The 214,769-nt window shown below is 39.2% G+C and overlaps 10 protein-coding genes across 20 annotated transcripts; 7 read left to right on the plus strand and 3 right to left on the minus strand.

Moving 5' to 3' along the window:
- The first annotated feature begins 3,293 nt into the window (after positions 1–3,293).
- On the plus strand, positions 3,294–9,879 carry LOC131135890 (putative methyltransferase DDB_G0268948). 2 transcript variants are annotated; one of them, XM_058082302.1, is made up of 7 exons: positions 3,294–3,354; positions 6,403–6,530; positions 6,725–6,885; positions 7,048–7,264; positions 7,401–7,504; positions 8,922–9,059; positions 9,460–9,879. In XM_058082302.1, exons 2-7 carry the CDS (start codon positions 6,420–6,422, stop codon positions 9,551–9,553), a joined length of 825 nt encoding a protein of 274 aa, XP_057938285.1. In that variant the 5' UTR covers positions 3,294–3,354; positions 6,403–6,419; the 3' UTR covers positions 9,554–9,879. The 2 variants fall into 2 exon arrangements, with proteins under 2 accessions (XP_057938285.1, XP_057938286.1); XM_058082303.1 differs by lacking the exon at positions 3,294–3,354 and adding an exon at positions 3,380–3,556.
- A 4,694-nt stretch (positions 9,880–14,573) lies between these two features.
- Positions 14,574–19,010, plus strand: LOC131136171 (creatine kinase, testis isozyme-like). Its single transcript, XM_058082755.1, has 8 exons — positions 14,574–14,742; positions 16,308–16,501; positions 16,591–16,745; positions 16,814–16,946; positions 18,054–18,225; positions 18,287–18,410; positions 18,471–18,660; positions 18,727–19,010. The coding sequence occupies exons 2-8, from the start codon at positions 16,324–16,326 to the stop codon at positions 18,903–18,905; spliced, it is 1,131 nt and encodes a 376-aa protein (XP_057938738.1). The 5' UTR covers positions 14,574–14,742; positions 16,308–16,323; the 3' UTR covers positions 18,906–19,010.
- A 1,135-nt stretch (positions 19,011–20,145) lies between these two features.
- Positions 20,146–49,750, plus strand: ube2f (ubiquitin-conjugating enzyme E2F (putative)). The gene is made up of 11 exons (XM_058082642.1): positions 20,146–20,161; positions 20,257–20,462; positions 21,720–21,891; positions 21,993–22,022; positions 23,313–23,378; positions 32,466–32,533; positions 33,484–33,554; positions 34,277–34,334; positions 35,611–35,643; positions 36,556–36,618; positions 46,949–49,750. The coding sequence occupies exons 3-11, from the start codon at positions 21,777–21,779 to the stop codon at positions 46,997–46,999; spliced, it is 555 nt and encodes a 184-aa protein (XP_057938625.1). The 5' UTR covers positions 20,146–20,161; positions 20,257–20,462; positions 21,720–21,776; the 3' UTR covers positions 47,000–49,750.
- An 8,333-nt stretch (positions 49,751–58,083) lies between these two features.
- LOC131136089 (receptor activity-modifying protein 1-like) lies at positions 58,084–106,902 on the minus strand. Its single transcript, XM_058082589.1, has 3 exons — positions 106,505–106,902; positions 79,462–79,597; positions 58,084–63,467 (listed from the first exon to the last, which is right to left on the minus strand). Exons 1-3 carry the CDS (start codon positions 106,560–106,562, stop codon positions 63,212–63,214), a joined length of 450 nt encoding a protein of 149 aa, XP_057938572.1. The 5' UTR covers positions 106,563–106,902; the 3' UTR covers positions 58,084–63,211.
- An 8,725-nt stretch (positions 106,903–115,627) lies between these two features.
- On the plus strand, positions 115,628–126,666 carry map3k19 (mitogen-activated protein kinase kinase kinase 19). 4 transcript variants are annotated; one of them, XM_058082314.1, is made up of 12 exons: positions 115,628–115,914; positions 117,508–117,562; positions 118,485–118,584; positions 119,118–119,240; positions 120,390–120,544; positions 120,757–120,791; positions 120,886–122,898; positions 122,985–123,083; positions 124,743–124,981; positions 125,056–125,308; positions 125,500–125,708; positions 125,821–126,666. In XM_058082314.1, exons 3-12 carry the CDS (start codon positions 118,529–118,531, stop codon positions 125,957–125,959), a joined length of 3,321 nt encoding a protein of 1,106 aa, XP_057938297.1. In that variant the 5' UTR covers positions 115,628–115,914; positions 117,508–117,562; positions 118,485–118,528; the 3' UTR covers positions 125,960–126,666. The 4 variants fall into 4 exon arrangements, with proteins under 4 accessions (XP_057938297.1, XP_057938295.1, XP_057938294.1 ...); XM_058082312.1 differs by having other exon boundaries at positions 118,488–118,584; XM_058082311.1 differs by lacking the exons at positions 115,628–115,914; positions 117,508–117,562 and adding an exon at positions 118,215–118,361.
- Positions 124,633–137,680, minus strand: ccnt2a (cyclin T2a). 5 transcript variants are annotated; one of them, XM_058082315.1, is made up of 10 exons: positions 137,493–137,680; positions 136,918–136,999; positions 136,714–136,842; positions 136,362–136,422; positions 135,809–135,871; positions 134,834–134,879; positions 132,606–132,769; positions 132,437–132,507; positions 128,039–129,335; positions 124,635–127,593 (listed from the first exon to the last, which is right to left on the minus strand). In XM_058082315.1, the coding sequence occupies exons 1-10, from the start codon at positions 137,648–137,650 to the stop codon at positions 127,520–127,522; spliced, it is 2,145 nt and encodes a 714-aa protein (XP_057938298.1). In that variant the 5' UTR covers positions 137,651–137,680; the 3' UTR covers positions 124,635–127,519. The 5 variants fall into 5 exon arrangements, 3 of the variants coding, with proteins under 3 accessions (XP_057938299.1, XP_057938300.1, XP_057938298.1); XM_058082316.1 differs by lacking the exons at positions 136,362–136,422; positions 136,918–136,999; positions 137,493–137,680 and having other exon boundaries at positions 124,633–127,593; XR_009131667.1 differs by lacking the exons at positions 124,635–127,593; positions 128,039–129,335; positions 132,437–132,507 and having other exon boundaries at positions 132,621–132,769; positions 134,448–134,879.
- Positions 137,681–137,919: 239 nt separating this feature from the next.
- Positions 137,920–146,097, minus strand: acmsd (aminocarboxymuconate semialdehyde decarboxylase). Of its 2 annotated transcripts, XM_058082781.1 has the most exons (10): positions 145,935–146,097; positions 144,252–144,296; positions 143,586–143,682; positions 143,450–143,499; positions 142,140–142,376; positions 141,920–142,013; positions 140,760–140,855; positions 140,514–140,686; positions 139,794–139,892; positions 137,927–139,709 (listed from the first exon to the last, which is right to left on the minus strand). In XM_058082781.1, exons 1-10 carry the CDS (start codon positions 145,989–145,991, stop codon positions 139,647–139,649), a joined length of 1,011 nt encoding a protein of 336 aa, XP_057938764.1. In that variant the 5' UTR covers positions 145,992–146,097; the 3' UTR covers positions 137,927–139,646. The 2 variants fall into 2 exon arrangements, with proteins under 2 accessions (XP_057938765.1, XP_057938764.1); XM_058082782.1 differs by lacking the exon at positions 144,252–144,296 and having other exon boundaries at positions 137,920–139,709.
- Positions 146,098–154,164: 8,067 nt separating this feature from the next.
- Positions 154,165–187,286, plus strand: tmem163a (transmembrane protein 163a). The gene is made up of 8 exons (XM_058082921.1): positions 154,165–154,722; positions 157,366–157,485; positions 177,842–177,885; positions 178,664–178,755; positions 179,298–179,394; positions 180,961–181,072; positions 182,092–182,233; positions 184,024–187,286. Exons 1-8 carry the CDS (start codon positions 154,521–154,523, stop codon positions 184,082–184,084), a joined length of 870 nt encoding a protein of 289 aa, XP_057938904.1. The 5' UTR covers positions 154,165–154,520; the 3' UTR covers positions 184,085–187,286.
- A 655-nt stretch (positions 187,287–187,941) lies between these two features.
- Positions 187,942–193,120, plus strand: nepro (nucleolus and neural progenitor protein). 2 transcript variants are annotated; one of them, XM_058082539.1, is made up of 9 exons: positions 187,942–188,088; positions 188,264–188,418; positions 188,529–188,617; positions 189,368–189,496; positions 189,605–189,679; positions 191,594–191,886; positions 192,048–192,109; positions 192,192–192,406; positions 192,482–193,120. In XM_058082539.1, exons 1-9 carry the CDS (start codon positions 188,004–188,006, stop codon positions 192,807–192,809), a joined length of 1,431 nt encoding a protein of 476 aa, XP_057938522.1. In that variant the 5' UTR covers positions 187,942–188,003; the 3' UTR covers positions 192,810–193,120. The 2 variants fall into 2 exon arrangements, with proteins under 2 accessions (XP_057938522.1, XP_057938523.1); XM_058082540.1 differs by having other exon boundaries at positions 192,195–192,406.
- A 251-nt stretch (positions 193,121–193,371) lies between these two features.
- Positions 193,372–201,114, plus strand: ralba (v-ral simian leukemia viral oncogene homolog Ba (ras related)). The gene is made up of 5 exons (XM_058082541.1): positions 193,372–193,537; positions 198,174–198,359; positions 199,183–199,391; positions 199,954–200,131; positions 200,205–201,114. Exons 2-5 carry the CDS (start codon positions 198,246–198,248, stop codon positions 200,325–200,327), a joined length of 624 nt encoding a protein of 207 aa, XP_057938524.1. The 5' UTR covers positions 193,372–193,537; positions 198,174–198,245; the 3' UTR covers positions 200,328–201,114.
- The last annotated feature ends 13,655 nt before the right edge of the window (positions 201,115–214,769 follow it).

The raw sequence follows: 214,769 nt of genomic DNA on the forward strand, positions 1-214,769 counted from the left end.
TTTGCCTAACTCATGGCCAGAAACCTTTCATATATGTCGTTCTAAAACCAGAACTCCATGTATCCACAACAACCGCCATTAAGTTTCAAATGCAGTGATGACTCATATAACACATGCTGGTGAGGTTTCTTTACGTTTTTGAACATCGTGTCCTGTAAGTTTGTATCTGCGCATACCAAACAAAGACTATAGTTATTTTGGATAATGAGGCTGATATAGTTCATATTGTTGTTAATAGAAATGACTTTGTTATTATTATACGTATGTACCAATATTGTCCAGCATGTCATTACTAATACCGATATTGGTATCTTCCCTCAAACTATCCATCCATCTATTTTCTATGCTGCGGGTATGCTGGAGCCTATCCCAGCTGTCTTCAGGCAAATGGTGGGGTACACCCTGGACTGGTCGCCAGCCAATCACAGGGCACATATAGACAAACAACCATTCACACTCACATTCATACCTATGGACAATTTAGAATCACCAATTAGCCCAACATGTTTTTGTAATGTGGGAGGAAACCGGATCCCTCCATTCATTCATTCATTCATTTTCAACCGCTTATCCTCACGAGGGTCGCGGGGGTGCTGGAGCCTATCCCAGCTGTCTTCCAGCCAGGCAGGGTACACCCTGGACTGGTCGCCAGCCAATCACAAGGCACATATAGACAAACAACCATTCACACTCACATTCATACCTATGGACAATTTGGAGTCGCCAATTAACCTAGCATGTTTTTGGAATGCGTCAGGAAACCGGAGTACCCGGAGAAAACCCACGCATGCACGGGGAGAACATGCAAACTCCACACAGTGATGGCCAAGGGTGGAATTGAACCCTGGTCTCCTCACTGTGAGGTCTGCGCGCTAACCACACGACCGCCATGCAGCCCCGGATCCCTCCAACTAATGTCAAATAATAAACACATTATGCTTCTTTTACTGTGATGCCAATGGATGCATTTCACAAATAACAAATGCAGCAACATGCAATACAAGTTATAGAAAAAGTGCAATTTTTTTTCATTATTTTCATATTTCATTTCATTGTTTAAAAACAAGCAATCAAAAATCATAACAATAGTTATCTAAAATAACCTACTATCAACAGGTAAGACAGGTAAGGGTTGTTAAATTCACAATCAAGAGCCCTATAAATATTGTTGGCAATGATACAATTTGGAAAGTGGCACATTTCCATGCGGCACAAACATGAAATAACACCCTCTTTCAAACTGAGTGGGGAAGAAGGACAAAGTCAGAAGCCAAAAACTTGCCACTTCCACATAGATTGGCAGGAGAACTTTTTTTTTTTAATTCTGTCATGTAGGACACGCCATGATTGACTCCATGCAGCATTAAGGTAATGTATTTCAATGTCATGTCTCATCAATGTAACATTACTGACCTGTAGTGACAAGAATACTACATATAAGATGTCTTTCAATGTTTTTGGACTAGAAAAAAATGTTAAATGTAAAAAATGACAGCACTGTGCAGGATAAATCTAAGTTGCGGACATAATGTGTTTTTATAAGAAATCAACATACTTTATATATATTAACTAGTGGGCTAAGAAGACACGACGAGCCAAACCATGATGTAATTGCAATACTTTATTTACCATTAAAATATACCATTAAGCATTGTATATATTGTGCTCTGCAAGATGGATGGTCAACAGGTCATTATTTCTTATTTCTGTTCTCCCTTGAGAACAATTAATAGTACAGGAGTCTCAGGGGCCACTCAGGACAACAAACATGTTTTTCTGTCTATAGTAATAGGTCTTAGACGAATGAGCAACAAACTCCATCAAATAATAAACAGTAGTGGTTTGAAAGTACAGAGATGAGATAATTGGCCTTGAGTTGACTGGGGCTCCTGGGATGCATGTATTCACAGATTGCATATAGATATTGCCTTTGAAGACATATTAAGTGCATACATTTGAATTACATCTTTTGAATGAGAAATGTCCTTCAGCTTCACATCCATTCATGCATCCATTTGTGGAAACTCTAAACCGGGGGTTTGCCAAGTGTGACACTGGTTTTCTTTTGTCATAGTCACATGCAGACCAACATAATAATTCTCATTCTGTTGACAGTTCAACCTTAAAATGTAGTGTATGTTTGCAGACTTGCGGACCTCATAATGTTAATTCATTCATTCATTTTCTGCAGCACTCTCTTGTTTAAGGTGACTGGTAAGCTGGAGTCTATCCCAACTGACTTCGGGTGAGGAGTACATCCTGGACTGGTTGCAGTGGTGGCTCTGGACAAACAGGATTTGCCCTTTTGGCTAGTAAACAACCCTAACAGACAGACAGCATTAGAGATGTGCAACTCATGAGCTATTGACAAAAAATTGACAAAGCCGTCCATAGTAAGAAGGGGCTTCCTGTCATTGCGGGGAATCGCCACAAATATTTTGAAAAACAAGTAAAATGCATTGCAAAAATACACTGCTTTTCAGGAAAATATGCATGACGCATCACATACAGTGTCAGACAAAAATCTAACTTCAAACTTGTGTTTCAATCTCTGTCAACTCATTCACTTACTCACCCCTGCTACCAGTAGCTAAATGGAATAAGTAAACCAATTAACATGTCACTACTGTTACGAACACCCCTGACACACACAGAGATGGCAGTACCAGTCATAAACGAGTCGTTCAAAACTCGTATGTTTTTTTTACTGAATCGGGACTCATAGTGTGGGTTTTCTCCGGGTACTACGGCTTCCTCCCACATTCCAAAAACATGCTAGGTTAATTGGCGAATCCAAATTGAATGTGAGTGTGAATGGTTGTTTGTTTATATGTGCTCTGTGATTGGCTGGTAACCAGTCCAGGGTGTATCCCGCCTTTCGCCCGAAGACAGCTGGGATAGGCTCCAACATACCTGTGACCCTCGTGAGGATAAGCGGTATAGAAAATGGATGGATATTCCAACTCTATAGCTGAAATATTTAATTTATATATATATTTTTTCTAAAGTCCATATGTTATGAAAAACAAACAAACCAAAATAAAGTTTTTTATCCACTATCTTGTTATTACCCAATCCTTGGTTCATATGTTTGAATTTAAGCAGCTGGAAGAGTAAACAACAATAAATACGAGTTTAAATCTATCAGGGCTAAAAAGGTGGGTCGGGTTAGAATGTTGAAAAGTGTGTTTGTATTGTTTATTTCATTTTTATGGCGTAAATCCACATACAAATCCACATACAAATCCACATACAAATCCCCAGTAATCTTGATCCATTAGTCTGTGATCGATTGCATTTGTCTCCGCCCACACAACCGGGTAACTTCCTCATTGCATTGGACATTACTGGCAGGTAAGCTGGTTGAAAGTGACTTTGAGCGTGCTTCTTTTTTTTGTAAACTTTATTTTTTGTTAGCCTCTAAATTGCCAAGTTCCATGTTATTTTGGGGTTGTTTTCAGAGAGCTAGTCACTTGTTTCTCTCAGAGAACACTGGGTCTGGAGTTCACAGTGGGAAACACCACGACATCATCCGTGTGATCGTCTCCTAAATCCTGTATGTTGTCATTGTTAATGAAAGGTAGCACAACTGTAAATGAATACATATGAAGAGTGTGAGGAGGGCATTTGAGTTGTATTTTGGGAGAAATAAGTTTTTGAGGAGCCTGGTAACACTTTTATGACTCTGCCTCTGCTCATTAAAAGTAGTAACGACGCTGAAGTTAAAGACAGTTTTGGATTTGTGAAACATTTATTCTATTAGTGACTGTGTTTTCATGAACCCCAAAGATCTGTACCTCCAGTCCAGATTTGAGATGTCTAGGTCTAGTGGTTTTTAAAGTGGACCAAGTCAAATACGTAGCGTGTGCTGAAGAAGCATCTAAAATATGTGCTTTTATTTCATTTCCCCAAATGAAATAAAAGTTTCACAAATACAATAGTGTGCATCAGTGAAACACTACGTCTTACCTAAAATGTCCAAGTGGATTTCACATTAAGAAGTGTCACAAAAAACACAACATCAGCGCACACACTGGCATTGCTCAATAGTCCTTCCATCTTGAAGGGGAACTGCACTTTTTGGGAAATTTTCAGTCACAATCCTTATGGGAAACATGAACCCATGTTTCTTTCTCTTTTCTGTGTTTTATAACATGAGAAAACAAGTTACTATGAGCTAGCAATGCACGCCATTAGGACACACCTAATTCGACAATGAAGCCCTCATAAAAAACGTAATGTTGCATCATGACATGTTGTGATCACGCATACACAATATGTACACCGATGATAACATGTAATAGTTACATTATCTTGCCGTATTATGATTAAACTTAATGATAAATCATACTTTCTTTCCTACCGTGCTTCCTTGTGCAAAGGTTGCTGAAAAAAAGTCAAAATACTCATCGTCGAGTTTACCCAGCGATTTTTCGACTTTGAAGCCCAGAAACTGCTCGATAATCCATTTACAGTTAACATTGAAAGGGAACTTGCATCTACAAAAAGATGCCAGGTATCTGGCATAGACCAGCGTTGAGAGTAACTCAGATTGAGCTTGAATTTGTTATCTTTATGCACTTTTTCTACCTAAAGGCATACATAGACTGTTAATAGTTGAAGTTGGATTTTTGTTGCATTAAGTTGTTTGTGGTTGTTTTGTTGTTGGCTTGTTTGAAAAAAAAAAAAAATAACTTCAATTTTCAACTTGAAATGCTACAGAGTGGCATGTAATTTGCACCCCGCTCCCTGTATGCACACTCTACGCAAGGGGTCTCAAACTCAATTTACTTGGGGGCCACTGGAGCTAGGGTCTGGGTGAGATTTTCAAAAAAAAAAAAAAAAAAACGCATTTATTAAAAACAGAAAAATGAATAAACTTTGCTTTGGTTCCGATTTTCTACAAGAAAAGCTCTGATAAAACATTCTCATGTTCTCAAATATCTTACTTTTTATTTTTCTACACAAAATAAGATGAAAAATAAATAAACAAATCAAGAATAAAGAAAATCAATCAATCAGTAATAAATAAATAAATATAATAATAATAAAACGGCAAATAATAAAAACTTAAGAAACCACATGTAGTTGGTGGGTAGACAAATTATTTTTTTCAGATTATAATTAACAAAGCATTATTAGAGCCCTGTAGACATGACAAAACACGACTATAGTCACATTTATACTCGCAAACTAGAGAGCTAGCGACCTAAACGGTAGCCTTCAAGTTATTTCCTTTAAACTTAAATAGCCAAAAACTTACCACTTCCACATGGATAGGGAGGATAACTATTAACAGTTATTTAACCTTTACCATGAACATTAATCAAACGTAATCATTTTTTCTGGGTACATGATACCATACAGCATCCATATCAAACTTGCGCGGGCCGCACTAACATTAAACTTTCATATCAAGGCAGGGGGCCTCAAACGAGTGTCCTGCGGGCCACATTTGGCCCACGGGCCGCGTGTTTGAAACCCCTGCTCTACGCAATTCTACGCAAACAACTGCTTACTTAGACAAAATAAATACAGGACACTTATATATTGTTATTTACAGCTTGAGCTTTTGACTCCTCAACATGACCAAGAAGCGCTGGAAAGTCATTGGACTTCAGCAACAGTTTGGTAGATAGTCCAGCTTCGCCCGTGTTCACAAAACAGTCCCATACTTTTCTCTTGCTGGCTCGGAATCATCAACTCCATTTCTACCTGATATCTGAAGCTGTCAAACCTGAACAAACATGTCCTATAGGAAGCCCGTGGTTCTTCCTAACACTGTGGAATCTCAGACAAAGCTGGTAGTGGGTTAGGAGGGGTGGGTTTTTCGATGGGGGGCTGGGCCTACAGCTTGTGCTCACTGTCGGCAGACTGTGATGTCACAAAGATGGTGTTAGAAAAAACTCTCTGAAACCGAGAGTTCAGAGCCATCCCCAACTTTTTGCCGGCTCACTACCAAATGCGCAAACCTCATTATCTGAAACTGTGTCATCTTTTAACACGAGAATACAACATTCTAACTACATTTATAGGTCAGAAAAGTGGAAAAACCATAATAGGACCTATTTACATTTTTTGTTTTATTTTTTATTTTCAAAAGTGACCATTCAACATGCTCATCTTGCATTTTTTTTTTTGTACATAAAGGTTAAAAATTCTTTGAAACAAAATACTGTTCCTTTAAAGGTTCTCGTTGCCTAACATTCCACGTCCCAGTGAACATGGCGAGACCTCCTATTTCACAAGAGCCCCATTGTTTGTTTCCCTCTTTGTGTGTGTGTGTGTGTGTGTGTGGTGCAGGGGGGTATAGTGTCCACCTTACTGGTGTGTGCAGTTGGGTTTTCAGTGAAAAAGTACATTTAAAGGCACTCTCTTTTATTTTGTGACTTTTCTGTTCAGGTCTTATTGTTCTACTTATGGCTCACCGTCTGTTTGAGGGCAAAGAGCATGCTGCCTGCTATTGGAAGTACAGGATTTGTCCATCGGATGACCTGATAAAGTATGTGATTGACTTTGTGGGAAAACAGGTAAACCAGAAAATGCTCTCAAATGTGTTCTTTCTACTGTCAAATCAAGAATGTTCTTGCATATTTTAAATGGGGGTCTTTCCAATAGGTTGGACTAGAAGGGCAGAATATTAGAAATACATTTGTAATAATGCAGAAGTTTTTAAACTCTTATTAGTTTGCTTACTCTTACAACATATGTAACATTTTGGCAGAAAGGTGGCCCGTTAGAGCTTGCAGTGGACGTGGGCTGCGGGTCAGGGCAAGGTACCGTGCAGCTGGCTAAATACTTTGCTTCCGTGGTGGGAACGGACATTAGCCCCGCCCAACTACATGTGGCTTTGGAGCATGCTAAAGAGCCAAACATTACGTATAGGTAAGCATCAGCCTAACTTCACAACTTGAATTGGATAATTGATTCATTAATTAATTCCTGCAGCTTGAGTGGCCCTGAAGAAATGACGATAGAGCTATTTGTTAAATAAAGTATAGCCTGGAACATACTTCACTCATCCTTTTGTTATTGTTGCACCTTTAGGCAGTGTATGGCTGAGGAGCTGCCGTTTGCTGACGGGTCAGTGGACCTGATAACAGCCATGTCTGCTTTCCACTGGTTTGACAGGCCACGGTTTCTTCAGGAAGTCCACAGAGTCCTGAAGCCTCACGGCTGCTTGGCTCTGCTTAACTACACAATTCAAATGGAACTCAGCTACGCCGGTTGCTGCTTGCAGTCACTCAACCAAGTGTGCAAGGAGGTGCTGACGGATTTTTTTTTTTGTTTAATGTAGTTTATAGCTATAAACAGTATTAAATAATTTACAATTTACAGTTAGAACAAATTGCTCTGTGATTATACTGGTGAGTGTCTGATTTCTTTTTTGTGATCCTCAGTTGTATGCAACCTTGGATCCTTACCGTAGCCCTCACCTTGGTGCCAATTCTATTGAGTTGTACCGGGAGGCCTACACATGTCTTCCTTATACTAACAAAGAGTGGTAAGTAACATTATTGTTATTTTATAAAATAGTTGTCCCTCATCTATCACTGTTTTTCAGAATATCCAAATAAATCAGGCATTTTGTGGTTTAATACACATTATTGTCATCCCTCATTTAGTGCGGTTAATTGGTTCCAGACACAACCGCGACATAACTGTTAGCACAGTTAAACTCTTTTTACCATTATTAGAGCTCTGTAAACAGGAAATAACACCCCTATAGTCTCCTTTACACTCCTGTTATTCTTTATTTACACCAAGTTGCATGGAGTGGGGAAGAAGGAAGAAGCCAGAAACTTGCGACTCCCTCATGGAGTGGGAGAATAATTTTTTTTTGTCAGAAATGCCATAATATCATGTCTCATCATTGTCACACTACTAATGCCTAGTGGCCAGAATACTATATATAACTTGTATTTGAAGTATCCTTAGTTCATTTTTGAATAACTGCAATGGAATAAGGGAGCAATGTTCGAACTGCGATGTATTTGTTTAAAAAAATATTTATATTTAAGAAAAGTCATGTATTTTGTGGCTTAAATTCATTTACACATTTATATACACAGCCCAAAAATGGCTGAATGAACTAAAATACAAATATAATGCATTCGGCAAAGACATTGAAAGATATGTATTGATTTTCTATTCCACAGTACAATTAGTAAGTAAGCGTCAGTAATTTTGCCCTGATACGTTGATGAAACCACTGCAGGAAGTACTATCAATCCAGAAACCAGAAGTAAAAGACCAATAAGGAACTGTGACGGGTAATACGAGTGTAAAGGTGTCTGCGGGTTGCTATTTCCTGTCTAATAGGGCACTAATTATGCTTTTTCCATGCACTTTTCTTACTTGTAAACGTTGTTACGATGTTGTATTCTCTTGTTAAACGATGCCAAAGCATCAGATAATGAGGTTTGTGTAAAGTGCACTTATAAAATGTTTAATATTAAGGGAGAAAAAAAAATCTAAATATACATGGCCCTGTGTGAAATACCGAAATACCCCATAAATCTAATAACTGGTTGGGCCACCCACCACTGAAATCAAGTGTTTGCGATAACTTAAAAGGAGTCTCTTACAGCGCTGTAGAGGAATTTTTGAATATTTCACTATGAGAGCCATTATCCACAAAAACATGGTGAAAAAATGGCCCGCCACTCCTGGGTACAACCAACCGAGAGGGCAGCATGACGTACTATGACAATTACAGTGTTGCAATATGTGAAATCTACATATTATTGCTATTGGTGGCAATTAAGTTTTGTAATTGATTGAAAAATTATAATTTATTATCTTTTGTCACGCTTAACTTGTTTAATCCCCCCCCCCCCCCCCCACACACACACTTGTACTGTTGTTTTTTTTCTTTGAGCATATGTACACGATGTAGTTAATTATTGTACCCACTGCAGGAATGACTGTGTGTGGGTGAAAAGACCCATGCCCCTGAGCAGCTACATCGGCTTGGTAGAGTCTTTCTCGAACTATCAGGCTATGCTCAGAGATGATCCTCAGAAGGCCATGAGGCTCTCACAGGACGTCTGTCAAAGGTACTTAACATGCTTGCATAAGAGTTCATTATACTGTAGGGCTGCAACTAACAATGATTTTCTTTGTCATTTGATCTGAGACTTGTTCTCAATTAATCCAGCCATCGGTTAGTCCACTAAGACACCAGGGATGTCAAATTTTTTTTCCAGTGTGACCCACAAACTGAAAAATTAAGGGATGCATAATAGAATTTTTTTATGGCTGACTGAGGAAAATGTTTAAATATTCACATTTGAGAGGCTGAAATCAGAAGATTATTAAATTCCATCAACAGTTGTTGATAGACTGGGTAATTGATTAATCATTGATTTGTTGATTAATTGTTGCAGCTCTACTTCATTAGGTACATGAGGTTTCAGTGTAACGTGTTGAGACATTTCCCTGCCTTCCTCACCCCAGGTTGATGTCTGTAATGAAGGTGACGTCTGCGGAGACAGAAGTAATGGTGGGTGTGAGGTATTTTTACATATTAGCTGAAAATGATTTGTCGTGAAGGAATGTTTTCTTTCTATTTTAAATTGTTCCTTTAAATGTAACACTTACAAGTGCATGTAGAAGCATTTGAAAAAGTGGCCTTAAAAATTAAGGCCACTTTTCCAGAAAATGCATTAATCTCTTACTGTGTTTCCCCTTCTTTTTAGTAGTTGAACCCATTAACATAATATTTGATTCTGCTTCAGGAGCTCTATTGTAAAATACGGGAGTTTTTACTGTTGCCAGCCTAGAATGTTGACTGCCGCAAGAGGCAGTCATTGAATCATTTTTGTAAACGTCTCATACTGTAATTGTTACTGATATACAATGTAGAAAGAAATAAAAACAGTGAAATACAAAAAATACCCTCTGTTGTACACTTTCTACTTTGATTAAATTCACATGAGTGAGACACTAAATTCGATTGACTCTATCAGAGGTATAAACTATAAACGCACACTTTTTACCAGTTGATTAGGGCTTGGGCTTACCTCGAATTTTAGGTCTTCATAATTTTTGGACTGTTGTATGCTGATGACCACAAGATCCATATGAGCCATACTTGGATGAGTTTGGTGTGGAGGTCATTGAAGCTCATCAAATACATTTGGAATGAACTAGAACGTGTGGAGTTTGCATGTTTTCCCCATGCGTGCGTGGGTTTTCTCCGGGTACCACGGTTTCCCCCCACATTCCAAAAACATGCTAGGTTAATTGGCGACTCCAAATTGTCCATAGGTATGAATGCGAGTGTTAATGTCTATATGTGTCTATATGGCGACCACTCCAGGGTGTACCCCACCTCTTGCCCGAAGACAGGTGGGATAGGCTCCAGCATACCCACGACCCTCCTGGGATAGAACAGGTAGGCCCTGCAAGAATCGGACTACAATTCCCAAACACACTGCATCCAATATCTTATTCCCTGAGTTTAGACACAAACCTAATAACAATGTAACAATAAAACACAAAAATAATACCAATATTTGTGACAACACAACAAAAACACACTGTTTTTTTTAGTATTGAGTGTATTGTTAAATAGTAGAATAATGTTCAATTCAACTGTTTTGCCTTTTTTGTGTTTTTTTTTGTGCCTTATGATACTGTGCGGCACGGTGGTCTAGTGGTTAGCGCGCACACCTCACAGCTAGGAGACCTGGGTTCAATTCCACCCTCGGCCATCTCTATGTGTGGGTTTTCTCCGGGTACTCCGGTTTCCTCCCACATTCCAAAAATTGGTTATTGGCTACTCCAAATTGTCCATAGGTATGAATGTGAGTGTGAATGGTTGTTTGTCTATATATATATTTGTCTATATATATACCAGTCCAGGGTGTACCCCGCCTCTCGCCTGAAGACAGCTGGGATAGGCTCCAGCATACCCTGCGACCCTCGTGAAAAGCGGTAGAAATGAATGAGTGAATGAATGATAATACCGTGCGCCTTATGTATGGGTTAAGCACAGAAATAGAGCCCGTAATTGAGACTGCACCTTGTAATCCGGTGAGGCAACTGGTGCGGAAAATACAGTAGTTGTAAAAATAAACAGAAGAAAACTAAAAATGTTTATCCCATCATGCACAGAAACCCTCCCACCCCCAGTAATTACTCTCTCTTAACATTAGTTTTATACCACTGCAAACTACACCGCTCACAAAAATTAAAAGGAGCACTTTAAAGAAACACATTAGATACATCAGATCTCAATATGAAGTTGGATATCTATACAAATAATGACAGGGCAGTGTCTTAGGAACAAAAGGATGCCAAGTCTTTTCATGGAAATAAAAGTTTTCAGCCTACAGAGGGCTCAATTGTGTAAACACCATAAAATCAGAGTGAAATGAAGATGTGGCAGGCCAGTCCATTTGTTCCAAAACTTAATTTCTGCAACTCAAAATGCTTTTCCGTATCTTGTGTGGCCCCCACGAGCTTGTATGCATGCTTGACAACGTCGCGGCATGCTCCTAATGAGACGACGGATGGTGTCTTGTGGCATTTCCTCCCAGATCTGTGTGAGGGCATCCCTGAGCTCTTGTACAGTCTGAGGAGCAACCTGGCGGCGCCTAATGGACCCAAACATAATGTCCCAGAGATGTTCTATTGGGTTTAAGTCAGGGGATCGTGAAGGCCATTCAATTGTTTCAACTCCTTCATCCTCCAGGTACTGCCTGCATACTCTTGCCACGTGAGGCCGGGCATTGTCGTGCATTAGGAGGAAACCAGGACCTACTGCACCAGCTAGGGTCTGACAATGGGTTCAAGGATTTGATCTCGATACCTTATGGCAGTCAGAGCACCATTTCCTAGGCAGTAGAGGTCTGTGCGTTCCTCCATGGATATGCCTCCCCAGACCATCACTGACCCACCACCAAACCTGTCATGTTGAACGACGTTGCAGGCAGCATAACGTTCTCCTTGTCTTCTCCAGACTCTTTCACGTCTATCACAGGTGCTCAGGGTGAACCTGCTCTCATGTGTGAAAAGTACAGGGTGCCAGTGGCGGACTTGCCAATTCTGGTGTTCTTGAGCAAATGGCAGTCGAGCTCCACGGTGCTGTGCAGTGAGCACAGGTCCCACTACAGCCCTCAGGCCACCTTCATGAAGTCTGTTCCTGATTGTTTGGGTAGACACATTCACACCAGTGGTCCTCTGGAGGTCATTCTGTAAGGCACGAGCAGTGCTTAGCCTGTTCCGCCTTGCACAAAGGAGCAGGTATCGGTCCTGCTGTGGGGTTGAGGACCTTCTACGGCCCTGTCCAGCTCTCCGAGAATAACCACCAGTCTCCTGAAATCTCCTCCATGTTCTGGAGATTGTGCTGGGAGACCACCTAAACCTTCTTGCTGCAGCACGTGTGGATGTGCCATCCTGGAGAAGTTGGACAACCTGTGCAACTTCTGTAGGGTTAAGGAATGGCCTCATACTGCCAGTAGAGATGATTATGCAAGCCAAAATCAGCACGAGTGGAAAACCAGCCAAAGAAGATCAAGAGGGAGAAACTTGAAATGACCTCCACATGTAAAACCAGTCCTGTTTTGAGGGTTTTCTAATTGTTGCCACTGAAGTGGACCTGTTGTTAATTCCATGAACACCAATACAGCTGAAATTGATTAACAAGGCCCTCAGCTGCTTCACCAACCAGAAAATTATCAGACAGGTTTAATTCAATTCATGCCAGGCCCAATAAAAAAAGTGTTCCTTTAATTTTTGTGAGCAGTGTATTATCGCACTGATCAAAATGAGGCTTTGATATCTTTCTAAAGGCTGGATATTTTCATAGAGTCATTTTGGATCTTATTGACTTTTGAGGAAAATGTCCATAAAGGCATGCTTGGATGTGTTTGATGTCAGAGCCCTGACCTCAAAGCCCTGGGCTCACAGATGATGTATGTGCAGCTGTCTGAACAAAACATCCACATTTGAGCTTTGCATTATAGGTGACAAAGCAAATTAGTTGAATATGAAAAATATCCATCCATTCACTACTTTATATGCCGTTTAATCCTCACTAGGTTAGCAGGGGTATGCTAGAGCCTATATACCTGTATATAATGTATCTATAATCATGTATTTTATGTTTAGCATATGCTTATTCTATTCTATTCTAAATTCTAGAATTCCAAATTCTGCATGATGTGCAGCTTACGAGCAGCTGCTCATTTTCAACAAAGATAAAGATAAAGATCAATTCCTAGCTTTGGTGGAAGTTTATCCTTCAAGATTGGCGATTCGCTCATTTTACTGTCAAACAAAAAGGGATTTCGCCTCAGACAGATAATCTGAAAAATCTAGGCCGGCCCACGATGAGCGTCTGATGGGCGGGACAAAGCCGAGCATTTATCCATGAACCGTCCAGTTTGACACAGTGGAAAAACCCACTCTATGCTTCCCCATCGAAGTCAGCGTCTGACTGTGTAAAAGCGCTGTTGTCAATGAAATGTACACACAGCAGTACATATCTCACCATTTTTTGTGGACATTTTAGCTTCCTTTGCAGTCTTAGAACAATCGCCACTAGTCTTTCTTATGATGAAGTCATCAACACTGACCTTAACTGAGGCAAGTGAGGCCTGATTAAACATTTCATTGCCAGTCAGTACTGAGCATCAAATCGTATTATCAGTGATGTAATTGCAAACAACTTAATAAACAATCTGAATTAAAAATTAAACAGATAAGAAAAAATAACCCCCTTGTGGATCCACGCTTCAAAACTGGTGTATTTTGTAACCACGCAGATCATTAAATGGTAGTGGGAATGCTAACACAGCATCATAAGTAGCATCACACTTCAAGTGGTATGAAGCTTTCATGGCAAGGCCAGAAGGAGTGCAGGATGACCATAGTCTGTGGGCTCCACTGGATCACCCTGTGGGTGTTGAAACTCAGGTTGTCACTGCCACTGCCAGTGTCATAGTGGAAATCCAGAGGTCCACATGAGTGCAACTATATGGTTTATGCTTTAATCGATATCTGAAAGAGCTGCATCTGCCACAAAGAGGACCCATTAAAGCCACTCGCAGGATGCTGTATCCATGTGGGAAGTGGCTTGCAAGTGCTTGTGTATCGTCAATACCATGTGGACGTATATTACATCCCTGTGTCCTTTTGTTTTTTCTGCTCTGCTGTTGTAATAAAGATGCACACGTGACCAACATGCAAAATCAAAATCTAAATTAACAGTCTTCTATGGATAATACATCGATTGGTATCCTATTTAATTGTGGAAAATAACATGCTACCTATCATTGATTCATTCACACATTTAGAGACACAGGCTGCTTTGACTTCTTTCCTCCATCAGATGTCGCTAATGTTCACTGAAGCACCAAGTATTTAGTTTTTGGAGCGCTTGTTTTTTTTTTTTTTTAACTCAAAGCATTTGCACTGAAACTTTGATAATCAAAGTTTAATTTACGTCAATTGCGTCACAAGAAAGTCATTGGTAGAAAAAAATTAACGTCAACATACGTTTGAGGCGTACATGGCACAAAACAACAAATTTACACATATTGTCCTTTAATTGTAGTTCACGTAGGCTTTACATCACGTCAGGCCAACCAACGCGTGTCAGCCAAATAAGGAACATCTAACGGTGACACGTTTGGCGCAAATATTATATAAGGCGAGCATTTGGCAAAGCTCGGACTTTCTGTGCGCAAACCTCTTCGCGTTCTATTCCAGTTCTCTTAGTTGTTCAAGCAGGTAAGGAAGTCGGTTTTAATCTCGTCGCATTTAACGGTGTCACAAATCAAATAGTCAGAATATATTACTGAATGTCTATTCTGTTAAGCAGCGTGAGTTACATTTGGTTTAGTTGACGGTAAATTCTAGTTAATACGATGATAATCATGTCCAAAGTAAAATTGATAATTTACACACTTTGATTGATATTTGAAAAATCATTCAGAAAGTCGAACATAGTTGCAGTAGTGTCATTTTCAGTAGAGTGTAAATGGCAAATCATTTCCCATTACATTTTTATGTTCTATATGCAACATTGGCCTTGATGTGTTATTCAGCCTTCAAGTGGTTGGAGCCTACACCAGCATAGATGCAGTATGGTCAACAAAGCTATTTCTGAATAAGTAAAAAAAAAAAAAGTAACTAAATATTGTAATTTGCTTTAATTTGTAAATCATGATAATTGAGCCAAAAAAAATCCTCCACCCCAAAAGCTTATTTTTAACTTGACATGTACACGCAACATTATAGCAATCATAAAAATTTTAATTTGCGCTTTAGAAAAAATATTTTTGGAAAACAAAGCTTTATCCAGACTTATTTGTGAACAATTTAATGGCCCATCAACCAAATATAATTACTTTAAAAGACACAATTTAAAAAAGTTCTTCCAGACCCAACTGTGATAAAGGAAAGTCATTTTCATAGTTGGTGTATAAAACCTGTGTATGACTTTATATATACGATTTTTTAATAATAGAGCCTGGTAGACATGACATAGCACACCTATGGTCTTTTTAGTCACACCTTTACACAGTTGTTTACAAAACGTACCTTAACTTTATGATGCATAGACTGCATAGACACGATTGCAAGCTAGCAAGCTGAACAGTTGGCTGCAAATGTGTTTATCCTAAACTTCCATACAAAATAACAAATAGCTATTGGAATCTGCGACTTAAGTTTGTTTTGATCCACCACACATGTTAAAAGCTATGTTTTAGCCTTGAAGTAACATTTAGTATGTTTTGGTGTGTGTGCCAGGCAAGAAACGCCAAATTTCTATATTAATCCATGAGTTTATTTAATGAATGTAATAAGCTTTGCATTAATCGTGGTTAATATTGCTATTGATAACATTGCTATAACTGTTGACTGCATGCCCTGAGGCTTCTCCCATACTAACAATACTGACACTTTCTTCCCCGTAGAGGACTGTAAAAGCTGCTCCATAGGAAAAACTACCCTTAATCAGGTGTGTCTAAAGTCTGGCCCAAGGGTCATTTTAGGCTCCTGCAGCTCATTTTTATTGGTCATTATTTCCTGTATGGGTTGATTATGTCAGTGTTGTTGCTAGCCCGGTGCATTTTGACCACTTCGGGAAAGGTTTTCCCTCCAGTTAGGGCCTCACATTCATTGGACTCTACCTCTCTTATTAAAGTCCTGCCGTGTTTAGAAAATAGCTCAATAAACACGTTCACGTCGGTGATGTTTTCATGTGACTCCCGAATATTAAGGTTAGCTAAACACATTATGGTCATGTTTTAACAATGTCAGGGTCTGCTGTAACAAGTCATTGTGTTTAGCTCCTCCAGCAAAGGAATGGCCAATCGTAAATTGAGGGGTCTGAAACCCGAGGATGAGTACCCGGATCTTAGTCAGCATAAGAACCACATGGCCAAGTTCTTAACCCTGGACTTGTACACCACGTTGAAGGCGAGGTCTACCCGCAGTGGCTTCACCATCGATGGTGTCATTCAAACTGGGGTGGATAATCCTGGTGCAGTAACTTTCTCCTATTGAGGCATCACACAGGACTTGGACTCGTATTTAGTGTTGACTGGCGTGTTGGTTTGATTCCATGTGCAGGACACCCTTACATTATGACAGTGGGCTGCGTGGCTGGAGACGAGGAGTCCTACGAGGTCTACAAAGAGCTGTTTGACCTTGTGATCGAGGACAGACATGGAGGATACAAACCCACAGACACGCACAAGACTGACCTCAACCCAGACAACCTTGTGGTATTGTTACATTCTGTTGCATCTGATATTTATGTCGTGAAGAATCTAAATGTGTGTGTGTTCTTGAGGGGGGTGACGACTTGGACCCAAACTACGTTTTGAGTTCCCGTGTGAGAACAGGCCGCAGCCTGCGCGGATTCTGTCTGCCGCCACACTGCAGCAGAGGAGAGAGACGCGCTTTAGAGAAGATCTCTATTGAAGGTAAGAGCACACAGAGTTATTAGTTTTCAGGTTGCACTGAGTCGGGGCTAAGTCATGATCCAGTCATGACAAGCTGTCAAGTCAAGCTGCCATCGACTAAGAAACACGCACCCTGGCAAACGTGTGGAAAAACGTAACAATTCCCGTATTTTGTTCATACCGGATACTATTGTGTGTGATTTTGTTTTCCATATGGCACCAGATGACTCCAATGTGGGAAGTGGTTTATCCTCTAGGTCAGTGATTTTCAACCACTGAGCCGTGGCACACTAGTGTACCTTGAGAAACCGTCAGGTGTGCCGTGAGGAATTATCCAATATCACTTTTTATAATTAACATTTATTAATCATCATTTTCAAATATGTCAATAGCCATTATGTCAATAGTATACATGGACCCAAATATTCCAATTGCATTTGGTTTATTTGCTCAAACGGAGAGAATTGAACAGGGATGGAATATTCCTTTAACCAATCCGATTGAGGTATCTTGTACCCGCTCAAACGGAAAGTTGTCAGGGTGCCTTCTTCTTTGTGGTGTTTTTCTTCTTCTGTTGTTTATTGGCGGTTGGCAAGCAGCTTTCCTACACATTACCGCCATCTGTTAAACAGAATCTAAACCCTTCTATACTTTATTCACAAGTGCAATTTTATTAAAAAAGAAAATATATATCTATATAAAACATGTCCTGAGTTTAATTATAAAATATTAGCAAGATTGAATTTGATCTTTTCCTGTTTAAATTTATCCCGGGTGCGTTCTTTCAGCGCATGCTGATATGATATGACGTAACACTCAGAGCCAGACGTTCTTCAGTTCCCGAAAGGTCATTCGGAAAGAGAAACTCGTCATGTAAAAACGTGGCTACTGTCGTGTGTCTAAAGACTGGCAGAGCAATGTAATATTGGTCCGTGTGGCAACACCTACCTTGTTCCTCCGATAGACTTATTGATGCACGTGTGAGGTCGTGACATTTTGTAACATTTTTGGTTAGTGGTGTGCCACAAGATTTTTCCAATGTAAAAAACGTGCCATGGCTCAAAAAAGGTTGAAAAACACTGCTCTAGGTGTCACTGCCCTGCTGTAACCTTACTTGTCTCCCTGTAGCTCTGGGGTCCCTAACCGGCGACATGGCTGGAAAATACTACCCCTTGAAGGATTTGTCTGAGGCAGAGCAGCAGCAGCTGATCAATGACCACTTCCTGTTTGACAAGCCGGTGTCCCCTCTGCTGCTGGCCTCCAAGATGGCCCGTGACTGGCCCGATGGCAGAGGCATCTGGTGAGAAGTTCATTTGTTCATTCCAAGAAAATCCCATTCACTGTATGTATCCGTTTGAAAGGCACAATGAGAGCAAGACCTTCTTGGTGTGGGTGAATGAGGAGGATCATCTGCGTGTGATCTCCATGCAGCAGGGAGGCAACTTGAAGGAAGTATTTACCCGCTTCTGCGCCGGACTTGGAGAGGTTTGTAGACCACTTCAGAATATTGCAGAAACTTGACCTGAATGGTGTGATCCTGTTTAGCTGGAAGCCAGGTTCAAGGAGAAAGGCCATGTCTTCATGTGGAATGAGCACCTGGGCTACATTCTGACCTGCCCCTCCAACCTGGGCACCGGACTGCGTGCAGGCGTGCACGTCAAGCTGCCAAACATGAGCAAGCACCCTGATTTTGAGGAGGTTCTTAAGAGGCTGCGTCTCCAAAAACGTGGAACCGGTACTGGCAACTCTACCATCCTTTTCTGGCCTTCATGTTGAGTAAATGATCTGGTCTGTCCACCAGGTGGCGTGGACACTGATGCTGTGGATGGAGTGTTTGACATTTCCAATGCTGATAGACTGGGCTTCTCTGAGGTGGACCTGGTGCAGATGGTGGTTGATGGTGTCAAGGTGCTGGTGGAAATGGAAAAGAATTTGGAGAAGGAAGAACCCATTGATGATCTGATGCCCAATCAGAAGTAGAACCATAAATGTCCTTTACCACATTACAATTATGGAAAGTACCACTGTACTGTCCTTAGCTCTTCTGTAAAGTTGAAATAAAATGTGGCTGGATTGATGCTTAAACTTTTTATTGTCTTTGATTGCCTAGAAATTAATTTCATACCAAGCACCACAATGAAATTAATGGAGGTTATAGTCACCTTATCACCTCTGCTCTGGCTGTCTGTGGATTTGATTAGTTTTTGGTCCAGACTCATTTGGATTTAGAACAAGTAGATGTATTTTACACCCCTGCAGACTGCTTCCAATTTCTATAGTTTCTATATTGGGCTGCGTATTTGGTACCAAATTAAGAAGCCAGTCTTATTTTGGAAATCACTAGGAAGAATTTACATATGTAACCACTGAGTTTGAATTTATTGAGAAATATTGATTATAACCTTATTTGATAAAAAAAAGTGATTTGGTTTCATTGTAAATATTCCACAAGGTGACGCCATCACACTGCTTAGACAGTGACGTCACTAGTTTGAATTACCTTTGTGTATGTGGGTAAACCATGACTTGAACATGCATAAACATTAAATAACAAAGCAGACTACAATGATTTACCATGCAAAACTGCATTTAGTGCAAATATTTCCACACATATTGTTACGCTACACTGTGACCGCTTGCTGCTGCTGCTCTCCGAGGCAGGAGGAATTCATGTGTTTCTGTCTTGTTCGTTTTTTTTGTTTTACTGGCTCACTGACGTGAAGAGTGTGTACAACGTCGCGTGATGCTATTTGCATATCTGCTGCGCACCTCGCTATGTTACTACAATACTGTAATAGAAAAAAAGAACGCTGCGACTCGTTTCCCATCGTTCATGTTCACGAGTCGTTCAAAGCACCCTGTTCGTTCATGGACGTCACAGCACCAGAGAGCAACGCTTTTATTGAGTGAAGCGGTCTCTTCCATCTCAGTAGTGGATTCACTTTTTACACATTTACTTATTAATTTACGGTTTCAACCACTTTGCAAGCTGAATTAGAAGTCTCAGTTGGAATTTGCATTTCTTTTCTCTGGTTTTTATTTTTGCATTTCAATATAGCCTAGACTTGCATATTCAGAATTATCGAAGTGGATTTTGACATTTCAAAAAGATGGTGATGCACACAGTTGAAAAAAGCGTAACAGAAGATAATAAAACTTTACATTTTTGAAGATAGGCCGGACTTCATCGAAACCTCTGACGTTTTGTTAAAACGGACCAAAGACAATGAGAACGAGTGAGTTTTTAATTAACCACTTTTAATTTCAACGATGGCTTTGCGGATCCTTTTTTTATCAGCTGCTTTTTCTGCACGGACACACATTACGGCAGGACTCAACTGCACTTCCGTTCCCCATGATACCGGAGTGGAGTTCTGACAACTGAGGCGTCACTGAATGCATTTCTACACCAAAACCTCAAAAATCACCCTTTTCCACCATTTACGCTCTCAAGTGCCTCACTCTCCGCCTGAAGTTTCAGCGACCGGAGGGCAGCTGATTATGGTGTAACACGGAGCCCGAGCTCAGAGATTACAGGTAAAGAACAGCCTGATAACACATAAGCTAACACGCCCAGCAAGATAGTTTAAAAATAACTTTAACTTCAGATTCATCAAATTAAAGTTTGTGTACTTTTTTACTGGCACTTGCTTTTGTCTTATAAGGACCAATTGTATTTATGTACACTAAAATCTGTAGGGATTTTATTTTTAGCTAGCTGTCCGAAAGACAGCCTTGAGTTATATTAGTTCCGGTTACGGTATGGTATGCATTTATTTGTGTCAGACATGCTTAACAAGTTACATTAAAGAACGCCACGTGGTTGTAGTCGCACAATTGAACATGTCTAAAAAGGAATAGGAAGAACCGCATTTTATGTCATCCTTCCCCTTTTGTGTGTGTTAATGACAATTAGGGGTGTCACGATGCACTCAGTTCTCGAGACGATACACCATATTGGGCGTGGCTCAGTTAGTGGTCATCTCCCAAACTGAAGGTTGAGGGGTCGATCCTGCGTCCTGCCGTGATCATGTGGAAGTAACCTTGAGCAAGATACTAAACCCTCAGTTACTCCTGATGCTGGTCATCAGTAGGTAAATGTAGTTTGAGCGCCTTGGAGGTGGAAAGCGCTATACAAGTGCATTCACTGCAACCAAAGCCCTTTTTCCTTCTAATGTTGTTGGTCGTCAATAGTTTTGAAGTTTGGACATTAGCCTGTCTTGAGACTAGAACCTGTAAGATCCTTGTCCCAGGTACTCCTGAATATCAGTATACTGTCTATAGGTGCAGTGATTGACAGACGAAACAGGTGGGTTATGTTATGATGTCACTGACTCCTGATACGCTTACTCTTTGACACTGCTGCTGCCATATGATCACAGTGGGTACATAGTGCGATGGGCTATGGTTTTCAAAAGGGGGAAAGTAATGTACACTTTAGTATATGAAGGAAATCGATATGAATCGATGATGAACAGCAGAATGGATAAAGCAACTCTTCAATATTTTATGACATTACTCAATAATTAAGACATGTTTATTAGGCAGCACCCCAAATGCAATGAAATATGACCACCTTCTGAATATATATTACATATATATTTAATACACTATTTTCAAGCTGCCTAATCACCAATAATGCAGTGTCAATTATAGTGTAATACATTAAGGCTATATAGTTCCAGATTTACAACCAGCCATCAATGGGCAACTATATGTGACTGGGAATGAAAATTGGTTGAAATACCTGATTCAAAGCATTCAAACATATGATATTGTGTGTGTCATTTTCAGGTATTTGAGTAGCAGTGCAGCGCAAGGCAGACCAAAGCAGAGCGCTGCAGAGTAGCCATGCTTACATTGGCCAGTAAGCTGAAAAGAAACGATGGAGCACAGACAAGCCGTGCCTCAGGAGGCTCTGACTCAACTCATAGGGTCTCAATAAGGGACCGTCTCCTTACCAAAGGTACCTTTTGTTCAACTATAATCAAATAATAATAATATGGTAGTGAAATGCTATTTAAAGTAATTCCCACTGTATTCCCCTTCATTGTGCTCTCTTTACAGAAGTTGCCGAACTTGAAGCCAATCTTCCTAGTAAGTAAATTAAAGATATCTACTACACATTACCACTCCTCCCATCTGCGCATTCTTCCCTGCACTCAACTTCAATTTTTAGGGGCGCAAGCAGAAAATTTTGAGGTGCACAACGAAATAGACTTGTTGATATTCACATTTACTCTAGTTTTCACTCTATTACTGATAAAACAATAAATGTTACATAAGTGTCTTCTCTAAGTGTTATGAGGCATGGAAAAAAAGACTGGACAAACAAACGCATAACAATGCAGGCACATTTTGAAATGTTTATTGTGCCACAAATTGACGCTGAATAAACCACTGATAATATTTGATGATAATAGTAGGTAAATCTTCATCTGATTCTGCCATAAATAGACATATTTTCCCATCAAAGGAAGAAGAGAAAATAGACGTGCAGTGTAGGAGAAACTCATGCACATAAGTCTCAAACGCATGCTGTGTTCAAGGGCCTCTGAACAGAAAGAAAATGCATTATTTGTGAATGCATTGGGGGCTTTCTAACACATCAGTGCATCCAGTCAACAAATAAATGAGGCTCATACAACTCCGAAAATGCACTAATTGGTCTTAGCACCATGTAAGAAGACCAGCTGTCATTTAGCACACAATCTAAATTATCTTGAAAAATTTTCAAGATTAAATACTTTTAATTCACAACATCATCATCAAACTTATTTGTTCACCTAACGCACACAGAACAATGAACAATTTTGTGCTGTCACCTTGCTTCTGCACTGTACTATTGGCTGTGGATGTTTACATGAGGCATTCAAGCGTAAATCTCAGTGTTTGGCACCAATATAGTCAAGCTATTTTAATAGGGGTACACGTACCTTATAGGGAGTAGGTTGGACACTTACTGAACATCAAAGGGTGAAAGTGCACTTTTTAGGCACACTTCACAAAAATATAAATGGAACATTTTCCTTTTTCATGAGCTAAACTCAAAAGATGTAAAACCTTTCTTATATACACAAAAGGCCTATTGCACACGTGTGCAATAAAGATGCTGTCTCATCAGCATCTTGATATGCCACATCTGTGAGGTGGCAAGCTTAGCTTATTAGATCTGTGAACAGCATTGGAGAGAGAAGCGATACCTTTTGTGTACATAGAAAATGTCTTTTATCTTTGAGTTCGGCTCATGAAAAATGAGAGCAAAAACAAAAGGGTTGCATTAACATTTTTGTCGTGTAGTTTTGTGCAGTACATTTCATTGTACTGCAGGGGGTGGTGTGTATCAGCTTTTCTTATCTGTTTAGCATCTTTCTCTTCTAATTTTAGGTACATGCAAAGCCAATTTCCCAGATGAGGACAAGCTGCACCATTTTCAGTTGGCAGTGTCTCCTGGTAAGATAGTTCACCTTTATCTGTCCTGTACTTGTTACTAAAAAGCAACAATGCAGTGCTCAATCACTTTGTTTGTTAAATAACAAACTATTGTAAAACAGTCAAACAATAACGTCTATATACCGCTTACATTTTTCACCCCTTGACAGATTTTGCACTGATGTTGCACTGACCAGTCAGTGATCAGCATTGCTTATTATTGACCTTTTAGGAGTTCATTTGGGTATCTGTCGTCCCAGAGCATACAGTATGTGAATGTGGGGGTTGGCGGAGTAGGCCACTGTGTATAATGGTGAGTCTCTGTATTGTCAGCAATTGTTTTTTTTGTTCCCTTAATGTATCAATGTTTGCAGACAGTATGTTCTGCGTCGTCTGGAATTTTCCAAGCTTTACTGGGTTCGGCTTTGAACAAACCACTTTGTGTGGAATCATACCTGTGTAGTCTCTCTTTAGCACCCAGTTCTTGCTGCCGGTGTACTTGTCTCCTCACGTCTTTTGTATTTTTGCAACCTTAACCTCAACCTTTTGCATTCTTAATCTTTTTAACTACAAGCCAAAACATTAAAGTGCTCTGCCAATCACACAAGTTGCCACTGTATTCAGGGACACTTGTAAATCACAACCACCACACCGACACATACATATGCAGCCCAAAACTATCACTTGTTGGTTATACAACAATAATACAATATTACAAAATTTTCTACTTATAACAGACATCAATGTTAAATCTTTGGACAAATACTGCTTTATGATGATTACTTAACTTTCCCCATCAATTTGGTATGAAATTAATATGCAGACTTAAACCATAGCTATCCTGAGTGGACAAAAAAGTTGAAGCTTAAATTAAGTCCATTAAGCGATTTCAATGGGAGGGATGCCAACAACAGAGCGGAATAAAGGATAATGGTAAGATAACTATTTATCAGTGCTCATATCAAACAATCCTAATGTTATCATACAAAATACACCTTACTATAAAATGAACAAACAAATGAATTGCCTTCAATATTCATGTTAAGTAACATATAATTAATTAACATTAGCTTTATGTTTAAGTGTGCAGGAGTCGGGGGTGAATGACTTCAGGTTAAATTACCTGACTGTAAAAAGTTCAGCAACCACTGCCTTATTTGACACCTGATTTATGCTCAGCCTGCCCATAATGCATAATTGTAAAATGTACAGTAAATACCGTATTTTCTGGACTATAAGTCACTACGGAGTACAAGTCGCACAAGGCCAAAAATGCATAATTAGGTAGAAAAAAACATACATAAGTTGCACAAGGCCGAAAATGCATAATTGGGTAGAAAAAACATACATAAGTCGCTGCGGAGTATAAGTCGCATTTTTTGCGGGTAATTTATTTTCCAAACTACTTGACCAAAACAGACATTACGTCCTCTTGGAAGGCAAGTTCTAACAATAAAAGAATAGAGAACAGGCTGAATAGATAGGTGTAAGATGTGCTAACACCGTGGTTATTCGGCTACACAAAAAATAAACATGCACAGAAAAGGTGTCCAGGGTTTATGGAAAATAAACACTTTTTTCATTTATAAGTCGCTCTGGAGTATAAGTCGCAGGAATAGCCAACCTATGAAAAACGTGCGACTTATAGTCCAGAAAATACGGTATCCTGTAAATTACTTGTTCATTCATTGAAAATTGAACAATGAAATAAACTGTACACATTTGTGTGTATTGTATTTTCACGGTGTATGTGTTGTGTGGCATATCTATGAGTCATCAGTCTCCTTGTCACCCAAATAGCTGGTGTACCTCCAGCTTAGTATCACAAAGGCCTTTGTAAGCAAAATCTGTGCTGAGAAGAAAAGCTCAGCAATTACAACAAAGGCCTGCTGTCATTTTTTGTTAAGTGAACCTCATAAGGAGTCTGAGTTCCCAGAGGAATACTTGCTTATTTATTCAACACCACAGTGTTTCACATGCACATACACACACACACACGTATACACACATGTATATGGGTCATTCTCCTGCAAGGGGTACAAAAAGCATGATATTTATTTCTTTCGTCTTTTTAGCAAGTGAAAACTAAAGTTATTTTGTAACCAGTTTGCATATTAAAATAAAGTGGCCATGGCCTTCCTGCTTCCTGCCCAACGGTCTGTTTAATTTACTCCATATACTCTGCCATGATTGGTCGCAGTGCTCCTGAGGACTTCCGGACAAGAAGGTCCATGTGTAATGAGTACAGGCAATCTGCAGCCCACATAAATAATATTTTTTTGTGGTTGGCTTCAAATCACTGTAGTCTGTGTGTCATGCGCCTCAAAGTGACAGCACCCTCTCTGGTCCCTTTCAGGAGAATCACCAATATACACTCAACCAACATATAACTAACACACTTTTATTTCCCACTTTTCTCTCCCACTTCATGCTTCATGCTTATTAGACAGCATGGTTATTGTCTACCTTGGGCTGGTCACAATAAAAAGCCACTAAAATCTGTAGCGTTACTGTATGGGGGACATTCGCCTCACCAATGCAACACATGTCCTACGCAAATAGTTGATCAGTTTAATTGTGGCTTGTGGAATGTTGGTCTACTCCTCTTCAATGGCTGTTAAAAGTTGCTGGAACATGCTGTCGACCACAATAAAAGTAGGAAAGAGGCACTGTACACAATGAAGGACCTCTCAATAAACATCTATTGTGAATATCTGAAATAATTCTTCATTAATGTCAAATGCAAAGCTGTTTGGCAGCAGCGAATATGACTATACCCGAGTCAGCACGTTGGCTCAAGTCGTGTTAAGGAAATTATGCATTTTCAATACATTTTGTGCGATGATGTCTTTGAGTGGATCAAATTTGTGAGTTGTTTTGATTGTACATATAGCATAACTAACTGTAGATTATATATATTTCTAAAATTCGTCACCCTGCTGAAAAACATTTCTGTATGACCACTAGGGTGCAGTAACAGCTTTCATGATCCACCCATTGCACATTTAATTTCCCCTCATGAAATAATGCCTTGCTGTTGTAGCAGCATGTTGTGTGATGGTCATTGAATGAAACTGTGTGCCAGTATCTTTTACTGCTCACAATTCTTGACTCTTTTAGTCAAAGTCAGATCTATTCAGAAAACGCGTGTGTGGAAGCGCAGTGTCTCACAAAATTCCTCACGGATTTCTCCAGCGTGCTGCAGACATAAATTATTTATTTATGCCCACTAACTGCATCTGTTAGTCCTGTGATGCTCTGAGCAGTTAATCTCTCTTCCACCTCTCATCCCTCGCTCTTTTGACAATTGGCCATCCATCCATTTTCTATGCCGCTTAATCCTCACTATGGTTGTGGGGGTATGCTGGAGCCTATCCTTGCTGGCTTTTGGGTAAGAGGTACACCCTGGACTGGTCGCCAGTCAATCGCAGGGCACTTTTGATACTTGTTTTCTTTTGTTTCTTTTCTTAACCCTTTTGAAAACATTAACATATATTTGTAATTAATTAGAAGTAGCTGGTTGTTTCATCTTTACCTTGTTGCTTTATATATTGCACTTATTTTTTTAGATTCTTGCTCTGGGATCTTGTCAGTGTGCAGGTAGTAAAAATGTATGGAAGAATTTTAAATTATTTAAACAGATTTGCCAACTCGGTAAATCCTATTTGAGATAGTCCTGCTTTTACTTCTACATAAAAATAGATATGAGACAATAGTGGTTAGCATTGGGTCTACGAGAAAAGAGACAAGATTTTAACATGACCATACTTTTAAGAAAAGTACAATGAAATAATCTTAAAAATATGACTAGATATACAGTGCATCCGGAAAGTATTCACAGCGCTTCACTTTTTCCACATTTTGTCATGTTACAGCCTCATTCCAAATTGTATTAATTTAATCTCTTACCTCAAAATTCTACACAAAATACTCCATTATGACAATGTGAAAAAGTTTTTTTTTGACTTTTTTTGAATTTATTAAAAATAGAAAACTAAGAAATCACATTTAGTATTCACAGCCTTTGCCATGAAGCTCAAAATTGAGCTCAGGTGCATCTTTTTCCCACTGATCATCCTTGAGATCGTTCTACAGCTTAATTGGAGTCCACCTACAGTAAATTCAGTTGATTGGACATGATTTGGAAAGGCACACACCTGTCTATATAAGGTCCCACAGTTGACTGTGCATGTCAGAGCACAAACACCAAGCATGAAGTCAAAAGAACTGTCTGTAGACCTGCGAGACAGGATTGTCTTGAGGCACAAATCTGGGGAAGGATACAGAAAAATTTCTGCTGCTTTGAAGGTCCCAATGAGCACAGTGGCCTCCATTATTCGTAAATGGAAGACGTTTGGAACCACCAGGACTCTTCCTAGAGCTGGCCGGCCTTCTAAACTGAGCGATCGGGGAAGAAGGGCCTTAGTCAGGGAGGTGACCAAGGCCCCGATGGTCACTCTGTCAGAGCTCCAGCGTTCCTCTGTGGAGAGAGGAGAGCCTTCCAGAAGGACAACCATCTCTGCAGCAATCCACCAATCAGGCCTGTATGGTAGAGTGGCCAGACGAAAGCCACTCCTTAGTAAAAGGAACATGGCAGCCCGTCTGGAATTTGCCAAAAAGCACCTGAATGACTCTCAGACCATGAGAAACAAAATTCTCTGGTCTGATGAGACAAAGATTGAACTCTTTGGTGTGAATGCCAGGCGCCATGTTTGGAGGAAACCAGGCACTGCTCATCACCAGGCCAATACCATCCCTACAGTGAAGCATGGTGGTGGCAGCATCATGCTGTGGGGATGTCAGCAGCAGGAACTGGCAGACTAGTCAGGATAGAAAGAAAAATGAATGCAGCAATATATAGAGATATCCTGGATGAAAACCTGCTCCAGAGCGCTCTTGTCCTGCTGAAAAATGAACCTTCGCCCCAGCCTGAGGTCAACGACCCGAAGCACACAGCCAAGATCTGAAAAGATTGGCTTCAGAACCACTCTGTGAATGTCCTGGAGTGGCCCAGCCAGAGTCCAGACTTGAATCCGATCGAACATCTCTGGAGAGATCTGAAAATGGCTGTGCACAGACGTCTCCCATCCAACCTGATGGAGCTTGAGACTTATTGCAAAGAAGAATGGGCAAAACTGCCTAAAGATAGGTGTGCTAAACTTGTGGGATCATATTCAAAAAGACTTGAGGCTGTAATTGCTGCCAAAGGTGGATCAACAAAGTATTAAGCAAAGGCTGTGAATACTTATGTAAATGTGATTTTTTTGTTTTCTATTTTTAATAAATTCAAAACATGTCAAAAAAACCTTTTTTCACATTGTCATAATGGAGTATTTTGTGTAGAATTTTGAGGTAAGAGATTAATTTAATACAGTTTGGAATGAGGCTGTAACATGACAAAATGTAGAAAAAGTGAAGAGCTGTGAATACTTTCCGGATGCACTGTACAGTGTTTGACCCCTTCCTCATTTCTTATGTTTTTGCATGTTAGTCACACTTAACCCTTTAGGCGCCAGATTTTTTAAAAATCAGTTTTGACATTACTATTTCGAAGGTTGTAGCTTGAAAATGGCGAAAGATAAAGGCATTCTTTAAATTCTAAAAATCATCAGTATGACCAAATGTTTGTGATGGGAATAAATGTACTCATCTTATGTGCATGTTTTGACATCACCAGGCTCATTATTTGTCAGACGCGTCTCCACAAAATGTCTTATCCACTTCTCATACTCTACCTCATCTCCAAAGCAAACCCAGCCATCATCATTGTTATTTACAGTGGGATCTTTAACTCTACTGCTGCCTCGACTGCTATTATATACCACTATTATTACATAGATATTAAGGATCTAGCTATTATGCCTCTGAATATTCTCATTCATACAGGTCATTATATTCTCAGGTCATATCTTTCTATTCGCAGTGCATTTTTTGCAAAAGAGTCTACTGCAGATCGTACAGTGTATGCCACTATTTGACAACCCACCACGTCCCCTCTTGCCATCGCAAACATAGTTTAGCAAAGCATCGTCTGAAGTATGCTGCGCGTAGACTGTCATGGCTGACTCATTGCTGCACACACAAGGAGCTTAAAAATCTAGCAACTTTTAACTTTGCGTTTTAGCGCCTGCAAATGTCACTCAGATTGAAGTTACAGATGCCTGCCATCTCTAATCTCAGTATTAATTACATGAGCCACCATATTTGCAGTTTGGCTTATTCAATTAAACACTTTCGTTTGTCCCTTTTTTGCGACTTTCACGACTCTGATTGGTGCTGAACCAAATACGCAGACTTAATCTCCTTTGGGATGTGGGAGATGAGAAAAACACACACATGCACATGGCAGCACAGTGAAATTATTATTATCTATTGTGTGATTTTATATTTTATGGTACCAGACCTAGAGCCCATGAGAAATCTTATCACTGTGAGATCTTGTGACAGCCCTGAATATACATTTTATAGACTACTTACATCCAATTTTGCAATTTTTAGCTATTATTGTGTGTACTACTAAAGTAAAGAGTTAATGTTACATACGACTACAGTACGTATTGAAAATAAAAATCCAGTTCTCCAAAAATAAAATACTTCTTTCCACTAATTATGGAAACATTATGTTAAATAGTAATAACAAGTATTTGTTCTCATACGACTAACTACAGTGGGAGAGTGTTCGTAGATTTATGTATATCCATCCATTTTCTAGACCACTTATCCTGACTAGGGTTAGATTTATGTATTTTTTTCAAATGTGTTCTGTAATTGCGGAGAACGTGGTGCTGTCAATTAAAATAATAATAATAATAATAATAGCACTTTTTCAGAGTGAATGAGCAAAAGGCTGTTATGCAATTCCTTTTTAATGTATAGTATAATCGAAGGAGGCTGCAAAGTGGACGAGTGGTTAGGAGACACAAGTTCAATTCCACCCTCTGCCATCTCTGTGTGGAGTTTGCATGTTCTCCTCGTACATGCATGGGTTCTCTCCGGGGACTCCAGCTTCCTCCCACATTCCAAAAACATGCTAGGTTAATTGGCGACTCCAAATTGTCCATAGGTATGAATGTGTGAGTGTGAATGGTTGTTTGTCTATATGTGCCCTTTGATTGGCTGGCGACCAGTCCAGGTTGTACCCCTCCTCTCACCCGAAGACAGCTTATAAATACAAAGGGATAGGCTCCAGCACCCTTGTGACCCTTGTGAGGATAAGCGGTAGAAAATTAATGAATGAATAATAAAAGGAAACATGGGTATACCTTAGAGTACTGAAGCGGACACACACAAAGCTATTGTCTAAATAGCTGGCAACAAAAATATGTAGCAAGATAAACGTGTAGTACCTCCAGTCAAGTATGCCAGTGGTTGTAGCATCCTGATATGGGGCTGCATAAGTGCTGCAGGCACTGGGGAGTGAAATTGAGGGAAATCTGAAATCCATGTACTGATATTCTTAAGCATAGCATGATCCATCCTTTTCGAAACTGGGCCACATGATCCATCATCACGACCACAAACATTCCAAGATGACAATTGCCTTGCTAGGGGAGGTAAAGGTGATGGAGCATGTCTTCAGACCTGAACCTAATTGAGCACCTCTGGGGCATCCTCAAGCAAAATGCGTTGGACCTGAAATTGATGCCATCCTGTAGGAATGGAGGAAGATTACAAAGCAAACTGTGCAGCTCCGGTGAATTCCATGCCTCTGAGGATTAAAGTCAGATAACAAGACAAAACACTGCAACTTTGGATGCAAGTTGGACATTACTGGGATGTGAGCATGTACTCTTGTGTTGCTAGCTATAAGACAATAGTGGCTTTGTGTTGATAGTAAATCTATACTGCTACACAAGATATACAAGTTTCATTTATAACATTGTCCCATGAGAAGATGTTTCCAAGTGTTTCCAAAAGAAACTGTTCATTTATTAAACTATTATTAAATAAATAAACTGTTAATATAAACGTTAAAAAGTTTAAAGTTTAAAATTAAATGTTTGTTGAAATGTGTTGTACTCGCTTATTCATTTTTTACAGTATTGTAATACTACAGTATATTGTCAGTGTCCCTGTAAAAGTGTCTACATTTCAAAGTTGTGTCATTTAATATTTGGGATTGAAAAGGGAAAAAGTCAAAAGCAACTGAGACTGTCCCACAGCCACTACAGTAGTTTGATTTCTCTGCTACTGGAGTGCATAGGGTTAGTTTAAATCTGTGCTAATGCAGACTATAGTGCTAATTTATTGGGGTGGTGTTAAGTATTCCATAGTCAGGGAGAAGAAACTGTTTTTGTGTCTAGTTGTCTTGGTGAACAGTATTGCCTCCCTGAGGGGTGGAATTGGAACAGTTTGTGGGCAGGGCGTGAGCAGTCCTCAGTGATGTTGCCTGCCCTCTTCTTGGCTTTGGACCTGTACAATTCCTCTATGGATTGCAGGCTGGTCTTGATGGTTTCCTGTCCAGTTTGCTCTTGTCCAGTTTGGTAGTTGAGACAAACCGAACTGTGATGACGGTGCAGAGAACAGACGGTATTATTGCATTGTTGAAAGTTGTTAGCAGTTCCTTAGGCAGGTTGAACTTCTTGGGCAGTCTCAAGATGTTTCAAAAGTGTCCAGTAAAACCAGAAAAAATTGCTAGATTTGAAAGAGATTTATCTGATTACTTGCTATGTTTAATTTGAGTGGGGAAAGAGTATTGTGGTTACCCAGCACCCCTTGCGGTGTGTAGGCGGGAGTGTGTCTTTGCTTTTATTTTTTATCTGTGTGTTGCTGTAGAGAAGGTTGCATTGTGTGTTCCTTATGCTTTAACTTTGTGTTGTTATTGTTGTTTGCACGATAAGCGAGGTGGATGTTTGGCTTCATGAGCTCCTGTTCCTATGTCCAATCTAAATTAATTTTAGGGCTTGTCAGGGATTAATTTGGGGGTCATTATTGGTAGTATTGTAGCTAACTGTCCCAAATTGGTCATGGTCAAATGCATGATACACATCATATTCAGTAAAATGGTGAGCTATGTAATGCAATATTGCACAGAAACACATTATGTCTGTGTTGTCTATTTACTTTTTGCTTTCTATTTACTGATTCTTTCTGTGTTCCATTGTCCAGATGAGGGTTACTACCAAAGTGGCAAGTTTCAATTTGAAATAGATGTCCCAGAAGCCTATAACATGGTGGTGAGTGTTTATTTATCAACTCCTGACGAAAGACTGCTGCAAAAGGAGTAAACATATGTATTTTTGCACTGGTGAATGATCACTAGATTGTAAGTACCTAAATCAAAATGCAAAATGACGACGTTTAAAACCATAGCTTCTGCTGTTATGAGCTGTAAAAGCAAAGTAAGATTTTGTTCAAGGGTGTGAATACAAGATGATGATGTTGATGTGTTTTTTTTTCCCACATGACCTTCATGTGCTACTCTTCTTACCTCTTCCTTCCGTCCCTTTGCCTGACATTCATATGCCTTTGATGGCCTCGATGAGATGCAGGCACAATGCTAAATAGATCTTCAAATATTCTCTTTATTTTTCCATGTCAAAGGCAAGAGCCCTCCTAAATATTAAAGGCATGCAATTCAAGATGCGTAATGTAACTTGGGTAAAAAGCCTTGGGAGGGGTTGCCAGTTACAGTTTTTAACCAGTCGACACAGAAGCATGCATTTAAGTGTGACTCGTACTGTACTAAATTTAAATTAGCGCATTACATTAATTTTGCTTTTATTATTAGTTTTCTTATGTTGCCACAGCAACCATGAAAATATTTGGTAGTTTAAAAAAAATCACTCATAATAATTACATTATTATTATAATTTTAATTCACTAATAATTATATATTATAATTTAATTATAAAACTTGAAAGTTTTGAAAGTGAAACAATTATAAAATAATATATTTAATTCACTGTAAATATATTAAATCATTATCATTTGTGTTTCCTAATTTGCAAAGAAAAATACTGCATGTATTTTCTGTCTCATATTAAGGGAATTTTGTCCATTTTGAACACCTATTAAGTTTATAAATATATAAATCAATACATGGTAAAACATAAGGTGGAAACAACAGATAATTTAATTTTGAAATATGTTTTGTTTTGTTTGTCTCCCCTCTGTTCATCTCCAGCCTCCAAAAGTGAGATGTCTGACTAGAATATGGCATCCAAATATCACTGAGAATGGAGAGATCTGCCTGAGGTAGGACAATCAGCACCATGCATACGGTGGGGTAAATCATTATTTGAATCTCTGCTGATTTTACAGGTTTATTACGAAACATTAACAGTCCATAACTTTTACGGAACATTTATTTTAACATAGAACGATATATCAACAAATATCCTGAAGAAAACCGTAATTAGTGTATTTAAAATAAACTTGTATGTGAGTGAAAAAATACATTATTTACTTCAGAACTACTACTAATTGTTTAAATACTGTGTGGCTCGCTAGTCATTAAAAGAAACTGTAGCTTTTTCTTTGGCAGGAACCAATCACCAGCTATCAGAGCACTCACAACAGCAGATTGGAAATTGCAGGAGGTCATCATGTATAACAGTATAACAATTTAACAGTCTATAACTTGGAGACAAAATCCAAGAAACATTTGACGTCTGTGCTTTTCAATGAGGGTTTCCAATGAATACAAATTCAGTTTGCTTGAGGATCAAATACTATTTTTACGCTGACCCTCTCATAAAAATTGGGCCAGTTCATGTTTTTGTAAGGTGGTAAACGTACAAAATCTATAGCGTGTTGAATAATTTATTTCCTCACTGTTGGATTTTACTTGATTTTGAGTATTTTATATTGTCAAATAATAACCATAAATGTATGGATTATATAGTAAACAGTACCATAATCTGTGTAAAATATTATGCAAATGTCATACATGATGGCGACTGTTGCTTTTTCTGCAGCCTTTTACGTGAACATTCTATCGATGGAACAGGGTGGGCTCCCACCAGAACATTAAAGGTAAATGAATTATGTATATTTCAGAAATTGTTAGTGATGCATCACTGATGAATCCAAGGCTGCATTTCAATTTGCCCACTCAAAAACAGAGTGAAGTGGAGCAAAACAATACATTTTAACAGATTTCCTGAAAAGCATTTTAATTTGTATATTTTCCTGCCTACATGATGAAATCATAAAGTAGTGAACTTCTTTTGTCTTAGAACAATATTGTTCTAAGAACATATGTTCAGGTCACGAGGGTTCAACCTTAATGAAGTCAATGTTACTTTGAATACTATGTGGTGGAAAGTTGAAAACCCAGGAGAGTAATTAGAGGTCTTACTGCTGAGGTTTACTGAAGACAACTCTGTAAGCAGTCTCTTTGCTACTGTGCATTACTTCAGTGTCATAACACAATGGATGTTGAGGAAATATTAAACTAAATACAGTAGTACCTCACTGTACGCCCTGGTTAGCGCGTTTTTTCATTAACGAGTATTTAGCCTTGGTTCGTGTACATTATTTTATTGTACAATATGGCATGCATCTTGTTTTTATTGAAACACTGCGTGAGTCCAAATGGGTTTTTAATACATAAATAAATAGTACATAATACATACATTGTGTTAGAAGTGGCCTGAAACTGTATTTTCTCAGAACAGCTTCCACAGTGGGAAAATCTGGATGCAGATTCTACGTTTCCGTGTAGATGAGAGAACTGCTGCTATACGTAAACAATGCCGTCACCGACCCGTCGCTTCCTGTCACGTAACCACAATTGGGCTTTGACGACAAGCCAATTGGCATGACTCACCCCATTCGACATTATCCTGATATTTTGTTGTCTAATAATCCAAAATGACTATCAGAAGTAAATCCACTTGGTCTAGACAAACCTTGGAAAACAAAAGACGAAGGACTTATATGCATTCGTTCCTTCTTTTTCTATAGTTTGGTGTGTCACGTGGTTCCGTATGTGTCTGTTTACAGCGCCACACGCAGATGTGCCTTTTGTTTCACCCTGTGAGCCCTTCACATTTGGTTGCAACTATATTTATTAAGCTGGTACAGCGTGGACACAATTTTTTTTCAAAAAATGTTTCCTCGTGGACATCACCGTAGTTTCTACTTTTGTCTACTTTCCTCTGTATTATTTTTCATTTCATTATTTAATCATTTGTCTCTTACATGATATATTTATATATACCTACAGTATATATAAATCTACAGTATAGTGTATATGAAATACTTTGGACAGTTTGATTTACTTTGTTTTTGTTTTTTTTTTTTTTAGGATGTGGTCTGGGGATTGAACTCATTGTTCACTGTGAGTTGTTCTTTCGGTTTAATGGCTTTTCTATTGTCACTAAAATCAGCACTTAACCTGTAGTCATTCACAATTTCCATGGCTCTTGAAAGGTCTGCTCACAAAATGACCAATATGTGTGTATATTTGTATGTATAGTGTATAGTGTGAAAATTCATGAGAAATATGACATCTATCTATTGGTCATGATAAATTGCATAACACCGTAACCCATGTGGCTGTGTTAAGGTTGAATACTGAAACAGTAGTCATTCAAATTACAAAATTATGTATACAAAATTGCAGTAGTTAATGGGTCACATTAGTTTCTCATTTTTTAGTTCCTCAGTAACTACTCTACTCATTTGTTCCTGAGTAACTTTGAATTTTGTGTGCCTTTATTGTAGCGTTGTTCTAGGGTTGTTAGTTATTAAGATTAGCATATTGCTTCAAACGTTTCTCCATCAGCATGTTGAGCTGCACAATTTAAGTGCAGAAATATTTAATCTATTCAGGTCACACCAGTGATGTTAGTCAAGCTATAATTGAGTTAAAAGACAGTCGCTGCTTATCTCTCATTACAGCTGTGATGGGGCTATCAATTCTGACATGGAGGAAATCATCTTTCTCATTATGGGGGGTGCCTTAAGATGTTTGTGACATACAGTATAAACAAAATGCTTGTGGAAATGTTTCACTAACCTCATGTCACCTTGTGTTACAACCTCCTTTGTGACTTTTTACGTTTTAATTGTAATTCGTTACGCTTGCCTCAAATACAGATTAAAATGACCACATGGATGGACAGTCTTAAAATAGAGTATTTTTGTGGTCACCTCATTAGCCTTGTGGTGTAAACATAACATTGTCGTGCTGTTGGTTATTATGTTTTATCCTTCCTTTTCCTCATCTCCTCCGCTTTACCACCTACAGGACTTGTTAAATTTTGATGACCCGTTGAACATCGATGCGGCAGAACATCATCTGAGAGACAAGGTGGGTCTGTGTTTCCCAATCAGTAAAGGACATTTTGTGAACAGGATGATTGATACTCTCTTTATATTTCATAGTTTCAAAATAGCTGTCACCAATCAGTTTTCACACAACCGAAAACTAACAAACATGTGCCCTCTGCCAGGGCAATGGTAGTTAATCATAATTTATTTATGGTTATGATTCATTAACAGGAACATTTTTGCTTCACTTTCACTAAAATGTGTCCAAGAAAACGTAAGTAAATGGCATTATTGGTGTGATACAAATGTGAGACAAATGCTTTCCTAAAATGTCCCAACACGAGTAACCGTGCAACATTTCAGCCTGAGCATTGTGTTTTGAACACTCACTGTAGGTAACAAAGGTGCAACACTTAAAAGTGAACATGTTACAAACCAAAAAGGTAAGCAGCAGCTCTTAAAAAAAAAAAAGAGTACTATACTCATATCTATTGGTCTCGCTGTTCACGACTTGGCTTTTGTGGGGTTTTCCGTCCTTGTAAAATCCAAAGATCTTCCAAACTTTAGATTTTTGTTTTCATGATGTCTTGAAAGTCCTTTGTTGTGACCTATAGTGCATGTTAAGCTACGGAGCATGCTTGAGAACTGTCCGCGGGCAGCCTGGGGCTCTCATGTTTTTCTTTAGAGACACACTGTCAACTATAAGATTACTAGTCTCATAACACCCGGTGCATTTCTCCACAGTCAATTAGTCTAAGGATTTATGGATGATTCTTATCCATTCAGGAGGAAACTTGTCAAACAACATATCGGTATATTTTTCACAACTCGAGTAACCACTCTGCGTTAACATGCTAACATTCATACAAAACAATGCTAGCATGCTGGATAATAATAATTATATATATATATGTATATATATATATATGTGTGTATATATATATATATGTGTGTGTATATATATATATATATATATATATATATATATATATGTGTGTGTACATGTCCTGTCGTGTTGGAGAGGTGTGAGTACAGGGTTCTCAGCATGCCTTGCTCTAGGTGTTAAGTCAGACCAAGCAAAGAATTGCCCTGGCGTGAGTTCACACTTAGTGAAATTCAATATGCCTGTATTGTTTAAGAACCGACATAGCTATGATGATATGGACTCTACATCAACTAAATTCTGTGTGCTTGACTATTTATTTTTTAGTTAAATCAGTTTACCATGCTCATCCCGAAACTAAATATATATATATATTTTTTAGAAGAAGTACTGCTTGCCAGTATCTTTAGTCCTCATCTTTTCTTAACAGAGGGTGAAAACAAATGTGTCAAATGCAAATTTCATCTGCAGCTGTGTGACTGCTCTGCACAATAGGTGTTACAGGCTTTTGCAAGTAGTGTTGTGATTGTCACTTAAGAGTGGTGTTACATTGAGATGTACGCTGGGAGCAGACACCAATGGTGTTTTAAAAAGTTTCTTGTTCTTGCACAACCATCTAACTTGGTGCCTCTGGGGTTTACAGCTTGACAATTCATCAAAATCCCTTGTGTATGGTGCTAGAATCCTGACATGAAATATTGGCATCGTAGGAAAAGCTGTATTGACTGTGAAACAAGTGTTGGCATTGACAAAATTACATAATTACATAAAATTACATTAAAAATTACATAAATGAACATTTTAAAAAAGTATTTTCATTTGGATATTTCTCATGTTCATGTGGCCCATTTTATCCAATCACTTTCTTTTTTACGGCTATTGATTTTCAGTTTTGACTTTTAGTTTTCACATTTATTTTCATTTTTTGCACTTTCCACTTAATGGAAGGGTTTTGACCTGTAGGAGAAGTAAGAGGGCAGGGGCTAGGAAAATGTGAACATGCTTCAAGATGATATCCGGCCTCCGCTGTTTGCCGTCATTGTCCTGTCTGAAATATTGACTTCACAATATCAGCAAGGTTTGCCAACTACCAAGCTTATTAAAGAGGGGACCTATTATGCTATTATTACACTGGCGCACTGTGATGTGGACGTTCTGGGTATAGGCTCTAGGCATACCCCTCCCCCCGCTCTGCTGCACGGTTTCACTGCTCTGATTTCACAGCACAGAGCTAACGCAAATGTACGGCTTTCATGTAAGGAAGGTTTTACATTACATGGTGAAGATGTGCAGTTTCTAAGTGAAAATACGAGAAGCACGTTTATTTTTGAACGAAGGTCTTATCCGCGTCTGCGTAAACAAAACAAGACTATCTTGGAAAAAAAATCTACATATGCAGTTGGAATTGCATGTGTGACAACATCTTCCTTAATCACAAGCACAGGCATTACAGTTTGTTGAAGATTTAGTAGCAATGTGTGCAGAGGCTGACATCCCATTAGAAAAATTAGCCACTTTCTTACCAATAAATATATTTGCCTTACAACCTTACAATTTGAGACAAGTGTATTTCATTATATTGCTGAAGGTGTGTGACTCAGACTCTGCTGAATTTGAAATTATATTTTATTTTATATCGTCATGTCGTGATAGATCCCCAGAATAATCTGATATATTCTAAGGTCCGTATCGCCTAACCCTAATAACATACAGGTAAATATTTGTGAAGGCAACAATAACAACAGTGTTGTTCATCAGGAATACATTTCAGTGTCAGTGTATCTTTTACTACAATGCCAAAGCATTGTTTTGGCTCCATTCAGGTGCGTTTGGCAATGGAGTAAGTAAATGCCACAGAAAGGAAATACAATGGGAAGTATAATAGTTGTCACATTTGGTCTGGCAGGAATTTGACACATTTCAAACTTGTTGTATGAACAATAGGCTTCTAAAATGACAAAAATAAAATAAATAAAATGATACAATACCATGGCTCTTTCGTGGCAATAACTGCTTTGCCAGAAATTTAAAGTAAAGCCCTTAACGTTGTCCCTCATGAGACTAAAAAGTAGATTCATATCTACAGTTTCCAGTCTATCTATTTATTTTTCTGGATGGTCTTGTTTTTGCTCTGTTGTACTGTTTTGATTGTCTTTATTTGTAACAACTCAAGTATGCTGCCTTCCCACTGAGTTACATCCAGAGTTGGTGGGCTATGAGTAGGTGTGTTAGCACATGTACTGTATCTTTTGAGTTTGTCGATTTTAGTAATTTTATAGCTGTGGAGCTCCGGCTCCTGCCTCAAATCAAAGACACATGCCTCATGAGCAGTTGACAGTCAGGAACATGAAGTATAATTAGTCAAGATGGAATGCTGGGATGGACAGGCGGGTGCTGTAGCCTCTCCGGATGAACTAGGCTAGCCTTCTCTGGGCTTCTGGGTGGATGGTGTTTTTGTACACATGTGCGGCTTGCTGCTGTCTGGCAAGGCTGGGGCCACCACAACAGGGATGGCACTCTGCAGTGCCGAGGCTTAGTGGATGCTTCTTCTGGGAGCATCCTGTTTGGAGCCTCATAATGCCATGGTCCAGACAATTGGACATTAGGTGTCACATTGAACGCATGTTGTTGGCACATGTTAGTCAATGCATCAGATACATTTAGAATTTTAGGAATAGGATTTTGTGCTTCCCATGAAAACAGTCCGTTTTGATATATTCCACCCACGGCACGCCCACTCTGTTGTGGTTGATCACATTGCTGAGTACATAGAAATAGTTCCGGGTTGTGCCGCTAACTGAATAGGAGTTGATTAATGGGATAAGAGTTGATAATAAACTGCGATATCGCCCACTCTGCTGTGGTTGGTCACACTCACAAGTGCATAGAAAGACTTCCGGTTTGTTCCAGCCACTTTTTCATTCTGCACTGTTGTCTCCATCAAAATGCATGCACGTTCAACTGTTCCTCAATGGTCTCTCACTTAACATGGTAACACATGCACATGCAAATAATGCGTTCCCTTTATTGACTATCTTTCTGTCCATGAACAAAGATTGATCCCTTTAGGTTCCTATTTCCAAGCAAGTAAAGAACATCCTAGTCTTACCTACTAAAATGCTCATTTTCATGCCAGTCACTCATTTGATTTCAAGTGTATTTAAATGTGTCTATGAGCAATTGAGATTCATGTTGTGATTTTTGCAAGAACAGTGAAGTCTGTCCTCTGCTCCTCATTTGAGTGTAGAGCAGAGTTTGGATTAGGCTAATGGTGCAATACAAATGTTTCAATATAGAAATTATGTCCTGAAGTTTGAATTATTAATTTGCACAGTTAACATTTACCCTGTCAATGTAATGCATTTTTATTGTAGCCGTTACATCAAGTGAAATTACATATGATGGCCAAATGGTATCCATTCATTCTAGATCTTTGGTCTGGTATGGTGTATTTGTTTGGGACATGCATAAGTTACATTAAGGAACATCATGTGGTTACATTTGCACAATTCAACATGTCTGAAAAGGAGTAGGCTTATTTGATCTTACCTGTTCTCCAGATCTACTGAATAAGTCATTCACTCTATATCTTTTACATGTTGGTACAATATTTTGTTAGCGTACATTTTGTCATTTAATATTCAAAACAAAGAAAGAAAGTTACACTAAAAACACTATCTTATGTTCAAAATGTAAATTTGAATTATTTCTAAAATTTGCATTTGTTTAATGCAAGTAAGATAATTTGGGAATAATAAATAAACTAAATAAGCTGGCATAATTAAGGACATTAAAAAAAGAAAGGTAGTGCAAATACATTGAGAATAAATATATTAATTCATTCATTCATTCATTTTCTGCCGCTGGGGTGCTGCAGCCTATCCCAGCTGTCTTCGGGCAAGAGACAGGGTACAGAGTGCAGCCCGAGAATAAATATATAAAATATCAATATATAGAATTACTTGGGTAAATATTTTGACTGTATTGCACAGTTCATGTGTAATTTCTGAATGCAGTTTAAGTAATAACTTATTGGTCGCATTGCATGAAACATACAGTGCATCCGGAAAGTATTCACAGCGCTTTTGTCATGTTACAGCCTCATTCCAAATTGTATTAATTTAATCTCTTACCTCAAAATTCTACACAAAATACTCCATTATGACAATGTGAAAAAGTTTTTTTTTTTTGACTTTTTTTGAATTTATTAAAAATAGAAAACTAAGAAATCACATTTACATAAGTATTCACAGCCTTTGCCATGAAGCTAAAAATTGAGCTCAGGTGCATCTTTTTCCACTGATCATCCTTGAGATCTTTCTACAGCTTAATTGGAGTCCACCTGCAGGCACACACCTGTCTATATAAGGTCCCACAGTTGACTGTGCATGTCAGAGCACAAACACCAAGCATGAAGTCAAAAGAACTGTCTGTAGACCTGCGAGACAGGATTGTCTTGAGGCACAAATCTGGGGAAGGATACAGAAAAATTTCTGCTGCTTTGAAGGTCCCAATGAGCACAGTGGCCTCCATTATTCGTAAATGGAAGACGTTTGGAACCACCAGGACTCTTCCTAGAGCTGGCCGGCCTTCTAAACTGAGCGATCGGGGAAGAAGGGCCTTAGTCAGGGAGGTGACCAAGGCCCCGATGGTCACTCTGTCAGAGCTCCAGCGTTCCTCTGTGGAGAGAGGAGAGCCTTCCAGAAGGACAACCATCTCTGCAGCAATCCACCAATCAGGCCTGTATGGTAGAGTGGCCAGACGAAAGCCACTCCTTAGTAAAAGGAACATGGCAGCCTGTCTGGAATTTGCCAAAAAGCACCTGAATGACTCTCAGACCATGAGAAACAAAATTCTCTGGTCTGATGAGACAAAGATTGAACTCTTTGGTGTGAATGCCAGGCGCCATGTTTGGAGGAAACCAGGCACTGCTCATCACCAGGCCAATACCATCCCTACAGTGAAGCATGGTGGTGGCAGCATCATGCTGTGGGGATGTTTTTCAGCAGCAGGAACTGGCAGACTAGTCAGGATAGAAGGAAAAATGAATGCAGCAATATATAGAGATATCCTGGATGAAAACCTGCTCCAGAGCGCTCTTGACCTCAGGCTGGGGCGAAGGTTCATTTTTCAGCAGGACAACGACCCGAAGCACACAGCCAAGATCTGAAAAGATTGGCTTCAGAACCACTCTGTGAATGTCCTGGAGTGGCCCAGCCAGAGTCCAGACTTGAATCCAATCGAACATCTCTGGAGAGATCTGAAAATGGCTGTGCACAGACGTCGCCCATCCAACCTGATGGAGCTTGAGACTTATTGCAAAGAAGAATGGGCAAAACTGCCTAAAGATAGGTGTGCTAAACTTGTGGGATCATATTCAAAAAGACTTGAGGCTGTAATTGCTGCCAAAGGTGGATCAACAAAATATTAAGCAAGGCTGTGAATACTTATGTAAATGTGATTTTTTTGTTTTCTATTTTTAATAAATTCAAAACATGTCCAAAAAACCTTTTTTCACATCGTCATAATGGAGTATTTTGTGTAGAATTTTGAGGTAAGAGATTAATTTACAGTTTGGAATGAGGCTGTAACATGACAAAATGTAGAAAAAGTGAAGCGCTGTGAATACTTTCCGGATGCACTGTATTAATATTTTCCCTATAATCAATATATTGGGAAAAATGAATGATACCTTGACAAATCCACCATAGTAGAAGGAGGCACAACATGTAGAATCAGTCCTTTTGCACATTAAATATCCAGAAAATTTAATTACATTCAAAAGTAAACTTTGTAAACAATGCATTGCAACATTTCATCCATGTGCATCGTAATAAATGATAATAAATATAATAAATAAATTATACAGGTGCTCACCCTTTTACTAGTCACCACATGTGCTCAACAAAACTATGTTGCTTGCACTGGTGCTGAAAATAATCCCTCTGTCTGTGAACTGAAACGTAGAGAGAGAGACAATAAAACATGGCATGTCAGTACACAGCCTATCAAACAAGGTCATTTTACACCCTGATATTACAGGGCGCTGACATTTTCACCAGACAGAATTCCCAGTGTCAAAATGTGTTGTTTCTTCTCCACACCCTTGCACCTCCCCTCTTTTGTGCTTCTTTTCTATATTTTCATTCACTCCTGACCTCTTGCTTTCAGTCTGTTTATCTGATATATCCCTGGACTGTGCTTTGCTTAGTTTTTACCTTGTACCAGATGTTACACTTTGTCCCCAAAGGTTTTCATTTGTTTTCCCTTCCCCCGATGCACGTTTGATGCTTTTAATACCTACAGAGATCATTAGGCAAGAGTAGAGCTAATTTCCCTCCATGGGTGGAATATTACCAAAAGTTGAGGTCTAAAAGTTTTTAATAGACTCCAGAGTTTACATAGCTTCTTCAAAATAATGAACACCCAACTAGAGCGTGAAATATGCATTTTTGGACCGCCAAATGGTGTGTTTTTTTTTTAGTATTAAAAAAAAAATCCAGGCTACATAGTTGTTCTGGGCATTCTTTATTGACTCTGGTGAGCTGATATTAACTTTAAATTAAACGTGATGAATCATAGCCAAAAAATGTACAGTAATACTGTTCCGCCTATTCAACGTAATTCATCTACATTTCATCATCCTCTTTCCCAGTTGACTTCATCAGCCAAGAGATCAAAAAGGAAAGGGAATGAAACAATTATAAGACCAGTCTTGTTTCTGCAGTTTATTTGTTCCTTTCCCCAACCTAATTTTCCTCCAAAAATATGTGACTTAAAAAAAATAAAAATGTCATATTTACCCTACCAAATTGATATTATTTTTCTCCATAATAACATATTATTCTCACAAAAGTACACATTTTTCTTGTTAGATTACAACCTTTTTCTCGTTGGATTTGGATTTTGCTGTTGTTTTCTTGCTAAATTATATTTTTGACTTTAACCACCCCTGCCGTAAGGGAACATATCCTTCATTAGCTGTCGGACTTATCCATCATCTTGGTGAGGACACGCAATCTCTTGTCCCTGCTGCTCATTTTCAGTGGCAGCTTTTCTGAATTCTGCTCATGCACACATACAAACACCCACATACACAAAAACTAATACATAAACAAAATGCCAAAACTCGGAATGCCATAAATCAGAGATCATTGTGAACGTACATGAATGATCTTGACCTTAGGAGGTAAATATGGAAAGCCATTTTTACCATTATGAAAGTGTCTAATCAATTTCTAATTATTTTTTGTACTATGTGTATATTATACCCTCAGTGAGGTTAGTCCAAGCATTAAGTGTTCTTTATAGTATTGTAATATATACCAGTTGTACAATTTAACATTAAATACAAGACAAAACAGAATGCTGTCCAAGTCTGAGGCCCAGCTGAACGTCTCCACTTTAAAAGCTACTCGCACACAAACAGAATAAATGACCTACAGCCTCCTGGTTCTTGTGGAAAAATATGATCATGTCGGCATAAACATGAAGCAAGAAACATGACGACAACTGTAAACACAACTGAAGTAGTGCAGAGATGCTGACATGCTAACTTTGCTAGCCTGGCTAACATCACTCTATCTGGTTGCCATTGGTGTGTAGGGTTGCAATCAAGGGGTGGGAGAAACTCTGTCTGAATGTTCTGAAGTCCTCTTTCTTTGCCAATGTTGGATTGAGTTTCCCAGAGAAGGTGTGCAATGGTGACGGTCTTATCCTAGAAAATCATATGCATAGTTGTGGTTACACTCAGGTTATACAGTACTCCTTTGTTTATTATATTTCATTGGTTCAAGACCGACTGCATGGCGGCCGAAAGGTTAGTGCGCAGGCCACACAGCGAGGAGACCCGAGTTCAGTTCCACCCTCGGGCATCTCTGTGTGGAGTTTGCATGTTCTCCCTGTACATGCGTTGGTTTTCTCCGGGTACTCCGGTTTCCTCCCACATTCCAAAAACATGCTAGGTTAATTGGCTCTCCAAATTGTCCAGGTATGAATGAGTGTGAATGGTTGTTTGTCTATACGTGCCCTGTGATTGGCTGGTGACCAGTCCAGGGTGTACCCCTCGCCCAAAGACAGCTGGGATAGGCTCCAGCTCTCCCATGACCCTCGTGAGGATAAGCAGTAGAAATGGTTCAAGACCGTGATAAGTGCATTTCTGGATTCATTATTTATTAGTAACATTTTTGTAGTGCGAGCATAGAAAACCTTTTTACAGCCTTGTAAATACATTTTTTAAAAACATTATTAGAACCCTCTAGACATGAAATAACACCCCTTAGTCACTTTTACACTATTACGTAATATAGTTGTCGTCATGTGAGAAAAATGACAGAAAGACAGACATAAATAAGACATAATATAGACTCACATGTTAGCTTTGGAGGAGTTGGTTGTTGTTTTTATACTTCTTGTTTTAGACCAGGGGTGGGCAAACTACGGCCCGGGGGCCACATCCGGCCCGCCAAGTGTTTGAATACAGCCTGCCCGTTCTTTCCAAAGTATTTCATTTAACTCAACATGCAACCTGGCATCATAGCTTGAGCCAACCTTTTGATGGTTTTTATCAATTTTGTTATTTGATGTGGTCTGTTGTTTACAAAGTGCTCCTGAAAAAAGGGACACAAGCACATAATAATAATAACAATAATAATAATATAAATAATAATATATAAAATATATATAATATATAAAATATTTAAAATAATATATATATATATATATATATATATAAAATATAAAATATTTCAATACAAATATACAATTATAAATAATAATAGCAGATTGCATGACACTTTTACAGATAATAACAATAATACCAGGTGGACTGTTATGTGTAAAATATATAGTCTGGCCCCCTGTCAATTTTGTTAAATCAATGCGGCCCGTGAGTCAAAAAGGTTGCCCACCCCTGTTTTAGACTGTACTTCCTGTTGTTCCACATATAGTATCACATCTTTGAATGCGTCTTCTGAATGCTTTGTATTAGCATTTTTGTTCATTAGCTATTTTTATGCTTGAACATGCTTAATTTAGGCAAAAAATGTGTACAATTTGCTCAACTATGCAGATGTTTGACAATTTATTAATATGAAAAAACGTGATTTAGTGAAGCAACGAAATTCAGACCACAAACTGGGGAGAGATTACTGTGCAGTGGTACTTTAGTTTTCATTATTTATTAAATTGTTCCAAAAGGTCAGACGAAAACCGAAACAATTTTCTCCATGGAAAGTGTAAGTCCAATTACTCTAGACACCCAAAAAACTATGGTCAACTATGTATGCCGATGTCGACTTATGTGGGCCCTTTTTAGTAATAACAACATAGTGGACCTGGACTTCATGATATTGTCGACACGGATGGATAGTTGACATAAACACTGTACAATGTGTAATCAAATGAAGTACCTTGTCTTCATATTTCTCATCCATGTTCCCACCATTAACACTGACACTTTATCCTTACTATGTCTGTCTCCCTTCAGGAGGACTTCCGTAATAAAGTTCAAGATTACATCAAGCACTACGCCAGATGATAAACGCATCGTGCTGCACCAAGCTACCAAACTGCTCCACATTTGCCTCAGCTTATCTCGGCCAGGTTCACAACGAATCAGTAGCTGGCCGTTGTAATGTTCCACTCTGCTCACCTGATTGCAATAAACCTCAACATTATTAAACAGGATAACAGTCAACTTTTGAGGAGGGACACGTCGACACAAAGCACGATGCTTTAATTATTCTGGAGTGTTTTGGAGAGCACAGTGTCTGATCATTGTGATGATGCAGTCACTGAATGAAGCTGCTGGCTTGATGCTAAGACAGTCAATGTCCTGCTACGTGATGTATCACAATGAACGTCTGTATTAGTTTTAACAATGAAGTAACTATATGAAGGTTTATATGTGTCAACAGTTGTGATGTTCCAGTGCCTGCAATGGTTGTGTTGGGAAAGACAAAATGAACACATTTACACACATTTCTTTCCATGTTACGCTACGCTGTTACGCTCATCCTCGTGTACACAGGCTGCAAATCATATAGCTCCCAGCTCACAAGACAGCATTTGAATGATTAGCACCATATCGTCTGTTTGTTGTCATTCTTTTGCATGTTCACACACACAACTTTGTTCACTTTTGTATGTTTACCTCTTATAGGCAGAGGGAGTGACTACTGTACTACAACTGGACATACTGACACGTTTTGTCTTTTGCTGCTTGTCGTTCTGTCTCTGTTTTCATGTCTTATGTCATTGTGTCACACAAACTCACATGTACCTTCACAATGGAGCTGAACAGAAAAATCGACATTGTCTTCCTAATTTGCCCAAAGACTATTTTAGAGTTAAAAATACCAGCCATTTGCCCTTACTTAAAACTTTATTTTACCCCTAAATGCGATATTGCATTGTTGTATTTAATTTAAGAATATAAGGAATGGTTGTGGTTTCCAGCAATTTGGATTTACAGTTAAAAATCTGCAGTGGTCTGAAACTCCTATATCTTAATGAGTCCAAGCGGTGGATGGATAGCATCAAAACGCCAACAGATCAAAGTGCAATGATATTGAAATGTTTTACTGTGTGAGCCAGTACAGTAAAACCGTTCCACCACTTGTAGTAGGTATAGACCAGGGGTCACCAACATGGTGCCCTGCAAGCCTGCTCTTCATTCAGGTCTTTAGCTAATGTGAGAACACTAGAGGGAAATGCATTCTGAAATACAAAATGTGAGTTTTGGATACCAGCATTTGGTTTGTTTGGGTTGAAGTAAGGTAGCTATTGGCCATTTTCTTTTTGTAAAAGTAGCTGTTGCAAGAAAAAACGTTGGAGACCACTTGTATAGACAGGGAACACACCATAATGTAAAAACAATGAGATGACAGAAGAAAATGAAAATGTTCCAAATTAATGGGATGTGTACATATAATTTAAAAATATCACCAAAATGTAATAAATATACACTATGCTTGTTGCATAATCGTGTATTGCTAAAAATTAGTACTTTGTTGATGTACCTATTTGACAAAAATGAAGCATGTGACAATTTTTCCCATAGGAAATAATGCAAATCTTATTTATTTGTTGCGTAAGCCCAAAAATATGAACAAAGGATGCATTTTATAGAAAAGAATTATAGGTTTACATGCAGAAAACTGTGAAATAATTATACATGATGACTGGATGGAAATCATTGTTGATGGGGTTTTTTTTTCCAGAATGATTCAGCACAGGTCAAACAAGCTACAGTGGAAACTCGGTTAACATCTGCCCCAGATAGCACGTTTTTTGGTTAAAAATCACCCCAAAGTTTTGCGCAGGTTTGCGCACATTTTCAGTTGGTGGCGTGTTTTGTCATGTTATTAACACACTGCGTGAGTGACATACAATGTATGATTTTTGGGGGATGGAAATCGCATTTTGACTGTATTGTCATTAATATTTCAAGTTATTTTCTATGATTTTTTTTTATTTTAATAGATGTATTTATGTTCATGACTATATGTAGTATCTGCAATGCTGGGAAATCAGGTAGAATTTGTGGTCTTGGGTGCAGTCCACTTTGCTCGAGGACAACTTGTTCGTTCATGCTGGTTGAGTAACACATCCAGTGAGTCTTTGCCATTCTGGAAATTGGCTCCTGAAAATCAGCTGTGTGTGTGTGTGTGTGAGAGTGTGTGAGAGATGAGGATGCGGACTGTCACCTGCTGAGCCAGTGACCGTTTGTACAACTGCATCTCGCCTCCAATTTGTCTTCTACCTTTGAGCACCCAACTGCTTTTCTCCTTCCATTCTTTGTGTTTACATGTTGGCATGAGGAAATGTGATGATGAAAGGTAACGTTCAATGCGAGTGTGTGTTCAAATAATGTGACTTGTAGGCATGCTCTGACTCACTCCGCTCCGTTCTTTGTCTTTGTGTCGAAAATTCCGTCCCACAACTTAAAAAGTGTCAATTATTATTACGGCGGAACATGTAATGACACGCACCTCTGCCAAGATAAAGGATCGAAAAGTATGACAAGTAAATGAAGCCAATTTGAGCAGGATGTTGCAATGTTCGCCCAGTATTCATTTTAGCCTTACTAACACTGATGTTGCATTGCATGTCCTTTATTTTGGCGGTGTGGGGTGATTATTTTTCCAAGGCTCCTGTTTGGGAAATCTGCATGGGCTCAGTCATATTTGGGCCAGGTGAGATTTAAGATTGAAAGCCAGTTCTTAAAATTCTCAACTGTGTCTCTCAGATTGTATATGCATTTTTTAAAGAAGTATTAAAGAGGATATAAAACATACTGCATTGATATGATGTATTTTTATTGAACAACACAGAAACTGCTACCGTCGTCAGTCCACAGGCAATTTGAACATTGCACTTATGAGATTGTAGATAAATACACAGATGAACAGCTTTAAATTAGTAGTCCCTCAAACAGGCATTTTTGTACAATTGTGAAATACACACTTTTCAGTTTTGGGTAACCTTACATTTTTTTTTGTTTGTTTTTTTCAGGCAGAGCTACCATTAGCCAAATGTCTCATAAAAACTGATTGATACATACAGTACTTCATACTACTGTTTTAGTCTTTCTTCACATGCTGAATACACATCAAAATGCATTATCTTTCACAAGGGTTTCGACCGCTCCCCTCCCTTCTCATGCAATGGACTGTTCCATGTTACCGCACATGTCAGGTAGATGCGAGAGAAGCGAGCCGAGGTGTTGGCACAGAGTTACCTGTGTTAGCAACTTGGCAATTTTGTCGCTAGATCTGGCAACATTCCAACTCCCCTTGAGGACATATTTTCTCTACTTGTGACAAATCAAGCAACTTTTTGGGGAGTTTTAATATGGTGAAAGCACATATTGCATTGCGTGCTCTCACTGAGCAACAACTGGTTGTGATGTGGAGCTCTACACATCGAAAGTGCAAATGGATAATTATTACAGATATTCACCAGATGATTGTGCTACTCATGAACCGCATCTGTCATTGTTGACCGAGGAGAATAGAGTGGCTTTCATCACAAAGATGTGAGTATTAAAGATGTAAAGTGTGTAAAATGTTGCTTAAGTTCCTCTCAATTACAGTAAAAGCTTTATGATAATCGACTTGTTGATAATGATAATACCCCAGGAGCATTTTAAGGACTTTATCTACTTCAGGAAATAGAATTTTCTCATATTCGCACAAGTAAGAAGATGATAAACATTAATATTTCAAATCGTTTGGGGCGGGGGTGTAAACACGGCTATGTAACTAGCAACTTGAAATTGGGGTGTTCTAAAACTTTTGACCAGTAGTGTATGTATACCTTCTTTATATTTTATTCATGAGTTTCAGGAGGAGGCTGCTTGGAATTGAGTTTGTGGCCTGATGGTGTGGTAGTGCTACAGACCAGAGAGTGATGAGGACAGCAGAAAGATCATGGTCTGCCACCCCACTCTTCCTCAACAGGGCAAACAAAGACCATTATATCAGACAGCTAGCACTGGGGACACCACCAGCTCTTTCAATTGCTGTGAGCAGCTGAGGCTCGGACACAAAGAATTAGGGACTGTAATTCCCCACAACCATACATGTCCTCAACAGCCATGGACACACTCGAAACTTCAGGTAGTGTACAATTGTTCAGTCCTTTAGTGGCTCTCTCGTCTTATTTTTGCATGTTACCAAACTCTGAAAATCTCGGGAGGAAGAAACAAAGCCACACAAATGATCAAAGGTAAGTTGTGGTCTCACTTTGCAATAAGGTACACAAAAATACAGTAGTTACTGAGGAACTAATGAGTATAGTGGCTATGTAGGTTTGTTCCTCATTAAGTACTATAATTTTGTGTTCCTTATTGTAAAATGTTACCTACTTGTCAGTTTGCTCCATGTTTACTCCGTGACTGGCAGTTGTGCATGATACAAATCATGTACTATGATGTAAAAAAAAAGAAAAATGATTACAAACAGTAAAATAAGATATGCCTTTTTTCGTCCCTTAGTAGGGAAATTTGCAAAATGCTTGACAAGGCAAAACGTGTACCAAATAAGAGCAGGGTCGGACACAATCACGCCTTTTTATGGAGTTGTTTTGCCAGTTTGTGTGTGTTCCTGACAGGTTCCCAGACTCTACCATTGGTTGAAAAGGACGGCAAATCCCAAAGCCACACAAACCAAAGGTAAGTTAACCTTATCTAATGTGTTATACATATAAAACCACTGTAAAACACTAAAAAAATGCATAATGAGAAGTTTCATGTATGCATGGTGTCAAAAAGCCACAGGAAAAAAACCCATTAAACAGTTAACATTTGGCAAAGGCAAAGGGAGAAAAGCATTTTTACTTGAACTGCATCTCAAGTTGAAACATCTCAAGAAACATTAAAAACAGAAGCATAACAAGAGTATGCTATGGTGTAAAAAAAGCCAAATAAAAAGTTAATGTTAAAAATAGTAAAACACTGTCCATAGTCATCAGTAAAAAGAAAAGACTTGGTTTTCTTTGCAGCTGCCAAACTCTCACCTGTGACAGTCATCCAGGCTGTCATGACATCGGTAGAAACAATCATCATGAACATTTACCCTGTGGCCATGACAGCTGACAGCCGTGGTCAAGTAATGAGATGGGAAAATTATATCATTCATATTTTTGCAGTTCCCTCTATGGCCTGGTTAAAAACTATTGTCCATTGAGGGGGGAAAAAATCATTTTACAATCTTGAAGCTGCGTACATCAATTTTGTGCATATGTAGGTTTGCTTCTTTTTTTTTTTTTAGATTTTTTTTGGAGAAACTTCCAAAGGGTGTGTGTTAACAGCAAAGCAGCCAGACCCATGAAAGAAGACATTAAAAGGATAGTTTGGATTTTTTGACATGGAGTTGAGTGACATGTCCATCAGCAGTGTTGTCCATCAACGGTGAGCCCAGTTCTGGATTGTGTATGTCTATTGTGTATGTTTCATCACATACACAACTACAGACAGTTGATAACACGCAGATGAAGATACGAGGGTCACAGCCGTTTTCATCAATAGCTGTGAGCGTCTTCATCTGCTGTGGAACACATACATAAACAAGATGGCTACTACGCTCACAGTGGTGCATCTTCCTCACATGTACAACAATGGACGGCCCATAGCACACATTAAAACGAGGACTTGCTGTGATAAGTGGAACCACAAGGAGAATTTCTGGCCACCTCAAGGTGCAACCAAATTGGGTTCTGCAGCAGGACAATGATCCAGAACACACCAGTAAGTCCACCTCTGATTGGCTGAAGAAACCAAAATGAAGACTTTGGAGTGGCTTGAATCCTATTGAGATCATGCTGGAAGCAATGTGGCTGAATTACAACAATTCTGCAAAGATGAGTGGCCCAAATTCCTCCCCAGCTGTTTGTTTTCAGCCAAATCAAATACATAATTAAATGAATGGCAATAAAATGAATGAAATATTTCCTTTCATCATTTGGCCTTTTCTAACCATTTAACAATACAGTATGTTCAGTAGCAGTAATAAGACAATTCAGCAATTCAACCAAAGAATGTCAGCCTGGTGGCCATTTCAGTGGTCATTGTCTGCATGGTAGGGGAAATCAGACATTATTAGTAATGTCAGTCAGCCCTGAAGCCAGACAGTCAGCTATGAATCACATGTCAAAGCCTCATCTTTAGTCTTTATGAACAATACCGTTTGTGCGCGTGCTGTGTTTCTGTCTGTCTGTTTGTGCGTTTGTTGTGGTGACCTGGTGGGCGTTTGGTGCTCGCTGCTCAGTCTTCGTCCGCCTCTCTGTCTTGCTGTCTTCCCTCACGCTGCTGCGTGCAAACTTCATTTCAACACCCTGATGCATTCTTGTTGTTTCCAGCTTGGAAACAATTTCTGCAAGAGTGGTTCACTACAGAAGCTACAACCATGCCTTTTATTCGAGGCAGATGATTTATGGGGTCCTGGTTGACAATTACAGTGGTATGTTTCATCTTCTGTTGGTCGATGAGTTGAAAATGTATACAATTTTTATTGGATATGGCAGCAGATTAAATAGCAACTATGTGCTGATGCCAAATAGCATACACACAACTTCCTTTACATTACACACAATTTCACAAGAATTCAATCAAAAAATCATTTATTTTACTTTACTTTCTTACTACTACTTATTGGTACAGTAATTCCTCGATTAGCTCAGTTAATCGGTTCCAGTTGGACTCACCCGTGATGTGTAGGTTTCCAAAAAGTAAGATTCCTTAGTCATACACCATGTCATTACTAGCATAGAAAACCTGTTTATGACCTTCCAAGTAAAGTTAGAGCCCTGTCGACATTAAATAACACCCCAATAGTCACTCGAATTACCTTTATTTGCTTCCAGTTTGTGTACAGTACATCCCGAGGTGGCTATTGTAATGTAACATTACTGCCACCTAGTGACCAGTGTAGAATATTGCATATCACAACGCCTTTGCATGTGTCTTCTGAATGTTTATGCTTGAAAATGCTTAATTTAGGCAAAGAGTATTTGCTTTAATATTGTAAATATATTAATACAGCAAATAACAGACTGAGAGTATTCTATCCAAATATCAATAGTATCGGTACCAAAGGCATATGTGTTTGGTTTCTTATATTAAGACATTCATTCATTCATTCATTTTCTACCGCTTATCCTCACGAGGGTGACGGGGGTGCTGGAGCCTATCCCAGCTGTCTCCGGGCGAGAGGCGGGGTACACCCTGGACTGGTCGTCAGCCAATCACAGGGCACATATAGACAAACAACCATTCACACTCACATTCATACCTATGGACAATTTAGATCAATTCGCCAACTAACCTAACATGTTTTTCCCCGGAGAAAACCCATGCATGCACGGGGGAGAACATGCAAATTCCACATAGAGATGGACGAGGGATTGAACTCGGGTCTCCTAGCTGTGAGGTCTGCGCGCTAACCACTCGTCCGCCGTGCAGCCTATAATTGGACAAGTTTTTTAGTTTTTTAGATCATGTTAAGAATCATATCTTTAATGAAGGTAAAAACCCAACCTAAAATGTTTATCACTTTTATCCATAATTTTTGTTTATTTATATGCATTTCATATTTTTTTGGATGTAAAACTATAATTGTAAAACTATAAAATGGTGTTTTTAGCTTTCTGTAATGGATTAATTGGATTAATGTTATTTTTTATGGGAAACATTTTTTTGGTTAACATCCGTTTCGGTTAGAGTCAGACCTTAATGACGCTAACCAAGGTTCCACTTTATTACAAATATCCCTTTACATTACATGCATTTATTTGAGTGAAATAAAATCAATATTCAAATCAAAATAAAATGTAAATAATTATTCAAACAAAAGTAACAACACAACAACAAAACAGACATTTGTGAAAATAAACATAGAAAATAACTATTACACTTATTACACTATCAATTTGATAATTATATTAACCTTGGTATCGATACTATTAATACTGAGATCGATCCATCCACCTCTAGTGCAATCTGCTTAATAATGATGTTGGAAGATTATTGCCAAAGCAATAAATGTACAGCATATATCTGATATCATCTAGATATGTAATCCAAGATTATCCAAGATTCTTAAACTACCTGCTGGAGTAGTACTGTACAGTAGATGATGGATGATACACATGCACAAAAATTGCAAATTTGGCAACATTTTCAGGATGTATTAATTGTGTGTGTGCATGTAACGAGCTGGGTGTTAACCAGTAGCTCACGCATGCCCTTAAATGTACAGTATAAACATTTATAAGTTGAACAGTAAGTGCCTTTCCATGTGCTTTGTTCTGCTTGAAAAGCTGCCCACACTCATGCTCTGGCCGTGGGCGGCTTTTACTTGTGCTGCCAGATTAGCTTTGCAGCCTTCAAACACAAAAAAACATTTAGTCAGGTCAACTTAAACAAGCAGAAACCAAACCGCCATCATTTCATTAACACCAGTGATATTGTTTTGTTAAATTACAAACTTTTCATTTGGAGTGTTTGTTGGCAGAATCAGCATCAGTTCCACTGTGTGCAATCTCGATGTGAATTTCAACACATTTTTCAGGGCAATGTCTTTTTTTGCATGATGATGGAAGATGAATGCATCAGAAAGTCATTTCATTTTTGCACAAGCAGGTAAAAGGAACATGTCCCAAATGCTGCATATGTGAAGTACACCATTACATAAGTCTTGGATGGTACAGATGCTATTCTACGCTAGTTATACTAGAAGTACAATGAGCCAGAAAGCAGTCGGAATGAAAATTCTCTATTTATTCCTGGATATTTGAAGTGCATTCTAAAAATTTTACCTGCATTCCAAATATCAGGGCCAAATGTTTTGCGCATAGTGAGGTGAATTTGAAGTGGAAAAATATCCAACAACATTCAAAAGGTATTCTTACTGTATTCTAAATATTCTTACGGTATTCCAACGGCATTCCAGCATCATTCAAGCATGAATGAAAACACTAACACCTGCTAACCTTGAAAAAGTGACAATATTCCCCTTTGACTTTCATCCATGCTTTCATCAATGCTGACGAATTGAATATTTCGAGTGAAACACATTGAGATAAAAAAATCCAACACGATTTGTTTGAAATGATTTTTAATGCTAACATTGTTTGTCATTTTCAAACATTTCATTCACCAGTCACGGTGAGTCTCAGCAGGCTTATAAAAATCCATAACTCTGTTAATATTACATCCAAGTTATTCTCCTCACGGGGAAGAAAAGCTTAAGCTGTGGGATTTTCATACCAAGCGTTTCAAATCAGTACATCTGAAAGATTTCTTCTGCTACCCCAACATTTCTCACAGTTATCAGCATGAACATAACCATGCAGCACATCCTTGCACTTGGAGCTTAGGTGTCACCCTGTTTAGATTCATTTTCAACTCGGTCACATTTTCAGATTAACAAAAAAATGATAAAATATTACATTATTGTTATGCAACAGAGCTATACTTTATGAAAAAAAAACGCATTTATTAAAAACAGAAAAATATACAAACTTCTTCAGTGCTTATGTTCCAATTTTCTACAAGAAAAGCTCTGATAAAACATTCCACTGTTCTCAAATATCTAACTTTTTTTTACACAAAATAAGATGAAAAATAAATAACCAAATCAAGAATAAAGAAAATCAATCAATCAGTAATAAATAAATATAATAATAATAATAATAAAACGGCAAATAATAAAAACTTAAGAAACCACATATAGTTGGTGGGTAGACTAATTATTTTTTTCAGATTAAAATTAACAAAGCATACAGAGCCCTGTAGACATGACAAAACACGACTTTTTTTATTTACAACATATTGCGCAACTGCAGGGTCTTGAGACACATGCTAACTCGCAAACTAGAGAGCTAGCGACCTAAACGGTAGCCTTCAAGTTATTTCCTTTAAACTTAAATAGCCAAAAACTTACCACTTCCACACGGATAGGGAGGATAACTATTAACAGTTATTTAACCTTTAACATGATCATCAAACATAATAATTTTTTCTGGGTACATGATACCATACAGCATCCATATCAAACTTGCACAGGCCGCACTAACATTAAACTTTTATATCAAGGCGGGAGCCTCAAACTATTGTCCTGCGGGCCACATTTGGCCCGCGGGCCGCGTGTTTGAGACCCCTGCTGTACATGCTGGTAGGTATGCACATTTATATTCTCAGACTTGATTGTCCCATGATGTGGCATCTTTCCTTTGGCTCTGTGTTTACTTTTAAATTAATAATGACATTTTTCTGATTACTCTGAAGACCCATCTGTTTCTGGCTGCTAGCAGAATTGTTGACACCTTAGTTCCTCAGTTGAGGGTACTAACAATGCAATCCAACATTGAAGACAGCCAGCATGGCAATGCTACAACCTCCATAAGTGTCACCCTTGAAAGCCTTTAATTATTGCATTTAGTGCTTTGCTGATCCTCTCTTCTCTGTTATGTCATTCGAAGCTGAGACATCTGTGTCATTAATGCGGCCCCTTTGTTCCTCTTTCAGCTACGTTTCAACTCCATGTGCCCCAGCATCAGTTCTTCAGAGCTTTGACTCATTTTCTTTGACATCAAAGTCACGCGGAAGGATATTACAATACATAGAACCTGCTGGGTCAACAATGCCCCCTTCCCTAATAGATCCAAACAGTCCAGTTGTATAATTATTTCTTCTTTGCAGATGGTTGGTACTCTGTCTCATTGAATTAATGACTCAAACATAAAAGCATGACAGATTGGAAGGAGTCATCATGCTAGTTATTTCACTTTTCAATCTGTTTTTTATATCATATATCAAAATATAGGCTGTACGGTGGTTGAACGGTTATCGCGCAGGCCACACAGCTTGGAGACCCGAGTTAAATTCCACCCTTGGCCATCTCTGTGTGGAGTTTGCATGTTCTCCCTGTGCATGCGTGGGTTTTCTCCGGGGACTCCAGTTTCCTCCCAAATTCCAAAAACATGCTAGGTTAATTGGTGACTCCAAATTGTCCATAGGTATGAATGTGAGTGTGAATGGTTGTTTGTCTATATGTGCCCTGTGATTGGCTGGCGACTAGTCCAGGGTGTACCCCGCCTCTCACCCGATAACTGTCCGGAACTCTTGAAATGATAACGTATGAGTCCATTTTATGTCTACTATATTGAGAATATGAATGTAAAAGTAACTATAGGGGTGTTATTTCATGTCTAGAGGGCTCTAATAATGTTAAAACAGGTTTTAGATACAAAAATATTCTATTTATGAATAAGGAATCCTACTTTGCGGAAATTCATTAATCATGGTCGGCACATTATCTTTAAAGTTGGTGGTCCTAATGAAATAAAAGTCGAAACACATAGAAAAATAAATATACTTGAACTAGTCTTTGTTTAACTGGCTACAACAGTATCTATATTTTACAGTTCACTCCCCAGCAAGATTAAGTCAACTTGCACAATTTAATGATGTCCAATACAAGAGCTGATCACTTGAGCAAAAATTCAGTTTGACTGTCCTGTGCTCCCTCTATGTGACTATGACAGTAGACTAGGCCACAGCAAGACCAGCATGTCCATCGTGTGAGATCGGTCCCATGAAGCCATGTTATATAACTGACAAGAAACACTGACACAAGCTCACACATGGACCAAACATTCAAGTTCTTGAAGCCCAGTGGAAAAAGGATGATTTCAATGCAGTCCCTAATGGCACCACTGGGGATTAGTGTGCTGGTTGCAGTATCTTTGGGGAATGGTGGAAGTGCAAATACTGAGGGTTGGACGAGCGCCAGGTGAAAGCCACTGTTGTGTGAATATTGCACTTCTGATAGTTTTGCATCCGGTGTTCGATGATCATTTTTCAGGCGACATCTTGTTTCAATCTCATCGAGCAGAGGTTCCAATGGGAAATGTCAGAAGTGACAGAAATACACTGCCTGGGAATGTTGGGTTGCTGAAAACAACACGTATGGCAATGGAGACATCTGTGAAAGACATGATGTTGTCCAGTATGAAGCAGTAAGCTAACACTAGCAGTGTTCATATTTAAACCTTTGACTAATATAAAGCATAAAATATACGGCATAATATTACAGCAGTAGTTAGTTTGCTTCCTTCCCTGCAAGCAATTGCAGGGGCGGTTCTGGAGCTGATTATATTCTGATTTCATCATGATAATAGTCACTTTTATAGAAAATGTTGATCTAAAATCAGAGGAGAGGAGTCAAGCGAACACAATGGTTTGCAAGGGGAGGAGTGAGCCAGCGTAGGGTACAGTGGCGCATGTGAGTAGTGGCAGGGGTCTAATGTATATTCACATTAAGTCTCAAATTACAGTTCTTTTGGTTGTGGTGTTTTCGGTGTTCTGTGAAAATACTGGATTTCAAATTCAGATTATTGTAAAATACATGGTAGAATTGCCAGGGCACTGATCTTCTCCTCCTTTAGGAGTTAAACTGCTTTGGAGCATTTGAACCTGACTGAAGTTGCCATGGTGATCCACAATGTAGGGTTACAAGTAAACCAGCGTTGTAACACTGGAAGACCTCAGTGAAGTCCAAAGATAGCTGACTGGCTTCCCTTCATAACACCACTAAGTATGATTTCAGGGTAGAAACCACAAGTATTAAAAACACAGGAAATGTCAGGTGACGGTGTGTGTGCACTAAAAGACTAAACATCCATCCAGAAGAAGAAGAAGCTAGCGTTGTACAAGCCTGTGATATACCGTATGTATGTTTGGCTGCTCTTCTCTTCCAAACAAACCATTGAAAGAGGCTGCATGCACACGTGGGTGCCCTGGTTCTCATCAAGTGCCATCTGAAGCATTTCACAGCAAACACTTTCACAAGGTCAATACTCACACCGTGACGCAACTGCAGAGGCGTTGCAAAAACATCAATTTGGAACTCCAACAATTAATTTTTTCAGCCTTTTGTTGAATTAATTCACGTAGGACCAAAGTCAACCAACACTACGTCACTGCAGTTTTTTTCGTTTGTCACAGATTATGTAACTACATTGTTTTACTATGGTGGGCCTATACAGTACTTACATGTTAGACTTAGACAGACTTTATTGATCCATAAGGGAAATTGATTGGTTTACAGTAGATCAATTGCAGAAGAAAAATAAGCAATAATGCAATAAGACAAAAATATAATAAAATAAGATAAATAAAAGAATATAAGAAACAATATTTGCATATTCATAAATAGTCTGTAACAATATGGTAAATACAACCTAAATGTACACTTTATACAAGAGATGATGATAGTACAGTGCAATAATGTGGTGGATTATCTTGTACACTCAGGTGAGGTACTGTAGACCTGGACGGCATGTGGAATGAATGAAGTCCTGCAGTGTTTACTGTGTGAACGGAACTGCAGGAATCTCTGAGAGAATGAGCGTCACTGCCCCTCTGTTGTCCAATGGAGTGGTTGGGTGGGGTTGTCCATGATGGAGAGCAGTTTGTCCGGAGTCAAACTTCTATCCATGCATCCCTTTTCTATGCAGTTTATCCTTGTGTGGGTATGCTGGAGCCTATCCCAGCTGTCTTCAGGCGAGAGGCGGGGTAAACCCTGGAATGGTCGCCAGCCAATCACAGGCCACATATAGACAAAAAACCATTCACACTCACATTCATACCTATGGACAATTTGGAGTCACCAATTAACCTAACATGTTTTTGGAATGTTGGAGGAAGCCGGAGTACCTGGAGAAAACCCACACACGCATGGGGAGAACATGCAAAAAAATTAAAAAACATATATATATGAAATCACTTATTTTCTGCTGTATTACTGCAATTTTTTGGACTTTGTGGATTATTTCAAGTTTTTTTTCAATCCATTCTGATTATTTCAGTCAAGAAAGGTTTTGTGTTGGAATCTGTATCTACATCTTGCCCTTGTTTGTTCTGTGTCCAATATTACCAAGGAGTGGCTTGGTGCCTCATTCTCTTGAACAAATAAACACTTCTAGAAGTCCCCAAATCCCCAAATATATCCCTCCTTTTTCGCCATCTAATTTCACTATGTAGTTGTAATTACATTAACTATAATCATGTTTCCACAAGATATCGGCATCATGTTGCCATTGATTAGGTTAGCATTTCCAGTGTGGGTGTGTATCTGATGACAGATTAACATACTGTGATTTAGCACCAGAAGCTCTGCAAATAATGCAACATCATAACAGCAGGACAGTATTTAATTCACCAATGAAAGCTCCAAACTAGCCAGAAGGTCTTGGTTGTGTAGGACCAAAGGCTTCATCTATAAAACTGTGTGTGGACTGAATCCCAAAACACTGTGAATGGTTGTTGGTCTACATGTGCCCTGTGGGCTGGTGAGCAGTCCAGGGTGTGCACCGCCTCTTGCCCAAAGACAGCTGGAATAGGCTCCAGCATACCCACTATGCTCCACCATAGCAAATTAATGGATGGATGACTGAAATAATCAGTAAAATGAAAATAATTCAGTTTATTGCAATCTCAGAGAACATCATGTAAAATACACCTGTGTGACATCCTTTCCACCCTGATCCTATCCATCCTGGTCACTCTCTGCTACCTTTATATTACATTACCTTAATACTCCGCATGGAGTGAAGAATAGTGAATAATGAAAAATATTTTTTCTTCCCTTCCGTGTGAAACATACATTTTTTACTTATGTTGTACTTCTTCTCCACTCCATTTGAAACTCTTTCTTAAGTTTGGAACAACTAAATCAATAACTAGTTAGTTTGGTATTTTGCTACTGTATATGCAATGAATGGCGGCTGTCTGTCATGTCCCTGAAGTGATCCTGTACCCTGCGTATTAGTGTGGGTGTTGACACAAATAGTGTAAATCTGACTATAGGGGTGCTATTTCATGTCTACATGACTCTAATAATGGTCACAGGTAACAGGTTTTCTATGCTCTGACTCTTATGTTGCGGAAATTCACTTATCTGGAACCAATTAACCGCAATAAGCGAGGGATGACTGTACTTCCGAGGAAACCGAATCCCCAGTTCTGATGACATCTGACAATAAGAGACTTTATTAAAGGTTTTCTTCCTGATCATGTAGTACAGTTCAATAATTGACTTAAAAAATACTTCCTGACTCCCATTTTCCAAGAGATTTTTGGCACAAAATACAAAGTCAGATCCTTTTAGAGTGGAGTGGGTGTGTTTGTGTGTGTTGTGCTGACAGCAAGGTTACAGCTCAATGAACCTTTAGAGGAAAAAGAGCATTCAAAAATATCAACGAGGAAACAGTTCACATCGCACACGCCACCACACTGGTAGATCATAATCAATACAAAGCTGAGGTCCATGATACAAAAGATTTGCTTTTGGCATTGGCAACAGTTAACAGTGATCCAACACTTCCATTCCTTTTGTTGTGCTTTCTTCATTGTCATTTTTATTATTCTTATAATGATTGAGGATATCATCTTAATTCACTTGCATATCATAAAATATATGTGTAATTTGGACTTTGCCTTTCTCCATTGCTTTTGAAAGCCATACTTACAAATGTTATTGTGACAGCTGGTGCTTCTTCCTTTACTTTCCAATATCCATTCATCCATCTTCTTGCCACCTCATCTGGCTCCTCTCGATGTGGAGGAGCAGCGGCTCGACTCTGAATCTCCCCCCAATGCTTCTCATCTCATCTTAAGGGAAACTCATTTTGTCCACTTGTACCCGTGATTATGTCCTTTCAGTCACTACCCAATGTATGGAGATGGAGCGGTAAATTAAGTGCTTTGCCTTTTGACTCAACTCTCGCTTCACCATGACAGAGCGATGTAGAGTCCGCATCACCGTAGATTAGACAGATAATAATCTAGGAAAATAATCCACAGGCACATTGAGGGCTCCGGTACAGAACAACACAATTTAAATAGAAACACTGCTTAATTTCACTACGTACGTACATGTCATGTAGATGTACATTATAACGAACCGACAGACAGATTTCACTGAAAAAAATGTGTCCTGTTATTTTCCAGCTCGGTCGATGGTTTCAGGTCATATAAATAGCGGTCTTATATTTATTGTTGTCACTACAAGCACATCCGTCATTCACAGCAATGGTTTGAAGTCCAGGAAAAGAGGTCAGTCCATATTCACCTCAAAGAAATGATATCATTTGAAGTGGCATTTGGATGAGACTTCAAAGTGATGTTCCAGCACCAAAGGGGATAGGGAAACCGGTCCATAGAATCCCAACTTCATTTCCTCGACTACACAATGCCTTCACTGCGTTTGCTCCTCCACACCACTAGGGCAGTCATGAGTAGGGTGACCAGGATGGGCATCACGATGAAAGGACCTAGGATGCGGTTGGGCGGGTCCCTCAGCAGTCGCCCTGACAGCGAGCAATTGTGGAAGTAATGCTTGTGCACTCGGATGAAGAACTCATCCACCAGCCGGTTAGGCCAAAAGCACTCCATCTTTAATGCCACCAGGTATGTGCAGTTAGTCAGCTCCCCGTAGAGTCTGTATTGGTGACAGAGAAAAAAAACATGCATGTTAGGTTCATTGGTGACTCCAAATTGTCCATAAGTATGAATGTGAGTGCACTTCCTGTGCTGACAGACCGCTCGCGCGCGCGCTCGTTGAGTTAAGCTAGCTCGGTTCATTCCGATCTTCAACAGATCTTTTCTTCTAGACTTTTTTCTCAACCAATATTTTTTTTCTTTTATAAACTAAAACGACTGACTGGACCAAGCTTGCCCGTCGACTTGGACTTCCAGCGGTGTCACCGGAGTTGTTCTTCAAGTTTCCTACTAACTCGCCGATCAACAAGAAACGTGAGTATGGCTTCTTGCAACTCCTGCTCCCTCCTCCTTGAGAGGCTTTCCCTGCTGGAGGAACGTGTCCGCCAACTAGAGCAGAGTAATTTCGTAACGATAGATGTGGCGGGCACACCGGATAGCGTAGGTTGTAGCCAACCTACTAGTCCGGTTAGCATTAGCCCTAAGCGGCCGGCTAACCGCGGTGAGCCAATTCAGACGCGTAACAGTTACACTCCCTTAGAAAGCCCCACTATGTCACAGTCTACTGGCTCCCGCACATTAGTTATAGGTGACTCCATCACCCGTAACATTAAGCTTAAGAACCCAGCCACCGTAATGTGTATTCCTGGGGCCAGAGCACCCGATATTGAAGGTAGCCTTAGGGAGCTGACTCGCAACAGGTCCAAACACCAACATAAAGCAAACAACACTAGTTTCTCTGATATAGTGATACACGTCGGCTCCAATGACACTAGGATGAGGCAATCAGAGATTACAAAAAGGAACATAGCAAGGACTTGTAATCTCGCCAGAAAGATGTGTCGGCATCGAGTTGTTGTCTCTGGTCCCTTGCCTGCGAGAGGCAATGATGAGAGGTTTAGTAGATTATTCTCGCTAAACCGGTGGCTGGCTGGCTTCTGTAACGAACAGGGATTTCAGTTTGTAGATAACTGGCCTTCCTTCTGGAGGAACCCCCGACTGTTTGGTAGAGATGGCCTTCACCCTAATGGGGTAGGTGCTCTTACCCTTTCCAGAAATATAGATTACTGTTTAAGTCCCACATGACATCCTGCACTAGAACAAGTCGGGGGACAGGTGATTAGCGAGCCTGTTAGAACGGGTGTGGAGTCTGTAAGGTTATGGCTAACTGGCGCTATGCTGGACTTGAACAATACACATAGCCCTTTCTGTAGAATAAAGCAACATATTATGCATACAGATTCACAACCCATAAATGCTCCACAGTCTGTCTTGCCTTCTACTGAGGTAGGGCCTCGTGATAAACTTGAACCTCCCTCTTGTACTGGTGATGATTCAACAAACAACTATCAGACCCCTATGGTATTGATTTCTTATCGTGTGTACAACAAGTCAAAATATGGCATGGGTTCTAGACGGAGCAATCTTGTTAATATTACTACTATTAATTCTTTGGGAGTGAACAGCCTCAGTCAGCTTCAATGATCTGATAAGAGATTATAATCTCAACATAATCGGTCTTTGCGAGACCTGGTTAAAACCAAACGATTTTATATCCCTTAATGAGGCATCTCCACCTAATTTTTTGAGTTCTCAGGTTTCACGTCCTAATAGGAAAGGTGGGGGTGTTGCCCTCATCCATGAATCTGCTCTTAACCTCAGTACTTGGTCAAAATCTGAAATTAAAACATTTGAGGTTCTCGTTTTGCGATCGACCGCATCATTGCCATTTTATCTAGCACTTCTCTATCGTCCTCCTGGTCCGTATTCGGGCTTCTTGGATGAATTTTCTGAATTTATTGCAGACCTTGTAACCCACGCAGACAATATTGTACTCATGGGTGATTTCAATATCCATGTCAATTCTCCTGAAGAGTCCCTTAGTGTGGCTTTTCAGACAATAATCGATACCTTTGGTTTTGTTCAATTAATTAATGAGCCAACCCACATCAGTGGTAATACCCTGGATCTGGTTTTAATTCGAGGTATTAGGACCTCCAACGTAACAGTCCTCCCTTACATAACCACTGTGTCTGACCATTATTTTATAACATTTGAAATCTTGACCCAATCCCACCGCTTGGACCGGAACCAGTGCTCTAGCAGTCGTAATATTAGTTCTTCGACTGCTACTGCACTTGCTGAGGCACTGCCCTCAGTGGTTTCCTCTTTCCCTTCCTATAAGGGCCCTATAGACAACCTTACAAATGATTTCAACAAGGTGTTATGTAAAGCTCTTGATACTGTTGCACCTTTGAGATTTAAGTGTCATGCCAAAAGACTTACTCCTTGGTTTACAGATGAAACTCGAAGGCTGAAACAATTTTGTCGGAGATTGGAGCGCAGATGGCGTGCAACTAAACTTGAGGTCTTCCGACAGGCATGGGGAGATAGTCTGACTAAATATAAACAGGCTCTTGTTGCGGCAAAAAACAACTATTTTTCTAGACTAATTGACCTCCATAAAAATAACCCTAAATACTTATTCGACACAGTTGCATTGCTAACCCAGAAGAGGACCTCTCCTAGTAGTTCCCCTTTCTCAGCCGATGAGTTCTTGCGATTCTTCGCAAATAAAGTTGAGCTCATCAGGAAGGAAATAAAGGACACCCTACCGCCAGACAGGTTTAACATGTCGACCGCCATGACCGCTGCTGGGACTACTTCCATCCTCTGTCCCACTAGTTTCTCCTACTTTGAGGAAGTATCTCTGGACGAGCTTACAAAACTTGTCAGTGCAGCAAAACAGACAACATGTCTGCTTGACCCGCTTCCTGGGAAACTTGTTAAAGAATTGTTCCCAATTCTAGCCCCCTCAATCTTAAATATAATTAATCTATCACTCTCATCTGGCACTGTGCCTGCAGCTTTCAAGACTGCAGTGATTCGACCCCTGCTGAAAAAACCAACTCTCAACCCCGGGAGTATTTCCCACTATAGGCCGGTGTCTAACCTCCCATTTCTGTCCAAGATCCTTGAAAGAATTGTAGCACAACAGCTCAATGACCACATGGCTTTGGGTGATCTTTTTGAACCTTTTCAGTCTGGTTTCAGGATGAACCATTCCACTGAATCAGTCCTTGCAAAAGTGACAAATGATCTTCTTCTATCTATGGACTGTGACACATCTACAATATTGTTATTACTTGATCTCAGTGCTGCTTTCGACACTGTTGATCACTCTATCCTACTGGAACGCCTTCAAACATATATTGGTGTTACTGGTCCGGTACTCTCTTGGTTTAGATCTTATCTTGAGGATCGGACGCATCGTGTCGTTTGTGATGATGTGACTTCAGAGTTCTGTGGTGTCACTTGTGGAGTTCCACAAGGTTCAGTGCTCGGCCCTCTTTTGTTTAACATTTACATGTTGCCGCTTGGCGACATCATTCGCAAACATAAGATTAGCTTTCACTCTTATGCTGATGACACTCAGCTATATGTCCCACTAAAGTTAACTGACCCGCATGACTGCTCTAATTTGGAGGCTTGTCTCATTGATATTAAACATTGGATGTCCTGTAACTTTTTACTCTTGAACCCTGATAAAACTGAGATGTTGATCATCGGCCCTGCTAAACAGAGCCGCCTGTTTAAGGACACCACTCTGAGTTTTGATAATAGCATAATTTCCCAAAGTGACTCTATGAAAAATCTGGGTGTGATATTGGACCCGACTCTATCCTTTCATAAACACATTAAGAATGTTACTAAAACAGCATTTTTTCATCTTCGCAATATTGCGAAGATACGATCTATTCTATCCACTTCTGATGCAGAGACCCTAGTCCATGCATTTGTCACGTCTCGCCTTGACTATTGTAATGTACTGCTTTCTGGTCTTCCAATGGCGAGTCTCAAAAGCTTGCAGTTAGTACAAAATGCTACAGCACGACTTCTTACAAGGACATGTAAGTGTGACCATATTTCTCCAATACTAGCCAACCTGCACTGGCTCCCAGTTCATTTAAGATGCGACTTTAAGGTACTGCTTCTGGTTTACAAAATATTACATGGGTTGGCACCTTTTTATCTGGTTGACCTAATTGTACCCTATGCTCCGTCTAGAAACCTACGCTCACAACACGCCGGTCTTTTGACTATCCCGAGAGGCAGAAAGAAGTATGCGGGCTCTAGAGCCTTTTCCATCCGGGCCACAACGTTGTGGAATGCTCTACCTGTTAATATTAGAGCTGCTACCTCAGTAGAAATGTTCAAGTCCCAACTTAAGACTAATTTCTATACTTTAGCGTTTAGTTAAAAATATTCCCTGCCTGTTTTGACTGCTGCTCCTTCTCTCTCCCATACCGCCGCCATCAGGGGATGTCGTTTGTCGTCTATTGTCTATCATCTACTGTTGCCTGCTTGTTAAGCCCTTTGAGGCTCTTTTGTGATTAAGGGCTATATAAATAAACTTGACTTGACTTGAATGGTTGTAATCCAGGGTGTACCCCGCCTTTCGCTCTAAGACAGCTGAGCTGGGATAGACTCCAGCATGCCCTCTTGTATAGAAAATGAATAGTTGGACATTGTATGTTACACCACCTTTGACTCATGCTTTGCTGATTCTTTGTATCCGTTCAAGCCACAATGATAGGGTGAGGCCATGAGGGGAATGTATTTGAGGCAGAAGGAACATTCATAATGCATGTGTTGTCAGTGGATGTATTTAGAGGAGACGGGGATGGCAGCTGCCCGAAAATAAATATACCGTCATCCGCAGTGTGAGAAATCCACGAGGTTGTAGTATATAATAGATAAGCCATTTCAGTTACTTTGCCCATCCTTACTCTAATGTGCTCTCTCACTCTATCTTGTGTTCTTGCTCTCATAACGATGACTGCTGCAATTATAAACCTTCAAAACTGTGACATCAGGATTGTATGTCATCCGTGTAGAGAGAAAGGGTTGATAACCTTTACTGTCAGCTCCAAATATAGACGGCCACATTCAGACTAAGACAATCAATTAGTCATGAATGCAGAGGGTTGGATGTTTGTGCTGTTGACAGCGACGATGGAATGGTGAAATGTCTAACCTCTCCAAGACCAGAGACCACATGCTCATTCAGTTGCAGTATAAACACACTGGAGGTGGTTTGAAGTGCAGGCAATAATAGTAAAACTCAGCTGGGTAAGTTGTACCATTATTTAGACCAGAGGTTCTAAACCGGTGGGTCGTGGTTTTGTTGAGGACAGGGGTGCACTGGGGCTTACATTTGGCCTAATGAGCCTCCTCTACATAACTGTCCAAGGATAGGATTGAACTAGCACCTTCTGCCTTGAAAGGGAGCAGCTTATAGAATTACACCCATAATACACCAATACCCCCAATAGCCAGTCCGCCATTTTGGTAGTTATACTATAGAAAACCTGTTTATGACCTTATAAATAATTTAGTAACATTATTGGAGCCCTCTTAACATGAAACAACTACCAATCACCACACATCATTGCAGTTTGAGCTCGTGTTCCATCTTTCCCTCAGTCGTAAACAAAACTCCAAGGTACTTAAACTAATAATCAGAAATTTTTATTTTGGAATAATATGCCTTTATTGCCAAAATATTTAGACTTTATTCCCATATTATTATGACTTATCCACCAACCTAATTTGCCAAATATGATGGCTTGATTTTGTTTTGTTAATTTGTCATAATATTATGATGTTTTAAAAAATGACGCCTATATTCATTTATATTTCAACTGGATGGTACTAGAAGGATTTTTCCTCATATTACGAATGTAGTCTTTTTTTCTTAATAGTTTGACTTTGTTTTTCCCTGAGGGAATCCCAAAGGGATTAATGAAGTATTCTGTCTGTCTGTCTTTTGTTCTGATTAAATTAAAACTGTTTTTCCATTTCTGCCGTTGCTTTTTACCCCATCTATTCCAAATTTGACCAGCATAATATTTGGACTAATAAATATTCTTGTAACATCAGAACATTCTCCGTAATCTAATATTCCAAAAATGTATTTATTGTTTCATTTGTATTTAAAATAATTTTTAACAAATATTTTAGCTTCATGCTACTGAAATGTTATTTTTCCTCATAATATTACCTTATTATTGTAAAATTAGGACTTTTCCCCATAAGATTACAACTTCTTGATTTTAATGATTTGACTTTATTCTTGTAAAATTACTGCACTGCAATTACTTGTTAAATGATATTTTTAGAATGTGCCGCGTGGCCAATAAAAGACACCCACAGAGTTGCAAATGGCCCCCGGGCTGCACTTTGGACACCCCGCCAGTCAGTGGAATTTTCATTCTATGACAATATGCATTTTTTTCCCCCACCATGTTCCTTAGCGTTCCTTAGTGTGTAGTATGTCACGCCCTCCCGATTGATTGTTACTTGATATATTTGACAGTAGTTTAAGAAGTCAATAACAAGCAGCGTTCAACCCCTCAAGAGTACACACTTTCAAGGCCGCACACAGAGAAACGTTCCACCTCATCATGGGCTGCCATTATTTTGTTCTCCTGTCATGCAAGTCATAGACAGAAGCTTGTGAGGTGAAGAAACTATTTATTCCATTCAACTCATAAAGGTAGCAAAATGGGCGACTGAGGCACTTTAATACAAAAGTTTCCTGCCTTAATAGATACTTTAGATGCTGAAAACTCACTGAAATCGCACATTATGATGATGTTGATTGAGGTCCAAATTGTATGCTTTGCAGGGAGTTTGACTCTATTATCCATTATTCATCCTGCTTATTTTAGATGACATTCCCACAGGGATCCTTGGAATTTTGCTACTGCTACTCAACAGGCCGCAACCATCATATTCAGGTCCTCAATTACCACTCTGGTAAAAATACAACAAAGGGGGCTGTGCATCTTACAGTGTACGGATGATTTCTGTGTATACCATCATAATAATAATACATTTTATTTGTATAGCGCTTTTCAGAGTACTCAAAGATGCATTAAAAAAAATACAATATCCATACATTCATTCAGAGCTAAAACAAGGCTAAAAGCGGGTGGGGGCGCAGCAGTCAGATATAAAAAGTTAGACATTAAAAACGGATTTAAACAGGTGGGTTTTGAGTTGTTTTTTGAAGGAGGGAAGGTCGGGGCAAAGCACATGATGGACATGTGAATAATTTTATGTTTTTGAGTATGTTAAAGTACTCAAAAACGTGATTTAGATCCCTAAGAAATAATATTATTAATAATAATAATACAGTGTAACCTTGGTTAGCATCATTCATCTGTTACAGAACGTCCAACTCTAACTGAAACTTACCCATTTTCTCATAAGAAATTGCATAAAATCAACCCAGGTTGCTAAAATTGTTCATACATTACACATTTTTATTGTTTTACATGCAAAAAATCATTTTAAAATGCATATCATTACATATAAATCAGATACATGAGCATTTACCTTCAGTAAAGACGTGATTCTTGCAAAAGACATGGCGTGGGCATGTGTTATTTTTTTAATTCCACATTGCTTCTCACCTAAAATATCAACTTTTGGATCATGGCTGCAAAATAAAGTCAAAAAAAGTTACAAGTGTCAGCATTTTCATAATGAAAGTGGCAAACTATTGAATGAAGCCAATTACTCATGGCAAAACACAAAGGTGGTTTCTGACACATTGTGTATTTAATGAAGGTAAACGTAACCTTAAATGTTCATTCATTCTTTCATTTGTCAATTATATGCTTTTAAAATTGTCTTATGCATGTAAAACTATCATTTTAAAACTACAGAAATGTTTTATGTCCTTTTTGAAATTTGTGATGTAACTGTGTTAATTAGCAAAGAATCATAGATCATCATAGATCATAGATGGGCTTCTGGTGAATACGCTAACTGACGTTCCACTCTTGTAGTAGTAAAGTAAAGAATAAATTAATAAAAAAGTACAGTAAACCTCGGATATATCGGATTCAATTGTTCCCACTGGTTTTGTCCGATATAAGCGAAATCCGTTATATGCGTATACCGGAAAATGTCCGTTTTACGCATATATCGGATTTATATCCGGTATATGCGTAAATCGGATTTTAACCGTTATAAAAAGGCACTTCCTTGACTATGTTTCCAATGTACCTGGACGCGCAGGCAACGCTGCAAACGCTGCAAATGACGTCGTATAGCGGCCTGTCATGATTCAGCGAATCGGAGCGCCACGATGCGGCCATCCGATATATGCGAGGGAAATTTAATGGAAATGCATTGGAACAGGACTGGAGATTTTGTCCGAAATAGGCGAAATCCGTTATAAAAAATCCGATATATGCAATGAATTTTTATTGGAAATGCATTACAGAAAAATTGGTTCTTTTTTATCTGTCCGTTGTGAGCGAATTTCCGATATATCCGAGTCCGATATATCCGAGGTTTACTGTAGTAAAGAATACGGTGGTACCCTGGTTTTCCTAAGAAACGAATTCCAAAAGTTCAGATGAAAACCGGACTGTACAAAAACCCAAGGCAATTTTTCCTGTTGGAAAAAATGTAAATCTGATTAATCTGTTGCAGACATCCAAAAATGAACAAAAAATAGATTTTTAAAATTATTTTATGATAATTAGAATAGTCCATGTGGACATCAATGTGAAATAATCATGTAGGAATGTTTATGTTTATTTAGCAGTTAATTAAAAAAAAATGCATGGACAATAAGATGGAGGCTGCTTTGTATTGTAGTCCATTTCTGCATATCTCGAGGGAAAGTCAGAATTATGAGATACTTTGACTATTTATCTTGCAATTATGACTTTTCCTAACTCATAATCTTGACTTTGTATCTCATAATTATGACATTTTATTTCATAATTTAAACTTTTTATCTCATAATTCTGACTTTTATCTCATGATTATGACTTACCATCGGGGTATATATTTTTTTCTCAGTGGTGGAAATTGGCTTCCATATATTTTTATGAGTATTATTAATGAAATTGTGAAGACTATAATCAATTTTGCTACTGTATATGCGGCCCTCAGTAGAAAAGGTTTGGACACCCTTGTTTGGTATTTCCTGTTTTGAATGTAATAAATATATTTTTGGAACATTAACATGTGCCACATGGGAATGTTCTGTATCAACACATGAAATCTCTAGTGGCAATTGTTTGCCAACTTTGATTGTGTTATGTGTACAATTAAGTAGATACTGTAGTACTAGTTCCGTAGTACTGTAATAGTCGATACTGGAAATGCAATAGTAAGGTAATGTGACAAGTATAAAAATTACAAGGCCATGTATGGATTTCATATTTCAGTGATGGAGTCAAGGGGATAAAACATGCCCCCCCTCCCCCCACTCCCCTACTTTGTGAAGTGGCAAATGAAAGCCAAAATGAAGGATGGGTTTTATGTTCGTGCAAAAAATAGTCGGGGAGCTTGAGCTTTGTTTCTCTATTAATTGCTCTGTTTTCCTCTTAGATAAAGGTTGCAGGAGGCAGATATTTCAAATGGCTATTGTCGACGTGCTAATTGGCATCAATACAACGGCTCATTTATTTTCTGGACGACCTGACCCGCATAATCAAATTGTACTCAGAGACAAATAGAGGGAATAAACTCTTCTCCATTTGTTGCTGTGAGACACAACAATAGTACATTCCACCACTTAGACAAAGACTGGTAGGCTGCACCGCCCAGGATGTCTGGATTGTTCCTGCCTCCTGCACCCCTTCCTTACCCTGATGGAAGTGTTTTCCTCTGATTGCTATGACAATAAGACATTGTCAGCGATTTTACATATGGTGACTTCTAGACATGAAATAACACCCCTATAGTCACCTTATACTCATTTTACCCAATTTGGTAGACATAATAACGTAAAATAAGACTTAAGACCACTACATATGATGTCTTTAAATGCAGCTTCTGATTGCCTTAGATTTGTATGTTCATTCATTTACTCATTTCTATTATTGCAAATACTTTGTTCATGTCACAAATACGTACAGTATGCTTAAATATGCACATTTTTATACCAATAAATGGCTGTAGTCAACCACAAAACAGCAATATTTTATTAATTGACCAGTTCAGGGTGTACCCCGCCTCTCGTCTGAAGACAGCTGGGATAGGCTCCAGCATACCTGTGATCCGAGGGAGGATAAGTGGCATAAAAAAACGATGGTGGATGGATTTATACATTAATTATTCTAAAAAACTGGATATAGTGACGCCATGAAATTGGAACTGCAAAATGCAATATTTAATGAAGCTAATTTTATTTCAAACTGACCCATTAAAAGCCATTTTTATACAATTTGAATTGAACTTGAATTTAGTTAGATGTTTGGTTTGGACTAATACCAATACATAGGAAACTAACTGCCCAATAAATTGTTTATAGTGCAAAATAAAAAAAATAAAAAAAGCAGCAGCTGTACCATTACACCACTTTCTGCCTTGTATTTGATTTACGCAAATGCTCCAGTTTTTACTGAAAAAAAAAATGTTTAAAAGGATAGGACACAAAAAGAAAATCCAAATAACACCAATCACTGGAAAAATATTAATATTTATATTATGTTATTAGTGGATGGTGACCACTTGCAAGTCATTTTTAAAATCTTTTTTATCTTACTGTCAAGCGTCTTTGAGTACCTTGAAAAGCCCTATACAAATACAATGCATTGTTATTATCAATCCATCCATTTTCCACTAGGATCGCAGGTACTATTATCATTATTATTATTACTTTAAAAGAATGCCCTATTATCATCACATCCATGCTGTAGAATGTTCTATTGTATAAAAGCAGAATGACATTTAGACAACAAGTGACTACACACACAGATATATTTTTATATTTTTAGCAGCCTCATTTCCAATCTTTCTCAACTATTTTCATGGACCAGTGAATCATTAAATTGAATAATTCCAATGTTGCTGTATAAAATGAAGGCTTCAGGTTTGAAGTCTCACATAATTAAAGTTACCAAACATGTGTGCCCCCCCAAGGAGGTTCAATAAACTTGCATTCATTTTGAGCTGATAATACCCAGGGAGGAAGATTGGTGAATGGTTGTTTGTCTATATGTGGCCTGTGATTGGCTGGTGACCAGTCCAGGTTGTACCCCGCCTCTCGCCCGAAGACAGCTGGGATAGGCTCCAGCACCCTCGTGAGGATAAGCGGTATAGAAAATGGATGGATGGCACTCCACACACCATAATAAAGAAAATAACATCACACTTCTCTAATTGACAATAATCCTCAACACATCAAGTATTTTAATGGGCCAAATAATCACATCCTTCTGCAGCTGCAGCAGCATGACCATCCTGACTATACTGACTGATATCAAGTTGTTAGTACTGCAAATACACCCAGTAATCCATTTCAAATCGATGAAGAATGAGATACTCAATTGGAGTGTATCCAAGAATGGAAACGTCACTTCGTTTTCCACACTGCTGAGTGCACAATGTGTTTTTGGCCCCTTTGTACGTAATCTAATGTGATCGTGGGCACAAAGACTTAAATTATTACAGATAGCTGACAGGCATGTACGGCTCACTGACCAAAACAGCTCTTGTAAAGGCAGGAAACTGAGCTATTTTTACAGTTAGAGCCAGGAGACGGACAAACGGGCGACCGGGCCAAAGGGAAAGAATGAAGCTGTAATTATGATTAATCATCATGAGGATATATATATATATATATATATATATATATATATATATATATATAAATATATATATATATATATATATATATATATGTATATATATATATATATATATATATATATAAGACTTTGAAACGTCATCCTCTGTGATTGTATATAATTATATCATCCCGTCTCAGTGTGAAAGATTTATTTGATGGTTATTCAAACATGGTCATTTTAAATTAAATGTAAGCATCATGGCTACTCTGCCACTGAAACAGAGAAAATTCAAGTTCAACTAAGAGGATTGAAGTAGAGTTCTTACATAGACTCATAATAAATGCACTAGAAACACATTCATAGCCCTAGTACCCATTTCCAACAAACATTTATTTTATTTGCATAGAATTTATTTTATCTTTTAAGTATACTTGATTATCTTTATTGAACCTAATACAGTTTGAAGGTTATGGGGGGGAGGTGAAAGGCAGCTGACCTTTCCGTTTTAATTATCTCAAAGTCAAGACTTATGATCAACCTCCTTCTCTGTAGAAAATAGCTATTAATAAAGTTGTTATCTTCTAAGCTTTTGAGGCTTTCATTTTTATTGGTATGCAGGTCGTGGCAGCACGGGGAGTGTGTGTGGGGGGGCATGGCTGCCTCAGGAATCAGGAGATCCCGACTGGAATCTTTGCTGGACCATCTCTGTTTCCAGTTTGTATTTTCTGATTATTTTGATTATAATATAATTATTCTGATTATAAATTGTTTCCAATGCAGCCCTAATATTTCGTAAGTACCAGACAATACTATTGAGCTAGCTGACCACCATACATTTTGGACAAATGGAACAGCATCTGAAACAGGCATGACGAGGGACAGAGGTGCATTTAGAGGTGAAAACAACATGAAAATGAAGATGAGGACTTTGACGGATTTGTGGGAGAAGATTAATTTAAAAAATACGGTGAGTATTTCATGAACAAAAGTATGTGGCTCCACCATAAGACAGAAGACCATAGGAAGGTCAAGCTGGACAGTCGGACAAATACTATTTTATTTTGAGGTCCATTGAAGTAATATTCTTGGTATGATCTACCTGTAGTGTGGGAGGTGGCAGGCTGCACAATAATTATGCTGGAGTGCTAATTTTGTACTTGCTGTGTACTAAGTGCATGGATGACAGGATGTTGAGGGGGTGTATTGCATTCTGTCTGCTAAATGTAACAGCTGGAACAATGCAGCAGGTCACTGAAAGCACAAATGGAAATTATACAGCTTCTTTACATAATCCACCAATAGTAAATCAATGTACACACTAGGGATAAAGTTGGCCCGCTGAACGTAAGGAGCTATATGTCTTAACAGGCTATGCAGTTGAACAACACCAGTGTGGTAAATACATCATGATTAGTCTTTTCTGCTCCTATCCTTTTTAACAATACATGTATTAAAACATCATGCCTAAATATTAATATCCCTATTTCCACATCATCAAATGATATTTTTATATGATTTGTCTGTAAGATTGATATTCAACTGATACTCCTAAAGAATGATCCTCCTGATAGGATTTTCCTCTTGTGTTTTGATTTAAGCAAATCAGAGTGTTGTTTCGGATTTACATTCATAGTTTTGTGCTTTGTGGCTCATTCTGAAAATGAGTCACCGATTCAGAAGTGCGTAAGCAATTTCCCAAGCATCCCGATGGGTGTCCTCCCACCATCTGAAGCCTTAACGGTTCAAATTTTCTCCTGCTTGCTGAAGGGCTGTCAGATGAGACAGCCCTTGTATTGACTGGTGGATAACAATAAGGTGACCTGGCCATCCCATCTCCTGGAACGTCTCTTATTGCATGCTGGGAACAAACATAAAGTGAAAAATAATATGAGTAATAAGTAGCTGGGGACGTGTGAGAAATTGTCCATAGGTATGAATGTGAGTGTGAATGGTTGTTTGTCTATATGTGCCCTGTGATTGGCTGGCCACCAGTTTAGGGCGTACCCTCTTGCCCAATGTCAGCTGGAATAGGCTCCATCATACGACAAGCAGCATTGAAAATGAATATATTTTCACAATTACAGCATAGGAAACCTGTTTATAATACGGTTTATATGGTTTTAAACATTATTAAAGCCCTGTAGACATGAAGTAACACCCCTCTCGTGACAGTTACACTCCTATTATGTATTATTTACACCGGATTGCCCAACTATTATTTTTACAGGGACTCTAGATCACGGCTAGCAAGCTCACAAATGAACCAGTCAGTCTGCAATTTATGTCTTCAAAAGTTAAGAAAGCGTACCACTTCCACATTAAATGGGAGTGCAAGGTAGGGTAGTGTAATAGGAATGGATGTCTCATCCATTAACATTACTGCTGCCTAGCGGCCAGAATACTACATATCACATGCATTTCAAAATATTTTGACTAATAACAGACCATAGTCTTCCACAAAAAAATGTGATATTGCAAGGGACGACTGCATGTATCGGTTTTCGTACAGCCAAACAGAGTAGTCGGCATCCACACATTGGTGACTCTTCTAGAATTAGGACGCTATAGACAAATCCTGGCCAGGGAATCCTTTAATCGTCTTTATTGCGTGTAATTTGCACAGGAGACAGGGGTTCATGACCCTCGCAATAATCAGATCCCGCAGATACTCCCCCCGAATATAATCATAAGTCATCATATCTGGAAATGATGATGATGATGATGATGGCTGTGATTGCCTGAGAGACGAGGAAGAGTAGATGAACTTGTTGGGAATAGTGGAGACAGATAGGCTCCAGCATAAGCAGCATAACTGATAAGTGACACAGAAAATGGACGGATGCATGGATGGTGTATTTTGGCGTGATTGACATCTTCAGCTCATTTGGAGGTCTTAATACATATATAAATATATCATCATTTATCTTTCTATTCATTAAATATAGTATAAGTGGACATATATCAGGCATAATGGATGGTATGATTAATCATGATTAATTTGCTATAAAAAAACCAAACCTGTGATTAATCATGATTAATTCATTGCTGCTTAGGCTTATTGTGATTAATTAGTGAAAACTGTGATTAATCTGATTAAACTTTTTAATCATTTGACAGCCCGAATATTATATTCACTATTTGAGAAGCACTAGGTTATGTAAAGTGAACTTAAGTGAACTTAATAGTTTAGCTCAACCCAAACCACTGGAAAGAGATATGCAAATGTACTGCTTCTCTTCTACTGTTATGATGTCTTTAAATGTCCTTTTACTTATTCACACTGGATTTCTATCCATTGTAATGCTTCTCCACGAGGTACATTGTGATAACACAGTAATAGAAATAACGAATGAGAAACCAAACAATGTGTCTACACTGGTTAGGGGGTAACAAGTAGTATACTGTGTGCCAGAAGGGTTCAAAATGTATAAGATAGCATTGGGATTTGCTCCAGCTTTTTTTTTTTTTTTTACAAATTACATTGGATTTTTTGCCTCATTCACTGTTTTTTTGTTTGTTTGTTTTTTTTCATTTGACGAGGGGTGACAATTGCTCAAAGCCCTGATATTATGTTACAGCACACACAATGGCTGTCCAACTACACCAACATTGATGATGAACATGATGCTCAAGTTTCAAACTGACTGTGATCACCAAAACCACAGTAAACAGTAATGTGACTGTCTGGGTCATGCACCAGAAAACATGACATCATCAGAAGAGGAAATAAGTATTTTTAATAAATAATAAAAATATAATAATTATTTATTAATATTAATAAAATTATAAATAATATTTCTCAATAAATGTAAAGAAATGGTTTTGCAATATTATTACTTTATCCCCATAATATTTTGACTTTATTCCCATAATATTATGACTTTATCCCTATAATATTTTGACTTTATTCCCATAATATTGTGACTTTATTCCCATAATATTATGACTTTATCCCTATCATATTTAGACTTTATAATAATATTATGACTTTATTCCCATACTATTCAAATTTTTTCCCACTCACTACTCCTACTCACTACAATGTCCAACTATTTAAATTTTCTTCCAATACATTTTCTTTTTGTAATTATGACTTCATTCCCATAATATTGTGACATTATGACTTTTTCCACAGCATAATTTTCCATAAATGACAACTTTATTTTTTGTTTTGTGTGCTACTCTGTGGAAATGTGGCTCTCGTCATTATGGTGACCAAATTCCAGTATGTCCTCCTTCCAGCCAACCTTGTGGCTAACTTGCTCTGATCCACTAAACTGAAAGGTCAATCAAAGGTCATTCAAAGCCCCATGCAAATACTGAATGTTAAGGTGACAGTGTGATGTACAGTATTTGTTTATATGTAAATGTTGGGTTTGCCACACTCACTCGACGGTGTCCTCCCAGCTGCACCAGCTTTTCTGATCCAATTCTTGCATGTCCAGCCTGAATTTGGCCAGACAGAACTCCTCGATGGCATATTCATAATGGGGTCCACAACCAAGTGCTGACAGACACTGAGTCACTGTTGAAAGAAAGACAAGGCAAAGTGCATGAAGATGGAAAACAACTAAATCCCAAAGACTGTCATCATCAAATAGAACATAGAATAGGAATGTGTTGTCAGTGTGGCAGAAACAATGAAAAGCACTTTTTAGTCTGATTGGATATTTGTTTAGTTTCCAGTCCACTTTCTGTTCTCTTCTGGGGCTGAGTTGTTACCTTTGATGGAAAGAAAAAAAAGGCTCACTCAGATATGAAATGTCGGTACACAACACTTCAGCCAAGTCCAGTCAAGGATTCAAGGTGTTTATTTGTCATTCCAATAAAAACATTTACATTCTTGGAATGAAATAGGTCACTGAAGGTCTGGCAGCAGCCAGCAATAAATAATACCGATAAATATATGAAATTGAGCAAAATTGCATAGGTGGATTGGCAGATTGGCTGTGTATACTGTATGTGTGTCTGTTTGTTGTTAGGATGCCCCCGAAACCTTCTCCATGATGGAAGCGGGTCTGTGTCTTCTGGAAGTGAAGACGTCCGTGGTAAAATGATGCTGTGCAGAACCTGACAGTTGTTTAGGAGGTCCAGTGCCCAGTTGCAAAAGGAGGGGCTCGGTCCTTGTGGGTGTTTCTTTCGGCTTGCAATGCTGCTACAATAACAATATCACACGAGCTCAGGGGTCTCAAACATGCGGCCCGCAGACCAAATGTGGCCCGCAGGACACTAGTTTGAGGCCCCCGCCTTGATATGAAAGTTTAATGTTAGTTTGATATGGATGCTAAAGTGTTTCTTTACCGGTGTGAGTCAGATGATGGTGTTGAAAGCTGACATGAAGTCGATGAAGAACAGGTGTACATCCATAGGTGTCCTTCCTCTACAGGTGTGTGAGGGTGGTGTGTGTTATGTAATTGATGGCAATCTTCTCAAAGCACCTTGAGACTATCGGTGTGAGACTATCAGTGAAATGATGCTCCATTCTACAATCATATACCTCCTTAGCTTTCCTGATGCCTCCTGCCTCCTGGATGTTCTGAGAGCAGCTCATGTGAGTTTCAGATTAGATTTTACATCTCCGTCCCTATCCCATCCCGATGAACCTGAGGACAGATGATGCATATTCCTCCAGCTCCACCGCTCCTTATCTCATAGCAGTCTACCAGCATGAGGACAGCATCCCAGTGATGGTCCTCAGCAGGTCTTGTGTGTGAGGATGACAGGCCGAGATGCACATGATAGAGATGTGAGAGGCATGTTGATCCTTCGAATGCAAATGTTCTCTTTGATTTTTTTTAGAAAGTGCAGGAGCATAAAAAGATGACCTTTGACCTGGCATTTCCATGCTTAATCTCTACTTACTGTTGATGTGACTCGTGGAAATCAGTGATCCATGTAGTGATCCATGTGTGAATGCTCACTGAGACGCTCATCAGTGTCTGTAAATCTTCTGGACTAATAAATGTAAAATGTTTGTTTTGGTATCTTATCATGACAAGCATTATTATAGCCACACGGGAATGACAAAAAACATAAAAAATAAGAGAGAATAATAATAATACGAGAATAATAGTACAGACATTTTCTTAAGTTAAAATCACTGAAATTGCAGCATTTTCCGATCAGGGATGCTGACCTTATTTATTTATTGATTTATTTGTTTGCTTATTTATGTATTTTTTATTTTTTTATTTATTTATTTGGGCAAATACACCACAGTGCATCTCCCACACCAATCAAACATCATACAACTTTCCATTATTTACATCTGTATTCAGCTATCTGATCACAAGCCCAAAAGGAGTAGGCTGAAGCAAAAGCTTATAAATGCCTACCCCTTTTTGCAAGATATAATCATGTTCATGCCACTGTCTTGTTTTCCCCTGTTATTATTATCATTGTAGTATTATTATTGTTATTATCATTATCATTATTATCATTATTGTTATAATCTTCATCATTATTACCATCATTATAATCATCATTAATATTACCATTTTCATCATTATAGTTAACAATTTTTGGATTTTTTTTTTAATTATTTAATTTTACAGACTTCATTGCTTCTTATAGAGTGCAGTATCATTCCATCTGTTATTTTCTGAAATCCACAGTATTTGTGCTTTTATTGTCAATTTATTAGTCCATTTTTTGTGACATTTACATATAATTTTCTGGATTGCATGTGTCTAATCTTGTGCATTAAAAAACAAGAACTTGAGACTGTGTCGGAACAAGTGACCAACCCAAACATCAGTATCTTCTTGTTAAACCCTACCTGAGGTTTTTAGACGTGTTTGTGCATTAAAAAGCAAGGTTTTACCAATGACCAGCTCCAGCCCCAGTCTTCACTTGCTGTGCCTAATCTGGATTGTTTGTTTGCATTGTATTGCCTTATCTCTGAGTTTGAATGTCTTCACTATTATAATCAACATTCTGGCTCCAAGCCTGCTCCAGAGCCTCCACAAGTCCCCATCCCCAAACAGTCTAATGTCACATGCTTAAATGACTACAGACCCGTGGTACCCACCCCCATACCAGCCAAATACCTGGAGAGAAAGGCCATACCAATTTGTATACATAGGGAACAGACTAACAGAGGATGCCATTGCTATTTTACTCCACACACTCCTGGAACATCTAGACCTCATCTAGACCTCTGGCTGTCAGCTCTTTCATTGTAGTTCAGCTTTCAACGCAGCACAGCCGACCAAACAAGTTACACAACCTAGGTCTGAATACCACTCGCTACAATTGGATTTTGGACTTCTTAATTAACCACACACAGTTATGTGAGAGTGAGCTAAGCATACTTCTTCCACCCGTGCTATCCACACAGGGTCCCCACAGGGCCCAGCGGTCTACATGACTGCCCAGCTTATTCCAATGACACCACAATGCTAGGGCTTATTAACAGCAGAAACGAGACAGCTAGCATCACAGCTGACCACAACCTGGTTTTGAAAGCAACCCCAGGCTCACACTGAATCCGTTACGACCTCTGGAAGCATTCCGTAAGATGGAAATCCCTGTGGTAGGCTCACACTAGCTCTATGCGGTGCAGCTCCATCTCCGGACGCAAAAAATCTATTTATACCTCTCTGGTCAAGCTGACAGAAAACGAGCATCTTATGAGCTATAGGTATTGACTCTTCCATCTTTCGGCTAGCGATGCTGCTACAATAACAATATCACTCTAGCTTGTAGTTATGAAAATTGAACACTGTTGGCATTTTTTTTGTTTTTTGCTACGACTTTGGCGTCAAAATCGGCTGCACAGTGGACGAGTGGTTAGCACGCAGGTTTTCTCTGGGTACAAGGGCTAGGTTAATTGGCGACTCCAAATTGTCCATAGGTATAAATGTGAGTGTGAATGGTTGTTTGTCTATATGTGCCCTGTGATTGGCTGGCGACCAGTCCAGGGTGTACCCCGCCTATCGCCTGAAAACAGCTGGGATAGGCTCCAGCATGCCCGCAACCCTAGTGAGGATAAGCGGTAGAAAATGAACAAATGAATGAAATTGTTGGCAAAAATCAAATCATACAAAAAGTGGGGTCTATGAAAACCTTGGTTTGCCTCTTTAACAATGTTCTATCCGTATATGTAGGATGCATAGTTTAAATGTATTGAAATTATCAGGCATCTTTGGTTTTCAGTCATAAAAATATGATCACCCTAACCTATTGTGTGTGCAAAAACTGCAGTGAAACAACACTATTGACGCTTTTGTTGACAACGCATCTAAGTCAACCAACTTATCAAGTCCTTGTCCACTGTATTCTTATTATTACTTAAATAACAATAATAATACACCACTATGTACATCAGATGATCAACATCAAAATGAATGGATGTTAGCTAACTCAAACTAACTTGTTTTCTCCCACTAGAATGCAGAGAAAAGGGAAATAAATGTGTTCATGTTTTACATAAGGATGTTGAATGATTTAAAAAAAAAAAACCATTGCAGTTCCACTTTAACATCAATACAACCAAAGAAAAAAGGCATTTTTGCAAAACATCCAACCTCACACATTCTAATTCCTGGGTGCGACTGTGATAGATGACCTGTCCTGGGGCATTAACGCTGCTTTAGCTGTAGGAAAGGCCCAACTTCTGGTGAACTTTTACAACTGTGCCAGATAATGTGGTTTTCCAGGAGACACTCCAGTGAATGGAGCAGGGAAAATCATCGGAACAAGACTTCCGTAGATGAGTACCACCCACACCACACGCTGCTTGAGACGAGTACATAACATCCTGCAGGACAGGTACCATCCTGACCATGACCTGTTAAGGTACACATATATATAACTGCAGTATGTGTGATCTGGACATTGGCATTGCTGCACCAACTTCATAATACTCAAATATCTTTATATTCTGCTGTTGAACCTTACATTATCTGTCTTTAAATTGCACCACATTTGCATTTTTGCTACTTTGCAGCATAATAATTACATCTAAACTCGCCTCCAGCCTCCACTTTTTATCTTGCAGTGAGGACTACTTGTTTCACACAACGTTCTTCTATCACATGTTCTGACACACTGACAGGTAAGTGACCGAGTCCAAATGAGGCTTAAGTGTCACGAGTAGAAATTTCATGAAGAAAAAATGAAGAAACATTTCTGTTTTTAATACCGCTCTGTAAAACAGGGGCTGCACGGCGGCCTAGTGGTTAGCGCGCAGACCTCACAGCTAGGAGACCTGGGTTCGGTCCCACCCTCGGCCATCTCTGTGTGGAGTTTGCATGTTCTCCCCGTGCATGTGTGGGTTTTCTCCGGGTACTCCGGTTTCCTCCCACATTCCAAAAACATGCTAGCTTAATTGGCGACGCCAAATTGTCCATAGGTATGAATGTGAGTGTGAATGGTTGTTTGCCTATATGTGCCCTATGATTGCCCTGCCTCTCGCACGAAGACAGCTAGGATAGGCTCCAGCACCCCCGCGACCCTTGTGAGGATAAGCGGTAGAAAATGAATGAATGAATGAATGTAAAACAGGACGAGATCTGCACTTCGCAAATGCATGATTGCCTATGCTCTCAGTGTGCCACGGAAGCCGACTGTGCACTGACAGCTTCTGACCTGTCAGCAAAACCCTCTGTTGCTCAGTGAAAACACAAAATGCAGAACGATACGTCCTCAAACACCACAAACTCTCCAATGACACCATAAGCAACGTTGCTTAATTTGTCGCTAGTCACTGTTGAGAAAAGATGTCGCTAAGGGGGGTTTGGAATCTCCCCAATTTGGCAACACCGAGCATGAGGCATATTCTTCTTCTTTTGGCGATGCCTCAAAAAATAGGACAGCCATCCCTATGGAAATGATCGTCAATGATACAGGACTTAATAGTTTTGCCAAGAATAATATTACAATACAAACATCTTAACTGGAGACGATTCAATGAAAGTAGCCTAATCCATCCTAGTCTCGCTGTGTTCCGTCCGTGTTAGCTGCTCCGTCAGCAAATTTCCATTAGAGATGAGTATCAGCAGTGTGGTGGTCATGGGTCGTTTGACATTGTTAACACAGTGTGCAGCCTTTGACTCCTCCGAGTTGGAAAGTGTCAAATAGGCTACACACGGCAGACATATTTTTCCACTCATAGGCCAAGACTAATTAGGATGTCAGATCCGATGCACACAAAGAAACTGCTGCTATTTTCTCCCAAAGTCCCCACACCTTCTAGCTCACTTTCACCATGTTCATATCTGATGATTCATCATATGGAAATCTCCATTTTTGGCTTTTCATCTCTAAATTGTGTTTGACCGCCTCCACCCTTATTATCCAATATAGCAGCAGACCACCCACTACCGTGGCTTTTAAACCCCTTTTAGTCACCGCTCATAGACTGTTTCCACCTTAGTTCACTTCAGACTTTTTACCCTTTCATAGATTTATACATATTTTTAAACCCACACAATCCAACACTTCCTGTAAAAAAACACTGAGTGTTTCAAATGGAAATAGAAAAACAGTCAGGATTGGAAACACAACTTAGTAGCAGACTTCCTGGGGTATCCTGCTTATGTCTTGGTTGTTGCTGTATATTTACCACCATATCTGCTTCTTGCATAAAGTTTTATGCTCATTAAAAGGAAAATTCAAAGCTCTTTTAACGCTAACTGCATAATCTACATCAAGTTCAATGGAGTATTGGAAGAAGCCCAAGTAGTTGTTGTCAAAGACATCACAGAGCTGGAATAAACTTTTTATGATCAGTTAACTACAGCCCTACTGAGGAATATCGGAGCGATATTAGAATTGACATTAAATACAGCAGACATGTGTATGCCAATTTAAACAGTATACTGTATTTTCTGCATTCTAATTACAAATAAATGAACAATGGTGATGAGCAATAACGAGTGGCCCGCCTCGTTTGCTTTATTCCCATGCATGGTACGAGACGTCAAATGAGCTGAATGAGCATGGCATCTTTTCTCTTCTCCATCAGACAAGCGGTGCATATATTGGATGGATTAGAGGACAGGAAGTGAGGAGGAGAGCGGCACATTGACCACCGTTGTCGCTCTTTTTCAGTTTGAACTCTGGCCCTGTCACTCACTAGCTAACACACACACACACACACACATACCTCAGCTGACATCTAATCAGGCAGTCGGAGACCCATGGGGTGAATTTAATAATAACATCTCTAACATTGCAAACTAGAGAGGTAGATCGAGGACAGATTTTCTTCAAAGACATTAAGAAATACGCAATTTATCTCTTCTTCTCTTAGGCCTTGTCAGAAATCCATTGCACCCCCTACTCCCCTACAATACACACACACATACACACAAAATCCAGCTCCTCACCAGTGACTCCATAACTTTAAATTGCCATGAAGCTTCACAAGCTGCTCTCGCCCTCCTGGGTACGCTGACTGTGAATATTAAACCCCTCAAGCGTGCTTCACTGCAGCGTGGCAATGTTTTGTTGAAAAAGTAGCAGCAACAATAAGCCACCAGCTACGAATACAACCTGAAGCGATCTGGTTGAGGTCCACATCGGAGGAGACGTACAATAAGCCATCATAATGTAACATCAATGACAATACACACAGAACCCCCAAGCCATTCCACCGACAATTAAGATTCAGGTGGAGGTCTCCATGCAGTGATTGATTCATGTATTGATGAGGATGCATGTCTTTGGTCGATATTGTGTATCACACGCAGATAGTAAATGCCACACGGGTGGCTTTGGCTCATTGCATTGATCAGTGTGGTCACTCTATCCCGGGCATAGAACCAATCTGCAGCTTCCATATTATACAGTGGAACCTAGCTTAGCATACCCGCTTATTGGTTTACGTGGAAAATGTACGCAAAAATGTTGCTCGTAACATGTATTTATTACTAAGCATGCAGGAAGTCGTTATCCTCCAGCTCTGTCGCCTGGCTATGACATCATCAGCAGTTGGCTCTGTAGTTCTTTGCATTCTAACACAGTTACACAACAAGTTTTTTTGCGCTTCTTATTGATCACGATTGAAAAATAACCCACAGCGGAGTCAAAGAAAGTTACAAGTGTCAGCATTTTCATAAAGAATGTGAGAAACACTATTGAATTCAAGAAATACTGTATAACAGAAAATATAAAATGAGTAAATAACTAAAATAAGGCAATGTAGTTTGTGAAAAATACATCCAGTATGTGTACATTGTATTCAAAACAGCACACAGAGAGTGGCGGCATTTTCCATCATTATTTTTCATATCAAAAGGCCACTGCATTTGATGTGATGAAAAAATATAAATGTAGCTGTAAGAGAATAAGCTCTAATAACAAACCCAGCATGAGTGCTTGTGTGTTGTGAGCAGGGATTTTGAAGAGTAACGAGCACGCCGATATCTAATGAGTCCAAAGTGCCATTCGTGGTTATACTAACAGGCTGTTTAATGGGCAGCAGTTAAGCAGCTAATAAGCTCCAGCATCTTGCCTGCAAACTGCTGTTAGCAGATTGTTTGTTTGGAAGACGTGTGTGTTGCTGTCAGTAAGTTAGATAAGAAGGAAGAATATAGCAGAGTAGACAATGTGGGGCTTTGTTTCTATTCTGTGTCCTGAGTGTATTTGCCAACAGCAGAGGCGCACGTTATCATTTTATTCAAGATTTGCTTTGTTGTGCTGAGAATAAATAGATTGCTGGAACCACAGACTGTTATGGTCCTTGAATTGTTTTTATTCTACTATCATGACTTCCTAAACTTAAATAGAAGCCACACATGGCCCTTAACTATTTACAAGCTTGTTTTTATAGGAAGTCTGCTATTGCAAATTGTGTGGTCTTCTGATAAGTAGTACATAAGTACTGGAAATGCAACGATATGTTGTAAGTGCTGCTGTGCAGCAAGGGTTTCCGACATAAAATACATATAAAATAATATGGTAATATTACAATGTAGTATAAATCAAGTATTAGGCACTTAAATTGCAATTGTGTCTATTTTTGACACACGGCTTGCTCCTACCCTTCCAAATTCTCCTGCTCGCCTAACATTGGTGTTTTCCACTGATTTCGGATCAACTTTTGCAATAAAATCGACAATGTGAATCATTAGATTAGATTCAACTCCAGAACCTTCTCTCTTCCATTGCCATGGTTTATTCCCCACAAAAGCTAACAAGCTAAATGGACAATCCATCCATTTAACACATTTTACAGTACAAATAGTGTGTAGAAATATAAGGAAATACTAGTAAAAGTGAACTTGATACAAGGGAGGGGTATTGTAGACCAGTGAGGTAGTATAGAGTTAGATGGCATGTGGAATGAATGAAGTCCTGTAGCCTGCACTATGGGAATGGAACTGGAGGAGTTTGAGCTCTGCTGTCCGTCTATTGTCCAATGGAGTGGGTGGGTGGGGTTGTCCGTGTTTGAGATCAGTTTGTCGAATATCCTGGTGCTGATGACTCGTTCCGTTTTCTGGATCCGTTTGTCCATTCGGTTTATGTCCTTTTTTGCTGCTGCTGCTGCTCCGCCATCAAACCACATCACAGTACAGGGCATTGGCTACCACAGACTGGTAGAAGGTCTCCAGGAGCTTGCTGCACACATTGAAAGGAAATGGAGTCTGCTCATGCATGTGTTCATGTGCTGTTTACTTTCAAAAAATTAAATGTTTGTCTTGTCAGACCACGGAGTATTGAGAGACTCTTGGGGATCATGAAGATTTTTTCTGGCAAAATTAAGACTAGCCTTAATGTTATTTTTGTTCAGTAGTGTTTAATTATGGTGCCATGTTGTTTGGTCTAAAGACAGTGCCACTGAAGAAAAGACAGGAAGCTGGAGGTAGCAGAGATGAGGATGTTGAGGTGGGAGTGAGCAGGATGGATAGGATCAGGAACAAGTACATCAGAGGGACAATACATGTTAGAGGCCTTGGAGATAAAGTCAGGGAGGCCAGACTGAGATGGTTCGGACATGTCCAGAGGAGAGATAGTGAATATATTGATAGCAGGATGCTGCGCTTAGAGCTGCCAGGTAGGAGGCGTAGAGGAAGACCAAAGAGGAGGTTTATGGATGTAGTGAAGGAGGACATGAGGGTAGTTGGTGTAAGAGACAGATGCAGAAGACAGGGTTGGATAGAGGAGATTGATTTGCTATGGCGACCCCTGAAGGGAAAAGCCCAAATAGAAAGACGACGAAGAAGAGTGTTTTTTCTTATGGTGGAGTCATGAACACTGACTTTAACTGAGGCAAGTGAGGCCTGCAGTTATTTGGATGTTGTTATGGGGTCTAGATCAAGGACGAGATGATTCCCTTGGAAATTCCGGTCAACAGCGATGACCTCGCTGTTCTGGCGGTGATCATCGACAAGCACCTCAACAACAACCATGACCATGAGCAGAGCCAGGTACATATGTGGACGCGCCGCACTGAACTGCAAACGCTGCCTTCCCAGCTGGTCATCTTCCTTCATGGAGACCTTGTTGGCACCAGCCCATGCAGTTGAGAGACAATCATCTCACATCGACCAAGAGGAATCATCACAGCCAATTTCTACTTTGCCCTGACCCGAATCAATGCCATGTAGCATCCTGGGGCCAGCCGTTTACAGCTGCCAGGTATGCTCTCCTGGTGTGACAAAGATGTTGAAATCGTTGAAATGCTTTTATCAACACTGGATAGGACAACTGCTTTATTGATGAAGCCTTTGTTAAAATCTCGTCTATACCCTTTTCATCATTACCTAACTGTAAGGTAGTGTGCTGTCACCTGGCTTGCATCACTCAATACATGCACTTTTTTTTGCTCTGTTTATCTGGTAACCACCAAGACAGCGTAAAGTTTCTCGTTATCCCCTCTAGCTCCACTGCCATTGTATTAGGGCTTACTTGGCTTGTCAAACATAACCCCCGCATTGACTGGGCTAAAGCGTCCATTATAAATTGCAGCCTATTCTGCCATACACGTTGTCTCAGGGGCGTGTGTCTTCGCCCCGTGGTCGCTCACGTAATTATCCCTGAAAGGATTGATCTCATTCTGGTCCCACTCTGTTTACCATGATCTCCGGGAGGTATTCAGGCTACGATCGGGCTGCATCACTCCTTCCATACCGCCCCTACAATTGTAGTATTGATCTCCTCCCAGGCGCAACTTTACCTTCCTCACGCCTGTACAATGTGTCTAAACCAGAGAGGGAGGTACTTGAGGAGTACATTTCCTCCTCGCTCACATCAGATTCTTCACTCCTGCAATGATTGTCATGCATCCGGCCCATTCTAATCTAATTAGATTGTACTGAAATGACTGACACCCCTGCCGTAAAGCCACTGATGAGCTCCAGCCGATTTCCTGCTAAGGGCAGGAAAACAGTGTGGCCTGGTGTAGAGAACTGCAAACACTACAAATGTTGTGATGATGCATGCATGAATAATTCTCTGTTATCTAGGTTAAAATGATGTGACACAAACAAATAGCCTGTGACATCAAACTGAAACTGTCTGCCTAAAATAATCCCCAGAATGTATTTTTGTGGGATTATATAATCCAAGTATTATAGCAATGGCTATAAATAACCCACCGGGGATGGCTGGAGTGTTGCTTGCAAGAGGAACAATAAAATAAGTTTTCTGCTGCTGGAATAGACCCCAAATAGTAAACCACAATGATAAAATATCACATCAATGCCCCCCTGTCAACATGATCTGTGAACGGAGGTGAAAGTTTTATCAGACGGATTATGTTCCAGAGAATGTTACGGGTGATTTAAAACCACTTTAATTGAAGGGTGCAAATAAAAAGGGATGAGAGGCTGCAGGATTGTCATTTGACAAAGTGGAACGACCCTCAGGACAAAAGTGTGTACTTCAAGGGCCATAAACAAGAACTGAGGCCAGTCCCACAGATGGTATAATGCTCTTGTTTATGATAAAATGCCTTCATGTATAGCATCCACGCTGTATGCCAAACTTTCTCCAGAAAGGGCCACATACTGAAATGGCCACTTTCATATTTTGTAAAACATATACTAAGAATTCATTCTAAACATTTTTTTTTACAGACCACAGCTGCACATGACCATTCTGAAGAAGAAAATGTCAGGTATGAAAAACACATGATTATTTTTCCTCATAATATTACAAGTTTCCATCCATCCATTTTCTATACCGCTTATCCTCACAAAGGTCGCAAGTATGCTGGAGCCTATCCCAGCTGTTTTCAGGCGAGAGGCGGGGTACACCCTGGACTGGTCGCCAGCCAATCACAGGGCACATATAGACAAACAACCATTCGCACTCACATTCATACCTATGGACAATTTGGAGTCACCAATTAACCTAGCATGTTTTTGGAATGTGGGAGGAAAGCATGGGGAGAACATGCAAACTCCACACAGAGATGGCTGAGGGTGGAATCGAACTCGGGTCTCCTAGCTGTGTGGCCTATTTTACTCAACCTAATGTGAGTGTGGTGTGAATGGTTGTTTGTCTATATGTGCCCTGTGATTGGCTGGCGACCACCTCTTGCCTGAAGACAGCTCGGAAAGGCTCCATCACGCCCATGACCCTCGTGAGGATAAGCGGTAGAAAATGAATGAATGAATTTTACGCAACCGAATTTTGCACAAATTACAACTTTATCTTGATTTGTTTGTTTTTAATAATATTACAGCTTTGTAGAAAGAACAGATTTTTAAAAAAATATTTCAGCTCAAAAGCCTACATGTTGGCCACACATAACATGTATGTAAAATTACGACTTTTTCTTGTTCATTAGTAACCAAAATGAATGAAGACACACACTAACCCATCTTCAGTAATGAGATTCCAACACTACATGAGCACCAGCTTTGGGTTTGAATATCATCACTGTCTATTTCTCTCTTTTTAGTTCTGTTGCACATTATCTATGCTTATTTGTCATCATACATCGAGGTTATATTTCCTTTGTTCGGTTTCAAATATGCCCTTCCGATGACGCACCGCCCAAATGAATACACACTTCAGCCTACTCACACTAGTGCGCATTATTACACTGTGACATTTCGTCAACTAGCATGTGTGTGTCAAGTTGATCACGTCTATCAGCACTTGCTTATTAAAGTCAGCAGGGCTTTCAGCAGAGGTCTGCCACTTGCAGGTAATACCATACAATTAGCGGGGGATGAAAAGGCGCAGCGCTACATCACCGCTGGAGGTTCAAGAACAGGACTATTTTTGACGAGGATAGGTACAAAAAGCTATTTCCTTGCTTCGATATCAAGCAATTATGCACAACCATCTTCCATTACAAAACATGGTTTTAATATATTATTTTGTGTTTCATCAGAAACCAAATTTGACAGAAGTAATGATCAACAATTGGCTTCATTTCACACCAAAGTGTTCATTCAACAGTTCATTATGATAGCAAATGAGAATTGGGTGCTGTTGCAGCCTGGCTGTCAGACTATTTAGAAGACGGACAGTTAATAAACTTTTTTGTGCAAAGCTGTGTTAGTGAGGTTGTAGGTTTTCAGACCTCAAAACCTGCAAGCTTTCTCAGAATACATTTTTAAAAATGATGCCTGTAGAAGAAATAGCGATGTATACACCAACAATGATAGCTTAACACAGATGTGTCCAAACTCTGGCCATTTATGGCCGGCAGCTAATTTTTTACTGGCCGGTAGCATCTCCTAAACGTAAACACGGTATCAGCATATGCTATATGCATTGTCACCTATAACACAACGTTAAGTATATTTAACTATACAGTGGAGCCTTCACAAAAAATCCTCATTCGCAACCTCTTAGCTTGCAAATACATGGAAACCAGAACTACAAGTTAGCTCTGTCGCTAACTGTCTATGATGTCATCAGCGGTTGATTCTGTAGTTCTTTGCTAACACACACAGTTACAACAAAGTATTGACACAAAATATGTGTTTACATGCATACAACACTTTTTAATGCCTATAAATAACAAATGAGAAAAATCAACTTGGTTAGAATATGTTTTGGTTAGCGCCGTACCAATGATGCTAACCAAGGTTGCTGGACCTACAATGCATTGGATGTATAAATGTAAAAAAAAAAAATGAAATAAATTATTCTGTATGTGACTGGTTTCTGACGTTCCATGTTTCAACGGTTTGTAGTTATGGAGGCACTGCCATAAATTAGTTAAAATCGTTCATCTATAAACAGGAAACTCACTAGGCAATTAATCGTGTCTCCCAAACGACAGTGAGCAAAAAACAAACAAACAGGAAAGCCATCACAATGGAAGTAAAATGAGCATTATAAAAAGCTCTGTTACTCCACTGTCGACTGAATGCTAATGAATGTAAGAGATGTTATAGAATCTGTGTGCTGTTACCAAGAGATATGGCAAGAGAGGTGGAAGTTATCCTTCCAGAATAGTTTTATTTCGGCAGCTTCAGATTCCTGACTCTTTTTGTCAAAACATCATACACAGTTTTCAATCAATTTTTGCATAGCGACATAAAATTAGCACCCACAAACCATGGACGCATATGGTTATGAAGATCTGAAGTCATAGAAGAGGAGCCTACCGGCTTTACAAATGTACATTTTGTCTTTTCATGCACAGTAGCTGTCTGTTGCAGCTGCACCACTATGAAGACAAATAATAAAAAGTTTCGGTGAGTCGAGAGATATACAGTAACTTCAGCAAATTCTTGAAGGTCAAAGCTGTTATCCGGAGACGAACCCTCTTTTAAAAGGATCATTTCTTTTTGACAAAGACAAGGATGCACTCAGGCACAAAGGAGCACGTCTATAAATGTCTAACAAGGACAGGGAACATGTGAGGATGGAAGTGTGAGTGTCAATCGATGGCCTCAGGAGGAATCTGGTCTATAGATGCAACACTAAAACAGGATGTATACAACAAGAGAGATAAAATTTGAAATGTCACAATCCTGGACATCTTAACCAGATCTTAAGTAAGTGAATGACTGCATAAGGAAATAAAGAAAGCGATGGGATGATTTGGACATGAAATAAATCAGCTATCCATATGTTATTTTTGTTGACTATTGGCCATGATAAAATGTCTAAAAGTTCTACTACATATGACAGTATTGCCTTATTTTTGCAAAACAGTGTTTTATTTGTGGCATGGCTCCAATGGCATCACATTAAAAGAAGCATAATGTGTTAATGAATTCACTACCCAAGTTTGAGGCAAGGGCTACTGTCTGAATCTGTACTGGTTGGTATCAGATTCTACCATTCTATCATTAATCTCTCTAAAGCCTCATAGATACGCATGTGTTTGCCTGCTGGGCCGTGTTTTGGACACAATTTGAAACCGCCACACTTAATTCAAGGACAGATTTGATTTTCTGGAAGGGAGTGAGTTAGCAGTGTCCAAAATGTCAAAGCACTGCCCACAGCTACCAAAACCAAAACCCTCATTAACTCAAATTCTGCGGTGAAGGATTCACAACGTAAGTGGCCAAGATTGTGCATTAACAAGCTAATGTTATGGGTATGTTTTCATTAACAGCGTTTGCACATCGGGTCTTTAGTTTCACACTTTCTATACAGAGAAAATCGCATCTCTACTAATAAAGTGACTCCACTGTGAAGACTGTGAAGTATGGACAACGTATATATTTACATTAGCACATTAATTGGAGTTGCAAAACTGCACTTTATTTTCATCATCCACAATCCTTATGTGAGACATGAACACATGTTTGTTTATCTTCCCTGTGTGTTCTAAAAATATAAAAACAGATAAAAAGATGCAGCTAAGCATACACATAAAGGGATGCACCTATTCCGCCTAAAAAGCCTTCTGAAAAAACTTCCAAATACTACGAACAACTATAGTTCGTAAATTGCATATTAACCAGGATTCTCATTGGCATTGTTATGCCGAAGAACTACATTATTTGTGTAGTGACACCTCGCCACACATGGACTAGCTACAAGTCGGCTAGCGACTAGCTCCACTACATGACCTAAAGCAGGGGTCGGCAACCTTTACTATCAAAACAGCCATTTTAAACCCACACTCACTAAAGAAAAATAGACTGGAGCCACAACACATAATTTAAAAACAATATCATAAACTTTTCAAAGGTTTGACTCTTTAATTGTACCAGTTTTAAAAGCAGAATGCAATAAATTGCTGTTGGGGGGGGGGGGGGGGGGGGGGGGGTTTACTTTACCATGTTCCTCAAGCTCATCCAATCACAAGTCAGAACTCAGCCAGGATTGATTCAGGGTCTCACAGAAAGTCAGATTTTGAAAAAAAAAAAAAAACTCATAAAAAAGATGCGTATTTTCCCCTTTCAGGTGTTAAAAAAATACTTGAGCATTACGAAGGGAGCCACAAAAAAGAGGCTGAAGAGCCACATGTAGCTCTGGAGCCGTGGGTTGCTGACCCCTGACCTACCTAGTAACGCTACATATCAGAGATGGCGCCACTGCTGCTGTGTGTTTCAGTTAGGAAAAATGAACGCTAAGTGTGTCACATTCATTTCTATGTTGCTATTTGAAATCAATGCGGCCAGGAAGGAAGTTCCGGTAATGCTTAAAAATGACCAAATAGGGCAAAATACTGTAAGTACTGCATGTTGTCATGAATGTGCTTGTTACTACACAGTCACAGCATGTATAGAAAATGGAGCTGTCAAAAACAGCACGTTAATGGCGGTCACTACTTTATTTAATTAATTGCATTAAAATTTTTAGCACGGCTGCACGCCAACTGAGTCGTTAGCACGCAGGCCTCATATCTAGGAGACTTGAGTTCGATTCCACCCTTGGGCATGCATGGGTTTTCTCCAGGTACTCCGGTTTCCTCCCACATTACAAAAACATGCAATGTGAGTGTGAATGGTTGTTTGTTGATATGTGCCCTATGATTGGCTGGCGACCAGTCCAGGGTGTACCCCGCCTCTCGCCCGAAGAGAGCTGGGATAGGCTCCAGCACCCCCAGCAACCCTCGTGAGGATAAGCGGTAGAAAATGAATGAATGAATGAATTTTTAGCGCCATTAACGCATGTGCATCATGTCAAGCCACATCTGTGTTGCGATGCTCCGATCAATCAGCTGCCAATTAGTATGGGACAATTTCTTTCACAAACATGTGACCAATAAATGCCTTCTAAAGATGATCTCAATTTCATATCATGCATGCGTGCTGTGTCAAATATCTACACGTTTATTGAGCTGACAAAGGACGTACTTGGTACAGTATTGCAGAGAGAATCAACAATAGTCTGTAAAACCTCATTGGTTTCACAGCTTGACACAGCCAGTTTGATCATCCTCTTGTCAAACCAATTGGTGTTGCCTGGTTGACACAGTGGCAATTGTTTTTTAAAACAAATACGCAATGCAGTTAGTTTGGAGCTCACTTTTGTCCCACAAAAGTGGATGTCATGTCCATATGGTACAATTTTGCATTATATTAATTGTGTCTTGATCTCAAAATACTATTTGTATGTTGGTTGTTTTTGTTTGTTGAAGAGATTGAATTCCATCTCTCATTGTCGTGATCAAAGTGCTGGCACTCATGACACTCTCTGTCCCCACGGCGGGATTTGCACTCATTTTGCACTCAATAAAAAGTGCATGGACACTGAGTCAGCCACTTGTAGGGTGCTTTGTTTGGATACTTGATTTTGTAGAACAATACAATACAGGACAAACAAACTGTACATGAAAACTGAAGCATTTTTTTTTGCAAAAAATTGTTGGCGGGCGGAACGGCGGTTGAGTGGTTAGCGCGCAGACCTCACAGCTAGGAGATCAGGGTTCAATTCCACCCTCGGCCATCTCTGTGTGGAGTTTGCATGTTCTCCCCGTGCATGCGTGGGTTTTCTCCGGGTACTCCGGTTTCCTCCCACATTCCAAAAACATGCTAGGTTAATTGGTGACTCCAAATTGTCCATAGGTATGAATGTGAGTGTGAATGGTTGTTTGTCTATATGTGCCCTGTGATTGGCTGGCGACCAGTCCAGGGTGTACCCCGCCTCTCGCCCGAAGACAGCTGGGATAGGCTCCAGCACCCCCACGACCCTTGTGAGGAAAAAGCGGTAGAAAATGAACAAATGAATGAAATTGTTGGCAAAACCAAATCATACAAAAAGTGGGGTCTATGAAAACCTTGGTTTGACTCTTTAACAATGTTCTATCCGTATATGTAGGATGCATAGTTTATATGTATTGAAATTATCAGGCATCTTTGGTTTTCAGTCATAAAAATATGGTCACCCTAACCTATTGTGTGTGCAAAAACTACAGTGAAACAACACTATTGACGCTTATGTTGACAACGCATCTAAGTCAATCAACTTATCAAGTCCTTGTCCACTGTATTCTTATTATTACTTAAATAATAATAATAGGGGGGCGTCAAATTCAATTTTAGATATTTTATTTATATGACAGAATTTTGGAGAGTTGACAAAACAGAGTTGACTTTCAAAAACAAGCGAGGGTTTTAAAAAGGACCGTCTATTCCAAAAACAACTTGGGTAGTGAATAATGTTTGTCTATGGTTGTAAATTTGAAACAATAATGGTGGAACACAAGGATCTTGTTGCATGACCTTCGTAATAATTTCCCGTCCATCCATTGGGATTCTACCACATATCCTGTTCAAGGTCACAGGAAGTTGTAACATACCCCATCTGACATACACTGGCACACATGCATGCTATTCTCATGTCGCGCTGCAACAATTAATCACTGATTAACTATCTGACAACTATTTTGGTATTTAATTAATTGTTTTTTGAGTAAAAAAAATTTAAGTATCCTTAATACTTTTTTATTTCTCTTAGTCAGCCATGAAAGCAGACCCATTATCTTTGTGTTTTAGGCAAAAAAGATATTGACAGACCGATTATGCGATTAATCGAAACATCAAAGCATCAGATTAATCAATTAACAAAGTAATCATTAGTTTCATCCCTACTTGCATGACATGCAAAGGACAGTTCTCAGTCATTCATGCCGCTCATATGGACAGGGATTGTTTTGTGTTTTCTGTAAACCTTCTAACAAAGAAAAGAAGATGCTTCTTGTATCTCCTCTATTAGGAGGGACAGAGACGGTTCATTTCAGTATGGTATCACCGACGTCTGATTAGACCCAGTAATAACACTGGCATACTTTGCAACAATCCATGGTGAGGAAACAGTGGGAGGGTAATAAATGAACACAGAGGGGGCCAAATTAATCCTGTCTCTTTCTTCATCCATAAATCAACATGATATCACAGATGCTGATTATAAGACGGCGCTAGGGTCCAGCCGCAAGAATAATCTGTCTTGTTTTAACCACGATTAACACAATCCAATGAACTCATTTTAGAATACTTCCGTTAATTTTCGTAATAAATAATCTTCTGTCTTTGTCTCTCCAGGCATCACTCTGTCGTGCAATAACGGGAGTTGTGTTGTTCCTCTTTGCCCCCCCCCCCCCACTCCCTCCTGCCCTGTGTCGAACCAAGTGTCAAATTTTCCTCACATACTCAGATTACAACCTTAATCTGTTTACACAGTGCTTGCCATTACATGCTTGGGAAAGTGTTGAGGGTTTTTGCAATAGTATACTGTATACTGTAGTACTTCTACTGCTGCTGGTTCCACACAGGATTATTTTCTTATGGCTTTTAACAACCTAATACCCGCATTGTATAATTAGTCCAATCCAGTGTGTGTGTGCTGTGTTTACTTGTCCGCATCCATGCATAACATATTTTCTTTCTGCAGTGTGGTACAAGTGAAAGGGCTTTTTGGGAATGCGGCTGTAACTAACTGATCTCACAAAATCACAGATGTGTTCTATGATGTATTTCGTATCTATACGTGTTTCCTCAATGCATCTTTGCTTCATTTCATACAGGATCATATTTAATGTTTACATTTTTTGTGCTGATAATGATATTGATGCACTACATTTGTGCTGAATGGGCCCAGAGTGGTTTGTTTTCATACTTTGCACTCTCTTCTTATGTGGATGTTTGTGCAATATCGAAAAGTGCTGCTTTCTCATATTATCATTATTTAATTAGATTCTTGTTTGTGAATCCTGACTCTTACTTGCTGATAATAGACGGTCATGTTATTTTAGTTGACTATTGGTCATGATTTCTTTAATGATTATTTTGTTGAGACACAATGTTTAAATTAAATATGGCACTTTTTCTGCAACTTACAATGCAATTTACAATATTTATCCAAGTGTCATCACAGTAAAAGAAGCATAAAGCATTCATTACATGAGATGTGACCTGACCTTAGTTTAAGGGATGAACTGCTGCATTTTCGTTATTGGCTGATATCGGTATTGGTAATGAAGTGCTGGACAATATCAGTATATCGGATATCAGGAAGAAAACCAATATGGAGCATCTCTTCTTAATACGGCAACGCTGACTGGAGTCAAGTCCTCCACCATCTGATGTGACCAGATGGCAAGTGGTTTGGGATCATCTAAAGTGGAAAAGTCCTCTCACAAACAGATGGTAAAACGCGATGCCAAAGGTTTGGTAGAAAAAAAAAGCAACAATACCAAGTTTCCAGTAGTATTAACTCAAAGTAATTCAAAGTAACATAAACTAGAGTGACCAAAATCCAAGTTTATAGGATTTACAGAAATTGTGCAATAATTATTTCAACAAAATTTGGGCACCCCAACAGAAAAGAAGATCCTCCTTTTGCAGAAATACATGCTTCCTAGTATATCTTTCAAAAAGTTCTGGATTCTGGCTGAAGGTATTTATGACCATTCTTTTCTGCAGTTGAGTCTGGTCTGATGGTTTCCAAGCATGCACAGCCCACTTTAAATCACACCACAGGTTTTCAATAATATTTAGGTCTGGGGACTGAGATGTACATAATATCCAGCCCTGGCGCAACGTCATCTTTGTCACATGGTACAGAGAGCCAATGATAAATTGTAAATGGGCAACCATATAGAGACAGAAATTACACTCCGTCATATAATAACATTGATAATCTAACGCTATTTAGTTAGTTTAATAAAAGAACGCTTGTTCCTCGTGAAAAGTATCCTTAAATTCACTTGGCTGACTTTGATGCAATCAGCGTGGGTTTCAGTGACAGTGTGAATGAGAGTGTGAATGATTGTCTCTCTGGGCCCTGGGATTGGCTGGCGACCCATCCAGGGTTTGAAGTCTATTTATCATGGTATAATAAATAATGTTAAATGAACGTATGTTGCGTGTATGTAAACTAGACGTGGGGAAAGCGGTTGTCATGTATGACATGTGGTCAAACGGCTATTGTTCTGTGACAGCAGTAGTGACAGTTTATTGGCAGTTATTAGCCTTCCATCAGAACAGGCGAGAGGCAGCAACAGAAGTGGCAAACAAATGCAAATGGAATCAGTTGTAATGAACTGCAGCTGCCGTGGCTTCCATACAGAAAATGTGTAGTTTCAAGCCAATTGAGCTTCTATTCTAATGCTGTGCATCATTGCTGTATGTTGCTGTGTGTTTCGCTTCATCAAAAATGATGTGTAGGTGAATACTAATGTGAGAATAAAAATATGAGTATTTCACTCATGTGACACAGTTGCGTCAATACGGAAACAAAAACATCCCATCTCTTGAGTGCTTTAATGCTTGACTAAAAATGCAGAAATATGGTGGAAAAAATTAATATATTCATTTAGCAAGTATGTTATACGTTGGGATGTGAGTAATATATTCCTTCGTTAACTGTACAAGCCATGAAAACAGTCGTATAAGTGGTATAACATAACTCTACACTATTGTATTTGTTCTGGGGTGCTTCTGTGCAGTGTTTTAAGGGGATTAGTGAGTGGGAGTGGGAGGCTTTTTCTCTGTGGAAATACAGCAATGACAAGCAGCTTCCAGACAGCAGACCCCACCCCTTCAAGATGCAGTGGTGCATCCCATATGACATTTTTATGCATTTTATTGTCTGGTTGGCAAGAATAAAGATGTCACACTTACAATGAAGACATTCTACAGGCTGTAGAAAATCTTGGTGTATAATAAATATTTCTGCAGAAACTTTCAAGGACCATGAGCCAAGTGAATGAAGAACTCGATTCACGAGAGTTGGGTGTCACAGCATGCATGCGCAAAAAATAAACTTCATATAGAGATTTCCAAAGACATCCCACAGACATAAGCAAACATCTCATTCACTTGTCGGCACCCTGACATCGGCACTGGCAAGTGAGACTATTGAGTTTTTGGTTTGTGAGGGCATAGGTTCTTTGCTGGCTGGGCAGCTCAGACAGGAACAGGAAGTAGAGAGGAGGGTTGATTTGAAACAAGGATTCCAAAGGGTTAATACATTGATACAAATGCAGCTTGATTAACAGTTGTACATTTAATGCCATGATACAGAGTTTCCTTTTTAATTGCAGCATCAAGCCCATGGCCTAAGTTCTATGTGAAGTATTTCCATAATGCCTCATATTAACTCTCTAACTAAAGATCTCAGTGTATAGACTGGTCATACATCTCATCTCGTTTCATATTATCTACATACTGTATTGTATATAACTCTGGAAAAAACTGTTGATTTTGTTAATACTTGGGTTGTTTATATTGTTTATTTTTCTATATTGTGTATTTTGTACTGCTTAACTGATTCTGTACTCTTGCTGCTGTGCAATGCAAATTTCCCCACTGAGGGACGAATAAAGGCATATCTTATCTTATCTTATCTTATCTTATGGCACTGTCTCCTGCCCAGTTTTCCTTCACAAAGCCAAAACAAGCAAGTGTGACACAAAAAAAATGTTAAAAAGCTTTAGTTAGGTGCAGCATTTGGGGGACCGGCACTTGGCAGTTTTCACGGCTCTTAATATGATCTTAACATGATCATCGGTCAGAACACATGCCTCTGTGTGCTACATCAGATGAAACGTGGTTGGATTTGTGGGACTGGATGGCTGGCCCTTGTCAGCGATGGAGGACATCGAGTTCTGCTGGAGCGCCATCAAGATGTTCTAGCATCCAAATTCTCCCGAAAGAAGGCGCCTGATCCTCTAACTTTCACCAGTGATTTCAAATATGTTTTTGTCTAAATTTTATCGATCCCCTGGTATCACCAACGTGAGACCCCTACAAACACATGTGGGGCCTAAGCCTGCTGTTTATTTAGGTTTTCAGAGAACACTAAAAAGAAATGCATTGTCAAATACCAAGTGTGAGTTGTAGATACCAGCGTTTTGTTAATGCTCTGGTTAAAAAAACACATTGGTTTTGTTTGGCTATGAAATGTTACAAAAATTAGTAGCTCTCACAAGTTCCCAGTTCCACATGTCCAAAAGGGCCCTAACCCTAACCCTAACCCTAACCCTAACCCTAACCCTAACCCTAACCCTAACCCTAACCCTAACCCTAACCCTAACCCTAACCCTAACCCTAAACCGAATATAGAGAATTTACGATTGTACGCCCCAACAATTTGATTTGCTTGTTACTTGATATGAATGTGCTTGCACATCTCTAACACAATCTAGCGCATATTTGTTGGACTGTATATGCTCACTCTTTCATGGTGTGTGTGTGTGTGTGTGTGTGTGTGACAAGCTCTCGTTTCTCACTGAAAGGGCAGCACATGTGTATTTGTCACATAATTGGAATGTCCCCTGCCAAAGTGCGGCTTTACTCAATGGATGTTACACTACGGACACCAACACAGGAACCAGACACACATTTCTCTCCTTCACATACACACACACATCCATACAAAGAGAGTCCCAAACATGCACACATGCTTCACTAAACTACAGAGCCACATCCCCGCCGCTCATTAGCTGCTCAGGCGTGATAATGAAAAACAGGGCGACTGAAGACAGAAGTATAAGTACACACATGGTTGGCATTCACACAGAAACAATCACAAACAGAATAATGAAAAGACAAGGGCAAACACGGTTGAACATAAAAAGGGCTCAGAGGCTATTCACCTTTATATTGCTAATCAGGAACACAGGATAGTTCTTACACGCTTACATTTTGAGTAGACTGCTCTCCTATTATTTGAGAGGAAAGTGATATATGGTGTTGAACCGTCACACACCAGCCTCAGGTAATCACTGATATGAGTGTTAAACTGTCCTGATTCGCCAGTGGCTAACAAGACTGAATATAACTGCGATCGATCTGGGTTTAAACACAAAGGTGGATTATTCATCTTCCTGCTGGTGGACTGCAAATACACCAAATAGCAGAAGACATTGAAAAACTACAAACGTCTTTTTTTTTTTCGATATGCTTTGTAATGATTAAATCCTTCACTGTAAATATAATAGAACCGTTCAACCATCCATTTTCAATAACCATCACACGGCATCTGTGAGAAGAGTCTTAACCACAAAAGATGTTTTCAAAGGCCTCGTCTACTTCAATGACACACAATTTGTGCCATTTGGAATTTGTATGACGGCATCAAACATGATTAAAAGGTGGAAGAAAGTTTTATTTTCTGATGAGAAACAATGTGACCTTGACCACCCTGATGGCTTCCAACGTTATGTCACGCCGAGGAGAGGGTAAGACCCAAGAGAAGCACGCAGGCAGGAGTAGTTTGCAAAACCAGTAGGCTGCTCCAGGAGCAGTAAGATGGTGTCACGCAATGGCGTGACACGTTACTGGCATGACAAGGAGAGCCCACTTGTGATGTTTTTTCTTTCTCTTTCTGTTATTTTCTTCAATGGAAGAATTGAGCTTCAGGTTGTGCATGGTCGTCAAACGGCTGCGAGATAAGTGTAAATGTTGCAGGGGGCACGGTTACAAAAATGGAGTTCCACACCGTGGATGTCCTCCATGAAGCCATCTTCACCATTTGGAGTCCTTTTTTTATATTTGATTTCTATCTGGGTGGGGGGGTATTTTTATTAGCTATGGTCTAAGCCTGTTTCAGTTTCATGTTATTGCTCAAAACCTCCTTAAGCTCCAACAGTGCTAATTGAATATTCTTGAAATTCTTCAATTTGTCTTAAAATGAGGGTGCACCGCGTTTTTAATCACAACTTCAATTCACTCTCATTTTATAGTTGGTTACCAGTGGATGACAACGATATGGTAAAAAAATTTTGATATTGCTTTTTTTCGAATGCACTGATGAACATGTACACATTGGAAATGTGTGCTAATGTTATCACTAGATAGATGATGATTCCTAAAGCGAAATAAGTTGGCAGGATGAAAGAGATAAGAGATGACAGGAGGGATTATTTAATATTTCACACCTTGTTCACACCTACAATATCTAATCATCCAGTGTCCTGTGGGCAGTTCTCTTATACACACAAATGAGCGCACACGTACGCACACACTATGAAAACTTTCAGCAAATCTCCTCTCTTTTCATGCTGCTGCTCCACCTTCACTTATGAATGGGCATTATTCATTGGATGACTCCGGTTCTCTGCTGTTCCATGAGACCGCAGGAGAGTAAGCTGTCCATTGTTAAAATTTTACTTTAAACATTGCAGGAGTATTGTCTTCATATAATAACAGGTTATTTTGTACTGTAATATATTGATTATTGTTATTTTTTTATTCATCTACTATTTTTAAATGTATAGAAACAAAAGCTGCAACAATTAATCGATTAATCAAAGATTAATGATTATGAGTATGGCTATGTTCTAATCTCGTGGCATCTCCTTTAACTAAGAACTACTACGAAATGTTAAATATTGTTCTATGTGCGAGTTTGTGAGGAAAATGAGAACGAGCTATAAGTGAATTCACGTCAACCTTGCCAACCCAATGGAAATCGCAGGCGATCTTTGCTCAATATGATATACTGACTCACTGTGTCATCTTACAGAGAACGCTAAAATCATCACACAGCAACTTAACACTCAACATGTAGCTATGAAATATACTTCATCTTAAACAACAATTTTAACTTCTTCCCATAATGCATTGTGTCCCAACAATGCATTTCATTCAAAGCGTTGCAAAGCTCATTAATTCCGGCTCCTCTGGCTCCCTCTAGTGGACAGACGGGTACCAACTGGAGTGGTTGCAATTTAAAAGGAAGAAAAAAGATGCGAATAAATGTTCTGCTTGTCATTTTCGACAGTAATTGATCTGGAACAATACAGTGTCAAAATTTGCCACCTCAGGAAGTAAGTATGCATACATTCATTCATTCATTCATTTTCTACCGCTTTTTCCTCACGAGGGTCGCGGGGGGTGCTGGAGCCTATCCCAGCTGTCTTGGGGCGACACCCTGGACTGGTCAGTACGCATATATAGTATATTTATTGAAATGTAATGACGAACATATTTGTTTTTAGACGCATCCTTTGTTTGGGAGATACAGTAGCTACTCTGCACAGTTGAAAAAAATTTTACTACACAACTGGACAAAAAACATTACAAAGAAGGAATAATTACAAATCTTGTCTTACCATTTCTGTTCTATATTCATCACTGTTTTATAATGATGAATCTTCAGTCGTCAGCTTATATACATTGAAATGGGCGATTTTAATGGGTTAGTCACCCCATAGTCCCATTTACGCTGATTTTACCCAATATAGTGCAGATAATAACAGAACGTGCTAGGGGAGCTGAGTGGGGGTAGACAAAATGTGACGTTGGGGGTTCTGAGTTTAAATTGACCATGGCGTTGGTTACAGCCGTTGTTCAGTTGTCCATTTTTATCCTTGAAAATGCTTAATTTAAGCAAAAAATACATAACATTTGATTGAATATGTGTATGCTTTGACTACTAATAAGCCGTATTCAACCTCAAAACAGCAGGATTCATGAATTCATATCTTTTAGAGTGAGTCCTAGAATGAAGTCATGAAATTCAAAGTGCACAGTGGCGAGGGATTACTGCACTTTCCGCCTCTTCCTGGACAAAACACTGAGGTGTACTTGCTGTGGGGGCAAGGGAAAGGCTCCAAATGTGTATTCCTTTGATGAAGGAATTAAGACTTTGGTGCTTGGCAGAGTCAAAGTCTTTAGGAGGCACACACAAGATCTTATTAAATGTCTTTAGAAGAATGTTGCTTGCAGATTTCTTTGAAATGTCATTCTGAATTGCATCTGCCAATGTCACAACCAGTAAGAAGCAATGCAGCTGCATATGTACATTTATTTTCTTTACACTCCAATTTGATCTGAATATAAATCCCTTTTCCTATGATATTTTTTAAAAATCTGATAGGCAGATGCACAAAAATAGTCACTTAATATATGTATGGGATTTAATTTATTTTGAAAAAGCCATTCTGCAGGTAAATATGTATAAAAACAGGCATTTGTATGAATGGTACAAACAAAACGTGCTCAAACTAAATACAAAGGTGCAATGTAAGGTGAAGTGTATGATGCATAGATATGCATCTAATCAAAATATACCTACTGGAAGTTCTGCATGTCTTTTTTTGTTTGCGTGCAATTAGTGTAGTCACGATACACGGGAGTGCAGTGACAGAGCTGTGTTGGAGACTCACCCACGATGAGCCACAGGAGCGCCTGTCTCTGCTGGGCTACCCTGATCTGCACCACCATCCTCCTGCAAGGTCTCCTGACTCAACTTAGTGGAGGGCAGGCCAACTCACTGGAGCTCAAAGAGTGCTGGTGGACACCAATAAAGACACGGCCAGGTCCACGGAGTTGTGTCCCTACAGTGTGAGCGTCTTTCAGCCTGCAGAGCAAACTCTCCGTCGTGCCTCAAAGCCAATGTGAGTGAAGCTGATCGCGGTCATGCAGTCAATAATGGCAGATGAAGTTGCTGCGGTCTTGTGTACCTTCCGCCCCATGGAAGCTTCATGAGGTGTTGGAAAGTGTGCACCGCGCCGTGGGACGCACTTCAGACCGTCGGTGCTGCTACAGAGTGTACAGAATGTGCGCGCGCCTGTGTGTGTCCTTTCCGTGAGGACACGGCGCTGGGTGGGCGGGGGCGGTGGGGGCACGGGGGAGACCCAAACATAGCAATTACTGCACAGGGAGCGGGGTGAGGGGGGGCAGATGAGGGAGTTAGTGGATTCCACCCACTCCCCCACAGACTGTCAACTTTACAAGTACTTGTTTTGGCTGTAGAGTTGATATGCGGATATTAAACTTGACAAAAAGACAATCTGAATAAAGTTGAATTTTGTATGGGGTTGTGCACTGAACACTTGCAGGTTAAAAACAGGTGCATGTTGTATTGAAATTCTATTGTCAGTCACTGCCCTCTACTGGCCATATGGAGAAGTGCAGTAATAGGTGTGGGCGATACTCCAAATCAGGGGTGTCCAAAGTTTTCACAACGAGGGCCGTTTAATGCTTAAGGTAATATAGGTTACGGAAGCTAATTGGATATTTTACATTTTGTAAACCAACCTACGAGTTACATATATATTTCAAGAAAAAAAGAGGCGAGGTACACGCTGGACTGGTCGCCAGCCAATCACAGGGCACATATAGACAAACAACCATTCACACTCACATTCATACCTATGGACAATTTAGAGTCGCCAATTAACCTAGCATGTTTTTGGAATGTGGGAGGAAACCGGAGTACTCGGAGAAAACCCACACATGCAAATTCCACACAGAGATGCCCGAGGGTGGAATCAAACTCGGGTCTCCTAGCTGTGTTGCATGCACGCTAACCACCCCTCCACTGCGCAGCTGTCCCTCATCCAATAAAAGATAAAATTCGAAATAAAAGCCTTGCGAAATACTTTTAGAATCATTTGACGTGGTTATAGATAAATTTGTGATGTGATTTCGAATATTTTACTTTTTTATAAACAAACTCTCTTCAATGCAATAGAAATTTATTAACGGTCCCTAGTATAAGCAACCAGCAGTTACTGTTGAGCTCCCTACACCATGACACAGCAGTCCAGGCGCAGTTAGGGGTAACTACTGCTGTATCTACTGTCCAAATTGAAACTTGCTTCACCACGGACATGTCTGCATGGCCCAGAGTTACGAACTTCATACGGTAACCGGATCGGCCTCATCTTGTGGCGGAAGCCGATATTAAAAGATCTTCAAAATGCATTAGAGATCCAACACATATAGCTGTATATGTTAAAAGCTGACATTTTAAAAAGATACATTTATCTTGATAAATTTATTATCAACTCCTATAAAGTTAGCGGCACAAACCGGAACACTTTCTATGCACTCATCAGTGTGCCCAACCACAGCACAGTGGGCATGCCTGGAGGCAGGTCGTGGGTGGAATACATTAAAACAGACAGTTTTCACAGGAAGCACGAAATCCAAAGAAATACAGCTGAATAGGTTAAGATTCTGGAAGAACTAGAACGCTTTCTGTGCTGGTTATTGTGTGTAGCTGCTCTATTGGAGTTCACAACTCAATACAAAGGGCTGAAAAATTTGCCCCCCGCCACACACACACATCCTTTCATTTTACATGATGCATTCCAAAAAGTGTGGATACCCATGCTTAATAAGGATCCATACCTTGGGGGCCCTAAAAAAGTTAAAAGTTAAAAAAGCGTCATTTTTTCTTACTACAAATAGCAGCTCATTAAATACTGCAATAATGTTGTGGTGATGGTGATAGAATAAAAGGTTGATACTGTATACCCTTTGTCTTGTTGTGTAAGGCTCCAAACAGTCTCCCACTACTTAAAACCTGTCTGTCTGTCTGTCTGTCTGTCGGTGTGTTACCAAGGCAACTAGATGAAAACATACAGCAGAAGGTGTGCAAACAAACGTGTAATAGTGGAAACTTGTACCAGAGCTGAAAAAAGGAGGACGTAAAGTTTGTTTCAATGGTCACATGATGTCCACAGCGGGCTTACAAGGGAAACAACATCTCGGTAAGTATGTCAACAAAAGTTTCTCAAAAGTTCACTTCAAAAGTTTAAAGCAGGGGAGTCCAAACTTTTTCCATCAAGGGCCACAAACTGGAAAGAATGAAAGGACCGCTCTAGAAAACTAACTAATTTTGGTAGATATGCTAAACAAAAAAAAAAAAAAAGTATAATTATTATGCAGTTTGGTCTTTGCTCTTCATTTTTGAGGTTGTAACCCCCTTAATTTAGTTTTTTTTATTATAATATTGCAACATAAAAAATTATTTAATATTTCAACTTTGTGCTATTAAAATGACAATATTTTTCCTCATAATATAGGAAGTTTTTTATATTATAACTGCAACTTTATTCTTGTGAATGTTAATATTTTGCCTTTCTGATATTATAGCTTTTTAAATTAGTGCTGTTATTTTTCTTTGTACATTAATTTATCGTAATTATGACTTTATTCCCACAATGTATTGACTTTATTCTCATAATATTCTAACTTTTTGCCATATTTGACATTTATAAAATGTTATTGTTTTGTTAATTTTTCATAATTTATGACTTTAAAAGTATTTATTTCATAGTCCACTTTTATGCTTTTTTATACTAAAATTCTATTATTTTTCTTCATAAAAAGCGGTAGAAAATGAATGAATGAATGAATATGAGGATAACCTTTTCTCGTAATATTTGGACTTAATTCTTGTAAATTACTGCACATTTATTTTTTCATCACATTTTTACCTTTCTTATTCAATTATAATTTTCAATTGTGCTATTACGCCCGTAAATGGGTCCCCGGCTTGTTTTTTTTAACATTACATAACAAATTAAACATCACATGCAAACTCATTTGAAAAGTTAGCTTGTTCCAGATGTACTTTTATTCCCATATTTACTGACTTGATTTGTAGCAATCTGTTAAACTTGTAAAGACGTGTTTGGGCAACTACTCTTATATTTGCCTTCATAATCAAGCGTGCGTTATATGATGTATAGGGTGTCCCAAAAGTCTGGACATATAAATATAATATGAATACATTACACAAAAATAGTTGAATTACTTTAAGAAATACTTACAAACGCCAGTGAATCAATATATAATAAAACAATTAACTAAATTATATAAGAAAAATATAATGAAATTTTAATACAACAAGGATAATAATACAAAATATATATCAAAATGTGTCTCTAAGGTCTGGACATACGTATTGTATACAGTAATATACAAATATAACATGCATATATTATACAAAAAAGTAATAAACAAGTTAAAAGAGAAAATATTTAAAAGAATTACAACTATAATGAAAAAATAATATGTAATAAAATAATCAATAAAATAAAAAAGTATGTATTTTTGTTAAATTAATAATTTTTAACATTTTTTAAAACCATGTTAAGTACATGCATTTTTGCCAAAGCGTCCATATTTCGTGACAACCTGTACATTGGTGACTCATTAGCTGTAATAATGCAACACACAGTCATTCCAAACACGCCTCCTGTGCTGTCTCCGTGGATACAACCTGATCATTAGAGATTTAAATCACTGTGCAAACACAAACACGTACATGCAGTTGTAGTCAGACACAAAGCTTGGGGTTTCTTTTTTTGTTTGACGGTATATGGTCATTAACTTTATTCCTTCACATGAAACACGGGCAAGAGGAGAAGTGAGCAGAAAACGTGGCTGCTGATCGTGGATGCCATGCTGCATGGAGAGCAAGAGGAGGAATATTTGGGGGGTATCATTGTGAGCATTGAGCCAAAGGTGGAGAATGAGGATGACAGGCAATTCTACAAGGCTGATGATCAAGAGGAGCGAGACTGCAATCCTCTCATCAATGCCTGTTGTGATGGAATGACTGAGGTATGGTTTGTACACTCCATTAAATAGTGTACATTATGTATTGTACAACTAATCCGTTTTATATTAGTGTGTGTGGACATGGCATAATTTTCCGAGCATAACAATGTCAGATGTAGTTCATCAGGAAGGCATGTGACTGCTCATCACTTGACGCCTGGGGACACACACTGGGAGTCTTTCAAAACAAACACGTCACATGAAATATGTCAGACCACAGGGATAATATTCCCCCCTGGTTGATAAATGAAGTGCAATGATATACTGTATAACAATCATCCTCAAAGTAAATTGAGGATGGATATACGTAAGTGCATGAAAGCACAACTAAGAGTGCAGTTGCTGTACCTTGTGAGCAAGATTAGGGATGAAACTAAGAAAACATCAAAATGTGCTACGTCCTCAAGTTTCCATTTGATTTCACTTGCATACAGGTGGCGGAGCGCCTTCTGCAGACTAGGGTTGATATGACTCTCTGTAACTGCGCCAAGCAGACAGCACTACACGTCAGCTCTCCTGAGCTACAGGAGAGAATGCTGAGCTGGATGTCAAGGCCACATTTGAACCCTCAGACCAGGCTGCTGCAGGCCGCCTGGCAGGGAGACCTGCACACAGTACAGCACCTCCTGGTAAGACACTCACAGAAGAAAAGCTAAATCATTCACAAACCGTGCCATGTTCTCATTAGGGCTCATTTCTAAAGTCCATTACACCAGTGGTTCCCAAAGTGGGGTACGTGAGTAAAAATAAAAAATATTTAGCGCCTAACACTTCAAATTACGAGTGCGCATGAATGCCTCAAAGTGAGACTAGACATCAGCAGGAAGAAGTGACTATTTTAAATTAACCTGAATCTACTGCTTCCATCTTTTTCACTATTTCAGCAACTCAAAACTCCTTAAACGCTTTAGACCAGGGGTCTCAAACACGTGGCCCGCGGGCCAAATGTGGCCCACAGGACACTAGTTTGAGGCCCCCGCCTTGATATGAAAGTTTAATGTTAGTGCGGCCCGTGCAAGTTTGATATGGATGCTGTATGGTATCATGTACCCAGAAAAAAATATTACGTTTGATTAATGTTCATGTTGAAGGTTAAATAACTGTTAATAGTTATCCTCCCTATCCGTGTGGAAGTGGTAAGTTTTTGGCTTTTAAAGTTTAAAGGAAATAACTTGGAGGCTACTGTTTAGGTCGCTAGCTCTCTAGTTTGCGAGTTAGCATGTGTCTCAAGACCCTGCAGTTGCGCAATATGTGGTAAATAAAAAAAGTATAAATGACTATAGTGGTGTTTTGTCATGTCTACAGGGCTCTAATAATGCTTTGTTAATTTTAATCTGAAAAAAATAATTTGTCTACCCACCAACTATATGTGGTTTCTTAATTTTTAATTATTTGCCGTTTTATATATTATATTTATTTATTACTGATTGATTGATTTTCTTTATTCTTGATCTTATTTTGTGTAGAAAAATAAAAAGTAAGATATTTGAGAACAGTGGAATGTTTTATCAGAGCTTTTATTGTAGAAAATTGGAACCAAAGCAAAGTTTATTCATTTTTCTGTTTTTAATAAATGCGTTTTTTTTGTTTTTTTTGGAAAACCTGATGCGGCCCAGCCTCGCCCAGACCCGAGCTCCAGTGGCCCCCAAGTAAATTGAGTTTGAGACCCCTGCTTTAGACATACATTGTTTCTTACGTATTTCTTACGTTTTGCATGTTTGTCAAGTCTGCAAAAAAGAAAGGCCCAACATTTTTCAACGGCAATGTCAAAAACTCATTGCCAGCTATTGCAAATGTGTGATTACTGGTTCCTGCTAAGGGCGGCACTACCAGCCAATAGGTTTAGGGGGGCAATTACTTCTTCACGTAAGGTCATGTAGGTCTTCACTTAAAAACTGCATTTTGTGTTTACTTGGATTATCTTGTCCAATTTTTAAGTCTGTTTGATGACCCGAAATGTGACAAACTGTAAGAAATAGTACTTTTCCAGCAATGTATAGCAGATGAATAGATCACCTAAGGACTAAATCGAATCTAGTGCCATCACTGTATGGCTACTAAGTTCTATCAGCTGTTGTGTCCTGATTATATTTGAAATGTTTGTTTTTATGTGTCAGGCTCAGACAGACAAAGTGGATATTAACATCCCTAACAGCGATGGTCTGACTGCAGTCATGCTGGCCATCAGAGACATTGACCTGTTTGAAGGCATGGCTCGGTTGCCATGGCAACACAGGCCCGTGGAAGTGGTCAAAGAACTGCTAAGACTCTCGGTGTAAGACAACACACACTCATCATGAATGTATGCACTTTACGTTTTGAGTTGTTTTTTGCATTTTTGAATGGAAATGACCTTTTCATGCTTTTTCTATTTTTCTGACCAATAAATGTTGTAGGAATATTGTATTATTGTGTTATACAATGCCAAAGTTTCATATAACGAGGTTTGTACATTTGGAAGTGAGCCCTGAAAGAAGTTTGGGATGTCTCTGAACGCTTAGTGTCAGAGAGTTTTTTCAAACACTGGCTCTTGTGACCTCACAGTGAGTCTGACTTCCTTATACGGGCATTCCCAGGTACAAACTGTACAAGCTGTTATCAGCACAGCCTGAGTGGGACCAATCACAGAAAAGTGTGTTTGGCCACAAGCAGGATATGGGTGGAATAAATTAAAACACACCGTTTTGGAAATCCAAGCTGGTATCGGTGCAGATTCTGGAAGATCAAGAAAGATTTCTGTGCGGGTTATTGTGTGTAGCTGCTCCATAGGAGTCCACAACTCAATAAAAAGGGCTGAAATTTTTTTTGTCCAGGTAGTGCACATGTTCCTAGTTTGAGATGGGACATGTCTAAACTAATTGGTTTTAAAAAATGTGTGTTCAGAGACTTGTGGGTACAAGATGACAGCGGCTGCTCTGCTCTCACGTATGCTGCTAACATCAACAGCCCTCTGAAGGAAGAAATTGTTCACAGGATACTGGAGGCCATAAGTCTCTCAGGTACACTCAAACACACCACATGAAGACACAAAACAACAACAAGATTTGCCTGTGGCAAAGCTTTCTGTTCCAAAGCGAGTTCTCACAATGTAATGTTAGACACAGTGAGGTCATGAAAACACACACACACCCAAGCACCCCACATACACACACACACATTTCATGAAATAGTATTAGCATTTGTAGTGACAATTTAGTTACAGTTGAAAAAAAACGATTCAAAGTAAAAAAAAAAAAAAAAAAGGAGACGCTGATGTGCATTCAACAAAGGCTTTTGTAAAATGCTCATCACAGTCACTTTAGAATAGTTTTGCAACACTTGCTGATGTTTGTTTCTAGCATGGTATGGGGTACTAATTCATTCAAGTTACTTATTAACCCTTTTCAGGCCTTTAAGTAACTCATGCATTTGTCCCTAGCAACAAAAAATGTCTGGTTCCCCCCAAAAAGCTGTAAAATCCACCCATATACATATGAGATATAGATGAGATGAGATGAGATATATAAAATGTCTCATCATGGTGGCGCTTTAAAAAGCTTTATATTGGTGGGGCATTTGAGGGGGGAGCACTTGGCAGGGTGTGGTGAGTATGCAGCAGTGATACCTAGTAATACCTAACAGTGTCAATATTTCTTTGTAAAGGTTTTGGGTCTCATTTGATGGTTCCGATCTAACTCATTATTTTTCGAAGCGTGTACATCAAGGGTCTCAAACTCAATTTACCTGGGGGCCACTGGAGCTAGGGTCTGGGCAAGGCTGGGCCGCATCAAAAAGTCTTAGGAATGCGTTTTTTCCCCCCCAAAAAACGCATTTATTAAAAACAGAAAAATATACAAACTTTTTCAGTGCTTTGGTTCTGATTTTCTACAATAAAAACTCTGATAAAACATTCCACTCTTCTCAAATATCTTAATTTTTATTTTTCTGCACAAAATAAGATGAAAAATAAATAAACAAATCAAGATTAAAGAAAATCAATCAGTAATAAATAAATATAATAATAATAATAAAACGGCAAATAATAAAAACTTAAGAAACCACATATAGTTGGTGGGTAGACAAATTATTTTTTTCAGATTAAAATTAACAAAGCATTATTAGAGCCCTGTAGACATGACAAAACACGACTATAGTCACATTTATACTCTTTCTATTTACAACATATTGCGCAACTGCAGGGTCTTGAGACACATGCTAACTCGCAAACTAGAGAGCTAGCGACCTAAACAGTAGCCTTCAAGTTATTTCCTTTAAACTTAAAAAGCCAAAAACGTACCACTTCCACACGGATAGGGAGGATAACTATTAACAGTTATTTAACCTTTAACATGAACATTAATCAAACGTAAAAAATTTTTCTGGGTACATGATACCATACAGCATCCATATCAAACTTGCGCGGGCCGTACTAACATTAAACTTTCATATCAAGGCGGGGGCCTCAAACTAGTGTTAAAACCTAGGGCCGCGTGTTTGAGACCCCTGGTGTACATGCACATTCACACACCTCTGAATATTCTTCTATTCATGATTATGTGAAAGTCCATTTCCTTCCCCTCTCACACACGAACACAACATTCCAAGTTCATTCATAATCCTGCTTTCAGAGCAAAAACCTCTGCAGTTACACTCAAAGCCTCCTCTCATGTGGGAGTTGTGAATAAGAAAAGCTTGTTTGTGTGTGTGCGCGTGAGCTACTAATGCCACTAAGCGCCTTCAATTTGAGAGTGTGTGTCTGTGTCAAGTATATAAAACAGAAACAGGAGTTGAATGAAATTATGATGACTTCCAACGTTAATAATGATGGAATGAGTGGAATGAGATGAGGAAATGAGTAATGAAGTTCAAGGAGATACCTATTCTCTTTTTTGTTGTTTTACAACTTTTCCCACACCTTGTCTAAACAACTGTGTGTTGAAGGGGGTGGGGGCGTTTTCTCCCCAAATGGGGATTTCAAGTTTTTAAAAGGCTTGACCTGTTCAGACCATTGACGCTCCAAGTAAGTCATAGACGCTTTTATTTCTATTATTTCTATACTGCAGATGCCAGCCCAGGGTCATCCCTGCTTCCAGACAAACACACGTCTTGCCAGGATGCAGATCTTAGATATTTGGATGTAGAGTTGGACATTGAAAGCCTCACAGATCAGGTTCCCACACGTTGCCTCACTCAGACAACAGCCCATCACAACTACTTTATACCAGATAGCGACTTTGAGGTAAGTGACTTACCTTTCATTTAATAAACTAGGACATAATATAGACTAGAATGTAATTTTTATTGGAAATAAGCATACACAATAAGCATACACAGACTGGTGTAGTGTTTTACTGCTGTTAACCGACAGATAAACAGAAAACATTTAGTTTAGTGAAAGGTTTAGTGATGGCCGCAATGACAAGTATGTGGAGATGATGATTAGTGACTGCTCACATTGTGTGTAGAGTTATTTTCATGTTGTTTATTGTTGGGGTTGCCACTGAAGGAGTACATAGTAAGGGCCGAGGGAGCAGCATCTCCGATTGCAACATAGAATTGCAACATTGAAGATAGAATCCTGACATTTTCTATGATTATAAGAGGACTTTTAATTCAAAATGTGATTTTTCAAGCAGGCAAGGCAAGGCTAGTGTATTTATAGAACACAATAGGTACACAAAGTGCTTCATGGATGTCATAAAACATAAAATAATTCTGAAATCATTACAATAAAATACTTAAATCATTCCATTAAAAAATAAATAAATAACAATTGAAGATTTACAGCCCACCCTCGGCCATCTCTGTGTGGAGTTTGCATGTTCTCCCCGTGCATGCATGGGTTTTCTCCAGGTACTCCGATTTCCTCCCACATTCCAAAAACATGCTAGGTTAATTGGCGACTCCAAATTGTCCATAGGTATGAATGTGAGTGTGAATGGTTGTTTGTCTATATGTGCCCTGTGATTGGCGGGCGACCAGTCCAGGGTGTACCCCGCCTCTCTTCCAAAGACAGCTGGGATAGGCTCCAGCACCCCCCGCAACCCTCATGAGGATAAGCGGTAGAAAATGAATGAAGAATACAGATAAAATGTTTTCAGTTGTCATATTCACAGTTTATTTTCGGCCTGGATTTGAACATTGCCAGAGTCGAGGATGGTCGCACATCTTCTGGAGGACTGTCCCAGATTTTTGGCAGTAAATGCGGCCCCACCATATTTAGTCCCGACTCTGGGCACACTCGCAAGGAGACCAGTCCCTGAGCTTCCCAGAACCCAAGATGTTCATGTGACTTTAACTTTAGCGCAATACCATGAAAAATACACAAGAAGAGCTGTTCTCTGAAGCCAATGCAGATACCTGAGTACTGGACTAATATGGTTATATTTCCATATTTCCTGGTTCAAGTAAGTACAGCAGCATTCTGGATGTACTGCAGCTGTTTTACGGCTTGTTTAGAAAGCCTGGTGAGAAGGCTGTTGCAGTTGTCTAGGCTGCTGAAGACAAAAACATGGATTAGTCTCTCTAAATCTGTCTTAAGATAGTATTGTGGCTTTAATGTGGCTGTTAAAGCTCAGATGTGAGTCCATTATTACCCCCTAGATTTGTAAACTGATTATGTTTTATAGAAAGAGTCTCAAGGTGACTAATAACACTTTCTCTTTGTTTCTGTGGGCCACAGACAATGATGTCAATTTCGGCTGACTTTAGCTGGAGAAAGTTGTTTTGCATCCACACACTGATTTGTTTGATGCAGAATCAGAATCTTCAGAATCATGTTCACCAGTCGTCAGTGCATTTATTGGCTTAAACCATATTATTTGTTTTGCAGGAAACATTGGAATCGTCTTAATGTCAACTTGACCATCATAAATTCTCCAGACATGGTACGGGGTATTTTGATGACCATTTCATTGACAGCGTGATAGTGATATATATAGTGAGTTATTGATTGAGGACACTATTAGTGGGAGGGTAAATATGTACCATCGTGTTCCAATGGAAACAATTACCAGACTTTCTTTGAATTATTTGTCAGGGATGGACAGCGAGCAAGCGTACCTCTCTCTACATTTCTGACAAACACTGTCGTCATGTGCTCAAATACCAGAATAACCTCCAGCAAATGCAGGGCTATGCTTTATTTTCCTCTGATTGTCTTTTTTTGTGATGTATTCATGGTTATCTTACCGTGGCCATCACACACTCATGAGGCCACCTGCTGGTAAAGGCAAGGGCTGTAGACATGGATGTGATGCATATTTGACATATGATTTTCCATAATCGTATCTAGTATTGAAACAGTATATGACCACTCTACAAAAAAATCACAATCCATCTTTTAGCAGTGACATTGAACTATACAAATAGCATCTCTTGTATTGGGTGAATAAGGTAAAATCACCGTGAAATGGGAGGGGAGGGAGGAGTGGCAGGGAAGGATTAAGACAGGACACGGTGGGATGGACTAAGGTGCATGGGTGGGGTCTCACTGACAGTACAACCTTCTTTCTGAGTGCCTTCCTTTCCATCATTTACCTCAGACATAGTAGCAGCCCTATTCACACACAAGGAGAAAACAAAATGTAAGCTAAAAAGGGGGGGGGGGGGTAGAAAACAAGTTTAGTAATGAATGGAGATGTAAAAATGGCAACTACAGTCAAAGGGAGCAGAGCGCATAAAAAGGTAACAACCATGACAAATTATTTGTTCATAATAATAAGACTCTATTGTTGTAGTGTGTGATATTAGTGTGTGTTAATCCACTCTATGTTTTCATATAAGTACATAATTTGTGTCTGTTTGTAGCAGATAAGGAAGATGAGGGGAGTCCTTACTGTGACCAAAATGCCATGGAAACACTGACAGACATGGTCCAATCCTACCAAGACGCTATGTCAGGAAGAAGGTTGGATGAGTATACTTATGTTTATACACTCTTCGCACCCTTTAACAGGTGTTTATAAGTAATTAAAAACACTTGTGTACATACAAGCAAATGTGCGTACAGTTGACACACAGTAACACAGTATGCATGCTTTCCCCGAACATTTTCCCGAAATGTCAACAAGTGCATCTTACTTTGACATCAGCATGTGAATGGTTTGCTCTCCGGTTACAACACCAGACCTGTATGCGGCCACCTGTCGCTGTGGCTGGAGGACAACCTGTTCTCCTCAAACTGGTTAGAAACAGACAGTCAGGGAGTGAGGAGGGGTTTGGTGAATCGGCCCATTGTCTTTTTACATGGGAGCCTCCCTTTTGAATCCAGTCCAAATTATCCAAGGACAAAATGATATTTGGGCAGGTTTCTAATGTTGAGAAGTAGAGAACGCTACTTGGAAGGGATGGTTCTTTGGTTTTATATATATATTTTTTTATATTCTATATATCTAATGTTGACAAACAGTTGTTTTCACTTTTGTTTCCCATCTTTTTCAGACGAACTTTGCCTTTGCCCAGCCTGGGCAACAACTGCAGACAGCAGAGTCATTTAGATTGCGTTCCTTCATCAAGACAGCTGACTCGGAGAAGCAACCGCCATCCTGTACCCCCAAAACACAGGTACATACCAGATGGATGGAATGCAGATTTTGTCAAACTTCAAAATATTATTGACATCTTGTAAACTTTTGTTTTTTAATTAAAATGTAATCACTTGAGTGTTGAGGGGAGTATTTTCCTAAACAACTGAAAGCCTAAAATGTATGCAAAATCGCAGAAAGACTTCTCCTGCTTGCCATTGAGCAAGACATACAAGTAAACCAGAGAGGTCCTTTTAAAACAACATGCTCCTGTGAAGTAGATCCTGCTCCATTCATGTCAGTAGAGAGCCTCTCCTGCTTTGTAAATACAGTAGCCGTATTTTAAAGACTATATTGGTTACTTTATTGATTATAGTTTTGCTACAATTTGAAAGCGGTTGTGCAATATGCCAGTCACAATTAGTCAAGTACCTGATTCACTTCAGTGACTAAGTCATAAAAACTCAAAGCAGTAAAAGGAAACGAGTTTGACTTACTAATGTGGATGTGACAAATGAAGTCACATGACACCCACACATAATTCGTTTATTTTATCATATCCAGAACCCAAATTCCGTTCAGCTTGAGGTCACAAACAGATGGCCCGAATCATTCAGGATTTTTTGGTAGACAGCAGAATTCATGGTTCCATTTATCACATTAAGTCTTTCAGGTCCAGAAGCAGCAAAACAGCTCCAGACCATCACACTACTACCACCATATTTCACTGTTGGGATAATGTTCTGTTTCTGAAATGCAGTGTTACTTTTACACCAGATATAATGGGACACACACCCTCCAAAAAGTTCAACTTTGTCTCGTCAGACCACAGAGTATTTTCCCAAAGGTCTTGGCAAAATTGAGACAGTTTTTTTTTGTCTTGGAAATCTGCCTTGCAGGCCTTCTACACAACAGACACAAATATTCCACACTGCTAGACCTGTTCATTCAATGTGTTTGCAGTATCACTATACCCTTCAAAGCGATGAAACCTTCTTTGGTACACCTTTCAGGAGAATCACCCATGTGCACTCATCCGGAATTTTACAACCTCTCAGGGCAATCAATCAGTCACAACTGGGCTGTTCAGGTTGTCTTAGAAGACGTTATGCTCATCTGAACAGGCTTCAGACCAGAGCTGTCCTATCTAGTCTGACTGCAACTTGTGCAACAAATGTGTCCTTCACAGGCAAAGAACAAGAAGTTTGGTGGAAGCGGCTCCATCATCCTTAGGCATGCGGTCTCCTGCAGAACCTACTAAGCTCAGCCAATCAGCTCCAAGTATCCTGGAACCACTCCTAAGTTCAAACTACGTACTTCAGGCCAGGGCACACATCCAGACACGTACGCAACTTGCATGTTTATATTTTTTTGTTAATGTGAAGAAAGATGTTTTAGCAAAAACTTTTCAGAGTGAACTGATAATATTTTTATACCTGCATTTTAATACTGCCCTGCCATACAGATATTACACAAGAGACAATTCCTGTGATAATAAATCATTGGAAGTACTATACGGTGAATTGTAATATGAAAATGTCAATCTATGTTGGTAGGATTGAGCTCTCACGAACTGATCAGTGAACAAAAGGTAAGGTTCAAACAACAAATGACCATTAAATGTATTCCTATTTGTAACCACAGACCTGGATTATAAATTGACGTATTCTACGGTTTTACAACAGGGTCCCATATTGGCTCTGCAACCCGCTGCCCTTCTCCGGACACCCAAGCAGCTGGAACCACTGGACCTCAGGCTAAAAGACAATGCTGCTGCACCGCCATTAAAGCACAGTCTTCCCTTAAAGCCAATCACCAAGAGCCTTCGTTCCATGACACACTTGAAAAGATTTTCATGGGGCACCCCTCGTACCGACCCACTCCCCGCCAGGTGTGACAGTGAGGACAGCGGGTCCAGTACCAGCAGCCAGAGTTCTACTGATCTGGAAGACGAGGATTACGAAAGCAATATACATGAAGACGTTGGCAGGATGTTCACAAGGGCCAAGGTTTCAAAGCATCTGAAAGACAGTGAGTTTGGTGATGGGAAGGATAAGAAAATCCATTCCACATCACAACTCCACAAGTCAACCGGCATACAAGAGTCTGTCAACTGTCAGACTTTTATAAATTGCAACAATGCCAACCAGAATTACTGCATAAGAAACAGACACACAGTGAAACATGAAACACCATTCCTATCAACATCTATTAATAATGGCTGCAACCAGACTGTAAAACGGGCAGATCCAATCATTCAGGATTCCTTGGTGGATAAACCCGCAACCGCAAAGGATTCCAAAGTAGGAGAATCGACCTACTGTGGAACTGAGGGTGCCAAGTTAAATACTAGCTCAGCTTTTGAAGAAACCTCATTAAATTCTAACAATCAAAGGGTGGATCTTAAGAATGCAAAACTGAAGAAAGCTTTAAAGCTTACCCAAAGCAGGGCAAAAGAATTAAATCCAAATTGTGAATTGAGGACAAACTTGTCTATCACCAGACTCAAGCAGAAAGACAAAAGCATACTAAACCTGACTCAGGCCCCGAAAGATTTAGTGCACCTCTCTCTTTCCAACCAATCCCTGGAGAACACGACTGGAAGCCATGATCAAATTGTTGGTAAAGAAGTTCCTGTCTCTTTGGTGAAATCGAATCTTAAATCTGTAAAGGTTTCGTGTTGGACCTCTGACACCCAATCGCCGCAAAAGAACGGAGCGGTTACTGCATACTGTACAAAAGCAAATCCTGACAAGGTAGGCAACCCCTGCACAAGACAGCCCCCAAAAGGCAGGGAGATAAAGAGCACCCACCAGTTAAAGAGTCCAGATGTAGGTGGGACACAAAGGTCTAAATCTGTAATGGACTTCATCACATATAACGACATGTTTAAGACAATTCAGAGTGAAGGCAAAGGGCCTGCCATCTATGAGATGTTTGCTGGTCCGATTTATGATAAACTTCGAAATCCAGTCAGCTTTGAGGAGAAACAACTACAAGCCGCTCATTCCAGGAAGTCACCAGAGATCCATAAGGTCAAACCTAGACCCTTGAAACAAGTGCAGACTAAGCTAAGGAGAAGCCCCACAGAGACAATAGTGGTTTCAACTAAAGGAAAAGCAAAACCTTTATCCTCTAGTGTGAAACCTCACCTTCTACATGCACCAAAGGACACACACAGAATGGAGTGCATAAGTAAACCCGAGGATAAGGTAGTTCTCACTGAAGATGTAGGGAAGAATGAAGTTCCTATATTATCAACCCTTGACGAGGTTCCTACTGGATTTAAGTCTGAAACATTAAACACAGATGGAAAATGTATGCCAATGACAGACAACAGTTATAGTCACTTTTATACAAATATGGAGGAGACAGCTTTAAGTTCAACAAACATCAGAACATGCACAAGAAATACAAATCAAACAGACCCTGAGCCAGCATTATCAATAAGCCCCCAAATGCCAAGAGTCGACACTTGGACATCTTGTCACAGTAGTGGGCACACTGTGATGTCACCAGTGTATCAGAAGTTTCTGGATGAGGTTGGGGACGGACCACTTACAGATGACTTGCTGCAATGTCTTGCTGAGGAGTTGATCTCACTGGATGAGAGGGATGTCTCCATTGTACCATGTCCCAAAAACTGTGAAATGGAGCTCCTCGAAGGAGACAGTCCTTCATCAAGAAAGAATGAGAATGTAGGGGTAAACTTGAAGAAACATATCCGCCATAATTGCCAATGCATTACAATTCATAAAACTTTGTTAAAAACATTTTTTGACAGGTTACTTCATTGGACTTGGCAGCCTTACATGGATTTAGGTCAGATGACACAATTTCTTGGACAAAGGGTGAAGTACTTGGCCGTGGAGCCTATGGGACAGTAAGTACACCAATATACAGGAATTGAAATATATGAAATATAAGTATGAAAGTGTTTGCCCCCTTCCAGATTTATTATTCTTTTGCAGTTTGTCACACTGGAATATTTCAGATAATCAATATGTATATGTATATATACATATATATATACACACACACACACACACATATACATACATATATATATATATATGTATGTATATATATATGTGTGTGTGTGTGTATATATATATATATATATATATACATATATATATATATACATATACATATATATACATACAACCAGTTTAGGGGAAAATCACTTTTACACACATACGTATATATATACTATATATATATACTATATATATATATATATATATATAGTAGGAGAGACTGACTGAGAAGGAGAGACTGACGCAGGAGTTGAGCGCTCCATGAGTTGGAAAAACAACCTTAGTGCATCTTCCGGTTTTGTAGGCAATATTGTTTTCACAGCATTATTCAGGAACAAAATGGAAGTATATGTGGTTATTCAGTTTTATATTTTTTATTGTTATAATATATATATATATATATATAGTATATATATACGTATGTGTGTAAAAGTGATTTTCCCCTAAACTGGTTGGGCCACCCTTAGCAGCAACAACTGCAGTCAAGTCTGCGATAACTTGCAGTGAGTCCATTACAGCGCTGTGGAGAAACTTTGGCCTACTCATCTTTGCAGAATTGTTGTAATTCAGCCACAATGCCACAGCATCTCAACAGGATTCCGGTCAGGACTTTGACAAGGCCACTCCACATTTTGCTTTTATTCAGCCATTCATTGGATCATTGTCTTGTTGCAAAACTCAAGTTCCTTTTAGCCTGATGTTTTCGCCATTTGGCTGTCACTGTAGTTCGTTGGAGTCCCAAAGCTTTATAAATGACTTCATTCATGCTCTGAGGTGATTTTTAAATGAAACATTGGTCTCACTTTACAACTAGGTACACAGAAATGCAGTAGTTACTGAGGAAGTGATGACTAAGGCACATACATTTACTGTTGTTACTGAGGAACTGATGTGGAACCAGTAGTGGTTAGGGTTTGGTAGGTTCCTTACTCACTACTCATTAACTCCTGTAATTTTGTGTTTAGTTGTGTCATTGACTGATATTTACATTTTTTGAGACTGAAACAGGCTGCATGGCGGTCGAGCGGTTAGCGCGCAGACCTCACAGCTAGGAGACCCGGGTTCAATTCCACCCTCGGCCAACTCTGTGTGGAGTTCGGGTACTCCGGTTTCCTCCCACATTCCAAAAACATGTTAGGTTAATTGGCAACTCCAAATTGTCCATAGGTATGAATGTGAGTGTGAATGGTTGTCTATATGCAACCTGTGATTGGCTGGCGACCAGTCCAGGGTGTACCCGGTAGGCTCCAGCACCACCACGACCCTCCTGAGGATAAGCAGTAGAAAATGGATGAATGAATGAGTCTGAAGTGTGACAAATGTTGAAAAAAATATCAGTAAGTGAGTAAAACAAGGCTCTGAATAAATGTAATTTTTTTAATCCTCAAATGTATTGGACATCATGGCTCCTAGTGTAGTTCCTAGCTCCTAGTTTGAGGAGGAAGGCCCATTTATTGAGCATAATTCTGCATCCTTATTGCTTATACTGCATTTCCCACCAGGTATACTGCGGCCTGACAAGTCAGGGCCAGTTGATAGCGGTGAAACAGGTGACTTTGGACACCTGTGACCCAGAGGCTGCCGAGAGAGAGTATAGTCGTTTGCAGGGGGAAGTGGAACTTCTTAAAACTCTTAGGCACACTAATATTGTAGGTTTCCTTGGGACCTCCCTCCATCAGCACATGGTTTCCATCTTCATGGAGTACATTCCAGGAGGATCCATCGCCAGCATTCTTCATAGGTTAGAATAAAATGAATTGTCCCTTAACGATTTCCAAAAGAAACGTTTTTTTCTGATGTCTTTTATGTGCTCAGATTTGGTCCACTGCCAGAGCGTGTTTTGGCGCTATACACCCATCAGATCCTGGAAGGGGTGGCATACCTTCACTTTAACAGGGTCATTCACCGTGACTTGAAAGGAAACAATGTCATGCTGATGCCCACTGGTGTCATCAAGCTCATAGATTTTGGCTGTGCACGTCGCCTCAGCTTCATAACCCACACCACTAACAGCAGTGGGGACCTGCTCAAGTCTGTCCATGGCACACCTTACTGGATGGCACCAGAGGTAGGTTTGATGGGATATTATATATATGTTATTTGGCGCCACCTTTTGGTTTACGTGTACATTTCTTGACCCCAAATGTAAAAGGGCTTCATAAAGTTGGTATGGTGGACATTTTTTCAATTGAAAAATGCAGTTCAATATTGAGATCAATTTATCATAATCAACATAATCATCTCAAATCCACTCCACAGGTTATCACTGAGACAGGATATGGCAGGAAGTCAGATGTTTGGAGCGTGGGTTGTACCGTCTTTGAGATGGCCACAGGAAAGCCCCCTCTTGCACACATGGACAAAATTGCTGCCTTGTTCTACATTGGGGCCAAACAAGGATTGATGCCTTCTTTACCTGAGGGATTTTCGGAGAGCGCCAAAGACTTTGTGAACATCTGCTTGACAAGGTGAAGGTTATTTTACTGTGTGCCACCTCAATAGTTACTTGGGAGTTTTTAATTAAATTCCTTTTCATTACACATCTTTAAATGTCCTAACATAATTTCACTTCCTCTCAAGTGACCAGCGATTACGCCCCTCTGCGGACCAACTGCTGCAACATTCATTTATCCCAAGACACAGGAATGGTGTTACCTCTTGGAGTACACAGAAAAACAACTTCTGTGATCATCCAGATGGACTTTGTGGTTTTGTCTGATTCTGTTTTTGGAGAAATGCATTATTGTAGCGTCCATGTACCTGTGGTTTTATCTGATTCTTTGTTTTGTAGTAATGCATTCACATACCTTCTTTGTATCATATGCAAACATAAAGATATAGAAATGTTTAACATTGCAGTTTGAGCCAAATTAAATAACATAAATCAATTATTCAGTTATGTGACAAAAAATAATTACACAACCTTCGTATCGGTGGTAAATTAAATTCCAATTTAAGAGCTTTTCCTCTCAACATTTTCAACATTCTCACCATTGCTGGAGTCTAAAATTAACTACCACATTAACCCCTTCTTCATATTTAGTAAAGTAATGAGAAAACCTGTTAATCAGCAAGAGTAGCCTTGTCCATGGAGAGATTTAGGATTAAAGTTTAATCTAGAGCTGTTGTGAAGACAATGGTTGTAAATGAATCAAGGGGAAGACAACCTTTCAATTTCTGTCCAAAATATGTGTACATCTCAAAATGGAAAAAAAAAAACACAGCCGGGGATTTTACATAACTGACTTTCTTCTGATTAGTACTATTGATTATGTAAACAAGGCTGACAAGTAAAAGGCTTGAGTGCCTTAATAATAAACACTTCAAAGGATTTTTACACTAACATGGCACACTACAATTGTCATTTTGTGTTATTTACTTTCAACCATACCTATATGCATTTTTGGTGCAACTCAAACCACGTGGGTAATGGGACGACAAGCAGCACCCTCTGTAGGAGGGCTGTTTCAGTACATGCCTCTGGAACATTGCATTCCACCAACAGCGCCCATTCTGTTTAACAAAAAGAGCCTTTTAAACATTTTACAACTATTGTCATAATTCCAAGCAGACCCAAACCTGAGTATTTATGATATCGTTGGCTTACCATACGAAAACGTATGTACATTTGTCTCCACTGTCTGTGAATAGTGTGTTCTAACTTCTCATCCCTTTGATGAAGACTTACAAACTCAGTACTGAAGTGTAAAAATAAACCAAGAAAAGCCACCAAGGAGATGAAACTTAAAAGGCATCCATCAAAATTACCATTATGGAATGCCAACAAACTCAAGTTTAAATCCTTTCTAGCCGGTCATTACCATACTTCATACAAAGTGTAAAAAAAAAAAAAAAACACAAAATGAAGAGCGCATATTGCATTACTGAAGAGATAATGTGATATACTGTATTGGTTTTCCAAAATGATGTGAAATCAGGGAGAAACTTCAAATCCATGTAAATACACACTTTTCGACTCCTTTTACATAAAACTTTGTGACTTCTTTGAACTGTTTGAGGAAGGAGAGCTCAGAAGCAATTGGACACCAAGAAAAAGATGGGACTGAGAACACATCCCAGAGGTCTGTATGGAAGCATTAAGTTCTGCATTCTTTCATCAAAGGCCCAATACTCAATTTTTTGCAGATGTAACATCTACGTTTAGGATTTCTCACCGCCTACTTCTCCTAGGGCACTTAATGAACTGGGCATAGTAGTTTCAACTGTGGGAAATATTCTGCCATTTCCATTTGAAGACCACTGCCGTAGAATGGTCCACTCAGTGTCTCTGGTCTCCCACTTCATGGGGCGATTCATTAGGAGGAAGGTACTGTTGCGAGGTCCGCAGCCCACCTGAGTGTAACAGGAGGGGGTTGGAGAAATGAGAATGCAGAGGGGGGGTAGCAACAGCAATAGCTACACTGCAGTATTTCCCCTAGATTTTACACCAGCAGAAACATATATGCAGCTGACTTTAAGGTGATTGCTTGTCATCACATTTGTTAACAGCCACCTTTCTTAACTAGAAATAAAATAATTCTAAAGTCAAACACAAGGTACATTCAGTCCTTAGAGAGTAGAAGTTTGCGCACATTAATAACCAATCAATAAATTAATGAATGTATTCGCTCCTCCATGTGTGATACATAGAGAATTGTGATCTGGCACTATCTGGATCTAGTATGGAGACCAAGTGTGATGTATGTTGAGCTGAGCATCTCACCTAATCAAATGGTAGGGGAAACACTGCACTGCAGCATAGGAGAGGAGTAAGGAGGAGAAAATGGGGGTAAAGTACCTGCTGCACTAGTGCCACCCTTGGAGATTTTGTTCAGTTTGGAGTTAGAAGCGGGCCAGGAGGAATGGTGTTGATTGTGATTAGCTTCAAGGTATGCCCTCTTTCTTGATGAGGAAGAAGTCAAAGATGTGGATCCACTATGAGGAAGTGCTATTCCTTCAATTGTAATCAGTCCTGGAGCACTTCGGAGTAGGCCTCCTCCACTATTGGGGCCCTCTGAGACTCCTTGCCCATTCCCACTGTGAGAGTGCAGGTTAGGGTGACTGTACTTGTGATGGCGATGAAGGTTGGGATCAACACTTCTATGCTGCTTCTCCTTGCTCACCAGCGGGCTGGAATGTTTACTCTTGTTGGCAGCCTTTCCTTCATCAGATGAACTGTTACGCTCTGAGGAAACCTTAATCTTCATCTTAAATTCCTCTTTGTTTCTGTCCAGCTTGGAGCCTCCTCCAGAGCCAGGAATTGCCAGGTGAAGATTAAGCGAGCTTTTATCCCATTTGTCACTGTGATGACATCTGTCCATTGTGACAGGAACTTTATTCTTCACTGGTGAGGCAGTGCTGCTGCTACCTAAACACTGGGCACTCTGGGAAATCTGATCTGTGTGTGAATTTTTGTAATGGACATGGCTCAAGGACGATGCATAGTTTGAAGACGACGACAATAGTATATTCCCCCTTGTGTTGTTCTCAATGAGTGCGGCATGCTGTTCTTGTCTGACTTTCTGCCCAGAAACAGCAACCTCCACAGTATGTTTTTCTCTGTATTTGTCCAACGACAGTTTGGGGGTTAAAGAGAGTTGCGATGGTGGAGGTTGAGCTGACGCAGGATAAGAGGATGAAGTCGGTGACTGATGCTTGCTATGTCCACTCACAGTGCCTCCTTTTAGTTCCTGTTTGACAATGTTAAGATCTACACTTTTATCATTCTTATATGTTGAGGAATTATGATGTACAGAAGCCTGCGAGGACAGTCCATGCTCTTGAGAGATGTTGAGGGGTTCCTGGTTTGTACAGTCAGATGCGCAACCTGCTGAACTCTGGTTGCCCTGGGGCCATTCGCTGTGGCTCGGTGGGTTGAAAGACCCAGTCAGCGAGTCCAGTGACAATGGTGCCCCCCCCGACTGAGCAGACATAGACATCGTGAAGGTAGCACCTGCTTTGGAAAAACTTGAGGAGGGTATTCCAGTAAGTGAGCCGTCACGCAGGGAATGGTCCTGGAGCATTGAAGGGCCAGCTAAGGAGCTATCCGTCAGTTGTATGCTGTCAGATTTGGGCTTTTTAGCAGCTTGGATTGCCTGCAATGCAAAGACAAATAATTACTGGAAGCAAGCAATTTTTTGCATATTTGTATCACTACTTTGTTTAAATATTGCAATACTGTATCACAGGTTGGAAACATTGGAAACATATCAATTTTCAACCGTGGCTGAAAACATTGAAATCTTGTCAATAAACACAGCTATAACTAGTATTGTACTAAACATGCACACACATTAATTAATTATGATGGTAATTACGATGGTAATCTAGCTGCAGTGGACAAGTGGTAAGCATGTTGGCCACAGTCAGGAGATTGGGAAGACCTGGGTTTGATTCTCTGCTTGGGCATCTCTGTGTGGAGTTTGCATGTTCTCCCTGTGGGTTTTCACCAGGTACTCCGGATTTCTCCCACATTGAAAACATGAACGTTAGTGAATGTGCGTGTGAATGGTTGTGCCCTGTGATTGGTGTACCCCACCTCTCGCCCAAAGTTAGCTGGGATAGGCTCCAGCATACCCTGTGTAAGGATAAGCAGCATAGAAGACGGATGAATGGATGATGTAGCTGCTGCTCTATACTATACTGGAATGCCTAACAAGCCATACTACTATAGATTTTTTCTGGGAGGCTGAGAAATGTGAGCCCCTTACGGAAGGAACACCCTCCTGTATTCATTTTCAAGTACATTACATTAGTCCAGTCTCATTACATTACATTAGTCTCAATCATATGCCCCTACCCTGGGTGTCAATATTGTGGGAATCTTGAATCTCACAAGAGATGGTCAGAGGTTCTATCTAGTGAGCAATGACCAACACTGAACTCCCAAGCTTGCAACTTATCAAGGTGATAACACAAACATGACAGCCTATCAAAAAGTACACACACAGGGCAAGTAGCACTATTATGGGGAATAAACAACTATGTTAACTCTAAACAAGTAACTTTAGACATGTTTTAAGTGCTGCAAGGCATGCTTGGAAGCCAGAAAATTTCCCAGGAATGAGTGATGATGGCTCCAAGCATTTCTTGTGGCATTTTTTGTAAACCGTGTTACAAAGACCAACTTCCTTAACCTTAAGTGCATCTAACATTACATGGGAAGCATCAATGAATTATATTTGTATCACTTTAAGCTGTCAGGAGTGGGTGTTTGATGACAAGTTAGTCACTTAGTTCAAATGTGATTGTGGGGTGAATACTTGATGCGGCCCTATCTCCAACAGGCAAAAGGTAGGTTGAGTTTGAGATGCCTAGTATAGGTAGAGCAGACACTGTGTGATCTATGGGAAACATACCGATCTAACGTTCTCTGCTCATAAGTATATCTGATCAGACACACTAGTTTACTCAGTACTAAAATATATATATATATACACTACCGTTCAAAAGTTTGGGGTCACCCAGACAATTTTGTGTTTTCCATGAAAAGTCACACTTTTATTTACCACATGAGTTTTAAAATGAATAGAAAATATAGTCAAGACATTGATAAGGTTAGAAATAATGATTTGTATTTGAAATAATATTTTTTTCCTTCAAACTTTGCTTTCGTCAAAGAATCCTCCATTTGCAGCAATGACAGCATTGCAGACCTTTGGCATTCTAGCTGTTAATTTGTTGAGGTAATCTGGAGAAATTTCACCCCACACTTCTAGAAGCACCTCCCACAAGTTGGATTGGCTGGATGGGCACTTCTTGCGTACCATACGGTCAAGCTGCTCCCACAACAGCTCAATGGGGTTTAGATCTGGTGACTGCGCTGGCCACTCCATTACAGATAGAATACCAGCTGCCTGCTTCTTCTCTAAATAGTTCTTGCACAATTTGGAGGTGTGCTTTGGGTCATTGTCCTGTTGTAGGATGAAATTGGCTCCAATCAAGCGCTGTCCACAGGGTATGGCATGGCGTTGCAAAATGGAGTGATAGCCTTCCTTATTCAAAATCCCTTTTACCTTGAACAAATCTCCCACCTTACCAGCACCAAAGCAACCCCAGACCATCACGTTACCCCCACCTTGCTTGACAGATGGTGTCAGGCACTCTTCCAGCATCTTTTCAGTTGTTCTGCGTCTCACAAATGTTCTTCTGTGTGATCCAAACACCTCAAACTTTGATTCGTCCGTCCATAACACTTTTTTCCAATCTTCCTCTGTCCAATGTCTGTGTTCTTTTGCCCATATTAATCTTTTTCTTTTATTGGCCAGTCTCAGATATGGTTTTTTCTTTGCCACTCTGCCCTGAAGGCCAGCATCCCGGAGTCGCCTCTTCACTGTAGATGTTGACACTGGCGTTTTGCGGGTACTATTTAATGAAGCTGCCAGTTGAGGACCTGTGAGGCGTCTATTTCTCAAACTAGAGACTCTAATGTACTTATCTTCTTGCTTAGATGTGCAGCGGGGCCTCCCACTTCTCTTTCTACTCTGGTTAGAGCCTGTTTGTGCTGTTCTCTGAAGGGAGTAGTACACACCGTTGTAGGAAATCTTCAGTTTCTTGGCAATTTCTTGCATGGAATAGCCTTCATTTCTAAGAACAAGAATAGACTGTCGAGTTTCACATGAAAGTTCTCTTTTTCTGGTCATTTTGAGCGTTTAATCGACCCCACAAACGTGATGCTCCAGATACTCAACCTGCTCAAAGGAAGGTCAGTTTCATAGAGTCTCTAACCAGCTAAACTGTTTTCAGCTGTGCCAACATGATTGCACAAGGGTTTTCTAATCATCCATTAGCCTTTTGACGCAATGAGCAAACACATTGTACCATTAGAACACTGGAGTGATAGTTGCTGGAAATAGGCCTCTATACACCTATGTAGATATTACACTAAAAACCAGACATTTGCAGCTAGAATAGTCATTTACCACATTAACAATGTATAGAGTGTATTTCTGATTAGTTATCTTCGTTGAAAAAACAGTGCTTTTCTTAAAAAAATAAGGAAATTTCTAAGTGACCCCAAACTTTTGAACGGTAGTGTATATATATTTGCTGCTTCCTACAGCTGTTTCTTGCATTTCTCAGTACCATAACATACTGAAAGATGAACAACAATAGTGAATACGATTTGATGTCTGTCACACAAGTCATGTGTCACATGTCTGTTCAATTAATTTAGAATGTAAATGAGTCGTCTTACTCGCCAGTTGCGAATTCTCTTTAACCGGCTGGGCGTCTTTTCCAGAATCTGCAGAAAGTCATGGGTCAACTCTATGGGGAAAAAAAAATGCATCAGTGCAGTAGAGCTCCAATCATGCCTTTGAAATTCCTTTTTCATATGATATAAATCATAAATTGTCTTGTCTTACCATCAAGCAGCTCATGAGTAACAGAGCTGTCCACGTACTCCCACCAGTGTTTCCCATCAGTAGACACTGGTATCTCCCAGTTGGACCACTTGCACGCCAGATGGATACACACACAGGCTATGACTGTGGGCTTGTACTGGAGGCAGAATGTTGTGAGGTGGAGACTGTCGTGTGTGAAGGTATGCCATAATTCATGTGTGTGACAAATTTTGTTTATATGTTTGTATTGTGTGTCAATGAGGTGATTGATGCATTCCAGGCATGGTCAGGATTGGTCCCACATGTAAACAAAAAGATGAGGACAGAAGGCGCAAATTGTGTTAATTCATGGAAACAAAAAAGGCGTTGGTTTTAAGCTGTGATTTAATTCTGGAAAACTAACTGCAAAACAAAATTTAATTTCAAATCTCATCCTGTAAAGAAATTACCTGAATAAGGAACTGGATTAGCAACTGAACAAACCCAACCCACCATTAACCTTATTGCTCCACTGCTGCAATATTTATATACAATAAATAAAAGCTATACCCCCATTTGTGGAAATGATTTTCTGACACAATGGTAAAAATCATCATATTTTGGTAAAATTGCTATATCCCATGCAAAGTACATTAATATGACATCTCAAGCATAACATTAACAAATGGCTAATGCCATAGCAATGTCTAATGTGCTTAATTGTATATAGATTCGCGTACAGCAACATGCATCTTGGAAGAAAATACATAGCATTTAGCTGCGCATTAAAAAGCGCAACAAAGATTGACCTGTAAAATCAGGACAGCCTTAAAGAATGTTCGCTCAGTGCAAAATGTGAACAAAAAATAGTCAGCACTGAATCATTGCAACTGATGTGAAGTTGATTAATTTGAAGATATTACAATAATTTTCTTCCACCAAAGGCAACTGTAAACAAACCCTTTAAGGATCCACTTTCAGAAATATCAAGTGTCATGTTTTCATAAAAATTAACCTGATTTGCCAAGATATTTTCATTCATTTTATACCAAGAGATGCTCAAAACCTGCTTACAGAATATAGTATAACCATTCTTAGCATGCAGGTCCTTAATGGGTATTGCCATTAAAAAGAAAAATGCCCTTTTTTGGAATTTTGCCCATCATCCACAACAGTTAAGATGTGAACAAGTATCTCTCTTTTCTGCATGTTCAATAGATATAAACAGATAAAAAGAGACAGTTTGTTACTGCATGTATGGGATGGTGTTATTCTGTCTAGAAAGTTGTGTGCAAGTCTCCAAAAAGCGTTCTAATTAATGCTACACAGCTCGACTACAATACTGGCACATTGACATTTAGCCATACCACAGACTAGCTACTGCCCGGGGAGCAACAAGCTTCATCACAGATTACATACTCAACATGCCACCAGTACTGCTCTTTTTGAGTTTAACGCTAGGTGTTCATTTCTACTATTTCTATGTGAAATTAATGCGTAAATACAACATGTACCTGTTAATACATGGTGACAACAGGTGTACAAAACACTGGAGCATTTGGGAGGTGTTTTATTGGTCTAATAGTTTAATGTCTTTGTAGGCGGCATAAGTGGATCCCATCTGTTTTTCGATCTTTCGAATGCACATGTCTTTCTCTTTTGAAAGACGTGTTTGTGTCTCACATTATTATTATGGATGATGACCAAAATTCCCCCAAAAGTGCAGTTTTCCTTTAGGAAAGGTTTACACATTGTAATGCAACAGCTTTTATCAAAGTTTTTGCATAACAGTCAGAAAACAATGTGCATCTACAGACAATCATACAATATATGCATAGAAAAAAATATGAAAGATAATTAAGAAAAATATTTTGCTGTACTTACCGGAAGGACCTCTATGAGAAATGTTTACATCTGTGAAATCTTTAGCGGCTATTCAGGCTACCAAAGTGTCTTTTAGAATTCTGCACTTTTTCGCAACCGAAAAAATATGTGGGTTTCAAGCGCACCACTACACTTCGCATCTTGCATTCAACCCATCGGTGCCAACACATGGTCCCTTGTACAATACACCGCACTGCAACTGGGGCCGGTAACACTACAAGCCACTTTGTCCCGCTCCCTTTAATCAAAGGAGGTGAACTGAGTAGGCAAGCGTCCCAACAACCACCAGTGCAAGAGGGGCCTGTTGGACACTGAAAGGGTACCCTGCATTACAGGAAGCAATGGTGTGCAGTCAAAGTGCAACATAGGAGGGGCAGGATAACAACCTGTTGGTAGCCATGAAATAGGATGTCTGTGCCAGATCCTTGCTTGCTGTGAGAGACAAGACAAAAGATAGGAAAGGACAAATAATTAGAATTATAAAAAGCCTGATTTATAATTAGTACATGTGCTAATGTACTAATTATGGAAACCAACAGGAGACAAATACAAAATCTTCGAGTTGCCCACAACAACAGAAGTTCTATTTGCGAGCTTGTTTGTATTCCGATTCAGTGTTTTCCTACGTTAAGAACATAGAATACCTGTTTACAACCTTCTAAATACGCCGTTTAACATTATCAGAAACCTGTAGTTACTAGTTAGCCAGGGCACCAGCAAAGCAAAGAGCACCAACATTTGTGGCACCACCTAAAAGTAAATGGTAGTGGCAAGTCATTATGTTGACAATCTTACTAATTAAACGTCTTTATTTTAAAATGGTAGTTTTCTGCTTCTCTCTAATTTGGATAGGAAAGACTTTACCTTAATATACATTATATATCTTGTTAAAATTAATGCTCTTTTTGTATATCGGTTAGCGGCTTTCTTTAAGTCCCATATCGGTCAAGCTTTAATCTAGAAGGACCTGATTATTTTGCAAGTTGATACTGCCACATCTATTTATTCTCTGGCAGACTAGGCGCATAATTGGTTTATGTGCGAGGGTGAGCAAGTAGCTGCAAATCTATTTGTGGCAGTCTGCAAAAGTAAAAATAAACTAGAATTGCAGGGAAACGTTACCAATTTGATATCATATTTTCAGGTTTTCAATTTCACCAAACGTTTACAAATCACCGATAGTTTTGGTCAAGTTACCAACAACCGCAAAGTAAACTCAAGCTAATTAAAAGCAAAAGATAATAAATACTGTACGGTCATACAAACATCAAGTCATCAGGGTTTCACCGCACTCCCCACCTATTTATTAGGTGCAGGGTAGAGTACGTACACGGAACAAAGACAAAGAAAGAAGCCTCTACCTCGCACTAGCTGGGAACATTTCACCACATCAGTGTGTGGGTGATCAATAGTAATTTCAAAGCCTGGAACAAAATACATATGACAGGTGAGTTCAACAGAGACAGTTGGGAAGTGACATGTCATTCCCCCACCCCCCACTGTTTTATACTGACTGTTATTAGGAATGTGACAACGTCGGACAGAGCGTTAACTTAGATGGAAGAATTTTCAAGTATTATGAATAAAAATAGTAAAATCACATAAGCTCTGTGCGGTAACAATCCAATGTCACGATACAGTGACAAGTAATAGACTGAATATTGTGACTGGATTTCACAAATTATGCATTTTTTATAGAGTCTAAACAGGCCATTCTTAATGGCAATATGAAAAAAGAATGACATGTCACCTTTTCAACAATTAATACAAAGAGTAAAGTAGATCATAAAACAAAACACAGGCAGAAACTCAGTCATCAATATGAAAAAACCCTCAAGTATGATAAGCCAGTAATGGTTATGATATACATAGTGCTCTCTCATAGCATCATCCACTCTGGACACCACTACTTACCAAGGGTCTGCAGCACTATGGATTCAAGTATCACCAGCTCTTGAGCTTGCTGGAGGTATGCCTGAAGTTTGATAGACAGTCATTACATAACAATTGTAATGAGTCTATTAGCTTACCTAACAACTGAGTTTAAATGACCAAAACTGAAACCAGAGCGGCCATTAATTCTTTCAGTGGAAGAATTTGAAGCTGTTTGGACCACACCAACAGCAGGCCAGAGTAGGAACAATTATCCCATGATAGAGGGGTTGGCACAGGGCATACATTGGGAAACCATGGCCAACGAATGAATTGGAAAGACAAGATGCGTTAAAAAAAAACACGATTCTTCACATAGAGACCCCAAACTTACATTACTCTTAGTGTCAAGAGGAGATTCTTGAGAGTTGAGGCAGGCGTGTGCAACTTTAATCACATATTCGAGTTTTCGTGGCTGCTCTTCCACCTTGGCAGCCAAAAACAGCGTGGTAGGAGATATTGTCTGAAACAAACACACTGAAAATGTACACCTTGTCTAAAATACGAGTATATACTAAAAAAGATAAGGAGTACTTACATTCCTGTGGAATTTGGTGAAAGAGTGATGCATATAAAATCTATGCATGTAAACAATTGCTGTGTTTATAGTTAATTGAGAGCTGGAATGTCGGTCAAGGAAATATTAGCATTGTTAAATCAACAAATATCTCCTCGTTTACGTCCCAAGAAGAAAACAAAGTGGGAACCGCACAATGTTGGGCAAATACCGCTTCTGCTGACTAACAATCGGGACGAGCAAATATCAAACTAGGCAGACTTTCTCCATATGAATCATGTCACTAAGGATTAAAAGGCTGTAGTTTGGGAGAACGGGTGGCTGACATACCAACAAACGACGATTCACGGGCCCGGTGGACAAGAAGCTATGGCCTAGCTAGTCAGCATGTTACATTCATTGACGCGTGGCTAAGCAAAACCGTTTTCGATGGTTTAGCTGCGAATTAAAGAACATCATTAAAGTGTGACACTTTACGAAACGCAATGACGTTTAAATCACATGTATTCGTAGTTCAGCACAAGCGAGGCTAGAGTTAGCATAATGTCCGACTCTCGTCACTTAGCTTCATGTCTCGTTTTGTTGAATAAGGATACACGTTTAGCCTCTGACCCATGTCTTGGATCAGATTTGCCGCTTGTTGCCGATAAGAAAGCTCCCGGTCTGGCTCTACTCCATATCGGCGAGACGGTGTATTTTCCAGTTGCTCCCGGGTGAAAAACCATCTCGAAGTACATCCCCGGCTAGTCGCCATTGCTCTGCGATGGTCATGGGGAAAGCGGATATGACGTCACCAAAAGGTCGGAAATGGCAACTTCCTTGCCTATTGTTTTTAAAACAATTAAGTATATTATAGTATATTATATTATACGTGGTATTATAATTTTATTATGTTCATTATTTTGGGAATTTGTCTTTGTTGTTGTCGTGTTTTAGTTGTCTAGTTGCCCCCCAAAAAACATGTTTTCCACCATTTAATTTGAATGAAATTTCATCTCCCTATACTTAAAGTCAATGTATATCCCATATACGTTTTATCTTTTTTTTATAGCTGAAGTCCATGAGTTTGAAAGGCTTAAAGTTGTAGAGGAAGGAGTGGTAATGTGAGACATGCAAGAATGATTTATCAATACAATTTGCATATTTATTATTGGTCGCGGGTGTTTCCTAGAAACAGAAATCATCACAATGTGTTTAGGACAAAGGGTAGTGGAAAGTGAGACGGACCAGAAAAATCAAGGATTTAAAGTGGGACAGGTTGGGGTCACCTGATACATATACACTTACTGTTTCCCCTTTAAAAACATCATACCATAACCACATATGTTGTAGCTGTAAGACTCCTGACATATTACTTGAAATATGCACATTGTAGAACTAATGTCAGACTAGTCACAGAATCATGGGGATATTGGTCAATTAGCACATTTTTCTCAACACTTGAAATCACTCCAAACAAAATCAGAATCACAATCAATTGCCATGATGGCTTTTATACAATAGCTATAACATAACAAATGTCTATCCATCCATCTTCTATCGCCTATCTGAGGTTGGGTAGGGAAGTCCAGACTTCCCTCTCCATGGTCGAATGCCTTCTACAAGTCCACAAAGCACATGTAGAGTGGTTGGGCAAATTCCCACGCACCCTCAAGGATCCTGCCGAGAGTGTAGAGTTGGGAACCGTGATCCCAGTTGGAACACCCTCTGGTCCCCCTTCTTCATAAAAAAATAACAAAATTTACTTTAATATGTTTCAGACTGAACTTAACATGAGTGAGACATGTCTCACTTCATCCCACACCCTCTCTAGCATTTCAGGCTAATCTTCAACTCACATCAAGCACAGAGCGTTATATTATGGTGTAGTTCATGAACATGGATAGTATAATTGTCCTACTTGAACCAGTTTGCTTTGACATAATTCTTGATTAAGTATAAAAATCATGCTTACTAAATCATCCTGAGGTTATTTTCTTCATAGCCGAGGAAGAAATGGAAGGGGCTAGAAAACATCATGGTCACATGACCACCAATGTGTCCAGTTGCCTAGATATAAGGGGTGTCTCACATTACCAGATGTTACATTACCACACCTTCCCTATACTTAGTTTGACTAATTTGACATGATGTGGTCCAGCACTCAATATAAATCCAATACGAAATTGAAGATGAAGAACTAGTGATAAATATGTATACGAGTGGTTAATATGTATACGCAGGCCTTACAGCTAGGAAACGCAAGTTCAATTCCACCCTTTGCCATCTCTGTGTGGAGTTTGCATGTTCTCCCCGTGCATGCGTGGGTTTTCTCCGGATACTCCGTTTTCCTCCCACATTCCAAAAACATGCTAGGTTAATTGGTGACTCCAAATTGTCCATATGTATGAATGTGAGTGTGAATGGTTGTTTGTTTATATGTGGCCTGTGATTGGCTGGCGACCAGTCCAGGGTGTACCCCGCCTCTCGCCTGAAGACAGCTGGGATAGGCTCCAGCACCCCCGCGACCCTCGTGAGAATAAGCGGTAGAAAATGAATGAATAATTAGTAATTGGTATGAATAGTTCTTTATACATTCTTTTATTATTTAGGATTGACTGAATGATTAAGTTCCAAATTTCCAAAATTAATTATGCACCTTTAGACCAAGTGACAATTAACAAGTTATGACATTTTTAAATATTTGACTGCCGATACAGAATCATTCAAATATTGACACTATTGAGCGCAGGCTGGAGTCAATCAACCTGTCACTGAAATTGTTCCTTTTTAAGGCCCAGAAATTCCAATGCATTTTCTGCCAGCAGCTTATCCTGTAACACAAAAAACAGTACTTAAAATGTTGTTTGTGAAAAAAATAATATAGCACAACAACATGCTATGGGAAGGGTATATACCTTTAGTGTTCTATCAAATTCTTCCATTGACTCAATCAGGGATCCAGGTTGGAGCTCACCCAGTGGGAATGGGTAATCAGTTCCAAGCATCACTTTATCCTTAAAAGGTAATAAATCATACAACTTAACAATATTCAAACTTTACTACAAAATGTCAAAGATTTGTTCATCCAAGACCCTGTCTACATACAAGACTTGTTGCGTCCCTATACCCCCTCTCGGAGGCTGAGATCGTTAGATCAAAATTTACTCATGGTCCCTCGTAGTCGTTTTAGGACCCGAGGAGACCTATCTTTTCAGGTTGTTGCGCCGAGGCTCTGGAATGATCTTCCACCCTCCCTACGTTCGCTTGACTCTGTCGATGCATTTAAGAGTAGCCTTAAAACTCACTTGTTTTTGCAGGCATACCCAGCTCAGTAGATTTAGGGTACTATGACCATCATATATTTATGTCTATTTTATTGTATACTGTTTTTATGTATTATTTTATGTCTATCTTTATTGTACATTGTTTTATTGTATTTTTTATGTGTATTTTAACTCTGTGTTTTGCCTTTTGTGAAGCACTTTGTGACTTCTGTCTGAGAAAGGTGCTATATAAATAAAACTTACTTACTTACTTACTTACTTACTTACTTACTTCTTTCTGTGACAAGCATCTGACATAAACACTCCAGAGCAGTAGTCTTCTCAAACCACCTACAAGATATGGCAGCTCACCTTTCCAATGACATCAATAAGCAGCTTTAGGGAGATGGGATCATGAACGAGGGAATCCGTGTAAAAAGAACCAAGGTATTTCCGGGGATTGGTTGTGTTATCCACAGCGCACAGGTCAGGGCGAACTTTGTGGCCATGTTCAATTCTTCCAATAGTGAATGGGAAAGAACCACCTGCAGAAAGATTGGGAAGGAATTTCAACATAGCGTATTGTGAAATATACTGTAAAATTGGTTTATTGTCTACCTCCATGAGCAAAGCAAACTTTTAGTTTTGGGAATCTGTGAAAGACTCCTCCGAAAAGCATAGAGCAAATAGCCATTGTTGTCTCTGTTGGCATACCTTTGGAGGGACATGAGAAAGTCATGTAAATTATATAGTGGTCATTGGGCCTGAGAGTTTTTGTACACATATGGTAGAAATGCACTGGAATATGGACACAATTAACATCATGTTATTGAATTTTACAACCAAATATTGTTTGTAATGAAATGGTGTTGCCCCACTATTTGAGAAGCCTTGCTCTAAATGCATATTAGCCTCGTGGAAAAAGCAACACATCCAATCCTTAACTGCCTCAAATCAACAACTCTTTTTCCATTTCTGGGAGCTCCAGCTGCATCATAGACAAAGCGAACAAGTTACTCACTTAGCCCTGGAGTTTCATTGACTTACCAAATGACAAACACTGAAGTTTCACTGACTCACGGGTTGATGAAAACTCGAGTTTCACTGATTCACAGGTTGACAAAGTCTCCAGCTTCACTGACTCACAAGTGCTAAACGAAGACTTAAATATCTGTATCATTGACTTACGGTTGACAAAGACTCACACTTTACTGACTCACTACAAAGACTCAATTTTTACTGATTCACATGTGCTCACCAAAAACCTGACTTTCACTGACTTACAGGTTGGCCAAGACTTGAATTTCACGGACTCTTGGCTGCTAGACAAAGACCTGAGTTTCACACTCATGTGTTGGCAAAGACTTCCAAAAAAGAGTTTCTCTGATTCACAGTGCTCCATGAAAACTAGACTTTAACTGATTCACGGGTGACGAGGCTCAAATTTTACCAACTCATGGGTTGACCAAAACTCTAGTTTCACTGATTCAGAGGTAGTCCATGAAGATTTACAATGTTTTATTGATTCATGGGTGCAATTTGTTGTGAGTGTATGAATTTTTACACATGCACTGACTTCGGGTCAATGTATGTGAATGGTCAATTTCTCTGTTACACTATGTAATCAACGAGCAGTTTGGGCTCACATAATCTCATTCTCTCACATCTCTCATACGTTTAAAAAAGTAATGCAACACAACCATACATACACAGACATCTTCATTCAGTATACTTGGGGTAATATTCAATATATCCTGTGCCTACTCCATTTCCCTCACCCACCAGCCAGGGCAGCCAATACTTAGCCATCCTCCCATCTGTCTGCATGTCCCAAGGGTGTACAAAAATGGAGCAATTCAGCTCTTCAGCTGCCTGCACAAGAAACATACTGCAGGTAAGTATTTAACATTACATTACAGCCAAAAATCATTTACAAATCACAGCATTTCACCAAGAGCATCCAAACATGTACTGTAGTACGGTGATCCAAATTCTTACAGCGTAGAATGGATCAAGGTCAGGTGCATTGAGGTCCCAGTCGTTTATGTGTGAACCAATCTGCACCCCGGGGAAACCCAATTCCTTGACACAACGCCTCATCTCCATAATAGCCAAGTCAGGGGCTTGCATGGGCAACGTTCCCAGGCCCACAAACCTTTTGGGATGGTTGCGCACTGTTTGGGCCAAATCATCATTTAAAAGGACACAAAGATCCAATGTGTCATGAGGTTTGGCCTGGAAATAAAATAAATGAACACATTAACAGCAGCAATGTATTTTTTCCACGATTCAGTAAAAAAAAAAAACAAAACTAAATATTAACTATAACAGACACATCAATAAAGATGGGCAGACGTCATCCATCTTCTATGTCGCTTATCCTCACTTGACTTACTGAGGTATACTGGAGCCTATCCCAGCTGTCCCATCAGTCACAAGATGATCAGACTCATTCATACCGTAACTGACCACATTGGTTAATGATATTGTTACTACAGCAAACAAAAATAAATGAAAAAAACAGCATATCAAGAATGAAATAGCAACTCAGTTATACACAATAACTTTTAAGTATTGAAAATAAAATGCTTATTGCAAATTTTTTATATTACACTGTTGGCACTATGCAGTATTAGTAGTAGTGACATTTAAATACAAAAGAGACACAATTTTTGCTGTTTGTTTATGTTTTCCTTTTATTTGTCTATGGCATTTATTAAATAGATTCAGCTCCAGAATCCTCCCCTTCTCTCTTCAATTGCCATTGTTAACTGGATTTTAAACCTAAATATACTCACACACTTATTAAGCGCATTTTCAAAATGATATTTTTACCGTACATAAAATGCATAGGTACGCACCACTAATATATGATAATGTAAAATGGTGTGCAGTCGTGTTGTAGCAAGTAACAGCACACAGCTGTGATGCATTCAAGAACCGCCAAACAAAGTATGAAATCTCAACGCTGGATGAAAAACATGACCAGTGTATCATAAAGACACAAATGTAAAGTTCGAGGGCATGCTTAAAAGTTTGGTGTGCATTTAACCTGTATTACTGACTCATGGTGATTGGGTTGTATTTTTATGGAAAAAAAACTGCCTATTTTTTGAGGGAAAAAAAACAACTTTTTTTTGATGATAAATTTGCTAATTTGTGGTGCCATGAATGCTGAATTGCCCATGTGAGGGTATACACTTATGTCAAAGACTTTAACTCGCGTTTTTTTGAGCATTGCCACGAAAGTACCACACAAAACAAGGTCCCAAATCTTTCCTTTCCTAAGCAGGATTGGTGCCCCTTACCCAGTAGCTGAACATCACAGGAACAGTCGAAAGGGCTTGAACTGTGACACCTGAATATCATAATCACAAGCACAAGTCAATTCATTCATGATGCAATTCTTTTGTTACCCTGTGATATTGACGTCTGAGCATTTACCATATTGGTCCATGTCTCGTATTCGTGTGTCTGCATCCCAGCAGTTCTCCTGTATCACACGGAACAGCTTACCATCTTTCATCATGTCTGCTTCACCCTAAAATGAAACATTTGCAAAACGGATTTGAATATTTTTCAACACAAGTGATGGTTATTTTGCAGCACATCAAAGAAATTGCAAATAAATTGTTGAATTAATTCTAATATTCTTTTGTTTTGATTGCCTAAAACCATTGAATGATCTTCAAAAACATCCAAGTATAAATATCAATATCAGAACTGAACAAACCTTGTATTCCCACCTCTACCAATAAGGAATTGGACTGATCATTTATGGAGTTCTCATCAATAGCCTGTAGTGACCTGGCACCTCTAACAACCACTTTCAGTCTGAAGTTGCCTTATGGCTTGCACATTTGACTGCATAATAACGTCTAACCACAGGATGGCAGCAAACGGCAAATGACTGTTCATTCAAACTTTGTAGAGATAAAATTGTCAGGGCATATGCTAAAAAGTAAACATAATGGATTACGATAGACTATGAACCATAACTAGGTCTCCTATCATGGCTGAATAGGTACTGTAGTTGTAAACTGAGCACTTGTAAGAAAAGCATGATGTCATTCATTATTTGAACACACAGAGAAAATAAAAGCGACTGACCTTGCAGTGATGGTGAAGTTGGACAAATCCATCATATCCATACCTCTGCATCACATGTAAAGCGTGTCATATAAAATGTGTCAGAAAATACATTACAATTGTCAATTGGATGTAATTGTGTTGCAACCTATGTATTTTGCAGTTGTGACACACACAATTTCCCCTTTGTGGTAATTATAATGTCCACTGGGCATTGCATTTGGTACCTGGGCCTTCAGTGGGGACTTAAAGGAAAACTATCCATCCATCTATCAATTTTCTATGCTGCTTATTCTCATTAAAGTTGGAGGCGAGTGCAAGAGCCTATTCCAGCTGACTTTGGGCAAGAGGCGGGGTACACACTGGACTGGTCACCAGGCAATCACAGAGACAAAAAAACACTCACACTCACAGTCATACATATGGACAATTTGAAGTCACCAATTAACCTAACATGCATGTTTTTGGAATGTGGGAGGAAACTGGAGTACACAAAGAAAACCCACATACGCACGGGGAGAACATGCAAACTCTAAACACAGAGATGGCCGAGGGTGGAATTGAACTCGGGTCTCCTAGCTGTGTGGCCTGTGCGCTAACCACTTGTACGCAGTGGAACCCGTCATTTTAAATAATAAAGGAAAAATAGTTTTACGATAACATTGGCATATTAAAGAAAAAATGCATTATTTTATTTATAGGTGTAATTTATGAAAAATGAAATAAAAAATAAAGTTTTAATCTACGTAAAATGTTATAATGCTATGAGAATAAAATCCAAATATTATGGGAATCAAGTCATAATTATGAGAAGAAAATGTACAAGTTGAATTAGTTGGACAATGATGGGAATAAAGTCAAAATATTACAGGTCTTCCTAAATTTCATTATTTACTTATTATTTTTTACACGTTCAAGTGCAGTGGTACTGGTACTGAGAGCCTGCTCGCTGGCCCTGTGAGTTGAATCTGAAATCTATAGTGGTTTTCAAAATGGGGGGATGATGATAATTTCATCTCCCAAAGGGGGCACTGCAAAAAAAGTCTGGGAACCACTGGGTTAAAGACAGCACTACTGATTCGGAAGGCCCTGTGCAGATTACATTGACATGACAGCACATCGAGGCTAATATCTGGTAGGACGAAAAAAATGTACTATACACGTACTACTGGAAGAAGTGCAGCCAAGAGACACACTACGAAATGAAGATAATAAATTGTTGAGTATTGTTGAGTACAACTTGGAACAAATAATGGAATTAGCTCCTGATTGTGTAAAGGCCAGCAGAGAAGGCTTTGCTGGCTCTCATCGCAACATAAAAAGAGGAAAAAGGAAGAAAGACCTTAGAGTTTATATAGAAATTAAGACCTTGCCTTCTTTTCCGTAATAAACTAACCAATCATTAACAAAAGCCAAGCAAAGCCTGTCCTCCATATTGATTAAAGTTTAACCACTTCCAGACAACACTGATGTATGGAGTAAGCTGTCTTGTTAAGATTCCACTGTGGATGGTTTGCACGTGTTTTTATGTCTTTTAGAACACACAGAAGCCTCCCACGGACCTCAGACGAAAGATTATTTCACAATAGAATCGTATCGGTCTGCCCTATGGACTATTTAGACTGACTCTCCACTCCAGGCTTATTCTTACATAAAGTATGTGCACCGATACGTGTCTTGAGAATGTGTCGTCTCTTGGCTTACCTGCTTCAAATTGGGCCATTCCTTTGGTAAAATATGATTGTGTATGTCAACCTTCATCCTTTTGATTGCCCCGACGACGTGGAAGTCTGCCAGCAGTGTTTTTCATTCAGTAACGGCGAGGAAATCCGGCAAAGTCACTAAACTTGGAAGCGATGACCGTCAGGTGAATAACTACTGCTGCCACACACCCTGTCATTTATTAACAAAGCTCAGAGCTAATCTGAAAGAACTTAGTTTGTGATTCATTGTTATTCCATAATAATGAATCTTTTATTTTAATAACTCTTAGACAATGTAGCATACTCCTGTGTTAGCATTATTATTTGTTTATTTGTTTATTTTTAAAACACTGATGTAGCAAGGGACAACTGTATCCTATTTTTTCACCCAGGATTTCATCGTGGATGTGTCTTGTTGACACAGTTCCTCAACGCTTGTATGTTCCACTGATGCAGAAATATAAGTATGTGAGATGCATATTATGACCTTATTTCCACAGCCTTACTAAAAATACCAGGTCTGTTGTTGTTGTGGAAAAAATTTCTATCATCCTAAGTAGGATAGAGAATGCCTGAAATAAATACATAGCTCTGGCAGTTTTTATTACCTTTGCAAAACAAAGGGGTCAGACAACACACGCATGGCGGTCTGTAGGTGTCTGGCCAAGAGTGGCCTCTTGGCGGGAACTTTTATACTCCATAGCATGCAAATGATTTACATTACAATAGAAAAGAGACATTCATATCACTCCCCCGATGCCACCCTCATGTATGGGGGTTAGTCTACACACCCAACCTTCTGGCAAGGTTTGTCACACCCATGCGAGACAACCTCCTAGGGTCAGCCATTTGGTGGGACATCCTGATGTCCCCTTATCCCATGAAGGTAAAGCTTTGATCAAAGAATGACCTCCTCCGACACTGCCCCTAACCCCAGGTTACAGATAGCCTCCTGCTGTGCCACCATCTTTGAAGGGACAGCAGGATGTGCTCGGATGCAAATGTTGAAGCGCTACAAAAGGCCGTAAAGTAATTCAAACAATGTGTAAACTATGTTATACATGTGAAATATAAATTTTCCCATCACACTCCTCCCTTTTGATTATTAACTAATCACGAATTACAGTACATTTACAGATAAACAAACATCAGATCAGGGTTGTCAGTAAATTAATTATCATGAAAGTTAGGAATGTGGAAAACCGTGTTATAATGTGTTCAATTGTTGCGATAGATGGTGGAGGTGTTCATCGACAGTCAGTTCATTTTGATATTTGGTGTCTGCCATGTGATTGGTTGGCAGTCAGTGCATCCTCTTGCCCAAAGTCAACCGGGATAGGCTCCAGCCTACCCGCGATCCCGATGAGAATCCAAATTATGTCGAAGTCCTTGTGCCTCTGTTGATGGCTTGCTGTTGTTCTATCGTGTTGTATTCAATCAGTCAGTCAGTCAGCCAATCCTCTTGATTGAAGCCCTTGTTCTTCGGTTGCCGGTGCAAACTCGTGAGCTCCATCCAAACACGCAGTTGAGAAGGTTGAGTGGACATTTCTTCCATTCTGTTTAGGTGTCTTTCTGCCTTGACCGATCTGTGTGCAGGTCTCTCATATGACCACGCTGACAGTGGAGTCTTCCCTCTGCTGGAACTCCAACACGTCCTCTCCATGGCCCCCAGGGCCAACAGATATCAGGTCACTCGACACCCACCAAGAACATAGAAAGAAATGAATGAGCAACACAACATTTTACATCTACGTCATACATGTCAGATGTGTTCTCTACATATGACTAATCTCGAGAGCAGTAGGCAACCATCATGTAGTGTCTGACTGAATACCAACACTTTGTTCATTTTTTGGCCATTGACGTTGATTGTAAATGAGCCTTAAAATTTTCTAATCGTCAGCAGAAAGCCCACGTAAGCATGAGGAGAACATGAAACTCCACACAGAAAGGTTCTCTAACCTTCTTGCTGTGAGACAGCAGTGCTAACCACTCTGCCATCATGCCACCAATATCTATTTTAACTTTAATTTTAACATCCAGCTCTGCATTTAAGTTTTTGCCAAACAACACAAGGTTTCACTGAATTTAAACCAACACACCATCTGGTCTGAATTTGCATTAAGATGGACATTGTCACACTGCAGTAGTGTTCCTTGCTCACAGCTGGAAATTTGGGTTTCAATGGACCATTTGCTCTCATTAGCATGACCATTGGCACTATGGAAGGCAAAGTACCAAATACAGTACTATAGTAAAGAAAAAAAACAAAAAACAAGATACAGTAACTTACCAAAATCTTCAGCATGTTGTACAATCCATGGAGTGTCAATGACACTGTTGATCACTGATAATTATCAACCTCTAATGTTAGAACTCATACCTACCTTTGTTTCACTCACTTTGGTTTTGGAGAAACCAATTCTAGCAAAAAAATATATATATATATAATGTCCAATTGTTAACCATGATTACTCAACAAAATGATATTCTCCCCCCTTTTGACACATGTATTTCCCATGTGTCAACTTCCACAAGCATTGGCAGTTCCCTGTAAAATCAAATGACGGTTATATTTTTTTATACATCTGCAAACAGTAATCTGTGAAGCTGGACAACATCAAACAAAGTTACAACAATTCAAACTCTGGATCCTGAAGAAGTGTCCTGTGGAACAAACTGAAGTTAAAATGATGACACTCCCTGCCAGGTGTGTGAATGACCTCAAGTGTTACAGTGTTAATGTTAGTACATGTTAGTACTGTTAAACAGTTTTAAACAAAAAAGATGTCATGTTTCGGCCACATATGACATTTGTCTTCTCCTCCTCCAGGAGAATGTGCTTTCCTAATGTGGAACAATGAAGGTTAGGCTGGAATAGTTCATAGTAGTTGATGTCTCTCCACAACACAAGAACAACCCTGAAAGAACAATTAACACATTTAAATTTCAGTCAATTAAAATTTTTTGTCACAGTCCACTGTCCCCCATGAAGAACCCTGCTGTCGGTGTGTCGCACTCATAGTCCTCATGTCAGGATGTCATTTGCAACACTTAAAAGGTCCAAGTTCCTTTGAAAGTCGGATTGTCCTAATTTACAAGGCCTTTTTCGGAATAGCTAATTTTTAGATGAAGGTTCTGCATACCGTAAATGAACTATCTACATTTTAGCAGATTTAATTTATGCCTATTGATGCTAAAAGAGCAGAACAGCCTAATATGTTCTTTGCATGCGTCTATTAGTAAACTAATCATTGGGTTTGTTCTGTATTGCAATACATTTGTTTCCTTTTTCCAAAGTGATGGTCAAGGATGGCTTCAGCCTCACATTCACACTCACACAGACAAACAAGACAACACAACAATGAAAAACCAGCTGGACAGTCCTTTCTGAGTGTATTTTTGCCAAAAATACTTTTAAAAAAATCCAATTGCGGACTGTAATAAATTAACAAATTGTTTGTGCATTCCCAATCGAATGTAAAATAGCATGCTTGTACAAAAAAGGCCCACATTATTCCATTTGTCACTGTGTCTCTTTTAGATAGAGACCCATGAGGAATGGAATCATTGACGTCAAAAAAAAAAAAAATTACCTGAGTAACCCAAATGTGCATCAAGGCAGCACTTATGCCCAGAACAAAATATTTGTGAGATAAACATTCCCTAAGCAGCTATCCCTATGTTAATATCTTTTATCAAATTTCTCATCACCATAGAAAGGTATGATATGCATTGAAGACCTTGCAGAGCATCAATTTGCATAAATTGTGTGTGTGTGTGTGTGTGTGTGTGTGTGTGTGCGCGAAAGTAGGAGTTCTTAACCTCCTCCACCAGTTGAGCACTCATGTCACCAGTTTGCATCTTCCTTTGATATGCATACAGCTGATTGGCATCTTGCTTCACCAAAGTGTGAACATCAGGGTCAGTGTCAGTTTTTAAAGCTTCACCTCCATCTGAATTAGAAAATAGGCCATTTGGTCCTTTACACCATATGCCAACATACTTAATTTTTGAAGTTGAATTTTCTCTTAAACAGAAAATCCAATGGTGACTTGTCTTTGGTCCACTTCACCTAATTGGCCAACGAAGTTAACATAATTGCCATTCAACTTTGGAGAGGTTAGGAATTTGTCACTCTTAGTAAGTGTGTTTCATCAGAAAGGAAAAGAAATAACCATATTTTGTATACTATGTCTTCTTATAGCATATTCTAAAAGAGAGAAGTAGATCATATTCTACATAGTTATCAGCAAGAGGGGCTGATTTAAGCCAAGACTCTAAACAAAAGGAAGAAAAGGACAGAGCATATAGATGTGTATGTGTGTGTGTGTTACTGTCAACTTCAGTATCATCCTTGGCATCAGATGAGTCAGAGTAGGCATGATCCCATCACGCCCCACCTCCTTGCTTCCTTCCACCATGTTTGTTAAGAAAGTCCTCCATCAAGTCTTTGGTCCAAAGTCTCCTTTTGCTGCACATGCCAGGGTCATATTGCTGTCCCAGTCTCTTCTCTGGATGTCCTCCTTGCAGGTGGCCATTTGTTGCCACCCATTGATTCTGGTACATGTCTTGTCCTTGCATCAAAGGTGTGATCCATCCGGTCAAAAGTGAGATCCATCCAGTTCTAATTCGGCCACATTCCGCTTTAGTTGCTGGTGATGTGATTGTCGTCACCGTGATCACCATGTCAGCAAACATCTGCAGAACTCTTCAGTGGTCAGGGAAAGTGGGACAACTTCACTAAACACAAGCAGGGCTGTTATGGCCTCCCCACACGCCTTCCTTACACCATTGTCCCACTCATGGTCTCCACCATCAGTCACAGGATACTTGCTAAGCATCCGTTTGGATACGAGCGACAATGCATGTCTGGAAGGGATCGTTTGCAGTTAGAACACAGCTCATGTGTTGGATCTTCTTCAGGTCTTGGTGAAGATGAAACTGGACATAATGGCATGGCTGATGATATTGGACTCATCGTGCATGTTGTTGTATCAGGATGTTGTTGTCAGGTTGTTGGCAGAGCAAGGGTGGAGGTGTGCGATCAAGATCATGGTCCACTCTGAGACACTGAGGCACTGTAGGAGAAAAAGAAGGAAGACCTATTCTGAGAAGTCTTGTCTGTTCTTTTCATGTCAGTGTGTGTTGCAGATCTTCATCATCTATGTAACGATCATCATTACAAGTCTTAGTTGCAAGCAGTGCTCTCTGCTCTCAATGGTTTTTAGCCTTTTTCATTTTTTTTTTCAAACATTCCATGTCCTAAACAAAATTCTTGAATGCTCTTTGATTTTCTCTCAAATAATTATTTTTCTTTTAAACAATGCAATGTGATGTTTTCCCTTATCACCATTTTTCCCAACAAAAATCTCACTTATCTATTTTGTTTAACTCACTTTCTCTTGTTCTCAAAAGTTCCCCATATTAGTGTTTTTTTTTTTATGCATGCTTTCCTCATTTTTTTTTCTTTACCTATAGTTGCTTGTTTACCAGATTTCCCATATTTACAGATGTCACTCGGTTGTGCACAATTCCCTTAAGACAAGGTCGTCACCCCGAATCCGTGTTGTTCCTTCGGCACAATCCACGACAAAGCCGAGCTGTATCCAATGAATAATGCGTAATCCACTCTTTATCACTTCAAGATTTTGTTCGCATTAATGTATATCCAATATACAATTGTGCATGATTCACTCCTATTCTCTAATCTATTACTATCTATTAATCTATTACTGAGGTCTCATTAGCACAAAACAGCTACAAGCGCAACTCACTCTTTGTTGTTACAGAGGTCTTGTTCGCCCAATGGTGCGCGACTCACTCACAATTTTTTTGGTTTATTTTTTATATTATTGAGGTCTTGTCCGCCCATACCATGCGTAACTCACTCAATGTTGTTACTGAGATCTTATTAGCATGAAAGTATACCCAGTATACTCTGATACGCGATTCACTCATGTTCCAGAGATCTTATCCGTACCGACAAGTGACCAAATGTGCATATGGGAAACACTACAACACTTACATATAAACATGCAACTAATGCTCAAATATAGTAATTATTTCAGGATTCTCACCATCAAAAAAACGTAGTTCCACTCTTGATAAGAGATTCCAGTGGTGATGGTCTGGAGTCCTGGACGGTCAGCCCTGAAAATCTCTGAATGTCAATGACAGAGAGGCTGGAGGAAAAAATTAATTCCAGGATGATCAGTCGCTGTCCGCCACAGGTCCAGATCCAATCAGCCAAGGAATCCCACTTCTGACACCAAATTGTTGTGGAAAAAATTTCTATCATCCTAAGTAGGATAGAGAATGCCTGAAATAAATACATAGCTCTGGCAGTTTTTATTACCTTTGCAAAACAAAGGGGTCAGACAACACACGCATGGCGGTCTGTAGGTGTCTGGCCAAGAGTGGCCTCTTGGCGGGAACTTTTATACTCCATAGCATGCAAATGATTTACATTACAATAGAAAAGAGACATTCATATCACTCCCCCGATGCCACCCTCATGTATGGGGGTTAGTCTACACACCCAACCTTCTGGCAAGGTTTGTCACACCCATGCGAGACAACCTCCTAGGGTCAGCCATTTGGTGGGACATCCTGATGTCCCCTTATCCCATGAAGGTAAAGCTTTGATCAAAGAATGACCTCCTCCGACACTGCCCCTAACCCCAGGTTACAGATAGCCTCCTGCTGTGCCACCATCTTTGAAGGGACAGCAGGATGTGCTCGGATGCAAATGTTGAAGCGCTACAAAAGGCCGTAAAGTAATTCAAACAATGTGTAAACTATGTTATACATGTGAAATATAAATTTTCCCATCACAGTTGTTCTGCAGCTTGCAGACATATTGTGGAAGCTTCTGTTTTGAGGAGACTGAAACTGCACCGACTTGGTTGCAGTTTTTACAACAGGATATGTGGCAACAAACACCTTTTACTGTTGTAACCTACAATTGCACATCTTGCAGCAGGAACAGAAGTACTACTGATGTGAAAGACATCTCTTAATTCATAGTTCTCTTACTTTGGCTAGCATGGTTGCCCCTGTCTTTATGTGCCTCGACTACATGATATTGGTCTTGTTGGTGAAATCATATTGTCAATGAGTTAGTGACGTCTCAAAAATACAATGTGTGTTTGACATATAAAAATAATGTAAAATATGAATGTTAAAAAATAAACACACCCCTGTTTGGTCCCTTGGGTCAGCTAATCATCTCCTGAGGCACTGAAATGGAATTGTGCCCTCCACCCACCAGCTACAGTGAGTGGTTGAGCATTTAAGCGAAAATTATGACTTGTCTGGTTAGAAAATTATTATTTTTTCATAATATTGTTAATAATATTTCTTTATTCCCATAATTCTCCAACTATTTCAACTTTTACATTTTCTTCTCATAATTATGACTTGATTGCCAGAATATTTGGATTTTATTCTCATAGCATTATAACATTTTACGTAGATTAAAACTTTATTTTTTATTTCGTTTTTCATAAAGTACACCTATAAATAAAATAATGCATTTTTCTTTAATATGCCCATGCTATAGTAAAACTATTTTTCCTTTATTAATAAAATTACGTTTTTTTGGGCTACAAGTGGTTAGTGCACAGGCCACACAGCTAGGAGACCCGAGTTCGATTCCACCCTCGGCCATCTCTGTGTGGAGTTTGCATGTTCTCCCTGTGCATGCATGGGTTTTCTCCAGGTACTCCGGTTTCCTCCCACATTCCAAAAACATGCTAGGTTAATTGGTGACTCCAAATTGTCCATAGGTATGAATGTGAGTGTGAATGGTTGTCTATATGTGCCCTATATGTACGCCTCTCACCTAATCTTAACAGCCATGTACAAACTAGTGCCGCAACGCATGCTGGGAAACTGGAAGCACTCCCATATATAAACACAACAATATCATTAACACAATATAAATAAGCAAAAACTGCAAAATATCAAACTGTACTAATTGAATGAATTTGACTGCCAAGAAAGAGGATTATATACCCAAAGCCACAACACCAGGAGGTGTTAGACTTTTACAGCGAACGTCAGGTTTTAGCAACTGATAATGTTAAAAACACATGTTTAAACAGGATTGATATAATAATGTCACTTGTCATTCTGGAGCATAGTATTTTATTACTAGTATGATGAAATTGACTGCAGCATCTACCTTGATTGGGGGTGCATTTCCCTAAAGTGCACAGGTTTTTCAATAGGAGTGAAGGATGAAAATGGGAGGAGGAAACAATGTGCTGGACCCGCCCGCCACATTCCCAGCACATCTCAGCCATGCATGCATGACTGCATCCAAGTCCAAACTGTCTCCAGCTTCCATAGGCAGGCTGCTGTTTACTAAAGGGCACAAGTCGCTCTTCTTTCTCTAATCGGAAGATAGATCTTATTTTATCATCATCTCTCACTTCTCCACCCCCTCCTGCGCAATCGGGCCGCCACGGGTGGCGTTATAAAGGTGGCGCTTGGACGTCTGCTGTCCTCAGCGAATCTTTCTTCATCATCCGCCTCCTTGTCTGCTGCTGAGTTTGAAATTTCAAAATAACTAACAACGGCAATGACAGACCCGGCGACACCAAATTCCTACCCAGTCCCGGACTTGACCATTGTGGATCCTTCTTCAGGCGCTGTGCGGAACGGCCAGTGCGCCCCGGATGGCTTCAGTAACAACCACCATCAGCATGCAAAGAGCCCCATCCAGCCTGAGGCTCTCACCTCAGGCCAGGAGATGAAAATCACCGACAGTGTGGAGGGAGAAGGTAACTGTTATTTGTGTATTTGTTTAAGTCTTGTGTGTGTGAACTGTTTTTTGTGTGTGTTTGTTTAAGCCTGTGCGCGGGTGTGGATATGGTGCACAGGAGAAACGAAATCGGAGTTTTTTTTTCCTCGCATTTGAATAATTTATAGGTAATACACTAGAAGGATCCTGGTGAAAGCACAACTTTTAAAGCTGAATCGTCATTTAGGCAACATTTCCTAAATTAACTTCCCTCATAAAGTAGGGTCCTATGATTTACACAGAATTGCGAAATTGGCAAATAAAAATTGAATTTATCGAAAAATTGAATTTCATGAATCATGCGGCGCATGAGATGACGTGAATAAAAGGATGTAGGGAGGAGAAGAAATATTCGTTTTGGGAAATATTTCCCTGGCGGACTGCTCAATGGTTGCGGAAACTCATCACAAACACTAACGCGCCCCCTTCCGAACTATACATGTCAAAACTGTGGCAAAAACTCATCTTTCACGGAGCATTAATGGAAGCTAGTAGGATTAGCTTAGTTTAGCAGAGCATGCTGGTGTTATAAATGTTTACAGTGTTTACACTGTGTTGTGTTTTACAGCTTTAGTATAAGTGTAATGTAAGAGTTTTACAATGGCTGCTAATTTTTGGATTGCTTAAGGCCCTAAGACAGTGTGCTTTGAAGCCACCTTGGTACCAGTCACATGCATGGCGGATAAACCCATGAGTGTGAATTTGCATCTGCTTAAGCCCTTTAGTTTAACTGTGTGTTGGGGTGGGGCTGAAAGGGAATTATGTATGATGATAATTTTTTTCCACCTACTATTATAATCCCATTCATTATATGCACTAGTGGAACTAAACATTCCATGCTGGATTAATTGCCCTGTGTTATTCAATTGATCATAAGCCTGTAACTCAGTTTATATAGACAAAAGTCTATCTGCAAAAGTTTAACACCATAGAATGGAATGTTGCTCCAGGTGGCTTCATGGATGGCATCTAGTGTCTGGAAGTAATGCATATTTTTGTAAACTTCCCTTACCATCCATTCCCAAATGTTTTCAATTGGATTTAGATCAGATGAACTCACAGGTTGGTCCAAAAGAGTGATGAACTGCAGTGTTGTCCCGTTGAAAAATCCAGTCATTACAACACAGACGAGGGCCTTTAGCCACGAGGGATGCTCCCTGCAACGTCTCCACATACCCCTCTGCCATTTGACGCCCCTGCACAACCCGAAGTTTCAGTTTCCAGATAACCCCAGGTCAAAGGCATGCTTGAAGCCGGCTGCTCAGCATGCCTTGAGGCACTTATTTTGCGCTAAAAATACCTGTTAATACAATTGTTATTATTTCCCTTAGTCGTTAATTAAAGCAGAGTCATTATTTGTGTTTTAGCCAATACAAGATATTATAGCTTTGACTTTGGAAAACAGTGATGCACAGTGATTTTTGCCTCTTTTCCGATATGTTGCGGACCCAACCACTAACTGTAGGTGTTTGCTTCATATTAATTTGTTCCAGCTATATCTCGTTTATATCATTGTTTTGGGTTACTCAGTGTTTAATCAACCTTTGCAACAACATCATTTTCACCATAGCAAGATGTGTGACACAGACACCACTGCATACGCTTGCATGTGCGCGCACACACACACACACACACAAACATGTGGAAACACATGCCATGAGTCTGATCTCAGATCTATGGGTCATGTGATTTTAAAGCATGCTTTCACTCCTCCCCCTCTGCCACACATACAAGGTTACAACAACACACTTCCCCTTCTGCCACACTAAAATATTTGCTCTTTTGGCATATAGCATATTTTTGTTGATTAAATAATCTCTACTATGTTGATACAGACAGGATACCTAAGCCTCTGATGGCATACCCTGCAAATATATAACTGTTTTCTAAACACTGGTTGTTCCGCAAGAAATGTCTAATGACATAACACGTTACAGATGCGATACAAATAGAAATGTTAAAATGCTAAAGGTACTTACCATTGAGAGATGTTTTGACGTAACCTCTTTTCTTGAGAAACTTTGGACTATCCAGTCTTTACTTCCAGATCAGATACGGGATCTAACACATATGTTAAAAGCGGACAATTGCCGTCAGCTCCTGTACCGTTTATCAATTCCTATAAAGTTGGGTTTGCAGGTACAACAAAGGAAGTTCTCCTAAGCACTTGGGAGTGTAACCAAGCAGAGTGGACATGCATGGAGGCAGGCGGTGGGGGGAATAATTCATAAATAACAGTTTTCGTGGGAAGCTTGAAATCGAAAGAAATACATCTGGAATAGGTGCAGATTATGGTGGTTTGAATAGGCTTTCTGTGCTGGTCATTGTGTGTAGCTGCTTTATAGGAGTCCACAACTCAATTCAAAGGGCTGAAAAATTTGCATAATAGGACCCTTTTAAATATTTTTATTTTGCTGGTAGGGACTCAGGAACTCAGACCACTTCTGCTTGATGTTTGACTTGTTAGGAATGTAAACAAATTGAGCTTTGCCTTACGAAGAAACACTTCTTGGGAGACATTGCTAACACCGTAAATAGACAAGCAGATCTAGTGGGAGAGCAGAGAGTATCTGGCCTAAGAATTTTGAATTTAGCTTCAGACTGTCCTTGTGTTTTATTGCAGGCCTCCTAGAGAGCAGCTTGCGCCTGAAGCCACATGAGGCTCAGAACTACAGGAAGAAGGCACTCTGGGTCTCATGGAGCTCCATCGTGGTCACCCTCATACTGGCTGTGACGGCATTCAGTAAGCATTTGATACAAATATGATTCTACTATACAGGAACAGGCATATGCATGCAGTGTACATCATGTGCATCACATTAAGTGATGTAAAGTGTGTGAGTATTACAGCCAGTAGCAATAACGCTGACTGGGGCAGTTTATTTCTTACTTCCTTCTGCAAAAAGCGATGCCTTCATGGAAACATGTTAAAATACTGTCATAGACACAGTGGATAGATGTCACATTAGCTGAGGCAAATATTGTGGGGCAGTTTAGTGATGCCCATTTTTGTTCGGTTAGGTTGGCACAAATTGTACTTTTCAGGGTGGAAGGGGCTCATCATCAGCTTCAGCATGCCGGTACATGTTATGAATTAATTTTTCCATGCCTGACTGAAGGCGTCCTTTTATATTGCCAGCTATACGCTGACTGTACACTGACTACTCTAAATTTGTAGTAATGTCCCTTGAGACATTATATTGCTAAATATTGTCCGAGGGTTGCACTCATAGTGTATGTACAGGTATTAATAAAAAGCAGCTGCAACAACACATCAGCAGAATTTAATATTGTCTGGATCAATTTACTTGTCCCCAGTAGGCTAGTTAAAAAATTGCATATACCCCCCACAACCACTAGTGTCAATCTACGGGCTGATGGCGGAACATTGGTACTTCACAAACAGAATTATTATGTAACTACTGTAACAACATCTACTACTGTATCCAGAGAATAACACCATAGGCTTGATCTGGTGAACACTGATACCTTTTGGATCCTAGCAGGGTTGTAACTGCAAATACAAATACATTTGGTTTTGAAATAACTGTACACACATAATGGACAATAAAAGGCAGTGGTTGTGAGAGTTTTATGTGTAAAAGGATTATGAATTATGGAACTTGGCTGCCCTGGAAGGTACTTTTGGTGTTTTGCTGTTGTCTAATACAGTATAAAGATGTTAAAAATATAAAGATATGGAAAATTGCACATGAAAGGACATAGAAAATTGATTGCAAGGACACATTTTGAATGCATTCTTTCAGGATGATCAATCAGTAACACATTGTATGTGCAGTATTTAAGTCTTTTCATATTCAGTTATTAAAAGGCAGTCAATCTAACTGCTAAAAGGTGCCAGTAAATACATTTCTGCCTATTAAACCCATTTCGCAGTATATGTATTTTTGATGCATACCATAACAATAAAAAGGCTTTTTGTCTACAAATGTGATTAAACTACTGTGAAAAATCGATACTGTCTTTGTCAACCTTAGAAAATGTTCAGAACATGACAAGACACACCATTAGATACACTTATATATAAGACACAGTAGTTATGACACTACTGCATGGCCGGACACCAACGCCATTTTAATGGGTTGGTTTCGATGCAGGTGTTTTACTTGATCTTACTTACTTGCTTAGATTAGATTGTGTCAGTGTACAAAATCAAGTTTTCATTTGCCCACATAACTATAGCCTACATTCTTGCTTTGCAGCCGATGTGTGTTAGAAGCAATTCCATATCACCTACGACTAACAAAATCATAATATAAATAGAACAGATCCTTGTAAAGGGGTATATTATTTGGGTATATTAAATGGAGTTATGACGCCTAAGAAGTACAGCTAAGTGTTCTTGTCAAAGTAAAAAACTCCAAATGATATAATGGATATAAAAAAACTGAACACATGGAAGCAAAACTTTTTTTAGTTGTTGCTGTTGACTCATGACACAGAGTGTGTTCCTCATGCAATTTATCTTATCAGCGTGATTTTGGCAGGATTTTGCTTTGTCATCTTAGCTAAGCATCAGTCAAGTCACAATGTGCCGTGTGATATTCAGTGGAAAACACTGTTATCAAAATATCCATAGAATCACATCTAATTAACACCATAAGCCCATTTTTTATATATCAGGATGTGAGACAACAAAGTCTGAATCTTGTCATCAGTGGTACTCATATTTACATAAGTAATATTGATCATTTTTCACTTGATTATTCTCTTCTACACAACAGTTGAGCTCAATGCACATTCATTTATTTGTTCATCTCCGAGGAGAAGAATTAAGGTCACAATCGTGACCATCGCCACAAAAACTTAGACAGGCAACAAGGACTAAAGGGAAGGACGCTTGCAGCGTGACTGTCTGCAGTCAGAGGGCATGTCACAGGTTCTTGGTTGAGAAATCAATCACTGACTGCAGCATTTCCATCTTCCTTGTTGTGGTGGATAGAAAACAACGGTGTGTTGATGTATGACAGCTGGAGGAAAGATCGGGGACACAGACGAATTATGAAGATGCCATGAAGCTCAGTGAATGTCATTTACCGACTGATGATGCAGCATCAGGAGCAACTGGGGGTTCAGTATTTTACTCAAGGATACTTTGACATGATCACAGGAGGATGGATGATCGCACCTGAGCCTTGCCACTTGTGTAAAGTGAGATGGTAACATAGGGATGAAAGCAGGTTCAATCTTGGCAGGCAGCATAAGGGTAGTTGTGATGGCTCAACTTTAAACAACACCTCCCTTGCCTGTGCCCTAGTTTCTGCTCACTCTTTAACCATCTTGTCTTTTATGTGTCATCAGCTAGTTTCTCTCCGCTGTATGCTACTTAATATTCGGTCTCATTGCAACCTTCTTCACCATCCATCCATTTTCTATGCCGCTTTTATTTTAGGAGAATGTGGATCAAGTTGTGTGTTAAATAGTATACTTGAAATTGCAATGAACTTTATAACATGAAATGCATCCTGGTCACTTGATCACTAAACTAGCGCATGAAAAACTTCACCTCATAGATTGTTTAGTGGTATAATGTAATATCAGTGCCCTATTTGAGTAGGACAACAAAACACAGCTTCCTTCTCAAATATGGCTCCCTCATTTTCCCCTGCAGAAGCGCTGTAATTATTGAGATCCAACCCAGATACATAAAGTCAAAGACGGCACAGTTATAATTAAAGCATGGCTTTTTCTCTATGATGTGCAAAACACAGTGGGGACAAACATTTGGTTGGACGTCTTACATTTATCCCAACCTTTATTGAGCCAAGGCACATAATTTACATTACAAAAATTTCACACACGTCAACAAACAAACCAAATGTTCACATAGGTTAATTATGCACCTCCTGCCATGTAGTGGAGGTACATTTAATTGTTTTGCCTGAATAGATAATGTAGATGAAGTGATGAGCTTTGAGCACCTACTTCCTAGCATGACTTGCGGCACTTGTTTTGGAAAAAGTTTTTATAGTTACGTGTTTAACGTTAGCGTAGTTGTTCATTATAGTAATCCCTCGTTTATCGCGGTGAATTATTCACAGACCCGACCGTGATACTGTTACTTATTCCTCTAATTATGAATTTAACATTATTACATATTTTATTACATTATAATAGTATTATATATGTAGTACTATCACTGAATGTGCGTATTAGTGTATCTGCCATTGCATCTCAGTAGTCATATGCTCATAAAGACTGATGTAAAGCTTTTCATCACTGATGAAAAGCTTACCCTCATGTGTTCTTGTGGTTGCCAATCGGACATTAGCTGACTCTAGCGTGTTTAATTCATCTGCTGGCCGTGACAGGGTAACAACACTGGTGTTAGCGGAACATTCATCACATGCAGACAGAGGCTGAAGACATATTTGCATGTCTTGCTCCAGTTCTGCCTCCCTACACTGAACTCCCATGGGTCCTCAGTTGCACCCACTCCCCCTCCTTCCTATTGTTTTTCTTTCCTTATTATCTTCATTTTCCCTCACTCTGCTTTCTTGCACACCAGACTACCACCTTCTTCATCACCTTCTGTCTGTCTCACAGATGAAAACCCAATCATTTATTCTTCTGATCTTCCTCTCTGTTTTTTGTTTGGTCTATTTTTATCCAGCATGTGCAAGTGACCGCGTGGAAGCAACATAGTAAGTCGGGATGCAGGTGGATGCAAAAGTGCAGACTTTGCAGCTAAAAGGTCATGTTTGATGATGCAATGTCTTTCTATAGATAATGGTATCCTGCCATAGAGCTTCTTAATGTTAAATATCATTGATTCATAGATTTTTCTTTCTATTTTGGAAGGTGACATTCACTATACGGAAGAAGCGTTAAGACAAATCAACACAACTCTTAATCAGTCGATTAATTGATCAAGGAATGGTATAGACGAGGACAGGGTGTCCAAAATATGGGCCGTAGCTGTTGGCTTAATTTGTTTACATAATTTAACAAAAAAAAAACAACAAAAATTGACATATTTTCAGCAATTATACAAGGCAAAATATTGAGAGAAATAAGTTACTACTAACAAAAGTACTCTAACAAAAAAGTCCTAATTTTACGAGTAGAACTTACTTATAACATTATAAGAAAAAATATAAGGAAAAAATAATGTCTCATTGTTGAAATATTAAAGTAAAATATGTTATTTTTTTAAAGTTACAGTATTATGAGAAACAAACAAAATTAATAACGCTGTGATTGCTGAAAAATTAGGTTTCGGAAAAGGTTGCAATAATAAAGTCAAAATATTCTGGGAATAAAGTCAGAATTAGGAGAAGATTTACAAGTATAAAACTGAAAGTCACAATAGAAATAATAAAAGTCAGTATATATAGGTCATATAATATATATAGGTCAATAGTTAATATTAATAGTTAATAAAGAACAAAATTTACCAAGATTACTTAAGAAGAAAATAATATAGAATATCTGGAAAACTGCAACAATGGGGAAAAAAGAACAACGACCGAAGTTCATGCTAATAATAGTTCTTCAGTTTGCAGTGTTGTCTTGAAATATATATCACTTCTTAGCATATCTACAAGTGTTGGTTCACAAAATATCAAAGTGGCCTTTTCAGTATGTGGCTTTCGGTGGAAAAAGTTTGGGTGGCCAGACATCATGTTTTCTCAGGAAATGGCTTCAGTTATGTCGGCACGAATCAAGCCAATCCGATAATTCCACTGAAGTATATATTTTCACATAAGCTACGGATGTTTCCCTCACTTAACCATATACCAGTATAGTCAAACCTCAGTTTCATTCACCCCATTTTTTGTATGTTTTGTTTTTTGATGAAAATGTTTGGCAATTTTTTTCGGTTATCATACAGCATTGAGAAACAAAGCACTGTGACTCACTGCTCATGCATTTTTTGTATTGAGTTTGACTGCGAAGTAACCCAGCGTGGAGCCAGTGAAACTTTGTTTAAAGAAGGTGAGAAACACTATTGAATTCAAGGAATAACTCATGGCAAAGTATGAGGAGTGTGACCCCTCCCCTGCTACATAAAGTAAGAAATTGCACTCAGTCTTTACTTGATGTGCATGAGACATACGTACTTTAATGTGTATTACATAAAATAATCAATGATGATACATTATATTCTAATGGACCCTTGCATACTTAGATTGCAGGTTGCCAGTGATTCCATGAATTATTCTATGACAGCCAAAGTAGCAGACAATGTACAATACTCACGCAGAATGAATTTGCAGACTGGCTGTGCCCTGGTATGTTAATTTTGGGTGGTTAGGAGCATTGCATACTATGTGAGCATTGTGTCACAAAGTGGAGACGATAGTGCTCCCTTTGACTTTCTCCCATTCAACCGTTGGTGCTGAAACTGTATTGGCTAGATGCCACTTACTACCAATTATTTGAAAAACAGCAAATGTTTTGTGGAAGGGGGACTAACCTAAGCAAGAAGAAGCATCACAATAATGTGTCACTGTTGACATAATACAGGCAGACAGAATAACTGACTGCAGGTTGGGGGAGGGGCAGCAATTGGTCAGTTTGGTCCCCTGCAGTTTTAACCATCCAAAAACAATGTGATGCTATATTAAATGAAGGCAGGCAAGCACTAAGACTAAGCACAAAACAGCCTTTAAGCATTTCCCTTTAAGCCACAAGTGGTTTTACAGGCTCCTACAATCAGTCTACATGTCAAAAACAGCAAGAAACGCACGGAGGGCATGCGTGTGACGTGTTGATTTTCGAGTTGTAGAGGTTACTTTCATTTGTTTGCGGATGCACTTTGTTCATCTTTGTGCATCGTTTGCGTTTGTACAGCCAATGTGTAGCATTTGTAGGTTGCACTTGAGACCACACGTACACCCCACATATGTAATCAATGCGACCAACGCATGTTCAGATATTTTGTAGGTCCTCCATGCATGTTGAGATCTTTCATTGTCACCACAACTACATTCTCCATGAGCAAAAAAAAAATGCAGAACAGGGCTCTACATTAAAAACCAAAATGACTTGCCCATAGGGAATCCTTAAGGTGAGAACTACTTGCCCGAACTTGCCCCATGTAAAATGAAAAGACTGCCATAATGATATCATGTAATTTTTTGTGGCATCACATGAGAATCTCAAATAAATAAAATAATATAATAAATAATACCTTACACATGGTAGTCGTAGTAAGCAGTGATATTTATAAGTTGTGCACCACAATGAAACATTATTGAATAGACACATTTGTGTACTAGTAAAGTGTTTTTAATCCAGAAAAAAAGCTCAATGGTCAAACAATAATTTGTGAAGCAAAGGTGAGAAAAATCCACAGAGAAATGGAAGCGCTAGATTTTGTAGCTTGTGCAAAATCAGCATTTGGTATTGGATCTAATGGGTGGTGTTTCATTGTGACCACTTCAAATTGTCCCAGCAATGTGATTCACTCACCTGTGCCATCATTTGATTTGCTGCCGCTAATAAAATACTTGTTTAGGAGGCACTGGTTCATCACTTTTTGCTGTTTTCCTTCAGAAATAGACGATGTTGGCAGCGACGCCATGATGGATGTTTTCCTAGTAAAACGATCGCTGATTGGTTGATCGCGAACAACGGGTGTGGGTAAAACGCGGACTGTGGATTACGGACCGCGGTCTAAATAAACGATTCTGATTGGTCCGTTTCAAGATTTGCAAGGATTGGTTTGCAAATTACCACCGGAATTACGCAGTCCGTGTTTTACCAACACCCAACAAGAACCGCTTTAAAAAAAACTCTTGGCAGTATGGCATGCTAAAGTACACTTGCCCGACGGGAATATCTGATTAGATTTACTTGCCCGAATTTTGTTTTAACTTGCCCCGGGCCATCGGTACATCGTTATTGTCGAGCCCTGCAGAAAATTTGGAAGCAAATTCAACACTTCTTGTCAAAGACCCAAGATTCCTTTCAAATGGGACATGCATAGAACATAAATTAATATACCTTTAGATGGGGATATCTCAGTAGGCGTATACATGACCCAATATTCAGGTACGAAAAGGAGTAACCCAGGGGTAATATTTGTTTATCAAAAGGGTTATTTATGTTTACATGGTTGTGCGCAACCGGGTTATTGCTAATATTCTGGTTATTATAGGGTTATTTGACTGCATGTAAATGTAGCCAATTATGTGCGACAAAAAGCTGAACGATCATAGCTTCATGGTCTGTGTTGTTTGTAGGGGGGTTTGAGCCGGCCGGCGTTGCTTATGCGAGCTGGAGAAAAATTCAGGCTTTAGTCCTCTCCGGCACTGGTTCTCAAACTTTTCGGCACCATGGACTCTTTAATAATGTAACTTCTTTCAGGAGTAAGGGGGCACTCAATTTTATCATTGTAACTCACCTGTATGGTTAACCTCGCCTCATTTGACCATTAAAAAAAATCAGTTACACAACAATTTTTATACAGTTATGCATTTTTTTTTATTTTATTGGCCAGATCATTATCTTTTTGATACGTTTTGTGCACTCCTACTGTACGTATGTATACATTCAAGAAGGATCTGGTTACCAATCACATATTCTACATGTGTTTATTAATGACATACAGCAAAGCCAGCTTTCCTTACTGTAACACTGATATGGATGTATAGATTGGTGTTGAAGTCACACACTCAATATAAATAGCTTCTTAGCAATTCACACTCTCTTCCTTGGTTTCTCACGCCAGATGCTTCTGTCATACTTTTCATTCTGCTCTTTGTTGCCAAGACGTAAAAGATGAATTGCAAATACATACACAAATAATATATGGACCACACATTTGAATCTACAGTTATGAAGCTTGAGTACTGTGTTGAATGTTATGTGGATGTCACATGTTGCTCATGGACTATTGCACTTACTAAATAAATTATCAATGCACACATGCACTCTACATCTCTGATGCTCAGGTTGACCCCCAACTTATGGGTCTCGAATGGGTTTTGGTCAGCAAAAAAATATTGCAGTTGCAAGTTGGGTGGGTAAAGAGAAGCGGCTTTTTTTTAGTACGTCATAGATCAGTTGTGTTTGAACTATTTCCACTGAGGGCCAAATACTGAAAAATGAAAGGACGTACGTAAGGCCCACTTTGATATTTTGTAAACCAACACATGTAGACCAATTAATAAGTTACATATATTTCAAGAAAAAAACAGCATTTGTGACACGGGTAAAAAGTGTGTTATTAGTATGAACTTTGATCTTTCCACTTTTCCCCCCTAGTTTTATAATATAATAAATAACTTTTTCACAAACCCCATTAAAAAAAATTACAACTTTATTTGTTTTTATAATTTGTTATTACATTATGACTTTTTGAAATATTTCAACTTTACACTACTGAAATAACATTATTTTTTTATTAAATTTATTACTTTATTATGTTTATCTATATTTATTTACTTTTTTATTACTTTTAAAAATGAGCTAATATTTTTGTTTATATTTCAACTTTATGCTACTAAAATAATAAAAAAAAATTCCCTCATGATATCACAATGTAATTCTCGTAAAGTGAATTAAGTTTTTTTGTTAGTTTATGTTTTTGTCATAATATTTTGACTGTATTCTTGTAAAATTACTAGAGTTTTCCAATTTTGGATTTTTAAAAATTTGTTTAAATTAATAAAATAATATTTTTACAAATAATTGAAAAACATCATGTGGCCCCACTTTGGACCCTGTGCTTCAATTAAACTTCATTATGACTAATACATAATACTAGCAAGAATATGTGCTTTGTGGCTACTTGATCATGAGTTTGAAGCAAATCAAATATGTTAAATTGTATTTTCTTGGCATGTTACCGTGGATGTCTGGTGGAAAGAAGCATAAGAACACATCTTGAGGTTTGTGGTCATCAATAGTCACCATGGTTGGTTGTGAGATCTAAAAAAAAAAGCATTGAGGGAGCAACAGTGACTAAGTGATTAGCATGTCAGCCTCACAGTCTGGAGATCTAAGCTAAAGGAGTAGTTGTGACTGAAAAAAAAAGAACATCATTGAGCACTTTGTTAGCGTCACAGTACAAGCATGTATTATACTGTTTTTGGCCCGTGTGACTCATACCCTTTACATGAATTGGCTGATGTTTGACGGGGCCAAATGGAATGCTTTGGTGGCTGGCCGCCTGGGACCACTAGTCCAGGGCCCTCTAGATTACTCAATTAATTGAAAAAAAAAGTTTCATAGCAATCGACTAAGAAAATAATCATTAGTTGTAGCCCCATCTCATAGGCTCCAGCACACCCCGCGACCCTTGTGAGGATAAGTGGTAGAAAATGAATGAATGAATGAATATGATAAACAAGTAATTCATTGTTTATCATGGTTAAATGGTTCCAAAACCAACTGTGAAAAGTGAATTTCTGCATAGTATGGCTCTTTACTTATCAATTCAATATGTTCGTAGTTACAGCATAGAAAACTTGTTAACAACCTTCTAAATACAGTTTCCAACATTGTTAGAGTGCTATAGACATGGAATAGCAACCCCGTAGTCACCTTTACACTCGTATTACCCAATACAATAGGCAAAATAAGAGTCAAAAATAATTTATGTCATAAATAAGTCTTGTGCTTGTTTGTGTTACGATAACTGTGTTCCCTTGGGGTGCAGGAACCTGGCATACTAGTTCTTGGTTTCAAGATGGTTCGGATTGAGGTTTATGGGTAGAAAAGGCATCCTCTATAGACTGTTTTTTTTGTGTAAGCAAACTGCAGCCGATCCGGATCTGTTTGGAGGCATAACTTGTGTGACTCATGACAAGCCTCTCAAAGCATTACATGCCAATAAAGGTCAAGGAGCTGCCGGGCAATATTTGAGGCAGGATTAGGCATCTTGAACGAGTTTATCTTGGCCTTTCTGACAGATTGGCCAGGATGGATTTACTTCTGAGAAGAACCATTAAACATTTGCTGCATTCATGAAGGTCAAGATCACAATGTTGTGAGTGAGAACCTTGTTTGATTGTTATTAATTAAGACTACCTCCAGATTTAACCGCTATGGGTGTTTCTTCAATATTAATTTTCACCTACTGATTTTTATGCTTGAAGGTGCAGCCAGAAATGAAACCAGAGAGAACAGCATAAAAAAACCCAAATCGGTTTCTGTCTGTAGAGAATTTAGTTTGCAAACGTTGCACACTCATAAGTTGAGTCAGTTTGCTTCTGGTAAGCATTTTTTATCAGAGGATCGTCCATGTTTAATCAATGTGTTCGCTTGGCTGTCAAAAGCTTACCATCTGCAGCATAATTATAGGATGGCCTCTCTAGGCTGCCAGCCTCACACTATCTTTTCACAGTCAACACCACTTGACTATTTTTATTACTTGCCACTGAGGAAGGGAGGTGATGCTCTGCATTGAGATGGACTTAATGCAGAGAATGTGAGATCAGGACTTTTCTTATGGACCGCAGTGTTGCTCTTCGTCTACCTGGTGTCTCAAACTCAACTGTGGAGTCTGGATGAGGTCAATCTGGCTGAGGCTGGTTCATGCCAAGTATTCGCTCCAAAATCGTATTTCCACCTAGTGACTCACTTTATAACAAACACCACCACAAACTGTCACAAGCACGAGTTACGGTAATCTATCAGCATATCAATACAAGAGATTGGTCATAGTTACAGTGACTATGTGGATACCAGATTTCTCAACTGTTTAAGATTAAGATTAAGATTAAGATATGCCTTTATTCGTCCCTCAGTGGGCAAATTTGTATTGCACAGCAGCAAGAGTACAGAGTCAGTTAAGCAGTACAAAATAAACAATATATAAAAATAAACAATATAAACAACCCAAGTATTAACAAAAATCAACAGTTTTTTCCAGAGTTATATACAATACAGTATGTATATAATATGAGACGAGATGAGATATATGACCAGTCTATACACTGAGATCTTGTTAGAGAGTTAATATGAGGCATTATGGAAATACTTCACATAGAACTTAGTATATTGCATTTAGAGCCCTTAATATTGCACATGGAGGTTGATCAGATATTGCACAGTGAATGGGGTCTGGAGTAACTATACTGACTATAAAAGCAAGTATTACACAGATGTACATAGCAGTGTTTCCCTAAGATCCGATGGCTGACAGGACCTCCCCAAGGTCATCCTCCCTGCTTTACTAATTGAAGTCCAGTCTCACATTGAACTGACCGTCATGACATGAAATTGATTTTGTCGTCAAGCAAAGGCAAGACAGAGCTGTAAGTTGTTAAAAATAAAAACATACAACAATTTTTTGTAGCATACCGGTTGCTGTTCCTCTGCTGTAGCACAAAAGAGGTGCCAGTGAAAGTTGTAGAGCAAGACGTACCTTGATTCTCTATGATCAATGGTAAAATGGGGATCGCTGGATTCATTACCAAGAGGCCTGGGCTTTCTCGTACTTCAATATCACGATGCAGATTACATGCTGGGGAGGGAGTGTTCAAGAAAAACGGACTGGAAAGCCAGGTTTCTCAACTGTCATGAATTTTTCATTGAACCTATACTTTGGGGCTAATGGAAAATGTAAATAGCATAGAGGAAGCCAGTAATAGGATGACAGAATCAAAGTCAAAAAGCAAAGAAATCCCAGAAAGGCATTTTGGATGCTTTTTCCATGCGATATATTTATTTAGCTTGTTTATTTATTATTTGTTCCATTCAACCAGCATACGGTGGTGTTAAGCCTACGGCTCAAAGACAAGAAGGATTGCAATAAATGCAGAGGAACGTGGCACGGGAGCAGATGAATTACCAAATGATGGAGGGCTAGCCACAGGAGAAGTTGGAGAAAATGTCAGCAGTCTAGGCAGAACAAACAAGTGAATAGATCAGGAAATATTTGTTGTCTAAAATAAACATTTTCAAGTACAATAATGGCTACATGAATTTATTTTCTGTTGTTTTGTTGTTTTGTCTTATGTAAGAGTCTGTGATTATATGTGTGGGAAAAAAATCACTTATTGAATAGGTAACTGCTCTGGCGTGGAGAAGGGGTAGGATTTAATAAGCTTTGCTTCTTCCTGCTCCTTTTCAGACATGTGTAGTACTGAAGTGTTGTGTGTGTATGTATTTATATGTATATATATATATATATATATATATAGTATTGTAAGTGTATATGTGAGAAACAATAATGTAACATAGTATGCATGTCTGAAATAAATTAAGAAAGAAAGAAATACAAATACCAGATAATTCCAGTGGAAATTCTGATGGGCACGCCATATGTGCTGTGAACCTCGGAACTGGTGTCTGCTGGCATGCTGCGCCATGCCAGTGAGCAATGCCATTTAGACATAAGTAACCAAGCAAAAATGCTGACATGCTAACAGCACGCTAACACCTAGCAAGATAGCACTCTATAGCAAACCTACCAAGGCTGTCCTACAATATCCCTGCATCATGCCATGTCTGTATTAGCCTTTAGACGTGAAGAATTGAGCTAAAATGCTAACATGCTAACAATTAGCATGCTAACTATTTTGGTGCCTTCTGTACTACACTTGATTTTTTGTCAGAAAATACATTTTGCCATTTACTTATTCTTGCAATACAGCATACATGTAATGGCATAATGACGTGGCAGTGCAAAATGGTAGCGTCTTGCTTGTGTGGCTACAGGAGCATTAGCTTCCACAGTTAACAATGAAGCTGCATGCCACTGCTATCTGCATTAAAACGAAGGAATTCCTTCTTTGATTCCATCTGTTCTGTCAATCATCTCACATTATTAATTATTAGTTGTCAGTACCTATATATTTTACAACTTAAAATACCTTTAATAAACTTGAACCTGGATTGTGCTTGTATACAGTTAGCTTCCTTTGAGCGAACAATTAAGCTAGCAGGAGGCTGTGGTGGGGGAGGAACCAGCCATGTGTCAAAAATAGAAATATCATGGGCATATAAATAGACTGTTTTTTGCCATCGCGGGTGGTCTTGGATGTGACCCCTGCAAATAGCTCGGATCACTGTAAAGTATATAGTTTTTTTTAATACGCAAATATGTGGATCTAAGACAGAATACAAAAAGAAGGTGACAGCACCCAATCGAAAATAGATGGAGATAGTTGCTGGTCATGACTCAGAGCTCTTTAATTTTTTAGTAAGATGAAACAGCACTGGGAGTCATGGAGTTTGCACCGAATGCTGCAGCTGCTCCTCATGATTGTGGGTTGTCTCAGGTCGAAGGCAACAAGCAGGGCATTAAAAATGTTTATCGCTGGGAGCATGTGTTAGTTGGGACAAGTTAATCACCGTCATCTGTCCGAGCAGGTGGGATGACATGGAAGCAAGTCACTGTTAAAATGCCAAAACGGCATCATAACAATGGAAAAAGGATTAGAGTCCATGGGTCGTCAGGGTAGGGGGATTCTCTGCGAAACGTCACTTCCTTCTCCTTTCAGTGATGAACGCAACCATCCAGCACAGGAAAAATTTCTTTCAATGTTATTTTTCACACAGAAAATAGCAACATTGACATGTGGTTCGGCATCATGCATAGTACCTACTGTTTCCAATATGTAACACTAAAGCAGATTTAATGTTAATTGTGTGACAATGTTTCAGTTACTGAAAGTCATCCGTTACACCTGAAGCCTTCTACTAATGACAGCTCATAGCATATAACACTGTCCTCCTCAACCCACAGAGCTAAACCAGTTGAAATGACCAGTTGCATATTTACGGCGAAACAGGAGTTGCACATGAAGGTGTGAAAAAGGCTATATCAAATTATTTGGGAAATCCGACTGTTTTAGTGCATGTAGACACACTGACTGTTTACAAGCTTGCTTCTTGAATTCAGCTCTAAACCTTGAATGCAGCTGTCTCCACTCTCCTCTGATGCCGTTATGATGCCGCAGGTTTTGCAGAGGTCAGGGTAGAGGACCCAACATGTCTATTGATACATTAATCTTTGTACATCCCTTATCTTGGTGAGGGGATATCCAACTGACGCACATGAACTGACTCATAAATCACAAAGGAATTGGGGCATTGACGGAGAATCGATTTCCTATGCAAAAGTTAGGTATGTTAACCACTGCACTGCCACTGGCCTATCCATCATTTATAAACCCGTACTATCTGCTATAGCATCATGGTAGTGACTTTTACACTGGTATTGACACATTCTTAAGATTTTTGTTAATAGTGTCATTTGGCCATCAGCTGTCAATCAGTTTTCTTTAATATAGCATACTACTATCTCAACAACTATCTTCCAGACATCCTTGTTTACTATGCAGATCATGTTTGTTGAACTGTTAAGCTTCCTTGTAAACAACAGGCCATCTGTAGCTGTCTTCTCACAGGTAGGACACCTCCCTGGAGCAAAGCCTCAAGGAAGTCACAGCCATAGAATAGTTTTTTTTCTAGGGATGTTTGATAGTATCGGCCAACAGATATCAGAGACTTGGATACTAGTGAGTGGATACACAGAGTGCTACCAGCCAGTGAGCCTTGTGAGTGAGAATACGCTAACATGAATAAAGCGATCGTTTCTAAGGCGTACGCTATAGCCCCAGTTTGGGAATATTTTGGTTTTAAACACAATGAACGAGGTGAGTGCATGAACACCCATATGTCACATTTGTTCGAAAGTGCACAGAAATAGACAAGTAAGAAGGGCAATACGACCAACTTGTATGCACACCTCCAACACATCCATCCTAGGCAATTTTTCCAACTCGGAAAAATAAAATACCGCTGGAGGTGCAGCAAAGCCTTCGTCACGACAGTCAGCTCTTACTGAAGCATTTGGTGAGCAAATGGAATGTGAATAAAAAAGCGGAAAATAGTGCGCACTTACAGTGCTATCTGTTAGGGACCTAAGGTTCAAACAGGACCTATTATGCTTTTTCCACTTTTCTGACCTATAAATGTAGTTAGAATGTTGTATTCCCGTGTTAAACGATGCCAAAGTTTCAGACAATGAGGTTTGCGCATTTGGAAGTGAGCCCTGTAAGAAGTTTAGGGTGGCTCAAAACGCTCGATTTGAAAAGGTGTGGTAAAACCGTTCCTTTGTGATGTCACAGAGGGGCAAACTTCCTTATATATAAACTGTCTGCCCCTGTCTCCCCCGAGCTCTGCTTCCCCCGCCCTCCCTCAAGCGCTGCTCCACTGTTTACTTGCTAGCAACGCCTTGAAATAGAATGCCACATTTGGAGTTCCTGATTCCCTACCAGCAAAATAAATGCATTTTAATCTGTCAACGGCATTCCACACTGGACTGGACTGTTTTGTGAACATGGGCCACTATAAAGCACAAATAATACAATAAATACAATGGAGTATATACTAGTCTCTGTAAACAAAATCGCACTTATGGGAAATAAATAATGAACATTGAGTATTATCCCTTAACAGGAATGCTTAAAGGGGACCTATTATGCTCACTTTTCATAGCAAGTGGATGGATGGAAGCTTTTGATACAATGTACTCGCACTACCATGCCATATAAATAATGAAAAAATGGTCTCACAAAATGGTGTCAGTAATTTGATGATTGACAATAATTTATAGGACAATTATCGTCCAGGCCTCCCAGCATTATTTATTAGATTGTTATTTGTCAACCTGACTAAGCTTTCTCACTTAGGCATAGTATGAGTGCATGTTATTTTATTTAACGACTGGTAAAGGTTTCCTAATCACTTTTGTTGAAACAAAATATAAAACATAACTTACATTGCATATTGTAGTAGTTTGTAATTACTTATTTAAACAATTATTTATTTAAACATCATTTATTTGTGTTTTCCTGTGGCATCAATGTAAAAGAAGCATAATGTGTTCATTCTCAATGTAATTAGAGCCGCCGTCTTATAGATGTCAGTATAGGAAATGAGGTGCTGGACAATATCATTAAAAAAAACAATATCGACTCTTAATTTTGTTCTCATCATAGTTGATGTTCAGTTCATGAACAACACAGTCCAAGCATTTTTAAATGGTTGATGGGTGATGTCTAATGTCTCCTAAATTAATTGTGCAGCATATTACAGTCCAACACCTCTACTATGTATTTTTGTTAGTATTTTGTAACCCTAATGCTGTATTTTTGAGGTGTTGGCGTCAGTTTTCAGTCTAATGCTCCCATGTAGGTATTGACCAATACCTATCAAAGATCATTAATCACTGTCTGTCATTGAAACATGAACATGCCAGAGGGGGGTTTATTTATTCATAATAAAGATTCTAGTGAATAAATTCCGAACTCCAGTATCTCTGATTCAGCAGCTTCTCAAGGTCAGTGGTGCTCATGTTCTGAGCAAGTGTATCACATTTCACAGCATCTTCTGCAGGAAGTGACAACACTGCAGATAAGGAACCGCTTTTGATGGTACCAAATGATCATATTTAATATCCTATTTAATTTTAAATATGTGTTGACAGAGTGCAAAGCGTGGGGCTACTTTCAAGTGTATGCATTTAAATTTATTCATAAAGGCGACCTATTATGCCCTTTCCACTTTTTTGACTTATAAATGGAGTTTATAAGACAGTTTATGAATCAGACTAAAATGCATTTCTTTTGCTGGTAGGGAATCAGGAACTGCAACCATTAGTGCCTGATGGTGGTGTCTTTAGGAATTAAACAAATGTGGCTTTCCCGTACGAGCCATTTCTTGCAAGTAAACAGAGAAGCAGAGCTTGAGGGACGGCGAAGAGCAAATCTGTCTTACAGCCACGCCCATATAAGGACGTCTGCCCCTCTGTTACATCACAAAGGTGCAGTTTTACCACGGCTTTTGAAACCGAGTGTTTTGAGCCACCTCAAACTTCTTCCAAATGCGCAAACCTCATTATCTGTAACTTTAGCATTGTTTAACACGAGGATACAACATTCTAACTACATTTATAGGTCAGAAAAGTGTGAAAAGCATAATAGGTCCCCTTTAATGCTTACTTAATCTTACCTAATCTTACTTAATACTTAATCTGGACAAACAGTTGATGTTAGAGTTGTAGATATTGGAGAAGTTTGTGTTGTGAGAGTATGCTAATGTGGTGAAAGTGTAGCACTATAAGAGACAAATGACATGGGCCCTTAATAGATGCGGCTGGGGGGGGGGGGGGGTGGGGGGCACAATAAGATCAGAGGCTATAGATAGGTTTAGGGATGGGATGAAGGAGCTCAGGCTGTATTGCTATGGAGAGAGACATTTTTTTTCTCTTTAAGAAGAAAGATAGAGGCAAGATTGTCATCCACAAGGGACCAAGTAAAAAAGGAAGGGGAAAACTGGAGGTTAAAGAGAAGGGGGGAGTGGTGAACTACAGACACAGCAGTGCAGAGCAGTAGGTCATGAATTATTTAACATGATATTTTGCAGCTGAGCAAACGGCTGCAGTCATGGTTGAAGTCTGCAAAGAGGCACGGAGCATGGGATGGGATTAGGAATCTGTGTTGCTCTATGTATGTTTGTTTTTTATTGTTATTTTTCCATGTTCAGGTGTTTTGTGTCCAAGGATACAATCACACTGGAGGTGAACAGTACAATGACAATTTTTTCAATGCAACTGAGGGCTCATTTGTATGTAGATATGAATTCCAATATGTATCCTATCTACTGCAGTTTGAACAGTCAGGTCACACATATCCAACTTGACTTGGATAGTACTTGGAGGTACTCACATGTAGGCAAAGATTATCGTCACGCGAAAATTATTTCAAAAAGTGTCATCATCCGTGTCCCACCACTGCTGGTGCCGATATCCACCCACACAAACAGACGTCCATAGCAAGTTCTGCACAAAAGGCCATGGCCAAAAGTCTTGCCCTTCTTAACATTTGATTAAGAAAATGCTGACTCCTGTTGCAGAAAATCGTTGACATTCCCACAAAGTTGGCAAGGAACTTGGGGCAATGTATACTCTGGCCACATAAAAGATCATCATACCCTGCGGTGTATATGTAGCCCAGGCGACACATTGGTGTCTCTGCAAGCTTCTTCTAAAACTCGATTCCCCCTTCACCTTTATGCAAAACAGTATTCCATGGGCAACTTGCTGACAGTTACTAGAATATTAATGTAGCCACCACAAGCAAACAGTGGTCTAAATTGTGTTGTCTTCAAGGTTAACCTTGAAATATCAATTAGCAGTTAGTGGATGTGGATATAATACTCTGCAAAGAGAGAAGATAATATAAGCATTGATCAGCTTGCAAAATTTATTTATATATCAACCTTTGTATATAAAAGGGGGCTGCACGGTTGTGTGGAGTTTGCATGTTCTCCCCGTGCATGTGTGGGTTTTCTCCGGGTACTCCGGTTTCCTCCCACATTCCAAAAACATGCTAGGTTAATTTGCCACTCCAAATTGTCCATAGGTATGAATGTGAGTGTGAATGGTTGTTTGTCTATATGTGCCCTGTGATTAGCTGACGACCAGTCCAGGGTGTATCCCGCCTTTTGCCTGAAGACAGCTGGGATAGGCTCCAGCACCCCCTGCGACCCTCATGAGGATAAGCGGTAGAAAATGAATGAATGAATGAATGAAAGTTTATAAAGGGTATGCCACAAATTTACAAGGATACTGTTTACGATCAAAACTATTGACAAAACTATGTCTCGTAACCAATACGGCCTAACAGTGTACCTCCCAAACCAGTCCATCTTTATGCAGTTAATCTATTGGACTGTAATATCTAATGTGACCAGTGGATAAACACATAACTTCAGTGAGGAATGGTTAGTGGGTGAATGATACGCAGTAATCTCTTGTTTATCGCTGTTAATTGGTTCCAGATACAACTGTGATAAATTAATTTCCAGGTCTGATTTCTTATATATAAATTGGATATTTTCATAGGGTGTAGAGAACTCCGCCCCCGCTGCAGCATTTAGAACAAGCATGTCTGACGTGTGTGGGACTTCCAGATTTGGGAGAGTGATATAAGTTTTGCACGTTTGCACCGCGCTTGAAACGGGCGCTGTGCACACTGATATCCAACTGACAGAAGGAGTATCTGCTTTTATATCTGCTTTTCATTCAGGTTTTCAATGAATAATGTGAGACTAGAAATAAAGGCATTGTGAAATACAAAATGTAAGTTGTGGATACAAGCATTTTGTTCATGTTCTGATAAAACAAGCATATTGGCTTTGTTTGGCTTGAAATAAGCTGTGAAAATAAATGTTATAAAAATGAGCAGCTCTTGGTCATTTTCATTTAGTAAAAGTAGCTCTCACAGGGAATAAAAACCTTGGTGACCCCTAATATAGCAAGTAGTACATTTAAACATTTACACTGCTATGGCAGCATCCTGATCGGAACATCCCTACTAGTTATCCACCAGTTTGTTGGTAGAAATACAGATACATTGATATGGTTTCACAGTAAGAACTAGCTCTAAGAAAAACACCCGTAAATCTGACGTTCCCCACAATAAGAGATAGACATAGACATAGACATAGACATAGACATAGACATAGACATAGACATAGACATAGACATAGACATAGACATAGACATAGACATAGACTTTCTTTATTGTCATTGCACAATAACACAGCAGTGAAATTGCCAACGAAATGTCGTTGCCTGGCTCCCATGTAATAATAGATAATAAATAATAATGTGGAGAATAAATAGATTACATCAAATATGAACAATGTACAGCGTAAACAGTAATTTGTACAATTCTGATATATGGCTTATATGGTTTGTGTTGGGATTTGCTGCACAGGAAGGACCTGAAGTTTAACATAGGTTTGAGGTGTGCCAGCGCATTAAATGGGATGAAAACTAGAAATTAGGCTAAGCCCATGACAGTTTATGGGTCAGTGCCTCTCGGCTCAGAATGCTCATTGTTGGAATGTAGACAGTCACGTAGAAGATTCAAGTTGCATCCAATTAGGGTTAAGCAAAGTGTCATCACTAGAGAAAGTTATACTTAAGAAATTATTTTTAGAAGGGGGTCCAATACATAGAAACAAAAAAACAGACAAATAGGTAATGGTATTACTGCGATGCCATATAGGCACATACATTTTTTACTATTTAGTTCATGGAATTGAAACTGACTCCACCAACACTGACTGACTATCTGCTTGTCTGTGTGTGTTTCTCTCCACAGCTGTATCCTTCATGAGGCACAGCGCATCAGCCTTTGGATTTGCCGTGAGTTCCACCGTCCTTGTTTGCTGCATTTGCATTGATCAATTAGTCATAACATTGGTCTCTGTGATTTATTAATGAGTCCCAGACCCAAGTTTTATTGGCCCCGTTGTCTCCAAGGTAACAGGACAGAAAGGGTAGGACTGAGATTCCAGATCTTTTGTGTCTGCTGAACAGGTGTCTCCCTATCTAGGTACTATATTCAAATTAAGAAAATGTTGATTTTCAGTCATACCAAGTGGGCAACAATATATATATATATATATATGTATATATATATATATATATATATATATATATATATATATATATATATATATATATATATATATATATGCTTCAATGTTATACTGTATATATATATATATATATATATATATATATATATATATATATATATATATATATATACAGTATAACATTGAAGCATTTTGCATTGAAGCAAGTTGATAATTACATTGCCCTCAGTTGGAGATAATTGCGGAGGCCATTTGAAAAAGATACACTCTTTCACTCTTAAGTGAAATGGAACACTGTTGTTTGGGAAGGTCATGTTGCACATTCTCATAGTCATTCAATGACACTTCTATTGTACATAGCTGTTTAAATGTAGCACTATCCCCATTTCCCCTGCACTCCATTGGCTTCCTTCAACACCAGTAATATTTAAATGAATTTTACATCAATGCAGTGTTGTAAAAGAAATGAAAGTGTGTTGTTACTCTTACATGTAATCCTTCTTTTCTCTGTTCTCTTTGTGACTCCGGCATTGTCCATCTAGTTTGATGCCACTTTGGATGTGTTGTCATCAGTCATTGTCCTGTGGCGCTACAGCAATGCGGCTGCTGTGCATTCAGCACACCGGGAGTACATGTGAGTCTAAAATGAATGGCGTTCATGCCGTTTTATGATATCAAATGTCTGTATTACGCCTCGGCATTCCATTCATTTTATAAAGTGCCTCCAATGTTGAATGATTTGATTTTTTTTACACATGATCCAAAACAAAGGGCCAGAAGAGAATAAGTTCTTATAATCGTCATTTGAGTAACCAAGCACACAAGTTAGAAGCGTTTTTTAACCATGCATGTTATAAAAGTTATGGGAGAGTGGTTTGTTGTTTTACAGTGAAAGGTATTGAGATTTGTCTGTCTAATTGTCATCATCTTATGGTCTTTGTGAAGTGTAAAGAGTCAATCCTTCAATCTCATGAGATTTGGTGACATGCAACATTGCAACATTTCAGCTGTCTTATTGCAACGAGAGGCTAGTTTATTTATTTGGTCAATATTCAGAGACTATTGTGTGTCTAGGATCATAACAGGTTTTCCCAAACAACACAATAACCAATCAACACAATAGCCAACAACAAAATCATTCTTGCTGAAGTCCAGTGTGTCATTCTTTTTCTGCAGAGCATGTGTTGTCCTCGGTGTTTTGTTTCTGCTCTGCTCTCTGTGCATTCTTGGAAAAGCCATTCATAATCTGGTCACCAGGATGCCCCCAGAAGTGGTAAGATAACACATACAAACACACACACATTCTGTAGAACATATTGATTTGGCTCAGATGATTATGCAGACTAAAGTCTCTTCATCAGTCAAACGTTTCCTTTACTTGCATACCTAGGCATCTATCAGTCACATTCTCTGCAAGTTGACAGTGTCACTTTTCTCATTTTCAGTTTCATGGCATTCTTTCCTTTGTGGCCATTTTTAAATGGGACCTATTATGCTTTTTTCCATTTTTCTGACCTTTAAATGTAGTTAGAATGTTGTATCCTCATGTTAAATGATGCCAAAGTTTCAAATAATGAGGTTTGCGTATTTGGAAGAGAGCCCTGAAAGAAGTTTGGGATGGCTATGAACTCTCGGTTTCAGAGATTTTAAAAAAAAACTCTTTTTGTTATGTCATAGTGAGCTGATCTTCCTTATATGGGCTGCCGGGTACAAGCTGTTAGTTGTACGAGCTGATTGGGACCAAGGACGCGATTTCAGTGAGTGGGCATGCTTGGAAGAGAGCCGTTGGTGGAATAAATTAAAACAGACTATTTTGGAAATCTAAGGAAATCCAGATGGAATAGGTGCAGATTCTGGAAGATCTGCTTTCCGTGCGGGTTATCATGTGTAGCTGCTTTATAGGAGTCCACAACTCAATACAAAGGGCCTGAAAAATTAGCAAATAGGTCCCCATTAAGGCTTTCTTCAGGACAATGTTATCAAAATGCTTCCATATTTACAACAATTGCAGTGAAATATTTGTGTCTGCTGTCATCAGCAGCAATCCTGCATGAGTGAATGTTCCAGATACCCATTTCAAAAGCGTACAAATCAGAAAAGACTTGGCAATTGTTTTATGGTTTAGGTATAACTTTTGGCTTTTTGTGTGCTCCTTGTAGTTTAATGCAGTCAGGGCCCAAATCATAACTGGAACCATTGAAAAACAGTTGTGAACAATCTCTTGTTTTTCAGACAGCAAAATTGCATTGAGGGGATACGGAGTGCAGAAAATTGGGAATCCTTATTCACTTCACGTGTCGGTTCAGTGGTCTCGTTGCAAGCTGTTGCCATCCAATCAGCTTGTGCCTGATTAAATACAGAAAGTTGAGATTGTGCTCCATGCTGCCACTATGTCAGAGAGAGACAGAAGGGCCACACACACACGCACACACAGTAGTTGTAAATGCACACATTAGTCCATTGCTGCTATAGTTCTTTATAGTCTTATCATATTTCTCTGTGAAATGTGAAATACCATTTTATATGCACAAGCCCATATTCAATTGTATGCCAATTGCTGTGTGCCTCCGAAACACTAGGAGGCGATTTCAGCATGTTTGACCGTGTGAGGGAAGAATGTGAAGAGAAAAAGCGGAAATGTTCATTCTAATGAATAATAACACATTTATAACTTTCATAAAAATATTAAAGTGTCCCCCCTGCACCTTTTGATGGACACCCCTGACCTGGGGTATCCACTGTCTGGAACTTATATTCTTTTTTCAATTGAAGTCAGTATCATAGGTTCGTGTGATTGACTGCAGATGAATAAATAATCTAACTTTTTTTCATTTTTTAGGACGACTTCCTCTTCAGTGTTTCCATTTTGAGTGGATTTATCTGTACTGTGCTGGCTGTTGCCAAGTTCATGCTGGGAAGAGTGCTGACTAGTCGTGCTCTCATCACTGATGGTAGGACCCACAGGGTTAAATGTTAATAATAGTTGAATAATATAGATTGAAATGAATGTAGAACATAACATAATGCAAATTATTGTAATCTGCAGCCATTTGTGTGTGTGTGTGATACAGTTGCACTCACAGCTGAATTGAAGTACACGTGCAAATAAAATCATCCCAGGCTCTTCGTCCATCTTCCTTGTCGATGTAGAGTCCAGCACTGCACCCAAATATACTGCTCTGATTGCAATGTGGTCCAAAGAACTGGGAAGAAAAGCTAAAGAAAGGAAATCGCTTTTACACTGTTCTCAGACCTATGATTAATTTCCCACAAGACTACACCCACTCCAAGCTAGACGATTACCCAGTGTGCTTGATTTCACAGACGGATAATAGTGAATTTTATATGAAAAGTTATCCTGATGAATGAATGGTCATCCTGATAATAATAGTAATGGTTCTTGTTATATTTGGTCACTCTTCTTGCCAGAATTGGAAGAGTTCATTTAAATTGGTTGGTTTCCTAGCATTTATCCGCGACTACCACCATATTATTACATATGCACTCACTTTGATACTTCCGAGGAGAAGTACAGTATACTTCTTGTCATTGTAGCCATATAGCTCACCCTCTGTGTCATCTGACCATAAAACTTTTCCATGTCCATGTGGTCAGCTGCAAGGTTGAACTTTACAATGTTGATTTCAGAGCAGGGATGTCTTTCCCATTGGGTCCAAGAAATGCTGTATTCCAGTAGTGTACAGCTCATGGCATGTTTCAACTATTTATGCTGCCAGAGAAACACTACTGGCTGCACTCAATCATAATCACTAATGAAAGATTAATAGGTCTCAGTTTTAAAATATGTTTTGGAACATTGTAGACTGGGAACGGAACTATACTATATGTATGTGACATGAGATGATTTTTCTATTTCTATGTATATTTTATAAACACAGATTATCGTTTGCTTTAATTGTAATAGTAGACATCCAACACACTATTTATTACATGCCTTGTATTGTTTCAGGTTTCAACTCCCTGGTTGGTGGCATCATGGGATTTACTATTCTGATCAGTGCTCAGGTCTTCAAGGACCATCCTGATGTCTGGTTCCTGGATGGCATCATTGGCATTCTTATTGGACTCATCATTCTGGCATACGGGGTCAAGTAAGGCATAAACTAACAATCACCTTCTGTCTACCTTTGTTTGACCTGTCCAGTATCACTTTTAGAATGTCGGTGAGGCAAAGCATCAAATAAATATTTATATGGCTATACATTTATTTTCTGTATGATGCCAAACATTTTTCATTTTTTTTTTGTAAAAAATGTTGAATTTCTTGATGAAATACAGGGAATAAATTTGAGATAAGGCTGTGGGAAATGACTCCTTCTGGCTTAGTGTGGGAGATGAGCCAAGTGAGTGCGATGGATGCCAGATGGTGCGTGTCCGTTTCTGTTTGTCAGCATATCCCCAATATAATGTTTGCAAAAACTATTATAATAGACCACGACTTTCTGCAGCCCATGTGACATCTTTAATATGAGCGTGATAATAAAATACAGAGCGATGTCATACGCTAAGGTGCTGTAGTACTCTACCTCCCCTTGAAGCGGCGTGAGATGCAAAGTTCTAATCACTGCCGTGATCTTCCTTGATAGGAAAAGCCAGCATTTTTTGAAAGCAGCTAGATTTTGTAACAAATTGATGTATTGCAGATATTTGATCTGATCTTATATGATCTGCTGCAAAACTAAAACAAATCTGATGTAATTTTACAAGAATAAAGTCAAAATATTGAGAGGAAAAAGTCGTAATCAAACAAGAAAAAATCATAATTTTAATAGTAACACAGCTTACTATTATTAGGCAATTGAACGCCATTTCTGCACAGTGACCGAGTGGTTCGCGCGCACTCCACACAGCTGGGAGACCACAAGTACGATTCCACCCTCTGCCATCTCTGTGTAGAGTTTGCATGTTCTTGCATGTGTGGGTTTTCTCCGGGTACTCCGGTTTCCTCCCACATTCCAAAAACATGCTAGGTTAATTGGCGACTCCAAATTGTCCATATGTATGAATGTGAGTGTGAATGGTTGTTTGTCTATATGTGCCCTCTGATTGGCTGGCGACCAGTCCAGGGTGTACCCCACCTCTCGCCCGAAGACAGCTGGGATAGGCTCCAGCACCCCCACGACCCTTGTGAGGATAAGCGGTAGAAAATGAATGAATGAATCATAAAGTGGAAAGAGTAAAGAAAAAGACGCAACTTTTTAAAAGTCATAATATTATACAAATTAAACAAAACAACAAATAAAGATGTAATTTTTGGAAAATTAGGTTGCGGGGCAGTTATGTTACAAGCATGAAGTCAAAATATTACTGAATATTTACAGAAGAAAACTGAAATTTGTGTGAAATAAAAAAATATAAGAGTGATCTTGTAATATGTGAAAAAATAATGTCATTTTATTAACCTAGAGATTAAATATTAATGAAAAAAATGTATTTTTTTGCGTGCGCTGGATTGCTGTTGCCTTTCAATAGAGAGGAAAAGCCTTTTTTTGACAGCAGCACCGGCTAGAGCTAAATTAAAGTGATTATTATTATAGGGATAGTTCTATTTTTTTAAAGATGAACTTGTATGACATCCCCATTAGCAGTGTAGTGCATCAACAGTGACTTAACCCCCACTGTGTCTGGTGAGCTGAGTTTTGGTCGGATTTTGGTGATGAGGAACACACTTCCGATTAGTCGGTGGGGCCATTTAAGTGAAGAATTTGCCTTCTCAAACAATGTGCGTTCAAAAGAGTAATACATTTGCATTACAAAAATGCCTCCTCAAAAAATCAGCCATCACAATCGCTCTGCATTTGTCTCTCTCCTTTGGTATCACTGTGCATCCATTTTTGTGTATGTCGTGTATTTCCTTAAGATATTGGCTCTGTCTCCACAGACTTTTGAAGGACATGGTGCCCCGTGTGAGACAAACAAGGAACTACGAGCGATTTGAGTGAGCTTCCTCTGCCAGCAGGTTCACATATATGACCTTTTGCCCCCCCGCTGTCGACTCCCTGACCTTTCCAGGCACTTAAATAGTGCTTTATTGCACACACATACGAGCGCTAAATGCATACATCATTGCCATTACACACATGTTTATACACTCGTATTGTATATGCTGCATCCTCATGCATCCTCAGATGTTCTCAAGCACATACAGACACAACATAAACTATATGTGCTGTGCAAAGAAACATGAAAAGTCGCCGATAACAACTTAATCCATTGTAGTTACTGCTAATCTTTGTTGTTATCAACCAATACATACACAAAGTGTAGCGGCACAACCTGAACATTCTTTAAATGTGATGTGTCCAACACAAGCATGCATTCAATAGTCTAATTTTTCACACATTCATGTCTTACAATCTGCTGTTTTTTTAAGGGTATGCGGACTTTAAAGTGATTTGTTGAACTCCTATTTATTTATTTATTTATTTAATGGATCCATATCCCGGCCTGTTTACAAACAGTGACTGGATTCTACTAAAAATATTTCCAATAACTCCCTCCAAAACTGTAACATCCCAATACTCATGTTTGTTTTGTAGCATGTTCTCAGGTTTTGATCATGAATGTGAAAGCACTGAACTCTTGAAGAAATATGTATTCCTGTGCCATCATTATCTTGTCCTTTCTTACATGTTTTCATTTCAACATTCATCTAGAAAACTGGAAACCATGCACCAACCATGACTCCATTCATAACATGACGACTTTGCAGATACGGTCTTACACTGTATTTTCTCACCAGCATATGTTGTGCATGTTCCCATCATTATTAGACTTTCCAATGATGTGCACTGAACAGAATGTAAATACAAACACAGAAGTATGTTAAATATATCGTACTGTTTGGGTCCTTCCATATAGCAAACATCCTAGCTGTGGTACTATAACGCCAAAACAGTCAACCTTGTGGACAAGAAAGATTATTTTCAAAGTCCTGCTTTGGTAAAAATGTTTACTCTATAGTGTTTATATTCTGTAAATATTGTCCTACAAATTGGTGACAGACTTGGATAAAGTGACACATTTTTCTCACTGAACAGTGGGATTAGACGCTGAGAATGTGAATATGAATGATGTTATACATAGTTCATTTTTGATCTATGACCAAATTATGACCAGTACTTGATGTGAAGTGGTTTTTGTATAAGGATAAAGAATACGTGTGAGCCCCCTTTTGGTTAGCAAACCACATTACAACGGTTTTCATCAGCAGAATTCAGGTTTTGCCAGGTTGAATTGAAAACCTTTGTACCAGTTTGTGTGCGGTCAGGAGAGGCGACTCAGTCAGAGCACAGCATACCATAAAATACGGCACTGCGTTGTACAGTTTTTCATATGGGGCCTACCTCTACCAAGCGGGGAATTACTTAACAATTAAGTATGGGTAAAGTACAAGAATCAGTGTTGTCTTTTGTACAAAGAATAACAATAAAAGGAAGGTGCGAGACAACGCCCGCCTCTTCAACTGACTAGCAGAATGATTTGAAACGTCCACACCTCTTTCCTGCTAAGGCCGGGGTGTCCAAACTGCAGCCCGGTGGCCGTTTGTGGTCCACAGCGGCTTTGGTATTGGTCCATGAACATTTTAAAAATATAATTTAACAGAAATATTTTTTTAAATAGCTAAAATTGAAAAATATGCAGTAATTATAATAAAAAACTAAACGTTAAGACAAGAAAGTTGTAATCTATTTTTAAAAAGTCATAATTATTAACATTTTACAGTAATATTATAAGGTAAAACAACATCACTTTTCTATAATAAAGTCAAAATGTTTTATATTATTATTTCCATCCATGCACGGTGGTCAAGTGGTTAGCATGTTGGCTACACAGTCAGGGTTCAATTCTCCACTTGGACATCTCTGTGTGGAGTTTGTATGTTCTCCCTGTGGGTTTTCTCCGGGTACTCCGGTTTCCTCCCACATTCCAAAAACATGCTAGGTTAATTGGCGACTCCAAATTGTCCATAGGTATGAATGTGAGTGTGAATGGTTGTTTGTCTATATGTGCCCTGTGATTGGCTGGCGACCAGTCCAGGGTGTACCCCGCCTCTCGCCTGAAGTCAAATGGGATTGGTTCCAGCATACCCCCGCGACACTAGTAAAAAAAATCAAAAGTTGCCCTTCTTCAGTATGTGGCCCTCAGTGTAAAAAGTTTGGACACCCTGTTCTAAAGCATTATTGACAATCTCCAGAAGGCATAATTCAGAGCAATACATGCTGCAAGACACAGAGCCGAACACGCATCTGAATTTGCCAATGTTCATTGCTATTTTGGTTTGGCTAGAAACTTTGCATTGACTTTTCTACCTCTCTTTTTGCACTGTTTTGTTCTTACTTGTACCCATTTCATGCTTCTTAATTGACATCTCTTCTCACCTACCCTTATAATAAATCATCTTCTAAGAAATGTCTTTGTCTAACCTTTCATTCATGACAAGTATAATTTCTCTGTGACCCTTCAAATTCGGTCTCATAAGCATAGCATTGTTTTCTAAACTGTAAACATATTTTCTGTGATATTGTAGTGGCCTATAGTATAAAAGCTGACCTCGTTTACTGTATTCCTCAATCTCAATCATTTTCTGACTGTAGCAAATATTTGATTGTACTTGCACTGATTAATACAGTATCACCCATGTGTGTCTCTGTATGCTTTGCATGAACTTTAAAAAGTAGTCCCTAAGTCAGAGGTGTCCAAAGTGTGCCCTGGAGGCTGCAGCTCATTTTGTATTTGCGCTCGGGATGTTCTAAAAATATATTAAATACATTATTAATGACATATATTGGTAGATATTACTCAATATTGCTTTTTCACCTGTAACACAAAGATAAGATGTTGTTTGTTCACATAATGTACATTATAGTGACCTACATTGGGTTGGTTGTAGCATCTTTAATGTACAAAATGCATCCTTTTCTGTATGCAAAGTTTGACCACTTTGTCCTAAGTAATAAAACGCACACATACATTGAACAGTGTAAATCAATGTCTCTTAGATCTTGCTATGTAACAGAGTCCATCTCTTTGTACAGTAATCAGATACATATTCTGGTGTACAGTACATCATTTATTATGTAAATGAACGATTATGTATTTCTTTGTTTAAAAATGTATTGACAAATAAAGTTTTTTCTGCTTATCCGTCAACAAATTGCAGCTCTTTTTTTAAAAAAAAAGATCATCCATACATCCATCACACAGCTAAAGCTATATTAAAGGAGTCAGGAAGTTATTATGTTAAATAATTTTCATTCAGTCGTATTTTCACATATCTTGCTAACTATAGCTACAATTTAAAGAAGAATACAAAACTAAGAAATAACCTATATTCCAGCGTGATACTTAAAAAACTGTTTATGCTAAAATCATGCACTTCTTCACTGTGACCGCATGATGTCAGCCGATACCAGCATCAATGAATTTTACCATTCTAGCGTCACCTTTTTCCAATTTCCAATCCAGGGATAAATATTGTTCTAATTGTATATGTGATGAAATGCATTCAGTCACTGCAATTGCAGATAAATTCTAATTATCTATTGATCAACAATTGATCTGATTTTGATAATAAACAGTAGAACAAAAATGCAATAATATATTATTGAAAATGCAATATTTACACAAATAAAATGATCAAACAATACACAATTATAAATAAGAGGTCGTTTAAGCAGAAAATACTATAAGCTGTGCTGTTTTCTATTTTATTACCATATCATATGTCTAATGACGAATACTGTACGCTTCCGTAGTGACGTAAGAATCTACTCGTTTGCTATTGGATGGAGGACTTCCGTGTTATCTCTACATGGTTTGCTATGGGCTGACAGACTTCCGTGTTTTTCGCTACATAATATGGCACGAGAACCATGGAACAGGATAAATGTTCCCCTCCCGAGTTCTGTCTCTTGTGTATCCATATATTTCACTCCAAAAACAGGTGAGACACAAAACTGCGTATTCCTTGGAGACTGTATTTTTAAGGCATACAAGTGTTAAGTTGTATGCATGCTATCATGCTATCCTCATGACACGTGGGAGACCGCTGGTGCGGTCCTTTGAGAACATGTTGAATGTGTTGTAGAATTACATCTGCTTGTGTTTGCGTTGTACAGATTTGGCTGTGAAGACTCTGTTGTTGGAAAATGACAAAGTCCTCAAATTACTTCGAAGTACTTTTCTTCAGACGGAAGTTCGAGTTTTATACAGTTTGCTCTACAATCTTAACAACAGTTCCAGAGGCAACAAGACCTTTCGCGTCATGAAGCAGGTAAGATGATGAGTACAAGCCACTTGACTGCTAAACAGCAATATTACACTAACGAAACTCAAAACAATTACGTACATGTGTATTTCACTTGCCTTTTACATGTTTTATAGGTTGAACAATGCATTAACAGACTGAACAATATGAAGCTGGACGTTGCTCTTCAGAGTCTGGTCGATTTATGTCCTAATAAGGTTCAAAGGTGGGCAGAGAAAAGCACCTATTCAAAAATGAATGGATATGTATTTTACAGATGCTTTAAATTCATGGCATAGATTATAATATATAAATTAAAGCTCAATTAACATATTGCGCAAAATGATGAAATATAGGTGGCTATAAATGATATACAGTTAATTGTGATGCTAGCAATTTACACAACCGATTATAATAACAGATTAAGGCCATATATGAATGTTTTCTATGCTCTAGGCGCAAAAAAAAAAAATGAAAACAAAATGCTGCGGAAATTCATCAGGGCCAAGTATCACAACTCAGGAAGAATCACTCAGCGTCACAGGCAAATAGTGTACCTGCAGCAAAATCCCAAGTAACAGGAAGCGTGCTGAATGAGCTCGGTGTATTATTTCACCTATTGTATTTGTACAGAGTTTTCATATTGTTTACAATGTACTCTGTTCTTATACAGATGTTTGTGCCACATATACATGTGCAGCTTTCCAAATTCTACTGGCATATAAAGTGATTGTGGGCATTATGGCTAGCAGATTGAAGCGATATGAACATACAAGACAATTTTGAGTATTCTGAGTTGTCATCAGTCACTCAAGTGATAAGTGCGAAATTGAATGTGGATTTTGAAACTTTAATGGTAATGTTTTAATTTCATCTGAACATGCATCATGCAACATTAAGAGCACATACTGCAAACATGAACAATATGCAACACCATGGTTGTCATTTCAAGAGTATTTGTACTTTATACTTTCAGGAAGCTGAGCATTGAATGCAATGAGTGTGAACTTCCCAGCCAGCCCATATTGGAGTGGCTTTGTCTCAAAGTGCTGGGAGCAGCGCAACTGATGAGCTGCACACTGAAACGCTGCAGAACAGCTTTTGTGTATCCTTTCCAGATGTGTTGCAGAACATATATTATCAATGTTAGAAGCTTTGGTTTGCTTTGTTTGCATTATATATCTAGATTCCCTCCCTTAAACATGTTTTCCAGCTTATCAAAGCGGCACATGAAGTATGAGTTCATCATCTTAAATATGGTGGTAACCAGCATGCTCAGTCGTCTCTGGTGAGTCATTGTCTACTTTTTACAGATAGATGCATCAACACCTGACATCTGCACCTTACATCATGGGTGTCCAAATTGTGGCCCAAAGCCATGTGCAGCACACATATGTGGAGCTATTGTTTTTTTTATTATTATCGGTCTAAAATTGAAAAATCAGCAGTCATTTTACAAGTATAAAGTCAAAATATGAAAAGAAAAAAGTTGTAATCTAGTTCCTAATTAATCTAAATCTATACATTTACAAGAACACATTTTAAATACTGTAGTGGGAAGGGAATCAGCAGCAGGAATTCAGAAAACGGCTGTAATTTTATGAGAATAAAGTAAAACTATTAAAGGGGACCTATTGTAGTTTTTCCACTTTTCTGACCTTAAATGTATTTAAAATGTTGTATTCTCGTGTTAAACGACGCCAAAGATTTACATAATGAGGTTTGCGCATTTGGAAGTTTCAGAGGGCATTGCAAAACTGTTCTTTTGTGATGTCACCGAGGAGTGGGCTTCCTTATGGGCGTGGCTGTAGACGAGATACACTCTCTGCTCTCCCCTAAGCTCTGCTTCCTCCGCACTTCCCCAACATCTGCTTCTCTGTTTACGAAACAAGCTCAGGCAGATGTTATTGTAGGGTTGTGATTCCCAGCAAGAGAAAAATATTGTCATCTGTCAACGGCATTTCACACAGGACTGTTTTTGTGAACACAAATGTGAAATATCCCCCAAACTGTTGATGAAGCCAGAAGCAGCACGCTCTCACCGGGATTTTTTTTCATTTTTTTATACCTTTATTTACCCAGGCAAGCAATTTAAGAACAAATTCTTATTTACAAATGCAGCCTGAACAAAGAGCAAAAAGGTGCATTAATGTGGGACATGCTGTGTCCTGAGTGACTGAAGTGGAGAGAGTGGAGCACAGTGCTCACTGTCTGGAACACGGTAGTCCCGCAAAAACGTGTAATGACCACATTTCCACTACCAATGTTTTGCCAAGATTGACTGCAGTTATTAAACACGGTGCCCTCACGTCTGGCTTCTGAGCTCCACAGAAACTGGTGCCTTTGACAAAGTGTGTCCAACAATGAGTGTTCCTCCTCAGGCAGGCAAGGTTCATACACAGTAAGTCAGGGATCCTAAACGCTTTTCAATTAGCTATCCAAAGACTTTATTAATTTATTATCAACTCCTATACCCACTAAATTAGAAAGTGTTGCTCGCAGAAGTCAGGAAGTACTTAGGGAATGTGACCAATCACTGCGGTTTGGGCGTGCCAGCGCACAGTGGGTGGAATGAATGAAAACAGACCGTTTTGGTGGGAAGCACAAATCCATGGAAATACAGCTGGAATAGGTGCAGATTCTGAAAGATCTAGAAAGTTGTCTGTTTGGGTTATTGTGTATAGCTGCTCTATGGAGTCCACAGCTCAATACAAAGGGTCAAAAAATTAGCACAATAGGTGCCCTTTAAGAGAAAGTCATATTCTAACAGACGTACAAAAAGTTGCAATTTTACGAGAATAAACATATCATGTTATGAGAAACAAAATAAATTTGGAAATTAGGTTGGGGGAAAACTTAAAAACTTTAAATTAGGTGAATGAAATCGTAATATTACAAAAAGAAAATTTCCAAAGAAAGCGTAATGACATAAGTTCACATTCGTAATACACTTTTCAAATTATATCACAAAGCTGAGATGCATTTCTTTCTTGAAATATATACTGTATATAATATATATAGTGTAGCTTCTTACCATATGCACATATGTTGGTTTACAAAATATCAAAGTAACCCTTGCATCCTTTCAGTTTTTAGTATGTGGCATCACTAGCATGCATGTTGGTTGCTTCCATTGTGTTGTTGTAAGCTTTACCTCTGTCAATTATGACAGCAATGTGAATGTTTATTTATGCTCCATTAGGGTGATTTTCAGAGGGTTTCTGGCCAATCTGTCCACTCTCTATCAGCGGCTCTTTGATCTCCGTGGAGAAGTAGCCCATGCTCAGCCCATGCCCTTCCTCACAGACTTCTGTCTACCAGAAAATATAGCTCACTTCCTTGGTCCTTCTGATGCATCTTTACTCCCTGCAAAACCAAAACCTATTGTCCAGGTCAAAGCTCCCAAGGCAAAAGTTGAAAAACACAAGCCTGCCATTAAAGCAAACAACTTGGAACAGAAGATTAAAGTAGACCTTGGTGTTGCAGTACAAAGAGGTGAGCCATTTGTATGTTTTTATAAATAAACTGCTCAGTTTTCCATTGTACTGTACATTATAGTGTTTAATCAGTTTGTTGTTTAACATTTGTTTCCTCAGCATTTCTTTTTATCACCTCTCCCAAACCTGAATGGTTTAATTAAACAGCTGTCATTGCAGGCCTGGAGTTTGACTCGGACATAAAACCTGCTGAAACCATTTTCAGGAATGTAGCAAAGAAGGTATGTAGCATTCAGTATTTTCTGGTATGTTGATATGTAGTGCTGCTGCTTATCTAATCAATAAATCATTCTGGTATCCAAGAAGAGGATCCTCCCAAAGGAAAAAAACAAGGCTGAGAAGAAACAGATGCTCCAGAGACAATTGAGACAAGCGTCTTCATTTAAAGATATGAGCTCCAGCCTAGAAGCAATGATCCTGTGGTGCACATCCCACAAAATGAATACGCACAAACGCTTCTTAACCTTTCTTCGATTAAAGTGCCGTCGACTGAGAGGAATAGAGGCTGCAGGTTACAAGTAAGGACAAAAAATTGTTGGGTTAGTTTGACAACAGGCAATAAAGTTAAGTGTGCTCCCCATCTTCATTTGCAGTATGAAGAAGAAGTTGCAGACCTTCAAACAAGAAGCTTCCCAGGCTTTCTGTAGTGTCCAAAGACCAGTGCAGAAGACATACCAGTCTGCTGCAGCTTGCAGGAGACGTGGTCGCCTGAGAACACGCATATGGACATTGAGGAAGCAATTTTGGTCCTCTAAAAGGAGAACTGATGTTAGAAATAAAAACAAGCAACAGAAATATGTGCTGGCAGACCTGCTGAAGAAGGATGACTGGTTAAGCAGAATAGGCAAAGCAACAGCATGGACACGTAATATTGGAAATCATGATGACATAGATAATATATTTTCCTCTGCAGGTCTGTGACTGTTTTTAATCCACCCATTTCTGTGCTGCCTATCATGTGCAACCTAGTGGGCTCAGCCTTGGGGAGAGATATTGTACAACCTTTTCTTAACACCATTTAGTCTCAAAGAGACAAATAACCATTCTCATATGTGTAAAGGCCCCCATACAAGCATAGGGGGAAAAATACATACTCAAGGAAGGCCCAATAATGTTTAACTGTGCAGCCTGTTTTTAATGCATCGGTGACAGATGTGTTATTTTATTAAATAAACACAGGTATGAATTAACTGTGTTCATATGTATATAATAAAGCTGCCAATTGCAAAACATCCTTCTGTTTTTTATGTATAGACCTGGTGCATAAACGTGTCAAGTTTGTTATTGCTTAGTTTCTGTACGGATCTGTATTGTATTGTATGTAATGCAGCACATATGAATAGTGTAATTCTAAAAAATAGAAACAAATATTTCTTACAAATTTGTCGTAATCATGTACAGCCTCAATGAATGCCTGAACGATCAATCCAATCGCCCAGCTACTAGGTGGCAGTATTTTACTTTGATAAAAGACACGAAGAAGAAAATGCATGACAACGATGGTCAGCCATTAGTTTTTACATCCGGAAGGTGGGGCTTTTGTCACTGAAACGGGTTAGCATTTTTAGAGAACCAATGCATCGATATGGTCAATTAATGCAAGCTTCCAGATAACATCAACAACAGGCAGAAATACATATCCTGCATCGGTAAGCATAAAAATTGTATCACTGGTGTTGGTTAATAAACGGTCGACTAGCTGACAACACAGTGTTGGTTTGCTGAACGTTACAACGAATGCGAATACATTAATAATCATGACCACAATTGAGTAGATACGTATTATAGTTCGTATTTAAGCGCCGCTCTTGTTGTGACTGTTTTTTATGTTTCTAGATACGAAGACCTTGGTCGTGTTGCCTCTTAACGAGGCGCACGAATGTCTGGTTAGCGGAAAGTTTACTCACTTATAATTATAGAAACGACGATGACGACATGTTGACGATTTTGTATTAACATTGCAACAAGTTGCTTTTATTCCCTAATATCAACTTTCATCTTTTAGCTCACCGTTGACGTAGAATTAGACACACAAGTAGCCTAGCTAACTTTATTATGTAGCTTTAGCTAGCGCTGATCTTGAATCCACGTATTATTTAGAAACCTGCATCGTAACATTAACAGTAGAATTTGGGGTGGTTACGTTTATTTCCGTTTAATATGTCCACGAATTTGATATTTAGTGTTCCGAAGTTTTTCTGCTTAGTAGGTGACACACCCAACCCTGCTCTTGCTTTATGACGCTCATATGATAGTCTCACTTTCACTTAAGTCATCATTTAAAAAAATTGTGAAGTTCATACTAATAATATGCGTTTTCACTTATATCGCAAAGCTGAGATTCAGTTTGTTCTGAAATATACATAACATAAGCATATTACAACATGTCACTCGGTGTAATAAGTCTGGACACCACTGAGCTAGGAGATTAATATTCTACTGCTGAACTATCAAACGATAATGACGTCTAACTGTCAGATGCTCAAATAAGTTTGGAGTCAGTCAAATGTCGACATTGTAGGCACATTTACTTTACAATGCAGATAAGGAAACTACTGACTCAGGTTGATGTGTGTGTATATTGACTGAAGGAGCCGCCCTCTGTCTCATTCAGATGTGAAGAAACACAACATGGCAAATAAGGGATCCTCCACCTATTACATGTAGTCAACTTGTCATTTGTCATGGCCTGTTAATGATACATTGGAAGAGTTGTCATAATTTTATCAAATATCTTTGGGAGATGGTATTTGGAGATGTCAAAGCACATGTTCTACGGTTGCTGCCGATAGGTCCACCCTGCTTTACAGCAATCACAAATGGTGAATGTCGCGTCTGCCTCTCCAATATCTCACAAATATCTTATGTAATGGCATTGTCTGCAAAAAATATTGGACATGCCTATATAAAACCCCAACTTTCCGCAACAAAACTTGACCATTTCCACCTGAAAATGTTGCAGTCTCAGGTCTCAGATGCATGACAACATCAGTGCAGGCATCTGATGTGATGTCGAGAATTTTTGTCAAACAGAGGCAGTTACTGTGAACAAGGTGATAGAAGTGATAAACTGCACACCTGCACAGTATTTTGCCTTTCTACCATTCCTTTTGGCACAGCCAGAAAATGCCATTTTTTACAGGTAGTTTGACAGGGGATATACCTTCAAGAAGTACCTTCATCTGTATTTCCTTCCACTTGCAGTTCCTGTAGGTGTGGTGGCTTGTTTTGTTTGGGGCCTGATGCATAGAGAGATAATCACGCTGGAACAATTTCAAGCACTCCCATTCAACCAGGTTGAAGTTGTGGCAGCCTAGAAAGTCACTTTAAAGTCCTCCTAATTGACAGGACTGGCTTCATCAAAGTCCAGATGTTTGCCACTGGCAAATTGTGTTAATTGCCTGAAGGCATGGCGGAGTTGTCTGTTTTTTCCTGCTTATCTGGTAGCACAATAATTACAACAATTGGTAAGTGAACAGGGTTTTTTGGTTCTCTGTTGGTCCTCTTCGCAGCTGTCTCAGTTTGCAGCCAAATACCTGCAGTGTTAGGCTGTTAGAGATGTAGCTAGGGATCTATTGTCTGGAAAAAGTTTCACCAAGTCACAATGTACCATTGTTGTTTTGCAGGAATGATTGCATGACCTCCTCTTTTGGTATCTAGAATGATGGCATGTGTGTTGTACGATTCCAAATATATTGTGTCATATTGATCTATTTTATGTAAACACGGCATTGTGATTTAACACCTGTTAGCCTCAGATAAGATTGCACAGGTACTATGTTTGTCCTGAAACATGTTTGATGATAGGGCAGTGTTTGATAGTCTGCTTGTTTTGGTATTAGTGAGGGTATCTCTGTGGATTGTCTGGTTTGCTCAAAGACTCCTCTGTGTGAGCCCCCCCAGCTGGGATTATTAGTATGCGAAGTGGGGTCCTTTTGTACATTTCTGTCCTTTAAAAAAAAAAAAAAAAATTAAGCAAAAACTGCAACTATGTTACTAATATGCTATTACTACATCTCTGAACTTTTGTCATGACATACAATCTAAGGAGATGTGGTAACATCTTTCTCTGGGGATGTTCTGTTGCCAGTGGCACTCGTGCATTGCGTGGATGGAATCATAAAGGAGGACTACCTCCAAATTATTCAAGTTCATCCTAATTAGACAGCTCAGCAGCTGAAACCTGGGAAAGATGTGGGTGTTCCGACAGGACAATTGTCCCAAACACACATCAAAACTGTATCAGGATGATGTCATAATTTCAGCCTGATAATTATTGGCCAGATAATTATTTACCCCTAACTAACAGTGCAAATTGTGTTTGAAAAGTATCAAAATAAAGTGCAATGTAATGAACAATGAAGTACTCAAGTGGGACTTAATGTCTATTTGCGGCTGAAAGATTGATATTTCTTTGCAAGATTGAGAAAATTGACCAGCCTAAATTAATGTACCACCCAAATTTTTGGGACCAAGAAAAACCCTTCACCCTTGTGACAAAGTGTTCCAATCTTTTTTCACAGTTGTTTCATGCAAATGTCACACTTTTATTGACATGTTATTCATTGTCTTTTGTGAAGACCCAAAGGCTCAACTGTGATGGAATGATGTCAGCTTTGTCTGCTGCCTCATTGACAGAATGTAGCACAATACCTTACATCATGTGCTACATAATGTAATCAAAGGAATCGCCTTTATGCAGTCTGTTTTTTGGCAACATGGTCTGTTGTTGCTGTCCTCTTTGGTCATTACCAGCGGGAGTCCTGCATCTTGCTTGCTAAGTGGGAGGCAATTCTGTCTCCCCCCCCCCCCCCCCCCAAATGGAGTCTTGATTAAGCCCAGCACAGTGTTATCTATATTTCAGGAGCTCAGCAGCACGAGTGGTCTCTTTGACTGCCCCTCCTATTCCAAAGCCCCACATCCCACATAAAGCAGACCAGCACTCAACAAACTCATTTCCCATATGTGGGTCAGGCCTAAATAGGATTTTCCACTTTTGCCATTGCTCCAACGAAATTGTGTATTTCAAACTTTCAGTGAAAAGATTATTTCCCCTTACTTGTTTTATATTTTGTTTTTTATTTTTATAGTATTTTTCATACACATGTAGGTGTACATGCAAGTGGGTTACATTTAAATAATTTAGGGTAAGACTCCCTCCTCTGTGTAAATGCTGATTGTGGCACATTTCCTAGAGTTTGTGCATGTGTGTGTGCGCGCGCATGCGTGTGGGAATCCTGTATATAAACCATTTCACTGACCTGCTGTGATAACAAAGGCAGGAAGAGCACACAGCAGACTTACTTCCTGGTCAGGCAAGGAGGAACGATCATGCCATGTCCTTAGGCATCTCTCCACAATAGTTAGTTCACATAATGCATAATGTTCCCATGTTCTTTGGGACAATGTGCAGCATCCTTGAAATTTCAGTGTTGGCACAAGTAATGATCACAGCATCATTTATTTTCAGTTGAATATTTTATTTGAATGACAGTTACCATGCTTGACACACATACCATATTTTCCTTTAATTTTCTCAAAATAGAAGGCGCACTGTCGATTGACAAAATCTGTAAAAATGTTGTTGCCCTTTTTGTGTAAGTGTTGACACAGGGATGTAATACGTATGCTTGCAGCGATAAACCAATCAGAGAACATTACGTAACATGTACAATACGTACGTTTACCTCTGCGACGCCTCTGGTAGGTATGCTAGGTAAAACAACATTGCGCCCATCTCTGCGCTACTGTGAAAAGCCCAAGTGAAGAACTCCAACCTCTGGATATTGGCATAAACAGGGTGTTTGATGGCAAAATTGCCCAGCTGACTTAAAATCCAACTTTATAATCCGGTGCACCTTATGGTGCAGAAAATACGGTATTTTTTTTTTTTACAGAGCAGACCAACAGGCAGGCATTTACATTGCAGTAAATAAGCTCTTTGTTGAAATTATGCCCAACCTAAGTGGAAGATATGGAAGTCAGGTGAAAGCAATTGACTCCAAGTTGCGTTAACCTGTCAGGCTATAACCCACATTGTGCAAATAGATAACCAGCGACTGTTCCATTCCTCTTAAACGGCCTGAATCAAGATGACTTATAGTCCACTCCTTAAGGATGGCTTGTGGTAGCCTATAATCGCATCATTACCACGAATCAACTGCAATGGTGGACTTTACAACGGTGTAGGATTCAGTAGATGGCACCAATTAAAGGGAAGCAATTCTTGTCTTGATATGCATGGGTTTCATGTGTGATTCTAAGTTGTCCTCTTGCTATTGACAGGATGTGTCAAGAGTGCTGAGAAGTCTGCGTGAAGAGGGAGCGTCCCAGAGGGAAACAAAGACCACTCAAATCATGGCAACCAGTAAAAGTAAAAACCAGAGTTCACTTGCTCTGCACAAAGTGATAATGGTGGGCAGTGGCGGTGTGGGGAAGTCTGCCCTCACCCTACAGTTTATGTATGATGAGGTGAGTCATCAAGTTAAAAGTGCTATATGTAGCCCTCTACGGAATATGGAGCACACCGGTATTTAAGCCGCATACAGGCTATACTGATGCATACATCGCAGTTGTCCACACCATTACATATTTATACAGAACATCACGGTTATAGCTACCGTCATAGGGCTGCTTGTTTTTGTGATATCGACTGCGCTGTAAGTAAAAGCTAGTAAATACTTAATTTCGTTAAATGCCTTTCTACAAAAAAAATTATGTAAATGCGTCTTGTTTATACATTCACACAAGCACTAATATACTTGGGAATATATTGGGAATACCGTATATACTTGGGCACCAAAACCAATGTATTTGATCTTCTCAGATGGCTACCATAAGAACTATTGATCCCACACAGTAGTAATTCACATTACATCAGCACAAAGTGTGTGTGTATACAGTATATTATTAATTAGTTTTAATGCAATACAATAAGAACATGAATGTTACCAATCAAAGTAATAATTACAAAATTCATGTATTTTAAACGATACCCCTTTAACAAAAAAATTATTAAATCTTTCAAAAAATAAAATAAATCAAGCACAAGAAAAACAAATGTATCCAAAACCCGCTAGCGACAGTGGACCCGAGCAAAGGCCGTAGATCAATCGCCTTTAACCTGAAATCCACGCATCACACGTGTCTCTACATGCATTCTCCATAATGAGTAATGATGAGGAGGTCGATATTGATACTTGAACGAAACATTGCATCCAGAAGCTTGAATTTTTTTTTTACTGTTTTTTTTTTCACCCACTGTTGAGTTAAACAAATAAACTATCATTCTCAGTTTGTGGAGGACTATGAGCCCACCAAGGCTGACAGCTACAGAAAGAAAGTGGTTCTGGATGGAGAAGAGGTCCAGATCGACATCTTGGACACAGCCGGCCAGGAGGACTATGCTGCCATCAGGGACAACTATTTTCGCAGCGGAGAGGGCTTCCTGCTCGTTTTCTCCATCACCGAGCATGAGTCATTCACTGCCACCGTAGAGTTCAGGTACTGTGACGATGTGTGGGAGAACAAGTACACTATGAAACCTGGGAACCGTGGCTGGTGTCAGTTGCATATTCCTTTGTGTTTAGAATAATTACATAATAATATTTTTTCCTCATGGTACATATAAATGAATGATAAAGAACACAGCATATATATATTTATTGCAAGGAGCATGAATCTTAAAGCAGAAAATATGTGCCTCGATAAAATGGCTCACAGTGGTTTTTTTCTCAAACAGTCCCAATAAAAAGCCAAATCCATTTTAGGTCTTGGCCATAAATTTGGAAAGGCTGCCGTAAACTAACAACAATAATGGAGCGCATCCAGCCTTTATTTTCTTCTTAACTTATTGAAGTGCCATCTCTCAGATACTGATATTGCTGACATATAAATACTGCTATGGTCAAAAGTTTACATACACCCTTCAGCAATGTTGGGCCCATTTTGTTTTTATTTTGAAAATATATAAATATACTTTCTTATTAACTGATGGTAACAATAAGTGTGATAGAACAATCGGTATGATGCAAATAAACAGGACCAGTATACTGTATGTTTACAGGGAGCAGATCCTGCGAGTGAAAGCAGAGGAGGATAAGATCCCGCTCCTCCTGGTTGGAAATAAGTCGGACCTGGAGGAGCGTCGGCAGGTGTCCGTAGACGAGGCCCGTGGTAAGGCTGAAGAGTGGGCTGTCCAGTACGTCGAGACATCCGCAAAAACCAGGGCCAACGTTGACAAGGTGCTTACACACTCAGCTCTTTTTGACTCCCGTTGCTTTTATACCGATGCTCTTTCTTCATCTTTCACACCAGGTATTCTTTGACCTGATGCGTGACATACGGGGGAAGAAAATGTCGGAAAACAAAGACAAAAATGGAAAAGGAAAGAATAAGAAAAAAAAGAAGAGCCTCAGAGAGAGATGTTGTCTACTCTGAGTTCCTCTAGGACCTTAATATTGCACAGGACAGCTGCCAAGAAGGGGGAGTCGAGCAGATCATTTCTGACATTGCCATTATTATCATTTTTAAATCAATATAAATTTTGTGTCTTAAATACTTTTGGGGGGGCTGCTGTGCAATTGGAAACTAACCACTGTCCTGACTGACTACAGTGCCCGATGAACTGCCACTGACACGCTTTATCTCCAGACATCCTCCTCATGTATGGAACTCAAGACACTGCCTTTGACTCCGCCCTAGAGGAAGTCACCCATCAATTAGTGCCCATACGGTCTTTAGTTTGCATTATTGATTGTCTCATTTTACTACAAGCTCTGAAACTTTTCAATTTGTTGTTCAATTTAACCAAATTTACAGCACATATATTTTTTGTAATTATTATTCAGGATTTGTTTTCATATGCCTTTCATATGGGGCCAAATATCTACCATTGCCATTATGTTTTCCACTAAAAAGTTCCACTTTGTTTTTGCATAAGGTGCTCCATCATATTGATGTCATGTGACCCTTCCCACATCCCTGTACATGCACTACAACGTCTATTTCCTCATGGGAGCGTTTTTGACAACAATATTGCTGAAAATGTTTTAAAAAGCTGTTAAAGTGGGGCTTATATTTTAATATTTTTCACAACTGTGGTAATCATTCCTTGTCACTTGTTCTCCATGTTCTATGTTTCTATGCTATATATTTCCCATGACTGACTATGCTTTTATTTCTATGCTGTAATTGTTAAAATAAATGTTTTTATATATACACTGGATATTAGTTTCTCCCCTTATTTTACAGACTGACTTGTTTTTTTACAGAATTATTTGTATAGACTATCAAGCAACTGAATAAATTTTTAAGAAATGAGAAAAATGTACTTTTTCATCCTGAAAACATTTACCATGGTGTTGTGTTCAGGAGATTGATATCCCTGGGGTCTGGTGTTCCTGGGAGCCTAGCTATGTAACAACCACAGACGTAATTTGGAGGGGGACATATGGCCTCTGCACATTTTCAAAAGGCAGTTTTGGTCCTCTGTAGTTTTAACTAAAATGAGAATTGCCACCAAAAGATGAGATTTATAATTTTTCAGGTTCCCCCAAATCTCTGGGTGATTAGTTGAATTAATGATAAGTCAGTGATGATGATGATTTAGATTATAGTTTAATACATGAACAATGCCATAACTGAAATAAATGTTGCGTTGCATAAACACTTCCAGTTAAATATTCATATAAGTACTTTAAAATTAAATTTCTGTTATTCCTGTTCCAGATATTATTGTTAATCAACCTACTGGAATGGTAAATCATGCAAAGTGTGGTCTTACCCACACTTATTTTGTTATATTTTTATGATTTAAGCATGCTGAATAATAATAATGTTGCTTGTTAACATTAAGAAAGAAAATAATTTTACATTTATTTCATGAATTACAACTATTATGATTTATCCAAGTATACTCAGCGTATAACTTACTCATCTCAGCGCTAGTGCGTACACTGTACACTATTGTCCGCCTGGCCCCGTCCACCTCTCTTGCTCACCATCATGGCGGACTTTCTGCTCCATAGCGTAATACACTCTTCCAACTGCCGTGAAACCCACCGTACTATTTTAACTCTCGTGACCTTCGTTTTAACAGTCTATAAAGACTTTTTGATTGAATGAGATTGGTCAAGCACTAGGACCTAGCGGAAAACGGCCGCCTGATACCTTTAGACCGCCTACAAGCTCAGGTATTGGGGTAGCGTTTGTGTGAATGGTGGTCCCTACCAGTCCTCGGTCCCTGCTGTGACTCCATCAGCACTGGGCGTTTTGCCAGTTGACAAGGAATTAGTGTTCATCTGCTACTGTAAGTTGTTAACATGTTGGACGTTTGTGACGATAGTAGACCGAGTTTAATATAGTTTAACTTAACATTTGAGTCTGTGTCTGTATGAGCACGTGACACCCCAGATGGTTCTTTATGATGCACATCGCCCTCTACTGACTGAAAGGTGTCACAGCTGTCTCGTTCCCCATGCAAAGCAGTAAACTGCAGCAAAGCAGCAAAATAATAGTTCAAAAGAAATTACATCAATTGGCTTATTGCGAGGATGTAGTTGACGAGACAGGCAAACAAATAAAATAATAAGACCGCTGCGCTTAATTATTACTATCACTATCATAGGAGCAGATATTTTTTAACATGTTGAAGGACGTTTAATACAAAAAGTGGTACCAATATTGGGGGGGGGGGGTATTTACAGATCAGTAATTGTTAGTTCATACTAAACCGTAACCCAAGGACCACATGTATGTCAACGTCACAGTCACATGACACGTGCTTGTTCTGTGTCGCTTCAGTCGTTATTGTTCACTACTACTACACAGGAAGCTAAACAGCTAGTCAGGAAGAGTTGTGGTTTATTATCACGCTCAGGTAAACATGCCCCCTAGGGTTTTAGTAGAGAATTGCAAGTCACACTACAACACTAGAGCTAAATTCTTTTACAAATTTGTAAAAAGTATGACAATATTCATATCCCTTGTAACTAATTATATTTAAAGACTAATCTATGACTAATTCGATTACAATATTGTGTCGTTTATCATAGTTTATTGTTTCATGATAAATTGATTAAAAGTAGGATTTCTTATTTCTAAATGGAATCTTTTCAGTGTTAGAGCCGGAGTTAAAACCTGTTTACAACCTTCTAAATACGTGTTCAACATGATTAGAAACCTTTAGACATGATATAACCCCCCCATAGTCACATTTACACTCATATATAGTAGACATAGCAAGAGTAAATATGCAACTGTAAATGTATTTCCGAAGAGAACTGAGTCAGGATACAGGTAGGAAGTGATGTCAGGGGTTAAGAGTTGAGTTTCAGCTGCTCAACAATGCAAAATTTAGGCAAGAAATACATAACATTTGCATATATATCCATATGTTTTGAATAATAATAGGTCGTATTCAAGCACAAACCATGATCAGCATGATATATTAATTAAGATGTTTTTGAAAAACTGTGATAGAATGAATTTGAAGCCCAAATGGACAAGGAATGACTCCTTTTTTTAACTGGTAACTATAACTATTAATTCTTATACTATTAATTCTTAAAAGCAATTTTCCCAACACCGCTACTGACATGCAATGTTCCCAATTAGCCACATAATGCAGATTTTGCTTTTTAACCCTATTAGTTTTTGCTCCATATGGTGCAGAAAAGATGGCCAGCTACACTTCCTTTTTACCTGACAGTGAAAAACTGACATTTACTCAACATGGAGGGAATTGTTTGTCCCTGTGGTGGATTTCTAAATGAAACCTTTAAAAAAAACAAAACTCACCATGTTATATGTAGGAAAAAACACATTATTTCCAAAATATAGATGAAGGCTAGAAGCGTACGTGTCTTCCCCTGGTGGTATGTTACACAACAGAAATACCACAGACTTAAAGAATTACTGCAAATACCCCGTAACCAAACATAGAACTCATTCTTTTGTGTCACTTAGGGGCTCATTTGTGTCTTTTACTCAAAGGGGAATTTAGACTGACCTCATTCTGCAAGCTATTTATGATGTGCAGTAATACTTTCCAGTGGTGCAGTTTATGCATTCAGTTGTATTTGGGGTTAGTACTCAACAGGGGTATTACTATGGTCTGTGGAGACAAATACACATAAATGTAGCACCCAATTGGAGGGAAGTAGGAAGATGCATAGTTCTTTTGTTTCTTTTCAACACTGTTTGTGTTATGATTAAATCCCCAACCAAATGTAAATATCCAGTAAAGCCCACCAGGATTCCACTGGAGAAGCTAAACATGTCACACCTGTGATGGGCGTATTTACCTGCACGCCTGACACTGCACCCTTTCCCCTTCACCGCTAAGTAGGCAGATTAGGTGGTCCGTTAAACCCGTAGGAAGGCACTTATTTAGAAATATATGAAAGGGTAAAGCGAGCCAGCCTAATGACCGATGCAGTGTCACCAGCACGCTCCAAGGTCTTTAATCATTGTGCAGAGAAGGCCCCCGTCCTCTGAGTAACCCTCATTATATCTGAGCTAATGTTGGAGATGAAGATGTTCAAGTGATAAAACACCATCAGAGTCCTTCATTATACGGAAAGAGAAGCACACTCGGTGGAATTGCGTTCGACCTATAAGATAAATGCAATGGACGTAGAATAACTTCTATTTTTGCCGCTCTGCTGTGTCCTGTTGTGTCAGAGGGGAGACGGTTCCCTTCTTGGCCAGGAGATGGCAGTGTGGCTTCATCCCTCAGTCCAAAACGATGGCAGCCATTCAGCGTTATTTAGCCTTCAAGCAAAGACCTGAAAATTGAACAGATTTTTTCCTCATCTCTATATTCAACTTTTACTGAACTACACCTTGCCCTTTATTGCACTACCTGCATAACCTCATGACATTGGGTAAGCCTTTGATTTTAAAAACTTATTCATACATTCAAATAAGAGTTCAATTGCATGATTAATTGCATTTTACCAAGTACAAAAAATATGTTACTTTCCAGCTTTGAAATCTTCTGTGACATTCTGATGGTCACTCCACCACCGTTCATGTACAGCAGGGGTGTCCAAACTTTTACCAAGAGGATCACACTGATGAATGAAAGGATGCAATGTCCACTTTGGGCACTGTGCTAGAAAGTTATATATATTTCATGAAAAAATGCACCTCAGCTCTGTGATATAGATGAAAAAGCGCATCATTGTCCAGAATTTTTGTTGTTTTTGGACAAATATTTCTTCATACTTTCTTCATAGATTCTTCTTTAGATTTAATATTACCGCTTTATTACCATAACAATTTCACTAACTTAAAGTAAAAAAGAATGCAGCTGTATTTTACAACTGTAAAAATATTCTAATTTAAAAATTATATATATATATTATATTTCAAGTCTGTTACTAAAATGATACTATTTTCCTCAAAATATCAATGTATTCTAATAAAATTGTCACTTTTTAAAATCTCACTTTTTTCGCTAAATATTTTGATTTTATTCTTGTAAAATTACAGCCATCTTTTTTATTACTGCTGTTGTTTTAAAATTTCCAACGGTTTTAATTTTCAATATTTTCTTCTTGCAATATCATGACTTTATTTCCATAATATTTTCACCTTATTTCCATAGTATAATAATAACCTTTCTCCAACCTACTTTTCCAAAAAATGTAAAGGGATGTAAATGTATGGTCCTTGAATGCACCTTCTAACTTTCTCCCACACTGCACTGAAAGACTACTTTACTGTATTTTTCTGGTTATTCTTTCACCTAATAATTGGTCTCAAATGCCATTATCATCTTCACTCATGATCACATTGACACAAGCAATAGAGTGAAATTCAAACGGCGAAATTCGAGCTGCACAGTGGCGAGGGATGATTTTCAGTAATTTCTGTCAATTCAGAGGAAGCCAATCATCTGATTGGCTTCCATAAATTTCCTGATGACACTTTATTCAATCCAGCTTTTATAGGTCCCCCTTGGGCAATATCATTAGAAAACACTCCATTAACTCTCACTGCTATGCAGATGACACAACTGTACTTATCACTGAAGCCCAACCAAACTAGTCTGCTGTCTCAACTCTATGCGCCGCAAAGAGCTGAATGACTTCAAACTTTTTACTATTAAACTCAAATCATAGTCCTTGGTTCCAGGCACCTCAGAAACAAGCTTGCAAGTGATATTACTGCCCTCGATGATCTTGCAGTCATGCCTTTATGACCTCCAGGTTGGATTATTGTAACGCTCTGTTAATAGGTTGCCCTAAGAAATCTTCAGTTAGTCCAAAATATTGCCGCATGTGTCTTTACCAGAACCAGAAAAAGAGATCATATCTCACCCATATTAGCCTGACTGCGCTGGTTACCTGTCAAAATATGAATTGAGTTTAAAATTGTCCTCCTTGCATATAAAACACGACACATTCAGGTACCAATGTATATCAAAGAGCTCCTTGAACCCTATCAACCCAGTAGAACGCTTTGTTCCCATTATTACTTACCACTCCTAGAAGTTTTAGAAGTAGAATGGGAGGTAAAGCATTTTAGTTGAGGCTTCTTTGTTCTGGATCCATCTTCCCTGCTCAATTCCGGTGGTACAGACATAAATAAATAAAAATAATAAAAGAACTGATCCTTCATATCAGAAACACTCCTCTATGTTCCTTGGACTAAGACTTCTGGCGTGATCTATCATCTATTTATTTCTACATCTCGACCCAACCGCCCCACAGAGCCTGGGTTCTGTCCAAGGTTTCTTGCCCCAAAGAGAGTTTTTCCTTGCCTCCGTTGCCAAGTGCTTGCTCATGTGGGTTTTCAGTTGCTTTTCATTTGGGACCTTCATGTGTAAAGTGGGCTGCGCGGCGGGCGAGTGGTTAGCTCGTAGGCCACACAGCTAGGAGACCCGTATGAATGTCCATAGGTATGAATGTGAGTGTGGTGTGAATGGTTGTTTGTCTATAAGCGTCCTGTAATTGGCTGGCAACCAGTCCAGGGTGTACCCCTCCTCTCGCCCGAAGACGGCTGGGATAGGCTTCAGCACCCCCGCGAGGATAGAAAATGAATGAATGAATGAATGTGTAAAGTGCTATGAGATAACTGCTGTGATTTGGAGCCATATGCTGTAAATGAATGGAATTAAATAACGTGATATACTAACCAGTCCAGGGTGTACCCCGACTCTTGCCCAAAGACAGCTGGGATAGGCTCCAGCATACCCGCGACCCTAGTGAGGATAAGCGGCATAGAAAATGGATAGATGGATGGAACATGATATACTATATTTGAAAAGTTGTTGAAAATGAATGAATGAATGAATGTTTTCGGTGGTCATGACAAATACCAATTATTAAGGTCTCTAAGGAAAGAATAGCACAATTCTCTGACATTCAGTGGCGGAGCTATGGGCTGCAGGACAAGTTTTTGACGCGGCTATGTGGTGTGGAACACTACTTCAGCCTAATCGCCGTTTCCACTTCGACTCATTTCACTGCAGCACACAATTTTAAGTGGGGGAGCAGAGGCGAGCTACCTATTTTGTGTTGGCACTGTGCCCGTCAAGGTAGGTTTTCCATGATTGCTTTGGTGGGTTCCTGTCAGGTCGTCTCACTATGTTGGCTTTGACTTAAATTGTGAAGCGTGATTCAGCACACAAATCTGTTAATATTGGAAGCTCAGTCTGCTGCAGCATGAGTAGGCATGTAAAGTAAGGACTCTGGAGATAAAACGCGAGTGCCAATCAGTGTATACTTTCGTATTATGCCCTACGTGGTGTTTGAAGTCATGATCATGAGCAGAATCCAGAAACTATGCATTGAAAATATACGTACATATTGAAAGCATACAGCTCAGCTATGAATTGCTGAGACAACAAAAGAGTTATCAATTTTCAATTACCCCTTATGATAAATAATATAAGAATTAATAACATGCCAGGTTTCAACTTATGGCCCGTGCTAACCCCTATGTGAGCACTGGTCTCACCTTGGCCACCCAAATGAAAAATGTCTGGCTCCGCCACTGCTGTCATTGTCTTTATTATAAAAAAGAGAAGGGTCTTTCAAAGCTGTAATCTAAAGTATTACAATTCTCATACATACAATTTGAAATTCTACATTATTAAGGACCTTTGGATGTGTACTTTTGCACTTAACAGACCTAGTTTCAGGACTTCTGAGTAATGGATTCCGAAGACTGCTCACCATGCACCATAGGGCTCTGTGCAGCAGGGGCTATATGACAGGACAGTCCCGTGATGCTGAAAGAAGAGGGGAGACCATTGCCCCTGTTACATTCAACACATGCTGCCTTGCTTTATTCCCGTATGGCGTCCTTTGCTGCCCTTGTACTAAACTTGCGAATACAAGAGCTGAAGTCATTACGGACTGAGCTGGTGCTACAAATGCTATATTTATCATTACTTTTAAAGTAATGTTTGCTTTCAATTAAGACGCTTTTATCAGTTCATGCATATATATCTTGATGACTAAAAACATCATGAATTTTGTATAAAATGTGTGCAGTCCATTAAGCCAAAGCCATTACAGCCATAGACAGTGGGTCTAAATAGCATTATATAAATGACATAAAATGACATCAAATTTATTGGCATAGTTTTTTTTTTTTCCCAAACAAATGCTGACCACGTTGAGCTTGTACACCAGTTTTAGGTGTTTGCCTCACGCTGCGATGTCAGCTGTCTAATATGTAACCTACTGGACACGAGCTTGTTTAAACAGCCATAGCGCCGATGACTAATGTTTCTCACCCATGTCAGCAGCATGGTGCTTGATTGATTGACAGGTGGAGGTGGCTGCACACCCTTGCCCCTGTTACTATAAAAAGTAGCAGAGGACTCTAGAGGGTAGATGGGCTGTCAATTTGCGGTGTGGTTTTACAGTATATAGTGTGACCCAAGCGCCTTTTGCTGCCTAATGTGTGTCTACTGCTATATCCCTGTTTTCTCGGGTTTGGCCTACCTTTTTGGAATCCTCTCCCACTCATCCATCGTAAAGCTGTTTGATTCTCCACCCTCCACTTGAGGATGCCCCACAGGTTCTCAATTGGGTTTTGATCTGGAGAAATACTTGGCAACTCCATCACTTTCAGGTTCCTCAGCAAAGTGTGTAATGTGGTGTGAGATGTGTTTGGGGTCATTATTAGGTATGCCGCTTCAGAATCTCACAGTCCCTCACTGCAGAACCACCGCTCCCCACTGCCTGAAGAACTCATCCATCGCCAGACCATGATGCTACAACCACCACCATGCTTGACTGTTTTGGTGAGACACAGTTATCTTCATACTCACTGGCTGTGTGTTTAGTGGATAGTAAATCCAACCAAGCTTTATACACTCCCTTTGAATGATTTTTTTCAAGTCCAAGTTTTGCGTATTATTTTTTTTATGAATGTGTGTTGTGTTCTGCGTTCTTGTGGTGTATTAGAGCAATCTATTGATGCTCTGTTGTATGTGTCTGTTATTGCATTTACTGCTGCTACTAGTAGTGGGTGGTGTATACGTACTCATGTTGAAGACATTTGCAGCCCCACCTTGCTCGTCTGGCACATGTGTGTTTATGTGCCAGACGAGCATATAAATATACAACAGAACCCACCCATTGTGCACTGTGTCCTAATTGGCTGTAGACCATTGTCAGTCAATCCCCTTCATGCCATTTCCTGTTGTGGTCAATAGTTCCAAACGAGCTAACTGTGTGAGCTACTTGCTAACCACCAATAAACAACAGAAGATGAAGCTATCTGGCTAAATGACTCTTAGGTTCAAGGAGTAAGACGAGGAGGACGATGACGGCAGGAGCAATATATTTTAACAAGGATACAAAAACGGTGCTAGGACGAAGGAATAAAATGCAAGTCACTCAATAATTTCATGTGCCCAACCTCGTAGATTGATCATTCAAATTCAAATGAAATTTGAAGTTTGAGAGTGTTTAAAGAAGAGAGAAATGTGAGAAAATGTTAATGTCTGTTTGAGAAAGAAATCAAGTGTATTGTGAGGGCATTTACCCCGCTTCTCGCCCGAAGTCAGCTGGGATGGGCTCCAGCATACCCCGGCGGCCCTAATGAGGATAAGCGGTATAGAAAATGGATGGATGGAACTTCTTGTTGTGAGCCCCCGGGCGACTCCTTCTATTATATTTTGCCAATGATAAAATAAATAAACCTGATTGTGTGACTATGCCCAGGAGGAGGGAAGAAAGAGGACCAGTGAGTCATGTTGTGCCTTGGCCCCCTTCCTCAACCAAGGATAATAGCATCAGTCAGTCATGCGGTGACTCCCCTGTGCTTTTCTCCACATGAGACAGCTGCAACATTTACCTGAGCGACTCTGCTAGAACAGGTTCTGTGTCATAACCCCTCTTCCTTTAGTTTTTATCATTGGAAAAAATCTTCACATCCTGTCCACAGGGGTCTGTCCCCGCAGAGCTGCTATATACACAACACACACCAGCAATAACATTAGATACACCTGAATAATCTAATGACATCCAATGCACTCTATACCGTGTTACTGATGCTGCTATAGTGATATGAATTGAATGCTGTCTTCAATATTATTATTATTAATGAAAATGGTCATGATGGGCTTTCTTTCGATATTTGCTATATCGATATTGTCCTGCACTTCATTACCAATATCGATATCAACTGATACCTATATATGCAGCAGGTCTTCCCCCGGTCACATTTTTTGTATTTTTTATTTCACAATGTATTTATTTCTGGTCTTCTAACATTAATAATTGATGCAGCTGACTCCCTCTTCTCTGCCCGGGAAGGATATACAATATCAGGGTGATATCAGTGTGCACAACACCCATTTCCAGCACAGCGCAAACACTCACTCATCACACATCCAAAGTCCGACGCAGCCCCGCATACAACTAAAGTCCCTCCTGCACTAAAACTGCTACATAATGTCTGCATCCTCCAAAATCCTGACTATGGCGGTACTCATCCCCCAATTTTGCCCACACTTGCAAGTACAGTGGGTCGGGACCAGGGCTTTATAGCCGCTACCTGACGGTTGAGCACATCGCGAGCCTCAAACTCACCACACCCTGCCAAGTGCTTGCCCCGAAACGCCAATAAATCTAAAGCTTTTCAAAGCACCACCCTAGTGAGACATTTTTGAGGCATGTTTTGCAGGGTGCAAAAGGGGGGGGGGCTGATGGGTGGAGAGTATCGATGTTTTAAAGTATTGGTCGATGTCGATAACGTCCCTTTTCACTGATATTGGTTAATAGCGAACTATATACTGCATCTTCTACATTGTATACACCAGCATGATGCAATGGTAATATTGCTGGTGGTTAATATGTCTATCTAAACATAGCAAAAGAAATGCTAAGCATCAGGTGCATAGCTCTCAAAGAAGGTCTTCATCTGGGTACTTGGTCGTCATTCCTGACCTGGTCACCCTTTTGATTAAGTTCAGGAACATCCAGGGAATAGATGGCTACCTTTTGTAGATCAGTGAGTGTGTAAATGGAGAGACATAGAGAGGATAGATCACTATTCTTCTTGATGCCAGTGGACAGTATTCTACCTATTGTAATGATAAAAGCACAGCTGCAGCTATTTCTTCCCCTCATGGTTATGGTGACATATCAGTGTGAAGACACTCTCTGCTGAAATTCTTCCTGAGGTGAGCAAAGAGATTCAAGTCATTTTTCTTGGCACTAAAGGGAAATTAGGCACTCTTTCTGTACAACATATCATATGTGCCCTGTTTGAACCTTTGGATCAGGTTCCACTTAAGTTTCTGTCAGTCAAAACAACCTTGGGTTCAGATTAGAGAAAGAGGTCCTGTCTCATCTTCGTGGCTTGCTGCATATACTTTTTATCCTGTGACAGTGGAGGACATTTGCTTTGAGGCCTCTGCTTTATCTATAGAGTATGCTCTTTGGTGTTTATTTGTTTACTTAAATTCTCTGTTTTTCCAATATCTCATATAGATCATAATAACTATTGGGACAAATGGCCATACTCTGTGTAGATTTTGGAATGTGCCATCTCATTCAACCAGAACATTTGTGAGATTCTCCCATCACACGCTGGCAATTGAGAACGGCTTTAGATTAGAACAACTGAACAGCAAATAACAGATCATGCTGTTTGTCTGTTAACATGACTCTGTGTTGTTCGTGAGTAGCACAAAGAAAATAGCAATACAGTCAATAGCGGCAGAGAACACAAAATATGTGCTTTCATTTTTGAGTCCCCAAATACCAAAAAAAACTCCCCAACAGCCCAGAAAATGTCGCTATATTTGTTGCTAGTCGCTTTTGAGAAAATATGTCGTCAAAGGGAGAATGTTGCCAAATCTAGCGACAAAATCGCGAAGTTGGCAACACTGGGTTGAACACAGTTGTCACGGCGCGGCATGTCTGTGTTGCGGTGCGACCCCAGGATGCAGAGAGCAGGACCGAATGCAGGTAAAAATATTTATTTTTTGCAGTCAATGCGGCAGCAAGAAAAAGCAACTCAGGTAGCTGACGGACAAATGATAATAATCCCACAAAGGGAGACGCACACACCTGAACTAAATAGACACTCAAATTAGGGACAGGTGTGGGTAACTAAGACAACGGAGGCAGACAAGGAAAAACAGGAAGTCAAACACAAAATAAGAGCGTGCCAAAAGGAAACCAAAGCCCAGACCGTAAACTCAAACCCAAACTGTCACTTGGGAACCCACACAGGGCGTGACAACAGTGACACTATTGTACTGGTAAGGTGAAGAATTAAGAATTGTGAGGACTAACAAAGTAAGGGTCCAGTGAATGATTCATTTATTTATTAAGAAAAGTCTCTCCAGTTAGTGGAGTTGTGACTCTTATTTTTTAGTGAGTCTTCAGAGCAGTCAATAAATGCACCAGGAGGGCTTTCACTGCATTGTTCAGCTGGCCTTAAAAGCATAATGAAGGCATTTATTACAGAAATAAATACATGTAATTGGAAATGTTTGTTGATTATTTGTATATAATAGGGCCACTATATTACGTTGTGTTCAACATTAATATCCACCACGGTGCAATCTGGTTATGTGTATGCAGAGAATATCTGCAGGCTGTAGAGGATCTCGACAGGGTATGCCCGTCTAGACAGCGGGTTTTGAATAATGCAACAATACAGGCATTCTGCCTTAACACCCGATGCTTACAGAAGATGGCTAGCCCTGATGAGATCTCATAATGCAGCTGGAATCTGTTCATCTTTTTATCGCTGTTTCTCCCCCCCTGAATACTTTATTGAGAAATTGAAAAAGAATGTTCTTCCCAGCAGCTAATACATTCACAGTTTGTCCCCTGCATCCCATTCTGTAAGTGAGACAATAACCATTCATTAGTCAGAAAAACAGGAAAAGAAACATTTTTTAACCCCTTACGTGATGCATAGCACAGTTGATTGGTACAATCATGGCTTATGGCTCTCTCTATAGCTAGTCCTTTAGCAGCGCTAATTTCTTTGACATGCGGTTAACGTGCAAATGTCCTGTTTGACCCTCGGCCCACACACAAATCGGCAAAGGTTCACAACCCTGGCAGATGCCTCTCTCGACCAGACCAAAGTGCGGGAAAGAAGGTATTTTTTTAAAGTGTCAATTATACAATGGTACCGTGGCATACAAGTGTCCCAACAAACAACTGTTTCTTTTCGATACAAGCTATCTCTCGGTGGATTTGTCCTTTGAACGCTACAATTTGGGCTAGGAGCTACGAGGTAGAGGCAAACATAGCCAAGGACAGCTATGTCTGGGCTTGTGTCGAATAGCATTAGCTGTTGCTAGCTTTAGCACCGTGCTAGCTGGTAAACATGGAAGCTTTTTGACACACACTTAATATACATACATTATAATGTAATTTTTATCTTATTATATATTGTGCAAAGCTATGACAGCTTTGAATTAAAATATATAGTTTTTGAATTATATCTTAACTCGTCTTAACACTATCTTGGTGTGTATGGAAACATTTACCACAAGCTACAATTTTCTAGCTTGTGTTTAAAGTGTAGCTGAGGACATCTGATTGGTCCGCACCAATTTGAGTCCTGTGTTCTCACCATTCCAAACAACTTGTACTGTACCAAGGGGAGGACTGCTCTGGAGTTTGGTTGAACTGAAGTAAACAAGGCTGCTGTGAATGCAACACTCCTTCTATTCATCTACTCAAAAGACAACTCTCCAATGAGAATGAGCATCAATAACAACTAGTTCAAAGTATAATATGGTCTCTTGTGCATGGCACAAGGTCCAATTGGGTTTATTTGCAATTGGAAGTTCAACTTTTTGGATTGGACTTTTCCACTATGTCTCAAAAGTGAGAGGCAAGTGGAACTCTAAGGTCTTTCGATGCAATCTCAGTGCAACCTTGATGGGCAGCGGACCAGCTGGATCACGTTTAGAGAGGCAATAATTGCCTCACGTGATCATCCCTGGCAATGTTCTCTCTTAATTACCTTCCCCCATGTCAAAGGTGGATGGGTGGGCTTTCATTAGAGGCTATTAATAAAAATGAGCAGCAGGATACTGGAATGCTGCTAGTCTTTATTTGCAAGTGCTGTAGGAACAATTCCATCAGGACCTGCTGCATTAAGAAAGCAGTTGATGAGGGGATCATCATACAGTTTCAGTCATCCCCTTTTCTCAACCTTGGAATGCTTATTTAGTGGAGTTTTGGGTGCAAACAAGCCTCTGTGGGATTATTTTGAATTTTGTTTTTCAGCAGCATGTCAAATGTTCGTTCTAATCACCGGTCCCTCTGTATCCCAACCAGTATGCTTGAATGCTCTTTTGTGCTCCCTCAGGTATTCAAGTGGACAGAGAGGTGCATAACATTTGCATAACATAACAACAACCGCTGTTGCTTG

The sequence above is a fragment of the Doryrhamphus excisus genome, chromosome 9 (assembly GCF_030265055.1).
Source record: "Doryrhamphus excisus isolate RoL2022-K1 chromosome 9, RoL_Dexc_1.0, whole genome shotgun sequence".
NCBI lineage: Eukaryota > Metazoa > Chordata > Actinopteri > Syngnathiformes > Syngnathidae > Doryrhamphus > Doryrhamphus excisus.

Excerpts from the sequence above, each read along its gene's own strand:
- ccnt2a (XM_058082315.1), bottom strand. The coding sequence starts at position 137,650 with ATGGCGACTAGCCGGGGATGTACTTCGAGATGGTTTTTCACCCGGGAG. Across the intron at positions 134,880-135,808 it reads ATGTTCCCAGCTAGTGCGAG|CAAGCAAGGATCTGGCACAG; the intron begins GTAGAGGCTTCT and ends TGTCTCTCACAG. Across the intron at positions 132,770-134,833 it reads TATTTCATGGCTACCAACAG|TCTCCACCTCACAACATTCT; the intron begins GTTGTTATCCTG and ends CACACACGACAG.
- LOC131136171 (XM_058082755.1), top strand. The coding sequence starts at position 16,324 with ATGGCCAATCGTAAATTGAGGGGTCTGAAACCCGAGGATGAGTACCCG. Across the intron at positions 16,502-16,590 it reads AACTGGGGTGGATAATCCTG|GACACCCTTACATTATGACA; the intron begins GTGCAGTAACTT and ends TTCCATGTGCAG. Across the intron at positions 16,746-16,813 it reads TCAACCCAGACAACCTTGTG|GGGGGTGACGACTTGGACCC; the intron begins GTATTGTTACAT and ends TGTGTTCTTGAG.
- LOC131135890 (XM_058082302.1), top strand. The coding sequence starts at position 6,420 with ATGGCTCACCGTCTGTTTGAGGGCAAAGAGCATGCTGCCTGCTATTGG. Across the intron at positions 6,531-6,724 it reads TTGACTTTGTGGGAAAACAG|AAAGGTGGCCCGTTAGAGCT; the intron begins GTAAACCAGAAA and ends ACATTTTGGCAG. Across the intron at positions 7,265-7,400 it reads TCAACCAAGTGTGCAAGGAG|TTGTATGCAACCTTGGATCC; the intron begins GTGCTGACGGAT and ends TGTGATCCTCAG.
- map3k19 (XM_058082314.1), top strand. The coding sequence starts at position 118,529 with ATGGAAACACTGACAGACATGGTCCAATCCTACCAAGACGCTATGTCA. Across the intron at positions 118,585-119,117 it reads GACGCTATGTCAGGAAGAAG|ACGAACTTTGCCTTTGCCCA; the intron begins GTTGGATGAGTA and ends CATCTTTTTCAG. Across the intron at positions 125,309-125,499 it reads CTTACTGGATGGCACCAGAG|GTTATCACTGAGACAGGATA; the intron begins GTAGGTTTGATG and ends TCCACTCCACAG.
- LOC131136089 (XM_058082589.1), bottom strand. The coding sequence starts at position 106,562 with ATGGTGGTGCAGATCAGGGTAGCCCAGCAGAGACAGGCGCTCCTGTGG. Across the intron at positions 79,598-106,504 it reads GCTCCTGTGGCTCATCGTGG|TGACTCAGTGTCTGTCAGCA; the intron begins GTGAGTCTCCAA and ends TTCTTTCAACAG. Across the intron at positions 63,468-79,461 it reads AGCTGGGAGGACACCGTCGA|ACTCTACGGGGAGCTGACTA; the intron begins GTGAGTGTGGCA and ends TCACCAATACAG.
- tmem163a (XM_058082921.1), top strand. The coding sequence starts at position 154,521 with ATGACAGACCCGGCGACACCAAATTCCTACCCAGTCCCGGACTTGACC. Across the intron at positions 179,395-180,960 it reads CCAGGATGCCCCCAGAAGTG|GACGACTTCCTCTTCAGTGT; the intron begins GTAAGATAACAC and ends TTCATTTTTTAG. Across the intron at positions 182,234-184,023 it reads ATTCTGGCATACGGGGTCAA|ACTTTTGAAGGACATGGTGC; the intron begins GTAAGGCATAAA and ends CTGTCTCCACAG.
- nepro (XM_058082539.1), top strand. The coding sequence starts at position 188,004 with ATGGCACGAGAACCATGGAACAGGATAAATGTTCCCCTCCCGAGTTCT. Across the intron at positions 189,497-189,604 it reads CGCTGCAGAACAGCTTTTGT|CTTATCAAAGCGGCACATGA; the intron begins GTATCCTTTCCA and ends CATGTTTTCCAG. Across the intron at positions 191,887-192,047 it reads TGGTGTTGCAGTACAAAGAG|GCCTGGAGTTTGACTCGGAC; the intron begins GTGAGCCATTTG and ends CTGTCATTGCAG.
- ralba (XM_058082541.1), top strand. The coding sequence starts at position 198,246 with ATGGCAACCAGTAAAAGTAAAAACCAGAGTTCACTTGCTCTGCACAAA. Across the intron at positions 198,360-199,182 it reads TACAGTTTATGTATGATGAG|TTTGTGGAGGACTATGAGCC; the intron begins GTGAGTCATCAA and ends TATCATTCTCAG. Across the intron at positions 200,132-200,204 it reads CCAGGGCCAACGTTGACAAG|GTATTCTTTGACCTGATGCG; the intron begins GTGCTTACACAC and ends CTTTCACACCAG.
- ube2f (XM_058082642.1), top strand. The coding sequence starts at position 21,777 with ATGCTTACATTGGCCAGTAAGCTGAAAAGAAACGATGGAGCACAGACA. Across the intron at positions 21,892-21,992 it reads GGACCGTCTCCTTACCAAAG|AAGTTGCCGAACTTGAAGCC; the intron begins GTACCTTTTGTT and ends CTCTCTTTACAG. Across the intron at positions 32,534-33,483 it reads CAGAAGCCTATAACATGGTG|CCTCCAAAAGTGAGATGTCT; the intron begins GTGAGTGTTTAT and ends GTTCATCTCCAG.
- acmsd (XM_058082781.1), bottom strand. The coding sequence starts at position 145,991 with ATGAAGGTTGACATACACAATCATATTTTACCAAAGGAATGGCCCAAT. Across the intron at positions 143,500-143,585 it reads ACGAGACATGGACCAATATG|GTGTCACAGTTCAAGCCCTT; the intron begins GTAAATGCTCAG and ends TATGATATTCAG. Across the intron at positions 140,687-140,759 it reads AGTTTGCTTTGCTCATGGAG|GTGGTTCTTTCCCATTCACT; the intron begins GTAGACAATAAA and ends ATCTTTCTGCAG.